General features: G+C 39.8%; 2 protein-coding genes across 3 annotated transcripts; one reads left to right on the top strand and one right to left on the bottom strand.

Annotated features, from left to right (window-relative positions):
• Positions 1-12556: 12556 nt before the first annotated feature.
• Nop17l (Nop17 like) lies at positions 12557-115459 on the bottom strand. Of its 2 annotated transcripts, XM_067156312.2 has the most exons (3): positions 115440-115459; positions 115224-115332; positions 12557-15607 (listed from the first exon to the last, which is right to left on the bottom strand). In XM_067156312.2, the coding sequence occupies exon 3, from the start codon at positions 15386-15388 to the stop codon at positions 13133-13135; it is 2256 nt and encodes a 751-aa protein (XP_067012413.2). In that variant the 5' UTR covers positions 15389-15607; positions 115224-115332; positions 115440-115459; the 3' UTR covers positions 12557-13132. The 2 variants fall into 2 exon arrangements, with proteins under 2 accessions (XP_067012413.2, XP_067012412.2); XM_067156311.2 differs by having other exon boundaries at positions 115224-115446.
• Positions 115460-115560: 101 nt separating this feature from the next.
• LOC136884250 (methionine adenosyltransferase 2 subunit beta) lies at positions 115561-196331 on the top strand. Its single transcript, XM_067156313.2, has 5 exons — positions 115561-115698; positions 115865-116052; positions 131856-132008; positions 154819-155012; positions 194423-196331. The coding sequence occupies exons 1-5, from the start codon at positions 115583-115585 to the stop codon at positions 194678-194680; spliced, it is 909 nt and encodes a 302-aa protein (XP_067012414.2). The 5' UTR covers positions 115561-115582; the 3' UTR covers positions 194681-196331.
• Positions 196332-255558: the final 59227 nt, after the last annotated feature.

Below are 255558 nucleotides of genomic sequence, written 5' to 3'. Positions count from 1 at the left end.
CTAGTCTTCAACCACTCGACGCAGCTTCCGCCATTGGAGCAACTGCACCACCGCAGATCATCACAGCCACCGCCATCTTCTCTCGCCACAGACGAAGGACCTGTCACCATTCCAGCTGGCTCCGCACCACCACCGTTGACACCAGTATCTTCTCAAGCCATGTATAGCTGCATAATCCGCGGAGTCGATCCTAACCTCTCCGACCGGGACATACTACATGAACTACAGGCAGAAGGTGTTCCAGCTCGCCGAGCCTTCCAAATCATGAACGCCTCTGGTCCCACCTATATGGTACGACTCCATCTGCCCACTGACGAAGATATGCAGCGACTCATCAACAATGGTGCCAACATCTACCGTCATCTTCATAAGGTAGAACCCTCTCGCTCCCCACCCCAACCTTTTCCTCGCCATCCTACCAACACACGGCGTCGCACCCGGCCAGCCCCTCCTCCATTTCAACCTAATCAATCCGTCCTCCACCCCTACCCCAACTAATTTCTTCCATCAATCTCCTCCGCAGTTTGAACTCCTCAGACTCCTCACCACCTCATTATGCAATATCACAGCAACCCTCTACCTTCTAACCCTTCAACTCCATCCTAGCACTTTCAATTATACTTTCACTCCTCACACACATCCCCCAACATTTCCACCCTTTCTCCTCTATCAACTTATCTCAGCCTTTCCCACCTTCTTCATTCCACACATCTCACTGTTCTCTCCACCTCTCCCGGCCCGCCCGCCCCTCACGGTGAATTAAAACAACAACAACAACAATCATATATTGCAGAAAAAACAGCATTTGGATGCTGTGGGCTGTCATTCGGAAGATTATGATGGTTACAAGTAACTATTCTCATTTTGGTTCCGATTGGAGCATCTGAAAACTCAACAGCCAGCATCTGCACTTCAGTTTAATTAATAATAAATCAATCTGTCGAACACTACAAAACTGTAACTTTGCCTGAAGCCACTTATGCTTGCAAAACCTTGTTCCAAATTACAAATGAAAGAAGAACTGATCAGTTCCTCAAAATTGAAAGAAGAATTACTAGAACTTGCACAAATAAAAAGTACCAGGTTGAAAGAGTCTGTTGTCAGATGTCTGGGACAACTGTGATCATAGGTCTCACATACTGTATAATGCATGTAGGTTCTGCTATTATAATGGTGTATGATTCATATGGGTACCCCATGATTTCAAATTGAAGTACTATCCAGGTATCTACCACAAATGAAGATGAAATTTCAGATTCACAAGGAGAGGCCACAGCTATGGGGTCGCCGATTTCGTTAAAATTTTAGGAGGCTTATCTACATTTAAAAAAAACATAAAACACAGATATATGTGTCTAAAGGCTGTGCCATTGGCCCTTATTTAAGGCCACTGAATTGAATAGCCTGCATACATGTTGGTTGTATTTATTTATCGTGTGGCTTTAACTGTCTGAGGACATGTTCGGCTTGCCTGGCGGTATTTCTATTTAAAGCCCATGCGTGAACTGCACGTTTGGATGTGGGGTGATGATTATGATGACGAGATAGGGAGAGGGTGAAATCCAGTGTTGGCACACAGCCTACTCCTGTTGAATAACAGCAAGGGGTTGTCCGAGTATCTGTAACATTGCTGGTCTAGTGGACTTTCAGGTAGTGATGGGATAATCGAATACAAAATAATAGCTAATTTGATTATTTAATTTTATTCGATTATATTTCCCATATGATTATTTTTTATTATTCATTCAAATGAATGAGGCAATTGAATACTGAATATTTTTTCCATCTGATTTTTATTTATTATTCATTCAAAATGAAATTTGAAATTTGATTATTAAAAGTATTTGATTATCCTATCACTACTTCCAAGTGGGCATCTCTTAACCGGCAAGTTTCTGCTGAGAAATAAGCATTCATAATGGGGAATACAGCAGGATCGCGGTAGTCCAGCATGCTCTGGATTCTGAAAATGCCGGATTATCAAATATGCCAGATAACCAAGGTAAGTTTTAAAACCCTGCTTTAAACAATGGGCTATAAATAAAAACCATATTACAAAAACAAATAATTGTTATTTATTTAAAACAACAGAAGATATTATAGTATAAAAAATTAAAAAGATGTAGTATTGAACCACATAAATAAAATTGAATTAAAAATCAAATCCTGTCCTGCACTGTTAAATCGTTTAAGGCAGTTTAGCACAGTTCAATATAAATACTTTTGTAGCCCACTCCCATTTGACAGGCAAGGGACTCCCTGGAAACAACTTGGCGAACAAAATGGAATTCAATGGGGAGCTATCAATGTTAATGGGGCTTATGGAAGAAAGAAAGTAGAACCAGCTAAGTCAGCAAAGAGGATGCATCTGGATGTGCTAGGAGTGATACTCAGGTAAGGGGAGATAAAGAGGAAGAGATAGGAGATTATAAAGTGTACTTGACAGGTGTTAAAAAGGGAAGGGCAGAGTCTGGGGTAGGGCTGTTCATCAGGAATACTATCGCATGCAACATAGTTTCTGTTAGGCACCTAATTGAGTGAATGATGCCGGTAGATCTGGCAGTTGGAGGAATTAGGACAAGAACTGTCTCGGTGCATTTACCATGTGAGGGTGCAGATGAGGATGAAGTTGACAAGTTTTATGAAGTATTGAGTGGCATCATAGTCAGGGTCAACAGCAAGGATAGAATAGTGCTAATGGGCGATTTCAATGCGAGAGCTGGAAACAGAACTGAAGGATACGAAAGGGTGATCGGTAAATGTGGGGAAGATATGGAAGCTAATAGGAATGGGAAGCATATGCTGGACTTCTGTGCTAGTGTGGGTTTAGTAGTTATGAATACATTCTTCAAGCATAAGGCTATTCACCGCTACACATGAGAAGGTAAGGGTACCAGACTATGTCTTAACCAACTTCGAATTCAGAAAATCTGTTAGGAATGTACGGATTTTCCAGGGATTTTTTGACAATACAGACCACTATCTGATCTTCAGTGAACTAAGTATCTCTAGGCCTAGGATAGAGAAAGTGAAATCTGTCTGCAAACGAATAAGGGTAGGAAATCTCCAGGACAAAAAAATTAGACAAAAGTACATGGATATGATTAGTAAGAAGTTCTGAACAGTGGACAGTAAGCAGGTTCAGGATATAGAAAGAGAATGGATGGCATACAGAGATGCTGTAGTAGAAACAACAAGGGAATGCCTAGGAATAACTGTGTGTAAAGATGGGTAAAAGCAAACATCACAGTGTAATGATGAAGTGAGAGCAGCTTGTAAACATAAAAAGAAGGCGTGTCAGAAATGGCTCCAAACAAGGGCTGATGCAGACAGGGAATTGTACGTAGAAGAAAGAAAGGTGGTGGTGGTGATTATTGTTTTAAGAGGATGTACAACTAGGCAACCATCCTCTATATAACACTAATAATCAGAGGGAAAAAATGGAAGGGATCCGACAGTTCGCAAAATGAAAATATCGGCCAAAGGAAGACAAGGGCCACGAAGGGCTTGAAAATGAAAGGCTCCCTAGCCCTTGCAAAACCTAATAGCGTCGGGGTCAGAAAAGAACAAGAGTTGACCGAGAGAGGTCAGATATGATAGATGAAAGTGAGGAGCCTGGCACAAGTAAGTGGAAGCAATGCCAGGACTCAGCTAAGGGTCCCATGGTCGCCAACCCAAGCACCAAATTTCAGAGCCCCTGTGGCCCCTTTTAGTCGCCTCTTACAACAGGTAGGGAATACCATGGGTGTTATTCTACCACCCCACCCACAGGGGAAAGATGAAAGAAATAGAGTGAAATAAACAGCTGTTGAATCCAAAATAAGTTTTGGGAAGATTTTGGTAATAACCTGGAAAGGCTAGGTCAAGCAGCAGGAAACCTTTCTGGACAGTAATAAAGAATCTTAGGAAGGGAGAAGAAGGAAATGAATAGTGTTTTGCATAATTCAGGTGAACTCATAATAGATCCCAGGGAATCACTGGACAGGTGAAGGAATATTTTGAAAATCTTCTGCTTACTGACATCAGTTTAGCCTTAGAAATGCTAATTTTCATACCATACTCATTGCACCTATTTGCAAGTTAACAAGATATTAAACTGCAGGCTTTCGGCACAATCTGCGATAAAGGCCAAGTTGTCAGTGTAGGCTAGACTGCTGTCTGTGTCCATGACCTTGGCAAAAACATATACCTTTGCTACCCTTCCTCATAGCACATGCAAAGTCTCCACTACTTGCTGTGCCGCTATACAAATCAGTTAGCCGCGACGAACAATGTTTTGTGCGCATTTCCACTAATAATTTTGTTATTAATTAAAGAAAATAAAAGAAAGAATTAGCTGATAAGACAACAGTGTTTGTACAAATTGCTTTCTTTTTTAATAATTCCTATTTTCAGCTGGCTAAAAGAGAATAAAAATATAATGTTCTCTCCACAAAGTGGTGGGGCAACTGCTCCCCCCTCGCCCCCCCAATTGCCACTACTGGCCTTGTCTAACCCCATTAAGTACCTTGAACCAAGAACTCATTCTACCATCAATTCTCACTGCAGCCCAATTGTCAACATAAATGCTTTTGTTTGATTTTAGTAATCCACCCTTAATCCCATAGTTTCTCAGTACAATGAACATCTTTTCTCTCATTACCCTGTCATATGCTTTCTCTAGATCTACGAACCATAACTGTCTATTCCTCTCGCAGCATTTTTCAATTACATGGCGCATACTGAAAATCTGATCCTGACAGCCCCTCTGGGGTCTGAAACCACGCTGGTTTTCATCCAAATTCCTCTCAACCACTGATCCACATACACTTGAGCCTTTTTAAAAAATTGCCTTTTTCATTAAAAATTAAGCTGGTAGGATCCTCATAACTCATCCTCCACTCAACCATGACAGGAGGGATGGTGACTTCTCTGGACCTTAGAAACTCTCTCATGAGCTTCTCAAGACTTTGTCGTCCTTCTTGCGGTTAAAGCTCTCTTCAATGGTGAAGACTTTCTCATCGGTAACGATAATTCCCAGAAGCCCACTGTTGAATTTGTCTTGATTTCAGTATCCAATGCTGCTTCACCTGCAGTGTCAGAAAATGTCTGGTGGTTTGCCGATAAGCTCTAAGCCCAAGGTCCTCAGAAAGTACCCTGGATATTGACTGTCATAAAATGTTGTGCCTAAGCGCAGCCAGTGTCCAGTTTTAGGGAGATGGGGGGTTCGAACCCCATTGTCGGCAGCCCTGAAGACGGTTTTCTGCGGTTTCCCATTTTCACACCATACCTTAATTATGGCTATGGCCACTTCCTTCCCACTCCTAGCCCTTTCCTGTCCCATCGTCGTCATAACACCTATCTGTGTCGGTGCTATGTAAAGCAATTTGTAAAAAAGAAAGAAAAAGAAAAAGGAATGTTGGGCTCCTTTGCCATTATTTTCTGCTTCTAGATGGCACTTTTCCAGGTATGGGCCACAACTGTTTGTGCACTGCATGGTCGACCAACACTCGTGCGATCTTCCACACGGCCTGTCTCAGCAAATTGCTGGATTTTCCGTTATATGAAGCTTTTACCGATTTTCAGCTGTTTCAGGGTTTGAAAAACTTCTCCACCTTGTGCATAGCAATTACAGCTAGCCTGTTTTCATATTTGCCCACTCCATGCTTATGCCAAGAGGATTCTCTCTTTCACTTTTGAACACAATTGGTCAGGACTAACCTTCAGAACAAGGGTTGCTTACTACCTGGGATAGCAGTTCTACAATCAAAGCAAAAAGTTTCTGACAGTATTTATAATTCCAATATAAATGGTCCTTTATTGGCAATTATACATTTTCCAGCTAACTCATTATTGGTTGCCAGTGTTTCACCCCAGTGTATCGATCTGAGCTCATCAGTTGGTAACTAGCACATCCACCAATCTCATGGCTAGTGCATATATTGGAGACCACTTGGAGCCACAAGCAGTTTCAATGCACTATGAGAGACTTGGTCTCTCTTACAGTATTTATGGTGAGACTAGGTATTTGTTTTAAAATCATACATAGGTACGCCATATCTCACAATGTTAACCCCCACTGATTTATTCTCTAACAAAAGTGTTTTATGAACTTGTCAGGAAAAGATCTTGTATAATTATCAAAATCATACCACATCCAGACACGCAGGTATCAAATAGAAAGACATGCATCAGGCGAGCCAAACATGTCCTTGGACACTCCTGGCACTAAAAGCCATATGATAAATAATAATAATGTTCCTCTATGTCCTCCTACTTAAAATTCCTCTTGCTGATTTCCGACTTCACTGCGTCTATCCATCGATTCCTTGGCCTCCCTACAGGTCTCTCCCCTTTCACTTCTCTGTCAAAGTAATTCTTGCTGTTCTCGGCATTGCTTCCACTTACTTGTGCCAGGCTCATCACTTTCATGTATCCTATCGGACCTCCCTTGGTCAACTCTTGTTCTTTTCTGACCCTGATGGTATTAGAGCACTCGAGGCCTAGCAAGTCTTTCATTTCCACGCCCTTGCCTTTCTTTGGCCGATACCTTCATTTTTTGAAGTGTTGGACCCCTTCCGTTGTTTCTCTCTGGTTAGTGTTATATAGAGGATGGTTTCCCAGTTGTACTTCCTCTTAAAACAATAATCACCACCACCATCCCGTTCTGTCCATCCTCATAACAAGTCCAAACCACTGCTGCCTGCGTCTTTCTAAAAGCTTGGCAACAGGTATTTTGATGCTAGCCTCCTTCCTGTTTACTTCATTTCAAATCTTGTCTTTTCTGCTTGTTTGGTTCATTGTTGTAATGAATTTAATTTCTGTTGATTTGACTATAAGCCTTGTTATGTAGGTTACATGTTTCGAGTCCATAGGCGAGAACTGGAATGAAGTAGGTATGAAATATGTCGTATTTTATCATCCCACAGTAGATTTCTCACATGAAAATGAAATTGAGAATCTTTCTGAGTCCTATTAAGTATTTCTTGGTTTATTGTGTTATCTTCTGAAGTGAAACTTCCTAGGTATTTGAAGTTTACAAACAAACTGTACAAGAGTTTCCTCCAGAAAATTCAATAGTTTTTGTTTTACTGATGTTTAGTCCATATTCTTTAAACTTGCCATTCAAAAGGTTTAGCTTAGCCTGTACTTCTGCTGTTCAAATTATCATTCTGAATAAAACTACCTAAAAAAAAAAAAAAAAAAAAAAAAGTTTGTAGCATGAGTGCTTCTTTTTTTTAAATTGGTACCTTTTTTATAATAACTGCAGCAGTGGTTATAGAAATAACAGAAAAAGCAAAGAGTTGTTAAGCAATGAGTTTATGACACAGCTTATACTTAATCTGCGTATTTCCTCGTTCACATGGAGAAGAAAATAAATATCAGGCTCTGGCATGCTTCGAACTGAAGATGTCCATGTGGAAGTTGGGGACGCCAACCACTAGATCAATGACCCCGCACCCAAACTGTCCACATTCTCTCTAAATAAAGGCCAATGGTACAAAACCTCGGACAAGTACCTGTCTATTTTTAACGTAGGTCAACCTCCTGAAGTTTGTCCAGCTCCTTGGTTGAACAGTCAGCGTGTTGGTCTTCAGTTCTGAGTGCCTTGGGTTCGATTCCCGGCCGGGCCATGGATTTTAACCATGTCTGGTTATTTGGGTGGTGGTGGTGATTATTGTTTTAAGAGGAAGTACAACTGAGCAACCATCCTTTATACAACACTAATCAGAGAGGAAAAATGGAAGGGCTCTGACAATAAGAAAAATGAAGGTATCGGCCAAAGGAAGACAAGGGCCACGAAGGGCGTGAAAATTAAAGACTCCCTAGGCCTCCATACGTAATACCGTCGGGGTCGGAAAAGAACAAGAGTTGACCAAGAGAGGTCGGATAGGATAGATGAAAGTGAGGAGCCTGGCACAAGTAAGTGGAAGCAATGCCAGGACTCAGCTAAGAGCCCCATGGTTGCCAATCCACACTCCACAGGTTTTTAAAATTTTTTTTTTGCTAGTTGCTTTACGTTGCACCGACACAGATAGGTTTGATGGCGACGCTGGGACAGGGAAGGGCTGGGAGTGGGAAGGAAGCGGCCGTGGCCTTATTTAAGGTACAGCCCCAGCATTTGCCTGGTGTGAAAATGGGAAACCACAGAAAACCATCTTCAGGGCTGCCGACAGTGGGGTTCGAACCTGCTATCTAACCGAATACTGGATACTGGCTGCACTTAAGCGACTGCAGCTATCGAGCTCGGTACTCCAAAGTTTAGAGCCCGTGGGGCCCCTTTTAGTCGCCTCTTACGACAGGCAGGGGCCGGATGGTTATGTTTGTCTTAATACACATCATTATCATTATCACAAATTGACTTACTCCTTTCTGAGTGTCGTGACACTACTGGCTTTCTTCTTTTGCTATGGCCTCTGTAGGACCACAAGCAGCTTTGCCATGGTTGGTGTTTTCTTCTTCTTCTCCCAGAACCTCTTCATCCTCTCTTTCCTTCTCCAGCTGATATTCTCCCCCATTGGTGCTTCCCCCTTTCTCTGTCCCTTCCACCTTGATTCCCATCTCAGTCTAGTCCTTCCAGAGTCTGACAATCCACTTAGTTCTCATCTTTCCCCTTGTCCTACATGTTGTCTACCATACTCTTCTAGTCATTATCTCCAGGTCCATCCTAATTCCATGTCCAGCATACCTTGCTCTTTCGAGTCTTAGGGTATGTTTATGCTGCTGGCACATCGCCAGGCCGCGCTGCTTGATGTTAGGCAATGATAAAACAAACCAATGGCCCGTACTTGTAGACGTGGTATGGGCTTTTGGGCTTATGCCTGTTACGAAAACAAGGTGAAACTCTTTATGTTTCGCAGAGAACTTTGTTCTGCATCTTCAGAAGAAAATTTTGACTGTTTACGAGGAAGACTTTTACAATAATGAGGGTTTTAATTTAAGAATACTCTTTCGTCACCAGGTGGCTCACTGTACACTGGCACAGCACTATAAATGGGAGTTGACGACAACATTAACAGTGTATGTGTGAGAAGTAACAGAGAGGACATCAGATGGATGAGGGACGAATACGATAGAAGAAATAAATAGAAACGAATAAAACAAAATAAAATAAAATGCAATGAAAGACACCAGGATAGACAGCTGAAGAATGGAAAAAAAGTATGTGGAGAAAACCAAAGGATGATAATGATGTGAGACGGTGTGAGAGGGGGGCACAATCGGTGTACACTCGTTATGAAAGTATGACACTTAACACACAGCTTTGAATGAACCATCTGATGATGACAAACATACGAATTTGGAAAACACAATATAGAAAGGACAGGAATTAGAACTACCTACGTAAGTCCTTAATGGCTGGAAACCATGCATTACTTAACTGATGTCCTCTCTGTTACTTTTCACGCACACACGGTGTGATAGAACAGCTTAATTGGAGCTTAATGTTTTCGTCAGCTCCTGGTTGGAGCGCTGTGCCAGCATACAGCAAGCCACCTGGTGACAAATGAGCGTACCACTACAGATCCAACGGTAAAGCATTCTTAAATTTAAACCCTCATTTTTGTAGAAATCTTCCTCATGAACAGTTGAGATTTTCTTCTGAAGACATGGAGCAAAGTTCTCTGCAAAATGTAAGAAGTTTCACCTTGTTTTCTTGACATGGCATAAGCCTAAAAGCCCATATCATGTCTAAAACAAATGGATCTCCATTGGTGCCTTACACTGGAGACTGGCTTCTCGCTACACTGCTGGCTGCTATCCTCGCCACGTCGATGGTTTCAGATCCACGTGCATTGCCGACTATCCTGTAACTTGGACTGCGATTCTTTCAAGGTTACCCACTCTTCCTCTCACTGCGCTCCACACAGAAGTTCTGAGGCGATCACTAGCTATCTGAATCAGATCCGGTGTTTTACTGTTTCGTTTCTGCTATGGGTGATGAACAATTACTGATACCAGCTGTCTCAAAAAAGGGCAATTTGGAACCAGCGGCACGCGAATCATCATAACAGGTTCAAACTGGATAAACTATGGAATGACGAGCAGCCGGAAGACCGCGTCATCCGTTTTATGATGGACAGTGGCCGGTTAGATCGTAAAGATTAATTTTAATTTTATGATTAACTATGCTTTTATTCTATTGATTATATTTTTATCTATCTTTGTGTATTTTAGCCGGCCCCGTGGTGTAGGGGTAGCGTGCCTGCCTCTTACCCGGAGGCCCCGGGTTCGATTCCCGGCCAGGTCAGGGATTTTTACCTGTACCTGAGGGCTGGTTCGAGGTCCACTCAGCCTATGTGATTAGAATTGAGGAGCTATCTGACGGTGAGATGGCAGCCCCGTTCTAGAAAGCCAAGAATAACGGCCGACAGGATTCGTCGTGCTGACGACACGACACCTCGTAATCTGCAGGCCTTCGGGCTGAGCAGCGGTCGCTTGGTAGGCCAAGGCCCTTCAAGGGCTGTAGTGCCATGGGGTTTGGTTTGGTTTGGTTTGTGTATTTTAATTTTTTTTTTACTTTTTGATTTGAATTAAATATATGATTTTAAATAGTTTAAAGGGTGAACTCCATATTTTATTCTGTTCCTTTTTGTCATGTATTACAATCTTGCCACTGATGAATCGGAACTATCATTCTCAGAAGATAAGAACATCTTCACAAGATTAATTTTTGACTACAACTGAGAGGTGGCAGAAGCGTTAGTGAGGGACTGCTGCATGCAGCCTAGCTGTAGGCAGCAGTGAGGTGCTAGGGTGAGCATCCATGTTCTAGTAGCAAAGCTGAGATCATCCTCATGTTTCAGTAAAGTTTGTCCCTTTATCTTCGTTCCCATCTTTCACCGTCTCTTTTTGGCCCCAGTATTTTCTACAGGACTTTTCTTCTTTCTCCAGTTGTTCTGCCCTGTGCCTTCCCAGCGTCATTGTCTTGGCTGCGTACAGTACCGCGTACCACACTGTTGCCTTGTAGTGCCTGAGCTTTGCGTTTGTTAATGTTTCTCTTTCTCTCTTTGTACACTTCTCTTTGTCTTTGCTGATTACATCTCTGATGAAGCGTCGCCATCCCGGATCGACTTCGGCTTTCCTCAGGGAACACTGGAAAGATAAACTGGTGAATTTGTCTCATCCATCTGGTTGTAATCCTTTACTGTGATCTACTGCCCCTCAATCTTCCCTTCCATGATTAACTTTTCTAGATTTTCTCAAAGTAGTTTTGCAATGTGTCCAAAGAACTGAAGTATTCTTTCATACCACATTACAAACCATCAGTAGAAAGTACATCCATAGGGGCAAAAGATCTTTCTAGGTCGAAGCCCCAAACCAATAGCATTAAAAATAAAGTACATTCATCCACATAGGTTAGGGTTGGCATCAAGAAAGCATCCGGCTGTAAAAATGGGCTGAATCCAGGCATAGTGTTGACTTGAAGTAATTGGAAGAAGAGGAAGAACCTTCTGAAGTTTGAACCCCATGGCTGTGGCGTTCCTTTGTCCATGGAAGGACCTAAATGTCAAGTCCCCATGTAACATTAAAAATTTATTTTCTACAGCTTCAAATACTGACTTCTTATGACATCTAATTTATAATGTCATCTCCCTACAGGCTATGAAGGCCCTTGGAGGGGTGGAAGGTAAAGGCTTCCACCAATCGTAACCTCGGCACGTGATGGGGTAGGGTGGTCAGCTCTACACCCGGCTGCCTTTGACCCCAGGAATTAACCTGGTACTCATTTTTGGTGTAGGCTGAGTGAACTTCAGGGCCATATGCACCTCCGGAAGTGGAAATCTCGTTTCTTAAATTTTACGACTTCCTGATGGGGATTCAAACCCATGTTCTTCTGGACGAACAGAGCATGCCTTTGCCGCCTCGACCAGGCAGCTCCTTCTAATTTATAAAGGTTCATTAAAAATATAACATTAAAAATATATTTTCTACAGCTTCAAATACCTAGGAAGCAAACTAATGCAAAACACAAGGCAGGATATGGAGATGAGCAACAGGTGAATGCATTTTCTACCAGACTGTAAGCAACCTAGTTTGGAAGGAGGAGGTACCAAGGAAGTGTAAGGTGTACTGTAAACCCCTAGTTACATCTGCAGTGGAAACGTGGGCAGTGCCAAGAAGAGAGAGAGAGAGAGTAAAATTTAAGCCAGTGAAATGAAATTTCTAAGACGTGTGACAGGAAAAACAAAATTATGTCAGAAAGGAAATTGGAGTAAAAATGTTGATGGTAGAACTGAGGAGGAGGAAGAAGGTTGAGGAAAGAGAGTAAGAAGAAGACCCAGAGCAAGATTGATAGACTTGATCAAAACCAATATTAGAAGAAGGAACCTGGAATGGATAGAATTACACAACAAGAATGGCAGAAGGAAAGCAGAAGATGGAAAAGTACCATAAATGTCTCCAATCGGCTAGAGGGAAATGATGATGTATTTCCCAAAAAAAAGAAAGGAAAGAAAAAAATAAACTTTCCTGTTGGGAAGGATTCTATAACGGTAAGAATGGTTTATTTTGGTTGATCATTTCTTTCCTAAAAGTTTGTCATAAATTAGAGAAAGGAACCCACAATGCTTTTCAACAAAACAACTTTTCTTTATTGGTTCATTTCATTAATCCACAATCAAGGATATAAATATTCCATGACAGGGTCTTTCCCTTCTGACATTGTGTTTCCATTCCAATAAATTCAAATTTCTTGCGTTATTATTCGCACACTTACTAATTCATCCAGTTGACCTAAACTTCTACAAAACTGCCATTTTAATTTACAATAATCAACTTTGTACTAGTCAGAAAAAAAGGGCCCTGTTTATCAATCTAAAAATTTCAGTCCACTGATCCTATTAAAAAACAAATAACAACTTGAGTAATTACAAAATGCTATAACAATAGTAATATACAAGAACATAGTCTTTTATTCACTGGAATTTGCTAAAATCTTTATCACCTCTTATCAAGATTTAATACTAGGATTTGTGAGGCAAGTATGTCGTATTTATATAAAATAAAAAAAAGAAAAACACTGCACCCTAGTACTGACTTAGCAGAAATATTTCATATGACTAAAACCCATTAGTTTTAGAGCACCTAAACTTTACCTAAAGCATGCCTTTTGTACTTCAGTTCCCTATTACATTACTTTACCAGAAACCTACATATCCAGATCAAACATCATGTCCGTCACTACCTCAACTTCAACCTTTTCATATTTTGATTCATTTTGTTTTCCTGTTGTCTTTGTTCCTGACTCTGTCTTCAGCATTTCCAGCGAATCTTTTCCATTTTGCGCATCTGTTTCATTGCCGTTCTCATCACTAGCACCAGTCTTGTCACCCTTTTCTTTATCTTCCTTTTCTTCCCAGTCTGATGTTTCGCTTTCGCTAGCCCGTCTGTTCTCTTGAGCTTTCTTCTTGTTGCGTATTTTGCGTTGATTTTTCTTCCTTTGTCCCAAGATGCTGGAATTTGTGCGGTAAACTTTCTGGGACACTACATCATTAAAACGTACTGACTTCTTATGATTGTTCCCATCATCTTCTTCAGATATCATCTCGAAGGAAGAGGAACAAAAGAAATCATCAACACTGGATTCTGACATACTTCGTGAAGTTCTCTTTAAGATACCTTTCCTAGGACTCGAAGAGAAATCATCTCCACTTGATTCAGATAATGTGCGGGCCAGTGCTCTCTGTTTTATCTGAGATGATATATTTACTGAAGATGTTACTTCAGCATTCTTGGGTCCAGCCTCACCACCATGAGATGCTGAAACAAAACAGTCATCTGCATTGTTACTACGTGCAGATTTTAATTCCTCTGTATCTTCAGATACTTCTCTCCTTTCTAAACTTTCCTCAGTCACACCAACAAAGTACTCTGTTAGAAGAGTATCACAGGGTTCGAGCTCAAATTGGACACTGACATAATTATCTAATGTCTCAATATCCACCTTCTTGCTTTCAGAAATTTTGAAATCAGAGGGAAATCTCACACAAAAGGCATAGTGCAAAGGGAAATAACCAGAACCCATAGACGAGAAACGAATATGGATGCCACAGGAACTGTTACCGAAAAAGATGTGCCCAACAGAAGTAGGATCCACATTCTTGATTTGGAAGGTTAATTTAATCACATTATTATTTATATCACAGATATAAGGAGGTAATGAGTAATGCCTATTAGGATTTAAAAATGAAGTGCTTTGACTTGTTTCAACTTTAATTTCCCCACTGTCTGTCTCAGACTTGATCTCTTCTATTTTAGGAATCCTGCCATTAATTGCAGCTTCTATACTATCATCATCCCCACTGCTGGTTTCTGGAGTTCGGCTACCTAAATCGCTTTCCACTCCACTATCATCACATTCACGAGTTAGATCTTGTCTGTACTTTAAAGGCAGAGTTAAGATCAGTTTCCTAGTTGATTTGTCAAATCTTGCATTGCCAGCATCTTCATTGACTGTATACGGCAGCACCAAATCTAATTTATATTTTGCTGGTTTTTCACATAACAGTGAAACAGACTTCTCCATCACATCTAGAACAACGCTTTCAGTAGAGTTTAGCAACGGTAGATGAATTTCAATCACCAACTCTTTAGGTAACGATGCTGTTGCAGGAGCAAATCTATCGTTGGTATAATTTTGAATATCAATTGGACTTCTATGTTTTATCAGATATTTTGGAACAGTATAAATACTATCCTTTTCACTACGTGATTCTTTGCTGACGGAATAATTTTCGTTTGTATTCTGTTTATACCATGTATTATTAATGGGTGGAGCAAAAGCATTTATATCAAACCCATCATCAGTCTTGGGGGGTGGCTTTTCAGACTTTTTTCTGATCATACTAGGTAGAGGTGCTCCTTTATAACCAAGTTTTGGAAATTTCAAATTTTTCCTATCAAGTTTAACACCAAGATTGTTTTCAATGGCATCCAATGCCGTTAAATTGACAGCGTTTTTGAACTGAGGGTTACTGGCAGCAAGCCGATGAGTTTCAGGATGGAAAACAACATCATAGACGAAACATCTTTTGCCGTTTTTATCCAAATCCTCCCGAGGTTTTACAAGAGAATAAGGAATGGACCAGTTCCTTCCATCTGTTCCGGATCGATTCCCAGCAGTAGATGCAGGTTTCCCTATCTTATCACATATGCAAATGTTAATGAAAGCCTTCTTCTCCCCATCCACACTGGTCTTGATCACGTATCCTGGCTCAGGATTGATGAAGGTGATGTCATAACCCCTTTCCTTCTCAAACTGAGTCACCTCCTCCTGGTACTTTTTCTTATTTTCTGGATCGTTAACTTCGTCGTAATACTCTTTGAGCAATTTTTGGAATTCTTCTGTCTTTAATGCTTCCCCAAGTCTTTGTGCCTCTTCTCTAGTTATGTCTATATCCTCCATCTTTAAGAATTATTCCACCTTAACACAGAAAACAATAAAATAACAGTGCTAAAAAGCAGAACACATTTTGCTGACATTAAATGAAACCACTACACTTTGCACCCAAAGTTCTCTCACAACAAGTTCTCCAAAGCATAAAAATCTTGTTTTGTAGTTCAACCACTTTCCGACGAATGCTATGAAAGCACAGGAATACACCTCCCAGGAAGATACTCCAGTCTGTAACAAAAGTGTTACATATAAAGTAATCTTTTAACTAGAGCTAACATCAGTTCTACTGATATGTTATCCGTGTACCAGTTTCATGACAGCAGAACCAAAAATACAACATTTTCTCTTCTACTTACCTATATAACATAATTTTCAACTGCATTGGAACCTGTCTGACATGCAAGTTTTATCTCTAGATGGGGTGGAGAGGGTTATAAGGATTATAAACATATGACAATTAGATCCAGCTTCAATGTCAAGATGCATACAAGGACATATACAGTGTCTGCTAACAACCAGAGCAAGCCAGGCTCAGGAGAATGCCAGGTGTGAAAAGATGCTAATATCATTTTTTAAAATTATTTCTAAGACTGTTCTATGTTCAATGCAGTTTGAGAACATATAATTAACTTGACAACATCGCAGAGTACCTACATGTGATCATCAGGGGCCGTATTTCCATGTAATATCAAAGTGTGAAATATGTACATAAAAATGTAGTGATTATGAATCAATTATGTAACATTCATAAAATATGTAGTAGTATTAATGCACTAAATTTACAATAGGAGACAATAAAATTGTTTTAATCCGTATTTTATGACAAAGTCATCATTGTTGCTTTATATAATTTGCATAGTCTACTGTTTTCTAATTTTGACGGTATTACATAATCAATTTTAGGGCATAATCAAAATACTTAAAATATTTAAAAATAATGTTATGCAGTGCAAATCATGGAGTATATTACAAAGAATTGTTTCAGCTAATTTCCTGTTGCTCTCATGATCTGAAAATGAAGCAAATAAATGTTACAAATGAAATTAATAGAGAACCTGTCTTTAAACCCCTATTAAGTAACATAAATAGTATGGTAATTTTCTTTTATCGTGACGCACAGTGTGTCCCCATGTTTTCTATTGTGATGTTTTGACACTTATCCGATAAAATTATCTTGTAGGCTGGAAAGAACCATTCAACATCGCAGGAAGTTGGATAAAATTTGCCAATTAGTTAACTATAGTCTGAAAATTAATGAGCTGACACAATTTTTTTTCTAAATAATTACCCATATATATAAATTACATTCCTCACATACTATGTAAAAATATGTAATATCACTAACAAGGAAACATCGGCAATGGTTAAATCGCCGATCGTGATGAAACTTGGAAAACACATTGAGGTACACGTAAAAATGATGTCGGCATCAATTTTGGGCGCCAACATTCATTAGGGCGTTAACTACGGGGCCTAAAAGTTACGACATTTCAAATTCCGCGCGATCAGCGATGAATACCTGCTGGCCAATGCTAAGCCTGCACACTGTGTGCTTGGAGACACGCCTCTGCACCTCCTCCCCTCCACGCTCTGTTTTCTTGGGTTATATTAGCCTTCTTCCCCATATTCGGTTATTTGATATGTGTTGTTACCGTAGTTGTGCCCAGATAACAATGTAGAAAATAAACAATATGGTACAGAGATTAACATACAACTCCTCAGGATAACTTCTGTAGGCTAACTGTTGACTTCCAAGACAGCGAGGAAACAATAAGGACAAGTAATCACGTGAGAGAGGCATGTTTATTACCTGGGAAAAGGCTGGAAGTTATCCAGTTAGAAGCAGGCAGTAAGAGCTGGGATCATAAATCTGTCAACTTCTTTGAAAAGATAAAGTAAAATCTCGCAATATGCACTGAAATAGCTTTGTGAAAGTGCTGAAAGCATCCATACATAAGTCTTCTTTCTTTATTCGTGTCAGAAGTATCAACTTATAGATATTTAACAAAAAGCAACATCTACATTTCTACTATACAAATATACAAGTCTATTATACAATCACAGATAGAGCAACAATATTCAAGAGCTAGATGATGCTTGCCCAGTATTGGGCGACGTCAATAGCGTTGGGGGAGGCTGCAATCAAGTCTTTCATAGTGCACATTGAAGGACATACATAAGTAACAGAACTAAAGTAGCACTTATCATCACACAGAAAACAATTATTTAAGAAATTAATTTTCGTAGGTGAGTCTAAACTTTCTGACGCTAGTGTATGTAAAATGAAACACAACCATATCAGAATCACAATTCGCTGACATTTTCAGTTGTCTACAAGTAAAGGAATGGAATATGTAATTACATAAGAAACCGCGCCCTAGTGATCATGTAAACACACATGTGAGTCATCTGCCAGCTTCTTCTACAACAGACAAGTGAAGCAAACAGAGTCGCTGCCCGATTGAGCACGCCCCGAGCGGCGTCTTTGTCATGCGCCAGCCACAAGCGTTGCCCATTTCAACGGGCTATATCTTAAAAACTATACCTGATAGGATTATGAAACAAAATGTTTTATGTTTCCTATTCAGGGAAGTTTCATGCACCTTTGGCTTACTCTACCGTTTACCATATACCCTGTATAAACAGAGCTGATATTTTGTTTGTTTCAATAAGTGCAATGGAACAACACTCTCAGTAAGGGGTTCTTTTATCATTAGGATACGTTTCTACTGGGTGAGCAGAGTATGAGTTGCCTGTGTGTGCGGTAGGTACGGCTGCAAGGTCAGCCAAGGCCAGGAATCCTGAGCTTTGTGGGAACTCTGAGGGTGTTATCAATCTGACCTTAAACAGTTCTGGAAAGTGCATGTGTACAGCAGTGTGCTAAGAACATTAAAGTTAATAATCGGCCTAAGTATTCTATTCCACAACAAGCATTTATGAGTTGTATGTGCTTGCCAAATCAGCTCAGGCTATCAGGAGATTATTTAAAGAAAAATGCCAATTGTACTGCATATTTACAGAACAAGTTGGCCGTGCGGTTGGGGTCGCACAGCGCTAAGCTTGCATTCGAGAGATAGTGGGTTCAAACTCCACTGTTGGCAACCCTGAAGATGGTTTTCAGTGCTTTCCCATTTCCTAATTTTTTTTTTTACAACTGGCTTTATGTCGCGCCGACACAGATAGGTCTTATGGCGACGATGGGACAGGAAAGGACTAGAAGTGGGAAGGAAGCAGCCGTGGCCTTCATTGAGGTACAGCCCCATCATTTGCCTGGTGTGAAAATGGGAAACCAAGGAAAACCATCTTCAGGGCTGCCGACAGTGAGGTTCAAACCCACCATCTCCCAATTACTGGATACTGGCCACACTTAAGCGACTGCAGCTATCGAGGTTGGTTTTCCCATTTTCCCACCAGGCAAATGCTGGGGCTGAACCTTAAGACCATAAGGCCACAGTCGCTTTCTTCCCACGCCTAGCCCCTTCCTATCCCATCGTAGCCATAAGATCTGTCTGTTTCGGTGTGATGTACAGCAAATACATTTTTTTAAAAACTCTGCGATTTGGGAAATAGGGGGTTTGAGATAAGTCTGACTTCGTGGTTGAAGGTCAGCATCAAGGTCTTCAGTTCAGAGGTTCCCGCATTTGATACGAGGTGGGGTTGCAGATTTTAATCTTGTAGCTATCATTACTTACTCCGACTTGGGGACAGGGTGTTGGTGTTTGTTCCAATATTCTCCTTTTCATATACACTACCAACCACCACAGAAACACGCAATAGTGAATACATTCCTCTACATAGGATTGTGGTGTCAGGGAGGGCATCCGGCTGTGCGACACAGTTAGCACATGTGACCCTACTAGGGTGTGGAAAAAGCACCAGAAGGGGGGAGTTGAGATCAGAAGCAAAGACAAGGATGCGCAGTACTCAATGACACTGAGCATCTCCTAGAAAATCTCTTTGCCATCTTTCACAGTAACCAGAAATTTCCTACAGTTTTGTACAGCCATGAAGTTACGTAAGTTAAAATCTGTAAGTTACTGTAGTCAGTATAGGATTAGATTCTGTGAATGGATTATTAATAACGTGCATGGCAGAGTTATTGTTCTCTATCTCATTCTGTTTTCTGATGAAGATTAGTTCCACTTACATGGTTATCTTAACATGCAAAATTAATTATAAATACTAGAATTTAAAAAAAAAAGCCTAACTTGCTGCATGTGAAACCCCTTTGTAATAAAAACTAATACTGTGGTGTGTACTTACTAGTGAATGAATAATGGGCCCAATTCTTTCATCATCATAATCACCATCATCATTTTACAATTCCAGTTTACTGGGTACTGTTGGCAAGCCTTTCCATTCTTTCTTATTGAGATACATTCTGTTGTTAATGATATCCCACAGTGTCCTTCCCCGATCTGCAATGTCCACCTTTACAGTGTCCATCCAGTGGGTTCTTGGTCTTCCCACCATCAAAATAAGCTGTCCTTGTTGGCTCCATCCTCATTACATGCCCAAACCACCTCAATCTGGACATGCTGACCTGATCTAACAATGATGTAACAATCCCAGGTTCCTTCCTAACCACATCATTCCTTAACTTGTCCAGTTTGGTTTTTTGAATTGTGAACCTAAGGAACTTCATCTCAGATGCCTGAAGCCTTGATGAGTCTTTCTTAGTGAGGGTGTAGGTTTCGATACCATAGGTTAAAATTGGTATGAAGTACTGATTGAACATCACCAGCTTTGATTTGGTTGGTACGTTGGCATCCCAGAGAAGTGTTCGTACTTGCTGGTAAAAGTGAGAGCTCTTCTGCACTCTTATTTGTCACCTCCTTTGTAGCTAGTGTATCTCGAGATATTATGCTGTTGAGGTATGTAAAGCTTTCCACACTTTCTAGTGGATGATTTCCTAGCATGATGTTTGCTGGTCGTCCCTCTCTATTTATTGTCATCACTACTGTTTTGAGTTTGCTTATCTTAAGATTGAACTCCTGGAAATTAACCTTCCATTCATTCAGTTTTCATTGTACTTGTTCCTCAGTTTCTCCTCAGATCATAACATCACCAGCAAAAGCCATTGCATATAGTTCACCAGAGGTTTTCTTGATGTTCTTAATTATGTCATCCAAGATGGTGATAAATAATAATGAGGATAGTGCACTGCCTTGCTGGACACCACTTTTGATCTGGAACCAGGATGAATGTCAATCACCCAATCGCACACAGCTAGTACAGTTCTCATACAGCATCCGAACTTTCCTCACCAGTTTCTCTGGTACATTCCATTTTTTCTCAGTCATTCCCATATCTTCCCTCTTGCAATGCTGTCATATGCCTTCTCAATGTCAAGGAAAACCATAAACAGATCTTTGTCTCTCTCCCAATATTTCTCCATTAACATAATGGACACTTAAGATTAGGTCTGCTGTGGAGCTGTTAGGCCTGAAGCCATACTGTTCCTCTTCTAACTGTGCTCTAAGATGACTCACAATCTGCTCTTTAAGATTTTCTCACGAATCTGAAGCACATAAGGAATGAATGTTATTCCCCGGTACTTGGAGCATTTTCGGTGATTTCCTTTCTTAAACAGGGGAATAATGACACCCGTGGTCCAATCAGTAGATCTCTTGGCATCTTTCCAAACTGCATTGAGCACTCTGTGTAGCCACTGTAAACCCTAGACTCCCGCTGCTTTAATCATGTCCATGCTGTCTTCGTCGATTCCTGGGGATATTCCTTGCGGCATCTTCTTAAGGGCTGCTTCTGTTTCTGCCCATGTAGGTTTCAATAGCTGGTTTTTTTGTTCTCTGATCTGCTTCTGTCCTATTCAATAGGTGATCAAAATTATTCCTCAGAACCTCTCTGATGTCCTCTTCTTTCCTGGCCAGGTTTTCATTAGGATCCTCAATCGCTTTGATGGTTTAAACTGAATTCCTTCTTTTTCCCCCCACTCTGAACAATAGTTTCATATTGCCTCTGCTGTCTTCCTCCAGTTTTTGAATAAAGTTCTCCCAGCACTTTATCTTCTCCTCTTCTACTACTCTTTAACTCTCAACATCTTGTCCCGGTAAACTTGCTCAAGGTCACTGATCTTCCTCTTGTCCCTTACCTGTTCTGGCTTGGATTTTTCTGTATTTCGTTCTTTTTGTGCTGTGTTCCTTCCCTTTATTGAGGATCTTACTCTTCCATTCCACCAGGGTGTCTCTTTTCCCCTTACTCCCGCAATTGTTTTCCCGCAAACCTCTTTTGCTTCTTTTATCAAGGTGTTTTTAATCTTGTCCACTCTACCTCACCACTCTGCACTTCTTCTGTAGGCAGTTGCCCTCTTATATGGTCCCAATAGTCGATCCTCTTATCAATCTGTTATAGTTCCCATGCCTTAATCTTAGGTAATTTTCTGGTTATCTTTGGTACATTAATGTCTTTCAGATCTGCTACTAACAACCGGTGGCCGCTATTGAGGTTCTCATTTTGCATCACCTTGACTTGAGTCACAAGTCTACTTGTTTCTTTATCTGTAATGACATAGTCAACTCTGTAATTCGGCTTCTCACTGTTTTGGTTTCCCAAATAAATAAATAAATAAATAAATAAATAAACAATGCCCGTCCTGCTCTTTCCATCCTACTGTAACGGGTAATCTTGTGACTGACTCTTTTGTTGAACCAACTGTTTTTTTTTACTACCAAACAGATTCTTATGCAGAAGTCTAGGAGATGTTCCCCTTCTGAATTTCTTCTCCCATAGCCATGTGGTCTTATCACCTTCTCCTAGCCATTCCTGTCTGTCCCAAGGTATGCGTTGAGGTACCCGATGATGACTGCCCTCTCTTCACTGATGGTCTCTTCTAGGTCTTCGAGAAACTTGTTCTTTTAATCTTGACTGCAACCTGTCTGAAGGGCATACACTTGCACCAGTGTCAGCTTCTCTTTCCTAACATGAACTGTTGCCTTTATAATCCACTCAATGATGTACTGGATCTCTGTACTACCATCTACCTCTCTTGACAATATCAATCCTACTCCATTTCTCATCTCTCTGTTGTTATCATTCCAGTAGAGGGTATAGTTTCCTTCAACTTTTTCTTCCATTTACCTTTCTGTTTAGTTTCACTCAGTCCTAGGACTGATATTTTCCTTCTCTCCATGATGCCCACTAACTCTTCACATTTCCCAGTCAAACTCAGTACAATGATTGTTCCTATTTGAGTGTGTTGTCTTCTCTGGGGTTGTTGCACCAGGCTGTAAGCCATCATATCTGGCGTGAGTCTGCGCGTGCTGTTGTCTACTCCGAGTTCTTTGTTTGCATCCGAGGCTCGTATAAGTGTTGAAAGTGATTGCAGTTACTCTCCAACTGACTTGTTAGGCCTAACGTTAAAGAAAATTTTCTGTCAGGGTTATCCCCCTTAGCCCTTAGCAGTCCCCTGCCAAATCTGCAAGGCAGCAGCTTCCTGTTGAATTTATGTGTAATTTCCTACACAATGGCTACCATAGAACAAGACCTAGAAATTCTCAAGAACATAAACAAAAGGCCCTTTACTCGATGTTATGGAAAACTGTTTTATTCATTTAGACCAATTTTTCAATCCCAATCTAAACCTCAATGAAATTTCAGAAAAACCTAATATTCTTTTCGACTTCCTAATCAAAGTCTTTAGAGGCATCAAATCCACGAAGAAGAAATCGATCTTTTACGCTCTGCACAACAATCTCCTATGTCGCACACTACCACCACTCCATCCCCCTGACCCGCCTTAAACTCTGCCTTCCCATCCCTTCCACTCCCCTCCTCTCTCCTTTCCCCTCCACCCCCTTTCTCCTTTTTCTGCCCCTCCCACCTCACCTCCACTCACACTCAACTTACTCATATCCATCTCACTTGTCCACAACCCTTTTCACAACATACAACCAGCACGCTGAACAAGGTGAGTCCCATATTCCATCACATTCGGCCGCGAACCCATTTTTAGTTATCCATTCCATTAACTTAGCTTTTCTTCCTTTTAAGCTTCATCACCTATGTTGAGCTGAGACGACCTCAAAATTCAGCCTTATTCGACCACTCAACGTCAGGTGTACCGGCCTTAAACAAATATTTGATGGCCTTGCCAACCACACACAACACTGGACCTGGACCTATATATCTCCACTGATAACAACAGAAGAGTGGACAATTTTACCGCATCGTTTTATTATTATACTAAGACTTTTACTCTCATTCATCAGACCAATTTTATTGTACAATACCTACCTACCTCATTAGACTATAACGCCTTTATGTGTTATATTATGCCATCATATTTTACTCATTATTCATCTAGCTCTTAATGTAAAAACAGTCAATCATTTGTACTTCGCAATGCATGTATTATTTATACAATTTCATGTTATGTACCCTGCCCATTTTGTGATTTCTAGCTGATGATGATGCCATTAAGCGTCAAAACCGGTACTAGTAATAATAAATAACATGTTGTGAACACCTTGTACAACACACTTTGTATTGAATAGGTCGAACCTTCTTTAATTCTAATTGAAAAAAAACCTTACAGGAGTAGGCTATGTGCTAACACTGGGATTCACTCTCTTCCTACTTCATTATCATTATCATTATCATCATCATCCCAGACTCCCATGGGCGTCAAATAGAAAGAACAGCACCAGCTGGGAATATACCACTTAGTTGAACATCTCCTCTCCTTAATCCCAAGTCTTCCCAGCCCCAAGTTGACAACATTTTTGTAACACTATTCTTTTGTCACAAATCATCCAGAATTAATCGTGTTGCTTTCAGATAAATAGATGATAGTTTGCATGTATTTTGCCCTAGTTGTTGTAAGGTGAATAAAGTTTGATAATCTTGGAACAAGTAGTTTCTTAACCCAAGGAGTGCCAAGGATCGCTAAAAGTGGTTCAGTGCGCCTTCCTGTGGTGCCAGGATGGCTTTTTGAGATCTTCAGTCAATGTGTGTTTTCTTGACTGTTATGTCATCTGTTGTTGAAACATTCATACATCAACTTGAATATGTCTAGTTCACACTTATCACCACTATTGTCACTTTTGGTAGTTTTTGTTGGAGTTTCATGTCCACACAAATCTCGTAGTAGTTGTCATGTGACTGTAGTAAACAACAGCGTTGAAAATGTAAACACTTGCTAACTGAATTGGATATTTTACAAGAGGATAGTGACTTTAGTGAAACTGATAGTGAAAGTGATTCTGAGGACATTGAAACTCCAGGTGAGACTGGAGAAAGTTTGGATAATTTGCCAAATGATGATACACCATTGCAGACAATTGAGGAAGTGCACTGTATGTGCGACGACAGCAGAAAAACGAATGTGATCCAGGTTGTAATGTGGGAGTCCATGAAACATGCTGGGATCAATTACAGCACTTCTTCAGAGCACGGGGACACAAAAGGATAAAAGCCCAGGAAGAGGAAGTAGAATGAGAATAAGCTACAAGAAAAAAGTTAATGTTTTCTTCTTCTCCTATAGTTGTCGAGGAGTGCTAATTAGGTGCAGATTTTCTTGAAACTTTCAGGGTTATTTCAGCATTGTATATTTCTCTTTATGTGTTATGATGACCCCCTTTGTTTTTGTGCAATTTCACTTTTTATTTTCAAGATAACAAAAATTCAAACCAACAAAACGTTTGCTTTCTATAAAGGATCTTTACTTCTAATATTTTTATTTTTATATGTATTTTTATCATGAAACAATGCTTTATGATAAAAATGGTGTATATATTGTTGCTTTATGATAATATTTACCAATTTTATAAAATATTTTCTAAACCACTAAAGTTTCAGCATTAATGCATGACACTACAGAATATAGCATTGGCACTTGTAGGGTTAACTATGAACCTAAAGAATGGGCCTTAAAAAAAAGGAAGGTTTCACATCCAGTTACCCTTAAAAGTGCCCATGTTTTGCTTGGTGGATCAAAAGCACATGGTGGGCTGTTTTGTTTATTTAAATACGGGTCTAAAGCTGAAGGCTGGTGTTCAAGCTCCATTCTTCTTTCCACAGGATATTTGCATTAAAATAACTGTTAAACTCTGGGCAACTAACAACCGAATGGCATCAAATTAAAATGCTTGCACAAGGTAGCTGAGGCAATACGATTATTATTGTTATATTTCTGGGCAACTATGTGGCAGGTGTTTGGACTTCAGCCAATTGCAATTTAGATCAGTAATGTCATCATAAATAGGGAGGTTGGGCTTCCTAAGATCACCTTGTATTCTCACTACACTAACTACCATACTTCTGTGGTTTGTTTGGAGGCCCCAAGGTGGCGACAGGAGTTATTTTATGTGCCAGTAAATCTACCGACATGAGGTTGGCGTATTTCAGAACCTTCAAATACTACTGGATTGTGCCAGGATTGAACCTGCCATCTTGGTCTCCGAAGGCCAGTGGTCTACCCTCTGAAATACTCAGCCCAGTGTTTTGAATTAATCTTTCATGTCCTGGAACAACAAGCTCCTATGCATAGCATTTGTAGATTTAGGAAAGGCACTTAATAATGTTGATTGGACCAAACTATTTGAGATTCTGAAGGTGATCAGGATGGGACACCAAGGAAGAAGGATTACCTACAATCAGTGCAACAATCAGTCTGCAATGGTAAAAATCGAGGGCTATAAAATAGAAACAAGGCTGCAGTTTGTCCCCGTCACCTTTTCAATGTTTATATAGAACAGGCGGTAAAAAAAACAAACAAAAAACAGGAATCAAAATCCAAGGAGAGGAAATCAAAACCACCCAGCAAGTTGGCTATGTGGTTACGGTCGTGTAGCTGCGAGTTTGCATTCGGCAGATAGTGGGTTCTGAACTCCACCATCAGTAGCCCTATAGATGGTTCTCCGTGTTTTCCCGTTTTCACACCAGGCAAATGCTGTGGCTGTACCTTAATTAAAGCCACAACCCATATCATTAACTGAACCCAGTGCCCACATGTTGGTAAGTAAGTTACTTATTTTAAGGGAAAACAGTTAAACTGCAAGTTCTTATTGACCTTGGAAGAGGCAATATTGTTTTCATGCCAGAAATAAATCCAAACATGTCATTTTGCACATTAAGGTTGCAGCATTATGACTAGCATTTGCCATGACAATAAACAAATCCCAAGGCCAGCCTTTTAGGACACTTCTGGCACTAATAGCAATGCGCTAAATAAATAAGTAAGCCTGTCCCTTCTCCAGAGGCCCTGAGTTCAATTCCTGGCAAGGAGAAGAATTTTTACCTGAATCTGAGGGCTAGTTCGAGGTCCAATCAGCCTACATGATTACAATTGAGGAGATATCTGACAGTGAGATAGCGACTGAGAGGATTCTTCATACTGACCACCCGGCACCTCATAATCTGCAGGCCTTTGGGCTGAGCAGTCGTTGCTTGGTAGGGCTGTTGTGCCAGAGAGTTTGGTTTGAAGTAGTTCATTAAAATTATTTTCTTCTGGACATACTGTATTGGTAACTATTATGCTGTCAAGTAAGCAATTCCACCAGATATAACTGTAATATATCCTTAATTCAAGGCACAATACTAGTTTACCCAGGTATACAGAAATAAACAAATGGTATAACAAATTCTCAAAACAGTTTGTATATTAAGACATGCATACAATGCAGTGTTTTTTGTTGCTTTCATTAGGAGCTACGAATAATGTACTCATCCGTCTCATAATACAACATAATACAACAAGGAACAGGGCTTGCCTGGTGGCCATGACTGTTAAGGTGTTGATTCTATATGGTCTGACACTGTGGTTAGCTGGTTCAAGTCCCACTGGTGGCAGGGTAGGGGAGGTGGTGTTACACAATTCTGAATCACTATATTGCAGCCAAAAGCCTGGATTCAATTCCAAACCTCTCTGCAGTGTTCATATAGAGTGAGGGCATACGACGCTTTTATGGTGATTCGTCCGTCGGATAGAGACGTTAAGCCTTGAGTAGTGCCTTTGGTGTTATTCGGCAGGATTAGGCTATGTGCCAAGGCCGGTTTCCACTCTCTCCTTACTTCATCATCATCCCACATCCAAACTCGCAGGTCGCCCACGGGTGTCTAATAGACCTGCACCAGGCGAGCCGAATATGTCCTCCGGGACTAAAAGTCGTACGATAAATAAAAAGAAACTGGAACAGGCAATCACGTGACTAAATGGGAATAACAATAGCGTGCGTTGTGTTTTGTACATTCGCGGATAACAAAAGGGTCTTCAAAATAAACTCGCTCTGCCGGTAACTAACTTACCAACTCGAGTACTCCAATCTTAAAAAAGTACACATCGGTTTTTCTACACATAGGCCTATACTGTGAAAGCCACGCGTAAACTGAAGTGCCCAGCGAATAAACCTACACATATTTGAACTTATTGCGTACGTGAATTTCTGAAGTAAAATGACAACAATCTTACTTCTATTTGTGAAACACAATTTAATAAATGCGTACTAAAATGTATTAAAACGTGATTTCCTATACTTTTTACAATGATATAAGAGAACGATATTTTTCTTTCCTTTTCAGAAGAGTACCTAGTGTGTGGAGAGGGAAAAAAAATGACAAGTGAACGGGAATTTTCATATACTCCCTTAGGTTCTACATAAAATACGGCAATTAAAAGCAACGATGTCGTCAGAGAGCTGGAACGTGCGTCTTATCGATAAAACACAGCACTAAACGTGCAATCTTCATCCTTGTGAGATTATATTTCTAGCTGACATTTAACTATTTTTTGTCATTGATATTTTAAAGTCAAATGAAATATTATTGGTAGAATGTGATGGCAGTTGGCAACCCCACACAGTAAAAACCTTGAATATTGGCTACATATAATTTACGATGACTTCGGCAGGATACGGTTCTTCTAAGACTTTTTTTTATGGGAGCGGAGTAGATCACGAAAGAATACTTTGGCTTTAAAAATACAGTCAAGGCTTCCCTTAAAGGAGTCCAAGATAGCCGAGATTATATTATACACGAATTGTCCTAATGGTTAAAATATATCTAACTTCCTGAAATGTAACTAAAAAAATATATGGTATCTAGACAGTTTACATCTTTCAGTTCAGTGGTATTCCTAAGCAATGAATGGAAAAAGTACGGCGTCTTTACCTCATAACGTACAATTCACACTTATCCAGAAAAATGGATGCAGGTCCAATTCAACAGCAAAATTGTTCTGGTCCAGGCGTATCCTCTGTGTAAAAAGTTCAAAACAGGTTTAACACTTTAGGATATTTCACGACTGATTTGTTTTTACAGCGATTCTCTTGTCTCTTTTTAACAATGAATTCGGTCACCAAAAAAGAATCACGATGCATCCTTCGAATTCATTTCTTACCATAATAGGTTAATAAAAATTTCTTCGTAAATCAACAACTCGTAAAAAATCCTTACGAAAGGTTAAAACACTCTACAATACCGGTACGTTGCTGAGGTCAGTCTAATATATGAACGACTCTCATAATTATCACAATCCCACCACCGCAGTTACAGTTACTAACGTTTCCTAAGTTCATATGTCCCGCGGCAAAGTACTCACCAGATGCAGATGGTACAAAATAGGAATCGCTATGAACAAACGAATGTACCCCACAGCTCGTTGTTTTTAACTACTTCCTCGAAGGTCTTTGATTTCTGACGTCAAAGGTTATATGTTTGGTATTCTGTGGTGTACTCTTTGTCTGTGGTTAGCCCGCGTCATTTCGAATCCGAATTGTACTACAACTCTAATCCACAATGACAAAATGTTTAAAGAGAGAAGAAACTGCAATACAAAATGTAAGTGTGTAGAACTGTAAACAAACTGTTCTTTTTTTCATTTAATTATTTCTAATATAGCCTAAGAAAGTTAACTGGCAAATATACAGCAGTAACCTGGCCATTATGAAGCCGAGATAGTTACATTCCTACTCAATCAAATTAGCCACTAGTTCCTTTCTGTCCAACAGCTAAGAGAAGAGTAATGAATTTAAGAATTCAGTGGTCAAATAATAACCCTCCAACGTTTTTACCATAATTTAATTACGTGCGCAAAAATTTTACATCACAAACTCGAATATTCACAGATACTTTTTGATCGCAATTTACATCTTAGAATGTGGTAGCGTTCACAACGTTCATTACAAAGTTCACACACACAATCACGGCTGGGGATGTGGTACTTCTTATTTATGCACAATTTGGTATGAAACCTGTGCACCGCCATCCTGGTCACCAGATGTAATTTCTGGTTTGCTTGTCTCCATTTGGTAGTCATCACTGCTTATGTTGTATAGAAGTCTCCCCATATTTGATCTTCCTTCACGCGTCTGTTCCGCAGAGCAGTCTTCACTGCAGGTGTCTTTGGTAACAAGTGGCTTAAAGTTAGAACTTCCAACAAAAATGTTTCTTTTGCCATAACATAAACTAGTCGAGACGGCGTGTATTTTGTTAAGCCCATAGTTCTTTTCAAGAATCTGGCTTTAGAGCCTCGATATCTTCCAGTTGTTTTACAGTTAGGTGTTCCCAGATGATCTTTATTCCGTATGTTAACGTGGGTAGTATTTTCGTATTGAACAACTTCAAGGCAGTTTCCAGTTTTACCATTCAGGGGTGAAAATGTCATTACACAACCGGCCATACGTCCTGGTACACGATGCATGACAAGTTTAACCTTAAATTGACCACTTCTGAAAGGTAATATAGGTACTTTTGCAAACGATGCTTGCAAGCATGTGAAAGATGGAACTGTATAAGGCGAGAAACTTTGACACGACACATGGCTAAATGGTTAGTGTGTTGTCCAAGGGATCCCGGGTTGGATTCCCGGCCGGGTCGGAGATTTTAACTTTCACTGGTTAATTCCGATGGCTTGGGTGGGGGTGGGGGGTGCCTTCTTCAACATCAGAATTCATCATAGACAGGGCCCCATCCTCACAGACACGCAGGTCGCTTCTCAGGCGTCAACTTGAAATACCTGCACCAGGCCACTCCGAAAGTTATACACCATTAAAATGAGGTTCATATATGGCCAGTGACTGCAATAAAGGTTATATAAAATGGTAGCGTGATTAGCTGCCACCCCTGGAGGCCCGGGTTCGATTCCCGGCTCGGAGACAAAATTTGAAAAGTGGTACGAGGGCTGGAACGGGGTCCACTCAGCCCCGGGAGGTCAACTGAGTAGAGGAGCGGGGGGTTTGATTCCCAACCCAGCCAATCTCAAAGTGGTTTTCTGTGGTTTCCCACTTCTCCTCCAGGCAAATGCTGGGGTGATACTAATTTAAGGCCATTTCCTTCCCTCTTCCTTGTCTACCCCGTCCAAACTTGCCATCCCTCCACAAGGCCTAGTAGGTGAGGCTACTTGGCAGAGGTGGGATCCCTTGCAGAGTCCGAGGGAAAAACCAACCCTGGAGGGTAAACTGATTAAGAAAGAAAGAATAATAATAATCCTTGAATGAAGTAACAACAATTACACTAGCATAACACTGAAATCTTCAGTCCTGATGCAGATACTGTTGGATAAGGAAAAGGCCAGATGAACAAGATGAAAATCTATCAACATGGCCCCTCAATGAGTATTGGTGCTCGATTTCCTGATGAAGCTGGGAAGTAGAAAAGAGCTTGTCTGGGGTACGAAGTATTGGATGTAGAATTGGGATTGATGAGACAGCCATCTATTTGAAGATAACAGGGGATGAAGATGAGGAGACTGTCCTTTTGTGTTTTCATGTTTATCTTTGTCTCCTCTTTCAATTTCTTCCTCTATTTTTTTTTTTTTTTGCTATTGGTTTTACGTTGCAATGACACAGATAGGTCTTATGGCGACGATGGGACAGGAAAAGGCTAGAAGTCTGGAGGAAGCAGCCGTGGCCTTAATTAGGCACAGCCCCAGCATTTGCCTGGTGTGAGAATTGGAAACCACGGAAAACCATCTTCAGGGCTGCCGACAGTGGGATTTGAACCCACTATCTCCCGGATGCAAGCTCACAGTTGTGTGCCCCTAACCCCACGGCCAACTCACCCGGTATTTCTTCCTCTTCCCACACTGACCTGTCACTGTCCTTTTCCTATCATGTGTTCCTCTTCATGTTCCTATCTTTGTATAAATGACTTGATTAGTTTTTTTTTCTATTTAATTACATTGTCAAAAAATGTTTATGAGTACCACCTTTAAACTAATTTATTGATCATGATCTGTATTTTTAACAGATGCAGGTGGTGTTCGCCAATCCGACCTCTATCAAGACGTCCGTCAGCTTTGTACGGAGACTGATTGGAGTTTCTATTTCAAACATCACCTACTTGAGAGGAATGCTTCCTGAACGGGACTATGTGGATCGTGAATATGAAGGGCTACACTTAAAGATCTTAACTGAAAAAGGAACAGCAAGCTCTGCTGCTCGAGATCTAATAAATTGGGTGAAAGGTGCTCTTGATGCCTTTGAAAAAGGATATGTGAGTAGAAATATTTCATGATATAAATAAAAGAGCTTGGGACAATATATCTTGCTGTGTGTGTTTGGAGAGAACCATGGCAGTAGATTTGGTATAATTCTGAAAGCAAAACTGAGGTACAGAGATCCCAGTAGCTAGCTGTGCACTCGCCCATTCCATTCCTTTTGCACACTACTTCACCATAAGAACATTTGCTATGATACGAGGCACTGGTATAGAAATATCTGATTGAACACAGTATTTGGAGCACGAGGCATAGTTCTCTCTCTCTCGAGCTCCTGGTGTTATCTCTGTACTACTAGCTCCAGGATAGGTTTCAATGGTGTAATTACCTTTTTATAAACTGCTTTAAATCATTTTAAAATACAAAAAACCAAGTAAATATAAATAATAATAATAATAATAATAATAATAATAATAATAATAATAATAATTATAATAATAATATAATAATAATAATAATAATAATAATAATAATAATAATAATAATAATAATAATAATATTATTATTATTATTATATTATTATTATATTATTATTATATTATTATTATTATTATTATTATTATTATTATTATTATTATTATTATTATTATTATTATTATTATTATTATTATTATTATTATTATGTGTAAATGGACCCTATTGAATCATGCAGTACTTTTATGATTCGCCTTACTAATCTTCCATATGGCTCTCCTATGGTTACATCCAATGTATCTACGGAAACATCTCAACTACAAGTTTTTACACAATATTTTAAAACTTTGCTTAAAATTGTGCACATATTGTGACTTGGACTCTTAAGGAAGTCATTAAAATGCAATTTTTTTTTTACAACATACAACTTATGTTATCTACTTTAAGTGTATTTTAAAGCATATTCCATGTAAAATATGTGTTAGTCCTGATACCTTCTCTGATTTATGTATGTTTGAACTGATAATAATTCCAAGAGAATCAAAACTAGTCTTCATTTATTAAAGGTATAAAAATTATACATATTATATGAAGTATTGAATGGTCGAACATCCCTCGACTGACTCCTTCTTTCTTCTTCTTCTTCTTTATCTGTTTACCCTCCAGGGTAATTTTTCCCTCAGACTCAGCAAGGGATTCCACCTCTATCGCCTCAAGGGCAGTGTCCTGGAGCTTCAGACCCTGGGGAGGATGATCAGTACCTCGCCCAGGCAGCCTCACCTGCTATGCTGAACAGGGGCCTTGTGGGGGGATGGGAAGATTGGAAGGGATAGACAAGGAAGAGGGAAGGAAGCGGCCGTGGCCTTAAGTTAGGTACCATCCTGGCATTTGCCTGGAGAAGTAGGAAACCACGGAAAACCACTTCCAGGATGGCTGAGGTGAGAATCGAACCCATCTCTACTCAGTTGACCTCCCGAGGCTGAGTGGACCCCATTCCAGCCCTCGTACCACTTTTTCAAATTTCGGGCCTCCGGGGGTGGCAGCTAATCCCACTAACCACTACACCACAGGGGCGGACCCCTCAATTGATTCCTATCATATAAAATAAGGTGAGGTGAGGTGATTGGCTGTGGGATCCTACGAATATAACATTCCTATTAAAATTAAAATCCACAGTCTGTTTCCAGTCAACCAGCTGGGTCAGGAATGGAATGAAGGAAGCCCTCATCAAGCACCAAGGGTAGGAAATTGTGGCAACTGGCAAAGTCTGTTGCACTGCTCTCGGGCAGTGATTAATGAATGACAAATGAAATGATTGTGGAGCGTGGTGTTGGAATGAAAGATGATTGGTGAAACTGGAGTGCCCAGAGTTTGAACCACACACCCCAGTGACGAGAGGCCGACTATCTGCTGCCTGCATCACAGAGAGGTGAGGTGAGATGATTGGCCGTGGATCCTACGAATATAATATTCCTATGAAAATGAAAATCCACAGCCTTTTTCCAGTCAACCAACTGGGTTCCTATACTAATTTAAAATCCATTCTCTTAAAAAGATTTAATTAATATTAGGTGAGACAAGTTGGATGGGACAAGGATGTGCTGATGAAATGTAGGAGGATCTCTACAAGACATTTTACTGTGATGCTGAGGTATGATTCAGCTGTCTGGACATTGACTGAGAGAAGCTAGAGTCTTTTCCAAACTCCCATCTTTTCTCCATCATATGTCTTAATGTAAAGATCAGGTCAAACATTGATCTGTATTTCCTAAAACCATACTGTTCTTCTTCCATTTCTCCTTCTAGCTTCCTCCTCAATCTTCCTTCCAATACTCTCTCAAATATCTTAGCTACATGGGCAATAAGGGTGATCTCACTGTAGTTATTGCATTCCTTTTTATCACCTTTTTTAAATATCAGAATAATTAAACCCTTTCCCCACTCTTCTGGGATCTCTTTCTTCCTCCAGATTATACTAAATAATCTATAAAGCCACTGTAGCCCTATTGGTCCTGCTGCTTTTATCATTTCTGTAGTTAGCTCATCCACTCCTGCTGCTTTACCGCTTCATCTTTTGCATGGCTTCCTCTATTTCTAACATCAATATCTCCTTTTCTTGTTCTTCTTCTTTCCCCATTGTTTCTTCTTGCCTCTCATCTAGGGACTGGAATAACTTACCAAGGGAGGTGTTCAATAAATTTCCAATTTCTTTGAAATCATTTAAGAAAAGACTAGGAAAACAACAGATAGGGAATCTGCCACCTGAGCGACTGCCCTAAATGCAGATTAGTATTGATTGATTGATTGATTGATTGATACCAGTTCACTGTATTTAATATTTAACAATTCTGAGAAGTATTCTTCCCATCTTTTTAGTATGTCATCTCTTTGCGTCAATATCTGCCCTGTTTTAAGTTTTTACAAATTTTGTATCTTCCCTATTTCATAAACTATTCTTCACCAAACCATACAAAACCTTTTTACTTCCCTTTATATCCTCCTGTAAAGTTTCTGTGAAACTTTCCCAGCTCTTCCATTTCTCTTTTTGTACTATTTTCTTTCATACCTTTTTGGCTTCTTTATATTTCTGCCAATTCTCTGTACTAATGCTGCCTATCCACTTCCTCCAAGCCATTTGTTTCTCTTTAACTGCTTCCTTTCCCCTGCTGTTCCACCAAAGTGTCTCCTTTTCCTTTTACCTCCCTGATAGTCTTCCACAGTGTTTACTGCACACTTTACAAATCCATTTCTGAAACATGTCCATTCCTCTTAACCACTGTTCAAGTCATCTTTGGGAATTTCTTTCTTCAGATCCTCTTGAAACGTTTCCCTTGTTTCTTTCTCTTTCAACTTCCATCCATTTATTTTTCTTTCCCTTTTTTCTATTAACTTTGTTATTTTACCAAGTCTTGATTTGGCTACCACCACTTTATGGTCTCCTTCAAAATCTGCTCTTGGCATTGCTGTCGCATCTTCCACTTGTCTACGTTTCTCCTTCTCCACCAGAAAAAGATCAATCATTGTCTTTGTCTTTCTATCTCCCTAACCATATCTAGTTATTTTTTGTGAGTTCTTTTTTTCTAAACCACGTATTGCCAATGATTAATCCATTACCTTCTTCATCTTGGTTTCCATAATAAATATAGGGGCCAATTATCTCTTCTTTTCCCTGTCTGTCTGTTCCAACATGTGCATTCACGTCTCCCTTTATTATAACCTCTTTGTCTTCAATACAACTTTCCAGTTCTTCCAGAAACGTCAATAAAAATCAAGCATTATAATAATAGTAGGTAAGTTCAACGTTTCATTTTCTTTCCTCTTACTAACAGCGTCCTGCAGTATGCACATAGTTAGTGTCTTGGTGGATACAAACTGTATGGCAGTGCAGATAATTTTTCTAATCATTTGTAAATAATGAAGTCTATTACTTTCACTCAGTTATACTCTTATTTTTGCTTGTGGTTAGGCGACCCTTTGCACTGATATGGGAGAATGGTGATATATAAAGAGCCCTGAGACCATAAATCTGATCTGAGCCTGCCAGGCTGAATGGCTCAGACGTTGAGGCACTGGCGTCTTTACAATACCGTATCTAATAAGTATTTCATGTTAAATTTTCTGCTACGCTAGCTTATACTTTACATTTATCCAAAGGAAGAAAACTCCAACGTTGCCCTAAAGAGCTACACATTCTCATTTAAGGACTGGCCTCATATCAGTAGATTTACTAGCACAAGTAGTTAGTGGGACATAAAGCAAATAACATTATTATTATTATTATTATTATTATTATTATTATTATTATTATTGGTCCAAGCCTTATTGGCTCCTGCCTGCAATTAGTGGAAGGAACAAAGGTTCTGAAAGAGAACCGTTCAATATGTCGGTAGTGGTCGCAAGAGGAAATCCCTCTGGGGGTCTGGTGCTAGGTATCAGGTTTATTGTATTACTGTATGTTAACCAATCTATCCATTTCAATATCTTCGGTGTAATAATATAAAGAAATATCTATAATATCTGTGGATAACCATTTGCAGATGCGGACGAAGGAAGTGCGGATGCGGATAATATTTTGTATATCCACGCGGGGTTCTATTTAGTAACAGTCTCAGAACTTTCTAATATAAGTTAACTTTTATGTCCATGATGTCACGCGTTGTAAGACCAAGTGATTTTTGGCTTTCTAAGATATGGAAAGCAATTTAAACAGGAGTAAGTAAAACTAAGGTTTACAAGTTTACAATATCTATCTAATAAATATTTCCTGTTAAATTTTCAGCTACGCCAGCTTATACTTTACATTTATCCAAAGGAAGAAAACCCCAATGTTGCTCTAGAGAGCTACACATTCTCATTTAAAAACAAAACAAGTGGAGATGTTGTCATCAGTGCTACTGCAGGTTCACAGTCAATGTAAGTACACATATCAATGTGAGAATGTTACATCTCTTTGGGACTTGAATGTAAGATCTTAATATTGTACGAGATAGGTGCACAGACTGTCTGTGCTAGAGAAGCAAGTAAAAAAAAAAAATAATAATAATATGAACCCACTTAGGATGTAAATGCTAAACAAATTTAGTAACAACTGAGCAAAAGCATCATGGTATCTTCATGAATTTTCTAGTTTCTGGTCTGGCCCAGTCTATCCACTTTTTCTTCTTTTCTACCATTGTTTAGTCAGCTCCTTTTCAAAAAAGAGCTGGTGGTGGTGGTGGGGTGATGGCTAATTATTTGGGGTTAGGCAGACTGGTTAGGAGGAAATTAGATGCTATGTGAAGGGGATGTTCAGGTGGTAGGGGTTGTAGTTCAATAATAGACTGCTTTTCTATAATACTGTAATGCATGTTTCCCGTTCATTCAAATTTAGGATAATTTCACTTTTTTCGTATCTCCTAGAGTTATAATCATTATAAAGTATCTAAGCCATTATGTTTAAAAACAGTGCCGATGGTTGTATTTTTATTATTATTATTAATAAGATCTAACAGTCGTATCAGCACACAAATATTCACTTCATAACTAGTTTTCAGACACTAAGGCCCATCATCAGTGAATTAAAACTCATTTAAAACACGTTGATCCACCCAGATGTGTCGTCAATGTAAAACAGAGCCCAGGTAAAGTAAACTGTAAAAATGAAAGAGAAACAAATGAGATACAGTAGTTTTTGAACCTAAATGCTAGACCTTAAAATGTTATTTTAAAATATAACATACCAATGGAAAGGCTGGCTGGACATGCTATTAAGGTTGTTATGCTTGTACTGACCAGACAAATGTCTGTCATATTTTAAAACAATATTTTAATGTGTAACGTGTCTGGCCAGTTAATCTGCTATGGTAATGAAGTAAACCATACAGCCAGTGTCTCCACGCCGAGCGTTGGGCGGCGGTAAATAGCCTGACCCACTATAAGGACCAATGGCTAACGGCAGAGGAGTCCTTATAGAAGGGAAATGAGCCCTCAGTGGAGGAAATGCCACTGAAAATCCCTAATCAGCTGTAGCATCTGTACTCCAGAGGAGCGGCTACAAAAGGCGTCTGTTCTTCATGTTAGGAGCGGCCTACAAATTTCGGCTGGCAGTAACTCTAAAATGCCTTTGGGAGTAGCGAACCCATCGTAATAAAAGCCTATATGATGACAAGCGTACTGAAGCCTCGGAAAATGCTAGGGCGTTCCCCACAAGCGACGTGCAAAATGCCAGGGCGTTCCCCATAAGTGACATGCAATTCTTGTGATGCTGTGAGAAATGGGTGACCAGCAACCAAATACATCAAGATAGCAACCATCAATGTAGTGACACTAACAGGGAAATTGGAAGAAATTGTAGATTTTATGGTTGACAAAGATATAGCATTGCTGGGAATCAGTGAGACCAAATGGAAAGGAAAAGGTGAGAGGAAACTAAAGAAAGGATACACCTTACACTATAGTGGAGGAAGAGAAGCAAAAAATGGTGTAAGTCTCATAATTAGAAAAGACCTAAAGGAATACCCAGAATTGGTGGAAAAGATAAATGATAGGTTGATTAAGGTCAGATTGAGACTTGAAACTGGTGTTACAGATAGAATTCAAGGGTATGCTCCACAAACAGGAAATACAGATACGGATCTAGAAGAATACCTTGAATATCTGGAGAGCCATATACAAGATAAACAAGTTGTGATCATAGGAGACATGAATGCCCAAGTATGTCAGGAAAGAAAAGGAGATGAGGAGATTATACGTCAATTATGTCGCACCGACACAGATAGGTCTTATGGCGACGATGGGACAGGACAGGGCTAGGAGTGGGAAGGAAGCGGCCGTGGCCTTAATTAAGGTACAGCCCCAGCATTTGGCTGGTGTGAAAATGGGAAACCACGGAAAACCATTTTCAGGGCTGCCGACAGTGGGGTTCGAACCTACTATCTCCCGAATACTGGATACTGGCCGCACTTAAGCGACTGCAACTATCGAGCTCGGTCAGGAGATAAGTTCATTTGGATATGGGGAGAGAAACAAGGCTGGAGATATTTTGGTAGACTTCTGTTGAAGAAATGAGCTGATCATTGGTAACAAATGGTTTCGAAAGAAAAACAGTCGGAAGATAACAAGATATAGTTGGGATAACAAAATCAAAACTCTGATAGAATACATTTTGGTCGAGAAAGGTAACAGGAAAATGTTGGTAGACGTAACAGCCCTCCCAAGTGAATCTTTTGAAGGAGATCACAGAGTTGTGATAGCTAAGTTAAAGATGAGATACAAAAGATGACTGAGATTAGGCAGAGAAAGCTAAGGGTGTGGAAATTGCAGGAGAAAGAAGTAAATGAATAGTTCCAGACACACATTAAAACAAGTATACCTAAGGAAGACATTGGAAGGGTTGAAGAAGAATGAGCATACTTTAAAACAGTCATGGTCGAGTCTGCAGAAAAGACCTGTGGAAGGGTATCAGGCAGGAAGAAAGATCAAGAAACACCCTGGTGGAATTACAGGGTAAAAGATATAGTTAAAAAGAAGAAACAAGCTTGGAAAAGGTGGTTGAGAAACAGAACAACAGAATGAAAAACAGAATACAGGCACTGCAGGAAGGAGTGCTCCAAGGTGGTTCAAGAAGAAAAAAAGAAATGCTGGCAAAAATTCACTGAATCTCTGCAAGAAGATACAACTGGAAACAAAAAGACCTTATTCCAGTGGGTTAAAAAGAAAAAAAACCCAGGAGGAAGTGCTAACTTCATTAAAAATGAACAGGAGGAAGTGATGACACAGAAGCAGGATATATTGCAGAGGTGGGGAAAATACCTCGGTACGAGGAGAAATCAAAGAACCAGATTTAGTGCAGATAGAAGATAAGGAAAACGAGGTGTCCATGGCAGAGATTGAGTGGGCCACTAAAAGAATGAAATGAGGCAAGGCAGCTGGAATTAACGACGTCACCATAGAAATGATAATGGCAGCAGGAGTAGTTGATCTACAGTGGTTGTATAGACTCTTCAGAGTGATATGGAGAAAAAAGACTGTTCCAAAAGAGTGGACGAAAGTGGTCTTTATACCAATTTTCAAAAAAGGAGACAGGAAGCAATGTGAAAATTACAGAGGAGTGACACTGATACCTCATACAGCTAAGATCCAATCTTGGATAGACGAATAAGAGACAGAGTAGAGGAAAAATTGGCAGAACACCAGTATGGATTCAGAAGAGTCAGGTCCATATTTGACCCAATATTTACATTGCATCAAATGATGGAAAGGTATTGGGAATATGGAAAGGACATGGTAGTAACGTTTTTGGATATTGAAAAGGCATATGACAGTCTCCCAAGGAATTTCGTATGAAAAACAATGACAGAGGCGCAGATTGGGAATGAAACAATGCAGATGGTAATAGCATTGTATCAAAATTGCGAAAGCTGTGTTCGAACCAAAGTGGGTCAAACTGAATGGTTCAGAGTTGAGACAGGCTTAAGACAGGGAAGTGTATTGTCTCCTTTACTCTTCATTGTCATCATGGATAAAATCCTACATAATTTCAAGGAGAAGATGATGGGTGAGCAAGTAAAGTCTATGTTCTTTGCTGATGACATTGTAGTTTGGGGAGATAATGAAGAGGAAGTACAGACAGAAGTTGATTTATGGAATGAGGAGATAAGAAATTTTCGAATGAAGATTAGTACTGTGAAAAGTAAGACTTTGATCATGACAAGAGGTAACAGAAAATCCAGGGGAGTGATAAAAATAGGAAATGAACCTCTTGAAGTAGTGAAAATTTTTTAATATTTGGGCAGCGTGATATCACAAGATGGAAATTTGGATGGACAAATTGATTTAGCAGTCTGCAAGTTTCTACCAGTGTGTGAGACATTGTATGGAACAAAGATGTGCCAATGAAGTGCAAGAAGGTTTTATACTCGTCCTATTCTAAACCTATACTGACCTATGCTTCAGCAGCCTGGACGTTAATTAAGTGGAACTAAAGTAAGATACAAGCAGCTGAAATGAGGTTCTTGAGGAGCATACAGGAAAAGACGAGATAGAATACGAAATGAGGTAATAAGGAGAAGCGTGGAGTGTGTAAACTTCAAGAAGAAATTGATATAGCAAAGCTAAAATGGTTTGGACACATGATGTGAATGCCAGGAGAGAGAATACCAAAGAGAACATTCATGTATACAGAGACTGGAAAGAGGCCTAGGGGACGTCCTAGAATGAGATGGTGGAGCTCTGTTGTGGACTGTGTTGCAAATAGAGGAGTCGAAAGCAATAAAGTACTAGAAGAGGAATGGTGGAAAGATCGAGTAAGGTGGGAGGGCTTTGGTACACTACGCTACCCAGAGAAAATCTGGAAAAGGGAATGGATGAAGAAGAGAAGATTTTAAGGTGTAGCGCTTAGTTTCAGAAACTATGTCATTTGTTTATTCTTCATTTTTTACAGTTTACTTTACCTGGGCTCTGTTTTACATTGACAACACATCTGTGTGGATCAACATGTTTTAAATAAGTTTTAATTCATTGATGATGGGCCTTAGTGTCCGAAAACTTGTTATGAAGTGAATATTTGTGTGCTGATACAACTGTTAGATCTCAATAATGTTGTGTTTGAGTCATCAGTCCATAGACTGGTTTGTTGCAGCTCTCCATGCCACCCTATCCTGTGCTAACCTTTTCATTTCTACGTAACTATTGCATCCTACATCTGCTCTAATCTGCTTGTCATATTCATACCTTGGTCTACCCCTACCGTTCTTACCACCTACACTTCCTTCAAAAACCAACTGAACAAGTCCTGGGTGTCTTAAGATGTGTCCTATCATTCTATCTCTTCTTCTCGTCAGATTTAGCCAAATCGATCTCCTCTCACCAATTCGATTCAGTATCTCTTCATTCGTGATTCGATCTATCCATCTCACCTTCAGCATTCTTCTGTAACACCACATTTCAAAAGCTTCTATTCTCTTTCTTTCTGAGCTAGTTATCGTCCATGTTTCACTTCCATACAATACCACGCTCCACACAAAAGTCTTCAAAAACATCTTTCTAATTCCGATATCAAAGGTTTGAAGTGAGCAAATTTCTTTTCTTAAGAAAGCTCTTCCAGGCTTGTGCTAGTCTGCATTTTATGTCCTCCTTACTTTTGCCATCGTTAGTTATTTTACTACCCAAGTAACAATATTCATCTACTTCCTTTAAGACTTCATTTCCCAACCTAATATTTCCTACATCACCTGCCTTCGTTCGACTGCACTCCATTACTTTTGTTTTGGACTTATTTATTTTCATCTTGTACTCCTTACCCAAGACTTGATCCATACCATTCAGCAACTTCTCGAGATCTTCTGCAGTCTCAGATAAAATAACAATATCATCGGCAAATCTCAAGGTTTTGATTTCCTCTCCTTGGACTGTGATTCCCTTTCCAAATTTCTCTTTGATTTCCTTTACTGCCTGTTCTATGTAAACATTGAAAAGGAGAGGGGACAAACTGCAGCCTTGCCTCACTCCTTTCTGGATTGCTGCTTCTTTTTCAAAGCCCTCGATTCTTATCACTGCAGACTGATTTTTATACAGATTGTAGATAATTCTTCGGTCTCGGTATCTGATCCCTATCATCTTCAGAATCATAAATAGCTTGGTCCAATCAACATTATCGAATGCCTTTTCTAGATCTACGAATGCCATGTACGTGGGCTTGTCCTTCTTGATTCGATCCTCTAAGATCAGACATAAAGCCAGGATTGCTTCACGTGTTCCTACATTTCTTCTGAACCCAAATTGATCTTCTCCCAACTCTGCTTCAACTTGTTTTTCCATTCTTCTGTAAATAATACGTGTTAAAATTTTGCAGGCATGAGATACTAAACTAATGGTGCGGTAATTTTCACACCTGTCAGCACCGGCTTTCTTGGGAATAGGTATAACAACATTCTGCCGAAAATCAGATGGGACTTCTCCTGTCTCATACATCTTGCACACTAAATGAAATAACCTTGCCATGCTGGTTTCTCCTAAGGCAGTGATAATAATAAATCTCTTAGAGTCCAAATTAAAAAGAGTTAAGCGTATTTAAACATCTTTTTCATGTTTCATATTTTTTAATCTTTTTCATAGTTTGTAAATATGTTGAATCTTGAAGCGAGTTAGAGATGGCTCAATATCATAAGGTGATGAATAACTGTCTTTGTACTGAAAGCAACGGTACCAGGCGAGTTGGCCGTGCGGTCAGGGGCACGCGGTTGTGAGCTTGCATCCGCGAGATAGTGGGTTCGAATCCCACTGTCGACAGCCCTGAAGATGGTTTATCGTGGTTTCCCATTTTCACACCAGGCAAATGCTGGGGCTGTACCTTAATTAGGGCCACGGACGCTTCCTTCCAACTCCTAGACCTGTTCTATCCCATCGTTGCCATAAGACCTATCTGTGTCGGTGCGACTTAAAGAAAAAAAAGCATACATACATACATATATACATTATCATTATAGACTGTTATGCCTTTCAGCGTTCAGTCTGCAAGCCTCTGTGAATTTACTAAACGTCGCCACAATCTTCGATTCGCAACTAGTGTTGTGGCCTCATTTAGTTCTATACCTCTTATCTTCAAATAGTTAGAAACCGAATCTAACCATCGTCGTCTTGGTCTCCCTCTACTTCTCTTACCCTCCATAGCAGAGTCCATTATTCTCCTAGGTAACCTATCTTCCTCCATTTGCCTCACATGACCCCACCACCGAAGCTGGTTTATGTGTACAGCTTCATCCATCGAGTTCATTCCTAAATTAGCCTTTATCTCCTCATTCCGAGTACCCTCCTGCCATTGTTCCCACCTGTTTGTACCAGCAATCATTCTTGCTACTTTCATGTCTGTTACTTCTAACTTACGAATAAGATATCCTGAGTCCACCCAACTTTCGCTCCCATAAAGCAAAGTTGGTCTGAAAACAGACCGATGTAAAGATAGTTTCGTCTGGGAGCTGACTTCTTTCTTACAGAATACTGCTGATCGCAACTGCGAGCTCACTGCATAAGCTTTATGACACCTAGATTCAATCTCACTTACTATATTACCATCTTGGGAGAACACACAACCTAAATACTTGAAATTATCGACCTGTTCTAGCTTTGTATCACCCATCTGACATTCAATTCTGTTGAATTTCTTACCTACTGACATCAATTTAGTCTTCGAGAGGCTAATTTTCATACCATACTCATTGCACCTATTTTCAAGTTCCAAGATATTAGACTGCAGGCTTTCGGCACAATCTGCCATTAAGACCAAGTCGTCAGCATAGGCCAGACTGCTTACTACATTTCCACCTAACTGAATCCCTCCCTGCCATTTTATACCTTTCAGCAGATGATCCATGTAGACTACGAACAGCAAAGGTGAAAGATTACAGCCTTGTCTAACCCCTGTAAGTACCCTGAACCAAGAACTTATTCTACCATCAATTCTCACTGAAGCCCAATTGTCAACATAAATGCCTTTGATTGCTTTTAATAATCTACCTTTAATTCTGTAGTCCCCCAGTATGGCGAACATCTTTTCCCTTGGTACCCTGTCATATGCTTTCTCTAGACAATGTGAGGACAGGTCTTTACAGCAAGTTCTCTGCACCAAATTAGACTCTATACACTTACTTCTTCCTCTTCTTTAAGTTAGGGTCAGGTTGCAGATCAATGATTTCCACCCACTTCTATCCTTCACCACTTCTGTTCTAATACAATTTTTCACTCTTCTTCCCAGATCTGCCTTAACCTGTTCCAACCATATTCTTCTTGTTCTGGGCCTTGTGACTTTTACTTCCATTTCAAATACTTGTCTTGGTGTTTGCTTTTCCTCCACTCTCTACAGGTGCCCAACCATCTCAAATGTGACTGTTCTTTCCTTTCCTAGAATGTTTATTCTGAGCCTTCTGAGCCAAGTGAAATGAGATGTTATTCTTTAAAATAACATTTTCTTAGGATTTCACCAAAAGTGATCTTTGCTCCAATACGGCTGATGATGACCCCTAGATGGGTCGAAACTAGTACCGTGTAATTTATATTTTTGTGAATATATTTTAGTATTGAAAAGGTGGAAACGTTTACGTTGTTATTATTATTACTTATATATTATCCTCAGTTTCAGCCTAAGTGCATTGCTTGACGGACCCGGTCTAAAACTCCTGGCACGCCTCATGACGTATGTGTGGTTATGAGTTAAGTTTTACTTAATTTTTTCAGTTAATACACCAAGAATGTGTCAGTTTTGTTTTATTTTCGTGTAAAATAGTGCCTCCGTATATAGTGAAGTCCAACTCATCGTGGATAGAAACAGGGAAAGAGAAATCGTAAGACTTATAAAGAGCGTTACTCAGTTTCATGCACAAGGAACCCTTGGCCAATGACTTTGTTTTTTTACTTTCTTGAACATTACTCGAATTAATTTGTATAATATTTACAAGCATGCAAAAGGTAACTTTAACATTCAGTTTGAAAGAACTAAGCAATATTTGCAAGAACACTATCCAAACTTTCCCAGCGGGGCTAAGAAAGGAACATTCACTAAATGTTAGGATTGTCTGAAGCCTTATGATGCTCCACAAGAACTGGAAGAGCCTGGAATATACCAACTGAAAAAAAACCCACCCAACAGAAAAACCAAGACTAGATGCAGTGTATGCCAGCGACATATCTACAAAGAACACTTGGCAGTGTTTGGTGCAGTACAGAAAGTCAAGAATTTAGTGATGACGCAGAATGAACACCGATTGTTTAACATCCAATTTTTGTATTGTTAGAATACCTGTAAACATTATTTACAAGTTCGTGCAAAATTATTTACTAGTTCTGTAATATTAAAAATAGTTTTTGCTTGATTGTGCTAATTTTTCATGACCCGGTCTAAAACACCATGCGCGCCTACTCACTGGATTATTTTTACGCACCCTCTCCACAGGGTTAAGACTACGGTCACTTCCTTTTCATATCAAGCCCTTTCCCATCCCATCGTTGCCATAAGAACTGTCTGTGACGGTATGATGTAAAATAAATTGAAGAAGTATCTGTAACTTTAATATCTGATATATTCCTCTTGCATACTGTGATTACTACTATACTTTCTTTTTGGAGGACTTTGTGTTAAATAATTTAACTCTTTCTCCCCAAGCAACCTGCAGTCCTCATATTAAAGTGGCTTTCATTATTCCCGTCCATAACTATAATAAAGAGTAGCAGAGGGAGAGAGAGCATTTCCATGTCTCAGACCATTCTCAACTATCTATTAAAAAAAAAAAAACCTGAATTATAATTTGAGATTTGAAAAGAGGCAGTAAAGGCAACTGAAAAGTTGCAAGCAAGTCTAACATCATCTAAATCCTGAAATTTTGCCATTGAGTTTTGATGCTTTTAGAAATATCAAGAGTGATCTGCTGTTGAAATATTCAGACTAGTACATAGTGCAACAGGATGCTATGTGCACAGAGCTAAAGACATTTACAGAATAACAAAGCAGAAAGTTCCTCATCGTTGAGAAATCAATGTGATTTAATCTACCAACGTGCAATTTACTTGAAAATGTAAAACTATTAAACTCATCTCCAAAATTTCTGCACAAAACAATAAACAAAATCACTATTCTCCTTAAGTTTAAGAATTTCATCATATATATACATCCGTATTGAACTGAGAATAAAATGGGAACAACTTATGTGTCCACCTTTTCAATACAAAACAATGTTATAATGATTGAATTACAGCATTAATTAGGACTAGTTTCAACACCAATTTCTGCATCATCTTCAGCCAAAAATTGAGAACAGACATAGACACAAATATAAATAACCATACAAGATAATGCACTAGAAAATTGTAACTCTATGTTTAAAATGATTGAAACGGGCTAAGAGTTAAAATGAGTGAACATGAACTAGGAGAAATTTGACAACACTGAGTTAAAATGCTAACATTCATTCTCTAACAACATGTAACACTTTAAAATAGTTTGCTTGTTGAAATCATTAAGAACTTGAGAGTTCGAATTTCCGTCACAAAATGTTCGATAGATGTTTTTTCAATTTTGAGATTCTTTAATCTTGAGTTAAATGCATGACATTCATTCTTATGACAAAACATAACACTTTAAAACCTGCTTTCTGCAAGTCTTATAGGAACTTGAGGTTCCAGGTTCGACTTTGCATTACCAATGATTTAATATAAGAAAGAAGCTTATGTTACTTCTGGGTTCGACTTTGTGTTGCCAATTATTTAATATAAGAAGGAGGCTTATATCACTCTTTTAGGAGTATGATGTGTATCTTCTTTAAATTAAAGATCAATTGACTCCTTTTGGCTGAAAATACAGTATTAGAGTAAGATGAGGTGTTCTTTTCTGAACTTGGGGGTTGTGCTGTAACTTGTGATTTGAAGTTTGTTATTGTTATGTATGTAAGGTGGATGTCATATTATGTGCCAGGGTCCTATGAGGAATTTGTGGTTCAATACGGGACATGAAGAAAAGAAGAAAAAGACGGGAATTTAGTACATAAAACAAAATAGAGCATATTTTACGTGGAAGTGACGAGATAGTGTGAGACTCACCTCTGGCGATGTGTGCTGTGGCGTGTGGTAGGAAAGAAACTGAATGTATGATGCACTGGGTTGCACAAGCACTGTGTGCTGTGGTAGAAGGAGGAGGGGTTGACGGAGGGACAGCGAGAGAGGTGTGCGGGGGAGGAAAGACGGGGAAATGTAGGGAAGGTAATGCGGAGAATGTGCATGGCGTGAATGTACCATGCCTCCTTACTGTTGTGGAACCCTACAGTAAATTTTTCTCTGATTCTTTTTCTTTTTTACAGTCTCTCTTATTAGCCTTATACCTTCATCGCTGTTGTTCATAATGCTGTGGACTCTTGTGTACAATACAAGGTGTAAAGGGTTAAAGGTATAATAATATAAAATTTAATAACTTGAGAAGTAGTGGAGATATTTACTTGCTGTTTGTTTCTACAAGTAGGGTAACTCAAAATGTTTGTTTACATACATAATAAACCTCGATATGCGCACCATTAGTGGTGCGACAGACATCTGATGCCTTTTGTAGCGGCCTGTCCTGAGGTTTTGATTTTCTGACGAAGCTGCAGTTCGAACGCCCGAAGGCGCAACCTTTTGTGGAAGACATTGTGTACTGTCAAATGAGGTAACTGTAACTGCCTACTTGCTTGTCGAATTGACTTACGAGGGCTCCGCTTGAAGGAATCACGGATTAAATCAACAGTAGCCTCTGAAACTGCGTGCTTGGCGTGGCGGCCCGACATTGACAGCAAGATCCCAGATTCTCAAAGGCGCCTGTCGCATTTCATGATTGTTACGTAAGTGTGAACATCATCAGTTGGTAACAGTCCATACTCACGCCGAAATTTACATTGTACTAGTGTAACCGATTATATCTCCGCGAGCGAAAGCACACAGAACACCTTCTGCTGTGGAGTCCACGTGGTTACTGGTGCACTTCTCGTGAACAGTGCAGTTACGCGCATGTACAAGCGAAACAGAAAACATTTTGAGTTACCCTAGTTGTAGAAACAAACCGCCAATAAATATCTCCATTATTTCTCAAGTTATTAAATTTTATATTATTATACCTTTAACCTGGACACCTTGTATGTCAGGACATTGGCCGATCAGACTCTATGTCCACCAAATTGTTGATGTCAATTTGGTACTTCTTCATGTAAGACTTTAGCATGTCCTTGTATGCAAGTTGGTAGATTAAATCACAACGATGAGGGAACGTTCTCTTTTGTTATCTTCTAAATGTCTCTAACTCTGGTTCCTGTTGCACTATGTACTAGTCTGAATATTTCAACAGCAGATCACTCTTGATTTTCTAAAAGCATCAAAACTCAATGGCAAAATTTCAGGAAATTATAGGGAGAAGAAAAAATGGTACGTCAACATGGGTTTGGAAATGCATAACTACAGAGTTACCCGACCTTTTAGATGCTTCATAATCAAAGCAGTCGAATACACAACAGACTTTGTGTGTTCCAAAACGTAAATTTCCAGGGCATTTAAGTCAGGAAAACATGGTAGCAAAGCAATGGGTCCACTTCTACCAAGTCAGTGCCCAGGCAAAAACACTGAAATAAGCGGGAGCAGTATCATGCATGAAGTACAGCTGTTGATGGAATACTGGTGGTATATCTTCCAAATACACTATCTGATCAAAAGTATCCGGATACCTATCAGAAACTGCACTTAGACTCTATCCGTGTCACGTTCCCTATTATTGGACATTAATATGGGGTGAGTCCACTCTTCGCCTTTATGACTGCTTTAACTCTACTGGGGACGCTTTCAAGGAGGTGTCTAAATGTCTGTGGAGGAATGGTAGCCCATTCTTCCTTAAGAGCCGGAACCAGAGAAGGTAGCGATTGGACGGTGGGGTCTGGAGTGAAGTCAACTTTCTAACTAATCCCAAAGATGTTCCATTGGGTTCAGGCCGAACCTCTGGGCAGGCCAGTTCATTTCAGGAATGTTATTGTCCACAAATCATTGCTTCAGCTTCAATGACAGGTGCATTGTCGTGCTGATACAATCATAATCTCAGAACTATTCCTCTACTGCAGGGCCTCTCAGGGTGCATGCGCGTGGTGCATGCACTGTGCACAGTGCAAAAGACGACTTGGCTTGGTTGACCAGAGTGCAGACACCCCACTCCTCGATTTGGAGCAATAGCGCTTACTCTCTCTTTCCTCACGCCTGTCTCGCTCGCTCCGCCTGTCTCCCTCTGCCCCACTTGCGCCGTAGCGCTCCAAATCCGGGCTGAGTTGAGCCGAGTATAGCCGAGTAGCCCAGAGACGAAGCGCTGATCCGAGCCATGCCGAGCGGCACCGATGCACAGTGCATGGAGCTCTTGCGCCTCGATCTGCACGCGTGAGATTTTGGGCGTTTGAGAGGTCCTGCTCTACTGTATGCTGTATGCTGTACACAATGGTTTAAAATATGTTCATATCCTTCCACATTTAGAATTTTCTTAAGTGCAATAAGGGGAACATACCATGAAAGACATCCCCATCCCATAACACCACCTCCTCTGTATTTCAATGTTGACACTACACATGATTGCAAGTAACGTTCTCCGGGCATTCACCAAACCCAAACCCTTCCAACAGATTGCCAAAGGGTATAGCATGATTCATCCCTCAAAATCACTCGTTTTCAGTCGTCCGGTGTCTAGTGGTGTCACTCTTTACATGACCTCAAGTGCCGTTTAGAAATGTCTGGCTTTGCACAGCAGCTCGACCACAGTACCCCATTCTTTTTAACTCCTGGTAGCACTTTGGAACCGCCTCTGGTGACATCTAGGGTTCAATTCTGCATTACATAGGGCTGTTTGGATACTTTTGATTAGATAGTGTAATCTGGCAATATAGTACACAATAACTCTGTGTAGCGCTGTCCAGTAAGTCTGTCCGGAACAATACAGGGTCCCAACCAAGAAGTGGAGATAGCAGGATGTTGTGTGCGGGGTCCTAGAGACAGGTCAAACCCACATCAGATTTATTCGCCACTTGATTACTTAGGTAACAATTGTAACTGGTGTCTCACATTTTATTATGGCAATCAGGACATGTCGACGTGCTCTCAGTAAATACATGCTCAGACAAGTCTGTAATGTTGCATTTCTGGACCCACGTTGTCATATCCTTTTTTTAAAATTCTCTATATACAAGATATTCATTCCTGAAATTTTGCTGTCGAGTTTTTATACACTCTGTATTTTCTTTTCTGGGTACCTCAAATAATTTTAATTTGATTTATAAATTCTTCAACAGTATCACACTAGACCAGAAATGCTTCTTTCTTGCTATTTCTACACAATCTTTCTATTGAACCATGTTCCCATTTTGGAATGACTCAGTTTTTGATGTCCAGATGGACTATTTCTTACCCACAGCTTCCTTCCTCAGGCTATTCTGGTTGCATTGTCTTTGTCTTTGACACATCTTCAATTCAATTCAATGCCAATGAATTTTACAAACAATCAGCCAGCTTTTCTCCTTCTAGCAAAAGAACATAGACCTTCTGTACATATTAAGGGTGCTCCAGCTATTACATTACTTATATGGGTTTTCCTGCTGCTGGAGACTGCACAAAATAATGAAAATAGTGTGTTGGGAATCATTCCTATTTTCCACTGGGTATTCTTTCCACTTGAGTCATTCTTCTCCAAACTTCTATGCTGGGACAGGGTACTTAAGTATGGCAAAGTTCGTAGCACTCACATATGCAAATTCTTTCTATTTATGGACATAATATTTTCAAGAAACTTAAAGGCTGTTGTGTTGTATGACTTAGGCAACAACCAGAGGCTGTGGTGGACACAGTAAATCTAAAAAAATCTATCGTCCGACTCCTCCGCAACAACTACATGATGTGCCAGAGGATGAAAGTTCTTCCACCAGAAGTGACTATGGCCATGAAGCTCTTCTATTATGATGAAGGTTTGAATTAAATTATATATTTTATATTATATAATTTTCATTTAAGGGACCAACAGCATGCAGTTAGCCATATCGAACAAGGTTACTACTACTACTACTACTACTACTACTGCTATGATCGCAGAGCGAACTGGATGACTTGGGCATGTTAGCTAGCAAAAATGTTGGTACTGCATAACGTCCAGGCTGCAGGAGATAAGATGGAAGGAAACAGAGGTGTTACAACTTCATTATCATATACTGATCAACAGTAGGAATAATAATAATAATAATAATAATAATAATAATAATAATAATAATAATAATAATAATAATAATAATAATAATAATAATAATAATAATAACAACAACAACAACTTTTATGGGGTGCCAGATTTTAGTCCGACATGAGGCCGATTTATTTAAGCACCTTCGAACTACCAGACTGAGCCTTGATCAAACCTGCCCAGTTGGGGTCAGAAGACCAGCACCTCAACTGTCTGAACCACTCAGCCCGGCACCGAAGTTGATCAGTCATAGCATGATGGAATATGAGTGTATGCTGTTTAAAACTGAGAGGGACATTTTCTAACCTCTCAGTAATCAGTCTACATGCACTGGCTAAAGACACAACTGAAGAAGGTAAAGAAGAATTTTATGAAAAGTTGGAGCAGGTGTATGATAGGTTACTGAAGCATGATGTTGAAATAATTGTTCCTGGAAAAATGGGAACTGTAATGCTAAAGTAAGCAAAGTCAAAGAAAATTAATCTGCTGCAGGTCTTCACACCAAACACTTAAAAATAAATGAAAATGGATGAAAATTGATTGATTTTGCCTTCAGTAAAGAAATGACAATTAAAAGTACATGCTTCCCCCAAAACGACATTGATAAGGAGACTCAGATACCACCGGATGGACTGACGAGGAATCAAACAGATCACGTACTGCTCGACACAAGACACGCTTCGCATGTCATGAATGTGATGAGCTGCTGAGGTGCAGGTACTGACTCAGATTATTTTCTGGTGAGAATATAAATACAAGAGAAACTTGCTGTCAAAACTGAAGATGCCAGACTTCAGAAGAATAGGATTTACAATGCAGAGACCAGAAGATAGAAAAAGAATGTAATAATGATAAGTTACAAGAGAAACTCCAACAGGGCAAAACTATCAATGATATTATCAATTTACTTATGTATGCCTTTAGAAGGGGTGAAGTTAAGACTCTTGGACCTCTCTTACAGTTAACCATAATGAAAAATTGTGGAAGAAAACCAAAATGGCAATACATATAACAGCAGAAGAGATGACTGGAAGAAAAAAGAAGTGGACTAGAAATGGATGGTATGATGGAGAAGTTTTAAAAGCCTTGGCCAAAACAAACCTAGCCTTGACTAAAAAAAATGCTACAAAGACCCACTCGAAATACTGCGAACATGTTTAAATAGTGAAAATCTTGATAAGAAATAAAAAGAGAGTAGAAGAATGACTTTGAAAACAAACAAGGGTGAAAATTCTTCAACAGTGTGGGGGGAAAACAAAAAGAGGGTACAGTATGCTGGAAGATGAGGCAGACAGTTTGGATGTAGGGAAGGATAAAATCCTAGAACGGTCAGTATCCAGTAATCGGGAGATAGTGGGTTCGAGTCCCACTGTCGGCAGCCCTAAAGATGGTTTTCCGTGGTTTTCCATTTTCACACCAGGCAAATGCCGGGGCTGTACCTTAATTAAGGCCACGGCCGCTTCCTTCCAATTCCTAGGCCTTTCCTATCCCATCGTCGCCATAAGACATATCTGTGTTGGTGCGACGTAAAAAAAAAACACCTAGAAACATGGGCACACCATTTTGAAGGTTTGCTGTCTAGCAAACAGGTAGCAATAAAGAAAAGAATGAAGCAGCTAGAGCAGAAGATGGACAACAGGACCTGGTAGAAGAAGATGGTGCAGAAGATAATGCAGAAATAATAAAAAACCAAACCCCACAGCATAACACCCCCAAAAGGCCATGGACTACCAAGCGACCGCTGCTCAGCCTGAAGGCCTGCAAATGACGAGGTGGTGTGTGGTCGGCGAATGCTCTTGGCCATTATTCTTGGCTTTAGACCGAAGCCACTATCTCACAGTCAGATAGCTCCTCAATTGTAATCACAAAGGCTGAGTCGACCTCGAAATAGCCCTCAGATCCAGGTAAAACTCTCTGGCCTGGCTGGGAATCGAACCTGAGGCCTCCAGATGAGAGGCAGGCATGCTATTCCTTCACCATGGGACTGGCACAAATAATCAAAGCTTAACGGTAGTCAAATTTTAGGAATTTATCATACAACAACAGAACTGTTAAAGTATGAAAGTAAAGTAAACTTGTGTCCTCGTCCCGAATAGGTGCAGATCTTTTCAGGCATACCGCCAATGGAGGTGAGCTGGATGTACCATTTCAACCACATACCAGCCCTCCTGCCATTCTTAAATTTCCGGCAGTACCGGGAATCAAACCCGGTCCCCAGAGGATGGCAGCTAATAACACTAACCGTTAAGCAACGGAGGCGGACAGCATGAAGGTGAAATAGACATGAGATAGAGTGGTTTGGGAAACAGAAAAAATGCCAGATGACTAGACAATGGCAACCATCTGCCCCATACATAAAAAGGAGTCATGTGTGCAGTGCAAAAACTACCGAGGTATATCTCTACTGAGAACTGTATACTAAATACTCTCTACTGCTGTAACTAAGAGAGTAAGTAGGAGAACAGACAGAGTTCTAGGGCAGTATCAGGCTGGTTTCAAGTTTAGAAGGTTAGAAATCCAAGGTACGTATGACATTAGAGAAGACATAAGAATATATTTTACGACTGAAACATCTCTTCATAGACTTCAAACAGGCGTATGGCAGAATAAAGAAGTCAGCACTCCGCAAAACAATACAGTTTTGATTTCTCATAGAAACTAATAAAATGAACTAAGATGACTTTAGAGAACAGCAGAAGTCAAGGATGTCTATTGAGATAATTTTCAATGGAAGAAGGTCTAAGGCAAGGGGGCTCGTTATCTTCAGTTTTATTAAACTTAGAACTGGAGAGAGCTGAAAGCGCAATAACCTCAAACCCACGTGGCAATATATACAGTAGACTTGTATAAATCTAGCCTATGCAGATGATGTTATGATTACTGCCAGAACTACAGAAGCACTTATATCAGCCTTCAGAGAAGTGCGTAAGTCCTTGGTTTAGAGATCAGTTAACCAAAGTCTAAGTACCTGGTAACTGTAAGGCCAAGAAGAAACAGAAAGAGTCTCCAAGTCTGGAAAATCTACTGAAAATGAAAATCCGCAGCCTATTTCCAGTCATTCGACCGGGTCAATAATTGAATGAATGAAGTCCTCATCTAGCGGCGAGAATAGGAATTGTGCAGGCTGACGAAGCCTGTCACACTCCTCTTGGGCAATGATTGATGACTGACGGATGAAACAAATGATATTGGAGAGTGTTGCTCGAATGAAAGACGACATGGAAAATGGAGTACTTGGAGAAAAACCTGTCCCACCTCCACTTTATCCAGTACAAATCTCACATGGAGGTGATCGACATTTGAACCACGGGACCCAGTGGTCAGAGGCCGGCGTGCTGTCACCTGAGCCACAGAGGATCAGAAGGTCTACTGCTGATCATATATTCATCGTACATGAAGACTTATGTCCAACTGAGATATCTCTTCATAGACTTCAAACAGGCCTACAACAGAATACAGCTGTTGTAACATAAGAAAATAAAAGTGGAGGCAGATATAGCAAATTGCATTAAGGCTGCCAATATAGCATACAGAGCATTGTACTCCTTCCTAAGAAGTAAAAATTGTAAGCAGGAAATTAAAACTGTCTCTGTATAACACAATGATCAAACTATGAGACATGCCTACTGACAGGCTATGGACAAGAAACTGAATGTCTAGGAAACGAAAGCGCAGAAGAATATATTCAGCCCAGTGAAAGGAAGAGAGACATGGAGGATTAGAATCTGTGAAGAAACAATACCGTTGTATGAATAACCTGACATGATGGCCTCAGAAAAAATGGAAAGAATAAAATGGTTACTGCATGTGCAACAGATGGAAGAAGAAAGGTATAACAAAACAAAGCCTCTATCAGGACATCTGGTGGTAGAAGAATGAGAGGCCACCCCCGTTTGAGACCTGAAAGCTGCTGGAGTGAGGAGATGATGCAGAAGACCTCACTGGAAATCTGTGATCGAGGAGGCCAAGGTCTGAGTGAGTGAGTGAGTGAGTGAGTGAGTGAGTGAGTGAGTGAGTGAGTGAGTGAGTCTTTATCTGTCCCTGTAAATATTAAGAGGGGAATTCCTCAAGGCAGTATTATTGGACCTTGATGTTTTCTTATATATATCAATGATATGTGTAAAGAAGTGGAACCACAGATAAGGCTTTTTGCAGATGATGTTATCCTGTACAGAGTAATAAATAAGTTACAAGATTGTGAGCAACTTCAAAATGACCTCCCTCGATAATGTTGTGAGATGGACAGTAGGCAATGGTATGATGATAAACAGGGATAAAAAGTCAGGTTGTGAGTTTCACAAATAGGAAAAGTCCTCTCAGTTTTAATTACTGCGTTGATGGGGTGAAAGTTCCCTTTGGGGATCATTGTAAATACCTAGGTATAATATAAGGAAAGATCTTCTTTGGGGTAATCACATAAATATGATTGTAAATAAAGGGTACAGATCTCTGCACATGGGTATGAGAGTATTTAGGGGTTGTAATAAGGATGTAAAGGAGAGAGCATATTTGTCTCCGGTGAGACCTCAAGTTGAGTATGGTTCCAGTGTATGGGACCCTTACCAGGATTACTTGATTCAAGAACTGGGAAAAATCCAAAGAAAAGCAGCTCGACCAATATATTGGTATTATAAATTTACTCATTCAGGACAAATATTTTAGGTTCCCTATGGGAATCAACATCTACATCATTTGATGGCCAGGCAGGCATCTATTTTTGGAAATGAGACATGGCTCTCACAGTGCATTGGCACTGCTGGTGGCTTCAAATAGCCTATGCAGTGGCCTCCACGGTATGCACCAGCCTTGCGTCTTGGGTGGTATGCTAAGTACCAACTGACGAGCCTAACTTAGCACACGAGGGCGAAACGCAGGCAACCAAGAACGAGTTAGCTGGAAAATTTATAATGTCCAATAACGGACCATTATATTGGTATTATAAGTGGTATGTTCCGAGCTGTCAGTGGAGAGATGGCGTGGGAGGACATAAGTAGACGAATAAGTTTGGATGGTGTCTTTAAAAGTAGGAAAGATCACAATATGAAGATAAAGTTGGAATTCAGAGGACAAATTGGGGCAAATATTCGTTTATAGGAAGGGGAGTTAGGGATTGGAATAACTTACCAAGGGAGATGTTCAATAAATTTCCAATTTCTTTGCAATCATTTAAGAAAAGGCTAGGAAAACAACAGATAGGGAATCTGCCACCTGGGCGACTGCCCTAAATGCAGATCAGTAGTGATCGATTGATTGAGTAAGTAAGTAAGTAAAAAGTCATGGATTTTAATTTAAAGGTACTTAAATGGGGCAAATCTGTGTTGTAGGCTTCCAGGATATTAAAAAATATATCTTAAAGGACAAAATATTGGTAAGTCCATTTGGGACTTGAACAGAATGACTTATTCTAATTGGCAGACTCTGCTGAAAGCCTGCAATCTATAGTCTGCGCAGTAATAAATGGGATTGACGTTTAAAAGCGCAAGATGCTGGATGTTGCCACATCGTATTACTCAACGAAGGCTTCTTCACGGCAAAGTCAATACCTTATGTTAAAGATGTATTTTAAAGAATTCAAGCAGATATTCAAAGTACCTAAAGTATAAAAATAAACATACGTAGTGCATAATTAAGATTAGTATTTGCGGCAAGAACAAATATTTATCAATGAAAATAAATATTCAAAGTAGCCTACCTAAAGTATAAAAATAAACATGTGTAGTGCATAATTAAGATTAGTATTTGCGTCGAGAACAAACATTTATGAATGAAAATCAATATAATTTCCATACAACAGTTGCCCGTTTGCAATAATAAAACTTGTCTTTTCCTATTTAAACTAGTGTTTTTGCTTACTCTAATTGCAGCTGCAGTTCTACCCAACACTTTATTTACAGAAATGAGAGAACCATTATTACCTTTCTCCTGATCTAAGTATGTCCCAAGTTTGTCCCTTTATAGGAACGCCTTTGTCGTAATGTTGCTCTCTTCACTTTCCACCACTGGATTAAAATTAAAAGATGCTAGGCATTAAAACACACACACACACACGCACGCACTCTCTCTCTCTCTCTCTCTCTCTCTCTCTCTCCCTCTCTCTCTCTCTCTCTCTCTCTCTCTATATATATATATATATATATATATACCTTCACTGTTAAGAAACTGACTGCACAGCGAAAATTGCTGGGTAAAGCTCTCTCTCGCCGCACGTGTTACGAAAACGGCTTACCGAGCTCGATAGCTGCAGTCGCTTAAGTGCGGCCAGTATCCAGTATTCGGGAGATAGTGGGTTCGAACCCCACTGTCGGCAGCCCTGAAGATGGTTTTCCGTGGTTTCCCATTTTCACACTAGGCAAATGCTGGGGCTGTACCTTAATTAAGGCCACGGCCACTTCCTTCCCAGTCCTAGCCCTGTCCTGTCCCATCATCGCCATAAGACCTATCTGTGTCGGTGCGACATAAAGCCAATAACAGGGAAAAAAAAAAAAAACGGCAACGTTGTTGTAAACTTTCCCTCCCTTCTCTTTGCTGGCCCGTGATCTTTTGTGGTTAGTTGCATGTGACTGGTCAAATTCTAGGTTGTCAACACAACCTGCTAATTCTTTCTTCCCACTCCATCCCCAACATAGCTGGAGAACACGTGTCGAAGCAACTGTCAATTCCGTTCTTGTTTCGCGCGGACTATAATATACTGGAGACTGGAAAGAGATCAGTGAGTATGATATGAAAATTAGTATTTCCTAGACTAAAGTGTTGTCACCAGGGAAGAAACCTAAGATAATTGAATTTCAGGTAGGGAATACAAAACTGGAACAGTCGACCGTTTCAAGTACTGTATTTAGACACTGCTTACAGGTATTAACTCATGTTACTGTAGGTTGGTCTCACCAAGACATATTTAACTCTTCGCGGGCGGAAACATATATATGTTCCATTTGGAAATTGCGGGTGTAGTAGCCGAGGAGGTACACAAATATGCTCAGAGATGGCAGGAACTGTTCTCTCAACTCTTCTGGTGAGGGAAATCCCTACAGTATCTTGAGAGACTAAACAGAATACTACATTTCATAGACTCAAGCGGTGTCAAGTCCCTCATTTGTGTTGTGTGTAGGGCTCAAGGTCAATGCAAGTGCACTGTATATTTTTGCGAAACTTGCACTTCAAAGCCTTATCTGCATCCAGATAAGTGCTTCAGGTATACCACACTCAACATGAGTTTTGAGGAACCATCACCTTGACACTCACAAATTCAGGGTACCGGTATTATTTGTGTACAGCAAAGGTTCAACTGCTATGACTATTCTCTGACAGATTTTTTCACTTTTTGATGGACTAAGACAAAAAATGAAACCAAAATATCGTTGAAGTAGTTGTTTAACATATATTTCATAATAGTGGACTGCAGTGTACTTTAAGTTAACAGTTAACCGAGCTTGATAGCTGCAGTCGCTTAAGTGCGGCCAGTATCCAGTATTCGGGAGATAGTAGGTTCGAACCCCACTGTCGGCAGCCCTGCAGATGGTTTTCCGTGGTTTCCCATCTTCACACCAGGCAAATGCTGGTGCTGTACCTTAATTAAGGGCACAGCCGCTTCCTTCCCACTCCTAGCCCTTCCCTGTCCCATCGTCGCATAAGACCTATCTGTGTCGGTGCAACGTAAAGATTTAAAAAAACAACTTTAAGTTAACCACTGTCACATCATAACATGGAGTGTGCCTTATGCCATTCTTCAAATGAAAAAATGATTTTACGATTTTTATTTTGTCTTCAAACCACTTCAAATTTGGATTTCCACTCTTAAACAAAGTATGTGGTATATTTTCATGGCCATAAATGACCGCTGCCCGCGAAGGGTTAAGTATGTTTTAGTTAGTCTTTATTAAGATGACAAAGAGCAAATATTGTGGGAAATTTTTAAAATCAAATTTTAAAATATTCGTACTTTTCAGTGAATCAGTATTATTGATGGGCTCGTTTCTGTACGTTTGCAGAAAATGTATCTTTATCCTCCTCTCAGCAGTAATGCCATCTAATGGATGGAAATTACAGCAGAAGGAACGAACCACAACCCAATTAACAACAGTCAGTCAATATAACTGTTGATTATTGAGAAGTTCGTGAAAAATGTAATAATCGCAAATGTCTAGTATTATTCCTCAAATGGTAAAAATCCATGAAACATAAAAGATTGGAAATTATATTTTGTTCAAATTTTATTATATATGTTTTTTGATACGCCGGCCCCGTGGTGTAGGGGTAGTGTGCCTGCCTCTTACCCGGAGGCCCCGGGTTCGATTCCCGGCCAGGTCAGGGATTTTTACCTGGACCTGAGGGCTGGTTCAAGGTCCACTCAGCCTACGTGATTAGAATTGAGGAGCTATCTGACGTTGAGATAGTGGCCCCTGTCTAGAAAGCCAAGAATAACGGCTGAGAAGATTCGTCATGCTGACCACACAACACCTCGTAATCTGCAGGCCTTTGGGCTGAGCAGCGGTCACTTGGTAGGCCATGGCCCAAGGGCTGTAGTGCCATGGGTTTTTTTTTTTGATACAGTTAATATTAATGGAACAATTCAGTATTTCCTGTTCTTGCCCCCTTAAAATTGTTGCACTGCAGTAAACTAATCAACTAATATATAGCCTAGAGCACAACTTGGCTATCTCTGAACTTAAACCCACTTTTGGTGACCCACAAGGGAAGTCGCTGAATTCTTTGTTCAGCTCTCTCTGGCTGAAAGGCAATATTCTCAAGGTTAAAAATATTACTACTCAGCTCCTACTAAATAGACTGAGATAAAATCCATATAGTATACCTAATATTGTTGAAAAAGGATAACCAGTTTGTATGTTTATTCAAATTGAACAGCAGGCAGACAAAACTTAATGGAAATCATCTGCACATCACTTATACTATCGATCAACTCTCTCAAAAACGCAACAAGGAATTATTAATTCATTATTAGTTTAGTAAAATAATAAACAAATATAAAATACTCAAAGTGTCTGTTCTGTTTGCTATATAAAAACTTTTGTACATTTCAGACTAGGATTTAGTATTTCACAATTTAATTTAACTTTTTTCAAATAGCTGTATATCTAAAATTATCATTTCTCGGTTGTCAGTCACTCCAGAAGACTACCAACCTCCATTCTTCCAGCCGGCTCCAACATCAGACATTGAATATGTCTCTAAGACTATCCGACTTTGCAATGGAAGGGTTTCAACACCATTCCACACAGTGAAACTAAACACAACGGTAGTGAAGTCATGTTTCGTCGATGAAGGTGATCTTGACTCGGAGGTAAGTGAAGCACATCACTGGATTGATCATTAGAATAAATAGAAAGGGAAAAAAAACCCATGCACGCTCACACAGAGAGAGAGTTATTTGTATTATTATTATTGTAATTAACTGTATTTTAATTTCTTTGTAGGTATATTATTGTATTTAGGAAGCAAAATGTTCATTTATATTATGTATTATAATAGATATTTTATGTACAGTAAGATACCATAATAGCATAGTAAGTTGTTTCAGTCTTTTTTATTTATTTATTTAATATTCTAATAATTTTATGTTATTCATATATTCACTGGTTAAGTGTAAGACAGGGACACATGACCCAACTTTGCCAGTTAAAACAAACCATATATATCTATCTATGTATGTAATGATGTGGGACAAGTTGTTAACAATTTTGCGTTTCTGGCATTTCAACAGTGAAGCAAACGAAAGGTCAAGACAAGTTGTTTGAAATCAACCCTCTTGTTCTAAAGCTCAATAAGAACTTGAAGTTCATAAATGAGCCACAAGCAACATTGGTCATTGATGAATCTGTTCCCCTTCAGGGGAAGGCTAATATTTTCCCAATATATTCTGAATTCACACAGGCTCTTATAGGACTAGCTCGGGGAGAGCTGTGCTAGGGCTCCCGAGGCAAGATAGAGGGCGACGCGCTACGACCTCTGACACCCTGAGACAATAGGATGTTGTCATCTTATGGAATACTGTCAAAAGAGGCTACTAAAAGGGACTCCTGACTTGAGAGAGTATGGGTTAGCGAACTTGGAGTCTTTAGCTGAGTCTGGGCATTATGTGTTCTAAGCTGTTGTCTATCTAACCTCCCTTGCCCAACTCTTGTAGGACACTTGATTCCGAGGTGATGGGGGTCGAGCAGAGTTAAGCTCCTCCAGGGATAGCCCTGCCCTAGGAACAGACCCAGCAGAAATCACTCAAAATTGGACACTGGGAACAAGGCTGGAAAAAGTGAATCCCCACTGACTTAGTTTGAGACTGAAAATGCTATGAAAGCTATGAGCAAAGGCAGATCACCTGGCCTTGATGAGGTGAGCTCAGACATGATTAAAGCTGCTGGAACTCATGGACTTCAGTGGCTATTTAGAGTGATGAATGCTGTGTGGAATGAAGAAAAAATCCCGACTGACTGGACTAAGGGTTGTATAGTCCCCCTCTTCAAGAAAGAATATAGATGTGTGGCAATTATGGGGGAATTACACTCCGGTCTCATGGACTTAAGTTGATGGAGAAAGTGATACAAAAAAGATTACGAAAGATCATTGAACCACAGCTTGAAAAAGAACAATATGGGTTTCGAAGTAACAGATCAACAAAAGATATCATTTTTGCTGTTAGGATGATAATGGAAAAACATTCGGAAAAGGGACAAAATGTCATCTTTGTCTTTCTGGACCTAGAAAAAGCCTGTGACAGCATACTTTGGGATTGCTTGAGAAGGAGAAATGTTCCAGAATCTCTCATCAGTAAAGTAAAAATGTTGTACAAACACTGCAGAGCTGTGTAAGGATAGGAAATGGCTATTCGAACTGTTTTGTAACAAGTAAAGAAGTGCAACAAGGTAGCATTTTGTCACCTCTACTATTTATCACAGTGATGGATGAGATAACGAAAAGAGTGAAACAGCACAGCAAGAACAGTGCATTCAAGGCATTTGCAGATGACGTGGTAATTTGGGGAGGTAATGAGGAAGAAGTTCAAGGAAAGATTAATGCTTGGAATTTTCATTTTAAGGAATTTGGACTTAAAATCAGCCTTAAGAAAACAGTTGTTATGACAGTCAACAGACAAAAGTCAGGAGCAAATATCACAGTAGACAGACAGAAATTGAAAGAAGTTAACGACTTTCAATACCTCGGTGGTGTCCTGATTGAAGATAACCAAACAAACGCTAAATCACAAACGGAGTTCAAAAAGGAGCTGTCCTTTACCACCAGGTTTGAAGCCTTTTCCGGGACAGCCAAATTCCAATACTAGCCAAATGAACACTTTATCAAGCTTACTTCTTGCCCATAATAACCTATGGCCTTGAAACTTGTATCATCACAGGCAGAGATAAAAGTAGACTCCAAGCTGCAGAAATGAAATTCCTACAGACAATGCTACAGAAAAACCAGAAGAGATAAGGTCTGCAACAAGAGGATTCGCCAAGAGATTCAAATAAGAGAATCGTTATGTGATACCATAATCAGATCAAGATTGAAATGGTATGGCCATGTAATGAGAATGGATTCTTGCAGTGTAGTTAAGGAATGGTTGGAGAAAACCTTAGATGGCAAAAGACCTAGAGGCAGACCTCGAAGGAGATAGATCGAACAAGTCAAACAAGATCTAGAACACAGAGGGGTGGACTGGAACCAAGTTCAGGAAGAAGAATGGTACCTGAATTGACTGAAGTGGCAAGCACTCATACCTGGGAAACTGGAGACAGTTAACTGATGATGATGATGATGATGATCCTGAATAAGGCGTATAAATATGGAGTGAAGGTATTCAAACTGTGTGATGCAGACAGCTACACCTACATCAAAAGTGTACTGTGAAAAAGGGGAAACTGCTGACCCAGGGCTACCACATGCAACAGTTGTTATGATGGAACTTGCGGAACCTTATTTAGATTGAGGATCAACTTTGCTTGCGGGCAATTTCTACATGTCTGCTGAACTGCCAAATAAACTTCTAGCTTTAAGCACTGACCTGGTCGGTACCTGCGGAAGAATCAAGTTGGGTTTCCGCCAGATCTGAAAGAAAAAGTCAAGAAAGGAGAAATGGTTGCTAAGGTACTGCAGCACGCAAATGGAAGGACAAGTGGGAGGTTATGCTCTTAACTAAGCACTAGCTTGAATTAGTTTCCTCGGAAAAACATGATAATGACACACAGAAATCTTCAAACCGTCTGTACTTATGTAACAAAGCAAAGCCTGGCACTGATGTATCTGGTCGACTATTGTAATAAAATAAGTCTGTACGAAAAACTGTCAGATGATATCACAAGGAAATGCTAACTAGAACGAGGCTGATGAATTGATGGATTGCTTGCAGAAACTACCAAACAGTGGCAAAGCTTCAAAAAGTTTTAAGCTTCAAAAAGTTTTCATAACTACGTTCAAAGAGAAATGTGCTCTTGAAATGATGTGCTTATCGGAAGACCTCGTCACAATCGCGTATTCATCTCCTTGTGGAGATGTAAGAAATAGAAAAGGCTGGAGATTCCAGATGGAAGAGATGAAAATACTAAAGTATATGCTACAAAGAGGCTAATGAAACTGGAGGTTGAGTGGCTGCAAGAAAAGCAAAGAAAGTTACAACCTACTGTAAACATTGCCTGGACAAACCTCATTTTGAGTTGGTTCACAAGTGATTTGAATGCTGCAAAAACTGTTATACTTTGACATCATTTACTATTACAAGCATGATGTATCGGCATCTGTGTTGTTGTCCCTCGTCAATTTTATCTTCCTTAGAACAACTGAAAAAAGCAGATAATTTCAACTTTCTCTCATCATCTGCTTTTTAGATGACTGGAAGGGCTTTGACTGAGTTCACTGGGAGAAAATGTGGCAAGCTTTGTTGGAAAGGGGTGTTTCTGCATGCCTGGTTTGGCTAATAAGGAATTTGTATGAAGCCAATTCAGCTATGGTTAAAATAAATGGGAAACTGTCTGGGAATTTCAAGATCCAGGAAGTTGTCCGACAGGGCTGAATACTGTCACCCGTGCTCTTCAATATCTATGGCGAGTACAGAATGAGAGCTGCACTTGAGGAATGCAATGGAGGATACCGTGTGGGTGGTAATAAAATATACACCCTACGTTATGCAGATGATATTGCACTCATTGCTAGTAATAAGAAGAAAATGGCAGAGACCATTTTCATGTCAAAAATGCTAGTGTTCAAATGGAACTACAAATGAACATAGCCGAGAAATAGCCAGCACAGGCATCTTCAAGGAATTGGATAATGTCTCAGAAATACTACACCTTGGTTCAGTCATTTCCAGTTCCGGTAGCTGTGATCCTGTGTTGTTATCCCTCGTCAATTTTATTTTCCTTAGAACAACTGAAAAAAGCAGATAATTTCAACTTTCTCTCATCATCTGCTTTTTAGATGACTGGAAGGGCTTTGACTGCGTTCATTGGGAGAAAATGTGGCAAGCTTTGTTGGAAAGGGGTGTTCCTGCATGTCTGGTTTGGCTAATAAGGAATGGCCAAAAATTTAATGACAAATTTGTCCCATTTATGGAAGGATCCCTCTATCTCATTAGCACTGAAAATGAGAGTAGAATTCAGTCTGAGAGCCAAGATGTGGACTCTTCGTCCTACAGACCTGAAGCAAATTGATTCTGATTAATTCACATGGGACTGTAAGCTTTCTAATGGTGAAAGAATGACTGAAATCAATTAGGTGGTTCATGAGATTAGGCTCCACAAATAACTCACAAACTTTCTACCTTTATAATTTTAGTATGGTATACAGAAGGTAATTCAGTTCATATCTGGCCAACTTGCATAACACCACTGCCTCCTAGTGAGTGACTGTTGGAACAATGGGTCTGCTGTTGTGAGTAGTGTTGTGTCTGACGTTACAGATGTATGATGTCGTTCGTGTCATGGAATGGTGCCAAAAATCAACTGTTATTGGGAAGGGTATGTTATGGCCATCTTCCATGCTTGTTTTTCGTACACACGCATAATGAAATGAACCTGTTGGGGTCAAAATGGAAAACAGTCACCACAATGTATGAGCATACATCCATCTCACAGGTAGTAGTCACATCTGGGTGATTATTTACCATGATATCGACACCAAGGGGCGCAGCAAATTTTTTTTCAACACTGCCTGGACAGTTTTTCACATGAGTTTAATGTTGTTGCTGGATTCAGTTATGCAGGTAAGCTGATGATAGGCAAGGTTGAAGAGAAAAAAAAAATAATGTAAAAATGAATGGGAGATACTTCCAGGAATCCATTATGACTCTTACCTACTGGACAGACGTCACACAAATGTATGGAGTGGACTCAAACCATGTGTGGATCCATACGGACAAGGCTTCAAGTAATACCACCAGAACATCTCTGACTTTTTATCAGGAAATGGAATGGGAATTAGGAATTTGTGAAATTCCATTTCAAGGTATTCCTTTAAGAAACCTGATGGAATTCCCAATGGAATTCTGCGCATTGGGACTGCTGAAAAGATGTATCAAACACTGCCGTCTATGCACCCTGGATGGTCTATGGAAACCTTGCAGAAAAAGTGGGCCTGAATTCCCATTGCCTGTACTCTGACAGAGTTTGCTGCAATGGAAACTTGGGAGGTTCAATAAACACAGACACAGTCAGTGGTGGAAAGGTATCTTGTAAGGTGAGCACCTTTGAAAATTGGTCACATATAAACTAAATAACCTTCTGTAGATGGGTAACATCTGTTTCAATCAATGTTCCACATTAGATTGGAGTGATTCCTTGAAAAAGATATGAGGAATATGATGGGTTTCTACTGTTTAGGAAGAGACCGTTGAGAAAGTCCCCGATAATGAGCCAACTGCTATGGAGGTGGAGCAGGGTGTCTCTGAATTAGACTTGACAGACGTTATTCCACCATCTCAGCCACTTGACACAGGAGTCCTCACACCACACTCTCACAAGACTCAGCAAGAAAGTATGAAAAGTCCTTCAGCAGCTGATATTCCCATGAACAGAATGAAAAGTCCTTCAGTAGCTGATGTTCCCACAAGCAAAAGTCCAGCACAACCAGGTAATACCACACAACATTATTATTGTGTATTAGTTTCAAAAGGGCGCTACAATAAGATAATTTTCTTAGAATATGTAACACGAACAAGGAAACTGTTCAGTTTGGATCAGATATTTTCAATGAAACTTGGGTGAATGATCAATTAACATATCCTGCTGTAATCACAATAATAATTAAAGTTATGTCGTAATGGTCCACCATTTCAATACTATATTATGCAATGTTTAAATTACATTTCAAATCTAGGAACTAGTTTCAGCCTTGGCTGGCCATCATCAGCCTTAATGCAAAACTGTTCAAACACATCCAATAACTAAAACAAATGTACAACCACACACATATCAAAATATTGCATATACAGTATTGAAAGATGGACCATTACAACATTAATTTAATAATTATTATGCACACACAAATGACATTAAAAAGTGTTAAAAACATCTGGGATGAACTATGTGCAGGTGTAAAATTTGACGAAATTAAAATCAGGCTCTAAAGATGTATTGCATCATGTTAAAATGTTCCATTACTGCTTGTTGTTAAAATATCATGAAAATGCTGAAAAGTTCCTCTGTTGAATGTTGTCAAGGGTTGAATCAACGAACGGCACATGAAGATATGGTTAAATAACTGGCATGTTCTTGATTTGTAGCTGGTACACATTCGCAATTCAATGCGGTGTCCATGAAGTTAATCTTTCGATGCGGAATGTGGTGCACCACATGAACAGATATATTCTACCAGCTCAAGGTCAATGCAAGTGCACTGTATATTTTTGCGAAATATAATATGTATAATATAATATGTATAAATTAATCAATTAATCTCTTTCATATGATACCCCGCCCAGCCGCATTTCGCATGCCACAATTTCTACCCCCCCCCTCATCAGCCCTCCTGTCTCGCTAAATCCCTGACCGATTCTGCTAAAATTCCAAATTAATTGTGTAATGTACACATTAAGCTCTTTCATATAATATCCCACTTGGCCATCTTTCCTAAGTTTCGATGTTTCATTTCCGCCCTCAGCCTCCCCTGTCTCAGTAACTACAACCCCCACCCCCACAACTTCTGCTCAAGTTCCAAATTAACTTCGTAATGTACAAATTAAGCTCTTTCATTCATTTGATACCCCACTCTGCTGTTTTTCCTAGTTTTCAATTTTTAATACCCCCCCTCAGACCCCTTATTACGCTAACCCCATGACCAATTCTGCCTTTCAGATCCCCTGTCACGCTAACCCCCTACTGATTCTACATTCTGCTTAAGTTCCAAATTAACGTTTTAATGCACAAATCAAACTCCTCCATTTCATACCCCACTCGGCCGTTTTTCCTAGGTTTCGATTTTTAACCCTGCCCCCTAACCTTTGGAGGTCGATTTCCAAAATATGTGTGCCTAGAAAATCTGTAATCAGAAAAAATAAAATACTTTCCAAATTTCAAGTCCTTAGGTTTAATGGTTGCAGAGTTTTTCTAATTAATATATCAGTGAATTGATTTTTTCTGCCACACCCCTTAAACGCCTTCAGTAGTCGGTGAAGACTTATATTTAACAATATAAAAATATTACAAGATAAGGCAAATACACCTAGTCAACATTGGATACAATAATTGAGAACGGGAGCACTAAAATTGAGATCATGCCTTTTCGAGAGTGCTACGGTTCTAAATTTGAACTTCATTGGCGGTTTTCCATTATGTGTCACATACATTCCACCTGGCATGTGTTTCCTCTCAAACGTAGATTCTCAAGTTTACTGCTCCCTTCTTAACTATTTGTGATGGTGACTCTACAGAGACAGATTGTCATTTTGAATTTTTTAACACAGTGATTTCATCCTGTTTTTTAATTTTTACACACTGCAAAAAAAATTTTTAGACTAAGAGGTCCACAACCTCACCTTGATCACTTATTGTTATTTCCATCTTATCTCATTTCTTTTCATTCTTTTCTTCATTAAGTTTAACACATTTTTTAGCTTCAATTATGTAAAAATGATTTTTCACTGATGATGTCTCAAACGAGTTGATTATTACTCCATCTAATGATGGAAATGTGTATGTATTGAATTGTTTTTTATTTCCGTCATGTCTCTTTTTTTTTTTTTTTGCATTCTCTGCCTTCATTATGTTTCTAACACATTTTCAGCATCTATTATGTAAATAACTTTAACTCCCTTTTTTCACTTAAGATGGCTCAAACGAGTCAAAGCATGTTTTACTATTATTACTCCATCTAATGATGGAGATGTGTATGTATTGAATAGGAGGACGTATTAAATTACCTTTGTAAAGTGAAAAAATAAAATATTAGCACTCAGGGATACTGTACCTTTCTATTAGTGAAAGCATTTCTGGAATTGGTCCAATAGTTTCTGAGATTACCCTCCAGATATACACAAACTCACAAAATTTGCACTTTCACTTTATTATATTAGTATAGATTAACATCTCAATTATTCTGTTTGCAGCTTCTGCTGTTGTTCTGGCGGGATCTGCTTTTGATGATGATCACAGCAGTAACAGTGACATCCGCAATGCTGTAGTGCATTGTCCTTGTGGTATGGCAAGAGAATCTGGTTTGCAGCTCCTCTGTCAAGTGTGTTACCGCTGGAACCATGCAGTAAGTGTGGCACATAAACAGCATTTTGTAACTTTCTTTTACTTATGGATTATGAGAAACTGAAGACAGTAAGCCAGAGATTAACCAAACAATAACTGAACTCTTCCCCGGAATAAGGATGTAACCAATTTTTTTTTTTGAAAAGTGAGATTTCAGTGGAAACAGGGTGTACCATCGTGCCTCTATGCTGTGGTGTCATATTATGTCTTACATTTGAACTTCAAGCTGGTTTACTGCCAGCAGAACTTTGTCCACTGTGGTGTAAGGATGGTTTATTAGATTGTTATCCATTGTATATCACTTCCATTCATACATTATTTTTAAAACCTTAAGTCATAACAATAAATTGTTTTTATTTTTAATAGATATACTCACTTGTACATGTGGATATACAATTGATGCAAATAGTGTATACCATCAAATAAACCCCCAAAATAATTTTCCTCTCTCCTGAAAAATTACTGGTTTGTTGGTTACATCCTTATTCTGGGAAGAACTCAGGACATTAACAACAGTTGTCTGGCTCAACTGTTGGTCTGTATGCAGTATCTGGTAACTGCTCAATAATGAACTAGCCTAGGGATGTCATTTTCATAACAGCTGGGCTAGTATGCTTGTACGAGGGCTGATCAAAAAGTAACATACATCATTGATTTTTTTTTACTAAGTATTTAATGAGTAAGGAAAAAAGTATTGTGCAAAAATATATAGGTTTTACCTATAATGTATGAACGAAGTCTTTCAGACATTTCTCCAATTGTGACACAAAGTTGAATAAGAGTATAGTCATTATTGCGATGCAGAATCCACATGTTGTTTTCCCCAGAGATTTAACTGCTTCTTCCTCACATGCTCTCTTTATATTTTCATCACATCTGCTATCATCTTGATACAGTAGTCGATTTTCACACCCAATTTCACAATTTTCTGAACTCTTTTTTATGTGACTGGGCGACCCGGATGCTCGTCGTCTTCCACCTCCTCTCAACCCTCATTAAACCTTTCATACCCGTCAAAAACTTATGTCATGACATAGAAGAATCACCATACACCTCTAGCATTAAGTTAAACCATTCTGTGGATGTTTTGGTATTTCTTTTTAATCTCACAAGGAATTTCAAATTAGCATGCTGCCTGATCTTCTAACTCTTTCCTGTGAGGTGTATACTGGAATTACATGTGGTCTCCTGTGGTTTGTGTAGTAGAGCATACTAAAGTTTCATATCGCCTTCCTCTGCCATCTGTGAATTTCCAATGCTTCTTAAATACGGATGACCTCCACAGAATGCTAAAATATCATGTTTTTATAAGTTTTCTCAGTGAAAGCCAACAGATGACTGAGTGTAAACACATTACAGTAACATGGCCGCATATAGCAAGTTGAATGAGGAAGATATTTGTTATGAATTATGACAATAAAAGTTATGAATGTATTTAAAAACAATAATTTTTCTTGTTTCAGCCTTGTAACCGGTTCCTGAAGATGCAGGATTGCCCCACACTGTTCATTTGTGTCGAGTGTCATGATCCAAATGACCCAGCCAAACAGTGCAGCGATATGACTTTAGTCACCCTGTCTGTAGAAGAGAGAAAGGTAAGTTTGACTGATGATAGAAAGACTGCACAATCTGTAGTGACTAAACTATTAATACAAATTATATCTTTCAGGAATTATGCTTGTACCGTCATGTCCTCTCCATCTGCATGGATGCCTGGCGTCTAAGTGCTGACATGATCGTCGAAGAATTGAGAATCCCACATGTTAAAGCTGAAGAGTTAATGCAGAGACTTGATGAAGATTCTGTGTTCAAAGCGAAGAGGGGCTCAGAGTATGTGTTACACTATACATTCCAGACCCTGAGAAAGTACATAACAATTTTCATTTTCCCATCTATTTCAAAATTTCAACAATTAAGTGAAGCATTAAGAAAGTGTCACTGAAGTTGTTGTTGATGATGTTGCAGCACTTATCGTGTGGTGAACAAGCGTCTAGCGAACACTGCTGTAAAGAAGAAGTACTTCACAGGAGAGACTGTCCATACCGAAATCAAACAAGCCAAGGTAAGTGTTTTACTTTAGCAGGATTAAATTGATCTCTGTCTGACTTTTTGGCTCAATGGTCAGTGGAGTGGCGTTCGGTCTGGGGGTCCTGGATTTGATTCTCGACCAAGCCATGGATATTTGTTGCATGTGATTAATTCCTATGGGTGTTTGAGTTTGTCTTAATATGCACCCCTTCGCTTATACAAGACACAACAGAAATTTGTTAAGAAGAAAACCATATTTTTCAGTGTCATCTTAGTGAAATGTAATTTTAAAGCTCTTCAGTCAGTCAGTCAGTCGAAAACACATTATTATCACAGACTATAAAATCTCATATTAGATCTATATTGATGGTTCAACTTTTTACAAATTGTCAAATTGTATTTGATTATCCTCTTTATCAATACATAATATACATCTAGTTAAGATGAGCTTTCAATTAGTCATGTTTCAACCTCAGTAAAATACATTATAATAATCTAGAAACAATAGAAACATGATTGTATACAGTGCTTGTTAAAAAAGTTTTTCATTAAAAATCATGGTGAAATTAAAATATGAGTTGATGGCTGTTATAAAAGATTTTGTGCTGGAGGTCTTTTTGTTGTAACTTCGTCTTTGTCCCTTGATGTAGTTCAAATATATCTGTACCGTGTTGAGTCTCAATTATTGCGTTAAGCCAGAGGCTAACATTACGTGAGTTGCTAGTGAAGTTGAACCATCCGATTATTCTTCTTCTCCTTCTTCTTTATCTGTTTATTATCTTTATCCGTTTACCCTCCAGGGTTGGCTTTTCCCTCAGACTCAGCGAGGGATCCCACCTCTACCACCTCAGGGGCAGTGTCCTGGAGCTTCAGACTCTTGGTCGGGGATACAACTGGGGAGGATGACAAGTACCTTGCCCAGACGGCCTCACCTGCTATGTTGAACAGGGGTCTTGAGGGGGGAATGGGAAGATTGGAAGGAATAGACAGGTAAGAGGGAAGGAAGCGGCCGTGGCCTTAAGTTAGGTATCATCCCGGCATTTGCCTGGAGGAGAAGTGGGAAACTACAGAAAACCACTTCCAGGATGGCTGAGGTGGGAATCGAACCCACCTCTACTCAGTTGACCTCCCGAAGCTGAGTGGACCCTGTTCCAGCCCTCGTATCACTTTTCAAATTTCGTGGCAGAGCCAGGAATTGAACCCGGGCCTCCGGGAGTAGCAGCTAATCACACTAACCACTACACCACAGAGGTGGACGAACCATCTGATTCATGATCTGTAATGTGTATAATGAAAACCAAATTTAAGAATTAAAAATAATGTGGCCAACAGGAAACATTCAAGGCAAGTTTTTGATGATGAAAATAACTTACGTGGCACGCTCAAACTACCTGTGTTTGCAGACTACGGAGTCCAGCTCTCGACTGATGTGCTGTTAGGAGGAGGTGGAGTGGGAAAATGGGGTGCACGTCAATCAAGAGCTGGACTCTGCAGCCAGCAAACATGGGAAGGTCGAGCGGGTCACGTAACGTCAGTTATTTTTGTTATGAAAAACTTGCCTTAAATGTTTCCTGTTAGTCACATTCTTTTTAATTCTTAATTTGGTTTTCTTCATCCACATTACAGATTATGAATCAGACGGTTCAACTTCGCTAGAAACTCATAAAATGTTAGCGTCTGACTTAACATTATCTCAAACATAATAATTGAGATTAGAAGCTATAAACTGTCTTATTTTTCTGTATTGAAGTGCATTATAAAAAATAAATTGACAATTATTGTCAATTTATTTCTTACAATAATTGAGAGTCAACAGTTTACAGATGTATTTGAACTGCATCAAGGGGCAATGAGAAGTTACAACAAAAATACCTCCAGCACAAAATAGTTTATAACATTTTAATTGCATCATGGTTTGTAATGAAAACTTTTTTGACAAGCACTGTATACAAACGTGTGTGTAATTTTTTTAGATTACTATAATGTATTTTACTGAGGATGAAACATGTCTAGTTGAAAGCTCATCTTAACTAGATGTATATTATGTATTGATTAGGAGGATAATCAAACACAATTGACAATTTGTAAAAACACGAATGATAACACTATAACATACCTGTAAAAAAAAAAAAAAAAAACCACACACACTATTAAACAAAGAATGACATGTTTTGTTCAACAAGAACATCCTCAGATTCTATTAAATCATTTTAAATCATCCGTACATACGTTCAACCTTGTTTACATTGTGTAAACTTGTCAATGATTGAGAGTTGGTGATATTATGGACTAGTATCAACAAATAATAATTGTAATAGTACCTTAAGGTGACAGCTGAATACTACTACAACCATTATTTGTTTGAGCAGTGAACAGACAATGGGATATATTTTCAATTCCATCCTTTCTCCCTTCCCTCTGAACACACACTCAATGCAGCCATCTATATAAGAGCTTTGAAGATTTATCCTTACAAACTTTACAGGCGTGTTTGATGAAATGAATGGTTCCTGAAGTTGGTAGTGTTGAACAGTCTGCACAGAATGCATAACCCACTCCAATGTTATCTTCATTCACTACAAAGTAAAAGCTATTCCACACTTTACTGCTTATGATGATGATGATGATGATGGCCTAACATCTAGGTCATCGGCCCCTAATGGTACAAGATGGAACAAAATGAAATGATAATTAAATTTTTTAAATGTACCCACTGACTAGAATTTAAAACAAATGATTATGAAAAATGATCATGAAATTAAAATAATCAGTAGATCTAATGCAATGCCTTATTTTCTGACAGCATGATTAGAAAATATAGATTACAATGGAATAAGGCATTGCCTTGAAGTAGAATGATATATAATCATTCTAGTTAGAAGTTAAAATAACACATTAAAATACACAAATAGAGTCAATAAAAGTGAAGTTACAATAAAATGGAGACTAACAGAAAATATACTTTTATACACAACAGAAAAGACCACTCTCCCTCATAAAACAGATGACGAGGTTTGCTGACTGCTCGTCATCTCGTAGGATGAGGAAGATTGTATTCGGGAGTTTTAGACTACGGCGCAGATCGGCCAGTAGTTCCTTCGTAGTTCCTTTTATCACTGTCAGCTTATTTGGCTTTACTGCTTAAATCATCTTATTTAATTAATCCATAATTTTCCTTATATAACTTGTCTCTACTAACATTTGCTGCCACTGGTTCCACTCTTGTAGAGCATTTACACTGTTTAGCCGAGATAAAATTCCTTAGAGGAATAATTGGGAAGACACAAAGGGATAAGATCAGAAACATAGAAATCACAGAAGGAATTGGATTTCCTAAACTGCATGACAAGATAGAGACCAGTAAGCTGAAATGGTATGGACACACGATGAGAATGGAAGTTCCAAAGTGAGTACTTACAGAGAAAATAATAGGAAGAAGACAACAGGGAAGGCCCAGAAAAAGGTGGATGGATACGGTGAAGGAGAGTTTAGAGAAGGGAGGAGTAAAAGTAGAAGAAACATTGGAGGAAGGAAGGAAGGAAAGGAGGGAGCGGGGGAGAGATAGACAACTGTGGAGATCCTTCAATCACAACCCGACTCAGTAGACTGGAAACAGGAAGTGAAGAAGAAGAAGAACCACTGAGAAAACTAATTCCTTGTTCACCCTTTTATACACTTAATATCTACCCCACATAACACTGTTCTTCACCATACCATATCACTATGTTGTTGTTGGTAGTGGTGGCACTATTCTACGGCAAACAAGAAAATTAAGGGACACATTTGACACAGACAGAAAGGAAAGGACTGAACATATGTGTCTTTCTTGTAGCATACAATATGCTTCACAGAAACATTTGGCAGTTTGCAGATGTAGCTATTTCATTATCAATACCATTCACATGGAGTTTAAGTTTTATATTTATTCACTTTTATTATCATTACTTATTTCTCACATTGGTACAAATCTAACCACACAAACAAAGTTGACAAGGCGCTCAATGAAGCATGGAGGCTTATTATAGGTTGTTTGAGGCCTACACCTCTAGTAACCTTGCAGGGATAGCACCACCAGATATTCATCGTGAGGTAGCTGCCAATGCAGAGAGAACTAAACAGGTCCATCAGCAATCCCATCCACTATATGATTATGTACCAGCTACCCCTAGATTGAGATCCAGGAAAAGCTTTCTCAAAACCACTGAAGTTTTGCAAACTACAGCAGCTGCAGAAAGAACACAACTGTTGATTTCTCGACTTGAGAATAACTCAACCTGGCCTCGCCCTTTGGAAAGCCTGCCACCTGGGCATGAACAAAATTGGACTGTGTGGAAGTCACTCAATCGTCTTTGTTCTGGAGTTGGAAGATCCAAGAGTAATCTCCAGAAATGGCATTTCCCTGTCAACACCATTAACTGTGACTGCAGACAACTCCAGATCATGGAATATCTACTGGATTGCTTGCTGGGTTCGAATCCCACTGTTGGCAGCTCTGAAGATGCTTTTGTGAGGTTTCCCAATTACACACCAGGCAAATGCTGGTGTTGTACCTTAATTAAAGGCACGGCCACTTCCTTCCAAATCTTAGCCCTTTCCTGTCCCATTGTTGCCATAAGACCTATCTGTGTCGGTGAGATGTAAAACAAATTGTTGTTGACACCAAATACTATTAAGGTTGCACGTCACTGGTCTACCGTGGTATGACTTAGTGTACAATTGTAATATGTATAACCATATATTTTGTTTGTTCCTGTTTCAAATAAATAAAAATTCATTATTTAATTTTGAACCTATTCGCTAAATAATCAAAAATAAATACAATTCGAGCTCCAGATTCTCTAAAGATAAATTCTGGAGCTCTTACTGTTTAAAACCAATTGCCTTTTTAATCCTGAATGGAAAGGGAACAAAGGGATTAACTTCGGTAGAAAATGCACAAAAATATCTACAATTCTTAGAAATTCCCTAAACAGGTTGATCATTCTTAATTTCAAAATCTAATATTGGGTAACTGCTGCACTTCAAGTATTCTCGACTATTTTGAGATCTCATTTATGACTTTGAATTCTCAGGATTTATTTTTGACAATCTGTATTGCTTTTGGTTTCACTTTATACCTACTGTGTTAAAGGTGCGTTACCAGTATCCCCCTGCACTTTTCTTTTTAATATTTCCAGTACAATACTTTCATTTTACAGGGAAAATTTGCATCATTCTACTGCTGGCCGACTTCTCGCTCTCCCGACTACGCATGGAAAGCCAGGTGTACAAAGCATCATAGCAGTTAGCTGTTTCTGAGAATTGTACCAGAACATGTGTGTGGCTGTTGCTAGTGTATTGTTGTGTATATTTCTTTTGTATTAAGAAATCAATTGGAAAATGAAGTATATAGTGGAACAGCAAATTTATTTGGGGGAATGTTACTTGTAAAAGGAAGATAGCTACAGAAGATGCTTTCAGAGATTTGCTCCTAAACATCCCAACTCTAACATTCCTGTAAAACCTTGGGTTTCAAAAACAAGGGAAGAGAACAGCCACGACTGTTGTGCACAAAGCAGCTGTAAGAATTGTAAACTTTATGAGGAGCTAGATGTCCTAGCTGATAACCGAGAACTATGTTTGTAGTGACAAGGCTTAGCCTTTAGAGATTGATTTAATGACCATTTATTGAATTTTAAGAGTGCAAAAGAACTAATAATTGTTTCTTTCCAGGATCAGCTCAGCAGTAAAGAATGTACTCCAGTTAAAGGCAAACGTAGTCTGCACCAAATGGTAAGCAGGGATGAATCACATATCACACAGGGGAAAGAAATGAATTACCTACTGAACCCACTGTATGAGAACTCCAATATTCATTGTAATTATTTTATTGGAAATGAACAAACAAGTGACAATCAAGTAATATATAGAAAAGAAAGGAACATATAATAGGATAAACACTATGACAATTCAACAGCAACTTACCATAAGGTAAATCCGGTACAGATGCTGCATACACTGTAGACAGAGGTTCCCATCATTATAGCTAGATGGCAGTGTGTATGATTTTTCAGTTTCTAAGGAAGAACTACTTTCCGCGGGTGTGATGAAAGTTGCTTGTATATTACGCTAATTATAGCCGATAACTTGCGGAGAGTACATGTCTCCTCCTGACAAAGTTTTTCCTTGTGTTCATTTATTGTATATTAAGTTGGTTTCAAATGCTTAAATCAGCCATTTTTACTACATCAGAAGTCGGAAGCATAAGTCTAATTGATGGTAAGCTTATTTTTGGCCATGTTGGCCTTGAGGTATGACAACAGGGGGGTGCGGCGTCTCTACCTGATAGTTGGGAGAGTTGCCGCACAGCACTCCGGTAGAGATGCAGCATTGCTGTTAGATTCTAACAGCGATCTGGAAACATTTAATTCTATTCAGGGGGTATTGGCATTTTATTTGAATATTTTATTGCCTCACGGTTCTTAAAATACATTATTTATTGTTATTGCTTTCATTGTTAACATTATTGTTACTATACAAAATTAGATTATTTTCAGAAATAAGTTTATTGATAGACCAGAGAGTGTTTTTAACATGGATGAGTCTGTGATAACGGAAATAGGTACCAAATCTCTTCATGTACTAACGTCAGGACAAAGAGGCAAAAATGGACCTGTTCTGGCTTGTAATGTTTCAGGCCAACTTATGCCTCCTGTTTTGATATTTAACAGTGTAAACAAGAAACCAGAGTTTTCTGATGGCTTGATTTATGGTTCTGACATCTACATGAACACAAAGTCATCGTATATTAGTACAGAATTGTTCTACAGGTGGATCATGGATCATTTTCTAAAACACAAGCCACCAGGAAAGGCCCTTCTAATTTTAGATGGTCCTGCCTCTCACAGTAGTTCATGGCAGTTGCTTCAGATAGCTGTCGATAACTATGTGATGATAATATGCCTACCTAGTCACTGCACTCATGCCTTACAGCTACTGGACGTGTCATTTTTTGGGTCGCTGAAAGCATATCTCCGGAAAGAATCCATTGCACATGAACATTCATAGAAATTTAAATTAAAATACGATTAATTTAATGTGACTTAGTGACAAAAATGAAAAAAAGGATACGAAGATGTGAAGATTGTTCTTATCCTTTTCTTTTCATGTTTGTATTGTCTCCTGTTTCGTTCTTTCCTTTCTCCCATTTATTTTCAATTATGAATGTTTTGCTCATCTCTGCTCTAATGTAAATATTTCCAAATTATGCTCAATCAGTTTGCAACAATTTTAAAAATTAAATCTACGGATATATAACAACAATATAAAAAGTAAGGCAACTCTACCAGAATAACCTTCTAAGAATGCATGGATAAAGTTCACATAAAAGAAAGACATGGGTCCAAAATTTTTGCTGCAACCTCCATCAGTAGAGGATCCTTTCATGGCAAGTCACTGCTCTCCATCTTTTCTTACACTTATACATATTTCACTCCTGCTACCTTTCTTACCTGAACACCAATGGCAGGTAGGAGCAACGAAACCTTAAACAGATTATAAGTTCATTTGGAAGTATTTATTAACTTGCTGCTCCAAATATATATTTTTTCCATCTCCTGAAAACAAACAGGAACACAAGGTTTTGCCTTGCAGGTGTATTTTAAAATTCTTAATTTTTTAAAGGGACTTCGGACACTTATAAAAGTTAAGTAAGCTGAATTCTGGACTAGCGAGGCATTGATGACCTTCATGCCACAACACACTGGTCTTAGTGAGAATCCCACCCACTCACTGCATTACTTGTAAATCACAGCACAACCAAGAATACAATACTCCAACCATCCCAGGCTGAGAAAAGTTACCTTACAAAATTGATGATAACAACTGCCATTTTTTTTTTTTTGCAAGTGGCTTTACATCACACCGACACAGATAGGTCCTATGGCGACGATGGGATAGGAAAGGCCTAAGATTTGGAAGGAAGTGGCCGTGGCTTTAATTAAGGTACAACACCAGCATTTGCCTGGTGTATAATTGGGAAACCTCACAAAACCATCTTCAGAGCTGCTAACAGTGGGATTCGAACCCACTATCTCCCGGATGCAAGCTCACAGCGGCGCGCCCCTAACCGCACGGCCAACTCGCCCGGTAACTGCAACTTATAACCAATGTATAAAACATTCCAATGTATATTGTGTTAAAATTTGGATTTATTCAGATAACAGGTTTCTGAGAAACAGTGTCTTAAAATTGATGCATGGTTGAAACATATTAAAAAATTGGCACCTTTTGCGTTTCACCTGCGATAAAAAATATTAAAATACAGAGGGATCCAGCAAAATGTAGACATTGTTTGATAGTTAATATCTTTGGAACAAAATGACATATCGTTGCAATTCTTGCAAGGCAGCGTAGTCCATTGTTGTCTCAACAGATCATGGAGTTCATGTGAATGGTGTGACAATCTTGGCGCGCGTTTTCCAGCAGATGACAGTGCAGCAATGAATGAAGTGTAAGATTGACGTTTGAGCAACGCAAGGCTGTATTGATGTGGTACTGGAAGTACAAAAACATGTGGAGGTACAACGGCAATGGCGTAACGTGTACGGAACTCAGCCACCAATACATACAACAATTGATCATATTTGGGATAAATCTGAAACCAATGGTGCTGTTCAGGATGTGCATAAGAATAGGTCTGGCTGACCAAAAACATCAACAAGTCCAGCTTCCAGCGCTGCTGTGTTGCAACATTTTACTAGGTCACCTAAAAAATCTGTGAATCAGGGTGAATGTGACAGCGGGGTAAGCCGATCAACTGTATTTATTGTATTGAATTAGGAGGATACTCTCATTTTTCACCTTTGTAAATTCTGAAGGCTGCAAAGTGGAAAGTGTACATTCCCAGATCGCTGCATGCCATGAACGAGGACAACTCGGATTGAAGGATGGAGTACTGTGAGTGGTTTGAAGGCATGCTGCGCAAGGATGAATGGTTTGCAGGGATGGTTATCTGGTCTGACGAGGTGCAATTCAAACTGAATGGTACCATAAACCGCCACAATCAGCGTGTACTGGGAAAATCCTCACGTTCACGTGGACGAACATGTTGATCTACCCGGTGTTAATGTGTGGTGTGGTCTGTCATCGCACAGTTTGATTGGCCCATTCTTCTTTGAAGATACCGTAACTGGTGAGGTGTATCTTCATATGCTGCAAACATCGATTTTTACCTACCATCCGAGAAGTGTTTGGAAATGAAAGATTTTACCTTCAACAAGATGGCGCTTCACCTTACTACCACAGAGATGTCAGAGCCTACTTGGATGAAAATCTACCTGGACGATGGATAGGTTGAAGAGGAGTTGTTGAGTACCCACCACGGTCTCCAGACCTTACACCTCTTGACTTTTACCTATGGCCTATGGGGGCCCTTGAAAAATGAAGAATATCAACAGAAGCCAGCTACACTGAACAAGCTACGAAAAACCATCGTGGTGTTCTGTGCAGCTATCACACCGGCAACAATGACAGCCTTAGTTCGGTCAGCAGTTCAGCGTCATCGACGTTGTTTGGCTGCTAATGGGGGTCACTTTGAATACATAAAATAACCTTCCTCCCGAGCAAGAATTGTAACGGTATGCCATTAATACTGACTATGAAAGAGTGTCTACATTTTTTCGGACTCCTCTGTAAAAATTCCAAACACAGACGACCACATGTGAAATGAAACAAGAAAAATAATGGTATTATTGGATTTCCTGAAGGCCTGTTGGTTATTTCATAAACAACCTACAAACTCGAGTGCACATACAATATTTTAGTTAACAGTAATCACAATCAGGCTGGCTACATTTAGGGCTTGGAATTAAACCATTCACTTGCAATATATAGTATACTGTGCAGCTGTAACCATTTACTCTCCTTGTTTTGAATAAAAGATCTAATAGTTTTAAAGAGGCTGAATATTTACAAGTAATGGGGGCAGATTGCTGCAGTGATTGATTGTCACGTTCAGAAACAGTTCTTTTATTGATTGTTTGGGGAAAATTGACTCCCAACCTGAGTTTGAATCTTGGTGACTGCATGGGATTGTCTTTAAGACCAGTGTGTGGTGGCATGAAGGTCATCAACGCCTCGCTAGTCCATAAATGAGCCTTCTTATGCTTTATAAATGTCTTGAGACCCTTCCAAAAAGTTGTTTAAGAAGAATTTAAAAATACATTTGCAAGGGAAAACCTTGTGTTCCAGTTTGTCTCTAGGAGTTGGAGAAAATGTTATGTTTGGAGCAGCAAGTAAATAAATACTTTCAAATAAACTGAAAATCTGTCTAAAATTTTAGAAGATGAAAGTACTTCTTCATGGGGAATAGGCATTCACCATTAAACTATGCCATACTTTGGCGGAATGTTCCGTCCAGCGAGTGAAAGGTACAAACATACTTTGACGGACACTTCCATCCACGCTCATGGACTACCTACAGATGGTTACTAAGCAGCGAGGTTTGTTCTATAAGTTTTAAAATATAACCAACAGATGTCAGGAACTACTTGAACTTCATTTTTATATGATAAAAGGTAACTCGCTCCTGGAATAAGAAAAATAAAAGGCACCTCACCGTGTGTTATTTGTAAACGAACATGGCAGTGGTCTGGAGTGGCGTGGATGATGTTATTCATGATTGGCTTGAGAATACTGATGTTGAGATTCACTATGAAAGTGTCATCTTTATTTCCCGTTTCCAGCTTCCCGGGTTGGGCTGTGAATGAAGGACCTCCATTGCTGCCTGTCTATCCACCACTCTTCTCCTTTTTTAAGTACATCTTCTGGTTTTCCTCCCCTCTTCTCTATGCACTCCCACACTGAATCTGTCCACCTCTTTCGGGGTCTTCCTCGTGGTCTCTTTCCTGTTAACTTCTCTGAAAAAACTTTATTTTGGCACTCTCTCTTCTCCCATTCTCATCATATGCCCATACCACTTTAACTTTGTTGTTTCTATCCTGTTTCAAGATTCAAGATTCCTGTCCTTTTCCTTATCTCTTCATTTCTAATTCTATTCTGGTCTTGCCCTCAATACCTCTTAGGAATTTCACCTCCACTGTCTGTGTTCTACTCTCCTCTCGTTTTGTTGTAGTCCACGATCCAGCCACTTAAGTTAGTATGGGTTCATAATAGGTTGAATATAATACTTTCTTACATTTCTTAGGGACATCTTGGTTCCACAAAATACCCCTTACACTCTGGTAGAAATTGTTTGCTTGTTGTATTCTTTTTCCAATTTTGTCGGTAATCTTTCCATCTTCTGTGATCACACTTCCCAAATACTTGAAACTTTTAACCACTTCCAGAATTTTATCATTCAATTTTATTTTTCCTCTTCCTTCCTTCCTTCCCCTTGTCATCACTATTGTTTTACTTTTCTCTGTGCTTACTTTCATCCCAAATTTTTCTATCATTTGATTCCATACATCTACTTGTTTTTGCATTTCCGTTTCATCCTCACCCCATATCACTATCATCTGCAAACAACATGGCTTTTGTTGCCTGTCTTCCCAATCTCTGTTTAATGTTCTTATGAATTTCATCCATGACTATGATGAATAGTATGGGGGATAGTACGCTTCCCTGTTGGCGACCTATTTCAACTTTAAACCATTTTGTTTTTCCTATACTAATCTTCACACTACTAACACCATTTTGTATATAGCTTTTATCATTTGCACTTTCACTCTGTTAACTTATTTTTTCCTTAATGTGTCCCATACCAACTGTCTGGGCACACTGTCATAAGCTTTCTCAATGTCAATAAATGTCATCACTATGTCTTTTCCAAACTCCCATCTTTGCTCCTTCATATGTCTTTATGTAAAAATGAGTCAAACGTTGATCTGTCTTTCCTAAAACCATAATGTTCTTCTTCCATTTCTCCTTCTAGCTTCCTCCTCAGTCTTCCTTCTAATACTCTCTCAAATATCTTAGCTACATGGGCAATACGGATGATCCCTCTGTAGTTCTGTAATTACTGCATTCCTTTTGATCACCTTTTTTGAATATCAGGATAATTAAATCCTTTCCCCACTCCTCTGGGATCTCTTTCTTCCTTCATATTATTCTAAATAATCTATACAGCTACTGTAGCCCTATTGGTCCTGCTGCTTTTATCATTTCTGTAGTTACCTCATCCACTCCTGCTGCTTTACCGCTCTTCATCTTTTGTATGGCTTCCTCTATTTCTAACATCGATATATCCTTTTTTTGTTCTTCTTCTTTCCCCACTGTTTCTTCTTGCTCGTTCGCAACTATCAGTTCACTGTATTTAATATTTAGCAATTCTGAGAAATATTCTTCCCATCTTTTTAGTATGTCATCTCTTTGCGTCAATATCTGCTCTGTTTCAGTTTTTACAAATTTTGTATCTTCCCTATTTTGTAAACTATTCTTCACCAAACCATACAAAACCTTTTTACTTCCCTTTATATCCTCCTGTAAAGTTTCTGTGAAACTTTTCCAGCTCTTCCGTTTCTCTTCTTGTACTATTTTCTTACATAACTTTTTGGCTTCTTTATATTTCTGCCAATTCTCTGTACTATTGCTGCCTATCCACTTCCTCCAAGCGATTTGTTTCTCTTAAACTGCTTCCTTTCCCCTGCTGTTCCACCAAAGAGTCTCCTTTTTCCTTTTTCCTCCCTGACAGTCTTCTTCAGATCATCTTGAAACTTTTCCCTTATTTCTTTCTCTTTCAACTTCCATCCCTTTATTTTTCTTTTCCTTTTTCCTATTAACTTCGTTATTTTAGCAAATCTTAATTTGGCTACCACCACTTTATGGTCTCCTTTGAAATCTGCTGTTGGCATTGCTGTCACATCTTCCAGTTGTCTACGTTTCTCCTTCTTCACAAGAATAAGATCAATCTTCTTTGTCTTTCTATCTCCCTAACCATATCTAGTCATTTTTTGCAAGTTCTTTTTTCTAAACCATGTACTGCCAACGGTTAATCCATTCCTTCTACAAAAATCTATTACCAAATCTCCTTCTTCATATTGGTTTCCATAACTATAGGGGCCAATTATCTCTTCTTTTCCCTCTCTGCCTGTTCCAACATGTGCATTCATGTCTTCCATTATTATAACCTCTTTGTCTTCAATACAACTTTCCAGTTCTTCTAGAAGCTCTTTTAAAACTTCATCTGCATTCCCCGATTGGGGGGGGTTCATAAACCTGTATAAAATTCTTGATTCCACTCTCAAGTCCAAGTCTAACTTACGTTATCCTGTCACTGATCTGGTCAATTTTCTCCACATATTGCGCTAGGCCTTCTCTCAATATAACATTAACACCATTTGTTGCCATCTTTCTTCCACTCCAATCTAATCTATACCCCTTCTTCAATTCTTTTTGACCTTTCCCCTTCCATTTTGTCTCACTTATTCCCATCAATTGCTATGTCTTTCTTCTCCACATATTTTATCAGTTCTTCTACGTTGCCATTCAAAATCATGATATTGATGATTCCGATTCTTGTGATGTCTGGTAGCCCACTTCTCACAGTTCCCCCAGAGCACCAGGAACTGCACGTCACTTCAGGGTGACGCCCTAGCATTTTCCGAGGCCTCGATTCACTCACACTCATTTTATAGGCTGTTTGTAAGATGGGTTCGCCACTCCCAAAGGCATTTTATTACCTCCTGCCAGGTTCAAATTACGCTGCCCCTAACATGGACTTTTGTAGTCGCTCCTCTGGAGTACAGATGCTACAGGTTTGCTCCTTCCACCATCTCCACTGTACCAAAGTCTATCTTCTCCGACGTAAATGCCGCTGAGGTCTTCACCCATAACCCAGGGCAAGGGCCCTACATATTTATGACCCCTGGAAAGAGTGTGTCCCAGTATTTTAAAGCCCCAAGGAATTGGATTACCTGTTGGTCCGCGGGTTGTGTTGGGTATATCAACCAGCGCTACGTACTTTAGGGGCCCCCTATCCGCCACCTGGGGATGCGCTCTGTAGGGGTCAGGTTCCCCTGGTTACTTATTGGAAGTTAACCCCACCCACAAAGGCTGAGGTTTTTGCAGAGTGTGCGAAGTGAAATTAATTCATCTTCAAATTATACCGGTGAAGGGGAATCTGATTCTATTTCTGAAGAGCCAGCGCCAATGGATAATTCAAGATTTATATAAGGTTCAACAACATCAACACGTAGGAATGTCAGTAATGACTGGATTTGGGAACTTCAAGCTAATAAACCAACTGATGTCACATGTATGCCAGTTTGTGAAATTCACTCTGTGGTAAAGAGAAGGTTAGGAGATAATCCAGCAGAATCATAAGTGGTCAACAGTTCCTATAGTTCTGTGATAATGTAACAAAAGAAACCAACGATCATCATCATCCTAAACCATCTCCAGTTTCCCGGGTGTGGTATATGAGCCTCCTCCATCTCATCCTGTCCTTGTACCATTCTGAGACCAACTTGTCCCAATCATGACCTCTCAGCAGTACATTGCTCTTAACTAAATCTATCCATTTCCTTCGTGGCCTTCCAAGGGTCGTCTTCCTTCTACCTTTCTATCAAATTCCTTCCTTGCAGTTCTGTTTACTGGCATCCTCTAAATGTGACCAAACCACTTCAGTCTTGATATCTGAATCTTATTGAGGAGAGAATCATTTATTCCTACTTCTTCTCTAATTTTCTCATTCCTAATCTTGTCTTTCCTGGTTTTCTGGATCATAGTGAGTAGGAATTTCATTTCAGCTGCCTGAAGTTTGGAATTATCTCTATTGGTCAGTGTTGTGGTTTCGAGACTGTATGTAAGAATTGGTGTATAATAGGACTTGTACAATGTCATTTTTGTTTTCATGGGTATTTGCTCATCCCACAGCAGGTGTCTTACCTGGTGGTAAAATTGTGTTGCCTTATTGATTCGATTGTTCACCTCATGTTTTGCTAGGTTGTCATTTGATATAACGCTACCCAAGTATTTGAAAACTGGAACGCTGTCCAGTTGGGCTTCATTTAACATGACTACTGGTTCTGCTCCTTCCCCATACACTTTCATCACCACCATCTTGGTCTTGCTGATGTTTAAACCATATTTCTTAAACTCCTCATTCCAGCTTTGTATTCTCTCTCCCAATTCCTCTTCTGAGTCACTCCAGATCGCAACATCATCTGCAAATGTGAAGGCTTTGATATCTCCGTGTTCTTTCCTTTTAATAGATTTCATTACTACATCCATTACAATAATAAATAGAAGTGGTGACAATGAGCTGCCCTGCTGCACTCCTCTCTTTGTTTCAAACCAATCCGACAAACCACATCCTACTTGAATACAGCTTCTGTTCCCACTATACAACATTTTCACTTTGTCTATGAGGCTGTCTCGCACTTGAAGTTCTTTCATGCATTGCCAAATTCTTTCCCTTGGTACCCTATCGTATGCTTTCTATAAAGGCTTGTTCTTCTCCCAGTATTTTTCCATTAGCATCCTAATTGCAAATATAAGGTCTGTAGCTGACCTTCCTGGTCTGAAACCATACTGCTCTTCTTCCAAAATTGGTTCAACAACATCTCTGATTCTGGTCTCTATTATTTTTTCCAATATTTTCAAGACATGAGACAGTCGTGTGATACCACGGTAATTAGTACATTTTCGTCGGCTTCCTTTCTTGAACAGAGGTACAATGATGCCCATCTTCCAGTCCTCAGGAATAGTATTTTCCTCCCATATCTTCTTGAGCAGTCTGTAGAGCCATTGGATTCCTGGAATTCCCGCTGCTTTCAGCATATCTGCACTTAGTTCATCTATGCGCACTGCCTTTCCTTTCTTCATGCTCTTGAGCGCATTTTCAACCTCAAGCCATGTAATTGGTGGTTCAGTTGTGGTTCCTCGACTTGGCTCTCCTCTATCCATTATGTTTTCTGTATCTCCATTCAGCAGCTTTTCGAAATAGATCTTGAGTTCTTGTTTAATCTCTCCCTCTTCTTCTGCCAGAGTTCCATCATCACGTTCTATTGCTTTTATGGTCTCTTGATCCCTTCGCTTGTTTTTCACTACTCTGTATAGCAATTTCATATTTCCTCTACTGTCCTCTTCCAGTTTGTCTGCAAACTCATTCCATTTCTTCTCTTTTTCTTCCCTTACAATGTTCTTTACAGCAAGTTTCTTGTTCCTGTATACTCCTTGAAGTCTTTGTATTTCTTGTTCATTTCGTTCTTGTACCTGTTTTTGTTTTTCCTTGTCCAGTGCCTTCTTTATTTGGTTTCTTTCTTTCACCGCTGTTTTCACTCTATCATTCCACCATGGTGTCTCCTTTTTTCTTTTGATAGAACTTGTAACTCCACATAGGTTTTTGGCTTCTCCCACAAAGGTGTCTTTGAAGGCCTTCCATTCTTCATTAATGCTGGTTACTTCACACTTCGGCAAACTCTGTTGAATCCTTAGTTTGTATTCTTCCTTTATTTGGACTTCTTGCAACTTCCAAGTTTTAACCCTTGGCTACTACCCACTAGAAATGGCTTCAAATCAGAAGGAATGATAGTCCTCCAGGCGATGCAGAATGGTGTAGCACAGGGACTCTGCAAAGATACCTCATTGAGTACCTCAAATGAGAGGTTGCTTTGCATGTGGGCACATGTTGTTTTAGTATTCCATACATAAGAGGACTTCTCCAAACCATAAATGTAGGGTGGAATGCAAAAGAAAGTTGTTTATATGTGTGTAACATCCTTGTATATATTTGTGCATTTTCTTAAAATAAATGAAAAAATAAATAGTATGTAAAGGCACAACTTTTTCCAACAAAAAAAAAAAATAGGTAGGTCAAAGGGTTAAGAAAACAAAAGCCTAAATTAATCTCCATACATTCCCGTCCCATCCTCTTGATGAAACTAGGAAGAAGAAACAAATGGGTGCAGAAGAACCAGGAATGGTGAGGAGAGAGACACTCTACTTAAAGAGGACAGTGTATGAAGATGCGGAAATTGTTCTTGTCCTTTTGGTTTTTCATGTTTCTACTGTCTCCTGTTTCTGTTACCCTAACCTGTTGTTGATGCTCAGGTAAGAAAGCCAGCAGGAGTGATATATATAGTTCAAGGAAAGACGGGAGAGCAGTGACTTACCATGTAAGGATCCTCCACTGACAAAGGCTGCAAGTGAAAATTTTGGACCTGTGTCTTTCCTTTATGTGTACTCTATCCATGTGTTCTTAACTGGTAAGTCTCAATTATACTTGTACTTTCATAAGCTACCCTCTTCAAAAGGGTTGCCCATCAGGACAGAGCATACACTGAATTTCAATCATTAAAACGTCATTCAGATGGTAGTTCTTTGCCACACACTTCTTGTTCTTCATGGACCATACAAGTGATGGCATAATACATGCACAGAAAATTTTACAATGGTGGTAGCAAGCCCATTCAAAACTGATTTGGGGATGTTCGTTTTTCTCTAAACTTCATGCAGAAAAAATTAATAATTGTGCCCCTGACTCCAAAGAGAAGGCCAATGGCTTCATCATGGCCCTCAGTCTATAGTTTTCTCTCATGTAGTTGAGGTTAGCTCATACTGCTTTATTTTTAACGACAAAGAGATATCAATGCGCCTGGAGCCGCTGTTCAGTGATCCTGCCGGAACGTGTTTTGCAATTGTTTCCCCGATGATATGGTGACGAGTATTCTGCAATAGTGCTTTATGTTGACAGGATCCCAGGATATGTTGAAGTGTTTCTGAGACCTGCCTTCATGGCTCGTAGATTAGCAACCCACCCTACCATATCCAACGCCTCTTCCATTCTGATATAGATAGTCCATCTCTAGTCTTTATCTATTTACAGGCTGGAGTAACTTCTTGATTGATAAATTTCATTTTTTTTTTTTTTTTTTTTTTCCCGTATTGATAGTCACCATGTCATAAATGACTTAGGCTGGAGTCAATTCTTCACTTTCTCACCTTTTGCATTCTGCTTTGCTTTCTTCAGATACTGCTCTATCTAATCATTTTATCTTCAACTTATTCACAGCATTTATTGCAAGCGTTGTTTCATAAAAGAAAACAAAACCTGCTCATTAAATAAGAATACAATGGCAGGTATGAACGACCACTTGAAGTGGTCTTCTCTTTGGAGCCAGGGCACAGTTACTAAATTCTGTGTGGACTCTGTGTGAACTCTTCTTTCTTGATATTTTTGCTTTCTTGCTAGTATTTCTCTCTAGACAAATCTTTATGTAATTTTAGTTAGACAAAGGGTACACTAGGGCTTTTCACTCAAATTTACCAAATAAATATATGCATTTGAATTTTCTTTACAACTGAAGAATGATGAAGATGAAGAAGACGAAGCTATGAAACCCCCAGCAAAGAAACAGAATGCATCTATGGGAATTAAACACGTACGCATTAAGGTATGTTATAATATTCATACACAACCTTATGCAAATATTCAAAGTAAGGAGACTACTTGTATAACTAAAACTTACAATAACATTAAATCTTATAAATATTTCTTCTTCTTCTACTTCTGGTGTCATCTCACACAAGGTTGGTGAACATAATAGAGTTCTTACTTTGTGTTTCCCATATCAAGTTGGAGAATCATGGATGTAGAGCCACGGTTGGAGGTTCCGCATCCAGGACTATCTTCTCCCCCACGTCCATGTTTACCTTCTATCTTGTCTTGTATGCTGAGTTTTATCAGACTGTATTACATATTTCTGGAGATGTGATCAAAATAGGCTGCTTTGCTGCATTTTATGAGGGTTAAGACTTCTCATGATTCACCACCACAACAGAGTACCTACCTAGCAGCATAACATTTCATAACATGCTAACAAGCTTGGAATCGGAGGATTTTCACACAAGATATTTTAATTTCATAAACACACTTCTAGCAATATCAATTTTGGTTTTGATTTCTACTTCCAGATCCAACCATGAAATTTATTAGGGGCATTACTAGGTGCAGTAGGGTGTCTGATCCATCTGCACATTCATAATTACCTACCCAGCATGGGTAAATACACTGTTTGGAGCCATCCAATGTGGGTACAGATGCTCCGAAGTCTTCTTAGCTAAACCCAAAAAGACAGCGGTCACCTCCTTTGCCAAGTTCACTGTACTGAAGACTTCTTCTCTCTCAAACCCACCATTGAAATCTGCACCATAACTATGACAAAGGTACCTAATGAGGTATTACCAGCCAGGCCAGAAGGAGCATGGTTTTTTAAAGAGGCGTTACTCCTCCACCGACAGACACAATAAATATTTCCAAACCTATCACAATGAATATTTCTCCCTTCCTCACAAATCATCAGACGCCTGTGATCTAGGGGCAGCGAGCCTGCCTCTTATCTGGAGGCCCTGGCTTTGATTACTGGCCGAGTCAGCAATTTTTGCCTGGATCTGAGGACTGGTTCGAGGTCTACTCAGCCTACATGAGAGCAACTGAGAAGCTATCTGAATGTGAGGTAGCAGCTCCAGTCTAGAAAGGCAAGAATAATAGGCAAGAGGATTTGTGATGCTGACCAAGCATCATATCATCTGCAGGCTTTTGGGCTGAGCAACAGTCACTTGATAGGCCAAGGCCATTCAGGGCTGTAGCACCATGAGGTTTGATTTCTGTAGCCTACCTTCTTGCACATTATACCAGCTCTTTTTGTTCTGAATATATCGTCAACATACTCACTACTAAACATAACAGCACAATAAAAGCCGATCCTGGTATCTCACTAATCTTTTACAGAAGACTGAGTTTCATGACAGAAAGGCTTTGTTGCAGTGTTTGCCAGTTGGCACCATTCCTTATAGTCTTCTCTCTTCCAGACAGACCGTCTGATCAATACAAAACAGCATCTACCTCCTCTGATAGGTTTGGACTCTTCCAGTGACCTTCATTTATATTTGTATTGCATCTTTGCAGTTTTGGTTCAAACTGATTACAATGTGCACAGTTTTCTAAGAGACTGAACTTACGTATTCTGTGATAGGATGGCTGCCCAGTTGTGCTTCCTCTTAAAAACAACGTATTCTGTGCATCAAAGAGCTCAGAAAGAACTAACAGAAAATATACTTACCATGTGTAACGTGTTAAAATATTGCAACTGATAAATCATTAAAAAATGTGCACTTCGGAAGGAAATGTGAACAACATGAAAAGAAAGAGCAATAATTCTCCACATATGAAGAGATAATTCATTCTGCAGTAATCTTGATCTCTATATGGAACTTGGACAAATATTTTTTCTATGGTTTCCAAAATATTCTAACTCAGAATTTTGAGATATTCCCCCTAACTCAACTTATGGATGAAACCTGGTTTCATCTGGTTGAATTTATAAGCCTTCAAAACCAGAGTATCTGGGTCAACCAAAATGCTTATACAATGCACAAAGCAGTGGCGGCCGGTCAGTACGTGCTACCGGGCTACAGCACGTAGCTTGAAACTGTAAGGAATATTATTTATGTACAGTAAAATTATCCTGGTGCCTTTTCGTTTTGAGTACGATATGAATTTGTGTTTTGTGAAAATCAGGACGAGATCTGTCGAACACCTAGCGCCGTTCTCCCGGGGAAACAAGGCTCGTGCTCATGTGAAGTGAGCCCTTGCCTGTAGCCTGGAGGAAGCAATACGCAGGCGCAGCGAAGCTTGCAACACTCCCCCTATCCGGCGGAGTATACCATAAACCGGGATCAACTTTCACTGATCCCGTCTATAGTTACTTCCTCTCCCGCAAGGGGGTAGAAGTACTCGATGTCTCCTGCTCCCTTGATGCTCACGGCCGACTGGATCCCTCGCTGCGCTCCTTAGCTAGCTAGAGCGACGCATCGAGTCGGCCGTGTGATTTTGAACGTGGTAAGCGAGTCTGCCACTAGAGAGTAGCATCGTCTGGGCTCGAAAGTAAAGCGTAAGCGGAGGCAATCTATCTCACACATGCTTATTAAAATATCCATCTTCCTTTTGTGTCAAAAATAAGGAATTCGTAGGTGAGTCAAAGAATCTTTGAGTGACCCTAAATGTGATCCCGCATTACAATGTAATTTAGTCTGGTGAAATGAAATAACGTATGGCTTTTAGTGCCGGAAGTATCCGAGGACATGTTCGACTCGCCAGATGCAGGTCTTTTGATTTGACTCCCGTAGGCGACCTGCGAGTCGTGATGAGGATGAAATGATGATGAAGACAACACATACACCCAATGATGGTTAAAATTCCAGACCCAGCTGGGAATTGAACCCGGGATCCCTGTGACCAAAGGCCAGCGCGCTAACCATTTAGCCATGGAGCCGGACATTTACTCTGATAATAGGGGAGGTCTCAATGAATCAGTTGGCAGCTCTTTCAGTTGCTTTGTGCAGTTTTTAATCTCGCGGTTATATTACTGGTGCGTGTTTTTTCTGTCATTGTGTTAGTGCGCAAGTTTATACGGAGATTTATCAAATTATTTATCCACTGCAGTGTATATAAAGTGAAATTAAATTAGTGTTCTTAGTGGGGATCTATATTCCCACGATTCTATTTGCACTGATGTAAGTTGCGCCATTAGGTTAGTAAAAACAATATTTCTCGAATGAATTATTTATCTCGTAGACAATTGTCGAAGAATTCATCTGCTTCCAAATTAATGTTGTTTTTGTTTGTTCTGAGTTATAAATTGTGAGAAAAGTTGTATTATTATTATTATTATTATTATTATTATTATTATTATTATTATTATTATTATTATTATTATTACCAAGTTTGAAGTATGCGTTGTTCATCATGGCAATATGCAGATTTAAAACAGCGTATTTAGCTTGTTTTTTGTAGCACGTAGGACGATTTTTTCACGAGCCGCCACTGGCACAAAGTATCTTTGTGTCCTCATAAAAAATCAGAATCTAGAGTTACAGCACATGTTACAAGCACTATTAACTTTCATTTAGCAAACTATTATCTAAAAAATTACAGCTCTCTTATTCTTGTGTTAGAGAGGTTCATGAAATAGTGTATTCTTCAGAACTACTACTACTACTACTACTACTACTACTACTACTAGAGGTGCCCAACAAGGAAGTGTCCTACCACCATTCTTGCTCACAATAGTAATGGACAAGCTCATAAAGTCTACCAAGAAAACGGACAATACACCAAATGCGCTGATATTTACTGATGATGTGCTGTACAGAAAATACTGACTGAATGGCACAATATGTTCAATAACTTTCGAAGGAACCAAATTAGAATCAGTTTTTCATTTCAAGTACCTCAGAAACACAATCTTAAAAGACACCACTGTCAAGCAGGAAATACTCAGCTGGACACAGAAAGCATCAAACTTTAACAATCAAGTAAGAAACCTTCTCTGGAGTGCAAAATACCACAAGAAGCAAAAAAACCATGTACCACACCTACTTCATACCAATTCTCACATACAGTGTACAGTAGAGCCATGTACTCTACTAAACAATGACTATTAGCAACAAAAGTGAAATTCATTAAAACTATGAATCAAACAACTGAAAAGAACAAAATCAAGAATGAAGTAAATAGAAAGAAAGCTGGCACTGAGATCTCTATTACCAGTGTAATAAAGAAACATACATGGTACATTATGAGCATGAACAGTGTAATACCTGCCAGAAAATACTTTGACCTTACTGTCCAAAGAAGTAGACAAAGTGGAAGGCCAAGGAAGTGCTGGATAGAGAGAGTAAAATCAGATGTATGAAGACAGGAGATGGCAAGAGATTGTATACCACACACAGGAGTTAGAAGATGATCATGATGATAATACTGTATATACAATCACAAAACATTGTAGAACATCATAAATAAGTTGCAGGACTTGATCCACAATTCACAATTTCACAAATGTGACCATTTGTGGCCTTGTGTCTTCAAAATATGATGAGTGTGCAAGGTGGACATTCTTCTTATTTATAATGTAGTAAGGCAATATGTGTCGTTTCACTTTCCGGACGCATACTGATAGTAAGCCTGAGCATGCAAGGGGCTACTAGAGTAGCCACAGCAGGATTGGAGGATCAGTTCTGTTTTAAATTGGGTTAGAAGTTGTCATAGAATGAGGCTGCTCTATTGAATCATATAAAAAGGGACAGCACATTTTAAATCTGTTACAAGACACAGATAGCCAAAAATATGAAGAAGATCATTTTATCATTGTAACTGGACTACAAGTTTTTTAATAACTTCAAGCAACCAAGACCATAGCTTTTACTAAATTTCAACATTTGGCTTCATTCATATAATAATGGTGCCATTTTAAATAAACTTTTAAAGTGAGTTTTAATGAACATCAAGAAACCGTATGTTAAGATGAAGATTTGTAGCTATTAATATTTTTATTGTAATCAATGATAAAGGGTCTTAGATAATAAAGATATTTTGCTTATGATGTTATTATCATTGAGGAAGAGAATGGTCATTTCTCGAAATATGTACAACTGATGATTGATTAACTTATCGAGGTTATAATAAATATTGACAGAGCGGACCAATCAACGACACATTGTACTTATTTTCATGGATCTGATCCATGCAATGGCCTCATCTTCTGCTCTTTTAGGACCTGTAGCCCACCAGGAAATAATATTTTTGTGCATTCCTCTGCTATGTGGTGTACTGTCTGGACTGCACCACAGTCTCATCCACTGTCACTGCAGAAACCTTGTTTTTGTTTTAGATACTTACATGTTCCTTGTCCAGTATGGTATCGAGTTAGCTGTACATATATGTCTTGGTTGATAGCAACCAGGCACTTCAGCAGATGGATTGCTGATTAATTCTCTGAGAACCTTGAACTGTGCATTCAGCAAGAAGTTACCAGTATCAAACAACTTCCAACAGAGGCACTGTGGACTAAGTTCAAGACCCTCTTAAAAGATGCATGGATACATACACAACTATTTCCAATGAGACAGAAATGGATCTCTAATGACACGCTTGCACTGGTTCAAGAACGATGCAAACTGACAATGAAAGGACTGAATAACTCTGATGCTTTCAGCAGATGCATCGAGTTCTCAAGAGCTTTACAGAGGGAATGTCGCCGAGATAAAAATAAAAACATTAATAAAACCTACCCTGAAATCTAGACGCATGAAGATTCTGTAGAAAGCAGTGATTTGTTTACTAAAATCAGACAGATCACTTGGAAGTTATCACCTTGTACATGGGCCATAGACAATAGTGATGACATTTGAGGATGTGGTATATAACTGGAAGAAAACGCTGTGAAAACCTATTTTCCAGAGGAAACTGTGGTTCATTTTGATTAGAGAGAAGCCAACTTTCTAAGATATGAGATTGAAGCAGCAATAAAGAGGTTAACCCTATGAAAGTCTCTAGGGATTGAATATATAAAAGTGATGGGCCTTCAGAGTGTTGAGATTATCCATCAAATATATTAGCTGATATGGACCTCTGCACAATGGCTGGAGGACTGGCACACTTCCCTCATCATACCCATCAAAAAAGGCTCTACGACAGAATGCTACAACTTTTACCTCATAGCCCTCACACATGAAAATTGTTATGCTCTATGTGACAAGAAGAGGCTGGAGTACTTCCTTTCTTTTAATGATTAGTTTTTTTATGACTTTCCAGCATGCTAAAGTAATCATAGCAAATTAATAAAAGGAAGAATTCACTGTACAATTTATAATCTTCTACAAAATACCATCAAGGCACTCGTTGAGACATAGACATGTGAGCAAGAATATTACAATAAATGCAAATTACAAGCATTATACGGAAGTACAGTATCTGATAAATTCAGTACATGGTCCTTCATTTTGGCTAATAAATAAAGACAAAAATCTGGCTGATATATGAAGGGCGTACTGAAAGTAACAATTTCTTGTAGGCAACTCCTCAAGAGTAGAGGAATGAGCATTGTCTGGAAGGTAGTACCATATCATATGTATTCCCAAAACAGAATAACTGACAATCAGTGAGTCGATATTGAATTTCTCACTTAAAATGTAATTCTTACTGCAGAGACATCACTATGTGTGCATGGGTGGAAAAGTAAAGAAGGATCTGTACGTTAAGATTGTGTACTTGCTTCTTCAATACCACAACAGGGTAATTCTTTTTAAAATTTCCCTTTAGTTTTGATACAATTTTCAACTCTAAAAATGGAAATTATACAATCTCATTTTTATGTAATTTATACTCTAATATTTCTTTCTTTTGACATATCACTCATCATCAACTAGCAAAGTTTCCTGCGACTGGCTGGGTCTGTCTGGAATATAAGTCTCTCCATCATTCTGTGTCAGTCCACCAGCTCTCTATAGACACACTTTTCCCCACTTCTGAACAAAGTTCATCACTTCCTTCAGCTATCTGTCTCTCAGTCTTTCCCTCAGCCTTCTGCCGCCCATTTCCATCTCATGCATTCTTCTAGGTATCCTAGAGTCCTTCCCATGAGTGACATACTCATATCAGCTGACATTTCTCTATCCACTCTGTCTCTTTTACTCCTATACTCCTATACTACATACATACATACATACATACATACATACATACATACATACATACATACATACATACATACATAATCATTAAAAAAAGACCGTTATGCCTCTCAGCATTCAGTCTGCAAGCCTCTGTGAATTACTAAACGTCGCCACAATCCTCTATTTGCAACTAGTGCTGTGGCCTCATTTAGTTCTGTACCCCTCATCTATAAATCGTTAGAAACTGAGTCTAACCATCGTCGTTTTGGTCTCCCTCTACTTCTCTTACCCTCCATAACAGAGTCCATTATTCTCCTAGGTAACCTATCCTCCTCCATTCGCCTCACCACCGAAGCCAGTTTATCCGTGCAGCTTCATCCATCGAGTTCATTCCTAAATTAGCCTTTATCTCCTCTTTTCGAGTATCCTCCTGCCATTGTCCCCACCTGTTTGTACCAGCAATCATTCTTGCTACTTTTATGTCTGTTACTTCTAACTTATGAATAAGATATCCTGAGTCCACCCAACTTTCGCTCCTGTACAGCAAAGTTGGTCTGAAAACAGACCGATGAAATGATAGCTTTGTCTGGGAGCTGACTTCCTTCTTACAGAGTACTGTTGATCGCAACTGCGAGCTCACTGCATTAGCTTTACTACATCTTGATTCAATCTCACTCACTATATTACCATCCTGGGAGAACACACAACCTAAATACTTGAAATTATCGACCTGTTCTAGCTGTGTATCACCAATCTGACATTCAACTCTGTTGAATTTCTTACCTACTGACATCAATTTAGTCAGATCAAAAATTAGATGTATGGCTTTTCAGGCGTTTGCTCTATTAACCAGCATTTCGTCTTAGGTCTGACACTAGACTCGTCAGAGTGGGATGTGTCAGACCCTACCCACTGATGCTGGGGTGTATGCAGGTGAACTTATCAGAAGCCTATTTATGAGGCACAGTCTGATAACTGCATACGGGAGATAAAACTCCACAATGGAATTAATGCCCGCCTAGCAATTCCATTAATTCCATTGTGGAGTTTTATCTCCCGTATGCAGTTATCAGACTGTGCCTCATAAATAGGCTTCTGATAAGTTCACCTGCATACACCCCAGCATCAGTGGGTAGGGTCTAACACATCCCACTCTGACGAGTCTAGTGTCAGACCTAAGACGAAATGCTGGTTAATAGAGCAAACGCCTGAAAAGCCCTACATCTAATTTTTGATCTGATTTTTGATATGCTCTATTGAGGAAAAATATCTAATTCCCTCCATGGGAATTTAGAATTTCCATCAATTTAGTCTTCGAAAGGCTAATTTTCATACCATACTCATTGCACCTATTTTCAAGTTCCAAGATATTAGACTGCAGGCTGTCGCTTAAGTGCGGCCAGTATCCAGTAATCGGGAGATAGTGGGTTCGAGCCCCACTGTCGGCAGCTCTGAAGATGGTTTTCCGTGGTTTCCCAGTTTCACACCAGGCAAATGCTGGGGCTGTACCTTAATTAAGGCCATGGCCGCTTCCTTCCACTTCCTAGGCCTTCCCTATCCCATCGTCGCCATAAGACCTATCTGTGTCGGTGCGACGTAAAACAAATAGCAAAAAAAGACTGCAGGCTTTTGGCACAATCTGCCATTAAGACCAAGTCCTCAGCATAGGCCAGACTCCTTACTACATTTCCTCCTAACTGAATCCCACCCTGCCATTTTATACCTTTCAGCAGATGATCCATGTAAACTACGAACAGTAGAGGTGAAAGCCTAGTCTAACTCTTCTAAGTACCCTGAGCCAAGAATTCATTCTACCATCAATTCTCACTGCAGCCCAATTGTCAACATAAATGCCTTTGATTGATTTTAATAATCTACCTTTAATTCCATAGTCCCCCAATATGGCAAACATCTTTTCCCTCGGTACCTTGTCATATGCTTTCTCTAGATCTACGAAACATAAACACAAATTATAAATTAAATTATAAATTTACTCATTCGGGACAAATATTTCAGACTCCCTATGGGAATCAACATCTATATCATCTGATGGCCAAGCAGGCATCAATTTTTGGTAGTGAGACAAAATCTCTCATAGTGCATTGGCACTGCCGTTGGCTTCAAGTAGCCTACGCAGTAGCCTCCACGGTATGCACTAGCCAGGCGTCTTGGTAGGTGTGCTAGGCACCAACTGACGAGCCCAACCTAGCACACGGGGGCGAAACGCTGGCAACCAGGAATGAGTTAGCTGGAAAATTTATAATGTCCAATAACGGACCATTTATACTGGTATTATAAACACAACTGCCTACTCCTCTCGTAGAATTTTTCAATTACCTGGCGCATACTGAAAATATGATCCTGACAGCCCCTCTGTGGTCTGAAATGACACTGGTTTTCATCCAACTTCCTCTCAACTACTGATCACACCCTCCCTTCCAAGATGCCAGAGAATACTTTGCTTGGTATACTAATCAATGAGATATCTCGATAGTTGTTGCAATTCTTCCTGTTCCCTTGTTTATAGATAGGTGCAATTACTGCTTTTGTCCAATCTGAAGGTACCTTACCAACACTCCATGCTAATCTTACTATTCTATGAAGCCAATTCATCCCTGCCTTCCCACTATACTTCACCATTTCTGGTCTAATTTCATCTATTCCTGCTGCTTTATGACAATGAAGTTTATTTACCATCCTTTCCACTTCCTCAAGCGTAATTTCACCAACATTATTTTCCTTCTACCCATGAGCTTGGCTGTTGGCAACACTACCAGGAAGATTTCCTTTTACGCTGAGATGATGTTCAAAATATTCCCTCCACCTCTCCAGTGATTCGCTGGGATTTACTATGAGTTCACCTGAATAACTCAAAATACTGTTCATTTCCTTTTTCCCTCCCTTCCTAAGCTTCTTTATTACTGTCCAGAAAGGTTTTCCTCCTGCTTGACCTAGCCTTTCCGGGTTATTACCAAAATCTTCCCACAACTTCTTTTTGGATTCAACAACTATTTGTTTCACTCTGTTTCTTTCATCTACGTACAAATTCCTGTCTGCCTGGGCCCTTGTTTGGAGCCATTTCTGATAAGCCTTCTTTTTACGTTTACAGGCTGCTCTCACTTCATCATTCCACCAAGATGTTCGCCTTTTCCCATCTTTACACACAGTTATTCCTAGGCATTCCCTTACTGTTTCTATTACAGTATCCCTGTATGCCATCCATTCTCTTTCCATATCCTGAACGTGCTTACTGTCTACTGTTCAAAACTTCTCACTAATCATATCCATGTACTTCTGTCTAATTTCCTTGTAGATTTTCTACCCTTATTCTCTTTGCAGACAGATTTCACTTTCTCTACCCTAGGCCTAGAGATACTTAGCTCACTACAAATCAGATAGTGGTCTGTATCATTGAAAAATCCCCTGAAAACTTGTACATTCCAAGCAGATTTCCCGAATTCGAAGTTGGTTAAGATATAGTTTATTATGGATCTGGTACCCCTAGCCTACCATGTGTAGCAGTGAATAGCCTTATGCCTGAAGAATGTATTCATAACTGCTAAACCCATACTAGCACAGAAGTCCAGCAAATGCTTCCCATTCCCATTAGCTTCCAATATCTTCCCCACATTAACCAATCACCCTTTCATATCCTTCCGTTCTATTTCCAACTCTTGCATTGAAATAGCCCAATAGCACTGTCCTATCCTTGCTATTGACCCTGACCACGATGTCACAAAATGCTTCATAAAACTTGTCAACTTCATCCTCATCTGCACCCTCACTTGGTGAATACACGGAGACAATTCTCGTCCTAATTCCTCCAACTGTCAAATCTACCCACATCATTCGCTCATTTACGTGCCTAACAGAAACTATGTTGCGTGCAATGGTATTCCTGATAAACAGCCCAACCCCATAATCTGCCCTTCCCTTTCTAACACCTGTCAAGTATACTTTATAATCTCCTATCTCTTCCTCGTTATCTCCCCTTACCCGAATATCACTTACTCCTAGCACATCCAGATACATCCTCTTTGTTGACTCAGCCAGTTCTACTTTATTTCTTCCTTCCATAAGCCTCATTAATATTGATAGCTCCCCATCGAATTCAATTTTGTTCGCCAAGTTGTTTCCAAGAAGTCCCTCGCCTGTCCAATGGGAGTGGGACTCTGTTACTCCCATAGGTCCGAGGCTTGCTTAAAATGTTCTGAGCTTGGTAAATTCATGAAGCAGGATGCTACCCTACTTACACATAGTCCAAGTGAGGATCTCTCCTCTAACTGGTTATGGACCACCGGTGGACTGTATAGTCCTAGCCGCCTCAGCACAAGGAGGGCCATGACTCAGAATATGTCCGAGATGCCCACTCCCATTCCACAGCAACTGGTATCCCGACTCTCAGACCACTTACTAGGCCACTCAGCCATTACCCTTGGTTCACGAACTAGGATGCGACTACAGTAACCCACACCATGAACCACTACTGAACTACTACTACTACAAGAATTTGATTTCACTCACCGGCACTCTGATAATATCTCTTCCTTTCATTACCCAAGTCTTTGGTGCATAGGTTAGTACTGGAACATATTAGGTATGATATTGTGATGGTGTCAGCCATGCTAAATCCAAGCTGAGAGGAGTGAGCTGGTCTGCCAGGAGAGCAGGTTTGCAGCTGGCCTACTGGCTGCATGTCCACTACAAAAAGGAGGAGCTTGTAGTGGGATGTGTTGGCCTCTCTAGTGTCTCCTTGGGAGCCTCTGGTTGTTACCAGAAACCTCAAGACGATTGGGGGCTGAGAGGTTTCTGGGTGTATCAAGCTTCTGGACTCTTCTGGAACCACTGGCCTCCCGGTTTAAGGCAGGCCAGACAAGTCTCGGAGAGAGTGCAGTTAGTTCAGTCTGAGAGTGAGTCTGTCAAGGAGTGCTGCTGTGGAGTACTGGACAGTTACAGTTCGAGTTGAGGAGGCAGTCTGTGTGTCAGTCTCTGCGAATGCTCTGTCTGTGGAACTAAGTGTTCATTCTGTCCGTCTGTTGTCCAGGAGTTGAGTTGATCCAGCTGCTGTGAAGTAACGTTGTGTCTGGTGCAGCGTGGGAGAGTTTGACGTGGGATTGGAAAGAGACAATGAACGAAGACTGTTGGGAGTGAACGGACAGTGTATGTTATTCTGGATTGTGAGACTCTTATGCGTGGGCTGTTAACTGAGTAGCTGTAATACCCCCCCCCACACACACACACACACACACACACACTCTCTCTCTGTGCGTGTGTAATTGTACAGTATAGCAATTAGTGTTAGACAGTAAATCTTAAGAGTTAAACACTACCAGTCATGTATTTATTTACCTGCTACCCAGCTACACATTTCAATATTTAATACGTTTATTTTTCTGCGGTACATTCTCTGTCTCTAGCAGAAACCTTGTAAATCCTAGTACCAGTCCCAAGCCTGGCTAAAGGAGGAGGGATGGCAGTGGGAGGGGCATCATTCTGTAAAACTCTTGCCAAATCCTACAGAATATGAACCAAGTACTTTATTTTTTGTATCAAACAAATGCATAAAGATTTATTATGACTAGCAGAACAAAAATGATAGCCAAGGGAGGTTGGATATAAATGATTACCAAACATATCTCAAAAGACATGAAGTTACAACTTCAGCCAGACTCTTCACAATTACCGTCTACTTCTCGTAGATCAGCACTCTCTCCCTTCTGACTACAGTGCTTTCAAAGTACCCCAGGGTTTTCATTTCTGGTTATTATTATTATTAATAATATTATTTTCTTGCGGATCTTCATTTTCCCACCCCAATTCTTCATGTGAATGGAGACAACTTTCTCGCATGACACTGGAACATGATACCTTAATATACTCTATAACTGAATCAGCATGTGCACAAAAAATGGCAAAGTGAGTTAAGCATGAAAATCGCATGTTATAGGATAGCTTCAACTATGTATGCTAAAAGGGATTGAGTCACATGCACGGATTAGCTAATATTAACTAGGGAAATTCCTAACCTATGCCAAAAGGTTCTCAGTCCGTGACTGAGGCCCTTTTAGCGTAAGCTAGCTGCAACACTGCCTGACTGTTTCGTGCGCTTGATCAGCTGTCATACTTGTTTGGTGTTGTTGTTTCTAACCTAACCTTATTTAGCAAGCCTGCACTGTGTGTAGTGTGTCATAAACAGAATTAAACGTTTGTTTTACTTAATAATATCAATGGAAGATTTAGTAGAGAATAGTGAAGAGTCTGTTGGTAAAAAGCGTACAGGCAACAAAGACTTGTGGAAGAGGAATAGAATAGGGTTAACAATGAAGAATTTGCCGACTCAGAAGGAAATCATTTAAAGTTAAAAACTTCATGATCGTTCTGTATTGAATAGAGAAATAAGAAGATGTACAATATTAGAAGGATCCACCTTTCAATACTTCGTTGTAAGTTGAACTATAAAGAAGTCACAACTTGTTTATTGGGACTGGTTTCGAAACATTACAAGTGTCATCATCAGCCAAATAGTAAAGTAGGGCAAGATATAAAGATCTTAAAACAACTAATACACTGACTGACAGAGCAAATGCAACACCAAGAAGGAGTGGTTCGAAAGGGATGAAAGTTGGGGAAAAAACAGAGACGGCACGGACGAATAATTGATGTTTATTTCAAACCGATATGCAGGTTACACAATGCGCACGGCATCGACTCAGTAGGATGTAGGACAACCGCGAGCGGCGATGCACGCAGAAACACGTCGAGGTACAGAGTCAATAAGAGTGCGGATGGTGTACTGAGGGATGGTTCTCCATTCTCTGTCAACCATTTGCCACAGTTGGTCGTCCGTACGAGGCTGGGGCAGAGTTTGCAAACGGCGCCCAATGAGATCCCACACGTGTTCGATTGGTGAGAGATCCGGAGAGTACGCTGGCCACGGAAGCATCTGTACACCTCGTAGAGCCTGTTGGGAGATGCGAGCAGTGTGTGGGCGGGCATTATCCTGCTGAAACAGAGCATTGGGCAGCCCCTGAAGGTACGGGAGTGGCACCGGCCGCAGCACATGCTGCACGTAGCGGTGGGCATTTAACATGCCTTGAATACGCACTAGAGGTGACGTGGAATCACACGCAATAGCGCCCCAAACCATGATGCCGCGTTGTCTAGCAGTAGGGCGCTCCACAGTTACTGCCGGATTTGACCTTTCTCCACGCCGACGCCACACTCGTCTGCGGTGACTATCACTGACAGAACAGAAGCGTGACTCATCGGAGAACACGACGTTCCGCCATTCCCTCATCCAAGTCGTTCTAGCCCGGCACCATGCCAGGCGTGCACGTCTATGCTGTGGAGTCAATGGTAGTCTTCTGAGCGGACGCCGGGAGTGCAGGCCTCCTTCAACCAATCTACGGGAAATTGTTCTGGTCAATATTGGAGCAGCCAGGGTGTCTTGCACATGCTGAAGAATGGCGGTTGACGTGGCGTGCGGGGCTGCCACCGCTTGGCGGCGGATGCGCCGATCCTCGCGTGCTGACGTCACTCGGGCTGCGCCTGGACCCCTCGCACGTGCCACATGTCCCTGCGCCAACCATCTTCGCCACAGGCGCTGCACCGTGGACACATCCCTATGGGTATCGGCTGCGATTTGACGAAGCGACCAACCTGCCCTTCTCAGCCCGATCACCATACCCCTCATAAAGTCGTCTGTCTGCTGGAAATGCCTCCGTTGACGGCGGCCTGGCATTCTTAGCTATACACGTGTCCTGTGGCACACGACAACACGTTCTACAATGACTGTCGGCTGAGAAATCACGGTACGAAGTGGGCCATTCGCCAACGCCGTGTCCCATTTATCGTTTGCTACGTGCGCAGCACAGCGGCGCATTTCACATCATGAGCATACCTCAGTGACGTCAGTCTACCCTGCAATTGGCATAAAGTTCTGACCACTCCTTCTTGGTGTTGCATTTGCTCTGTCAGTCAGTGTACATTGAACACAGGCAAAAAATTAACATTGATTAACTGAATTGCTACGATATGAATCAATGTTAATTTTTTTGCCTGTGTTCAATGTATTAGTTGTTTTAAGATCTTTATATCTTGCCCTACTTTACTATTTGGCTGATGATGACACTTGTAATGTGTCGAAACCGGTCCCAATAAACAAGTTGTGACTTCTTTTTAGTTCAACTTACAACGAAGTATTGAAAGGTGGATCCTTCTAATATTGTACATCTTCTTATTTCAGAAGGAAATGTTATTGTGCCTAAGAAAACTACTGGAACTGCCTGAAGGTAAGATAAGTTATATCAGTGCAATAACATTGCAACCAATCTTTGAAACTATTTAGTTCTGATAAAAACTAAAAACTAACCTACACAAACAAACGTGTAATTTGGAACTTGAAATCAAAATCTTTTTAATGAAAACATAGGCCTAAAGATTTTGAGACTTACACCTTTTATATTGTAAAGAATATAGCCTAACTCAACATACACAAAGTGTTTTTGTTTGCATTTCTAGCCTCTGTTAATAATTTGTATGTTCTCTTTCAGTTGCAAGAGAATGAATTGTTTTGAAATCATAACCAAAGATGAACAAGCTGACATTTTGGCAAAGTTTTATGATTTGTCCTCCAAAGATGTACAAGATTTGCATCTGCAACATTTGACTGATGTTTGTGCGGTACAACGAAGACGTCCTCGAAAAAGAGATGCTGCCAGAGAAAATAGCAACACTTTTCATTATCATGTGATGGTAGGATCAAACAGACAACAAGTATGCTTTAAACCTTTCTTAGCTCTCCATTCAGTGTCAGTAAAAAGAGTTAAGAGACTGAGATCCTTGAAACTATTGGGTAAAAGTCCTGTTGACCAACGTGGAAAACACTTTAAAAAAGCCCACTTGTCAGATACAAAACAGCTTTTGCAGGAACATATTGAAAGTTTCCCTCAAAAACAAACCTGCTATGCATCAAAGACTTATAACTACTTAGATATAAGGTTGAACAAAAAACTTTTGTGCATTCTTTACAATGAAAAGAATCCAAACAACAAAGTTAGCCAATCATTTTTTAAAAGATTTTTTGATGAAAATTATAACTTGCATTTTGGAGCACCACAGAGTGATTGTTGTTGCACTTGTGAAGAACTGAAACTCAAGTTAAAAAGCCTCCATCTAAAAGAAGCAGCTAAAAGAGTGGCATCTGTGGAGCTTTTAGTTCATAACAGAAAAGCCTCAAAGTTTAATGCTCGTTTAAAAAGGGAAGAGGAAACCAAAGATGAACCACATGTGCTCGCTATCTGCTTTGATTTCATGCAGAATGTCCAACTACCTCAAATACCTGTTCAAGAAACCTTCTACCTACGTCAGCTGACAACCAGCGTGTTTTGTATACACGACATTAAAAAAAAATAAGGCTGTTATTCGTCTGTATCATGAAGGTGTAGGGAAAAAAGGGCCAAATTAAGTATGGTCACTTGTTTATGACTTTTTGAATAGTGTCCCCCCACAATACACAGAGCTGCATGTGTATTTAGACAACTGTGGGGGGCAAAATAAAAATCATGCCCTATCTAGAATGCTTTTAGCTTTGACGGACAAAAAGCGTTTTGAAAAAATGAACAATTTTTTCCTGTCCGAGGACATTCGTTTCTACCATGTGATAGGGATTTCGCTATAATAAAGAAAGCACTGAAAAAACACAACAGAATTTATGGCATTCATGAACTGACAAACATTATGATCCAGTCAAGTAAAACTCACAAGTTCATAGTAAAAGAAGTTCAATGTGAAGAAATTGTCGAGTTCAAACAATGGTGGCCACGCTACTATAAAAGGAACTGTATCTCAGAAGAAACTAAAGCCAAGACTGTTCCTAGAGACCACAAAGTTAATTTTATGATCAGTACATGCATGCACTTTACCTACAACTCCAAATTTAAATTCCAGATTGTCGAAAGACACTTCATTGAATCTGTGATAACCCACACATTTCACCTTCAACAATCCGGAGTTCAAGAAGTTAAGCTTCCAGATGCAGTAGCTTACCCACTGAACAAAGTCCCTATAAAACCTGCCAAAGTAAATGACATTAAAAAGTTAATGTCATACTTTCCTCATGAGTTTCTGGAGTTCTATACTGAAATTCTACCCTGGCCTACCTCTGAACGCAGCAATGATGATGGAAATGATGACTAGGTTCAACTAAAATGACATTTTGTACTGACACATAGTGTGTTTCTTACCTTTATATAAATATGGTACTCAGAATCTTTGATTGTTAGTAAAGAGATTGACAAAAAACCGAAGATGTTCTGTTTCTATTTTGTGAAAACCTTCAGTATGCTAAAAGGGCCTCAGTCCACGGCATTTACACCTAGTTTGCAAAGTAACTAAACATAAAAGATTGTTAAAATAGTAAAAACGGGTACCGTTGAGGTATGTACTACCTTCCAGTAAAGTTACTTAGTTTAAAAAAAAATTAGGGTCGCTGAGAGACAGTTTTTTTCGTTTTTCTCAAAACTCGGTTGCTTGGACTGAGGCCCTTTTAGCATGTGCCGATTCAATTCTGTGTCACACAATTTTAAGTGTTTCTTCCTATATAATAATAATTTTAAAAAAGAAACTGATATTGCTGTACGTTCAATGATTATCTGTTCTTTACTCTTCTTCCAGGTGGACGAAGAAGGAGATACTTCCGAAAGTAAACCACAAAGAGGCTCTCGTTCAGCATTTCGCAAATGAAAGAGACTAGCTGTTCTTTAAGACCACAGTTATTTATTTATTTATTTATTTATTTATTTATTTATGTAGTTTTATTTATTTATTCAATATATTTTTATTTCTTAATTCTAAAATATAATATAACTCATAGTGGAGATGACAACAGCATCTATCAGTGAGTTAATACAAATGACCTGTTATTTTTAAACTGTACTTATTTAGTTCATGTTCCAGTTTAAATGTACTGAAAAGAAGTACATTAATTGCTGTAATAGCTTTAAGGTCTAGTTTTAGTCTCAACAATTCAATAAATAATTAAAACTTATCAATCTTATCTTTTAAAATAATAACAAATTCTCGGCAGAGAGTAGAGGTCCAAGTTACATGACCTGTTTCATCTAAATAATGGTACTTGGAGAATTTAACAAGGTACATTAGTTATTTATCATTATCTATCCCTCAACTGTTTAATAACTAACAATTCAAGCAGCAGCAGGAACGCAGTAGTATTTTATTTCACTTCAATTTGTAAACTCTTGTTAATAAAAGTATACCTGAAAAAGAATGTCAATCTTATTATTAATAATATTATTATTAATCCTCCAAATATTAAAATAGGTAGGAAAAATCAAACAAATTGCCTTGGTTTTGCAGATAATAATAATAATAATAATAATAATAATAATAATAATAATAATAATAATAATAATAATAATAATAATAATAATTTTGTGTTGCTATTTCTAACCGAGTGCAGCCTTGTAAGGCAGATCCTCCGATGAGGGTGGGCGGCATCTGCCATGTGTAGATAACTGCTTGTTATTGTGGTGGAGGACAGTGTTACGTGTGAGTTGCAAGGATGTTGGGGACAGCACAAACACCCAGCCCCCGAGCCAATGGAATTAACCAATGAACGTTACAATCCCCGACCCGGCCGGGAATCGAACCCAGGAGCCTCTGGACCAAAGGATAGCATGCTAACCATTTAGCCATGAAGCCGGATGGGGTTTTGCAGATGACATGGCATTACTACCAGTCAAAGATTTAGGTGAAGGAAAAACTCAAATATCAGAGCTTCACACCATTCCAAATAAAACTGGCCTTAAAATATCATTTGAAATGAAAATCCACAGCCTGTTTCCAGTCATTCGACTGGGTCAGGAATGGAATGAATGAAGCCCCCATCTAGCGGCGAGGATAGGAACTGTGCCGGCTGCCAAAGCCTGTCGCACAAGATCATTTGAGTAAACAGAAATTATGCTCCAAAAACCAACAGCATTAAAAGGAATACATATTAACGGTACTAAAATTAAAATTGTAACACAATTCAAATATCTAGGCGAGTTAATAAAAAATAATTTCAATTCAAAAACCTTCAATTCAGATAAGGGCAAACAAGTTATCTAAGGAAAAAAAAATAACGTGGTAAACTTACAAAAAGAAATGCTTATCAATTAATGCAAAAAATCAAACATTACACAGGCATAAAGCCAGAAGCCACATACACCGCAGAAACATTATTCCATCTAACCAAACAATCTAAAACTGACAGATTACAGAAGATCGAAAGACAATGTGGAAGAACTTGTATCAATAAAAGCAATCAAAAAGATGGGCAATGGCAAATAGTACCTAACAAGGTTGTATATCAGAAATTAGAACACATTACTGATACCATGCACAAGAAAAGACTAGGGTCTTTGGCCACATCCTGAGGATGCCAGATTCGCGACTTCTGAAACAGCTAGTGTAGTAAAATCTTGCTTCAAAAAAATACTACAACTGGATGCAGATGGATAAAAGAAATTAGAGAGGATTTGAAAGAAATTGGCCTTACAGTAGATGACACTATGGATAAGAAAAAAGTTTTTTTTACAAGTTGTTTTACGTCGCACCGAGACATAGATAGGTCTTATGGCGACAATGTGACAGGAAAGGGCTAGGAGTGGGAAGGAAGAGGCCGTGGCCTTAATTAAGGTACAGCACCAGTATTTGCCTGGTGTGAAAATGGTAAACCATGGAAAACCATCTTCAGGGCTGCCGACAGTGGGGTTCGAACCCACTATCTCCCGAATACTGGGTACTGGCCGTACTTAATCGACTTCAGCTATCGGGCTTGACTTTCCCCTTTAAACCCACAAAAAAGAAAATCCTAACTAGAATATTCTCTACAAAGAAAGGGCAAGAATATCAACACGTATGAAGAAGTATGAAGAAACACAAGGCTTGGACAGTTCCTACCAAGAAATCGACAAACCAAAGGTTTGATTAAAGTGATTCCAATGTGGTCTCAAAATAAGAAGAAAAAGAATCTTTTTCTTGTGCCACTTCCTCATACAAGGTTGGTGATCATTCTGGATTTTTCTTCTACTTCATGTTTCCTGTATCACAGTTTTCATATTGTGGATGTCGAACTAATATCGGAGGTTCCAAGTCCGTACAATCTTCTCCACCTGCATTCACATTTCCTTTCTATAGTCAGTTAAAAAAAATAATTGTATGACCTCAGCTGCGGAGTGAAGGCATTTTAATTTGATGCCATTTAGACTGCCTACGTGCCAATTGCTACATTCTACTATTGACAGAGTGTGTTCAATAGTGACATGAGGAAAAAGATGAGGAGAGTCATGAAAGTCCTTGAGATTCCAGGGAAAAATCATTAATATTGCCAAAGAGATGTATAACAATGATACGTGTCAAGTACAGAAACAGAGGATGCTATCAGAGCCCATTTTAGTTAAAGCAGGGGTTAAGCAAATTTGTCTGTTATAAGTATTACCAATATTGTTTCTTATGGTATTAGATCTGATGATGAGGACAGCGATGAATTAGATCAAGAAGAACATCTAAATGGTCTTCCACACTTCATACATTCTCTTCCACAGAGGAGAAGTAAAGACTATGCAGTTTGCAGTAAACGTAAAGTGAAGGGGGGAACAACGTGAAACAGTATTTTTCTGTAATACACATACCGGGACTGTACAAGAAAGCCTGGATTACATCCTGTTGAATGTGCAAGTCAAGGTGCAACGGTGTATAGCCTAAAGATAGCTATAAAAATGAAAACAGACCTGAAGTAACTGGGTACTTCTGGGTATCCTATGAACTTAAAAGTTGTTACCAGTGAACCTGACACCCCCGAGATGTTTAGTAAAATAGAAAATTTCTAAAATTTCTTGAGGCCGAGCTGCAGTGGGGAGGGGGGTGGCATTGTCAAAATGGGGCTAAGAAGCAAAACAGCAAAAGCAGGCTTACACAAGCGTACAACCTATTTTCACCACATCAGAAACTTATGTTCCAAACCAATAGGCCATCAGTATTCATTTGCGTAACTTTGCACGAAAGCCAAAAAGTTATTTCCCAATAAGAAAAAGAATGTTATGAAAAACTTATTTGGGGTCATTTTTATGCGACTATTAGTAGTTTTCTGAGCGTGTTTGCCACTGTGTTCTGTGATGAAAATGAGTGATCTTCGGGAAAATCACGAATATACAATAGTTATACAGCCGGTTTTAAAGTTCGCATAATTCTGTATGAGGAAGAAAACGCGAATCAAGTTGTGGAAAGAGAATTCAGTGTTTCAGAAGCACATATTCAGTACCGACGGAAACAAAAGTACCCGGAGAAAATACTCGCCGCCAAAGATTCGAAAATTTTCGGACGACGTCTGTGTTTTCGACCGGTCACCGCTGCACTGATGACTCAACAAACGGAGAAATTTGAACAGGTGACCGGCGATGAGAACGGTGAAATCTAAATTCCAACTTATAAAGTACATGACACATAATAAAACCAAAATTCATGTACGGCATTCTTAAAAAAAATTGCGGCAGCGCCGGTGATGCTTTTTGAGTTCTGACCTTTTTCAGAAATATGCATTCCTGTATAAATATTACAATAAAAAGCATTGCCATAACACATACAGTAGTGTACCGTATGTGTTTTCTCGCATAATTTATGCACCCTTATTTCAAGATAGCCTCCGTGCACGCCAGCCTCTCCGTGGTTGAAATCCCGGTCACTCCATGTAAGAGTTGTGCTAGACAAACCGGAGGCGGAACAGGTTTTTCTCCGGGTACTCCGATTTCCCCCCGTCATCTTTCATCATTCCAGCAACACTCTCCAATATCATTTAATTTCATCTGTCAGTCATTAATCATTGTTCCAGAAGAGTCCGACAGGCTTTGGCAGCCGGCACAGTTCTTATCCTCGCCTCTAGATGGGGCTTCATTTATTCCATTCCTGCTTGCATTCCTCACCTGGTCACATGACTGGAAACAGGCTGTGGATTTTCATTTCCATTTCAAGATAGATTTTTTAAAACTAAATAATGACAAGAAATATGCCAGAAAATACGGTAGTGATTTCTAGGGCTTGAAAGTTTCCTGGAAGTCCAAATTAACTTTTAACATAAAAAAGTCGAGGAAGTGTCGAGGAATTTTTCTTTGACATATTAAAGACGTAATCTGCATTAATAAACGGATGTCAAAGTGTAGCCGTGTATAATGGTGGCTATAAAAATGAAAATATACATGAATGAATGAGGCGCATCCAAGCACCCTACAAACTAAAACCTTGATATTGGTACCAGAGAACCAGCAGGCCATAGTGAGAACTGATGGTACAATGCGTTCATTCTTCAAAGTAGTTACAGGGGTTAGACAAAACAGGAGTCTCTTAGCTTTGTTGTTCACATTTTATGTGGAACGCTTACGGAAAAGTATACAGAAATATGGTCCGAATTCTATGCAAGAGAATCCATGACATATTTTGAGTGGAAAGCGGCCGACTACGATCTCCGACATACGGTAATTCGTTCCACTTTCAAGTGTGTAAAATCAAAGCCTCCTTCCTATGAGCCAACCTTCGACTGCATCTGTGAACCATGTGGAAAGAAATGTGAACGATATCACGTGAAGTGGTGTAGTAGGAGACAGGAGTCTCTTAATGACTTAGGGCTTACGCTATGTAACGAATACGCTTTTCATTTTCACGGCCATCGTTTTGGATCAATGGTTGGCTATTAGCTGCAATAAATCTATTGTTATAGACATGTCAATACAGCTTTTGCTGTGTCAAGAAAACAATGTCTATTATTAAGAGGCGTGAAACCATCAGTCTTTAAATAATATAGTAAGCAGTTTGTCCTGTGCCGACGACTTGGTTTTATTGCCAGACTGTACTGAACGACTGCAATCTTCAGGCTTGGAAAGAGGTTACCTAGCCGAGGCGGTAAAGGCGTGCTCCGTTCACCCAAAAGGACGTATAGGTAGGTACATTTCTCCGCCAGGAAGTCGAAAACATTCAGAATCGAGATTGCCACTCCTAAAGCAACATATGGTACTGAGGTTCACTCAGCCTAAAAAGAAAAAGTACCTAGGCCTACCAGGTTCATTTCTGGCAGCAAAGACGGGGTACTTAGTGTCGACGTTACGGATAGTGGAAACCTTTACCTTCCACCCCAAGGGTCTTCATAGCCAGTATGGAGAGGGCTTTGCCTTTTTTGTAAAGAGCTGCAGGAAGTATGTTACGAATAGTAGTATATTCAAGTAATGTCAAGAGCACTGAATTTCCTGGAGGGAATGCAAAACTATGAACAGGTGGTGCATTCTCGCACGATGGTGCAGTACCGTACCGGTAACTAATTTTAAGTGCGATAGAATCAAGGAGTAGTAGCAAAGCTAATCCAGTGAGCTCGCAGTCGTGGTCACCAGTATTCTGTAAGAAGGAAATGAGCCAGCTATCAGACGAAATTACCTTGTTTACATCAACCTGTTTAGACCGACTTCGTTGTATGGAAGTGAAAGCTGGGTGAACTCAGAATATCTTATTCATAAGTTGGAAGTAAGACATGAAAAGAACATTAAAGACTGCTGGCACAAACAGATGGGAACAACTGCAGGAATGTACTCAGAATGAGGAAATACAGGGCAAGTTAGAAAATAATTCAATGCATAAAGCTATGCATATAAACTGGTTTTGGTGGTCAGATAATGTGAGACAAATGGAGGAGGATAAGTTACTATGGAAAAGCAGAGGGAGACCAAGGCAACGATGATCAGACTCAGTTTTAACGATTTTGAGATAAAAGGTGTGGAACTAATTGAGGCCAGAGAGCTAGTTGCAAACAGTGGAGTGTGGAGGTGAATAGTTAATTCAAAGAGTCTTGCATACTAAATACTGGAAGGTATAACAGTCTATAATAAAAATGCATGTATTATTATCTTCATAATCACCATCAACAGCATGAATACATGCATGAGGCATGACTGGGATGAAACCTGCAATCTTGAGTTGTAACACCACAATGAATGAAGCCACCCAATCTTGACATTAATATTTTTCTACAAATACTAATACCGGTACTAATTAAATATTTTGTGATCTATTAATAAAATGTAGGCTTAATTGACAGCTCCTGAAACTCCAATCATTCTATGCAATCTACTGTATTTAGGACGCAGGGGCAACGATTTAGGACTGTTCCCTATGTGGGCCACTAATGGTGGTATCAATTTTAGGTCAACTTAAATTGGAGGCCTGCAGTCTTCAGAGACGTCCAGTTCTCTTAGGTTTGTTATGATGAAGATTGTTGTTTAAAGGGGCCTAACATCTGGTACATCGACCCTCTGTAGGTTTCGAAAATCAATACCGTACTACAAAGGCATAAATTTGGAATAGCAATTGACAATCTTCAAATTATAGTGCCTTTTATGAAATACAGTCATTGAAGTGCTTTAAGTAAGGTATAAAAGTAGGTACTTAACGACCTAAAAACCGTAACGGTACAAATATAAGAAATTATCCCCAAACGAATATAGCGATTAGGCTCTTATATAAAAAAGTTTTACTTTATCACTAACCACACCCCCACGGTGACTACCTGCGTATGACATAGATTAATATCGATTATTTGTACGGTGGCAGGCACAATACCTGATCTTGATTCACAAGGAGGCCAACTATTAGTACGATCAAATGTGTGACGTAACTTGTAAGGAAGGGGCTTGCGTTCTTTGCACACGGCTGGAGGATCGAATCCCCGCAATCGGTCGGCATGTGACAGTGCTCACTGCGACATATCCTCGTCAGCAGACGTTCAGGCACGCTACAGAACCCTTACGAACTTAACACTCTTCTAAGACCGTCGGAAGGACCACAAAGCATTCACTATCTCTAATGCCGCAGCAGCTGATGCAAAAACACCTAGAAATTACCGGAATACTAAACAACTCTAGGTACAGAAAACAGAAGAAACATTACCACGATAATGTCAGACAATTTCGCACGGGCATTTACATAAAGAAAACAAATTTAAATTGACTATGAACATGTATAATTTTGGAACATAAACTTACGTTACCGTACTTACCAATACAATTCTCGACATATACCCTAGACCTGCATGTTATTTATATATCTATATAATTATTCCATCACGCTAGTATAAGCTTTTCACGGGAGACAGCTAGAAGTGTAATTAATATTTTAACAAAAATGCAGCAAAGAGAACTGCGTTAATCCTTCGATAATCGGCAACCTTGCCTATGAGACTAAAAAAATTTAAAAAATCTGTTGGATAAACCGCAACTGACGAGATCAAGCAAAATTATAATAACGTAACAGAATAATATATAAATATTGTATAAACCTTACGAACTGTACTATTTGATTAGCAAGATCACGCCAGGAAGACATACCACCAGACGAGTCCTTGAACTTGCAAAGAAACACGTCCCATCGTAGGCGTATAAAGATACACGAAAACAACAACGTGGCTGATTAATTGGTTCTGCTATCATACCGGCACGGATAACTTACAGACAAATCATAATATTGACAAACTATATCAGAACTTACCTCAAGTTTCGACCGCTGACCCCAGGCCGTTGAAAAGTAGCAGCTCGGCTCTTTAATAATGCCAATACGTAGCTAAGAGGTAATTGTAGTATTAAAGTGGGATCCGCAACTGCCAATAAAATTATGCATGGACGTGTTAATGTTCTCAGAGGTATTAAATATGCGTACAATCAATAAATTGATTAAACATGTTGCTAGTAGGAACAGAGATAATACCGCTATATAACAACACACAACAGCTGATTACGAAAACAAGATGGCTCTGAAGCGTGTTGATAAACAAAAAAAAGGTTACAAAAAAGGAACGAGATGACCTGATTGACATGAAAGTCATTTCGTATAGCTGAGAAAACTACAAAATGACCCATCAGAGTAAAAAGTTGTTATTAACTGGTGCATCCGGATTACTAGGGAGAGCAATTTACAAAAGATTTCACCGAGAAGGCTGGGATATTCTTGGTACAGCATTTTCTAGGTAAACACAATTAAATACTCTTCTAAAAATAACTATTTTTAAGTAGTAAACAATCTAAGAGAGTTCATTGCGACATTCACTATTTAAAGGTCAAACGACCGAGATCTGAATAGTTTCATGGACACTTTACAAGTCCTCCTAACCTATTCAATGTATTTGATTACAGGGTTGGACCGGGCCTTGTAAAACTTGATTTGACAGATGAAACGGCGGTGGAGTCTGTATGGACAGAATTCAAACCAACTTTTGTGATTCATTGTGCAGCCCAACGCTTCCCAGATAAAGTCGCGGCCGACCCTGACACCGCTACCAAATTAAATGTAGATGTCACCAAACATCTGGCAGAATTTGCAGGTACATCATAACCTCCAATACCATTATTATTGATTCAGTGGGCAACACAATAGGCTCAGGATAGTTGACCTTCTGTCATGTCCAAGGCGTCAGGCTAGAGAAAGACAGACTGATGAATACCTAGGAAAGATACTTCGCAGAATGGCATCCTAGGGAATATTCTTTTTTTAATTTATGAAAGTGAAATAGTTTAGAGTAGCCTAGGTTCTTGCTGACATGCTCTTGTTGGACAGTAATTGATTGTCATGTGAAGTGGTTCTGGGAGGTATAACACCAGATGAACAGTTGAAATTGAACGAAAGTTTGAACCACGAAATTTCACCTATTCAGAGGGGAGACAGATGTATGAAGATTTTTCTTCAGCTTCCTCAGTGTTCCAGCCTTGTTCTCCTTGTTAAATATTGGATTTCACCATATCTCTATATTTTGTTCAAATCCATCTCAAGGATTCCATTGTAATGGGTGTTACATTCAAATAGGAAAAAAAGAAAATAGGCCTATATTTTCTCCAGAAATACATTTGAAATACTAGACTAGAAAAAATACTTATGTTTAAATACTAAATTAAGTGAAAGCATTTACCATATTAGAAGTGTAACATGTGTTTCAGGTAGGTATAAATTGTACACAGCTTTATACTGTGTTTGCAAAATTTAATTGAATATTCTACACTTATAGCCTCCACAAATGTTCTGAATGAAAAAAAAAAAAAAAAAAAAATCTTTGAAACTCCTGTTGTACATAGTTTTAGGTTTTTTTAGTGCTAAAAAAATACGTATAGTATTGGAACACGTGCTACAAGAATTGTAACAGGTGTTATGGAGTTGGTGTACACAAGTTAACAAACAAACAAATGATACTCTATATTGAGTTGATTATTTGAGATAGGCCTATACAGAACAGTTGTTAAGTCCAATAGTAAATAAATAAATACATATACATACACAATAATTAGTGATTTCTCATTTACATCAACTACTGTACTGAATGAAATTCTGTTCTTCAAATTAATTTTTATATGGAAGAAGCAGTTTTCCAATAAATACACACATAAATCTTCATTAGGCCTATAGACTGTTATGCCTTTTAGTGTTCAGCCTGCAAGCCTCTGTGATTTTACTAAACTCTGCCACAGTCCTCTCTTTATAACTAGCTCTGTGGCTGCATTTAGTTCTACTTTAAATCATTAGAAACTCTGTATAACCATCGTCGTCTTGGTCTCGCTCTATTTCTTTTAGCCTCCCGAGTCCATTATTCTCCTAGGTAACGTATCCTCTTCTATTCGCCTCGCATGACCCCACCGCCTAAGCAGGTTTGTGCGGATAGATTCATCAGTCAAGTTCATTTCTAACTCGGCCTCTATCTTCTCATTCCAAGTAACCTCCTGCCATTGTTCCCACATGTTTGTACTAGCAATCATTCTTGCTAATTTAATGTCTGTTACTTCTAACTTATGAATAAGATGTTGTCTTTTTCAAGTCAAGACCTGTCTTTACTGGAAGACTACTTCAAAATCTGGAGACTCCAACCCAGTGCGAGCAAAACAGAAGTGTCCTGCTTTCATTTAAATAATCGTTTGGCGAACGTGAAACTGATGTTAGTTTCAGAGGGAGAATTCTTCATCATAACTGGAACCCAAAATACCTTGGTGTCATCTTGGACCGTACACTATCCTTCAAACAACACCTCCTGAACTTAGCACAAAAGTTGAAGTCTCGAAATAACATCCTTCATAAACTGTGTGGAACTACTTGGGGATCTTCAGCAACCACTTTGCGATCTTCAGCCCTGGGTTTGGTGTATTCAAGTGCCGAGTATTGTGCACCTGTTTGGATGAACAGTCATCATACAAGGCTTGTTGACACCCAGCTTAATACCACAATGCGCATCATATCTGGCGCAATCACATCTACTCCAGTTCATTGGCTTCCACTGCTAACTGGTATAATGCCACCTGATCTACGCCGATCTAATGCCCTTATGAAGGAATTTCACAAGATCTCAAGAAATCCTAGTCTACCCGTGAATAGTGACCTGCCACTTCTGAATCTTAACAGACTAAAATCACGCCATCCAACTCTGCGTGATGCCTCTAACATGGATGCTAAAGATTTTAAATCTCTTGATGAGTGGAAAAGTAGATGGGAAGCAGCAACGGATGTGCGCCTTCATACCTTCTTCTCAGGTCCCAGACTTCCAAGTGGATCCCACCTACCACGCAAGACCTGGACTGCCCTGAATAGAATCAGAACAGGACATGGTCGGTGCAGAGCCGCTCTCCATAAGTGGAAAAAGCTACCTAACCCAGACTGTGACTGCGGAGCTCCACACCAGACTGTTCGTCATATCGTCAGGGAATGTAGGATTCGAGCCTATCACGGTGATGAGGATGACTTCCTGCTGCTAACTCCGGATGCTGCACGCTGGATCGAAGAATTAGACATTCAATTGTGAAGCACAAGTTGCTTTGTTTCTCAGCTGTAAATATGTATATATGTATATTACTGATTATGTCTGTATAAGCCATACGCTAAATAATAATAATATGAATAAGATATCCTGAGTCCACCCAGCTTTCACTCCCGTAAAGCAAAATTGGTCTGAAAACAGACCAGTATAAAGATAGTTTTGTCTGGAAGCTGACTTCCTTCTTACAGAATACCGTTGGTCGCAACTGCGAACTCACTGCGTTAGCTTTGCTGCCCTTGATTCAATCTCACTTACTATACTAAATTACCATCCTGGAGGAATACACGTCCTAAATACTTGAAAAGATCTTCCTGTTCCAGTTTTATATTCCCAACCTGACAATCAGTCAGGTTTCTTCCCTACCGACTCCACTTTCGTTTTGGGAAGGCTAATTTTTATGTCATACTTATTGTGCCTATTTTCAGGTTCCAAAATATTAGACTGCAGGCATTTGGCACAATCTACCATTAAGACCAAGTCATCAGCTTAGGCCAAACTCTTTCTATATTTCCACCTAACTGAATTCCTCCCTGTTAGTTTATACCTTTCAATATCAATGAAATGGTGTATGGCTTTTAGTACCGGGGGTGTCCGAGGACAAGTTCGGCTCGCCAGGTGCAGGTCTTTTGATTTGACGCTCGTAGGTGACCTGCACGTCGTGATGAGGATGAAATGATAATGAAGACGACACATGCACCCAGTTCCTGTACCAGGGGTATTAACCTGTGATGGTTAAAATTCCCGAACCTGCCGGGAATCGAACCCGGGACCCCTGTCACCAAAGGCCAGCACGCTAACCGTTTAGTCAAGGAGCTGGACTCGGTATCAATGCAAACTATGAACAACAATAGCCTTGTCCAACCCCTGTAAGTACGTTGAACCAAGAAATCATTCTACTACCAATTCTCACCCCAGTCCAATTGTCGACATACTGTAAATACCTTTGTTTGCTTTTCAATTAATCTTTTAAAAACTGAGAAAATTTCATAGTCCTGTCATCTGACTCTTCACAAATTGATTCTCCCTACATATTTTCACCTTTAGAGTGCCATTAGATGAAGCATTTCATCATTATCATTGCAGTTATGTAGCCATAGCTGATTTTGGCAAAATTAGGACCCAGACTTAACCAGGAATCTTGTGGCAATATTTAGGACTAGAGATAAAGATGGTGGCAGATACATCACAGATGTAAAGGTCATCCCTAGTGAAAGCATGGGCGGTGACCACAGATTGTTGGTAGTAGACTTCAAACATAAGACTAATGAAACGCAGAAAATTATTATGAAAAAACCAAGGGTTAAAACTTGGAAGTTGCAAGAAGTCCAAATAAAGGAAGAATACAAACTAAGGATTCAACAGAGTTTGCCGAAGGGTGAAGTAACCAACGTTAATGAAGAGTGGAAGGCCTTCAAAGACACCTTTATGGCCACAAACCTCCTACGCTGGCGTAGCAGGGGGAGAGGTGATACTCCCACGTGGCACGTCCCAGTTGGCAGATAGGGGGGTCCTAACCGGCTTGCCGGCGGACTTGATGGAAATAAAATACCTCTTGCGGACCAAACACACAACCCCCTGTGGGTGGGGGACTCAGGCGAGGAATACACTCACGGTATTCTCTGCCTGTTGTAAGAGGCGACTAAAAGGGGCAACCAAGGGATGATTGTATTAGAATTGAAACTACTTGTGATTAGTACCGCCACGCGGGGAACACCATGGGTCGCTTTTACTTGCGCATAGTACCACTATGTTCGGTACCATATAAGTTTGTGATTAGTAGCAAAAGAGTACGTTGCCGGCTTTTACAGTACCTGTGATTGGTAGCAATATATGAGCGATACCATGGGATGAGCGACACCATGGTTCTGGCTTGCCTATGATTAGTATCCACTATATGAGGAACACCAAGGGATAGCGCGAGTCCCTGTGGTTAGTACACTTACATGATGAACACCATAGGTTTGCATTGCCTGTAAATGGTGCCACAATGTGTGAATTTCATTACCTGTGTGTAGTACCATAATGTGGGGAATACCGCAAGTCTACGCTACTTTTGATTAGTACTGCAGCTTGACAAATACCATAGTTCTCCTTGCCTAGTGATAAGTACCATTATGAGGGGCCGATGATTTGGATTTTGGACCTCTTTAGACTAAAAGCATCATCGATTGAGTATTATGCTATAGACGCAGTCCCTTGGTCAGTAATACTATTATTTCAGGTCATTTTCTGTGAATGCGAGACATCGTGTGTCGGATCCACTGATTGTTTTAAATTCATATCCATCCATTCATTCTTCATCCTCACGTTTTTAATTCTGGTCAGTGGAGGATTTTGGACTTTTAATTTGTCATTCCATCAACAGTGGACAGCTTGCAATTGTCATTCCATTTCGACTCATTTCGTACCATTAGGGGCCGATGACCTAGACTTTAAACAACAATCATCATCATCAACACCTTTGTAGGTAAGGGTTATTCTGCCCGAAGGCAGGTCCAAACCTCCGCAGAGGTGTTCCTGAGCCAGAGTTTACGTGCGGTAGTGTGGCCAGTTCCTTTCCGCTCCTCCGTTCCCTTACCCCCCACCAACAGTGTGTGGCAACCCATCCAACTCCTGACCACGCCGAATGTTGCTTAACTTCGGAGATCTCACGGGATCCGATGTTTCAACACGGCTACGGCCGTTGGCAACACCTTTGTGGGAGAAGCCAAAAACCTATGTGGAGTTACAAGTTCTGTCAAAAGAAAAAAGGAGACGCAATGGTGGAATGATAGAGTGAAAACAGCGGTGAAAGAAAGAAACCAAATAAAGAAGGCACTGGACAAGGAAAAACAAAAACCGGGACAAGAATGCAATGAACAAGAAATATAAAGACTTCAAGGAGTATACAGGAACAAGAAACTTGCTGTAAAGATCATTGTAAGGGAAGAAAAAGAGAAGAAATGGAAAGAGTTTGCAGACAGACTGGAAGAGGACAGTAGAGGAAATATGAAATTACTATACAGAGTAGTGAAAAACAAGCGAAAGGATCAAGAGACCATAAAAGCAATAGAATGTGATGATGGAACTCTGGCACAAGAAGAAGGAGAAACTAAACAAGAACTCAAGATCTATTTCGAAAAGCTGCTGAATGGAGATACAGAAAACATAATGGATAGAGGAGAGCCAAGTCGAGGAACCAGAACTGAACCACCAATTACATGGCTTGAAGTTGAAAATGCGCTCAAGAGCATGAAGAAAGGAAAGACAGTGGGCATAGATGAACCAAGTGCAGATATGCTGAAAGCAGCAGCAATTCCAGGAATCCAATGGATCTGCAGACTGCTTAACAAGATATGGGAGGAAAATACTGTTCCTAAGGACTGGGAGATGGGCATCATTGTACCTCTGTTCAGGAAAGGAAGCCGATGAAAATGTACTAATTACCGTGGTATCACACTACTGTCTGATGTCCTGAAAATATTGGAAAAAATAATAGAGACCAGAATCAGAGATATTGTTTAACCAATTTTGGAAGAAGAGCAGTATGGTTTCAGACCAGGAAGGTCAACTACAGACCTTATTTTTGCAATTAGGATGCTAATGGAAAAATACTGGGAGAAGAACAAGCCTTTATTTCTAATATTTTTGGACATTGAGAAAGCATACAACAGTGTACCAAGGGAAAGAATTTGGCAATGCATGAAAGAACTTCAAGTACGAGACAACCTCACAGACATAGTGAAAATGTTGTATAGTGGGAATAGAAGTTAGATTATAAGACTAGATTGTTTGGATAGATGAATTTTGTTTGAAACTTACCTTGTAATGTTCATTTTGAAAATAATATTTTGAATACAAGAGATCACCGTTGATTTTATGGAAACCCGCAACCTTCACATCTCTATGGCCTTTGGTAGGTTTCCCAGCCCCATTGCACATTCCTTGTTTATTGTCGTCAAGTTGCCCAACCTGCTATTTGTTCGTGTGTTTTCGGCGCAGTTCATCAGATGTTTATTGCGTGTCTAGGGTTTAAAGTACCGTGTAATTTGATTTATTTTCCTCCCTTTTAAATGTGTATCGTGTAACCGCCGAAAACCGGTCACACAAGCATCTCGTCTCCTTACTCCTCTAAGTTTACCCAGCACAAAGTTTGAAACATTTTAGTCACACTACTCTTTTGTCGAATATCACGCAGAACAAATCGTGCTGCTTTCCTTTGAATTTTTTTCAGTTCTCGTATCTAGTAGTCCTGGTGGGGGTCCCATACACTGGAGCCAGAGACTTATCTCGTTAATATGATTACCCCAAAGAAGGTCATTCCTTATATTAACACCTAGGTACTTTCCTTGTTCCCCATGAGGTACTATGTCCGACTCATTGGCTGAATGGTCAGCGTACAGGCCTTCGGTTCAGAGGGTCCGGGGTTCGATTCCCGGCTGGGTCGGGGATTTTAACATTCATTGGTTAATTCCAGTGGCTCGGGAGCTGGGTGTTTGTGCTGTCCCCAACATCCCTGCAACTCACACACCACACACAACACTATCCTCCACCACAATAACACGCAGTTCTCTACACATGGCAGATGTCGCCCACCCTCATCGGAGGGTCTGCCTTACACGAAATTATTATTATTATGAGGTACTATCACCCCATCAACACAATAATTAAAACTGAGAGGACATCAACGTACAACTTTACATTCATGAATAATAAAGGCCCCTTGCTAGACACCACGGAGGTCTGCTATATCCATTTGGATCAATATTTCAACCCAAATCTGAACCTGAATGACATTTCTGAAAGCCCAGAATCTTATTTAATGTCCTCATTTCAGTCTTTAATAGTGCCAGACTTTCCAAAAACAGTTTGTTCTTTCAGATTTTACGTAACAAATTATCGCGCTATCCTTCCCTATCAAGTCTGCGTGACTCAGCCCCTTCCATTGCCCCTCTTCCCCTCCCTCGTGATCCACCCCTCTCCCTCCCTTAACACTGTGCTATGCTCCCAGTAAGCTCCAGCCTTCAGGTACTCTCCATTCTCTGTACAAACAGGCCCATCAAGGTGAGTCCCTTACTTAAATTTTTTTTAATTTTATGCCCTCTTTTCCATCAACTTATTTTAATTCAAAAATTTTTCTTTCTCACACTTCAGGACCCGCATTGGATCGAGAACTTTCTGGTTTCATAACAATACTTCTGTCAGTGCCGTCAACACAATCCACTTGCTTAATTAATTTATAATTTATTGTTTACCTTATGAAAACTGATGATACAGGCCACTACCAAGTTACACATTAGTAGCAGAGGAACAGTGATTTACATCAGCTTTTAGATGTCAACATTCATCCTGTGTTTATTCACGCCATGCTCAAGACTTTTACGCATTACACAGTGACACAGACAACCATTTGTTAATTTTTTTCACTTCTATTTTATTATTCAACCGTCAAGTCCCTAACTTGTAAATTTTGTAAGAATGACTTTTAAGCACCATCAAGTTGTATATTTCATCCATTTAATGTCATTTTATTGCTAATGGTCTATATTATGTATTATAATATATATATATATGTATGTATATATCTATCTTTGTTGATTTGACCTATTGTGGCTGATGATGGTGTCCAAAGACATCGAAACCGCTCCCTAATAAAAATGTTGTGATCTTGTATTAGCAACATATTTTGTATTGATATAAGGTGGACCATTTGTACTCTCCTTTTTTTGTATGTAAGAAAACGTTCCACATTTACAATACTTAAAATCCATCTGAACCAGCCAGACAAGTCAGCAATAGCTGAGCACGCCCTATTGTAGGGTCATGAAGTCGTGTTTCAAGATGTTCGAGCTCTTACCCACACTAAACACTACAGGTCTAAGGATTATACGGGAAGCTGTGGAAATACGTTAAAAATCCTAAGAATTTCAACAGGGACACTGGCTATCAGATAAGTAATACATGGTTACCAGCCATTAAGGATCTATGTGCCTCTGTGGATCCGTGGTAGAGTGTCGGCCCCCGGATCCCAAGATAGCGGGTTCAAACCCGGCAGAGGTAGTCGGATTTTTGAAGGGCGGAAAAAAGTCCATTCGATGCTCCATGTCGTACGATGTCGGCATGTAAAAGATCTCTGGTGACACATTTGGTGTTTACCCGACAAAATGCATTAAATCTCAGCCATAGACGCCCAAGAGAGTTTCGGTTTACTCGGTCTGCCATCTAGTGGGCGTAGAGTAAAACGGAACGTCAAAATTGATGAGCAGACAGCCAGATGGCGTCAAATCGAATAGTCTGCACACAGTAGCTGAGGCCATACGATTATTATTATTATTATTATTATTATTATTATTATTATTATTATTATTATTATTATTATTATTATTATTATTATTATTAAGGGTTTATGTAGGTATGTAGTTCTCTTCCCTGCTCTCTCTATATTGTTATTTTGTTTCGGTGTTTTCCAAATTCTTACGTTCGTCATCACCAGTTGGTTCATTCCAACCTATGTGTTATAACACGTATACACTGGTTATGCCCCCTCTCCCCCTCTCACACCGTCCCACATCATTATCATCCTGTGTTTTCTCCACATAGTTTCTTTCCATTCTGTTCAATTATATCCTGGTGTATTTTGTTGCATTTTATTTTATTTTATTTGTTTCTGTTTATTTCTTCTACCACATTTACCTCTAATTTGTCAGATGTCCTCTCTGTTACTTTTCACGCACATACGGTGTGATAGAACATCTTAATTTAAGCTTAATGTTGTCGTCAGCTCCCACTTGTAGCACTGTGCCAGCATACAGTGAGCCACCAAGTGACCAACGAGCACACCCATACAGCTCCAACGGTAGGTTTCTTAAATTCAAATCCTCATTATTGTAGAAGACATCCTTGTGAACAGTCGAGTTTTTCTTCTGAAGACGCGGAGCAAAGTTTTCTGCGAAACGTAAAGAATTCCACCTTGTTTCCTTGACATGGCAGAAACCCAAAAGCTCATATCATGTCTACAAGTATGGGCTGTGAAAGCATCAGTGGTAGACCTAATAATACTTAAAATGTTTGTTCTTTAAAATGAAGTTAAAGGAACATGTTTCGTCCCTCTCGGGGACATCTTCAGCCTTACAATGAACGAAAGTTATGTGGTAAAGATACAAGCATATTTAAAATGTTGTTACACTCTTCGGTAAACTTAAGTCTATAAGGTCTATTCAAGGTGGAGTCTTTGTGTGCAGTTTAACAACAAAGTGGAACATGCAGTTAACATTCCACTTGAAAAGCTTAGTCATTGATCAAAGTATGAAAAAGTTTTATGATTGACAATACAGATAGGTTATTAATGAAATGATAACTTGTTATACAGTCTTGATTTTGCCACAGTGAGTTTCTCTCAACGGTTGGCCGGCAGGCGTGGCCAGCTTACCTGCCTCCTGCCGCGGCATAGCAACATGGGCAGCACTTTGCTCACCTTCGTCGTGTATGACACGAGATAATAATTAAAACTTAAGAAAATAAGAATTAAGAAAATTAGTAATTAAGAATTAAGAAATGGGGGTATTCTGAACTCCAATATCTGTTACTCTGCATTGGAACATACCCATGTAAATAGAACCATGCTTCGTCAGAGAAAAATATTAAGTGTGGATCAGTGATTTCATCATGAACGTTTCGCAACATCCAATTACAAAAATGTACCCGCTTATCATGATCACGTGGATGCAGTTTGTGTACTACACTTAACGTGTATGGTTTCAACTTTAACATTTTCATAGCCTGTCATGCTGAACTCTTCGAAACCCCGGCTTCTTGTCCAACTTGTCTTAGAGATTTTGTAGACTATGTTCTAATATTTCTGCGACTTCATTTACCCTTTCCTTGTTAAGTACACGTTTTTTAACACTTCGCTTCTTATCGAGTAAAGAACTAGTTCCTTTCAGTTTGTTCACGAGTTTCCGCACGGTCTCTCTATTTGGAATGCGTACACCTGGAAATTGTGTTACAAATCACCTAACGACTCCCCTGTAAGGCTCTGTTTTCACATAATTATTGTACATAAATACCCTTTCCTCTACCGTGTACACATGTGGAGGCATTGTGAGAATTATACCCCAAAGTAACACTTCACAACTCAAGAACAGCTGGAGTGACTGATCAACACTTAATACATGTTCTAAGCGCGGACCAAACTGTGAAGTGCGGGCATTCCCATGCTGCCGCTGCGCTGCGTAACGGGAAATGATGAATCAACAGGAGGCAGATAAGCTAGGCGTGCCTGCTGGTCAACCGATGAGAAAAACTCACTGTACTGTTTGTAGTAGAATGTGTTCCATTGATGGGTTGATGAAATGTAATGACAATTTAAAAGTCAATCAATCAATCAATCAATCAATCAATCAATCAATCAATCAATCAATCAATCAATCAATCAATCAATCCTGATCTGCATTTAGGGCAGTCGCCCAGGTGGCAGATTCCCTATCTGTTGTTTTCCTAGCCTTTTCTTAAATGATTTCAATGACATTGGAGATGTATTGAACATCTCCCTTGGTAAGTTATTCCAATCCCTAACTCCCCTTCCTATAAACGAATATTTGCTCCAATTTGTCCTCTTGAATTCCAACTTTATCTTCATATTGTGATCTTTCCTACTTTTAAAGACACCACTCAAACTTATTCGTCTACTGATATCCTCGCACGGCATCCCTCCATTGACAGCTTGGAACATACCACTTAGTCAAGCAGCTCATCTCCTTTCTCCCGAGTCTTCCCAGCCCAAACTTTGCAACATTTTCGTAACACTACTCTTTTCTCAGAAATCGCCCAGAACAAATCGAGCTGCTTTTCTGTGGATTTTTTCCATTTCTTGAATCAAGTAATCCTGGTGAGGGTCCCATACACTGGAACCATACTCAAGTTGAGGTCTCACCAGAGACAAATATGCTCTCTCCTTTACATCCTTACTACAACCCCTAAATACTCTCATACCCATGTGCAGAGATCTGTACCCTTTATTTACAATCATATTTATGTGATTACCCCAATGAAGATCTTTCCTTATATTTATACCCAGGTATTTACAATGATCCCCAAAGGGAACTTTCACCCCATCAATGCAGTAATTAAAACTGAGAGGACTTTTCCTATTTGTGAAACTCACAACCTGACTTTTATCCCTGTTTATCATCATACCATTGCCTACTGTCCATCTCACAACATTATCAAGGTCATTTTGCAGTTGCTCACAATCTTGTAACTTATTTATTACTCTGTACAGAATAACATCATCTGCAAAAAGCCCTATCTCTGATTCCACTTCTTTACGCATATCATTTATATGTATTAGAAAACAAAGGTCCAATAATACTGCCTTGAGGAATTCTCCTCTTAATTATTACAGGAACAGATAAAGCTTCGCCTACTCTAATTCTCTGAAATCCATTTTCTAGAAACGGAGCCATCCATTCAGTGACTCTTTTGTCAAGTCCAATTGCACTCATTTTTGCCATTAGTCTCCCAGGATCTATCCTATTGAATGCCTTAGACAGGTCAATCACGATACAGTCCATTTGACCTCCTGAATCCAGGATATCTGCTATATCCTGTCCAGAACTCATCCACTTACCAGAATTCAGAACACGATGGTGAAGAATGAATGGATGAATATGAATTTAAAATAATCAGCAGATCCAACTCAAATTATTGAAATTTAAAATTAATTCAAAATTAATCCACTGACTAGAATTTAAAAAGAGAGACGATGTACAATGATTATGACTTAAACAATCAGTGGATTCGACACGCAATGCACCACCTTCCCAGAAACTATCTTAAAACAATTGTATATACTGACCAAGAGGCTGCTTCCAAAGCACAATCCTCAATCAATGATGCTTGTTGTCTAAAGGGGTCCAAAATTCAGGTCAACGGCCCCTCATAATGGTACTTATCGCTAGTAAAGTAGAATTTTGGTATTTCACATGTAGCCGTACTAATCATGAGTAACGTAGAGTTATGATGGTCCACACATTGTGGTACTACTCACAGGTAATGTAATACGCACAGGTAATGCAGACCTGTGGTGTTTCTCACATTATGGTGCTACCCATAGGCAACGTAAGCCCATAGTGTTCCTGACATAGGTGAACTAATCACAGGGACTCGTACTCTCCCGTGGTGTTCCTCACATAGTAGGTACTAATCACAGACAACCGGACCCACGGTGTCGCTCATATAGTGGTACTAATCACAAACCTATTGTGTACTTAACATAGTGCTTAATCGCAAGTAAAGGCAACCCATGGTGTTCCTCATGTGATGGTACTAATTACAAGTATTCTCATGGTTTTAATTCAATAATCCCTTGGTTGCCTCTTTTAGTCACCTCTTATAATAGGCAGGGGATACCATGGGTGTATTTTTCATCTGCATCCCCTACCCACAGGGAGTTCTGCATTTGGTCCGCGAGAGTTATTTTATAATGCCAATATATAAATGGTCCATTATTGGACATTATAAATTTTCCAGCAAACTCATTCCTGGTTGCCACTGTTTCGCCCCCGTGTGCTAGGTTGGGCTCATCAGTTGGTACCTAGCACACCTACCAAGACGCATAGCTAGTGCATACCGTGGAGGGCCAATGACCTTTGATGTTAGGCCCCTTTAAACAACAAGCAAGCATCATACCGTGGAGGCTACTGCATAGGCTACTTGGAGCCATCGGCAGTGTCAATGCACTATAAGAGACTTTGTCTCATTACCAAAAATTGAAGCCTGTTTGGCCATCAGATGATATAGATGTTGATTCCCATAGGGAATATGAAATATTTGTCCAGAATGAGTAAATTTATAATACCAATATATAAATGGTCCGTTATTGGACAGAGCCCGACTCGCTGGCTGAATTGTCGGCGTACTGGCCTTTGGTTCAGGGGGTCCCCGGTTCGATTCCCGGCCGGGTCGGGGATTTTAACCTTCATTGGTTAATTCCAATGGCCCGGGGGCTGGGCGTTTGTGCTGTCGCTGACATCCCTGCAACTCACACACCACACATAACACTATCCTCCGCCACAATAGCACGCAGTTACCCACACATGGCAGATGCCTCCCACCCTCATTGTAGGGTCTGCCTTATGAGGACTGCGCCCGGCTAGAAATAGCCACACGAAATAAAAAAAAATATTATTGGACAGAGACAAAGAGACAAAAGTCTCTTATAGTGCGTTGGCACTGCCAGTGGCTCCAAGTAGCCTACGCAGTTGCCTCCACGGTATGCACTAGCCATGCGTCTTCGTAGGTGTGCTAGGTACCAACTGATGAGCCCAACTTAGCACACAGGGGCGAAACGCTGGCAACCAGGAATAAGTTAGCTGGAAAATTTATAATGGCCAATAATGGACCATTTATATATTGGTATTATAAATTTACTCATTCAGGACAAATATTTCAGATTCCCTATGGGAATCAACATCTATATCATCAAAGTTATTTTATTTCGCTCAAGTCCGTTGGCAAGCCGGTTAAGACCTCCCTATCTGCCACCTGGAAGTATCACCTCTCCCTCTGCTACGCCAGCGTAGTACGTTCGTGGGGAAGAACTGTTTTCACATTGTATTGTTGAAAGTTGAATTGCCGGGCCTGTGTTGTATAAGGCACAGCTGAGCGCTTACTTCCTCGTCGATCAATCCTTGTCTTGGCAAGCTTGTGTGTGGCCTTGTGCTGTACCAAATGTGGTCTACTGTTTGCTGGGAGTAGCAGCCAAGTAGGGGAAAGTTTGAGGGGGTCGAGGGGAAGGAATAGGGCAGGCTTGTATTCTTGTTGGAGTAGTTTTTCCAAAGAATATATTACTCTTTATTTCTTCAGAAAGGATGTTAAGGTTTTCTGATATTCCATCTAAGTTACCATTAGGATTCGTTCTCTGATCTATGTGTTTACTTATTTTTTTTTCCATTACAGATTTGAACTTCATTGATGGTTTCCACTATGAGTCACACACATTATACCTGGCATTTGTTTTCCTCTTAAATATGTTCTCAATTTTCGCAGTCCTCTTGACTATTTGAGATTGTGACTGAATGAAGACAGACTGTCATCTTAAAATTAATATTGTGATTTTGTCCTCGTTTTTAATGTGACACACTGAACTTCTAGACTAAGAGGTTCTCAACCTCGCCATAACCACTTATTGTTTTAATTTCTTCATGTCTCCCTTGTTTTCACACTCTTTTTTATTGTATTTTAACATATTCTTTTAACATTACTTATGTAGTTTTTAAGCTTTTTTTACTGAAGATGGCTCGAATGAGCTGAAACATGTTTGATTAATATCACTCCATCTAAGGAATGGAGATATGTGTTGAATAGGAGTACAAATTAAATTTCCTCTGTGAAGAGAAGGAAGTCATTCAAGGCACTGATCCACAGAGGGAGCCCCCCTTGTAGGTGGGAGCGGTAGAATAACACCCACGGTATCCCCTGCCTGTCGTAAGAGGCGACTAAAAGAGGCCCCAGGGGCTCTGAACTTTGGAGCGTGGGTTGGCGACCACGGGGCCCTTAGCTGAGTCGTGGCATTGCTTCCACTTACTTGTGCCAGGCTCCTCACTTTCATCTGCCCTATCCAACCTCCCTTGGTCAACTCTTGTTCTTTTCCGACCCCGACGCTATTAGGTTTGCGAGGGCTAGGGAGTCTTTCATTTTCACGCCCTTTGTGGCCCTTCTCTTTCTTTGGCCGACACCTTCATTTTTTGAAGTGTCGGATCCCTTCCATTTTTCTCTCTGATTAGTGTTATACAGAGGATGGTTGCCTAGTTGTACTTCCTCTTAAAACAATAATCACCGGGCGAGTTGGCCGTGCACGTAGAGGCGCGCGGCTGTGAGCTTGCGCCCGGGAGATAGTAGGTTCGAATCCCACTATCGGCAGCCCTGAAAATGGTTTTCCGTGGTTTCCCATTTTCACACCAGGCAAATGCTGGGGCTGTACCTTAATTAAGGCCACAGCCGCTTCCTTCCAACTCCTAAGCCTTTCCTATCCCGTCGTCGCCATAAGACCTATCTGTGTCGGTGCGACGTAAAGCCCCTAGCAAAAAAAAAAAACAATAATCACCACCACCACCACCACAGAGGGAGCTACTTAGTTTGTATGTGTATTCCTCAAGTCATGTGATGAACATATTTGTGTGTATGTGGGAGAGATCTTGTTTCCTTAAAATATAAAAGATTGAATTTATATTTCAAAAGTATATACTGTAAGCGAACTTGATTGCAATGGAATGCTTTACACATGTTCTGGTGATAGTTGGTTTGTCAGATGTTGCTGCTGTATTTAAAGTCAGATCTCATTGTTTATGTTCCAGTGGAGAATTCTGTTCCCTTCCTGTACATCAGCACAGATTATGTATTTGACGGAAGGTCTCCCCCCTACAGCACCGAGGATCAGCCGAACCCTGTCAACTTGTACGGCAAGACTAAGCTGCAGGGCGAGGAGGCGACACGTGCAGCCAGCCAAGGTAATGTCCTCAAACACACATCTAATATACCAGATTTTAGTCAGACTTCACTACACTTATTATATGGCTACAGCAGCGATGAGTTGCGTCGGGATGGGCCAAGCCGAGAGCAGTGGAGACTAGTCGAACAGAAAATCAGAAAGTTTTTGTTTGTGTCAGATGGGAAGCTGTTTTCATTGCAGCTATTTTATGAAGTGAAAATGCAGTATGCAACAAAACACATGGTACTGAAATTTCAAAAATGCTCTAAACATCACGATACATCATTATAACATGCAAAGTGATGACGGCAACTTGTATATAAGTGCGTCTGCAATTTTAAAGCTTTTCAGTCTGTTGAAAACACTGATTATAACACATATCTAGGGCTTGGATTTTTGATGTTGTTTGAGCCATTGTCCACCCACCCTATTCTGTGCTAAACTTATAATTTCTACGTAACTAATACATCCTACATATACTCTAATCTGCTTGTCATATTCACATACCTGCCAACCTTTACGGCTTTTCCATAAAATTTACGGAAAGGCAGTGTGTTTGACGGTTTTACGGAAGAACTATAATATTTTACAATTTTACGTACCAAGATCTTCTTATTAAAATTCGTGCCAGAACAAGCTTCCACTGGTCGCCATGTGGTCAGCAAATATTCTACACATCACTCTCATTTATGTTCATCCGATTGTTAGTCTTCGACTAGGATTAAGAGATGCATCCTGAATCCTAGTTGATCTATATTGATTTGTGTTGAAAGAGACTGACTCTTGAATAACCGTTCACTTGTTCTTGTAATGCACTAATTTGTTCGATAACCTTTACAGTCCTGTATAAAATATAGGTCTTTTGTTCTTCACTACGAATTACGAGGCATAGGTCGTATTGTAGTTACGGAATTTAACATGTGAATTATGTTCGTCGCTGAATTTGTTTCATATTTATTGCCACGTGTTGCGAAGCTGAGGTTATGTAGTTGTGAATTTATTGTGTTCGTTGCTTATTTTGTCTTGTGATGGTATTGTTTTACTGATAGATCATTTGGTAAGTTGACAGGTACCTTTGTCTATCCCTACCATTCTTACCTCCTACACTTCCCTCAAAAACTAACTGAACACGTTTTGGTATCTTAAGATGTATCCTCTCATTCTATCACTTCTTCTGGTCAAATTTTGCCAAATCATTCTCCTCTCACTGATTCTATTCAGTATCTCTTCATTCTCGATTGGATCTACCCATACACAGATCAGATGTAAGGCTTTTTCAGGCGTTTGCTCTATCAACCAGTGTTTTGTCTTAGGTCTGACTCTAGACTCATCAGAGTGGGATGTGTCAGACCCTACCCACTGACGCTGGGGTGTATGCAGGTGAACTTATCAGAAGCCCATTATAAGAGGCACAGTCTGATAACTGCATATGGGAGATAAATCTCCACATTCAATACGGATCCAAGAATGATTTTTATCACATGTAACTTACCACTTAGCCAAGCAGCTCGTTTCTTTTCTGCCAGCTCTTCCCAATCCAACCTTTGCAACATTTTCAAAACACTACTCTTCTGTCAGAAATTACCCAGAACAAATCGAGCTGCTTTTCTTTGTTTTTGTTTTTTCCAGTTCTCGATTCAAATAATCCTGGTGAGGATCCCATACACTGCAACCATACTCTAGTTTGGGGTCTTACCAGAGATTTATACGCCCTCTCCTTTACATCCTCCGCCTGTAGCTGTTGGTCCCCGTTTTGGGTGTCAAGTTTGGTAATGGCCACTTGACGTTTGGCCAGACAGTCACAGGTGATACCGTGTACTGTCACATATGGTAGCCATAGAGGAAGATGAAGAAGTGCCATAAATGCCCTGACCTGGCAGGAGCTGGATAAGAGAAAAGGACGATGATTATAGTAATGGCTTTACATCCCACTAACTATTTTTATGGTTTTCTGAGATGCCGAGGTGCCAGAATTTAGTCTCACAGGAGTTCTTCTCTGTGCCAGTAAATATACCGACACGAGGCTAACGTATTTGAGCACCTTCACATACCGCTGGACTAAGCCAGGATTGAATCTGCCAAGTTGGAGTCAGAAGGCCAGCACCTCAACCATCTGAGCCACTCAGCTCGGCATACATGATTATGAGGGGCTACTGTAGAGTAGTTGAAATGTCAACACATTTAAAATGTCAACATAAAAGCTTGTCGATCTCCATGATTAGCAATGCCAGGGAAAATGAGCCCCTTAATACAATTTATTCATCATCATCATCGTCGTCGTCGTCGTCGTCGTCATCATCATCATCATCATCATCATCATCATCATCATCCATTTCCCTTGTCCATCTCCTGCTGGATTGGGATGTTTATGCCACCTTGCCATCTTCCTTTATCCTACCACCGTTGTTCCTCCTTAGCTGTGTTCAAATCCAATTATGCTATTCTTGATCATTTTCAACCACCTTAGTCTGGGTTGCCCTTTTGCCCTCTCTCCTTCTGTCTGGGTTTCCATCATCCTTCCCTCTTCACCCCCTGTGGGTGGGGGTGGTAGAATAACACCCACGGTATTCCCTGCCTGTTTTAAGAGGCGACTGACTGAAAGGGGCCCCAGGGGCTCTTAACTTGGGAGCGTGGGTTGGCGACCATGTGCCTTTAGCAGAGTTCTCGCATTGCTTCCACTTACTTGTGCCAGGCTCCTCACTTTCATCTATCCTATCTGATTTTCCTTGGTCAACACTTGTTCTTTTCTGACCCTAACAATATTAGAGCATTTGAGGCCTAGGGAGTCTTTCACTTTCACACCTTTCGTGGGCCTTGTCTTTCTTTGCCCGATATCTTCATTTTTCAAAGTGTCGAATCCCTTCCATTTTTTCCCTCTGATTAGTGTTATATAGAGGATGGTTGCCTAGTTGTAATTCCTCTTAAAACGGTAATCGCCGCTGCCACCACCACCACCACCACCACCACCACCACCACCACCACCACCATCACCACCACCCCTCTTCCATCCTTTCAACATGTCCAAACCATTTCAGTTTATTCCTCTCCATTCTGTCTTAAAGCTTTCCCACTTCGATTTCCTTCCTGATGACCTCATTTCTTTCTCTGTTCTTGTCTTTCCTGTCATACTTCTTATAAATTTAATATCACTGGCCTGGATTTTATTCTCCTGTCTTTGTGTCAGTGTCCAGGTCTCTGCTGCATATGTCAATATTGGGCGGTAGTACATCATATACAGGGTGGGTGGGAAGTAGCTCCCTAGTTTTAAGTGTAGATCACCTCTTTACACTTCATTGATACTGCCTCCCTTGCCACCAGGTTTCTCACACTCTGGTAGAATGCATTTCCCTGTTGAATCCTTTTACTGATGTCCATGTCCACCCCTGCATCCTGCATCATTTAATATAGACATTGTGGGAAACCATTATCAGTGTGTTGTTTGAATCATCACTCCATAGACTGGTTTGATACAGCTCCCCATCCTGTGCTAACCTTTTTATTTCTACATAACTACTATATCCTACATTACTCTAATCTGGTTGTCATATTCATACCTTAGTCTACCTCTACCGTTCTTACCACCTACACTTCCTTTGAAAACCAACTGTGCAAGTCCTGGGTGTCCTATCATTCTGTCTCTTCTTCTCGTCAAATTTAGCCAAATCGATCTCCACTCACAAATTCGATTCAGTATCACTTCATTATTGATTCAATCTATGAATACAAACTAAAAGGTTGAAAAGGGTTTGTCTCCAACAAAGTTGCAGATGATGGTAGTTGGCAAAAAAATACATCGATGATATATTGGTTTTGTGGAATAACATAAAATCCCATGGCAAACTCCTGCACATTTGAAAAAAGGTTTTACATTTAAAATTGAAGTGCCATCACAACCAAAAATAAGAAACAAGAGTGCTTTACCCTTAGGAGAGATGGGCTCACCAAGTGATGGGAGCTCAGAGTAAACACGTCTAGCTGCTAAGACATTCAACCAGGAAAGACAACCGAAGCTCCTTTGCTCCCACCGAGGAGCAGAGAAGTTTGAGAAAATGGAAATTGAGTAAACACAAAAGGAGACCAATAAGAAAGAAGAGTTAATCCTCCGGACTTTATCTTAATAATAATATCAGAGAATGTATTGGACTCCAACCTATTCAATACATTACAGGATGTTAAAATTTTTAGTTAAACATCGTTAAAATGGAGACATGTTTCGCCCTCCATGTGGGGCATCATCAGTCATATCAAAGCACCTCAAAATTAAACCAGACGTCTGGTTGGAAATTATGAACATAATATGTAAGAAAGAATACATTAAAAAACATGTACAAGGTCCTATCCTAAACGAAATAACAATAGACTAGTTACACATAGTAAAATACGCTAGTGGTTTTTTAATATTAAAATGAGGCCATCATATGCACAGTATAAAAATGAAAGTAATCAAAGTCTATATGATATTGAGTTCGATGGTAGTTCTACGTAGTATATACAAATGTTGGCAAAATAAAACACAATTTATAATTACTGTACACTTATTTATAATTGTTAAAATTGATGAGGTAAAACATTCCAATTTGTCTATTTGTAATTTGGCTCCAACCAAAATAATTCGCCCTAGGATTCATGAGGTAGTCAACTCCGTTGGTCACTCATATCTCCATTTTAACGATGTTTAACTAAAAATGTTAACATCCTGTAATGTATTGAATAGGTTGGAGTCCAATAAATTCTCTTATATTATTATTGAGATTCTTTCAATACAGAAAATAAAATGATTTTCATTACTTGTAATGACTTTATGTTACCCAATAGAAAACACTTTTACTCTGCTCATTGAAATCGCTCTTATTCCTTGCTGATGCTATCAATTGCAGAAGTTCGGGAAAGGTCCAGGTTTATGAAATCAGGAATAATGCTTCCAGAATTGTATATATTTTACAGTACAGTATGTTTCAAAAGTCCAAATGTTCCGACCAACATTTATTAATTATCACAATACCAAAATTTAAATTATACATTTTTTATACAGCCAAATAAATGAGAGTTCCCATCAGTTCATTCAAACTGCTGCCTTCCCATCAACACAAAATACGGATGATAATGTGAAGCATCATATGAGGCAAGGATGGCATCATATTATAGAAATTGCTTCACTATTAACGTTCAATGTCAACAGATACCTTGCAGTCACGGTGCAAGGAAGCAGCTATCCAGGTGCTTAGCTGGGAGGTTCTTCCAAATTCCCCTTATTTCCTTGGAAACTTGTTTAATAATGAAACTGCTCTTTGCTCCATACCAGCATATTTCTTTAGGTGTGGAATTAAAAAAAATTGCCTCAGCGTTTGCAGAAAATCCCTGATAATGCAGGATAATATGTTACTTATTAGTTCGTATCTCTGACGTGTAAAAGTAAAGACGTTTTCCATGCAGCGAAAAAACGCTACAAATTCATGCAACAACCTAATATTTCCTTTCTGGGCTTCCAGGGTAGACCCACGTTACATGTTGATTAACTGACATGTCGACTGTTGCTGCAGTAGCCTTCTGCTTAGGTGAGTATGTTCAAGAACTTCCTGTCAGCTGTGATTTGTGCCAGATCATCTTGTACACTGGGTATCTGTCTATCACCCCTTGTTAGGTCCGAGGACTATTCGGTCGTCCTCTTCTCATTTGAACCTTCTGTACCTTGCTAAGCTTCTCTACAGCATCTTTGCTTATCTCGTGTATAATTGTCATCTGATGCCATTTCATTGGTAGTTGTTGGACGTCAGAAAAATCCCATCGGAAGCTGGATTGAACAACGAAATCGTGAAGAGGATTATGATTTTATGTACAGGGTGTTTTAGATAACCTGTTTCTTTGCATTGCATGTGAAATGTCAAAGTTAACAAAACCCTCGTCAAGTGACTTTATAACTAGACCAGGTTCCACATTCATCCTCCTTTCCCTTCATCCAGCTCCTGCTGGGTCTCATGGCACTTCTTCACTTTCCTCTCTCCTTCCCCCATTCCTCTTCCATAATTTTGTCCCTCTCCAAGTATATTATTCTTGTATCGATCCACATTGTTCTAGGTCTCTTCAACACCCATGGTATCCCCTCTGTTGTAAGAGGTGACTAAAAGGGGCCTGAGGGACTCTTAACTTGGGGCATTGCTTCCACTTACTTGTGCCAGGCTCTTCAATTTGATCTATCCTCTCTGACTCTCCCTTGGTCAACTCTTGTTCTTTCCTGACCCCAACACTATTAGGTTGCCAGGCCTAGGGAGTCTTTAATTTTTGAAGCCCTTTGTGGCCCTTATCTTCCTTTGGCCGACAGCTTCATTTTTTGAAGTGTCGGATCCCTTCCATTTTTTCCCTCTGATCAGTGTTGTATAGGCTAGAGGATAGTTGCGTAGTTGTACTTCCTCTTATAACAACCAGTGCTGCCATCACCACTGCTTTTGTTTTGCAAGCCGCCCACTTCATGACCGTATCGATGAGTACAATCAACAAATTAATTTTAAAACCACCTAATCGGTACTTTTATTTTTTTGCCTTGGGCAAAATTAAAAATACATTAGCACACACAGAACATGATTCGACCACTTAGTGGTCATCTTCAGCTGTATAAAGATAGTTGAGATGAAAAACATTTGGACAGTAAGCACATTAAACCTTAAAACTATGTCCCATGTGATCTTGAAAACTATTGCTCTAGATGCTCTAAAAGATGTTAAAAAACTTATTTACTAATAAATGTATTTAAAAAATTATCTTCAAGTGTGTATGGTGAGGCACTTTTAATTTAAGTAACCCTCTCACAAATGCCTCAAGACATTGACTTTTTTATTCATGCCACCTAGTGTTATTACAAAAAGTGTATCACCACAGATGCTTTAAATATTTTTAAATATGTATATTAGTTAATAAGTTTTTCCCAACACAACTGTAGACGTGAATTGTAATTTAAGTATCATCCACACATATTACCTTACCCCCTCCCTTCGTAGGTATTTCACTCTGCTGGCGTGAATCTATTCTCCTCTCTATTTGGCATTGTCCGGGTCTCAATACATTTTGTACATTATCTCTTTACACATCCTTATTCCAGACAAGGTTTCTTACACTCTGCCCTGTTGCACCCTCTTGCTAATCTCTATGTCCAGCCTTGTATTCTGCATTAATTCACTCCCTAGGTATTTGAAACTGTCCACAATTTGAAGGTTTTGACCACCAATTTTCACAATGCCTTTCACTTCTCTTTCTCCTCTTGATATCACCACGGTCTTGCTTTTCTCTGCATTGATTTTCATATCATATTTTTCAATTTTCTCATTCAGTGCAGCAAGATGTTCTTGTACTTCTTTGTTGTTAATTCCCCACACCACAGTTTCATATTTAAGAGATATTTATATATCTTTGCATCTTGAATGAAATGTAATCAAACAAGAACAAGTTTATTTTGTATACAGGGTGATATCTTCCACCGTGTACAAACTCTAGGGATTGATCGCGGAGAGGATACGGAACAAATATGGTCTAATGAATGTATGTCTGGAAACGCATGGTGTGCATGCTAGTGACCATGTATTCAGTCATACTTTGTTAGAGAGACTGCAGGCCAATAAGCGCTGTACAATGCCGCCACACTTACAGTGTGCTTGGTTTCCTCCTAGAGGGTGTACTGTTCCTCATACGTCATGCCCTAGCGCCCTCTCCTGCCATACTAATTGGTACTGTTGTGGCCGAGTCACTTCTCGTGCTGACTCACCGGGTAATGGATATGTGACAGCATTGTACACAATATTCGACTTGAGAGCTTGCCAACATGGTGTTTACTTACGGCAAGGCAAATGGCAACGGGCAGCACGGTTGTATCAGGAGACCTATCCCCGCCGACAACAACCACAGCATTCAATGTTTGCAACGGTTTCTTGCCGTTTGTCTGAGACAGGGTTGTTTAAGGAAGCAGGAAATCATGAAGGACGTACCAGCCCTGTTCGGACACCAGATGTGGAGGAAAATGAGATTAAGACTGTGCAAGGTGACTGCCATGTCAGTACCAGGCAGTTGGCTCACCAGTACAAGGTAAGCCAGATGATCGTGTGGAAAATTCTCCATGACATTTGTTACTACCCTTATTCGTTACAGCGTGTACAGGGCTTACTAGCGACAGACTTTCCACATCTGAAGCGGTTTTGTCACGTAACCACGATTTATGGCATCCATCCTATTCACAGATGAGGCCACTTTTATGCGGAGTGGTATCTTCAACTTTCATAACAGTCATCTGTGGGATTGTATGCAGAACCCCCATGGTTTTGTGCCAGCCAAACATCAGCAGTGGTTCAGCCGGAATGTGTGGGCCGGGACCAGTCTTCCTAACAGGCTGGAAATATCAGCGTTTCTTGCCTCCCGTGCTGGAAGACGTACCATTGATGATTCGCAGGGTTACGTGGCTGCTACATGATGGTGCTCCAGGCCACTTCACCGTGAACGTCCAGGCGCATCTCAATCGTGTTTCCCTGGTCGATGGATCGGACGAGGAGGTCCAGATGCATGGCCTGCTCGTTCACCAGATCTGAACCCGTGCAATTTCTGGTTATGGGGCCATGAATGCAGAACCCATTGCAGATGAGGAGACACTGGAGCAGCGTATTCATGCTGCTTTTGACACTGTTCGGATGTAGCCAGGCCAATGTGAACGTGTGAGACAGAACATGCTACGGCGCGTACACGCATACGTGCAGGCACATACTGTAGCTGTGGCTGGCTGGTGCAGCGTGTGTTAGACCGCCGTCTCTGTAACAAAGGATGATTGAATAAATGGTCCCTAACAAACAAACCATGCATTTCTGGACATACGTTCATTAGACCTTTTCTGTTCCGTATCCTCTCCTCGATCAATATCTAGAGTTTGTACACAGTGGGAAAATTCACCCTGTATTTTGAGAGTTTTTGAGAAAATATAAGCTATTCATTTTATTTCGCATAAAGTTGCCTATTTTGCCATTTTTCATCCAAATTTAGCAAGTTTCTTGAAGTGAGAAAGAAGTTTATGAAAACATGGTCAGGTAATTCATGTGATTTGTGTCAGTTGACACAATGAAATGCCTACGATTTAAACTTCAGGTACTGGAATGATTAGGTACTGATCTTTGGAGATATGGTTTCATAGGTAGTAAATTTTGTATTATTCTGTATTGAAGAGCAGTATAATGTAAAACAAAAACTAAAGGTTTCAACCTATTCAGTACTACTTATTGTAACCTTAAAAACTCTTATATATGTAACTGTTTAAAGGTTACAATAAATAGTATTGAATAGGTGGAAACCTTTAGCTTTTGTTTTACATTATAATTATGGTTACTCAGAAGTAGGTAGTTCTACATTAGCTTACCACTGAGACATAGGAAATTAACAGCTGTAATGATCTTTAAAACCAGATAAAATAGCTTGGTTGCAGTCCTGTGGACAAGAAACACATGCAGCTGATTCGTAGTTTTTACAGTAGTCAAAGAAGTATAATCATGTTGTAGTATTCTTCAGGTGGTGCAGTTCTTTCCCCCAGTAGAGGTGAGCTGCATGCACCATTTTTAAAAACCACCTACCAGCTCTCCTGCTATTCTTAAATATCTGGCAGTATCGGGAATCGAATTCGGGTCTCTGAGGACGGCAGCCAATAGCACTAACCATTATGCTATTGAGGCGGCCTTCATAGCAGTCAGTGAAGTAACATTGCCATGATGTCTAAGGAGAACAGCTCGCAAGCATTGTTAACACATTGAAGATCTGCCCTGCAGATCTCCGTATTACTGCAGTCAATAGTTGTGGAAGGCCCCGGAAATCTCCTTTTTTTAAAAAATGTACTGGCTTAGTTTCCAGCTTGTTGCGCTCTCTGTTAACTCAAGTTTGAACTATTTGCCATCGTGTCATGGAGTAGTAGGATCACTGATGTTTCTGCCGATATGTTTTTCCACTTTTACAATTATTAACCATGAAAACAACGTATATTACACAGGTGAACTTGCGTGCTCCTAGAGACAATTGTCAAGAAGGCATGCCTATGGCAGTGTGCTTTGTGTGAGTGATGATGAAGTATTTCAACATTTATACACAGATTCATTATCTGATGTGCCACACGGGTGACAAACCCTGAGATTTTTTTTTTTTCCTTTTCAGCTGACAGTACTGGTATGTGACAGCCGACAGTAGCTGCCGGGCTACCAGAATTCTCGCTTTTATGCACCTTGTATTTCCTTGATCATTGATAAAATTTTCAGCGAGATTACGAGTTCCAAATGGTGTACTCATGGAATATAAACTGTTGGTATCGCTGCATCTTTCCGTCTTTAAACCTTCATGTATTTAACAAAATTACATTGGATGTGTGGAGCTATTCCCTGGAGCTCCAGTGTGGATGTTAACGTGGCACGGCACATTCAGTTGTTGATTGATATCGATTTTTTGTGATTAATTATGTTCACACCGGTTATCATAGGTACTGAGTGACAATAAATTGGATGTTAACATTGATGCTTTCACGGCCTCTACTTGCAGATATGATGTGGGCTTTTGAGCTTATACTGACGCAAAATCGGGAGGTTGTGGGTTCGGATTCCACTTGTGTCCGGTTGGCCATTTTTGTTCTGTACTTAATATCTCTTCAACACGTAATAAATGTACATAACACAATCTAATAAGTTGAAAGTCTGTCTCGATTACAATGCAGTGGTGAAAATTCAATTTTAATCAATATTCAAGGTAAAACTCTTCACAGTCAATCAATCAGTCAATACTGATCTGCATTTAGGGCAGTTGCCCAGGTGGCAGATTCCCTACATGCTGTTTTCCTAGCCTTTTCTTAAATGATACATACATCATTATAGACTGTTATGCCTTTCAGCGTTCAGTCTGCAAGCCTCTGTGAATTTACTAAACGTTACCACAATCCTCGATTTGCAACTAGTGTTGTGGCCTCATTTAGTTCTATACCTCTTATCTTTATATCATTAGAAACCGTTCAAAGAAATTGGAAATTTATTAAACAACTCCTGGGTAAGTTATTCCAATCTCTAACTCCCCTTCCTATAAATGAATATTTGCCCCAATTTGTCCTCTTGAATTCCAACTTTATCTTCATATTGTGATCTTTCCTACTTTTAAAGACGCCACTCAAACTTATTTGTCTACTCATGTTCAGGTTCCCTATGGGAATCAACATCTGTATCATCTGATGGCCAAAGTCTGTCATAGTGCATTGGCACTGCCGGTGGCTCCAGGTAGCCTACGCAGTGGCCTCCACGGTATGCACTAGCCATGCGTCTTAGTGGGTTTGCTAGGTACCAACTGATGAGCCCAACCTAGCACACGGGGGCGAAACGCTGGCAACCAGGAATGAGTTAGCTGGAAAATTTATAATGTGCCATAACGGACCATTTATATTGGTATTACTCATGTCATTCCATGCCATGTCTCCGCTGACAGCTCATAACATACCACTTAGTCGAACAGCTCGTCTTCTGTCTCCCAATTCCTCCCAGCCCAAACTTTGCAACATTTTTGTAACGCTACTGCTTTGTCGGAAATCGCCCAGAACAAATCGAGGTGCTTTTCTTTGGATTTTTTCAAGTTCTTGAATCAAGTAATCCTGGTGAGAGTCCCATACACTTGAACCGTACTCTAGTTGGGGTCTTACCGGAGACTTATATGCCCTCTCCTTTACATCCCTGCCATAACCCCTAAACACCCTCATAACCATGTGCAGAGATCTGTACCCTTTATTAACAATCCCATTTATGTGATTACCCCAAGTTTCACAGAGTCAGAAGAAAATCTCGACTGTTCACGAGGAAGACTTCTAACGATATGAGTGGTTGAATTTAAGAATGCTTTACCGTTGGAGCTGTAGAGGTACGCTCATTCGTCACCAGGTGGCTGGCTGTATGCTGGCTCTACAAAGCTTTTAAAAGGTTTTAGGGTCCACCTTATTTAATACTGTACAATTTGTTGTCTAGATGTAATTACAACATATTATGTTTATTCAGGACTAGTTTCAATGCTATTCAGCGTCATCATCAGCTGAACAAAGGCGTTGGAAAACTGGCAATCGTATAGATTATAAATATTAACATTTTCACAAGTTGAACTCTTATTATACTACACTTAAATTATATATATAGAAAGATACAATGTTTAGCCTTCCTTTCTCAACAAGTCGAATGTACAAAATTATTTAAAACCGTGTGCTATCAAATTTATTACAGTTGTAATCTTTGAGTTAGTTAAAATTAAAATTCACACACAAAGCTATTTCTTCCACAATGACCCCCGATCCCCCTCACACTACCACTCCTCAGTCTCTTCTTGCACTTACCTCTACTCCTCCTCTCTTGCCCCCCCCCCCACTCGCAGTGCTTCAGTACGCTTCGCTCAGTCAACGACCTTTTGAGGTGAGTCTTATGAACACTTTCTCTATTGGACACGATCTTATATCTCGCCTTTCCGTCCACGACATTATACCTGGTATATTGTTCTCATCATTCACAGGTTCCGCATTTGAACTGGGAAACACAGTTCTTGTTAACAGCTTAAGAACTTTCCCACCTCGGGAGGCTTGTTACACACAGAACAATACCATCGAGCAGGACACTATTCAACTACTTGTAATCATATTTCTCAGTATACACAGAATACGAAGTGTATTGAACAAAGCACAACGGGTTTTTTAATAGTTTCATGTGAGAATTTCAATTTGACCTCACTCTGAGATTACAACTGTAATAAATTTGATTGCACATGGTTTTAAATAATTTTGTACATTCAACCCGCAAGTCTTCGACTTGTTGAGAAAGGAAGGATAAACATTGTATCTTTCTATATATATTTAAGTGTAATATTATACGATTTCAACGTGTGAAAATGTTAATATTTATCATGTTTATATGATTGCCAGTTTTCCAACGCCTTTCTTCATCTGATGACGCCACCGAATAGTGTCAAAATTAGTCCTGAATAAACATAATATGTTGTAATTATTTCTAGACAACAAATTGTACAGTATTGAATAAGGTAGACCCTAAAACTTTTTTTAAAGCTTTATAATCTCAGTTCAATACGGATCAAAAAAAAGTTTATTACTTTAAAAGTATTCTAGCACACCACTCCAAGCGGCAGCTGATGACAACATTAAGCTCCAGTTAAAATGTTCTATCATTCCACGTGTGTGTGAAAAGTAACATAGAGAACATAGATGAATCAGGGATGAATGTGATAGAAGAAATAAATAGAAATTAATAAAATAAAATGCAATGAAAGACACTGGATAGAATAGAACAGAGCTGAAGAATGGAAAGAGGATCCTCTGGTTTTCTCCACATACTTTCTATCCATTCAACATTTGATTCAACTCCTAGCCTATATTATGAAGCAAGCTACTCCCATACAGTGGTTACCAGTGTTAAGTCACATTCCTCCTCCAGATCTCAGATGCAAAGATGTTCTGCTAAGAGAATCTAACAAAATAATGAACCATCCAAAACTGCCAATACATGATGATATCAGTGATGCTCAAGACCACTCAGAAATATCTGTCTTATTTTGGGAAGAACTGCTCAACATTACAAGACATCTCTGGCAGCACTGAAGCTCAGAGAAGAGAACGAAGGCACCAGTGGTGAAGTCTTGCTGCGTAATACATCCGACTTACACCACATCACGGTTCTTTATGTCTTCCTTGAGTTTGTCATCAGTGTTCAACACCAGCTCTGGGTGGAAAATTACACCATGGATCTGGTTCAGAGATTTACGCTTAAACACTTCGACAGAAATCTCGCCAATATGGTCACACTTCAGCAGCATCTCCACTTGGCATGGACGTGACTTCATATGCATCAGGCTGAGTTTTGCAGCTGAGTACTCTTCCTACACCAACTCTACGTTGAGGAACGCATTCCCTATTGCATGTTTCTGTGGTGGTTGGTAGCATGTTTGTTTATTTATTTAGCGTATGGCTAGAGATACAGTGTTTGTCTTAGGTAGGATCTACACTTCTATATACGTATATCTACATTTTGGATGTAGTCTATAATTTCTGGCAAAGTCACTAGCACTACCATTATACTTTCTTGTCTTACAATCGATGATGATGTGCTGGATCATCTGTTGTGTAGCACCGCAGTCACACTCAGGCGTTGAAATTCTGTTCCACTTGTTGTGGGAGGCTGGTTCGAATCCTGTTCAGTGTGGACAGTAGTCTACGAAGGAGGTTGAAACCAGGTGGTGGAGTCTTCTTCACAGGAGGCATTGTTCGGTAGTATTTGTCGTGGAGGTTTTGATGTAGTGAGAGCCAAATTATGTGTAACATATATCAAAGTGCATAAAACATTCAAATCAGGTTAACATCCTCTTGTAGTGTGGATTGGTCTTATTTTATGTTGTAGTGAACTTCAACAGGGAACTATTGAACCTCTAAATATTGAGATCTTGCCAATGACAACCACATGTAACACGTGAAATGTGTGAGGTCTTACCTTCATCTAAAATGGGACACTGATAAATTCCTCAAAACAATTATTTTCTTTTGCTATCTGTTCAACATCAAGCCATTCCAACCCAGTCTGTTCCATAAGTTGCTGGCATAAAGATCATTTTCCAACACCGGGAGTACCACTGAGCCATATTTCACAGTTATTTCAGTGATTAGCTGGCCAGTAATATGTGTGATGTTTTACGACTTGATAGATGCACTTTCTATTGATATTTTAATTTGGTGGTTTGTTCCATATTTTAATGAGTCATTGTCCTAGTTTCCCCCGTGGATTTTTTCAATGTTCTTTTTAATAAGGTAAGGGTTATTCTGCCCGAAGGCAGGTCCGAACCTCCGCAGAGGTGTTCCTGAGCCGGAGTTTACGTGCGGTGGGGTGGCCAGTTCCTTTCCGTTCCTCCATTCCCTTACCCCCCACCAACAGCGCGTGGCAACCCATCCAACTCCTGACCACGCCCAATGTTGCTTAACTTCGGAGATCTCACGGGATCCGGTGTTTCAACGCGGCTACGGCAGTTGGCTTCTTTTTAATAACTTTGTGTAAATAGTTGAGCACTGATGGTATTTAGATAAAGATTTTTACAATCACATAGAATGGGTACCGTCCACCTAATCAATACTTTATTATATCTTGTTGCTAAGCAGTACCGGTTTCGACCTTCACAGAGGTCATCCTCAGCTGGTCATAAGATCTAAAGTTAACTTAACATATAGTTTTAAAACATTACTAAATCTAATGAAGAATGTCACATGATGTGGGTGATGATATTAAAATATACAATATATAAAATATACAATGATATGTTGTATCTTCTGGTTTAAAAACAAGCGTCAGTATTCTATGACATGTATATGTTACATAAAATTCTAGTGTACTGTTCGTGAGTGGTAGATAATTTGGTGAAGTACAATTTCAACACGTAAAATGTTTATGGCATTCTTGAGGTACACTTTGAAGTTCAGTTCATATTGGTGAATCGTTGTATACATTCATTGGTATGTTTATACTAAACATTCTGGAACATTCTATGATATGGATGTAATAAAATTTATCAAATAATACATTAAAATACGATAAAATGTTCAAGGTATTCTTGCGGTACGCTTTGGAATTATATTAATTTTGTACGTTCACAGGCATGTTTGTACCAAGCATTCTAGAACATTCAACTATGTATATTGTGTTTCTTTTAAGTTCATATGATTAAGAATGTTGGATGATGAATATCAGAATATTATGGTGTGTCATTAGTTTTCTTGGTACTAATCTCGTTAAAAGATATTGAGTAGGTGCAGATGCTCCCTCTTTGTAGTTTTGTTGTTGGACATTCAATAATATAATCCTGTTGACTGGTCGAATGGGTACAGTTAGGGAGCACGTCGTGTACAATTAGATGAAGATGTCCGCTAAGTGGATGAAACATGTACTAGTATTTGCTGTCAGGTAATATTTTTTTATCTGAATAAATAGTGATTTGAATTGGTGGATCTTTTTCATTTGTATATGTTCAGTGACTTCAATATAGAACCAACATGAGACTTTTAATATATAATCCCTGCCAATAACCAGTGTTCCGATAATAAACCCTGCGTGCGCGTGTTGTCACCCTGATTCACGAGTGCGCCACTCAGCACTGCCATGAGGTCGCCGTTGCTGTGATTCGATTCACTCGAGTCAGTCGAAGGAATCAATACACTGCTTCAAAGCATACACTCAGTAGCCAACACTAGTGTGTCCATGCGAACACAAACATCCAGTCCCGAGCCAGAGGAACTGACCTGATGTGGTTAAAATCCATGACCACCGGGCGAGTTGGTCGTGCGGTTCGGAGCACGCGGCTGTGAGCTCGCATCCTGGAGATAGTGGGTTTGAACCCCACTGTCGGCAGCTCTGGAGATGATTTTCTGTGGTTTCCCATTTTCACAGCAGGCAAATGCTGGGGCTGTACCTTAATTAAGGCCACGGCCGTTTCCTACCCATTACTAGGTCTTTCCTGTCACCTCATCGCCATGAGACCTATCTATGTCAGTGCGATGTAAAGCAACTAGCAAAAAAAAAAGAAAAAAGGAATAATCCAAGGCCCGACTGGGAATTGAACCCAAGGCCCTCTGAACTGAAGACCATTGTGCTGACCATTCAGCGAAGGAGCCAGACCACAGTTCTACATCCATTCCTTCTCAGCCCCTCCCCCAACGAGCTCATTTCTGCTTCCCAGCTTCATCGGGAGGGCGAGCATCAACACTCATTCACCTCCTGTAGGTGGGGGCGGTAGAATAACATCCACGGTATCCCCTGCCTGTCAAAAGACAACTAAAAGTGGTCCCAGGGTTTCTCAGCCCCTTGACAGCGATCTCCGTACATAGTATAGACTTCTTTTTCTTCACATGCTGCTGACCTCCATGCGTGGTATAGACCCCAGTAGGCCTAAATTCACTTTGTTCTAGCTTGTAAAGTTTTAAAATTGTTAAAATAGAAATGGTATATCTTTGAAGCTGAAGATCTCTGCCTTCCTTTTATGTATGGTTTTAATATTGAAAACATTGCTAAGCAGACAAAGTAAGGGTCTCCATACTATGAAAAAATGTAAAATTAAGCAATTTCCTCAATTGTGCCAAAAGTTGAAGGGCTAAAGTGTCCGGAAAGGTTTCAAATTGTGAGTTTTGAATAGCTCGATCAAACTTCCGTCCTAAATGCAGTTCCGGGAAAATAGCCTAAAATCGCTTGTTTCTTTACTCATTTTCTTTTTCCATTCAAATCCTAGCCAAATTAACTTATTTACATAATGCTTTCTTAATGTGTTTCTTGGTTCAGCACCCTCAGGTGTTTCTTGATTTTTGTACATTTAAGTTGTGAGTTGGATTAAAGTAAAACTCCATCTATTTCATTACTCTAATTTGTTTCAGGATGACCCAATAAATGCACGCGCACACTCGCACGCACACACGCACTCTCTCTCTCTCTCTTCTAATTATTTATGAATGGCCACACTTACAAATTACTGTCTGTTTACAAATTGCTCTTCCTTATGGCGCACCAGGCAGTTCAACCCATTGCTATACCTGGGGACGCTTAATCCTTACTTTCACTTCCCCAAGTCCAGTCACGTCACACAGCAGCTGTGCATAGACCGCTGGATTTGAGCACAGGGCTCTGGGCCACTCGACACATTACGACTGTTCGTTGGTTCGACTCCACAGACAGTCCAGTAATTTACACAGTCACATGCAGTGAACAACTAAACAGCTCACCAGTATTCAACAGCAGGACGATACTCTCAACAACGAACATTAACACAGGTCCACTTATCCTCGCACTTATTATAGCGGCTTTCCTCGCTGACTCACGGCGATCCTCAGTCCACAGAAATACATAAGCACACAGCACATGCCTTCCGTTCCGTCTACTCACTGGTCTCTCCGATGCCACAACGCCAGCTCCCCGTTCAGACCTCGGTGGGACACTAGCGACAGTCAACACCCCTGTCGCTTTCACCCCAGCCACCGAACCCCAACACACTGAGTCTCTCACTGACTCCATCACGGAGCCCAACTGTGACTGACTGTCCGCGGCTAGTCTCCCTTTTTATAGCTCGGATGATTTGAACCAGAAATTTTGTGAGGTGGCAGAACGTTCTCATTGAATCTCCAAGAAACTCACAGGTAAGCCAGCCGACGAGAACAATACACGGAAAGGCTGGCCCCCACTAGCTGGCTAGGAGATCTCAGGTTGTCTGAGTCACCAGCCCCTTCCTGGAAGTTCTGAAAGGGGCTACCACGGGGCTGGCACGTAACAGTATGTACATAGAAATCCTCAGTAATATTGAGTAAAGTGCTTTTGGGGGCTAGTTTCAGGATAGCCATGTCTCTTTCATTGTTGAAAAAATTATGTCCAGAACAACAAGGAGATATATATGTATGTATGTATGTATGTACACTGACTGACAGAGCAAATGCAACACCAAGAAGGAGTGGTTCGAAAGGGATGAAAGTTGGGGAAAAAACAGAGACGGCACGGACGAATAATTGATGTTTATTTCAAACCGATATGCAGGTTACACAATGCGCACGGCATCGACTCAGTAGGATGTAGGATCACCGCGAGCGGCGATGCACGCAGAAACACGTCGAGGTACAGAGTCAATAAGAGTGCAGATGGTGTCCTGAGGGATGATTCTCCATTATCTGTCAACCATTTGCCACAGTTGGTCGTCCGTACGAGGCTGGGGCAGAGTTTGCAAACGGCGTCCAATGAGATCCCACACGTGTTCGATTGGTGAGAGATCCGGAGAGTACGCTGGCCACGGAAGCATCTGTACACCTCGTAGAGCCTGTTGGGAGATGCGAGCAGTGTGTGGGCGGGCATTATCCTGCTGAAACAGAGCATTGGGCAGCCCCTGAAGGTACGGGAGTGCCACCGGCCGCAGCACATGCTGCACGTAGCGGTGGGCATTTAACGTGCCTTGAATACGCACTAGAGGTGACGTGGAATCATACGCAATAGCGCCCCAAACCATGATGCCGCGTTGTCTAGCGGTAGGGCGCTCCACAGTTACTGCCGGATTTGACCTTTCTCCACGCCGACGCCACACTCGTCTGCGGTGACTATCACTGACAGAACAGAAGCGTGACTCATCGGAGAACACGACGTTCCGCCATTCCCTCATCCAAGTCGCTCTAGCCCGGCACCATGCCAGGCGTGCACGTCTATGCTGTGGAGTCAATGGTAGTCTTCTGAGCGGACGCCGGGAGTGCAGGCCTCCTTCAAACAATCGACGGGAAATTGTTCTGGTCGATATTGGAACAGCCAGGGTGTCTTGCACATGCTGAAGAATGGCGGTTGACGTGGCCTGCGGGGCTGCCACCGCTTGGCGGCGGATGCACCGTACCTCGCGTGCTGACGTCACTCGGGCTGCGCCTGGACCCCTCGCACGTGCCACATGTCCCTGCGCCAACCATCTTCGCCACAGGCGCTGCACTGTGGATACATCCCTATGGGTATCGGCTGCGATTTGACGAAGCGACCAACCTGCCCTTCTCAGCCCGATCACCATACCCCTCGTAAAGTCGTCTGTCTGCTGGAAATGCCTCCGTTGACGGCGGCCTGGCATTCTTAGCTATACACGTGTCCTGTGGCACATGACAACACGTTCTACAATGACTGTCGGCTGAGAAATCACGGTACGAAGTGGGCCATTCGCCAACGCCGTGTCCCATTTATCGTTCGCTACGTGCGCAGCACAGCGGCGCATTTCACATCAGGAGCATACCTCAGTGACGTCAGTCTACCCTGCAATTGGCATAAAGTTCTGACCACTCCTTCTTGGTGTTGCATTTGCTCTGTCAGTCAGTGTATGTCTGTAAGTCAGTGAATTAAAACCATTTTCTTTTGAGACTTTACTGTAAACGCTTGAAAATAATATGAGCTAAACTCTTATAACAGTGAATTTTTAAAGAGATTGCTGCATTTTTTAAGTCCTTACACTTGAATGGGTAATGTGTCGCTCAAATGTTCCATGTCACTGAGAACTTAACTTGGGAGCATGGGGTCGGTGACCATGAGGCCCTTAGTTGATAAATAATGATATTGGCTTTACGTGTCACTAACTACTTTTACGGTTTTTGGAGATGCCAAGGTGCCGGAATTTAGTCCTGCAGGAGTTCTTACGTAACCGTAAATCTACCGACACAAGGCTGACATATTTGATCACCTTCAAATACCATCAGACTGAGCCAGACTGGGGTCAGAAGGCCAGCACCTCAACCGTTTGACCGTGTGAGTTGGACGTACGGTTAGGAGCGCGCAGCTGTGATCTTGTCTCCAGGATATAGTGGGTTCAAACCGCACTGTCGGCAACTCTGAAGATGGTTTTCCGTGGTTTCACACCAGGCCATGGCCGCTTCCTTCCCACTCCTAAGCCTTTCCCATCCTATCGTCACCACAAGACCTATCTGTTTTGGTGCGACATAAAACAAATTGTTAAAAAGAAAAATATCAACTGTTTGAGCCACTCAGCCTGGCACCCTTAGTTGAGTCTGGCATTGCTTCCACGTACTTGTGCCAGGCTCCATACTTTCGTCTATCCTATCCGACCTCCCTTGGTCAACTGTTGTTCTTTTCTGACCCCGACGGTATTGGATTATTTAGTGTGACGAAGCTCAATGTAATGCCGCTAGATAATCCAAACCCAGCACTGAATTGTGTGAAAGTGATATTATTTTAAACTCATTGGCAGGCCTATATGATTCTACATTCAACTCAGTAATATAAGCAATATATGGCAACATTAGTTTGGAACTTTCCAGAAGATCTCTCTGGTGCTTTTTACATCATAACTTTTTGATTCCTTGCTGAATTATGTTCACATTATACATTTGGAAGCGTTACAATAAAGAGAAAATTAGAACTGTAATTTTAATAAGATGTTTTTAGATATATTTTATTCATCATCGTCATTTCGCCTTGTCTAGCTCCTGCCGTGTCGGGGTACTCATGGCACTTCTCCACTGTTGCTCCTCCTTCCACCACTCCTCTTCCAGTCCAGTCTTCTTTTTCTTATACTGTTCTTGACAGAGTCTACCCATCTTGCTCTGGGCCTTCTTGCCCTGTTTCACTCTGTCTTAGCCTCCAACACTTGTTTTGGTATCCTTCCCTCCTCCATCCTCATAACGTGTCCAAACCATCTCAATTTATTCTTCCCCATCCTATCACTCAGTTTTTCTACCCCTATCTCTTTTCTGACCTCAACATTTCTTACTCTGTCTCTCCTTGTCTTCCGTACCACACTCCTCAGGAACTTCCTCTCACTGGCCTGAATTTTACTCTCATTTCTTGCTGTCAAAGCCCAAGTCTCTGATGCATAAGTTAATATAGAGGTATAGTACATGTTGTACATTATCTCTCTACATTTCATAGGAATTTCTCTGTTCCATAGCAGGTTCCATACATCCTGGTAGAACTTATTTTCTACTTGTACCCTTCTGCTGATCTCCTTATCCAACCTTGCATCTTGTATTATTTTACTTCACAAATATTTGAAGCATTCAACAACCTCAACCTGATACTGTCCGACTCGTTCGCTGAATGGTCAGCGTACTGGCCTTTGGTTCAGAGGGTCCCGGGTTCGATTCCCGGCTGGGTCATGGATTTTAACCTTAATTGGTTAATTCCATTAGCTCGGGGGCTGGGTATGTGTGGCGTATTCAACATTAGAAATCATCCTAGGTAGGGCCCTCATCTTCACAGACGTGCAGGTCGTCTAATAGGCCGTCTACTAGAAAAAGACCTGCACCAGGCCTCTCCAGAGGCCATACGCCATTATTATTAACCTGATACTAACGATTCCCTTTCCTTCTCTTTCCCCTCTTAACATACTGGGCGAGTTGGCTGTGCGATTAGTGATCACCACACCTGTGAGCTTGAATCCGGGAGATAGTGGCTTCGAACCCCACTGTTGGCAGTCCTGAAGATGGTTTTCTGTGCTTTCCCATTTTTACACCAGGCAAATGCCGGGGCTGTACCTTAATTAAGGCCACGGCCGCTTCCACCCTTTCTTATCCCATTGTTGCTATAAGACCTACCTGTGTCGGTGCGACGTAAAAAAAAACACACTTCCTAACATCACCACTGTTTTGGTTTTCTCCACACTGATTTTCATACCATATTTCTCAATATTGTAATTTAAAGCCACTAGTTTGATTAGCACTTCTGTATTGTTGACTCTCCAGATCACTATGTTGTCCGCAAACAACATTATATCACCGGGCGAGTTGGCCGTGCAGTTAGGGGCACGCGACTGTGAGCTTGTATCTGGGAGATATTATTTTCCTATTCCCTCTATATGTTGCCTTTGTTTCCTTTAGAATTTCATCCATAAATTTTATTATGTGTTGTAGTCATTTTGAGGGTCCAGATAGTGTGGATGTTTTTAGTATTATTATTGTCATAGTCAATACGGACCATTTAAAGCCAAAAGATGGTCGGATTTGTCCATTCCAGTATTAGAGCATTTAGGGCCGAGAGAGTCTTTCATTTTGATGTCCTCCGTGGCCCTTGTCTTTCTTTGGCCAATACCTTAATTTTTTACTGTCGTATTCCTTCCATTTTTTTCCTCTGATCAGTGTTAATAGAATATGGTTGCCCAGTTGTATTTCCTCTTAAAACAACCAGCACCACAACCACCACCACCATGTCAATGTCCAGTCATTCTCCATATTGAACATTGCCTGAAATATGCACCGAACACCTGGAATCATATACATTAAGCTCATTACTTACTTTGATGTTGCTTGTCTGTTTGTAAAGATCATATCATTCTTCGAGTGCCCGTTCTGTACGGTCCCGTGGAAACCCTGTCGGAGAGTGCTGTCACAGTCTTGCTGGAGACGCTCAGGAACACAACCAAGTTCTGCAAGGTGTCGGACTATGAAAAGAGATGCCCCTCGCATGTGGACGACATTGCTGAGATCTGTTTCCAGCTGTCATCTAAGAAATTGAAGGTAAGTCTCTGAAGTAAGTGCGTTGAGGGGATTAGAACATTAGACTAGATGTGAGACAAACTTTTGTATCTCAGCAAGTGGCTGCACAGTTCCGGTCACGCAGATATCAGCTTACATTTGGGAGATAGTGGGTTCGAACTCCACTGTCGGCAGCCCTGAAGATGGTTTTCTATGGTTTCCTGTACCTTAATCAATCAGTCAATCAATCAATCAATCAATCAATCAATCAATCAACCAATCAATCAGTCAGTCTCAGTCAGTCAGTCAGTCAGTCAGTCAGTCATGATCTGCATTTAGGGCAGTCGCCAAGATGTCAGATTCCCTATCTGTTGTTTTTCTAGCCTTTTCTTAAATGATCACAAAGAAATTGGAAATTTATTGAACATCTCCTTTGGTAAGTTATTCCAACCCACCCTAACTCCCCTACCTATAAACGAATATTTGCCCCAATTTGTCCTCTTCATATTGTGATCTTTCCTACTTTTTTTTTTTTTTTTTTTGCTAGGGGCTTTACGTCGCACCGACACAGATAGGTCTTATGGCGATGAGTTTCCTACTTTTAAAGAAATCACTCAAACATATTCGTAAACTGATGCCATTCCACGCCATCTCTTCACTGACAGCTCTGAACCTCAAAACATAAATTAGCAGAATCTCAAAGGACAAATTCTTAAAAGAATGTGTGAAAATTGGTTTAATTCCAAAATAACTAAAACATGTACAAAGGAAAAACATTCCAAACCAGAAGTCTAATGACCAGGGAACGGATTTATATGTAAATACATATCTCTTTAGGAAGCAAAAATTAATTATGTTTTGCATTATCCTTAAGAATCATGAAGTGTGGAGTTGAAAAATGGAGTATTCATTTTCCATATTTTAGAGTTTAGCACATATATTCCATATTCTTTGTCATTAAAATCAATATAGTCCATATTTCGGCTAAAAAGTATTAAATTATATTAAATTAGCAGTCCTCTCAATAATGGAGAAATAAATTAAAAATCATATTCGAAAAATTAATATTTTAACTGGCGTGCAGGTCATTATCATGCCTGTCCACGCCTGGGCTGATAAAATAAGCTGATAAGCGGTGCAAAGAAAGAGAGAAGTTGAGCCCGGAAGTGGTGGAGATCAGCCGGTCAGTACCGTGACTATCTGAATCACACTTACAGCACTGATAAGCTGCATTACTTAACATCGACTGTGTTTGTGCCATAATTTCGTTACTAGGGAAATCTCATTCATCGATGATGTGCTAGTGGTTTCCGGATTAGTTCGTAATTCAGGCATTCGCTTTGATTGCTTCATAACTCCATCTAGTTCACTACCAGTCATTCACAGTTTGAATTAGCAGTGAGACGGATCATAGTGTTCTTGTACGTTCAGTGTGTGCAGTTGTATATTGATATTCATTGAAGACATTAACGTTGTTACAATATGCCTAAAGTAGCTCAGTCAACCAGTTTAAAATTGAAAAGTTACATATCAGAATTTAAAGAAGATGGTGTATCAACTGACAGTAAGATATTATTTTTTTATTTATGTCATTGTATAGTGACATCTACTCCAAGGTTCCTTGAGCAACATAACGTTTCAACCAGTAAACTAAACACCAGGCTAACAAACAACGAGATTCCAAGCAGAGACAATTGTTTCTGACACAACCAGCAACTTCCAGTGTAACGTCTGAGTTCAACATTGATCTCTGCCGAGCTCTCATCTCTGCTGACATACTTCTCTTCAAACTGAATAATCAGTGCTTCAGGGAATTCCTCGAGAAATATACTAAACGATCTATCCCGGATGAGTCAACATTCAGAAAAATGTACTGTTCAGCCATATACAGTGAAACTGTTCTGAAGATAAGGCAAGAGATTAAAGACGGTCCAATTTGGGTTTCCATTGATGAGACAACTGACAAAGAAGGCAGGCTAATTGGCAATGTAATCATTGGTTTGTTAAGCGAAGATTATTGTAAACGGATTCTCATACACTGTGATTTTCTAGAAAAGTGTGATAACAAAACTATAGCAAAACTGTTCAATGAGGTTATGGGTATCCTCTGGCCACAGGGAGTTAAGTATAATAAAGTGTTATTTTTTATTAGCGATGCCGCACCTTATATGATAAAAAGCCGGAGAAGCATTATGTGTTGTATATCGTAAGATGACTCATTTAACATGTGTAGCACATGCCTTTCATCGTGTGGCAGAAGTGGTAAGAGGCAGTTACCCCAAAGTAGATTTATTGGTTTCCTCAGTGAAACGAACCCCACAGAAGAGTTCATCTTTTGAAAGAAATGTACCCAGAGATTCCATTGCCACCTAAGCCGATTCTAACTAGGTGGGGTACGTGGCTGCAAGCGGTTGAATATATAGACTGTATTAAGAATGTTCTGCATGCCCTGGACTCTGAAGATGCAGCCTCAATTGAAGCTGCAAAAACAGTTGTCTGCGATACATGTGTGAGAAATGACTTATGTTACATTCAGCATTATTTTTCATGCATCACAAAACACTCCAAAACTTGCATATCTCATATTCTGAAATTTGTAAAATTGTGAATAAAACTGTGGAACAACTAAATTCAATCTGCAACCCCATCACAAAATGGTTTCCTTCTACATTACCAATATGTATTCGAACATACCGGTCAAGAAAACTGTTGAAATTATGAAAAAACAATCTGTCTAGCCATAGCACCCTAAGTTTAGTAGAAATTGAGGAATTCATAAATTTACTAAATTTTGTTGTGTGCAACAACTATTTTACATTCAATAACAAAATTTACAAACAAGAAGGTCTAGCTATGGGTGACCCTATGTCAGGGATACTCGCCAACGTATACATGGATAAACTTGAGCATACAGAATAATCAATAATATTAACGGTCTGTGTCTTTGGCTTTGCTATGTCGATGACACGTTAGCCATAATCAATAGCAATTGCAACAATAGTGATAACATCCTAACATATTTAAACAGTTTAGATAGTAGCATCAAATTTACTAAAGAAGACGAAAACAACAATTCAAGTCACTTTCTAGATATCACAATCACAAGAGTAACAGACAAATTTGATTTTCAAATCCTTAGAAAACCTTCCTTTACCCTTACAACCATAAAACATAGTTTGTTGCACCCGCAATCACATACGAAAGCATCGTTTTACAGCTTGGTTTATTGAGCATTGAAAATTCCCCTTTTGGCGGCCAGTGTAAAGACGTAATTAAGCATCATAAAGGAAATTGCAAGCTTCAACGGATATAATCCACTAATCATTAACAAAATAATCAATAAGGTGAAATTAAAGTTAGCCGTTAATCTGTCTCCAATAAAAACTAACAAATCAAAATGTGCGACCTTCACTTATACTGACCCAATCATACATCAAACAATCCCATAAAAAAGCAAGAAATCAGAATTGCTTTCAAGACTCGGAACTCAAATCGAAATTTGATTTTCATTCCAAACACAAACAATTCTATAAACAACAGATATTCTTGTCCGGGCGTATATAGGCTTAAATGTACTGAGTGCAATTCTTATGTGAGGAAAACTGGGAGAAGCTTTTTAACTAGATATGCTGAGCATTTCAACGCTAAAAAAACATAATAAATTCTCGGCTCTGAGTAATCATATGAAAGACTCAGGCCATAACTTTACTATAATTGAACGCGATCTCCAGATTTTAAAAAGAATAGATAAAGGCAGACTCATGACTGAATTCGAAAAACTTAATATTCTTTTAGATCAGAAATATAACGTAAATAAAAACGTAGACATTAAAAGTCCTCTTTATGAACAATTACCAATCCTGTTCCATCAGTTAAATCTTCAAGATAATATTTTACGTAAGGTTTAAAAAAAGGAATAATATACGCTCCCATCAGGCCAATAAACACATCATGTCCCTCTTCCCCACCAGACACATGCAACTCCCCCTCACGTGCAACCCGCAAGCCAATAGTCCCGCCTTCGCAAGGCCACCTCCCTCCACCAAGACAACACACATACAAATCGCATAGCAGAACATCGGCGACCACCAGTTCTCGCGCATCAAAGTAACATTCAAGTGGGCAAAAGGTAAGCGCCACCGAGCTCGATAGCTGCAGTCGCTTAAGTGCGGCCAGTATCCAGTATTCGGGAGATAGTGGGTTCAAGCCCCACTGTCGGCAGCCCTGAAGATGGTTTTCCGTGGTTTCCGATTTTCACACCAGGCAAATGCTGGGGCTGTACCTTAATTAAGGCCACGGCCGCTTTCTTCCCACTCCTAGCCCTTTCCTATCCCATCGTCGCCATAAGACCTATCTGTGTTGGTGCGACATATTGCAGATTGCAAAAAAGAAAAAGAAAAAAGTAAGCGTCAACACAGCAATACTTATAATTTTTCTGCTTACTCTCTCCCATTTTGTTTCTTACATTCTTTAATCTGGTTAATTCTAACTTCTCCCTTTACAGAGCTTATGTACACCTTACTTCGTGACATCACAATTGTCCCACAGCCTGTTCTCTTTTTGATGAAACAAGTTAACATTAGATTGCCACAACATCGATGCATCACGCCAACACCACAATATTATGTATACAAAAGAAGATAGTTAATGACACTATTACAATCTTAATGCACCACCAAATATAGCACTCAATAATAAGCCTTCAATCAAGAATACAACAATAAAATAACTTCTACCTGTGAAACTTGCAACACCGAGTTTTATCAACATTTGAATGATAACTAATCACTACATCTGTGCATACAGTTAAATAATATGTCAAAACTTGACGTGTTGGAAAGTATTTCCATTTTAAATCTTGTTTAAAAAATGTTTTAACTCATTTCAATTTTACCAATGTCTATTGTACATTATACGTTAATCATTTTTTACTTTTGATCAAGGCATTAGACTTTTAGCATATTAATTTTTCTCATGTCTAATCAAGTTCCTTAAATAATGACTATATATTATGTTAATGTTTTTAATTTATAAGAATTTTTAACTTATATCATAGCTAAACAGGTACCTGTTTTTTTGTTTTGAGGCGATGATAAGGCTGATGATGCCCTTTAAAAGGGGCGAAACATGTCCCACGTTCATAGTTTAATGACAGAAGAACATTAATCTTATGATTGGTTGTATTGAATAGTTGGAAAGTAACACACAATAACATTTTACACATTTAAAGGACATACCACTTAGTCGAGCAGCTCATCTCCTTTCTCCCAAGTCTTTCCAGCCCAAACTTTGCAACATTTTTGTAATGCTACTCTTTGTAGGATGCTAAAAGGTTTGTTTTGTCACCTATTCAATACATATAAATTTTACAATTTAGGAATTTATTGTTGATTCCACTTGAGACATGTTTCGCCCTTCATTGAGGGCATCATCAGTCAAATCATCTCCTCAAGGCAAAAATCAGGTACCAGGTTACTAGTTGACATGTACAAATTAATACATATTATTAATACACATTACAAAAATTAAGTATGAGAAACAGTTGTACAAAAGTGATGGTTGAACATATAGGTTTATAGAATAAGAAGTCAGCACCAATGCGTAAAATTAAAATAGAGTTCGGCACTGGTGCTCTGGAGAACAGTTGACGCAATCATAGGAAAATATAAAGTTTTAAAAATATTTACATTATAACAATCAAGGGAGAAAGGGTGTAGTGCTCGGCGTTAATGTTTGTAACCAAAAATTAATGTCAATGGTTGGTAACTATACAGTATTTACATTGTCCAATAGGACAGTTGAGAATAAGGTTTTTAAAAATATTTGCATTATAACAATCAGGGGGGAAAGGGTGTAGTGCTCGGCGTCAATGTTTGTAACCAAAAATGAATGTCAATGGTTGGTAACTATACAGTATTTACATTTCCAATTGAACAGTTGAGAATTTTACAATTTATATACATATTTACACAAACGCAGCTTGGTGAGCAAGGATATAAAAAAATTTTAGTACCAAGTGCGTCAAGTTGTTTTAAAGGTTGGAAGAAGAATGTAGCATTGACATTTCAGAATATGCAGAGTGGTTTATCTTAGTTAAAATCACCAGGGGTAGGGAAATATTACATAGCCAAATGGGGTTTTATAGGACTCAAGCTGAAAGTTGTCTGGTTGCAGCATCGAGATCGGTACGGAGACTGGTCAGTGTGGATGGAGACTCATGGGTATTCAGTGCGTTTGAATGGTAACAATGATGACAGTTATTTGTAGGTAATTGCTTATTAGGAATATGCTGCGGGTTGAAACTTTCGCTTATTCTTTTAGTTGACTTCTGTAGCTTCGAATGTTATGTGAAGACATCGGTGTGAGAAATGCCAGTGAGACTAAATTGATATTATTCCGTGCAAAAAGTATGACGGACCTCGGGATGAAGTTATTGTTTTTTGTGCTGGTCTGGTGAAATAGAATAGAGTTGCTTGTGTTGTGATCTGCGGTGGAGAGATTAGAATGTATACAGTAACTGCAGAGTCAGAGCGTTGTAGCTGGGATGAGGCATCTTTTCATTCTGACTGCGAAGAGGAGCCGTAGTGGCATGCCATACATTTATGTTAACAAAGAATTAACTGAAGATTTAGCTTTCATCATCTTCTTCCTTTCCCAAAACCTCTTCATTCTGGCTGACCTTTCTTCATCAGATATGACATATTGTTTGTGTTGTACAGTTTTTAATGACAATCTTATTTGTTTGTTCTTGAGAATCCTTTTTTCTTCTCTATTTTCAATTTGCTTCATTGTAATATTCAGCTCTTCTAAATCATTCTGAACTTCTTAAACCAATTATTTTTGTTTTACTTTTCCAAAAGTAATTAAATAGTTGTTTTATTATCCTATTATCATTTAATCTAGAAAGATGACAGAAAAAGGCAATTCTTCTTTTTCTCATCGTATCTATTATAGATTCACTTTCCCTATAAACCACTGCATTAGGCAATAATCTCCATTGTCCATCCACCTGATGTTTTTTTATTATGATTGTTCTGAGTATCCTTCTGTCAACCTTTTGCAGTGTATCAATTGTTGCTTTGGTGTTCAATTTAAATAGTGTTTCACAAGCATAAGTCGCTTCAGGTGTAATGACGGAACGGTAATGTTGAAGTTTAGCATTCATTGAAAGAGATTTTTTCTTGTACGTTGGCCATGTAATTCGTTGTGCTTTTTTTAACTTAAACGTTCTGCTTTCTATTGATGATTTTTCATTGGAGTTCCAAGTTATAATGTCACCAAGATATTTAAACTTATTCACAATTTTAATTTGTTTAGTATTGGCTAAGTTATAGGTTGGTACTGTGACAGGGAAGGTTGGCATTATTTCTGTTTTTTCATATGAAATTTGCAATCCAACTTTCCTTGCTATGTTATCAAGTTCTTCTATTTGCAATTTAGCTTCTTCCATATCATTAGCAAGTAGTGCAAGATCATCAGCGAATGCTAAACAATTGAGTCTTATTTTTCTGCCAATCTTGATGTTAGGTTGACACATCTTATTCCATTCCCGTATGATTTTGTCCAACGCACAATTAAACAATAATGGTGAGAGTCCATCTCCCTGCCGAAGTCCAGTATTAATGTCAAATGGCTTTGAGAGGTCATTTCTAAATCTGACTTTAGATTTAGTGTTCTTAAGGGTAATTCCAATAAGGCGAATAAGTTTTGGATGTAAACCAAATTCTTTTAGGATATTCAATAATGACTCATGATGGATGCTATCATACACCTTTTTAAAATCAACAAAAGTGATAACTAACTTTTTGTTTCTAACCCTATGATGTTTCATAATCCACTTTAAACTGATAATTTGATCTGGACAACTTCTCCCTGGACGAAAGCCTCCTTGGTATTCTCCAAGTTCACAGTCAAGTTGTTCTTGAATTCTCATGTATAATAACTTTGAAAATTTTTTTAAAGTGATATCCAGCAATGATATCCCCCGATAATTGTTGGGATCTGATCTATCACCTTTTTTATGTAAAGGGTGTATTATCGCCATATTCCACTCTTCGGGCATTTTTTCAGTATTCCAAATGTCTATGAGGTATTTATGTAAATTCTGAATGGTTTGTGTATTAGCATTCTTCCATATTTCTGCAGTTAGTTGATTCTCCCCTGAAGCTTTGTAATTTTTAAGTGAATCGATGGCTTTCAACACTTCATTGTAATCTGGTGGTACAACCTTTTCTATTGGTGTTTTATTTTTTGAATGAAGGTCATACTCTAGGTATTGTTGGTTCTTCGCTATTAAGTAATTCTTGAAAGTATTGAGCTAAAATTTCTGCATTCTCTTGGTTACTATGTGCCAGTTTTCTATTTGTATTTCTCATCATAAGTGTTGGTGGAGTATAGTTTAATTGGTATTGTCGAAACGTTTTATAAAAATCCCTCGTCTTATGTTGTATGAATGCTTCAGCTATGGTTTTTAATGATTCTTTGTGATAATTTCTCTTAACCCTTCTGATTTCTTTGGCTATTTGTTTTCTAGCATTATTTAGTTCTTCACGGGACTTGTTGATCATTCAACCATGCTTTGTGCCTGTTTTGAATCTCTGTGTCACACTCCACATTCCACCAAGCATGTTTCCTTCGTTTTTTAACAGGAGCAATTTCTTCAGCTATGGTTTTTAATTTTTCAATTACCGTCCCCAAGTTGTCGCTTAGAGGAGTTTTAGACCTTTCAAAATACAGTTTATTATTAATTAAATAACTAGGGTCATACTTCTTCCTCCTATTGGATTTGGATATTTTGTTCTTTTTTGGCGTTAATATAATTGAAAACTGCTTCATACATTTAGGCCAATATTTTAATACAAAGAGCCTCCATGGCTCAGACGGCAGCGCGTCGGCCTCTCACCGCTGGATACCGTGGTTCAAATCCCGGTCACTCCATGTGAGATTTGTGCTGGACAAAGCGGAGGCAGGGCAGGTTTTTCTCCGGATACTCCGGTTTTCCCTGTCATCTTTCATTCCAGCAACACTGTCCATTCTCATTTCATAGCATCTATCAGTCATTAATAAATCACTTTGGGAGTGGCAACCCCATCGTACTAACAGCCTATATCTGATTCATCCATTACATTCCTGACCTGGTCAATGACTGACAATCTGAATGACATTTCCGTAAAACCAAAAATTTTATTTGACCTGCTCATTCATACTTTCAGGGACACGTTATCTAGCAAGCAGAGTCTGACTTTTTGTTCTATTCACAGTATCTTACTTAAGCAATCACCTATATTCCCGCATCCATCGGCTCCTCCTTAATCCCATTTCCTTTCCTTCCTACCCCACGCTCTTCTTCCTTTTTTCCCTCCCTGCACCTCCCACTAAAGACTTCGATAGAACCTCATTCATTCCTCTCCTCAACATTTTTTCACATCCAACTCAATTCCACACGTTGCTGCACAAGGTGATTCCCATACAACATATGTAATTTTTTATATTCCCCCTACCATAACGCTTTTTATTCTTAATCATCATCTATACAAATAAAATATTTTACGGTTCGTATTGAACCTTATAGATACTACTAATGCATTTGGACCTCCATGCGCAACAATCATCATCATTCAAGATTCTTTTAACAGAAGAGCCTTTATAACATCATTCATCACATTCACATGAACTGAATGTATAATTTTATGTAAACAACCCAAATATTTTAATATCATGAGAAGACACCTTGATTTTGGTTCAGTTAATCTTTGAACAGAGTACAGCGTATTTAAAGAACCAGCTTCGATTGCATTTCTATGCGTTAACTGCAACCTGCGTTATTCGATTATCTATCAAAAGCAGCTTTTAATATATTGCAGCGCACCAAAGTTTTACAAACCTCTGTCAAAAGCAACTCTTTAAAAGCAAGATTCTTTATGCAGGTGAGCCTTTTCTAACATCACTCATCACATTCACGTGATCTGAATGTATAATTTAGTGTACACAACTCAAACATTTCGATAACTTGAGAAGACACCTTGGCTTTAGTTCACTTGAACTTTGAACGGACTGTGGCGTATTTAGAGAGCCAACTTCAAACCCATTTCTATGCGTGAACCACGACCAGCATTTTATGACTGTCTATGAAAACAACTGTTTAACATAGAGCAGCATCCAGCATTTTAGAACCTCTATTAAAGGAATCTCTCTAACATAGTGCAACAAAAATCTTGAATATTAACTTATTTCTCAAATGGTATGTACATATCATTTTTACTATTATTGACACTACACTGTGTCTTCCATTGCTTAAACCAACCTTAAAATTCTATTGATTGTACGTACAGTTTTTTTAAGACCATTGTGTTGTTACATTGTATATTTTATTTGATACATTTGTATAATTTGCTTCATGGCAAATGATTTAGGTTGAAACTAGTCCCTAAATGTTAATATAAATGCATATCATTTATAAATTGTATTGAAAAGGTGGACCTTAAATATAAAATATTTAACTACTATTGTAATTCACAGTTCAATACGGACATTTTTGGGAAAAGGCTCTAAGGCAGCTGCAGGTAAAGGTAATGAATTCCAATCATCAGTTTCCCAATATACAAACAAATACTTACCATACTTAGTTTTCTGCAATCTACCTTTTACTTTTTTTTTTTTTTTCACAAGTTGCTTTACGTCGCACCAACACAGACAGGTCTTATGGCGACGATGGGACAGGAAAGGGCTAGGAGTGGGAAGGAAGTGGTCGTGACCTTAATTTAGGTACAGCCCCGATATTTGCCTGCTGTGAAAATGGGAAATCACAGAAAACCATTTTCAGGGCTGCCGACATTGGGGTTCGAACCCACTATCTCCCGAATACTGAATACTGGCTGCACTTAAGCAACTGCAGCTATCAAGCTCGGTCGCCAGTATTTCAAGGCTGCCTGAACAGCGGGAGCACTGAGGCATGTGGCACGATAGAGGAGGTGGAAGGTGGTAAGCACGCATGCGCAGTCAGACGTCTTCCTAGCCAGCTGCACTTCGGATTCATCAGCCCGTATAGTAGCGAGTTACTTGGCCGAGAAGAAGCTATTCAGTAGCTTTAATTTTAAATTAGGGCACTTCCACCTAATCAACACTTTTAAAATTTATATAGAATTTTATTCTATCTCATATTTGCAGTAGTATCAGTTTCGGTCTTAGTGAAAGTGTCGTAATTTAAAATTAAAGCTACTGAAACTGGGATATCAGCACAGGAATTATAAAAATTATACATTATTAAATTATAAGTATTGGTTCAGGGCAATTTTACTGCCTCTTCTGTAGTTCTTCCTATATTTGCTAGCTTGAAGTGATTTAGTACAATTTTAAATGTTTTTTTCTCCATGTCGTCTCTCCCTGTATTTGTAAGCTTGAGTGATTTTGGAAAATTTTAACTTTTTTCTTGTTATAATTTTAACACTGAGGCTGTGAACTTTGTCCATTCCAGTAGTTAGTGAAGTGAGTCGATTCTCCTTGTCATAGTAATGTGCTGATTTTCAATTTTGATTTTGCCGACATGGTACGCTTAACAAACCAGGAATAACTTTCAATTATTAATGAACTCATTGATGTGCTCCAACAAAACAACATAAATGTCAAGAATGCATTTTCAATCGATGGTGCCAGGGGCACTAGAAAATAATTTACAATATATAATACAAAAGTGTTTCAATTTAGAGCTTCACGTTGTGCCCATTTACATCTCGTAGACAGCTTTTAAAATGGCGCCGAGTGAAGGTATGGCCCATCTGATCTATAAGATGCAAGCAATAGATATCTAATGCGATATTATTGAAGGCCATACACGTCACGGAACGGTCAAATATTGAAGGCACTACGGACAGTGGACTGTCAAGTGAATTGTTTTACGAAAAAAATAGAAGACAACGGATTGTTAAAAAAACTCCATCTTAAAAATGTTCATCGGAGAGTGAAGACGCAGTTGGCGAACGCGCTTCGTAATTTGAAGAAGACGGAAAGATTTAGTAGAGGTACTTGAGAAAAAGGGATCGTCGTAGTAAAAGAAACAACAGAATTCACCAGCCGACGAAGAAAGCTGATTAAAAAATATAAAAATAAGCAAGATACGACGAAATACGCATGGGAGGATCTCGACAGCAACTGAGCTACATTCTACAAGGAAGAAGCAAGTGAAACCTAGGAGAAAGATTCTCTTACGGGAAGAAGACTACCTTGATCTTGTTTCAAGAGAAGAACAATTTTTCGACATTTGCAAGAAGCGGCCAATATAGATATATATACGCAGAACTTAAACCCGACGAAATTAAATTCACCTCTGAGAGCAGCAAAAAGAAATAACAATTGAGGAATTATTATCGTCGAATGGAACATACCATGGCTATTCACTGCTCTGAAATCTGCATTTTTGTTGCTAACAGAAGTAACATGATGATGGCTTGCTAAATACGCATGATGGACCAAGCTGGGGAGCAGTACATCCTTACCGGAAGACCAACCCATGATGAGGAAGGCAATGGGAAACCAGACGACCAACCCATGATGATGAAGGCAATGGGAAACCAGACAACCAACCCATGATGAGGAAGGCAATGGGAAACCAGTTGACCAACCCATGATGAGGAGGCCGAGGACCTACCAGACGACCAACCCATGACCTGACCGCAGAGCCAACTACATCCGAGTGGAGGCGGAACAGCTGGACCAGATGTAACGATAAGCGAGCTAAGTCATTTAAATTATTTAATTACATAGTTTTTGGTTCGCTTACACAGGTGCTTTTGGCATGTGCCGATAAGTTGGTTATAGAAACCGTGGAATTTAAAGTGTAAGTGAATAATGAAAGTGATGTGTGAGATATTATTATTATTATTATTACTTAGATATTTAAGTCCATAGTAATACGATTAAGCAATGTAGAATAAGATTCTTGTATGTTATATATATACATCACCGCATATTGGTTAGAATAACTCGTAACTACAAGTGGAAAGAAGTGTCTTTAATAACAGCTGATAGTAATGACACATTGTGGCATTGCAATGAATTCATATTGGTTACGCTATATGTCTACGTCACATTTGGTTTGCGCGGTGGTAATGAATGCATAGAATCACGTACTCTTTGCTTCGCAATAAGTGCATTGAACTCAGCTTTAGGGTTATGATAAATAGCGATATTGAAATGCGTTTATAAGAGAGGAATTGTGGCATTTTGACATGGTAAAGTGAATATAATTGTGACATGTTGTTATGGAGGCTATGATAATTAAGATGTTAAGTGAATGTGGAAATATGGTTACAATAGTGGTAACTCGACGAAGTATGTTGTATATGAAATGCGAAGGTTTATTAATGTATTATATAGAGGCCAAGGAGTGCCTGCAGCTTAGGACATGCCATGCCACACTTATAATAGGGGAGGAATTATGTGAAAGGATACAGGTACGTGAAATTGACCACACCGCGGAGATGAGCTAAACCAAGGTATGGATGGAATTCATTGAAGTAGAATTGAATTTATGACGGGATTATATGTCAGTTGTAGATGCTTTGTTCTAATTACGAGAATATTATGATATGTTCTACGACGGTGATCTTGACCAAATGCATTCATGATACCTATAAATGCGGTAATATATTCCCAAGTACAAATACATATTATTTACATTACGACTGCGCATATGAATTCAGTAACTTGCCTAAACGAGAAATGTTATGGAGAATAACAGAGAGAGGGCACATTGAGCCTCAAATACGTGTGTATGTCGACCAAAAATTTATGTTGAAGTTAGATAGATAGCTTATTTATCCTGAGATGGAGTTTGTTGGAATTTACATTCTTTCACTGAGTAATGGTTAGGAAATGATAGGCTAGGAGCCAGATTTAACAGGCACTAGGGAGAAATGCCTTAGTCCGTAAGTCGTTAGCCATGCGCAACATAGAAGAAAGATCAAATAAATGAGTTCAGATTTATGATTTGCAACGTATAATTTAAATATTATTTATAATTCAAATATAATTGAGATATATAGTTCGAAGTTATAATTCAGAATTATTTTCAAGCTTAGATCTATTTGTTGATCTTACATTCACTTCAGATTAGCTGTACGTCTATTCAGATCTATTTAGCCTAGGTTTATAATGAAACTGAGCAATCTTAACAACATAATGATATTGGTGTCGTCTCAAGGACTTGATTTCAAAGAGGACCGTAGATGTCCAGTGATTAATTGTAAATATTAGTATCCGATTTTGAATTCATGACGGAACTGATGTACATAACTTAACATAATATTTATTTTCTTTTTCTACGAGCCAGCGCTGACTCTGAACTTTACTTGTAAATAATACCAGACCAAATACTACCCCAAATCAGATTACATTTTCATAGAGCATCTGTTTATTCAATAAATACTATTATTGCGCTTTTCTATAATTTGGTGTGTTATGTATTCTTTCATCTTGACATAGTTGATAAGTTAGTTGGTAAGATATGCGAACTAACGAATGGGTAGATACCTGATTTGAATATATTGAGTTCTCACGTTGTTGGTACCTTAGTTAGGAGAAATAATTGATTGATATTGTTTCTATATCAAACGACCGCAGATAAGTTTACCGTGGACCGCCATTCTCTTCGACCTCACGTAAAGCGAAACCTAGTGTAAAATCTCCAGATTTTACTTGACAATCGGGTACCCTGAGAAGAAATTGAGCTGTTGGGAAAAATGTGCAGTCAACGACCGTGTCCAACGTTATATCAGTAACGTGGGCAGGAATAGCCGCTGTTTGCTGCCCAGCAGTTGAACAGTGCACATTACATTCAAAATCCTTAAATTTAAATGAGAGTTCGGTGTCTGGATTAAAATTAAATTCCAAAACAGCTGATGATATTCAATTATAGCACAGTTCAGAATACGATAATGCCCCAATGGCAAATTGTCATGCATTAATAGGTGTAAATCATCTTCCAAAATATATCGAAGGTAACGGCATCCCATTCCTTCTGATGGGAATGCTATTGTTGTTGGGGGGAGATTTCATAAAGGTTTTGCCACCTTCTTATCGCCAAAGAATTATTTATTTATAGTTATATTGCTCTCTTATTTGACCCTTCTTCAAAATTCGCCACTTACTAAAAAATATGCAGGCATAAGTACAAAAAAAAATAAAAATCAGTAACAGCGATTATCCCTCTGTAGATGATGACGGATCAAATGTTATAGAACTACTAGCAAGAATTTTAGCACATGATAGAAATTTATAGCAAAAAGTTCACATTTGCGAATGATGTCATAATTTTCTTGAAAGTTGCCATTCTTAAGTAATGAATTCATTTGAAAGTAATTGGGCTTATACCCGGTAGTTAAAAACTGTACACTATCGTCAACAGATTAATACTGAAGATGAAAACTAGCTACTTCAATTTTCTACATAATTTTTGAATTCCTTGGAAATAATAGTTTGCCTCCACATATTTTAATTTAAAAAATTGGAGCCTTAGTAATGCTCCTTAGAAATCTGAACATTTTTTGAGGGCTGGTAAACGGAACCAGATTAGGGCCTAACTGTAAGAAGGACGTACAAAATTTTTTAGATTTGGAAATCATAAGTGAAGATATGAAGATAAATCTGGACAGAGAGCTCTAATCTCCCCAGTTGACTTAACAATATTCTGTAAAACACTTCCATTTTCATTTAAGAGGCATTAGTTTCCAATTTGCTTGACATTTTGTATCACGATCATGAAACCTCAAGGGACGTGTAAGTCTCTGTTTACCTCAGCTAGTTTTCAGCCATGGCCAGTTAAAAGTTGCAATGTCAGGAGAGCGATATTTTAAAGTTGCAATAGTGCCAGAGTGTACAGGGAATTCACTGAACAAGTGGCTGCGCGGTTTGGGTCACATAGTTATCAGCCTGCATTCAGGAGATAGTGGGTTCAAACCCCACTGTTGACAGTCCTGAATATGCTTTTCCATGGTTTTCTCATTTTCACACCAGGCAAATGCTGGGGCTGTACCTTAATTAAGGTCATGGTTGCTTCCTTCCCACTCCTAGGCCTTTCCTATTCCATCGTCACCATAAGACCTACCTATGTTGGTGCGTCATAAAGAAAATTGTGAATAAAATACCAAAAAAGGCATATGGAATGTGCATACGGAAATCCTTCATTAGGGGGGGGGGTGATTTGCTGCTGGCTTCCCACCTAGACGGCTGAGGTTCGAATCCCGGTCAATCCTGGGTCGAGATTTTCGTCTCAAGAATCACGTGGCGTCAGGAAGGGCATCCGACCTGAAACCCCCGGCCAAAACCGAAATGAGCCTTGGGTGGCTCCAGCAACCCCAGAAATACCTGGAATGGCTGGAATAAGCTGAGGAATGTTTAAATACGGAAATCCTTCATTAAATATTTACACCACTGACCGTCATTTTGACGAGTTTCATCTCTTGAAGTTTAATTTCACTTACTGTGATGCGCATTGCCGGCCCCGTGGAGTAGGGGTAGCATACCTGCCTCTTACCCAGAGGCCCCGGGTTCGATTCTCGGTCAGGTCAGGGATTTTTACCTGGACCCTAGGGCTGGTTCGAGGTCCACTCAGCCTACGTGATTAGAATTGAGGAGCTATTTGATGGTGAGATAGCAGCCCCGGTCTAGAAAGCCAAGAATAACGGCCGAGAGGATTCGTTGTGCTGACCACACCTCATAATCTGCAGGCCTTCGGGGTGAGGAGTGGTCGCTTCGGAGGCCAAAGCCCTTCAAGGGCTGTAGTACCATAGGGGTTAGTTTTTTTGTTTGTTTTATGATGCCCATCGCATGTCTACCTAAGGCAGAGCGCAAGGGCTATCCAAAAATTACTATAATATGAAGTGACATGGTTATGTTGTTCAGTAACAATATACTGTAAGATTATTTATGGGCGCAGAGTTTGTTTCTTTATACGAGTAGTAATACAGATATTCCCTCAGACCTCGAAACAAATAACACAATATAAATATTAACCATAAATATCTTAAACATATTATTTATTTACGTCTAAAAATTACTATAAACGTCTCGAAGTTTGATAGGACAAAGCCAGCCAGCCAACCAACAGCCAGTGCAAAGAGGATATAATAGAATAGATCGCTCGTCTTCGGTCCTACAAGTCTATCTTTCAAGTTGACGGTTTTTTTTAGTAAAAAGTCACAAATATTTTGCCTATGATGATAATAATTATCATAACAATCAAAATATTGACGACCGATGACTCAACAAAACCAATCATCAGCAGCAAACATTTTGCAATCCATATCACAAAAATATTCTGTGGGTGACCCTGAATGCCGTACAATCCAATACAATAGATTATAGTTCTAAGACATGTCCACAGATAGCGACACTAGTATGCTTGGACTCGAGATTACCTATTGTAAGAGCACACTACTCGATTCCGTCACTAGCCCATCACTACTATTGAAGTTTATTTTCACTTACTATGCCCATTGCATATCTACCTAAGGCAGAGCGCAAGGGCAATCCAAAAATTGGTGTAAAATATTGAGCACAATATAGCAGTAAATTATATCGTTCTGTTTTACTGTCAGATTATTTATGTACGCAGAATTTGTTTCTTTGTAAGAGTAGTAATACAGATATTCCTCAAACCTCGAAACATATAACATAATATAAATATTAACCATAAATACCTTTAACAAATTATTTATTTACGTCTAATAATTTCTATAAAAGTCTCCAACTTGCATAGAAGAATGTAAAGTAGTTGCATATTTACGTGTCGGAGAGTTTTAAACCACGTCCAAAGCCAGCCAGAAAACCAACAGCCAGTGTAGCAAGACCGACTCCAATCTTCAGATCGTAATATAAAAAAAGTATGGCTGCCGAAGTAGCCGGATTGCTGGGATTAGATAACGCGAAAATATCACGTGCAACGGCGGTAATTTAACATGACAAATGTAACCGCTGTGTTCCACGTACGAAAACGCATCGGCAAAAACTACCAATCACATATAATCAACTAGAATCACATATATTCTACTAGAAAAGAGAACATCAAGGTGATAATTTAGAAATTTCAATTACTCAGATAACATTTTCTCTTATATTTCACTTCGCTGGATAGATTCAAATACATTATAAAACCATTAAAATGATATTTATAACATCATTTTGAATATTTCAAAATAAATTAAGGTGCGACATTCTTCAATTTATTCGCTCTCATGAGAACTATGAAACATAATTTGTTGTCTTAGCCAGTGTTGCCAACTTGGCGGATTTTCCGCTAAATTTGGCGGAATTAGAAGACTGCCGGCGGAGAAATATATCATTTAGCGGACAGCGGATTTTTTGGCGGAATTCTAGATTTATTATAGCGGAATTTAGCGTTTTCCATTTTACGTTTTTTTTTAAATTTTGTACTCGAGTCTGTCTCCAAGCTATTCCGTATTTCATTATCAGGAGCAAGCAGTCGCATGAGGAAAACATGTTATTTGGATTTGATGTTATGAGATCATGTTTTCATAAATTTGTAATGCGTGGGGAAATGGTACTTTTATCTTAGTTGACGAATGACGACAGACAATGAAACTCTGAGAGAGTAGAATTTATATTTATGCTATGAAGGAAGACCGTTTAATGAACTGGCCTGTTTTGTGTGTGGCCCTTGAGGTAGGGGATTCACCTAGTTTGCACCTGGCACTAAAACGCCTAGGCCTACAAGTTTTAGCTCGCCGGCTCGCAGGCAGGGGGTTAATCCCAGTGAAACTCACAGATCAGGAGGTGAGTGTAGACATTTATTATTATTATTATTATTATTATTATTATTATTATTATTGCTCCTTTTTTGGTCATTATTTGAGATCAGATTTCTTGGCGGAATTTTACCGGATTTTTAGTAGCATTTAGCGGATCTTGAAAATATAAGTTGGCAACACTGGCCTTAGTTTCGAAGTGGTGGAGAATTTCTTATATTCAGCACCCAATGAAAGGGAAGTACACCCGAAATAATGTTATTGGCCTTACGGCCCACTAACTTTTTTACGGTTTTCAGAGACGCTGATGTGCCGGAATTCAGTCCCACGGTTCTCTTACGTGCCAGTAAATCTAGCGACATGAGACTGGCGTATTTGGGCACCTTCAAATAGTACCGTACTGAGCCAGGATCGAACCTGCCATCTTGGGATCAGAAGGCCAGCGCTTTAACCGTCTGAGCCACTCAGCCCAAGTACACACGAAATAATTATATTAACGTATTGAACGGCCCTGGTAACGCTAACATAATATTGACATATGGCATAGCAACACTTCAGACAGTGATGGTAACTTTAATGATGAAAGGTTCAGACACTAAAGATATAATAGATGGACGAGCTTCAGTTCGGTGTACTCTGCTTGATAACAGATAACCACAGCGTGAATTGGAAGGTGTTGGTAGAGTAAACCCATGCGTTACAAACCCAGCTAAACCCTCCAAGTCAGTATTTCTTTTGTGTAACAGTATACAGATTGCTCCAACTGTAACACATAACTTTTGTTATACTCCGAGATCCAGCCAAACATTTTCGCAGGCAAGCATAGATTATTTCAAAATACACTTGCATCTATATCACTAGACACTTTCAAGCACATAGACACTGACGGAATATCACAATATCAATTATATTCTATCTAAATTAATATTTTTAGAGGAACACGAATAGGTTCACCGTTTGGAATTAGAGAAACGTCTTCCCTAACCTCAGACTTATTCTCAAAATGATGTATGTACACTAGAGTTTTGTCATCAACTTAAAAATAATCGCGATATATATTGGTCTTCTATTTCTCTCTTAATGTATTATTCCGTCAAAAACTTAGGTATAATTGTATGAGAGGCATTGCCAATGTTAGACTTAAACCTGTTTCACAACCCGATCAAAACAAATTCATTCTCATATTACTGCGTATAATTACAGATCCTAAGTGTCCACTGGCTCGTATAAATACACTCGCACACTTATATTATACAAAGAAACTAATATTTGTCGTCAACTTTAATTAAATTACACCGACTACATACGATAATAACAAACCAAAACAAACCCACATTTCCAGCATATCCGGCTACTCGATTCGCCATCTTTGAACGATCGAGAGAAGCATTAAGGTCTGAGGATTGGAGTCGGTCTTGAGTGTGTGGTGTCAAGACCGACTCCAATCCTCAGACCGTAATACACTGACTGACAGAGCAAATGCAACACCAAGAAGGAGTGGTTCGAAAGGGATGAAAGTTGGGGAAAAAACAGAGACGGCATGGACGAATAATTGATGTTTATTTCAAACCGATATGCAGGTTACACAATGCGCACGGCATCGACTCAGTAGGATGTAGGACCGCCGCGAGCGGCGATGCACGCAGAAACACGTCGAGGTACAGAGTCAATAAGAGTGCGGATGGTGTCCTGAGGGATGGTTCTCCATTCTCTGTCAACCATTTGCCACAATTGGTCGTCCGTACGAGGCTGGGGCAGAGTTTGCAAACGGCGTCCAATGAGATCCCACACGTGTTCGATTGGTGAGAGATCCGGAGAGTACGCTGGCCACGGAAGCATCTGTACACCTCGTAGAGCCTGTTGGGAGATGCGAGCAGTGTGTGGGCGGGCATTATCCTGCTGAAACAGAGCATTGGGCAGCCCCTGAAGGTACGGGAGTGCCACCGGCCGCAGCACATGCTGCACGTAGCGGTGGGCATTTAACGTGCCTTGAATACGCACTAGAGGTGACGTGGAATCATACGCAATAGCGCCCCAAACCATGATGCCGCGTTGTCTAGCGGTAGGGCGCTCCACAGTTACTGCCGGATTTGACCTTTCTCCACGCGGACGCCACACTCGTCTGCGGTGACTATCACTGACAGAACAGAAGCGTGACTCATCGGAGAACACGACGTTCCGCCATTCCCTCATCCAAGTCGCTCTAGCCCGGCACCATGCCAGGCGTGCGCGTCTATGCTGTGGAGTCAATGGTAGTCTTCTGAGCGGACGCCGGGAGTGCAGGCCTCCTTCAACCAATCGACGGGAAATTGTTCTGGTCGATATTGGAACAGCCAGGGTGTCTTGCACATGCTGAAGAATGGCGGTTGACGTGGCGTGCGGGGCTGCCACCGCTTGGCGGCGGATGCGCCGATCCTCGCGTGCTGACGTCACTCGGGCTGCGCCTGGACCCCTCGCACGTGCCACATGTCCCTGCGCCAACCATCTTCGCCACAGGCGCTGCACCGTGGACACATCCCTATGGGTATCGGCTGCGATTTGACGAAGCGACCAACCTGCCCTTCTCAGCCCGATCACCATACCCCTCGTAAAGTCGTCTGTCTGCTGGAAATGCCTCCGTTGACGGCGGCCTGGCATTCTTAGTTATACACGTGTCCTGTGGCACACGACAACACGTTCTACAATGATTGTCGGCTGAGAAATCACGGTACGAAGTGGGCCATTCGCCAACGCCGTGTCCCATTTATCGTTCGCTACGTGCGCAGCACAGCGGCGCATTTCACATCATGAGCATACCTCAGTGACGTCAGTCTACCCTGCAATTGGCATAAAGTTCTGACCACACCTTCTTGGTGTTGCATTTGCTCTGTCAGTGTATTAAAAAAACATGGCGGCCGAAGTAGCCGGATTGCTGGTATTGGCTAACACGAAAATATCATAGGGAAATTCACTTTTACACGTATGAAAACGCTTCGCCAACAAGTACGCACCACATATAATCAACTAGAATCACATTTGTTCTACTAGAAAAGAGACCAACAAAGTGATTATTTAGAATTTTCAATTCGTTAAATAACGTTTTCTCTTAGATTTCACTTCGCTGGACAGATTAAAATACATGAAAAACTTTTAAAATGATATTTCTAACATCATTTTGAATATTTCAAAATAAATTAAGGTTTTGCACCTCGATTTATTCGCTCTTATGAGAACTGTGCAAACATTTGTTACCTTAGTTTTGAAGTGGTGGACAATTTCTTGAATTCGGCACCCTATGAATGGGAAGTACACCGGAAATAACAATGTTATTTGCTTTACGCCCCACTAACGTAATTTGTTACGGTTTTCGGAGACGTCGAAGTGTCAAAATTTAGTCCTGCATTATTCTTTTATGTGCCAGTAAATCTACCGACACGAGGCTGACGTATTTGAGCACCTTCGAAATACCACCGGACTGAGCCAGGATCGAATCTGCCAACTTGGGGTCAGAAGGCCAGCGCCTTAACCGTCTGAGTCACTCAGTCCAAGTACACCCGAAACGATTATGTTAACCCAATGAACGGCCCTGGTAATGTTAACATAATATTGACATATGACATAACAGCACTTCACACAATGATAGTAGTAATGAAACGTTCAGACACTAAAGATATAATAGCTTTTTACCCATTAAAATTGATATTTAACCACATGGGCGAGCTTCAGTTCGGCGCTGTCTGCTTGATAACAGATAACCACAGCATGAATCTGAAGGTGTTGGTAGTGTAAAACCCTTCGTTACAAACCCAGCTAATCCCTCAAATCACTATTTCTTCTGTGTAACGGTATACAGATTGCTCCATCTGTCACACTTGTAAATTTTGTCATACTCCAAGATCCAGCCAAACATTTCCGCAGGCAAAGCACAGATTATTATAAAATACACTTGCATTTAAATCACTCGACATTTCGAAGCACATAGACACTGACGGAATAACACAATATCAGTTATATTCTATCTAAATTAATATTTTTCGAGGAACACGAATAGTTTGGAAGTACAGTAGAGAAATGGCTTCCCTAACCTCAGACTTATACTCAAAAGGATGTATGCACCGTACAGTTTTCTCATGGACTTCAAAATAATCACGATGTATATTGGTAATCCATTTCTATCTTAATGTTCTATTCCGTAGGAAAGTTAAGAATAGTTGTATGAGAGGCATTGCCATAGTTAGACTAAAACCTGGTCCACCTAGTGCACTCATGTTCTTTAACGGGTAAAAACACGATCAGAACAAACATATTCTTACATTATTGCGTATAATTACAGATCGTATGCGCCCACTGACTCATATAAATACACTCGCACTCTTATATTCTACAAAGAAGCTAACATTTATCGTCAACTTTCATAAAATTACACCGACTACATACGATAACAACAAACCAAAACAAACCCACATTTCCAACAATTCCGGCTACTCGATTCGCCATCTTTGAACGATCGAGAGTAGCATTAAGGTCTGAGGATTGGAGTCGGTCTTGGTGGTGTAGAGTGTAATTCGTTCTCAGTCGATTCACTATTCGAGATATCGCATCGATATAATGGAATACGACTTGAAAATCTCGTAGGCATCGATCAGGCACATTCTCTTCGATCAGACCATGCTACTCTCGATCGTTCAAAGATGGTGAATCGAGTAGCTGGATTTTTTGGAATTGTTTTGGTTTCTTGTTATAGTATGTATATTAGACTTAACTAAAGTTGGCTTTTGACAGGTAAGGTTGGAGGGAGGAGCACTGCACGTGCCATTTCACGATGTTGCCACATTCCAGCATTCCTTTCTACATGCTCTTACCCCTCGCTTCTGGCTCACTTGTTCCCTCCTTCATTCTGACCGCTGTGATCTGTTGTAGACTACCTGGCCATGCGGTGTCGTCCCATTTGCGATCACTCGTACACAAACAGTCAGGTTCTTATCAGTGACAAACAGTCAGATTGCTGTGAGGGAATTCCTTACTGAAGGATTGGTACAGGAAGACATCCCTCAAGTAACTGGCGATTTAAGGGAACATTCCTTTCCGATAAACTCGTAGCCTCCTCTTCAAAGAATTCTCTTGCAGCACATATCATTTCTCTTCCTTGGTGATGAATTGTCACACCATGGCCGGCGGCATTTTTTTTTCACGAGGTGGACGAGTCCTGGGCCTCCCTCTCCCTCGAGGAGTATTCATCGTACTCGAAATATAAATTAAAATGCAATGATTATTTGTTATCAAGCAGACTATATACACCGTCCATGTAGTTAAATATATCAATGTTTAGAGTCGATAGAGTTTTTGCACTCATGTTCTCTAATGGGTAAAAACCTGTTATATCTTTAGTGTGAGCGTTTTATTACTAAGGTTACCATAATTGTGAGAAGTGCTGTTATGTCATATGCCAACATTATGTAGCATTACCAGGGCCCTTCATTGGGTTTACGTACTTGGGCTAAGTGGCGCAGACGGTTAAGGCAATGGCCTTCTGAACCCAAGTTGGCAGGTTCGACCCTCAGTGCAGTGGTATTTGAAGGTGCTCAAATACGTCGGCCTCGTGTCGACAGATTTACAGGCACATACAAGAACTCCTGCTGGACTAAATTCCGGCACTTCGGCATCTCTTAAAATCGTAAAAAGAATAGTTAGTGGGACGTAAAGCCAATAACATAATTATTTCAGAAGTACTTCCCTTTCATTGGGTGCTGAATATAAGAAATTGTCCACCACTTCAAAACTAAGGCAACAAATTTTGTTTCATAGTTCCAATGAGAGCGAATAAATTGGGGGATTTCGCATCTTAATTTATTTTGATACATTCAAAATGATGTTATAAATATAATTTTAACAGTTTAGCGTGTCTTTTCATCTATGCAACGAAGTGAAATCTAAGAGAAAATGTTATTTGACTAAATGAAATTTCTAAATAATCAGCTTGTTGTTCTGTTTTCTAGTAGAATATGTGTGATTCTAGTTGATTATATGTGATGCGTACTTGTTGGCAAAACGTTTTCGTACGTGAAAAAGATATTTTCCCTATGACGTTAACATTTATCATGTTAAAGTACCGCCGCTTGTATAATGTATGTATGTGATATTTTCTTGTTAGACCCTCCGTGGCTCCGGCGGCAGCACGCTGGCCTCTCACCGCTGGATACCGTGGTTCAAATCCCAGTCACTCCATTTGAGCTGGATAAAGCGGAGGCGGGACAGGTTTTTCTCCGGGTACTCCGGTTTTCCCTGTCATCTTTCATTCCCGCAACACACTCCATTAACATTTCATCTCATCTGTCAGTCATTTATCATTGCCCAAGACTAGTGCTGCTAGATGGGGGCTTCATTCATTCCATTCCTGACCCGGTCGAATGACTGGAAACAGGCTGTGGATTCTCATTTTCTTGTTAGCCAATACCAGCAGTCCGAATCATCGGTCTTGGTATAATCAAGAGCGACTACAATATATATCAGACCGTAATATCAAAACCAAAATGGTTGGCATCATAGGGGGTTCAGCTGCCTACTGTTCAAGGTTTGGGAGTCGTATAAATAACTTCATTTCGATGCGAAAGCTTCGCATATTAGATTTCTTTCCTCCTGAAACTCCAAAATTAATGTAGAAATCACGTACTTTGTAGACAATAATTGGAATGATGCACAGTAAACAAGAATAGGATTACAAATGAATGTATTAGTTAGGTTAATGTATTACCTTAGCATCGTTTAAAATATGAATAACACGACAGTGACATAATGAATCATGTAAGTATATATGACATGCAATAGATACATTTTATCTAACAAACAGCTGGTTCCACTTAACATAGTAATAAAGGATGATATCGTTCCTTGTATCGAAGTACACGATGGCGGTAGATTTGACGATGCATAACTAAGCAAAGCAAAGCAAAAAGCAAAGTCACCTCCGGACAGGCCATGGAGGCCCTTGGAGGAGTGGAAGGTAAAGGCTTCCACCATTGTTAACCTCGGCACGTGATGGGGTAGAGTGGTTAGTTCTACGCCCAGCCGCCTTTGCCCCCAGGAATTAACCTGGTACTTATTTTGGTGTAGGCTGAGTGAACCTCAAGGCCATATGCACCTCCGGAAGTGGAAATTTCGTTTCTTAAATTTTACGATTTCCTGACGGGGATTCGAACCCACGTCCTTCCGGGTGAACCGAGCACGCCTTTACCACCTCGGCCAGGCAGCCTCTTGCATTACAGAAATATTAATACAGAATTGATACGTTAGGAAATTCAAAGTAAGTTATTGTTAGCATATAGACAGGGCACACCTCTGTAAATCCACTATTTAGGTATTATGTTCAGAAATTGTATAGTGCCATCAAAAATAACAGTACGCTCATTATGTAAAATGTTATGTTATGATAAATGCTAGGCCTAACAGCTAGACCAACGGTGGCGTATACTGAGGGCTGCCAAGGCTATCCGTGAAGCCCAAACCTTAATTGAGAATGATGGAAGTCTAAAGCACATTATAATGTAAGCATCTGACATACTGTTCCATTTAAAACACTTGAAAGCACTGAGAAGAAAACGTCGCACGTATTTCGGAAAGAGGGATTGCAGCCCTGACTCTCGTCCCTCTCCCTTCGATTCGCCGCGTGCGGCTTGCTGCTGCATGTGAAAAGTTTCAAACAAATTTATTAAAAACCACCGTTCCAATACTTTATAATCTTTAAGTTTAAGATACAAATGTTTATATTGATGTTAAAATGGGACATGTTTCGCTTAAGCTTTGTAAGCATCTTCAGCTATACTTAATCTAAAGCTAAGTCAGGGGCCTGAACTGGGTTCATCATTAAGGTATAATACATGCTTCAATACAAGATAAAACAGTCATAAAAATCTAGCCTGTGGAGAAAGTGATACTTAAATGTAATTAAAATACAATAATAAACTTGTCATAGTAATGTATGTACATGGAATGAATACTAGTGTTTGTCTAAAAAAAGTACAAGTTTGATATTTATAGAACGAGACATAGTCATAATGGTCTGACATACAATTGGATTGTACAAATTATTTGATATTATTGAAGCGTGGATTAATTAAAATACCGAAAAATGAATCTTCGAACGTTGTTAAATGAGAATCAGATACGTAGAGTTACAGGAGAGTTGTTGACTCCAAGTGGTTGCGTGATAAGGTCAAAAAGCGCTTGAAACATCAGTATAGAAGTGTCTTGTCCCTTCTAGAATAATATTTGTAATCGATTGTAGTCGTGAGCTGTCTAGCGTAGATTCAACAAATAGGGTGTTCAATAAAGCCTTAGATGTGGGAGAATTCTCCATGTGGCGCGTGTTGAAAACTGAAATGAGTAGGAAAAATAAATGTAAGTTTTGGAACACAAAGAACATTCTATTAATGAGTGGAAGTTTAACAACGCTTATCACTAGTGTTGGCAGAGAGGTGAATAGCCTTGTTGGTAGTTTGATTTTTTTTTTTTAACGGGGGCCCCCCGTAGCCCGCTCCCCCGGCGTGGCAATCGACACAATATACATTGCCTCCAACATGCTATTAGTTTCTGAGTAGAAAAGAGATAGCAGGGAGAGTGGGGAAGTGATACAAGGAGTATCATTTTTTTTTGATAGGGGCTTTACGTCGCACCGACACAGATAGGTCTTATGGCAACGATGGGATAGGAAAGGCCTAGGAGTTGGAAGGAAGCGGCCGTGGCCTTAATTAGGGTACAGCCCCAGCATTTGCCTGGTGTGAAAATGGGAAACCACGGAAAACCACACAAGGAGTATCTGCCGGTTTCCGAGTTAGACTCGCTACCACGGCAAGAGGTTGTATTGGTTAGGTGGTGTTGAGGTATGGTATTGAAGGGTCAGGGAAAAACCGCATAGGCAGAAAGAAGAAAGAGCCTACATGTAAAACCTGACATCTTTTGATAGCACATGCAAGGATGTGGGCTGGAAAAAGACCAGAGGTTGTGTTAGTTAGGAATATGTGTCATGCAGTCATAACCATTTCCTTGCCATTTTCTGTTATTATGGGGATCAGTCCTTCTTGTCACTGCCGGGTCGGCTCGGGTCTGCTAGCGTCTGGGCTTTGGGCCACAGGTTCGTCCCATTGTCCAGCAGCCAGCAGTCCCTGGTACCAAGTCTCCTTTTGGAGAGGGGGAATTAGAGCCAAGCTTTACATGCAAGGGGGCTATCTTCTTCCGCCTGTCGATGTCCCTCTATGCGGTGTTGTTGGAACACACTTGTCACTGCAGATGTAAAACTAAGGTTATTAATAACATATGCATATACAGGTTCTCATTGGAGTGCCGGCTGTTTGCCTGCTCTCATGTCCAGCCTTCTACCTAAATAGGAGTGAAATAACTCATTAAACAGATATATATTAGTGCTATTTGTAGGGCGCGGGCTGGTGTTCCGCTCCCATGTCTCTATCGGGGGCGGAGGTGGATTGATACGTCCTTGCCCGTCTGGCTGCGTTGCCGTCGTCTTCTTAAGTTGTACTTCTTATCAATCTTCCTCGCCTGGTCCCTGGGTCTAGGACAGCTGAAACATATTTACATATTTATATAGGTGTCTGCAGTGTGTGGGTTTATGTGCCCTCTCGAACTGGTGCCGTACTTGGAAACTTATCCCCAATCCACAAAAATGCAGCCACATGACCATAACACTACGTAAATCTCCTCTACCGACATCATATTACCTACTCGACAAGCCCATCACCGTGGTTACGCAACAGCGTGACCTAGGTGTAATATTTGATACAAAATTACAATTTAAGACCCATATAGAAACATATACAACCAAGGCTATGAAATTACTAGGCACTCTCTATCGCTTCACAGAAATTTCTGACCCCATTGCTCTTCGTCACTTCTTCCTCACGATCGTTCAACCTCTCTTAAACTACTGCTCTCCGATTTGGACAACAGCCGCCCCCTCCAATACTAAGCAGTTAGACAGAACAGTGTCCTTCTTTGCTGCAATTGTAAGGAACAGAAACCCCAAGCTCAGAAATCTGTCTACGCAGCAGGTATTAATGGCAATTAATGTGTCACCGCTGCACATCAGGGGACAGGTAGCTGACCTGAGTTTCCTCCACGAGATCTTAAATGGACATTACCGCTCGGAACATCTTGTTTCTCTCTTCTCTCTCCGCGTTCCTTCCCGCTCCACCAGAACCAAAGACCTTCTCCACATTCCCCACACTCAGCACTCAATACTTCAACGATCTTTCCTAATCCGCCTCCCAACACTCTTTAACAATATTAATAGGAGACAAGAGCTTGATATAGCATCAAATAAAATTGTATTCGAGGGGTGTGTAAATAGTATCTTAAAGATAAGTTGATGTGAAGGGATTATACCGCCATCTTGACCCACGACGACTTGGCTATGAACATGGACATTCTCATGGTTTTCGATTTGGACAGTTATTACAAGGATGTGTACCTGATCTTGTTATATTTTGTTATGTTTGTTATATTTTATTATGAAAGTTTAAGTTTGTTAAATGTCTGTTGACAGTGCAAGTGAAATTTGCTCAGTGTAGCTGTATCTTGTGCTTCGTGAATAAATAAATAAATAAATAAATAAATAAATAAATAAATAAATAAATAAATAAATAAATAAATAAATAAATATAGGTGTCGGCTTGGGGGAGGGGGTTGGCTATCGGCCCCTCGCCACCCAACCCTGTGGCTGAACAGGATGTGCTTCGGTGTGGGATACTTTGTGTAAAGATCGACGTCGTAGCGTCCGACCCCGCTTACTAACGGGTTAATCTTATTACTCCACGACTTTCTGTACATTTTTAGTGTCTGTTTACGTATGTGGTGCCTTATTGAGCTGACTTTCGCAATACCGCGTAGTTGGTGTATTGGTGTGTCGTAAGGGAGGCTGGCCGCTGCTCGTATGCATTTATTTTGTATTAATTCCAGCTTATCCAGGTTCGTCATTGCAGTGAACCCCCACGCTGGGGCTGCGTACATGATTATTGGTCTAATTAGGGCCTTATACGTGTTTATGGCTACTTCCGTGTTTATACTGGACTTTTTGTTCAGTATAGGATATAGCTGGCTAAGTCGTATGTGTGCTTTTCTTTGGATATTTTTGATGTGGTGTAGCATGGCGAGCTTTCTGTCTAGGACTACTCCTAGGTATTTAGCTTTGTCATGCCATACTATATCTTGATTGAAAAGCTTTAGCGGTTTTATGTTGACTGGTCTGCGTGTGCGTCTGTTCTCCTTAGTGAACAGCACGGCTTGGCACTTGTCAACATTGACCTTGATGCACCATTTCGTTAGCCATGGCTCGAGAGTTCTTAGCGCTACTTGAAGCCTCTTCCGAGTGCACGCTAGTTGTGGATGTTGGACTGTGATAGCGGTGTCAACAGCGTAGAGGTGTGTGGTAGTGAGTTCTGTAGTAGGCATCTCGTTTGTATACAGAACGAAGAGGATTGGGCCGATAAGGGACCCTTGGGCTACGCCCGCTCTAATCCTACGCGTATTTGACAGTGTGTTGTGTACGTCTACTTTGAACTCTCGGCCCTCCAGATAAGATTTTATAAGTCTTATATAGCCTGGGTGGAATTCGTGGTCTATTAGTTTCGCTAGAAGGCCTTCGTGCCAGACTTCGTCAAATGCTTTCTGGATATCAAGGAAAACCGAACCAGTGTCTCTTCGTTTATTCAGACCTATGGTGGCTTGTTCTATGAATCGTGTGGGCAGTTGTGGGGCAGAATGTCCGTTCCTAAAGCCAAACTGCTCGTTGCGAATTATACCTTTTTCCTTGATATGCCCTATTAACCTTTTCAGTAGTATTTTCTTGAATACTTTACTGAGGGCGTCCAGAAGGCTGATGGGCCTGTAGTTGTTAGGTTCTGACTTGTCTTTGCCTGGTTTTCGAAATACGAGGATCCTAACCCTTTTCCGTTGTTCAGAGTAATATTGGAGTCTGAACATTGCATTGAAGATGCTGGTAAGTAGTGCTGGGCTTTGTGAGTTAATTTCTTAATTATAATATCTGGATCTCGTCTGGGCCAGGCGCCTTCTTGGGGTTAAGAAGACCTATAATCCACTTGATTTCGTGTATATTTGTCCTCTTAACCTCCGGCTTAGGTGCGTTTTCAAGGAATTCTGCTACCTTTGCCTCAGTTTGCCTGATGGAGGCGCGGTCAGATGGTATTTCGTTCGGAGTGAAAGCAGCCTCTATCGAGTCCGCTATGATTTCCGCTTTATCACGGTTCTCGTATACCGGGCCGTTAGGTCCCTTAATGGTAGGGATGCTGTGTGTTTCTCGCGTGAAATGTCTCGCTAGGTTCCACACTGGCCTGGTGTTTGTGTCGAAAAGTCTGAGGTGGTTGTTCCACTTTTCCGACCTGCATTCTAGTAATTGAGTTTGTATTTCCGTGTTTAGTTCGTTTTTCATCTCGCGATCTTCGTCTCTGTGATGTTGAGCCCAGTTACGTCTGTGGCTGTTGCGCCTGCGTATTAACTCTTTTATGTGAGCTGGAATCTTGAAAAGATGGGATTATTTGTGTTTGCTTAGCGGTATGCTCGCAGTTGTGGCTGTTTGAATTGCTTCTACTAGGGTTTTAACTGTTTCGTCAATCTGGGCTGTGCTGTCTAATAGCATGCCTTCGCTTCCCTGTAGGAGTGTGTCTAGCTTGTGTTCGAATTTGTCCCAGTTGGCTGCTTTATAGTTGAGCCGGCGTTTGGGGTTTTTCTCATATTCCTCTGGGTTCGCATCTAGTGTAAATATCACTGGTTGGTGCCTCAACCCCAGGTCGTTCACTGCCGCTATGCTAAGCCCTTGAGGAATATGTCGCAATAGGGTTATGTCTAGTATGTCGGATACGTGATCGTTCGGTGCTCGGAACGTGGGCTCGCTGGGGGCTGTTACCACATAGTCCTGGGATAGCATGTGGTTATACAGCCTTATGCCTGCTGGGTTTGGTTTCAGGCATCCCCAGCTGGCGTGTTTCGAGTTTAAATCTCCTCCTAGCATTGTGTTTCGATTTAGCCTTAGTACTGCTTCTATGTCCTGAGTGTTTAGGCTTGTCGGTCTGGAGTGTGCCGCTATGACATTTATAAGTGTTCCTTGCACTGGTAGGGCTATTCCGCACGCCTCCAGCTTGACCAGCTCTGGCATGTCTACCTCCATGTGCTTGATGTCCTTCCTTACCAGGACTGCCACTCTTCCAACTCCGTTAGCCTTATCACTTCTGTTTATTTGTAGCCTCGTTTGGTGAACTTCTTCCCCGGTGGGAGGAACGTTTCTGTTAGGAGTGCTAAATGTATGGTGTTCGCTGTTAGGAAGGCTTCGAGTTCATATTTTCTTGACCTGACGCCCTGGCAGTTCCATATTAGAACTCGAAGCCCTTGTGTGTTGTTGGTGTTATTATTATTATTATCTTTGTTGGGTTGTTCAACCATCCAGGGCTAGGAGTTCGGAGATCGCGTTCACTAATTCCCCTAGCCATGGGAGTGATAGGGTCGCGACCAGCATTTTGGCTATCATAACTCCAGTGGTTATGATCGCGGTTAAGTTCAAGTTCGGAAAGACGTTTTTCAGAATTTCGTCTATCTTTTCCTTGAACACCCTTCCTGCCATGTTTCCCTTTGGCTGTTGCACCTGTGTTAGTGTTTCAGGTGTAGGTGGTGAGATGGGTGTGATTGTTGTGCTGGGGGCGGGGGTTGTGGGGGTGGGGTGCTTCGGATGCTGGTTTGTTAACGGCAGGTTCCTTGCGGGGGTGGAGCTGGCCTGGGGCAGCTCGGGGGCAGCGTGCGTGGGCTTAACTTGCCTTGAGTTAGGTTTTGCGGTTAGGGCCTTCTTCCTTCTGCTGTTTACGGAGGTCTTACCTTGGACGGTGGTTGGGGGTGCTTGGGCTGAGGGCTCGGGGTTGTGTGTACCCTCCGTCCTTGGGGGTTGCAAGTTTACTTTGCCTCCACCTGATGGGTCTGGTTTGCCTGACTGGCCTTGTTTTCGGCCCTTTGTGCCTGACGGGCCTGTAGGTCTTGAAGGGTCCTTTTTCCCTGTGCTTGATTGGCCTGCTTGAGCTTTAGGGTCACCACGCTTGTTACCCTTCGTCCCTTTGCCTTGATAGGCGGCTTCGTAGTCCTTGCGGCTGGAACATTCTCTAAAATTAGCCGTGTGTTTCCCCCCGCAGTTAGCGCACTTTGAGTGCGCGGGGTCGCTGCCGTGGGGGCAGTCGCGAGGCAAATGGGAGGCGGCGCATTTGCGGCATCTGGGATCCAGCCGGCAGGTCGCTCCTGGGTACCCATGCCTTTGGCACAGTCCGCATTGGGGGCCAGTGGCTGGGGGGCGGTACGCCTCGACTGTCACCAGCATATTCGCTAGCATCCGCATTCTCCGCAGGTTGTCCGCTCCTGGGGTATCTGCCACGGCAACTAGGAAGACACAGCCTTTGGCTGTCCTGTTTCCTGTTCGCATCCTGTGTACTGTAAGAGCGTTGATACCCTGGGCTTGCGTGGCTAGCCCGATATCACCTGGCTCATACGTGTTGTTGGGCGTTCTCACTACGAATCGCCTTACTGTGGTATTGGGCAATATCTGTACAAACTTGATATTAAGCCCTTTCAGCACTTGTATGGCGATTTCGTAGCTTTCAATGCTGGACATATGTAGCCGGACCGCTTCATGCGCGTTTATTCTCGGCTTGGAGAAATAATAATTTCTTTGCTCATGTGTCAGTTTTTTGAGAAGCTCCAATTCGATCAGTTTGATGCTGTTACTGTAAACCGTAAGGGGTGGGGGGTCGACCCCTTACGGGTGGCTGGTTTAGTTGATTGCGTTTGTTGAGGTCGTTTCTGGTGTGTCTGCCTCGTGTTTGTGTCTGGTGGTGGCATGATCGTGTCATATGTAGTATCCTTGGAGCTTTCGGCTCGGGTACTCTGTTTTCAGCCCCCGCCTTGCTGGGCCTTGCGGTCCAGAGGCTTGGGGTGTTTCCCTTTCCCCTCCCCTTTTCTCCTTCTCCCCATCTTGGCCTCCCTGAAACCGTCTTCCTGGTTTCCCGGCTGGGTGGCTGGGTCCAAGGTTTCGGTCATCCCGTGCTCGCACAGCTCCTCTCCCTCTGTACCTTCAGAGTCAGCATCCCGGGATGTACTTGATACATCAATCACCAGTTTTGCCTCATCCGAGTCAGAGTCCGATTTGCCGGCTTGCTTTGGGGAGGGGTAGGACTTTACTTGGCGCCTTCCGCCGAGTCCGTCTTTTCTTGCCCTCTTTCCTTCCCTTGGGCGCCGCCTCATTACTCGGGTTGGCGGAACTGGGTCCCGCTTTCCCGGCGTCCGGCTGGCTTGCCACTAGGTTGGGTTTGGGGGCAAGGTTTGTGTTGGGGGGAGAGGTAGTCTCCTGTTTGTGTTCTTGTGTCTCCCCAGTCACTGGCTCAGTGGAGTCATGTGGCTGCTCCTTCCCTGGTACGAGTTCCGGCACTTCGGGGGCTAGCCCCGGTTCCCGTTCACTCGCACATAACGTCATGCTCTCTGTTTCGCTTTCCCAGCGCTGCGCGCTCCTGCCTTGGTGCTCGGCTCGATGGCCGGCTTGCCAAGTGGGTAGCGGCTGCACCGGTATATGCTTACCAGCGGCTACTGACGGGGTGGTTATGGGAGTTGTCCTAGTGGTGGTGGTGGTGGTGGTGGTGGTGAGCGCAAAGTGCGGTGTGCCGTACCCCGTTGCGCCAGCAACCTGCGTCTGGTTTACTTGCACAGAATCAGGGGTGCAGTCTGTTCTGTGCTCCTCTGACGCATTTCGATCACTGCTCACTGGGGGCACACTGTGGTGAGTCGCCACCGGTCCCCGCTCGGCCGGGTCATTGGCCGTAGCGGGGGCCGTTAGCAATGGGCTACGCGCTTGTGGACACCCAGCCACGCACTGACCAAGGCCTATGTTGCTTAACTGCGGTGATAGGACTAGCACCGCCGAGCTCAACTCATGGCCGTTGGTAGCTTGTGTAGCGCTCCTTGGAGACATGTTAAGGACTAAGCCCTTAAAGATGTCCTTGACTGGTGATATGGGGCTGGTCAGCCCCACCCTACTGGGAGTGGTTGCCGGGGAGGGGGGGGGGGGGCTGTACCCTCCGCTGATGGGTTGATGGCCGTAGAGTGGGTAGAGTGCCGTGAGAACGGCTGCTCCTCACTCTCCGTCAGCTCTTGAAGTTCGTCGCCTTTGTCTGCAATGGTCCCAGACTCGCTGACATTTTGCTCTTTCCTAAGCGCATTATTATCGCTCTTTTGGAGATTACGAGTCTGGTTCCGTGTGTTTTGATGTGGGGACATTCTAAAACGAACTAGTGGACGCGGGATGGCCCGTTGTTAAGCGGGTCCCTGGGCCACAGATTCCCTATCTAACCCTAGGTACCGAGAAGCGGTAACCGGTTGGGGCAGGTAGTGTATCCACTCGAAGTTCTCTGAAGGTCTCGGTGAAAGGAGAGAGAGAGCGAAACGAGAAGCACGTACGTCCTTCCGCTACGACAGTCAGCTCGTCCTTGTCTGGTAGCTTGAGACGATCTGACAGTTGTTATTCTGCTGCTACGTGTATTGTAGGGGTGTGTCTGTGAAGGCGGAGAATGAGTCAGGAGAGGGGAGGTAGGCGGAGCATTGAGAACATTAGGAGTAGGCGGAGGGGGTGTGGCGTGGCTACTATTGCGCTAGGGAAATTGCTGACGTGTTTATAATTAAATATTTTCATGACATTATTTGTATTTATGTTAAAGGCTGTGAGTAATTTAGGGATTTGTTCAATGAATGGGCTATTTGTGTCGAGAACGTCATTTACATTACTACTAATGTTATAATGCTGATCTAGAAAAATGTAAGCATTTTCGAACTCGGTCATCAATTTACTCTTGTTGATGCATTTTATGATATGAAGGTTTTGTTCAATTGTGGTGAAGTTATGGCTGGTATCCTTCATATGATTGCTCATAGCGGAACATTTTCTATGTTTTGAAGCATTGTAATGTTCCAAATATCTAGTTTTGAAACTGCGTCCGGTCTGTCCTATGTACGTAAAATTACATTGGGCGCATTTGAGTCTATAAATTCCGGAATTCGAAAATTTATTGTGTATTGAATTTACGGTATTGGAGTTTAAAATATATATTACGATTCGTGTTTCGAGTTTTATACGCGATTTTGACGTCATATTTCTTTAGCGGATTGGTTATACGATATATAGCCGGGTTAGTAAAGGTAAAGGCAGCAAACCTTGTTTTTTCGGTTTTTTGGGGGGTTAATTTTGAAGCGGTTCTTAGTTTGATTTTACCTATAATTTTATTGACCATATCTGGCTTGTAGCCGTTGAGTTCAACTAAATCTTTAATATAACTAAATTCTTTCTTTCTATTAGTATTAGAAAGTGGGATTTTTAGAGCCCTGTGAATTAAACTGTAAAAAGTCGCCTGCTTATGAGAATGTGGATGCAAAGAATCATTGTTTATGGTCAACGGAGCGGACGAAGGTTTCCTATAAATTTGGAATATAAATTTATCCTTAGCCCTTGTTAAATTTAAATCCAGGAAATTCAAAGAATTATTGGATTCGTCTTCTTGAGTGAATTTGATATTATTGTCAAAGTCGTTAAGGTACTTTAATATATTGTCACTGTTATTTTGATGTTTGTCGATGATAACGAATGTATCGTCTACAAATCTCAGCCACAACTGAAGACCATTGATTCTGTTAATTATCTTATTCGTTTCTAGGTTGTCCATGAAAATATTGGCAAGAATACCCGAAATTGGGTCGCCCATTGCGAGGCCCTTTTGATAGCAGATTTTGTCGTTAAAAGGGAAAGAGTTATTGTTTAGAACAAATTTCAGTAAATTGATGAATTCTTCTATTTCGAATTTACTTAACTTATTCTGTTTTGAAAGATTAGTTTTAATGATATTGATAGTTTCGTTTATAGGTATATTCGAATACATATTGACAATGTCATATGAGACCATTATATGATTGTGTTGTAAATTAAATTTAGAGAGTTTTTCGCAAAAATCAATGGAATTTTTGACATAGGCAAGGTTATTAAATTTAAAGTGTTTACTCAAGAAACTGTGTAAAATTTTTGAGACATTGTAGGTCTGCAATTTATGATAGGACGTATGGGTACTTTGTTTTTATGAATTTTTGGTAAGGCTTTGGCCGTTGGTAGCTTTGGATTCATTAAAATAAGCTTGTGGCATTCGTGTTCTTGTAAAAGAAAGGACGAATTTTTCAATAAATTCTTTAAACCTCGTTGGATTTTCGGGATTGGGTCTTTATTTATTATGGTATATGTATTAGCAGAAAAAAAGTCTTCAGTTTTCTTATGTAGTCATCTTTATTAAGCAACACGGTTGTGGAACCTTTATCTGCTTTCGTAACTGTTATATTATTATTCTTAATTTTACTCTTTATCTCGTGTATCTGTTTCTCAAAAATCGGATCGGACTTGGATCTTAGTTCATTTGCTAAAGAAGGGAGTTTCTTTTTAATTTCGTATTTGACATAATTTTGTTTGTGAACGGGAAGTTTTGAAAAATTGGACTCAATTTCGGCAATTGTGGTGATTAAATCGTCCGTATTATTAGGATTAGGCCAATTGAATTTCAACCCTTTATTTAGGAGAGCTATTTCACTGTCCGAAAAACTAGTATTGGATAAATTAACTGTCATGGGAATGTCGTTTAAATGAGGCGAATATGACTTGGTTGTTTTAGAGGAGTTAGCCAATTTTGTGTCCTTTAGAAGTTCCAATTTCTCAGCCAGGGTTTCTTGTTTTTTATTTATTATAACTGATACTTTATCATTAACAAATTTGGAAAAAGAGTCCCATTCTAAGGGGGGCTTACTCAAAGAAGTTCCAAATGTGTTCTGTAAAGTTGTAGATTCAGAAGTGATTTCTTTTTGTAATGTAATTTGACCTCATTTCTCAACCAAATGTCATTAACTCTTTTCTGGGTGTTTTGTAAATTATGGGAAGGAATGTTTTGTAAGCGTCTTAAAAACTTTGGAATTAATCCAAGCTTCAAACATTCTTTTTAAAAATAGATATCTCTAGAAATTTTGTGGACCTTGCTGCTGCATATCGTACGGGAGCGGAGACCAGTTGGAATTATAGATTGACTAGACCTAAACACATTGAATGAATATGGTGTAAAGTAAAATATATCAAACTGTTGAAGTCTTTTAAGTTAGAATGTCTAAACTTCAACTTCTTCTGAATTTTACAGTGCCTATCCCCGTTGTTTTATATTGCCTATTCAACTGTTTTTTATGCGGACTTGATCTTTAATTTCTTTCTTACCCATGCATTGTTTTTGCGTTTTATTTGGCTGATGACCTGGATTGGGGTCGAAACTGGTACCGCTTCCGCTTATAATTAAATAGGAATGTAACTCTGCATTTCGTATTTATTTGCATTGAATAGGTTGAACTACTTTATTTATTTTTTCAATTTAATTGTCACACAAGCACAGTCGAACAGATCACAACCCACGCTCCTGACAGCGGGTCAGCGCGAGCGGGTACAGAGCAAACACCTTCAATGCACGTTTTCATAAGCCAAGGCCATACCATCACCATTCTACATCAACAATAGTCGACGACGGTTACAACTGCAACAGCAAGTTCCAAGTTTCAAGTGCTGCTTACCATGTATATGTTGCATTTCAAAGTAATGTCTTGCAACCCATTGATGTTTTTCCAGGCTATCACCTTTAAATTTCTTATTATGATGATTATTATGGGATTCCCCTTGAATGAATTTTTAACAGGAACTGATGATGACTCCAAAGGTGTCGAAACCGGTCTTCTTATAATTTAATGTATTTTTACAATGTGTTGAATGGTGGAACATCCCTCAAACTCTATCTTATTAGGCTATTAGTACGATGGGGTCGCCACTCCCAAAGTGATTTAGTCAATGACTGACAGATGCTATGAAATGAGAATGGAGAGTGTTGCTGGAATGAAAGATGACAGGGAAAACCGGAGTACCTGGAGAAAAACCTGCCCCTCCTCCGCTTTGTCCAGCACAAATCTCACATGGAGAGACCGGGATTTGAACCACGGTATCCAGCGGTGAGAGGCCGATGAGCTGCCGGTGAGAGGCTGATGAGCTGCCATCTGAGCAATGGAGGCTCCCAATATTTACAATATTGGGGCTAAATAAACAAACGTATAAACAAGCGAGATAACAAGCGACACGAAGCGGCAGAGTGTAGGCTACCACGCACAAAACTTACAGTGCGTTGAAAGAAAGCTTTTATAGAACTTCACTGATGGTGATATAATATATTATCAGTATTATCCGAGAGTATAAACTTTGGTTTTTCCGGCGGTATTACTTGTGCTACCATAGTGAAGCAGAAATTGAGGATACAGGTGAAAGAAAAACGTAGCCGACAGAACAGCCCATGGAATTTTTAGCAGCAGCTCGCATGGCTGGTAAATCGGCCGCCTGGCACTGTAAGAGCTAAAATAATCTTCTGCATGGGCCCTAAATGCAGATCAGTGGTGATTGATCAATTGGTTGATTGATTGACCTGTTACAGGCTTGATGCTGTTGACTAAACTGTTCTGTGATCTGAAGACATTGTCTTACTGCTGGTGGGCTGTACAGAAGATGATGAGTGCATGCATACCTGTACAGTAAGTGTGTATTAATGTTATGTTCTTATGTTGCAGGGTGAGAACGTTGAAGGCGTGTACCATTGGTGCGGCAAGGAGATGTTCACCAAGTACACAATGATCCTGTACATGGCAGACGTGTTCAACCTGCCCCACAAGCACATCACTGCGGACCCAGAGCCTCCGGCCAAAGGAGGCACGCCGAGACCTTATGACACGCGGCTGGATACATCGCGACTGCAGAAGCTGGGCGTCGTGGCGCACACTCCCTTCAAGGACGGCATCCACTCCGCTCTTCAGCCTTGGATCGGATAGCACTACTGCCTGGCATTGCTTTGTCCCTTTATTTTTTTCTTTTGTTTTGTTAGCATGCATTTCATTTTGAAACCAAATATTTCCTGGGGAAGTTGTCAAGGTGTGGAGATGAATAACAACCACTTGTGCAATATGGAGGTTATCAGGGGGATTGTAGGTAGCAGTTTACAGAGCTGAACATATGTGTCGAGGCCCCTGTCAATGCTTCTGTTTGTGACGTCATGGTCACCAGACCTGTGTACTTCTTCTTCTTCTAGACTGAGTAGCTTAGACAATAGAGCACTAGCTTTCTTGAGTTCAGGTTGTTCAAAATAAATTATTCAATCCCTACTCAGTCTGGCGATATTTGAAGGTGCTCAAATACAAGTTCTAATAAAGGAAAAAGAGCCTTGAAAATTTCCCTTTATCTGGAGTTCTGTTTGTGAGGTACTCCTCTCCTCTGTTAATACATTGCTCCCAACGCTGTTTCCACTTACAGAAGCAGTTGTGTTAGGCAGTTTCAGAGATTGTGCTCAGTTCATCTGCAGTTTCAGTTTGATCTCTTCAGTTGACTGAAATCGTCATCCTTTCAGGGTGCATTTTAGTTTGAGGCATAGGAAATAGTCTGCTGGGGCGAGGTCAGGTGAGTAGGGGGACGATTGAGGTCGGTTGTTTTCGTGATCATAAAAGTTGACGAATCAACAGCGATGTGTGATCTGGCATGTTGTCACGCCGGAGATTCCAGAAGTCATTTCTCCTTGAATCTGGTCCTTTCTTCCTGATATTTTCTATCAAATGTCTCAAGACTTCAAAATAAAACCAGTGGTTCATGGTTTGACTCTCAGGTAGGAATTCATGGTGACACAACTCTTAATGTCAAAAACAGAACAAAGAAGACCATCAACATCACCTTGACATTCGCTCTGACCTGCTGAGCTTTCTTTGAACTGGGCCATTTTAATTCCCCACCATTGTGCCTGTAAAACTTTTTTCCCCAGTTTGAAGCAGAAGCAAATGTTGATTCGCTGCTCGTATTATTCAGAGATTTTGACTGTTGCAACAGATACTCACAAACTGAGCGATGATCAGTTCTTTTCAGGAATGCATGGCTAATGATTGGTTACTTAGGAAGGATTCCACTATGCACCGCCACTTACTGGAAACCGCTAAGACTTTCCTCGTATGCCAGCCTCATGTTGGTAGCTTTACCGGCATGTATAAGAACTCCTGTGGGTCAAATTTCCAGTACTTAAGTGTCTTATAAAACCATAATAGTATTTAGTGGGAATTTCAATCAATAACATTATTATTTATGTTCCGGGGTTTCCGTGACTCGCACAGGGATAAGAAGCATGTGGGTTGAATGGCTGGAACTTTCCTTTTCTTTTTTCTAGTTAAAATTTGAGAAATAGAAAATCTGAATGAATAACAACTATATTAATGAACTCGTCAGCTCCAACAATGTAGGGGACTTAGAAGTCCAAACATCAGGTACAAAAACTTGAGAGAATTACAGATTGTTAATGTACATAGAAAAGAGCTAAATTAGCTCTTGCCAGGTACAATAGTTTATAAGAGAAAGAAATGCTCCAGGAAGGTACACTTCATAGGAGTCTGCGCTCCAACTATATCATAGTCTAGTCTCCCAGAGGCAATCATTTTCTTTTGCTATACACAAGAAACCCATCGGGTGACCTCACTTCAGAGTGTTAAGCAATTACAATGACACGTGCACTGTTCCTAACTGGAACCAAGACGCAGAAACAGTTACCGAATAAACGGGCGTAAGTGCCCGTACTACATGGCCTTATGAAAAAAGAAAATGGTTGCACATAACCGGCAAAATGCAAGGATGTGAAACACTTGGACTCCTTCTAGAAATTGTTAAAACCCTAAGCGAGCTTGTGGCCCTGGGGGTGACTAAATGAGAAACACTAATGAAAAACTAGATTTACAAAATTCAGAGCTTTTGAAAACTTAAGTCACCCCCTGCAAGGTTGAATAGGAAACGGCAGAGGGTCATCACTGTTTTTTTTCCTTTACGTGACTTATCTCCCAGCAGGGAATAGAACGAGTGTCCTCAAACTTGCCAAAAATTCTACATTGAAACCAGCAGTTTTACAAAAATACATTACAAGAAAAGAGGTTGAAACATTCCCTTCAAACTACTCGCAGGAGTAGTCTAGGTAAAATCTGTCAATACCTTGAGCTGCTGCCTCCCCAGATCACGTCGCACTCCCCAAACAATGGAGCAATTCAGATAAGACGGCCCTAAAGTGCCCTCCTTTCATAGTACCACTAGGGGAAGATTCGGGAACTTTTTACTGATAGGCTGGATTCGTATACACACCCCAGATTTTAATTTGCTAGAGATAGATTGATAGATTCATTACAATCGAGGGGGAACCAGTTGAAGTGTTGACAAGTTCAGTGCATAAACAAAACAGTCCTCAGAAACAAAGGTTTGCCAACTGCAAAGATAAATATTACTCTATCCAGTAGCTAATCTTCAGTCCAGAAGAGGAAGCGACTAAATCAATGGTAGAGACATCTAACGGTAAAAACCAAGATGGCCTTAGAGAAGGCGCACAGTTTAAATAGCTGGGGAAGGTGTAACCCCGGTACTTCAGGCTCAGGACGTGCTCTTTGAAACAGCAAGCACAATTTAGCATGTCCTACATTTCCCTCACAAACTAACTGAACAAGTCCTCGGTGTCTTAACATATATCCTATCAATCTATCACTTCTTCTGGTCAAATGTCGCAAACTCATTGAATCATTATCTCATCATTCGTGATTTGATGTATCCATGTTTGACTTCCACACAATACCATGCTCCAGAAGAAAGTCTTCAAAAACAATTTTCTAATTCCTATATCAATATTCGAAGTGAGGAAATTTCCTTGCTTGTGCTGGTCTGCATTTTATATCCTCCGTCCTTCTGTCGTCATTAGTTGTTCTGCTACCCAAATCACAATATTCATCTACTTTAAGACTTCAATTCCTAACCTATTATTTTCTGCGTCACCTGACTTTGGTTGACTGCACTCCATTACTTTTGTTTTAAAGTAGATTTATTTATTTTCATCTTGTTCTCCTCCAAGACAGTGTTCTCCAGATCTGTTGCAGACTCCGATAAAATGACAATATCATTGGCAAATCTCAGAGTTTTAATTTATTATTCTTGGATCGTGATTCCCTTTCCAAATTCCTCTTTCATTTCCTACATGTTTTGAGAATCAGTCATTATCTTCTTCAAGAAAATCAAAGGATTGAGTAAGATGTTCAACTATTGTCAAAACATTACATAAAAACAAACATAGCTATTATACGACGCCTGTAAATAAAGTATTGGCAATATTGATAGAATATACGAAGGTCGATCAAATATAAACAGGATTTTGTTCCTGAATATCAACAGTTGGTAGGAATGGCGCCGCGCTTCTGCTATGCTTAGGCATTTCATGCCGTTTCGTCAGTAACGCTTACAGTGTCGGGGCAACAGGTGCACCCCTCCACTGCGCAAGGCATAATTATAAAATTCCTTGCTCGTGAAGGAGTTACAGTGGCGGAAATTTGCCAGAGATTGACTGCACAGTTTGGTGATCAAACATTGTCAAAAACGCGTATATGTAAGGAGTGGCGGAGGAGAGGGAGGCACCACCTATGAAAGCCAAGACTCGACTGTCAGCTGGCAAGGTTTTCTTTGATCTGCGAGGCATTTTGCTGATTGATTTTTTGCATGAGTGACGCACAATCAATGCTACTTACTGCTGCGAACTGTTGAACAAGGTGAGGGTTGCATATCGCCGCAAAAGACGAGACAAGCCGATTCGACAATGCGCGGCCTCATACTGCAGCTCTGTCTCCAAGCTATAGGAAATGCACTGGACTACACTTGGTCATCATCGTTACAGTCCAGACTTATCGCCCTGCGATTTCTGTTTGTTTGGACCACTTAAAAGAAGCTCTAGGTGGGCAACGATTTGAACACGATGAGAGTGTGGAAGACTTCATGCACATGCCCGATCTCCTGCGAGTGTCTCTAGTACGTTGCCATTTACAGCCCTCGTATGTAATGTCTATTTTTTTTAACCTCAAAGATTTTTTTATGCTAGTTGCTATACATTGCACCGACACGGATAGGTCTTATGGCGACGACGGGATAGTAAAGGCCTAGGAGTTGGAAGGAAGCGACCGTGGCCTTATAAAAGTTACAACCCCAGCATTTGCCTAGTGTGAAAATGGGAAACCACGGAAAACCGTCTTCAGGGCTGCCGACAGTGGGATTCGAACCCACTATCTCCCGGATGCAAGCTCACAGCTGCGTGCCCCTGACCGTACGGCCAACTCGCCCGGTCAAAGTTCTTAAATTTACCAAAAAGTCCACTCGTATAGTACTGTGTGACACTTGTAAATGCTATAATAATTAAAATTAACATTGTAGTATTAAAGGATTCAATTCTCGCAACGGATTTTTACTGATATAATTCATTATCTGTCTGTTTGAAATTCTAGAAGTTGTATTACAGAGCTTATCCATTGTATTTGTTCTTCAGTATGTCAGTTTAGCTTCTTAAAATAATGCTTGTTGTTGAACCATCTGTATCTATGGATTACTGAGGACTTGGACCTGGATTTACAGATCTGTATACGAACAGAAATGGCTCTTGCTAGCTTTCTGAAAGAAAAGGAAAAAGAAAAGAAAAAAAAGAGGTATCTACTGCATGATAGAAGCCTCACCTTTGAGACACATCACAAGTTTGTCAGATGCTATGTATATTCCGTGCTTCTGTATGGCGCTGAAACATGGACTCAGAAATGTATCTTCATTAGGAAAAAAATTGAAATGGCATATGGCTTTTAGTGCCGCGTGTGTCCAAGGACAAGTTCGGTTTGCCAGATTCAGGTCTTTGGATTTGACTTCTGTAGGCGACCCGCGCATCGTGATGAGGATGAAATGATGACGAAGACAACACAGCAAAATAACCACAGTTCCCTGCGAAACGTTAAGAATTTCACCTTATTTTCTTGACACGGCATAAGCCCAATAGCCTATACAGTATCATGTCTTTAAGTACGGGCTGTGAAAGCATTAATGACAACATGGTTAAAATTCCTGACTCTTCCCGAATCGAACCTGGGACCCGTGTGACCAGAGGCCAACACGCTAACCATTTAGGCATGGAGCCAGACAACCATTAGGAGAATAAATGCCTTTGAGATGTGTGTTTTCTGAAGGTTGTTACAGACCTCGACTGACTAGGTTATTAAGATAGTAGATTTTTCAAGACCATACCAAAATATTGCATAATGCGGGTTTATTGTTGAATAAACTGTATCCATGTTCGTGATAACTAATTTTCTAGTTATTGGATAGAAAGAACTGTTGTTTGGATGTTGAGTTTACTGTTGCACTTTGGAACGTAGTTGAAGCTGGTAAGGGCTCCTTGCCAAGAATTTTACGATGATCATTGTCCCTTGAGGCTGTCAGGTATTCCCTCACTGCATAGCCTTTACTCTCGCAACAGTGGGCAAACTTGCTGCAGCGGCTGAAGATTTATAGCTGCTTACAAGACTCGATCCAGTTTGTTTGTACAGAAGATCGTGGGTGAATTTGACCAGTTTTTTTTTCTTTTCTTAAGTGGGGACCTACACCTTTGAACATTAAAAAAATGAAGTGTATTAAGTATTTGTTTCCGCAGCAATGGAAGTGAATACTAACTTAGTATGATAAACACATTTTTGCTTAATAACATGCCTACATATTTAGAAATTATATAACATTAATTATTCAAAATGGCAATGTATCATGGTCACTATTTTGCCGTTTCCCTGATAATTTTCAAACTCATGAATATTTTTCTGTCATTCTTAAAAAAAAAAAAAAAAAAAAAAAAAAAAAAAAAAAAAAAAAAAGATTAGTAATGTTATAGCTACAATCTCTACATGAATCAGTGAAGTCCATCGAATATAACTACTTTTCATGAAGTTATGTTCAAGTAGTCAATTTTTTTCATTAATTTTCATATGAACATTTTTTGTTTAATCTTAACCTTTAAAGCTAACTCAATAATTATAGCATATCTTGTTCCTCTCTATAAAATATACATGCATGCGAAATTTCATTTTAATGTCTTAAAAACTTTCAGAGTTATCAGGGAAACAGTTCTGAAAAACAAAAATTACGAGAAAAGAGCAACAAAAATACTGACAGGGCTTCACGTTTTTGGTCATAACTCCGAAAATATTGGAGATATTAAAAAAAAGTTGCACTGTTATAAAGAGGAAATAAGTTTTAAATGAAAGAAATAAATTGGAAAATCACCTTTTTTGTCGGTGAAAGGTGCTGGTCCCCTCTTGAACTAAATAAGTTTGAACAAAGTTTTATCCTGCTGAAATCGTGCTGTAAGCCATTTGCTATGGATTTCTCTGTTAGATACTTTGGCCGCAAAGAATGTAATGATGTTTATAAGCATTGCCTGGTATCATTGAAGAGAAGGTTCCTTATATGCACGAAACAGAAGATGGTCATTGTTGAGATATTAAACAGAGTCATAACAGGGGACGGATGCTTGTTCAGCCTGGAAACTGAGCCACTGTGAGGTTAAATTGGGTGCAAATCAGAATCCACCATCACATCCAACTTATTAAAGAGCTTCAGAACAACGTTTTGAAACATTTGTTTGAGCCTTTACACTATTGTTGGCTACGTCATCTGCTGTGTTCCCTGAACAGGCAAGACAGTTGGGCTGTTTGCATCAGTGTCTTAACTACTGTAAGTGGAAGGAAAAAAAAAAAAAAGAGAGGAGATGAGCTTCCCATTATTTAGGATTGACTATGCTGCACTGAAAAATATGGCTGTAAAAACATTCCATCTGTTATGTTCTTCAATTTTTCAGTGACAATAAATTGTGATTAAGTTTCTTCAGTGTATAATTTACATCTGCCTTGGTGTATATCTTAATTTGTGTTCATAGCTCTGTGTAAGTTGCTTTCACTGTTCTGTTGGACTGCAAACAGATGTACTACGCTCTGAAGATTACCTCAGGACATCATCAGCTGCTTGCACCGTTGTGTGGTCTGCTTCTTTGCACACAGCACCAGCCTGTACCTTTGTTTTTAAATGGAAGCCATTTTTCCTTCAGTTTCTTCTGAGTTAATTTATAATTCTAAGATTTTTCAGTCCGTCAAAACTAATTCGGTATAACTTAAATTTATAAAGCACCTGACAAAAAGAAAAACTTTATTAATAGTTTTATACTTGAAAAATTATCCAGCACAGACATCTTCAAGGAATTGGAGAACATCATTTCCAATTCAGGTAGCTGTGCTCCTGAGAATAACAGAATGACAAATTTGTGGCATTTGTGTAAGGTTTGTTCTATCTCGTTACCACTATTTGTTGGTAGAGGATGCAGACAAAGAAGACACCCACGGTATCCCCTGCCTGTCGTAAAAGAGGCGACCAAGGGATGATGATTTTAGAACCATGAAACTACTTGTGAGGAACACCATGGATCTACGTCACCTAGGAGTAGTACTATTATGTGTGGTGCTGGTGGTGATTATTGTTCTAAGAGGAAGTACAATTAGGCAGCCGTCCTCTATATAACACTAATCAGAGGGAAAAAATGGAAGGGTTCCGACACTTTGAAAAATGAATATGTTGGCCAGAGAAATACAAGGGCCATGGAGAGCATAATAATAATAATAATAATAATAATAATAATAATAATAATAATAATAATAATAATAATAATAATAATAATAATAATAATTTATATTATAATAATAATTTATAATAATTTATATTATTATTATTATTATTATTATTATTATTATTATTATTATTATTATTATGGCCGCCAAGCTGGAGTCATGAAGTGGAGCTCCGCAATCTTGACATCTTTTCTCGCGTTCTGTGTCGTGTCGGTGGGTATCAGGGAGTATTTGAGCATTTGATTGGTGTGGTGGTTGTGTGAACGTGTTATCTTGGGAATCTAGAGCTTGTTTTAATTGATTTGAGGACATAATTTTATTTCATTTTTTTGCCATAAATGCCTCCATGTTGGATTTAACTACAATTGCTCCACAGATAACTTACCAAGAGTGTATATTGGCTGCTAACCTTGCCCTAACAACCACCCACTCGCTAAATTTTCTTGGTCTCCATAGATACTACCAACTAGATATATCATTCCACTCTTCCATTGAGGCGTCTCTAAGGCAACAGATCTTAGCCTACTGCTGGGAGCCATCTTGGTGGTCTGTGATAATATAATAATAAACATCATAGCAGAACATCAGCTACCCGTTTGGACTAACAACCCTTACGGTGAGGGTGAATCAAAATGAATGATTCAACCGTCCTGGGCTCACGCCCACCAGCTAACATCAACAAGGTGGCGGATAAGGGGCTCACAGAAATGTGGGCTGGTTCTAAAACCACGGAAAGGAACCCTCGGACCAATAGGCAGCCCAGTTCCTGGGGGCTTTATAATACTGGGACACCCTCTCTCCAGGGGAATAAGTATGGAGGGCCCTTGCCGGGGTTATGGTGAAGACCTCAACGGTTGACTTGGCAGAGAAGAAGTTCTTCGGTATGGCAAGTGAGGCGGAAGGGGCAATGAACCACAAATCCAGCTATGGTGTCTGTTCCCGCATCGGGCGGCTTGCTGGTCAGCGTCTGTTATCCCATGTTAGGGGCGGCTGTTAATGGAAGCTCTGGGACTTACAATCTCAGTTCTATATCTGCGAAGCAATTCTTGCTTCGCCACGTCTAATGATTAGACAGTTAACGCGTTATGGACTACCAGTGCATTGATGAAACTACTCCAGGTGGCAGCCCAAAAGGGAAATAAAATACAAAATATGGAATGTATATATGGAAAACCTTCATTACGGGGGCGTGATTAGCTCAGTGGCTTCCTACCCAGACGGCTGAGGTTCGAATCCCGGTCAATCCTGGGTCGAGATTTTCATCTCAAGAATCACGTGGCGTCGAGAAGGGCATCTTGTGTCAAACCGCCGGCCAAAACCAAAATGTGCCTGGGTGGCTCCAGCAACCCCAGAAATACCTGGGATAAGTTGAGGAACGTTTAACTATGGCAATCCTTCATTAAATATTTACGCTTAAAGATGGTCGACAAATCACAGCCTGTTACTTTGTCACCGATATATCAGATACGCTGTGACGGAAGTATCTGTGACAAAATATCGTTTACGTCATGTACTTGCGACTTGAATCCCGTTCACAGGTCTACCAGCGCTACCTAGGTTATAACCACTAACTACTTGAGTAAAGTGAACTTCTGTTTCAGAGGTTTACCTGAGAGAGAGTGTGATTGTACTTTTTAAACACAGAAAACAAGGCGGCGTTTTTAAATGAGAATAGGGTATGTACATTCGATTGCTTTTACGTAAGTACTGAAACCTATGGTTTATAAATATATTTATAGAATAGAAACTCTATTTAATAACTTTTCATTAATGTTAAATTTATTTTACATTGAGTAAAAAAAAAAAAAAATTGTAACAGCAGGGAAAATTCGGCAGTTGCCTCACAGATCAAGGGAATCACCATTTCCATTCCTGTTTTATGCCGTTGGTCTCTCAGTAAATAAGTGCTATTTTACTCACAAGTGCGCCGTGTAGTAAATACTTTAATTAATTCTTTATAATAGATAAATATTATAATAACACATAGATAGATAGGTAGATTAATAGTAATAAATAGATTAATACATAAATGTTTTTGGTAAGAGACAACGTGATAGTCATGTGTGGAGTTTTTTCTTGGCTATTGACAGTGAATGTGCCAACTGTGATATCTGCAGCCAGAAACTGTCTTACCAAACATCTGTTTCTAATTTAACAAAAAGAAAACATCCAGGTATATTTTATTTGTACAGAACAACAGAAGCCAATTAAATGAGGCTAATTACATACCAATAATGCCATGGTATGGGTAATTCAGCCACTGTCATTGAGCCTAGCAGTCGCTACTCACACTCCATCAACCAGCACAGCTTCAACACTACCTACTCGATCAGACTTCGACAGAAGTGTGTCAGTTTCAGCCACGGTTTAAGTCAAAGTTCAATTGCAATACACATACCAAGAAAAGTGACCTTCTCTAAAAAAAAAAAAGAAAAAAAAAAAGGGGGGAACTGGATGAACTACTTGCTCAAATAGTAATATACAGCATGACCTTCAGCCTTTTCAAATAGTTGAAAACAAGGGTTTTTTTTTTTACAATCAATACTGATCTGCATTTAGGGCAGTCGCCCAGGTGGCAGATTCCCTATCTGTTGCTTTCCTAGCCTTTTCCTAAATGATTTCAAAGAAATTGGAAATTTATTAAACATCTCCCTTGGTAAGTTATTCCAATCCCTAACTCCCCTTCCTATAAATGAATATTTGCCCCAGTTTGTCCTCTTGAATTCCAACTTTATCTTCATATTGTGATCTTTCCTACTTTTATAAACGCCACTCAAACGTATTCCTCTACTAATATCATTCCACGCCATCTCTCCGCTGACAGCTCGGAACATACCACTTAGTCGAGCAGCTCTTCTTCTTTCTCTCAATTCTTCCCAACCCAAACATTGCAACATTTTTGTAACGCTACTCTTTTGTCGGAAATCACTCAGAACAAATCGAGCTGCTTTTCTTTGGATTTTTTCCAGTTCTTGAATCAAGTAATCCTGGTGAGGGTCCCATACACTGGAACCATACTCTAGTTGGGGTCTTACCAGAGACTTATATGAACTCTCCTTTACATCCTTACTACAACCCCTAAACACCCTCATAACCATGTGCAGAGATCTGTAACCTTTATTAACAATCGTATTTATGTAATTACCCCAATGAAGATCTTTCCTTATATTAACACCTAGATTCTTACAATGATCCCCAAAAGGAACTTTCACCCCACCAACGCAGTAATTAAAACTGAGAGGGCTTTTCCTATTTGTGAAACTCACAACCTGACTTTTAACCCCGTTTATCAACATACCATTGCCTGCTGTCCATCTCACAACATTTTCGAGGTCACGTTGCAGTTGCTCACAATCTTGTAACTTATTTATCACTCTATAGAGAATAACATCATCCGCAAAAAGCCTTACCTCCGATTCCACTCCTTTACTCATATCGTTTATATATATAAGAAAACATAAAGGTCCGATAACACTGCCCTGAGGAACTCCCCTCTCAACTATTACAGGGTCAGACAAAGCTTCACCTACTCTAACTCTCTGAGATCTATTTTCTAGAAATATAGCAACCCATTCAGTCACTCTTTTGTCTAGTCCAATTGCACTCATTTTTGCCAGTAGTCTCCCATGATCCATCCTATCAAATGCTTTAGACAGGTCAATCGCGATACAGTCCATTTGACCTCCAGAATCCAAGATATCTGCTATATCTTGCTGGAATCCTACAAGTTGAGCTTCAGTGGAATAACCTTTCCTAAAACCGAATTGCCTTCTATCGAACCAGTTATTAATTTCACAAACATGTCTAATATAATCAGAAAGAATGCCTTCCCAAAGCTTACATACAATGCATGTCAAACTTACTGGCCTGTAATTTTCAGCTTTATGTCTATCACCCTTGCCTTTATACGCAGGGGCTACTATAGCAACTCTCCAGTCATCTGGTATAACTCCTCCGACCAAACAATAATCAAATAAGTACTTCAGATATGGTACTATATCCCAACCCATTGTCTTTAGTTTAATATGTACCCAACCCGTGGACCCAACACCCTGGACTTCATACTCTCCTCATTAGAACTTAAAACAATAACCCCAGGCAGAAACCTTTTCCTGTGCGACCACCAGTCTCTCGATGCTACATTCCTTCTTCCCCACCCCTCCTCAAAGCCTCACAGCAGGACATCCTACCGCCCTACCTACATCTGGCGACGTGCCGACTGGCCTGCAATGTGTCGTGCCCTGGAATGCCTTCCCTGGAGTCTGCTCGAAATAGCTGACATCGAATCGGCTCTTGACCTGCTGTACGACTGGCTGCAAGCTGTAATTAAAGACTTCGTACCTGCACAACGGGCTACTACCAGCAAACATCAACACTGGATATCACATGAGACCAGACTGATACTGTTTAATAAAAAGAGAGCTTGGCGCCTGTGGAAAGACTTCCCTAACCCACACACTCACAATACTTTCGTTAAAATCCGCCGCCACGCGAGGTTTATGGTCAGAAGAGACTACAAAACACACGTAGACACTGTCACTGAAAACGTCCGCAGCAATCCCAAGCGCTACTGGAGTCTCATCAACACACGAAGAAGGACGGAGCGGATTCCTGTCAGCGTGAACCACAACGATGCAACAGCAGACGGCGCCGATCGCAATGAACTGTTCAACAGGTATTTCTTCTCCAACTTCTCCCCTCCCTTACAAAACCAACCGCTCCCACCCATTGGTACAGCCTCAAACAGAACCCTATCAAGCATAACTACCACACCAAGTGAAGTTCATGACCTTCTTCAAACTCTTCGTATCAACAAAGCTACCGGTGCCGACACTATAGGTCCTCTTTTCCTAAAAAATACTGCCAGTACTCTTTGCGTCCCTCTATCTAAATTATTTAACAGATGTTTTGCCGCGGGCTATTTTCCTAATACCTGGAAACGGGCAAATATTGTTCCACTTCTCAAATCAGGCAACAAATTTAATGTTTCATCTTACCGACCAATTTCTATTCTCCCCACACTATCCTTTATCTTTGAAAAAATTATACACCAGCGTCTCCTCGCATTCACGTTGCCGTATATCTCAACCAAGCAGCATGGTTTTCTACCAGGTGGCTCTTGTCTAACAAACCTAGCCACTCTGCATAGCTTTGCATCACACGCCATTGCAGCTAAATCGCAGCTGGATATCTGCTACGTAGACATTTCGAAAGCTTTCGATTCTGTAGACCATACTCTGTTGCTCCATAAACTCTCCGAACGATTTAATATACATGGCAGTCTTCTGACCCTTCTTTCTGGCTTCCTACATAACCGTTGGCAGAGAGTGGTAATATCAGGCACTTCATCCTCATGGTTACCAGTCACGTCCGGTGTCCCACAAGGCAGTACTCTTGGCCCCTTGCTGTTTTCTTTGTTTATGGACGATCTGCCGTCCGAACTCAACGAAACAGCCAATACCCTACTCTTTGCTGACGACTGCAAGATATTTAGGGAGATCAGGAATCCAGGAGATGCAGCTCTGCTACAGTCCTCACTTAATGCCGTCTCGAACTGGTGCCGTACTTGGAAACTTATCCCCAATCCACAAAAATGCAGCCACATGACCATAACACTACGTAAATCTCCTCTACCGACATCATATTACCTACTCGACAAGCCCATCACCGTAGTTACGCAACAGCGTGACCTAGGTGTAATATTTGATACAAAATTACAATTTAAGACCCACATAGAAACATATACAACCAAGGCCATGAAATTACTAGGCATTCTCTATCGCTTCACAGAAATTTCTGACCCCATTGCTCTTCGTCACTTCTTCCTCACGATCATTCAACCTCTCTTAAACTACTGCTCTCCTATTTGGACAACAGCCTCCCCCTCCAATACTAAGCAGTTAGACAGAGCAGTGTCCTTCTTTGCTGCAATTGTAAGGAACAGAAACCCCAAGCTCAGAAATCTGTCTACGCAGCAGGTATTAATGGCAATTAATATGTCACCGCTGCACATCAGGCGACAGGTAGCTGACCTGAGTTTCCTCCACGGGATCTTAAATGGGCATTACCGCTCAGAACATCTTGTCTCACTCTTCTCTCTCCGCGTTCCTTCCCGCTCCACCTGAACCAAAGACCTTCTCCACATTCCCCACACTCAGCACTCAATACTTCAACGATCTTTCCTAATCCGCCTCCCGACACTCTTTAACAATATTAACAGGAGACAAGAACTCGATATAGCATCGAATAAAAGTGTATTCGAGAGGTGTGTAAATAGCCTCTTAAAGATAAGTTGATGTGAAGGGATTATACCGCCATCTTGACCCACGACGACTTGGCTATGAATATGGACATTCTTATGGTTTTCGATTTGGACAGTTGTTATTAGTAGGCTGTGTACCTGATCTTGTTATATTTTGCTATGTTTGTTATATTTTATTATGAAAGTTTACGTTGGTTAAATAGTCTGTTGGCAGTGCAAGTGAAATTTGCTCAGTGTAGCTGTATCTTGTGCTTTGTGAATAAATAAATAAATAAATCCCCAGAAATCTGATCAATTCCAGCTGCTTTTCTAGTTTTCAACTTTTATATCTTATTAAGGCATTTGTCAGAGCACCTAATCCAGGACATGGACATATACTATACTACCAAATCGACGGACGATTTCAAAAACTTTGACACCTGCGTTATCAATCAATCAATCAATCAATCAATCAATCAATCAATCAATCCTGATCTGCATTAGGGCAGTCGCCCAGGTGGCAGTTTTCCTATCTGTTGTTTTCCTAGCCTTTTCCTAAATGATTTCAAAGATATTGGAAATTTATTGAACATCTCCCTTGGTAAGTTATTCCAATCCCTAACTCCCCTTCCTATAAATGAATATTTGCCCCAGTTTGTCCTCTTGAATTCCAATTTTATCTTCATATTGTGATCATTCCTACTTTTATAAACGCCACTCAAACTTATTTGTCTACTAATGTCATTCCACGCCATCTCTCCGCTGACAGCTCGGAACATACCACTTATATCTCAAATATTATTACAATATTTTTGTGTATCCATCTGTTCAATACAATACAATATAATCCACTATTTCATGTGATTAAATTTTATACATAATACATGAAAGTCAATGGTACATGTTTCACCCTTTTTTACGGGCATCATCAGCCATATATCAATCTTAAAAATTAATGGACATTAAATCTTTCTAATCTTATAAACTATAGAGTTAAATGTTGGACAATGATTTCATAAAATATTATACTATAATTTTTAAAATAACAATATTGTACAGAAAGAATGTTAAAAATACTGTGAAGTAACTTAGTAGACAACTAGGCAAAATTCAAATTAAATAGGTTTATCAATCTTAAAATTAAAATATGCAAGTTGTCTAAAGACATAACATTTTTAAAGCAATGTTTAAAACTGAAATTGATCCCAAAATTTTTGAAACCTACACAAAGAAAAAACTTAACCATTCCAAGTATGAACAAAGTCCAAGACAAAGTAAACGAAATTAGGTCACTATACAAGAAGAAATCCCAATTGAACTTACAACTATATAAAATACATTTAACGGTAGCTCAGGCATTACCCCGTTAGAATGGAATTCTTTCCAACTTCACGTAGAATACAAAATGATGCTTTTACTGGACAAGAAGTAGACTGCATTAGATAAGAAATTATTACATTTAAAAGAATCTCAAACGCAGTCCTTTGTACAGAATGCAGATAAACAAAGAACAAATCCTTCAAATGTCAACACACCTACAATTGTTAATTTAACCAACGTGCAGTTTTCTAGAATAGAAATGGAACTCCTAAATAAGGGTCCAAAGTATAACTGGCCTAGTGAAAAAAGGACTTGGATATTATTACCACAGTGGCTGAGATAGAGGCTAATGTTTCTAAACTCCCCTTTGAAGTTCAAAATGACATTAGATTTGATATAAAGAAGAAATTACCTACACTAGCTAAAAAACTTGATGCTAAATCTGACTCTAATCAAAAAACATTAATACGTAATTTGAGAACTAAAATAGAAGATAATGATATCATAGTCACAAAAGCTGATAAGGGAGGGTCTATAGTATTAATGGATAAGGACAGTTACATGAATAAAACAGAAGAATTTTTTAAGTATAAGATTTATACAATAGTTAGCAAAGATCCTATCGTAAGAATACAATGCAATTTAAAATCTATAATTAAGAACTCCACATTCCTTCTCAATGAACAGGAACAACAGAGACTTATCTAAAAATAAAAATAAAAATAAAATAAATAAGACACCGTTATAATACTAGAAGTAGAAAGCTCAGTCAAGCTAGCGTTGCTGGAACAGCCCGACGTACTTAACACACACCGTACAAGAGAAAAACTCGATCATTTCTTCCAACAAATGTTTCTACGGGATTAATAACACCCACTTGACCATCCTTTAGATCCAATTGATTACCGCACCATCATAATTACTGACATTCGCTAGCTTTGACACAACATTTTATCATTAGTAACGTCTCCACAAAAAGCCCCATTTTTTTTTTCTACGACTTTTAGATATATCACCCGTACATATTTTAACATATTTGATACGTTCACACTTCTGTTTTAAATAACTGACAGTGATTTTACTATCTTGGACTCATACTATGGGAATGGAACAAACATCCCCCTTTGATGATTGTGCTTACACTCAAGGCCGTCACAGTCAAACGCTCAAATATTCATGATTAACCACGTTTTAATCTCCTAAAAACTGTTAATTCACAGTATTTTTAACATACTTTCTGTACAATATTGTTATTTTAGATGTTATAGTATAATATTTTATTAAATCATTGTCCAACATTTTACTCTATAGTTTATAAGATTAGAAAGATTCCACATCCATTAATTTTTAAGATTGATATATGGCTGATGATGCCTGTAAAGAAGGGTGAAACATGTACCACTGACTTTTATGTATTATGTATAAAATTTAACCACATGAAATAGTGGATTATATTGTATTGAACAGGTGGATACATAAATATTGTAATAATATTTGAGATATAAGTCAACTTCAATAAGGAACGAAAATGAGAAGAGTTACTTGTAACATACCACTTAGTTGAGCAGCTCTTCTTCTTTCTCTCAATTCTTCCCAACCCAAACTTTGCAACATTTTTGTAACGCTACTCTTTTGTCGGAAATCACTCAGAACAAATCGAGCTGCTTTTCTTTGGATTTTTTCCAGTTCTTGAATCAGGTAATCCTGGTGAGGGTCCCATACACTGGAACCATACTCTAGCTGGGGTCTTACCAGAGACTTATATGCCCTCTCCTTTACATCCTTACTACAACCCCTAAACACCCTCATAACCATGTGCAGAGATCTGTACCCTTTATTTACAATCCCATTTATGTGATTACCCCAATGAAGATCTTTCCTTATATCAACACCTAGATACTTACAATGATCCCCAAAAGGTACTTCCACCCCATCAACGCAGTAAATAAAACTGAGAGGACTTTTCCTATTTGTGAAACTCACAACCTGACTTTTAACCCCGTTTATCAACATACCATTGCCTGCTGTCCATCTCACAACATTTTCGAGGTCACGTTGCAGTTGCTCACAATCTTGTAACTTATTTATCACTCTATAGAGAATAACATCATCCGCAAAAAGCCTTACCTCCGATTCCACTCTTTTACTAATATCATTTACATATATATAAGGAAACATAAAGGTCCTTGAGGAATTCCCCTCTTAATTATTACAGGGTCAGATAAGGCTTCACCTACTCTAATTCTCTGAGATCTATTTTCTAGAAATATAGCAACCCATTCAGTCACTCTTTTGTCTAGTCCAGTTGCACTCATTTTTGCCAGTAGTCTCCCATGATCCACCCTAGCAAATGCTTTAGACAGGTCAATCGCGATACAGTCCATTTGACCTCCAGAATCCAAGATATCTGCTATATCTTGCTGGAATCCTACAAGCTGAGCTTCAGTGGAATAATCTTTCCTAAAACCGAACTGCCTTCTATCAAACCAGTTATTAATTTCACAAACATGTCTAATATAATCAGAAAGAATGCCTTCCCAAAGCTTACATACAATGCATGTCAAACTTACTGGCCTGTAATTTTCAGCTTTATGTCTATCACCCTTGCCTTTATACACAGGGGCTACTATAGCAACTCTCCAATCATCTGGTATAGCTCCTCTGACCAAACAATAATCAAATAAGTACTTCAGATATGGTACTATATCTCAACCCATTGTTTTTAGTATATCCCCAGAAATCTGATCAATTCCAGCTGCTTTTCTAGTTTTTAACTTTTGTATCTTATTGTAAATGTCATTGTTATCATATGTAAATTTTAATACTTCTTTGGCCTTAGTCTCTTCCTCTATCTCGACATTATCCTTGTAACCAACAATCTTTACATACTGCTGACTGAATACTTCTGCCTTTTGAAGATCCTCACATACACACTCCCCTTGTTCATTAATTATGCCTGGAATGTCCTTTTTGGAACCTGTTTCTGCCTTAAAATACCTATACATACCCTTCCATTTTTCACTAAAATTTGTATGACTGCCAATTATGCTTGCCATCATGTTATCCTTAGCTGCCTTCTTTGCTAGATTCAATTTTCTAGTAAGTTCCTTCAATTTCTCCTTACTTCCACAGCCATTTCTAACTCTGTTTCTTTCCAGTCTGCACCTCCTTCTTAGTCTCTTTATTTCTCTATTATAATAAGGTGGGTCTTCACCAGTGGCGAAACTACTTGGAGTCATTTGAGGCAATGCCTACCCTAAGAAATACGATTAAACATAAATATCGTAACAGACTTATCTGCTGTTGTTACTGTGTTAAATCAACAATAATCTCTCTTTAATACGTGCTACATGATGACAGCAGATGATGTGCTTCGCTGATCGTCCCGCTAGATGGCGACAGCAGACCACTTGTTCTGACAGGGAGGCAGTCTGTACCTTGTCTCACCCAGGACTTTTTGTTTTGTTTCCATTCAGTCAGCTTGTGACTGGCGCGGGGTGGTGGAGGAAAGATAGGTTTACCGCCCGCACTCCTCTCTCCACAAGGTCTAGACCCCAGAGAGGCAAGCCTCCCGTGCTATTTGAGAGCGTAGTAACTCCCAGCGCGAAGGTGACAATGAAGTACCGGTACCCTATTGTTAAGTGTCTGTTTTCCTTTTGAATTAGTTGACAATCCGTGCATTATTGGCTTTATTTTTGACAATTTAGACCAATTGATTTAGACATGGACTGTTAGCTGTGCAGAACGAGACTGACATCAACCGGTTGAAAATCGCGTTGAAATAATATGTGAAGTAGGCCCCTTCAGGAACTTAACGAGTCTTTAAACTCTTTAAAACGTAAGCCGTTCTCATCTTGGACTTATGAAAAGAAGTGTGAATCCAAAACCAAAAGATGAATGCATAATATGGATATTAAGTATTCTGATGGTAAAGTAGCGAGAAAATTTCAATTTTCTTGGTATATACTATATTTGTGGTTAACAGCCTGTTCCGAAAGCAAGAAGCTTTTTTGTTATATGTGCATTTTGTTTGGTGGTGAAAAGGAATGGACTTTAAATGGGGTAATTGTTACAAAAACTATCTTAGAAAAGCAGAGAAGCATCAAAATTCAAATAAACATATTCAGAATGAAGACAGATTCCGTTTACTGGGGCGCGGGTGGATAGAACATTCTTTATCTGAAGGTGCAAAATTTCAAGCCGTTAAACATAACAAAATCGTGAAATAAAATTATCTTGTTGTTTAGAGACTTGTTGACATTGTGTGTTTTTTTGGGATTGGATTTCAAGGTCATTTTGAAGGGGAAGACGCGAGCAACAGGGGAAATTACCTAGAGTTGTTAGATCTTCTTTCAAAACAGGAACAGTACATTCGAGATCATGTCCAGTCCACATCGGGCTTTAAAGGCACATCAAACGAAATTCAGAATGAATTAATTTAGTCTGTAACTGCCATAATTCAGGAGACAACCAAAGCAGAGTTAGGTTCTTGTGATTTTATTGGTATTCTGGCAGATGAGACCTTAGATGTATCAAACAGATCTCAAGTTAGTGTAATATTCAGGTTCTGCTCAAAACAGGGTCCCACAGAAAGATTCATAGGCTTTTATAATGTTTCGATTGATAAGACTGCATCAGGCTTATCAGAATTAATTGTTGATATTCTGCGAAAGTGGGGAGTGATTGATAAAGTCGTATGTTAAACATAATTATGTCGCGGGCTCCACAATGGCAGGAATGCATGGGGGTGTTGAGCATTACGTTAAGCAGGTTTGCCCAAGGGCAATATTTCTACACTGTTATGCCCACTCGTTCTTCTCCATTGCTCCAAAACAATAAAATCAGTCAGGCTCTTCATTTATAATCTGACAGCGTTTTATTCATTTTTCAGTAGATCCTCAAAAAGAGCTCATCTTCTGGAATCCAAAGGATTCAGACTTCCACAAGCATGCGCTACCCGCTGGAACTTTCATTCGAGAACAGTCTACACAATATTTTCACACTATGATGATCTAAGACAGGCTTTCGAAGACATTGCAGAGAATCATGACGGTTGGGACAGTGAACCGTACAATTCAGCTGTTGGGTTGCTTGCCATAATCAAGAAGGCCCAATTCATTTATTTGCTCTGTCTCTATAGAGAAATTTTTATTTATACAGACCATCTCTTTGCTCTACTGCAACATAAAAGCGCATCTGATGTAATTCTTCGCAATATTGAAATTAGAAAAACCACTGGTATCCTCAAGGACATACGATCAGAAAATACAGTATCCTCCTGCATTGTAGAATGTCGCAAAAAAAATAACGAGATAAATGTAGATGATAGGACAGCACACTCCAAACGCTTCAAATGTTAACATATGAAGTTCTTGACACCTTAATTATGCAAATGGAAATACAGTTTGGCGATTTTGAAAGCATCCAGTTTGTTGAGTTGTTGGATCCAACTCAGTTCATAGTTTACAAAGAGAGCTTCCCTGCTATAAAACTGAACAGTCTTATGAATACTTTCCTTTTTTAATAGGGAAAGATAGGAAAATGAATTAAATAACATTTATTCCGATATAGAAAAGAATTTGTCCCCTCAAAAACTTATACATTATATTGTCCTCAATGATCTCGAACAAGTAGGTATGTGGAAGTGTTAAAATTGATTCGTTTAATGTTAACATTTCCTGTGACCACGGCTTCCTCTGAAAGGAGTATGAGCACTCTGAAGAGGATAAAAACATACTTGCGTAATTCAATGAACAATGAAAGACTCAGCATTCTTAATACCACTTCTATCGAGAAAATGCTTGTGAAGGAATTGATGAGTGATCAGTACTGAAGGACCGTGTGATTGACCATTTTGCAACCAAAAAACTTGACGTTTAGAACTACTCTACAAAAAATTTTAAGGTAAGATTTCCTGCCTACCCATTAATTAACTAATAACTTCGCCACTGGTCTTTACCATTCCTTACCACCCTTAAAGGTACAAACCTATTTTCACATTCCTCAACAATTTCTTTAAACCCATCCCAGAGGCTGTTTACATTTTTATTTACCGTTTTCCACCGATCCTGGTTATTTTTTAGAAACTAGACCTTCCTTTCTATCACATTTATTTTTAACTACGACAAAAACAGCTTCATGATCACTAATACCATCTATTACTTCAGTTTCCCTATAGAGCTCATGTGGTTTTATCAGCACCACATCCAGGATATTTTTCCCTCTGGTTGGTTCCATCACTTTCTGAATCAGCTGTCCTTCCCATATTAACTTATTTGCCATTTGTTGGTCATACTTCCTGTCGTTCGCATTTCCTTCCCAATTGACATCTGGGAAATTCAGATCTCCCACTACAATCACATTTCTTTCCATGTTGTTTCCCACATAGCTGACTATCCTATCAAATAATTCCGAATCCGCATCAGTGCTACCCTTTCCCGGTCTGTACACTCCAAATATATCAAGTTGCCTATTATCTTTAGAAATGAGCTTTACACCTAGAATTTCAAGTGTCTCATCTTTAACTTTTTCGTAGCTTACAAATTCTACTTTCACCAGAATGAACACTCCTCCTCCCACCATTCCTATCCTATCTCTACGATACACACTCCAGTGCCGTGAGAAAATTTCTGCATCCATTATATCATTCTCAGTCATGATTCAACTCCTATTACAATATCTGGTAAACATATATCTATTAAATTACTTAATTCTATTCCTTTCTTTACAATACTTCTACAGTTCAACACTAACAACATCAACAGTGTTTCAATAAGATAAAAAGATATTATGGAAGCTGTTAAGAAGGTGTGTATTACGACTGATTGTTGGACTTTCATAAACAATGAAAGTTTTTTGGCAATTACTGCTCATTTCTTGAGGTGAAATCTGTCCTCTTAGAATGTTGTGTTTTAGAAGGAAGCCATACAAGTGAGAATTTTATCACAGGAAATACAAATGATTATTCAGGAATACAAATTGGAAAATAAAATTGTGCTTGCAGTGTCAGATAATGCAGCCAACATCAAAAGAGCTATTACAGACCTTCTTCACTGGAAACATTTTGGCTGTTTTGCTCACTAGATTAATATTATTGTTACAAAGGCTATCCACCTAATCGATGGGCTCCTGAACAGAATGAAAATAATAGTGAAATTTTTTAAAAGGAGTTCTCAAGCAACTGAAAAATTACTGAATTTCCAGAGAAACAATGGAGGCACTCAAGTAAAGAAGTTAATTCTTGATGTACCAACAAGATGGAATTCCACGCTCTACATGTCAGAACAGTTTTGTGAGTCAGAAGATACCATCAAAAGCACCACAGTACTCATTGACAAAGATCTACTGTTCTGAACTCCCAAGAGTGGAAAGTTATCCATGAAATATGTAAAATATTAAAGCCCCTTGAAAGTGTGACAAAACCAGCTAGTGGTGAAAAGTACATATCTTGACCACTTGTCATAGTTTTGGCTAATGGGTTACAGTCAGTTTATGAAAAATTTAGTACTGAAAGTTTTACTAAATTGTCAGAAAATATCATACAAACATTGAGCTCTGGGCTCAAGGAGAGATTTGGCCATGTTGAAGACAGCAACACTCTTGGATTATGTATCTTTCTTGATCCAAGATTTAAAAACTTTCCTTTTCAAAATCACCAAGCATTGGAAAACTAAAAAGAAAATTTGATAGCTTCGAAAATTAGGTCACTGGAAGGTGATAAACTCCAAAGTCACACTGTTGAGAACAGAGATGAATTTTCACCATGGTCACTAATAGACCTCAAGCACTTCCACAAGGGACTCGTACATCCAGGTGAATTATTGAAGTCCAGAGATACTTAGAATGTGATATTCTAAGTAGAAATGAAGATGTATTAAAATGGTGGTGTGAACACAAAGTTCATTTTCCCTTCTTTAGTGAAATAACTCAAGAAATTTTGTGTGTTTCGTCTACTTCGGTACCCTGTGAACGGGACTCTTCTAAGGGGAGCTTAGTCTTCAATGACAGGAGAACGAGACTGAATGGAGGAAAAAAAGGCACAACAAATCTTGTTCCTAAAAAACAAACCTTGGAGTGTAGAAAAGGATTCTTTCATTGTCTTGTATACGTCTACATACTGCAACTTCCAAACCTAGCAACATCCTACATTTGCAGTTCTAGTTTCTATTGTGTATATTTCAATGTACTTTGTACTTCCTGCTAAGTATGTGATAATAAATGTTTATATTCTGAGTGTATTCATTTCACATTTATTATTTTTTTCTACAAAATCATGTTTGTTTTGTATATTCATTCCCTTATGCTTCAGTTATTATTATTAAGAAAAAATTTTCACAATGTAGGATAAGCTTGTAAATAATGTTTTCACTAGTCTCTGGTACAGAACTCGGTTATGGGCACTTGTCTTTTCTCACACATCATGATGTGGTAACGATCACAATGTTTGTTGCCCAGTTCATCTGGGTTGTGTTGCTTTCTTGTTGCAGCAGCACGTTTGCTGTTGTGCTACTGGTTTTTTGAAACTAGGTATTGTTATGCAAGATTAGTAAAACAATTATTTCAGTGACAGCTTTTGTCATCTTGAAGAAAGTGTCCTGAAAAAGAGTAATGAAACATGCTCGTGTTCAACCTACGTTTTGTGTACATTTGTAAATACGGACATGTACTATATGCTTAAGTGATCTTGATTGTTATTTGTTTCTTATAGTTGAAATTCAGTTCATAAAGAACACGTCTTATTGTGTAATGCTATTTTCTGATTTTACAAGGGTAAAGTATCAACTTCGAAGTGCAACTTTAGTTTTGTGCATTTATGCACCATGTCATCTTTTTAGTTAGTTGCTACATTATAAAGCACGTTTATTTCCATTCAAATAAACTCTATTTTGCAGAACTAAATGCAAGAAAGGGCAAAATTAGCTGAATTTTTTTTTCCTGGTTGTAAGGGGGAAGGCTAATTATCAGTACCGTACTTGCTAAAATTGTACAATGTTATAACTTAATAGGTACCGGTACACATTTTTAATTTGTTTTTTACAATCCCTAAATGTATAGGCCTATGGAAAGTACAGTGAATTTTCACTTTATTTTGATGTTAGGACTGCTTTTTAGACTGCATGTCATAATAGTTACTACTCTTACCTTCTGTGATAAAGCAGGCCCTATAGGCCTGTTGGAAATGCACAGTTAACAAGCAAAGAGTACCGGTACCTGTAAATGTTGTTGGCTTATAGAGATATAAAGAGAAAAACTGGTTTGTGGCAGGACTTCAATTATCATGCAGAACAGCAAGTGTGTTTAATTGTAAGCTGATGAATGTTTGTTACAGTACTTTGCATCTGTGATACGGTAAGCTTTAAGAAGTACCTGTGCAACAGTTTACACTGTAACACAGTACCGTATTGAATGATAAATATATATGGGAGGAATCTTTGTATTAAGTTCATCAATTTCTTATTCGTTGTTAGCGAAGAAACTATGAATATGACATGCCTTAGTTTTTCAGTTCCATTTTCTTCAATCTTCATTGCACTTAGGTATTGCAATGTAGATGTATAACATGAATAAGGTTCAGATTGTTTCTGTAACGAACCTCACGGTTGAGTATCAGCCTCTGTTGTATGTTGTACTTGTATGACATTATATTGTATGATTAACACTCGTCATAAAAGTTAGTCATTTTATTCCTAAACCTACATTTAAGTACTGGTACTGTAAGCAATTGATATCCCGGAGACAAGATATGGGTATTTACATTCCGTTTGTTTATTTATTGCACATCATGTTAACAATCTTTCCCTATGCATTATTAAAACCACACAATAAATTATAAAGATGAATATTATTTTCCCTAGTTCTAATGTCCCGAATCTTCCGAAAAAATACCGTCCGATGATATAACTTATCATATCAAGTACCGTATAATATTTCCATATTGGCCGGCCGCGACCAAAGACTGACCGTGATGATAATCATATGCTTGCGCTACCTGTGACAGAACCACCGATATCATAAAAAGTTGATCGCTACCTACGCTATTGACGACTTTCATCCATTAAAGCTTAATTTCACTTATTATGCCCATCGCATGTCTACCTAAGGCGGAACGCAAGGACATTCCAAAAATTGACTTTATTTGTAAAATACAATATTAAAAAAAGACTGTAAAGTAAGATTATTTATGTGTGCAGAGTTCATTTCTTTATAAGAGTAGTAATAAACATATTCCCTCAGACCTCGAAACAGATAGCACAAAATAAATGTTAACCATAAATATCTGAAACAAATTATTTCCTACGTCTAATAATTACTATAAACGTCTCTAACATGGATAGGAGAATGTAAAATAGTTGCATATTTACGTATCAGAAAGTTTGAAACCACGTTCAAAGCAAGCCAGCCAACCAACAGCCAGTGTAATTCGTTCTCAGTCGATTCACTATTCGAGATATCGCATCGATAATATGGAATAAATTCCAGGATAGCCAGCGGAGTTTTATATATGCAGTTAATATCGATTGCTTCTTGGCGAATACTTCTCAGGCATTCTAGGGCGAAAATTTAAAATGGCGGGTCTAACACAAATCCTCAATAGGCAGTTTTGTTATCCGATAGGCCGTGATTTCCAATTGTAACCGTCACTGTCGATTGTTTACCATGTTCATATCAACAATGGCTCTCAACGACTTCATGGACCACGGAACGCTATTATGTAACACTAATAAGCTGTATGGCTGGTCATTAAACAAATGTACACAAGAATTCCAAATAACTGATCGAACACTTAACTATTTGCAGTACAGTTTGCCTGTTTCTATCTCAGATACGACGCATCACCCGCACACATTTCACATGACCATTTGTGAACTGTGATTTTTCCCCAGTCACTACACACAAATATTATTTCACGTGTATATAAACACAAAGCTGATTCCACCAAATATACGTCAGTAGAGTTCTCATAGAATCGCTACATGTATTACGATATGCACACGCAGAACAATAGATAGGAAAAACACATACACGAAAGTTAATTCAAATTACAATCCACCAGATAGACGGTAACTGGAAAGCGTGAAATCTTTCTATTTTTCCGTCTTCATAGACATCCACTGTATTGCAATGTAATCTATAGCACTTATTGAAGTGAGTGAGCCGAGCGGAGTCGAAGATGGGTTTTAATATTAATTCATTAAAAACAAAATTTATGGTCTTCAGTCGCGAACAACACCCGAATGCCAGTCTATAGACCAACAGTCATCAAGTAGGAAAGGATTAGGTAAACAACTGATAGGGAATCTGCCACCGAGTCGACAGCCCTAAAATCAGATCAAAATGCCAGAAGAGCAATTTGGATTTAGAAGAGGAAGAGGAACCCTGCATGCAATCCAAAACCTACTCAGTGACATAGAAGAAGCACAACGGCTTCACAAAGGAAAATTTTATGCAGTCTTCATAGACTATACAAAAGCCTTCGACATAATAGACAGGAATATACTAATGTCAAAACTCCAAACTATGGCTGGAAATACTCCCCTTACAGCTCTAATAAGAAATATTCTGGCATACAACCAGATCACCATAGATGATGCGACCCATAAAACAAAGGAAATCACCCAAACTAATGGAGTGCTACAAGGTGATCCACTCAGCCCCATACTATTCAATATTGCCACCGCGGACGTAACAAAAGCAATCAGAGAAAGAGCAAAGGATGCAGTGATCTACATAATTATATGCAGACGACATGGTCCTAGGGTCAACAAAGAAGGAAGAGCTCCAACACGCTTTCTTAGCGCTGGCTGAATGGGCAGGAAATAACAGCCTGAAAATAAACTGGAAAAAAACTCAACAGATGGTCTTTCGGAAAGGCGGACGAAACGCAGCAAACGACAACATAGAATACGAAGACGGCAAAGTGGAAATAGTAAACTCATTCAAATACCTGGGAATAACCTTACAGACTACTGGGACGTTCAGACTACACATAAAAGACAAAGCAATTGCAGCCATGAAAGCCATGTACGACATCAACAATCTACAGCAGTTATCCTTAAAAACAGCTATGCGCCTATTTGACACAACGATCCTACCAATACTCACCTATGGAATCCACTTGATATGGGAAAGACTAACAAAGAGAGACCTGGCCACCATAGAAGGAGTTAAGGCAAAATTCCTAAAGACCATAATGGGCATTTCAAAATACACGCGTTCCCGCCTAACATACGAACTAGCACGGGAACCCTTTCTTATTGAAGAACTGAGGATAAAACTACCACTGCCATCCACAATGAATGTAGAAGCACACCTAGCGGAGAGGCGGAAGAAGAGAGAAGAAATTCCGCTAGAGTTCTACAGCACAGATGCCATGTTGGATCGAAATTGGACGAACGCCAACCAGAAGCTAAGACATGTTATAATAAAACTAGCAGTACACGGGTACCACCATAAAATATGTAAAAATATGTCTTATCACGACCCAAATGAAAAATGTGAATGTTCTCTGTGTGATCAGTTCTGTGACATGTATCACATCACAAGATGTAAAAACAACAACAAATCTCTATGCGACTATAGCAAAGACTAAAACGGTCAATGATCTTTGTAATGCACATTCGTGCGCTTTTCTAATAATAATAATATGGAATACTACCAGGGGCCTGTTCCACAAAAGTATGGTCTTGTACATTACAAGTAAATTCTCTAGTAACTTGTACAAATACCAGAGTTTCTGTTCCACAAAAGAATTTTCTACAGCTGTACTTTACTACTCCATACTTACAAATTACTAGTGAATTTTTATAGGCGTGTTCCACAAAAGTACTAGTACTTGTAACTTACTAGCGAAATGAGAAGAATTCTCTACCAGTGAAAGGACAATAATATATAAATGTACCAGTGCTATTTAAATACGCTTATTTTGGATACATTTTGATAAATATGTGGTCTAGCAGTAGTGATAGTGATGGTGATGAAAATGAAAACTATCGTCTGTACAGGGAAAGAATAAACTTCCAGTTTAACACTGTGTTTGAATACAATGAACGTTTTAGGTTAAGCACAATACAAGTGGAAGAACTTTTGATAGATATTGGCCATAGCTTAAAATATCCTACGAACAGAAATAAATCTCTCTCTGCTAAACAACATTTACTAACAACATTACATTGGCTAGGAAATGGTGGTCAGTACCATGGTACTGCAGATATGCTTGGGATGGCAAAATCTTCGGTCTGTGGTAGCTGCAATAAATGATATAAAATTTCCTCAAATTGTTTGTTGGCCTGAAAATACTGAAAAAAAATATTCCAAGAAGGACATTCCTGGAATCATTAATGAGCAGAATCTCTCTTACATACGTCCAACTTTTCCCCTCAAAACCTCCATGAGCTTTTCCCAAGTCAAATATTTCCATGCAACCATTTATTTTGTCTTGTTTTTTCAGACTCTCGCTGAATCCACCGAAACGAATATCTTTCCTTCTTTCTATTTCCTTCAAAATGAATAACTTTGTTTCTCTTGACATCATTTTAACAATTCATGCAGAGTTTGCAATTTCGTAACAATTAAGTTTGGCGGCCGAATATCGTTATTAGCGGCATCTGATTCCTAATGACAGACCAAGGTAGGTATGTTAGACTCTCGTAAAACATACGCGAGGATCACGGAAGAACAGAATGGGTGATAATAACGGAGTAATTTCCTATCATCAAAGAAATAAACTGAAAAATAACATCGTAGCATTAAAAAATTCACAGGAATATTAGTTCTTTCAATCTTTGCTGCATAAGTTACAGTAAAATACGATATTACGATAAATGAGGCAAGCATAACCTAATTCAACGAATGGAATACGAAGATAAACAGCTAATTCATGCTATGACGTAGTATGTTTATTGATATGTCGTCACTTGTAAAACTTGTAACAATTTACTGGTAATATACAAGAGACTATCAATCTTTTGTGGAACAGAAATGTACAACTCCATACATTACAAGAACCCACACTAGTAACTTGTAATGTACAAGTAAATTCTCTAGTAACTAGTACAAATTCCAGAGTTTCTGTTCCACAAAATAATTTTCTACAGTTGTACTTTACTATTCCATACTTACAAATTACCAGTGAATTTTTATGGGTGTGTTCCACAAAAGTACTAGTACTTGTAACTTACTAGTGAATTGAGAAGTATTCTCTACCAGTGAAAGGACAGTAGTATACAAATGTACTAGTGTTATTTAAATATGCTTATTTCAGATATATTTTGATAAATATGTGGTCTGGCAGCAGTGATAGTGATGAAAATTAAAACTACCGTTTGTACAGGAAAAAAGTAAACTTCCAGTTTAACTCTGTAATTGAATACAATGAACGTTTTAGGTTAAGAACAATACAAGTGGGAGAACTATTGATAGATATTAGGCATAGGTTAAAACATCCTATGAAGAGAAATAAATCTCTCTCTACTAAACAACAGTTACTAACAACATTACATTGGCTAGGAAATGGTGGTCAGTACCATAGTATTGCATGGGATGGCAAAATCTTCGGTCTGTGGTAGCTGCAATAAATGATATAACATTTCCTCAAATTGTTTGTTGGCTTGTAAATACTGAACAAACATGTTCCAATAAGGCCATTCCTGGAATCATTAATGAGCAGAATACATCTTACATACGTCCAACTTTTCCCCTCAAAAGCTACATGAGCTTTTCCCAAGTCAAATATTCCCATCCAACCATTTATTTTGTCTTGTTTTTTCAGACTCCCGCTGAATGCACCGAAACGAATATCTTTCCTTCTTTCTATTTCCTTCAAAATGAATAACTTCGTTTCTCTTGACTTCCTTCAAAATGAATAACTTCGTTTCTCTTGACATCATTTTAACAATTCATGCAGAGTTTGCAATTTTGTAACAATTAAGTTTGGCGGCAGAATGTCGTTATTAGCATCTGATTCATAATGACAGACCAAGGTACCGGTACCGTATGTCAGACTATCTTGGAACATATGCGAGGATCGCGGAAGAACAGAATGGGTGATAATAACGGACTAATTTTGCTATCATCAAAGAAATAAACTGAAAAATAACATCGTAGCATTAAGAAATTCACAGGAATATTAGTTCTTTGAATCTTTGGTGCATAAGTTACCTTAAAATACGATATTACGATAAATGAGGCAAGCATAACCTAATTCAACGAATGGAATACGAAGATAAACAGCTGATTCATGTTATGACGTAGTATGTTTATTGATATGTCGTCACTTGTAAAACTTGTAACAATTCACTGGTAATATACAAGAGACTTTCAATCTTTTGTGGAACAGAAATGTACAACTCCATACATTACAAGAACCCACACTAGTAACTTGTAATGTACAAGACCATACTTTTGTGGAATAGGCCCCTGGACGAATACAAATGAGTAGTGTCACTGCCTTCGTATACGAAGGCAGTGGTAGTGTGACGACTCCCTCTGAATCACATGTTAACAAACACGGTGTACATGTTCTCCGCCACCTGCAGCGCTGCTGTCGATAAAAGGGCCAAGTACGCGTGCTTTTCGTCGGCTTACTGTGGAAGTGTGCAAACAGTTTGTGGTCTTTTTCAGTAGTTTTATACATTTTCCAGTTGTATAAGTCCAAAATAGCTGGCATTCACTTTTCATGAACTGAAAAGTGAAAAAGATTATGCATTTGAGAAGTAGGACGTATACTTTAACATATGCTTCAATTTACTACCGCATGTGAATATGCCTACAACTTGCAATGTCCCGGGTTGTAATTCGGGTTACAATAAACATTCGAATGATAAGCGTCATTTTTGTTTCACCCTCCAAAAGATCCCACACTGTTCTCAAATTGGTCGAAGGCTATCCCACGTCAACATCTGCCTTAAAGTGATAGCGCCCTTAGCATAATTTTTCAGTCAGATTAGAGCCATGGCAAAAGCTGGTTGTCAAAGAGAATGCCAAAATCACAAGTACAGCTCAGGAAAAAAGTTACAGCACGCTTACCTTTGATCAGCCACAATTTTTTTTTTTGCTACTTGCTTTATGTCGCACCGACACAGATAGGTCTTATAGCAACGATATGACAGCAAAGGCCTAGGAGTTGGAAGGAAGCGGCCATGGCCTTAATTAAGGTACAGCCCCAGAATTTGCCTGGTGTGAAAATGGGAAACCACGAAAAAACCATCTTCAGGGCTGCCGCTAACCGCACGGCCAACTAGCTCGGTCCACCATTATCAAGTTGGGGAGATGAACAAATAGCTCCTTTCACCAGTTCAAAAATTAATATCATCCATCAGTTCTATGGGTATATTGTTAAACATGCAAGCGAAGTGGTACGCTGTACAGCATGTATTGGTTCTACGCAAAACAATACAGAGGAGGACCTAACAAGTCAAGAAGAATATTTTAACGCATCCAACTATCTTATTTATCCATCGAGTGAATTATTATTGATGTTTTCTCATGTAGAGGAAGTTGTTGTGAGAAATATTAGTGTACAAGAAGCATATGGGGTGAAATATTTCAAGAATGCCTGGATAGTTTACCTTCAATTACTGTTTCTTATAGACTTGGGTGCTGTATTGAACATTCACAGGACTTGATACCAAAATTAATTTTTCATTACATACGATGCCGATTTTATTTCCGAACAAAAGAAGTACGGAAAGAAGTGCAAGCTTGTACGACCGCAAAATGTCCAAGATGTCCAGGTAACTGACTGATGGGGTGAAGTGCTGATAAGATTCATTAATTTGAGCATGTTAATATATAATTTAACTTAAGAAGTTATGTAGGAATTACATATGTACGACATACCGGTACGTAACATCATGTGGGTGCCTGCAGAGTTTTAATGTGTTTATATTACGCAGCATGTACACTAACAGTCGAACATGTGCTTTTTTAAGGTTATAGCTGATATTTGCAACCGAGTTTGATTTTGTGGTGAATTAATGAAATAGCTCTATGCACACATACCCGTTTGACATATTCGTTAAGACACTGACGAACCAATTTCAGAAGTAATGTCATTAAACCATTACTAAATGTAAAATATTTCCTACGAATTTGTCCAACACCTCCTAGATAATAAGGCCTAACAACAGCGTAGTGACGTCACGCTACGGAGGCGATGGCAATGCAGAGAAACGCGGAACATAGTTAAACACAGACATGAATTTAATATTTTTTGCCAATGGAATAATTTATTTACTAACAAATAGCGTTTCAAATTTGAAGGATATTGAATTATACTGACGTTATTACCGTATTTTACTGACTCTGCCATTAAAGATAAACAGCAGGCAGTTGTAAAACACGACAGCATTTTGCAATGTTAACTCACTTAGGCCGAATTGCTAACATCACAACAGAATGTTACAAACATATTTCAATTTAAATAGGCATTACGTGATCTTAAAAGAAAACTAGCACGTATAATATTAGCATAGGTCTAACATCTAAGCTGATGTAGCATCACTGGCAGTATTTGCACATGAGCCTACAATGTTTCCTCTCTTGAAGTTCATGTATGGTTTAATGAGAATTTCACCTACTGTCGATGTTACTAATTTGTAATTCTGTTCGAAACCTTTATGTATTCCAGAAAGTATGTAAGTTTCTAACCTAATATTGGACTACCATTCGGACTGGAGCCTACTCTTTTAAAAGTATTGACGTATTGTGGCAACATTAAATTGGTACTGTCTCATAAATTTGTAAAAATCGCACGGCGCAACAGCCCTGAAGGGCTTGGTCTTGGCCCTGCTCAGCCCGAAGGCCTGCAGATTACGAGGTGTCTTGGGTTCCACAGGACGAATCCTTTCGGCCGTTATTCTTGGCTTTCTAGACCTGGGCCGCTATCTCACCGTCAGATAGCTCGCAAATGTAAACACGCAGGCTGAGTGGACCTCAAACCAGCCCTCAGATCTAGGTAAAAATCCCTGACTTGGCCTGGAATAGAACCGGGGCCTCCGGGTAAGAGGCAGGCATTATATCCCTTCACCACTGGGTCGGCCATAAATTTGTAAACATGAGGAGATATCAGACAGAAGGTTGAACAAATAACAAGAAAATCATGCACATACTCCTTTATGAACTAAGAAATGTTTTAACTGCGACTATTAAATTAACTGTGGGGACATCATCCTCGGTGTTCAATTCACCAACTAGGACTAGAATTAACTTATTTATTGAATCTTTCTACACATTGTTACAGTCATTCCTTGTAATGCAGCTATGATGTTTTGTAACTAAAGAATATACCGCATTTGTATTAGTAATTTTGTCCACATATACATTAGAAATATTTTTACTTTAATAAAACCCGTTTAGAACAAAGGCCATGTCTTATAAGATGATAACATATGCCATGCAGTATGGTTGCCTTGATGTATCGACGTACAGAAAAATTACTTACGTTCCCTTCATCACAGTACATCAATCATCAGGTAACGCGTTTATTGTACTTTTCAGCTGTGTTGAAATTCTGTGTATAGATATGTATTATACTATCTTCAATGGCTCTGTTTATTGCTCCTTTCTATTCTACATTTTTGCCTGGTTCTTTTAACTACTCCTCTTCCAAGACCATGATTGTCAGAGACAGCAGTGGCTTATATCTTTTCCAACTGCCCATCATATTTATAGTCACATTCTGGCAGGATCAGTACCAGTTTCTTCCCATAAAATATCACCGATTTTGAAATGTCTGTGGCATACCTGTAAAATAATGTATCACCGTGAGCGAAATTCGTGCATTTACAGAGTGAATCGGCCTACACCAGCAGCTCCTGTAGGTGGTATGTTTTAATGCGTATAATAATAATAATAATAATAATAATAATAATAATAATAATAATAATAATAATAATAATAATAATAATAATAATAATAATAATAATAATAATAATAATAATAATAATAATAATAATAATAATAATAATACCGTTGAAATAATGTATCCCATGATTGTGATCTAACATAACCTTATATCACTGAAGAGTAAATATGCCTACATATCACCAGCTGTTGCGTGTAGTTAAATACGTCATAGGCCTATACTCTTATGATTGTGTGAGAATGTAATAATAATAGTTACTCACCATTGAGTTATTAGTAAATCTGTAGTCTTGTCTTGGAATTGCACGTAAACATATCTGCCGCATAACCTCGTCTTTCGTAAACTTAATGCATGCACTTCGTTATCACTGCCGGAATTCTCCTTAAAGTTGAGTACGCAACACATCAGTACCATTACGTACAACGGTATTAACAATTGGCACAATTAAACGAATTAAAACTCTTCTAATTTCAGCGTTACATGGCCAAACTCATTGCTGTGTTATTACTGAAAAGGTTCAAGCTTGCCTCCCGATTTTGACGTCACAGTATATTCCCAGAACAGTTGTGAGGCCTTATATATCTAGGAGGTGTTGATTTGTCACATATTACTTTCAAAACAAGGAACATTATAATCTTAATTTGCACGAAACACAGATCGCACATAAACACAGTCATCGGTCAGTAAAGAGAATGCGCATTCCTGAAACATAACAATAATAAACACACGGTTTTAAATAATTTATTTAAACGATAAATTCCGAATTAAGTCACATCAGATCTCATTTAAAATCACATGTTCAGGGACAGCTGATCCCTGTTTACCTACACCAGCGCCACGTAGTGTAGGAACATATCAAACAGCAGAAGTCCTCACACTATGTACTTCTATTCGTCCTGATACTACTTTAAAATCTCGATGTACAACTTGCTGGTATAATCGTCCAAGACCGACTCCAATCCTCAGGTCAGTCAGACAAGACTAAGTATAACTATACAATATATCAGACCTTAGTGCAGCTATCGATAATAGCTAAAATGGCGCCCCGATCGGTATGAGCATGTGTGAAGCATCTGTTTAGTTCTTTCTGTTGTTTTGGTTTGATCAGGAAATGTTTGTGTAGTGATGTATTTATTGAAATTTGGTTTTAAAACTGTATATATTAGAACATGTCAATCGTATTGGATGGCTGGATGTAATTCATATTACAGCACATTCAGATAAAGTGTACTCAATGCATCGTGACGATTTCGTAGTTACAGGTAATTTACATACTCTTCGTACATCGCACGTCCACAATTTTTTCGGCTGGGTGGCCCTCTTCTCTGCTGCTACTCAGTCGGCCCAAGAATAACCAAACGGCAGACGCCTCGTTGGCTGTCGCCTCCCCACTCCACTATGCTTTATGCCTGCCTTATTAAGGATGTGGACATCACTCTCCCCGACATGTTTATTCGCCGCGAAGGCGGCCAGTCCGGTTATCCCATCTACGATGTACTCCGGCTCCGAGACGACTTCACTGGTCAACCTTCACCAGATGTTCTGGCCTTCTTCATCCACTCTGAACCCACGGCAGCCCTGATCACCAACAGCGCTACCACTGACGGCAGACTCCATGAAGTGATCTCTACTCCGGAGGAATACATACAGGCGCGGAGCCATCATCCTAACCCCATCTACACTGTTCACGTCCGTCCCCCTCGCCCATCCCAACAGTCTTCCGCGCCCCTCTCCGTCAGTACATCCACACTCATCACCACTACTACCACTACCGCTACCATCACCACTTCTGCCCATACTTCCCCGTACTTCTTCATTCAACGTCTAGCCACCTCACTCCTATCATGTCCACTCCCATCACCTCCTTAACCTGCCCCGCTATCCAGTCCACCACCACCCCCTGCAATCTCCATGAATGCCGCCATTGCAGCTCAGCTCACCTCACAAGACCACGCAACCACAGTACCGGCACACCAACAACAGTCTCCATCTACGAGCTGTGTCATCCGTGGCTTAGACCCCGCCATCACCGAACGGGGCCTACTGGATGAACTACAACTGGCAGGCGTCCCAGCCAGACGGGCGTTTCGTATCTTCAACGCCAACGGCCCGACCTTCATGGTTCGCCTCCAACTCTCATCTGCAGCCGACGTAGACCATCTACTCATCACCGGTGTCCGTTTTCGCAGGCGAACCTATCGAGTGGAGCACTCTCGCTCCCCATACCGGCCCGCACGCTCCCCTCCTCTTACACCCTCTCATAGCACAGCGTCCGCCCCGCCACCCAGCCCACCACCGCAAGCTGTCAACCTCCCCGCTCCGCAACCGAACTTCCTCATATCGCCCCTCCAGACACTCGACCTCCTTCGCCTCCTTGCCACATCCATTACCAATATTACCACGACTCTTTACTACCTTCTCTCACAACACTACCCCATTCCTTACTCCAACTTCATCCCAGCTCAATTTATGTAAAATCTATGTATGTAATTCTCTGTAACTCTATATCAATCTCTGTAATGCGCGCCCGAGCTACATCGATACAATAAACTTCCTGTCCCCTTTCCCTCTGGCATTTGTAGGGGTTTGCTTGTGTGGGATGCTCTGCGGGTCTCCCCCTTGTCCCGGCTTGTTGTGAAGGTGCCCTTACGCCAAATTCATTATCTTTTTCCCTTCAGGTATGTGCGACACATACCCCCTCCACGTTAAACTTCTTCTGTGATATTTTCCCCTTCCATGGAAGATTTGGGACGCCTCATCACGCCTGTATTTTTATTACGGCAGGGTAACACCTCATCTCTAATTTTGTTCCCTGCCGTGCCAAACAGCATAATTAGGCCAGACGCCAAAACGGAAGTCGGCCTCCCCAACCATGCCTAATTGTGTACTTAAAGGCGTTGATCTCCCTACGACGGATGGAGCTCTCCTCCGTTCTCTCCGAAACAGCGGTGTACCAGCCATCAATGCCTCTCGAATTCTAGAGAACTGCATTCCCACAGAGAACTTTTTGATCCAACTGGCCACATCTCACGACGTCCAGCAAGCCCTGAAATTTGGAATTTTCATCCACGGCCGGCAGTTCTACGTAGATCCATGCCCTCCGCACATGGTAAATGATTTTGAACCGAAACCGGGGACTCGGCCACCTGAGTATATCCCTCCCCCACCGACACCGAAACCCTGCACCCAGCCACCTCCGTACATCCCACCTCAACAGCCCTCGTCCTACACCTATACAACTCCGACCACTACCATCACAACCACTACCGTCACATATCCTACCCCCACCTCACCTAAGACCCCCATAACCACCATAGTCTCGACCCACAACTCACCTATAATGATATCTCCCATCCCAACTACCCCACCCAATACTTCGGTTCGGCCACCCGACGAGGAACCAATGGAAACCACCAGACGACTATCGCCGCCACCGCCCGACTGCAATGAACCATCTCCGCCACCACCACCGCCCGAGTGCAACCCCAGCTGCGTCGTGAGAGGAGTCAACCCGGGCATACCTCAGCACCTCATCAATCAAGAAATTCGACAGGCCGGTATCCATCTCCTACGGGCTTCCAGGATACACAACGCCACCGGACCCACCTATATGCTGAGGCTACAACTGCAAAGTCCCCAAGAAGCCCAAAGATTGATCGAGCAGGGGATCAGACTATTCGGCCGCCAACATCGTGTGGAGCCATCCCGATCTCCCCCGCAACCCTCCCCCCGCCCATCCACCTCACACAACCGCACCCGACTCCCCACTCCACAATCCCATCAACTAAACTCCCAGACCCGAACCTACCTACTCCAAGTCCTTCTCACATCTTTACTCAACTTCTCCACCCTATACCAACAAGTAACCCAATTCCTTCTACCTAACCTCCAACAATAACATGTATCACTGTCTTATAACAATTGTAAATCATAAAGCTCTGTAAACCATAATTGTAAAACCCATGCATATATGTAATCTCTGTATCTTAAACTCAATAAAAAGCAAAGGAACAGATCTACACCCTTAGCCAAGAGGCCAAACACCCTAACTCCTCCAAATCCAAAGCTCCTCTATTCTAACTACAAACCACTCCAAATCCCCGAACCCCGCCAAATCTCCTGGCCAGAGAGAAGGCGTTACCTTCTAGGTGGCCCGCCCCTTCCCTTCAGGAAGGGGAATGAAAACATCCCCCTTGGTCCTTGGTCCTTCCATGGCCGAAGAGCCCCTTTGTTGAGCTGATGGCCCGCCCCTCCTCGTAGTGAGGAGAGGGAATGAAATAACTTGTTTTAATTTTCATTCATTCATTCAGGTAATTTATTAGCGTGCATTAGTGATGGTCTAGCGACGGAATCAAGTAGAATCGAGTAATGTGCTCTTAGAATCGGTGTACTCGACTCCAGACTCGAGTCCAAGCATACTAGTGTCGCTATCTGTGGACATGTCTTAGAACTATAATCTACTCTACTGGAGTGCTGCATTCAGTGTCACCCACAGGATATTTTTGTGGTGTGGATTGCAATGTGTTTGCTGTTGATGATCGGTTTTGTTGAGTCATCGGCCTTCAATAAATTGATTGCTACGATAATTATTATCTTCATAGGCACAGAAATGTATGACTTACTAACAAACTGTCAACTTGAAAGATAGGCAAGTAGGACCTAAGATGAGCATGGAATGGGGACAGTTTTTATTATTATTATTATTATTATTATTATTATTATTATTATTATTATTATTATTATTATTATTATTATTATTATTATTATTATTATTATTGTGCAGCCTGGAAGTAGCCACCAGGGGTATTGTTGACATAGTCCCTCAGTTCTTTTACGTGCCAGTAATTCTACCGACACGAGGCTGACGTATCTGAGCACCTGGACTAAACCAGTATCGAACCTGTCAAGTTGGGCTCAGAAGGCCAGATAAGGTATGTTATCAATATTAGAATAGAGGGCATATTCAATGGAGTGGGTGAAAGACGTTGTGAACGGATATTTTCATATTTTATTATGTGTATTTAGCTGTATATTATCGTTCTCAAGTCATCATCAAATTTAGGTTATTCCTTTTTGCTAATTCATTATGATTTGTTTATATTATACCGTACAATCGCAATCCCATAAAACCTCAGCGACCACTTGTACGCATGCTTCATCCATCCAACAGTGGGCGAGAGAGCGAACGTGTGACGTCATGCTGTCATCGAGCCTTCGCAACCAGTTGCTGCTTGGCAGCGGACCTGAACGGTTGCTTTGTGTGGTGTGTGCGGTTGCGAGTAACGTACGGTCGAGTGTAGTGCAGGGTGTGCTACCTAGTGTATTACTATCTTTCAACTCTTCGTGTAGTGCGTGTGATATGGCAGAACATAGGGAGGGGGTGACGAATCGCCTGATCCGTCACAGCTACAGGTTGAACGGGAAATAGAACTCCGCATGGAAGATGATAATTCAGTAACTGATTCCGCTCAATTATCTAATTCTTCTTCTCAAAATATGGAAGGTTCTACTGATCCCCCCCCCGCTCTGCTTCTACTCCTCCTGTTATAATTGAAGTGTATCCCAGTACTCACTATGAGCCATGTGTTGTATATGTGGAATCTACCAATCCACAAAATATCAGTCATTTTCACCCGATGGCTTTGGGGCGAACATTTCATGAAAATAATTTAAGTGCGAAATCCATTACTCGCCTTCAGATTGAATTCTCACATACAGTGCAAGCTAATGCTTTCTTAACCAATCCTCTTCTCACTACTCTTCAAGTTAAAACATTTATACGCAGTTCCAACATGATGCGTGTGGGTATCATCGTGTAGCGTTATAATTATGATGACTATATGGAATTACCGCTACACCGGAAATCTGTTCGTGTGTAATTTAAGAGAAAAGGTGAATGGAAAATATTGTTTAACCTTGCCCAATGGAATGGAACTCTGCGATAACTAATTGTTGTACAGTTGAGGTTCTTATTGGTGTGAATTGTAATATAACGGTGGGCTGATCCATCACCATTGGATACTCCGTGGAGCTTTGTTGTTCTGAAGTTGGTATTGGTTAGCACGCCACTTGACTGTTGACTGACTGGGTGTTAGTTATATACAGAGCCCAACCAAATATCAAGAAGAAGAAGAAGACTGTTGACTGTTTTCCGCAGCGCGCTCTCTCGTAAGCTGCTAGTACCGTGTTCTTGTGGGGCATCTTCGCTTCAAGTAAGATGTCGACGTTACGACCTCCTGATACAGTGGCCAGCAAATGGTCGGTGTGTGTGTTCAAACCATCCTAATAGGTGTTTTCGACGCAAGTTGAATTAATATTTGTGGTGGATGGTTAATACATTTATTCGTGTGCAGTTCTTATTTTAAAAGCTTTAAAGTGACTGTTCCTGTTCACCATCGGAGCATGCCGTAATACATGGATATAATGTCGCCACGGTCGAGGGTGGTGAATAGGGCTGGGACAGATACAACGCAACCGTTTCCGTAACACAACCGTTGTCGAATGAAACCGTTGCGAGAAAATAACAGTTGCAGTTGCGCTGTGCTGTTGCGTTCTTCGCCAGCACAGATCAAGTGGAGTTTCGAGTTTCACAACCGATACGTATACAAAACTGCCTTCCGCAATCGTTGCGTTTTTGACACTGGGATTTTCCAGTGTAACTCACATGTGAGATAGGCTGTTCTGGAAAGCTGCCCTGCTATTGAATAATGCGCCTGACGTCACCGAGAGCCATAATAGACAGTGCTACACCAGTTCTATGGCTAGAGTGTTGTAAGGTGCAGTTAGTTGAGTATTTTTAGAGTTAATTTTGTTAGTTATTCTAATTAGCCTCCATTCAGTCATGAAATACAGAACTAGTGGATCTTTAGATGCCGTGACATTAAACATTTAAAACTAATACGAAAACATAACATGACTTCAAATCCGACTCTGTAATGACAGGCACTCACAAAGGCGATCGTGAGTTGAGAATCAACCTTTTACGAACAACTAAAACATAGGTATTAATCAAGGCGTAATACTGCCCCAGTTTAAAGAAGGAAGAGAACTACGAGCATTATTCCACCTCTAGGTCGCAGAAAGTACAGTAATTTAAGATTATTTTGTTATAGATTTGTAAATTTTGTTGATATTCGGACACATTTATTTGTGGTTTCTGTAATGTACGGTAGTAGATTTTCAAGCACACGGTAATTTTAAATTCTTCTAACCCACATTCCCAGTAGTCTGAATAGGTAACATTGTATAGTAGGAGGTTAGAATCAAGAAAGTTATATTACTACTGTCGACTAAACTATTATGCTCATTCAAATGTTATTTATGATATAACCAGTAATCCTATAAAATCCAATTACGCCATAATTTTCCTCGTTTTATTTCACGGTAGTCACGAACGTTTGGAATTTTAAATATGTACTTTAGTATTTTTTTATGGCAAATGGAACGCAGGAAGTGCCCGTTTTTTAACGTGTTTCAACAATACGTCAAGTTAAAAAAATATTTCTCAAACCACTTCATCAGATCGAATCCAAATTTTAACACAATATACAATGTAATGTTTTATACATTAACTTATTTATAAATTTAAGAATTTACCGAGCTCCATAGCTGCAGTCGCTTAAGTGCGGCCAGTATCCAGTAATCGGGAGATAGTGGGTTCGAACCCCACTGTCGGCAGCCCTGAAGATCGTTTTCCGTGGTTTCCCATTTTCACACCAGGCTGGGGCTGTGCCTTAATTAAGGCCACGGCCGCTTCCTTCCCATTCCTAAGCCTTTCCTATCCCATCGTCGCCGTAAGACCTGCCTGTGTCGGTGCGACGTAAAGCAAATAGCAAAAAAAAAAAAATTAAGAATTTGATGTTCCCAAGGAAAACAAGCTGTTATCAATTTTGTAAGGCAACTTTTCTCTTTTCTTAGGGTGGTTAGAAAACTACATTCTTGGTCGCGTTTTAATCTTTATATATCCAGTGGTTCACAGTGACTGTGAAATTCGTAAATGAATTCAATTCATTCATATCATTTGTGTTTATATCGCATAGAATAATATGCGTCACTGACTGGCCGGTACAAGGAAAGATGTGAGGCGTGGCCGCGCACTCCCTCATTTGTTCGGAAGAAGTACGTTATTTTGCAACCGTTTTATACAACTGTTGTCTGCGCGCAACAGTTTCGCCGACAGCCGTTGTCTGAGCGCAACTGTTTTGCCCAGTACAAGTGGTGAAGTTATTTTATATTGTGAAACAGCCTCATCACCTTGGTAAGTCCAATTTTATGTTATATAAACTGTCTCGGCGAGATTGATGAGAGTGGCTTCGTCAAGCTTTCTGGTGAACGAAATTCAAAATGTCGGATCGGCATGTAATATTAATTGTTTTTTGGACCGAAGATACCATTCGCCTTCCGACCATATTAAGTTTTTGAGTGAAAATTTTGTGGTTGAAATTATTTAATTCCGAAAGATTTAACCATGCCCAAGCTGTTATGTTATTTTCGGGCGAGTTAATAATTTAAATTGAAAGGACATACTTCTACGTCACGAGAACCGTGTGTTTTAAAACGACCTGCTCTTTTAACTGGAGCTGTGACAAGTAAAATTACAGTATCTGTTGTTATTAATTTAAAATTCTTCCCTGTGAATACTGAAGCGTGCTTTGGGTCGTATCTTTAAATTTTGATTAATAGTTACTGTTGTTAAGCCACACTCCATTTAATCGCATTGTTGGGGTACTCTTCGTCTTTTGTTTTTTGATAACGGTTTGATTAGTTAGTGTGATGAACTGGGTCACGAGATGAGTTTTAATTGCTTCAATATTATTGTGTTACCTTATTATTGATTTCGCACTATCATTTATTGTTTTTCTTTTGATGTGGGCTCTTTCTTAATTTCATTTTAGCCTACCTTTGGTTACTTGAGGACATTGTCGGTCTGTTAGGGGACGCGGTTAGATGTTTTCATTTGAAATACTTGCTTGTTCACTGAGGGATCTCAAACATGTAATAATTTATTGTATTAATGCCTGTTGGCTTTTAATTGTTCAAAAAACAATTTGGTAATTGTATTGGGGCGCGCGTACCCAAATCGGTGCACCTAAGATATGAATGACTTGGAAAATTATTCATATTATTATTATTATTATTATTATTATTATTATTATTATTATTATTATTATTATTATTATTATTATTATTATTATATCTTCTTTTAAGGAAAAATGGGTTAGAGCTCGAACAGTAAATTGTAATGAACAGTAATGAACCTGTAAGTCAAACTGACGTTAATTCCGTCTGGAAAATATTATTGAACCTTTAAATTTGGTTGAAATTGTTGGTATTCTAGCTTGGTGAACACGCTTGGTAGTAAAGTCCGCCAAGAACAGAACAGAAACCTGACATCTAGCGGCCAAACCGTGAACACGGTCGGGCCGCTTTTTCAGCGACAAATGAGTAGCTATGTCCCGGCCTTTATATCTTGTAGGCAACGTTAAGACCGACTCCAATCCTCAGACCTTAATATTAAAATATTAAAAAAACATGGCGGCCGAAGTAGCCGGATTGCTGGTATTGGCTAACACGTAAATATCACGTACATAAATATAAACGGCGGTAATTTAATATGATAAATGTAACATCGTAGGGATCACTTTTACACGTATGAAAACTCTTCGCCAACAAGTACGCACCACATATAATCAACTAGAACCACTTATATTCTACTAGAAAAGAGACTAACAAGCTGATTATTTAGGAATTTCAATTCGTCAAATAACGTTTTCTCTTAGATTTCACTTAGCTGGATAGATGAAAATACATGATAAAACTGTTAAAATGACATTTCTAACATCATTTTTAATATTTCAAAATAAATTAAGGTGCGAAATTCTTCGATTTATTCGCTCTCATGAGAACTGTGAAACATAACTTGTTGCCTTAATTTTGAAGTGGTGGACAATTTCTTAAATTCATCACCCAGTGAATGGGAAGTACACCCAAAATAATGTTATTGGCTTTACATCCCACTAAATAAATTTTTTACGGGTTTCCGAAACGTAGAAATGCTGACATTTAGTTCTGCAGTAGTCCTTTTAAGTGCCAGTAAATCTACCGAAACGAGGCTGACGTATTTGAGCACCTTCAAATACCACCGGACTGAGCCAGGATAGAATCCCACCTTGGGATCAGAAGGCCAGTGCCTAAACGTCTGAGTCACTCAGATCAAGTACACCCAAAATGATTATGTTAACCCAATGAACGGCCCTGGTAATGTTAATATAATGTTGACATATTGCATAACAGCACTTCACACAATGATAGTAACCTTAGTAATGAAACGTTCAGACACTAAAGATATAATAGTTTTTTACACATTAAAGGGCATGAGTGCAAAAATTCTATTTACTAAACATTAATATTTAACCACATGGACAAGCCTCAGTTCGGCGCAGACTGCTTGATAACAGATAGCCACAGCATGAATCGGAAGGTGTTGGTAGTGTAAAACCCTACGTTACAAACTCAGCTAATCCTTGTAAGTCACTATTTCTTTTGTGTAACAGTATACAGTTTGCTCCATCTGTCACACTTATAAGTTTTGTTATACTCCAAGATCCAGCCAAACATTTCGGCAGGCAAAGCACAGATTATTGTAAAATACACTTGTATCTAAACCACTAGACACTTTGAAGCACATAGATACTGTCGGAATAACACAATATCAATTATATTCTGTCTAAGTTAATATTTGTCGAGGAACACGAATAGTTTGGAAGTAGAGAGCTGGCTTCCCTAACCTCAGACTTATTCTCAAAATGATGGGTGCACGCTACGCTTTTGCCATGGACTTCAAAATAATCACGATGTATATTCCTAATCGATTTCTCTTCTAATGTTCTATTCCGTAGGAAACTTAAGAATAGTTGTATGAGAGGCATTGCCATAGTTAGACTAAAAACTGGTCCACCTAGTGGAAACATGTTCTTTAATGGGTAAAAATACGATCAAAACAAGCACATTCTCACATTACTGCGTATAATTACAGATCCTATGTATCCACTGACGTCGTCGCCATAAGATCTATCTGTGTCGGTGCGACGTAAAGCCCCTAGCAAAAAAAATATCCACTGACTCATATAAATACACTCGCACACTCATACTCTACAATGAAACTAACATTTATCGGCAACTTTTATAAAATTACACCGACTACATACGATAACAACAAACCAAAACAAACCCACATTTCCAACAATTCCGGCTACTCGATTCGCCATCTTTGAACGATCGAGAGTAGCATTAAGGTCTGAGGATTGGAGTCGGTCTTGGCAACGTTACCAGCAAGTTTATATCGAGATTTTAAAATCGTATTCAATGATATCAATGCGATATCTCGAATAGTGAATCGACTGAGAACGAATTACACTGGCTGACGTTGTTTAAAACTCTCTGATACGTAAATATGCAACTACTTTCATTCTCCTATCCAAGTTGGAGACTTGTACAGAAATTATTAGACGTAAATAAATAATTTGTTAAAGGTATTTATGGTTAATATTTATATCATGTTATATGTTTCGAGGTTTGAGGAATATCTCTATTATTACTACTCTTACAAAGAAACAAATTCAGCGAACATAAACAATCTGACAGTAAGACATGATGATATTCATACGTTTCGAGAATATGTTTACACTAATTTTTGGAGTGCCCTTGCGCTCTGCCTTAGGTAGATATGCAATGGGCATAGTAAGTGAAAGTAATCTTAAGTAGATAAAAGTCGTCAATTTGGTGGACAATGGTGTTATATTAGTATTCAATGAAGGATTTCCGTATTTAAACGTTCCTCACCTGATCCCAGGTATTTCTCGGGTTGCTGGAGCCACCCAGGCTCATTGTGGTTTTGGCCGGGGGTTTGAGGCCGGATTATACGTGATTCTTGAGATGAAAATCTCGACCCAGGATTGACCGGGATTCGAACCTCAGCCGTCTGGGTGGGAAGCCAGCAGCTAAACCACTGAGCTAATCACGCGCCCGTAATGAAGGATTTCCGTATATACATTCCATATAGGTTTTTTGTATTTTATTCACAAGTTTCTTTACGACAGAAAGGTCTTATGGCGACGATGGGACGGGAACAGCCAAAGATCTTCTTAAGATATCGAAATGTTTGAGTTGTGTACACAAAATTATACATTCAGTTCACGTGAATGTGATGCATGATGTTAGAAATGGCTCTTCTGTATAAAGAATCTGTTTTTAAAGAGTTGCTTTTGATAGAGGTTCGTAAAACGTTGGTGCGTTGCAATATATTAAAAGCTGCTTTTGATAGATAATAAAAAAAACGTAGGTTGCAATTAACGCATAGAAATGCGATCGAAGCTGATTCTTTAAATACGCTGTAGTCTTTTCAAAGATTAACTGAGCCAAAATCAATGTGTCTTCTCATGATGTTAAAATATTTGGGTTGTTTACATAAAATTATACATTCAGTTCCTGTGAATGTGATGAATGATGTTATAAAGGCTCTTCTGTTAAAAGAATCTTGAATGATGATGATTGTTGCGCGTGGAGGTCCAAATACATTAGTAGTATCTATAAGATGGTGGGATTTCGCAGTTCAATGTGGACCATAATTTTTTTTATTTGTATAGATGATGATTAAGAATAAAAAGTGTTATGGTAGGGGGAATATAAAAAATGACATACTGGTATGTGGTATGGGAATCACCTTGTGCTGCAACGTGTGGAATAGAAGTTGGATGTGAAAAAATGTTGAGGAGAGGAAGGTATGAGGATTCAATCAAAATCTTTAGACGGAGGTGCGGGGAGGGAAAAAAAGAAGAGAGTGGGGTAGGTAGGAAGGAAAGGAAAGGGGATTAAGGAGAGGACGATGGATGCGGGAATATAGGCGATTGCCTAAGTAAGGTACTGTGAATAGAACGAAAAGTCAGAATCTGACTGATAGATAAAGTGTCCCTGGAAGTATGAATGAGCAGGTCAAATAAAATGGTTGGTTTTTCGGAAATTTCATTCAGATTGTAATTTGGATTAAAATAAGGGTCTAAATGTATGAAGCAGTTTTCATTTATGTTATGGAGGGTTCCTTTATGCATAATTTCCATATCCTGATTAATGTCAGTAAACTTGTGATTGTAGTCGTGCACATGTTGTCCAACTGCTGAAGATTTAAATGTAAGATGCTTCAAGAATAGACTTCAGCATTCTGTGAATTGTGTGTAAATTTCTACGTGATGGTGTCATATTTTAATGCAACGCTCGACCCACTGTAAATTGTAGTATCTTAATTATTCAAGGCATGTGTGAATTTGTGTATGAACGTGCTGTATCTACAATGCTAAGATACCAGGACCGCTCGATCTACTGTAAGCCATAGTGTAAAATACTGAAATACTTAAAGTACGTGTGAATTTGTGTTCGACGGTGTTGAAATGTTAAGCTTGTACTAAGCTCAACCTATAGTTAGAGCCCTCCGAGTATATACAAAATATCATCCGCACGTGCATCCGAATCCGCGAATGGTTATCTGCGGATATTGTAAACATTTAACTACAGTATATTACACTCAAGGTATTGAAACGGATAGATCTGTTAACATAATACAATAGGCCTGATACCTGGCACCAGAACTGACGTATTAACCTTTGTTCCTTCTTTCCATTAATTGTGGGCAGGAGCCAGTTAAGCTATGGTCAGATTTACGGCTTTATGGTCACAAGGCTCTTTATATATCACCATTCGCCCATACCACTGTCAAGGGTCACCTAACCACAAACAAAAATAAGAGTATACCTGAGTAAAATGATTAAACTTCATTATTTAGAAATTGTCAGCAAAATGATCAGCACTGGCATACAGTTTGCATCCACCAAGACACTAACTTCGTGGATATACATGCAGGGCTCTACCTATAGTATTATAAGCCGTAATGTAAAGCACTGAAAATACTTAAGTTGTGTGTGAATTTGTATATGGAATGCTGCATTTAGAATGTTAAACTAGTAGTATTCCTTGTAATATTTTCTTTCCATGGAATTGTTGTTGTACTCTAGCCGTTGTAGTTGTTGGGTGATTTTGTTTTAACTTTACCTTATTATCACACTACTGCGAGTGATCGTTGCCACCGGGATATTTCCCAATTGCGATGCATTTGTTAATAAAAATAATAATAATGAACTACTGGCGATACTTGAGTACTAGAAAGGAGAATCAAGAGAAGAATCATAGGCCCTGTGAAAACAACAGAAGTATGGATATTAAGATCTAATGATGAAATATACAGGAACATATTATATACCATGATGAAACCATAATACAAAGGAGGTTGCAATTTTTTGGACATATTTACAGAATGGATTATTCCAGATTAAGAAAAACGATTTTCAAATACCTCTGAGACAAAAAGGCAAAAACTAGCTGGATTCAAGAAGTATAGAAAAATGTAGAAAGAAATAATATAAGAGAAGAAGAAACTATGAACAGAGAGATTTTTAGAAAGAGGGTAGTAAGTATGGAAGGATTCCAAAGAAGACTGAACATGAAACCTCGTGCGAAGTGGCCCGAGGACAGAAAGAAATAGCATAGTGAAAGGAAGAGCGAAACGAGAAGTTGGTAGAGTTTCACGTTGATACTGACAACATAAGACAAGCAGCAATAGCTGGGGATGTGTGGGACCTAGTAAATGCAGCACGGGTGAAGTTTAAGGAAGCGGAGATTGTTATCAGTGGAATACTGTGTAGGAGGGATACTGACTGCAAAGTGATTGGGGATTGAAATGAGGCTATGGAGTGGGTATGTGGGAAACTGGGAGTGAAATTTCTAGATCCTAATGGGTGGGTAAGAGACAGCGATCTTCGTTCAGATGGCCTTCACTTAAACCGCAGTAGTACATATAAGTTGGGAAAATTGTTTAGAAGGGTCATAGACAGGTACATTCAGGGAAACGGGGTGGCCTAGGTAGCAGTGATAAGGGTACAGGGAAATGGAAGTCAAGAAGGGATGGCATAAAAATGTTAGTGCTCAACTGTAGAAGTACTGTAAAGAAAGGAATCGAATTAAGTAATTTAGCTTGCGGGTTGCACGTGAGGGGGAGTTGCTTGCTTCTGGTGGGGGAAGAGGGACGTGATGTGTTTATCGGCCTGATGGGAGTGTTTATTGTTTTCCATACATGCCAAGTATTTCGTCTTTTCCTTAAAATGTACGGATTTTGAATATCCGCGCTAGGTTTCGCTTTCTGCAGTCAAATCGGATTTGCTTGACTTTCGATAGTAGCTGGTAATACGACATGCAATGTTTGAAATTCGACCGGTAAATGTATCGATAATCACATCGATTATCACCGTGCTTTTGTCACCTGTTGGACCTCAACTGTTACTTCATTCACTGAGATGTTTCCAAACAAGTAGCAGAGCAGGCTGTGATTTTGAAGAAAAGTAATCCGTGAAAAGTATCAGGCTGTGAATTTATATATAACAGTTATATATTGGTGTTCTATGTTATAATAACTTTAGTAACTGCGTCGTGTTTCGTAGCAGCTAGCTGTGAAAGACTTTGTTTGTGTGCAGGTGTAACATTAGCGGTAGTTCTGAAACTCGTCAAATTGTGTGACAAATTTGTAATCGATTTAGTATTTTTAGTGGTGTTCGTAATGAGTTCAACCAAGATACGATATTATCAGTCTTTTAGGGGCATATTCTGCTTAATTTCCTTGTTTTATACGATCACGGAAATTGCTCCCAGTGTTAAGTGGAAACAGATGAACACTCATCAAGATGTAACTTTGTATAAGTATTTAATTTCAGGGGTGATCATAACATATATTTGACTTGTTGTTTATAACCCCCCTTGCCGTCCTTTTTCATTATGTCTCAAGACTACGCGACGCATGCGCTTGTTGTAAAAAAATCGCTTCAGGATCTTCCGGATTTCTCTTTTTGAAAGTTGGCAGGTATGGTTACTGTTTTTAAAACCGTACGTAAAATATTATCTTGAAGATTTAACTGATGGAACAGAATTGGTAACTGTACATAAAGAGGACTTTTACGGCCGATTGCAGAAACCATAACTAGTTTTAAAGCTTAGGCAGCGTCTATCTGAACAACGTCTAAATCAAGCGCGATCTCCATTGCATAAACAGTGTTCAGCTGGTTTTTAACTAGACATTGTTTAAAGTTTCAATATTGGTTTGAAAATGGAGATAAAAGTATCTTTCATGCAACACTTTGCCTGTCGCAACCAATGATAATCGTCGGTGCACGCGCCGAACGCCAGTCAGCTGTTTGTCTTCCTACACATTACTCAAATATGGCTAAGCATGAGCATGACTTGCCCACAGATAAGAATATCGCTATCGGTGGAAATCAAATCTCATAATATTATCGACACTTAAAGCGACGCGCTACCGTACGGGAAAGTTTAGCTTTGATTATAGCGTTGTTACGGTGAGTGTAATCTACACGTAAATACAGTAGCTTCGACGAAGGGAAGATGAAGCAATAGTAATGTGTAACCGACTGTGTTGTAGCTTGCATTCTGGACATCGTAGGTTCGAAAGGAATCATAGGCAGCCCGGAAGATTGTTTTCCGTAGTTTCCCTCTTTTTACACCAGGCAAATACTAGGGCTGTTATTATGGCCACGGCTCTTCTTCCCCTGTCCTCCACAGGGTTGGGTGCGGGAGGCCGATAGCTGGCCCTCTCCCTAAGCTGACACCTACACATCACACAAATACACACAACACTGCACACACCATGTATCAATTTAAGTACGTTCCTTTGCTTACAGCTGTCTTTATCCCCAGGGGTCCAGGAGGGGAATGATTGATAAGAAACACAACACAAGAAGACAACGGCAACGCAGCCAGACGGCCAAGGACGAATCAATCCACCTCCGCCCCACGACAGAGACAAGGGAGCAGAAAAACCAGCCGAAACCCTGCAGGAAAGTTCATTCATCACTTCATCCCCTTAAGATTCACCAGACCGTATTACCTCTCAACTTAAAAATAAAACTGGTTCAAACATTGATACTTTCAATTTTTAACTATTGTGATGTTGTGTTGCTGGATGCTACCAGTGAACAAAATAGGAAATTGCAGAGAGCTTTAAACTCCTGCAGTAGATTTATTTTATCATTGAATTTTGCCTCGCATGTATCCCCTCTCTATGCACAACTTTCTTGGTTAAAAGTAGAGCAGCAGAGAAATCACCATGTATCAACCCTTATCTATGGACTCTTGACTGAAAATATACCTGAATATCTCTCCAGTAATTTCCGTTTCCTATCTTCCTTTCATGACCGTGACACGCGATCTGGGTCAACAATTGCAATACCTCCACATCATACATCTGCCTTCAGTAATTCTTTCCTTGTGTCGGGCGCTAGAATATGGAATGCTTTACCCCCTGAAATTAGAAATTGTTCCTCATTAATTACCTTCAAAAGACAGTCTAAAGATTTCCTCTTGAATACGTAGGCTATATCATGTAGTTATGTGTGAATGTGTGAGTGAATGTCTGGAGCAAATAGTTCCCAAAAGTTTACATAAATTACTGTTATATTATATGAATTCCACCTAGAGTAGTTATTGAATTTATTTTTCTAATTTTAGTCTTAGGATGTAATCTTTTAGCTTTTGTCTATATTAAGTTATATTATTATATTATATACAGTGTGTTAAGTTTGAATATTAAGTTTGTATTCAGTATTAAGCCGCATAATGTGGTTAAGTGTAAGAGAGGGCCAAAAGCCCTAACTTCGCCACAAATAAATAAATAAATATATTAAATAAATAAATAAATAAATAAATAAATAAACAAACAAATAAATAAATAATATTGAAGACAGCCGTACTGGTACCGGTATAGATATAGTTATTTGTGTTATTCACTCTTTATTTAGGTAGAACCCTGGACATCAGAACAGACAAACATGCCGGCACTCAAACGAACATCTTTATAACCTTAGCTTAGTTACAGATCGGCAGTGACAAATGTGTTCCAACAGCACCGCAAGAGGGACATCGCCAGGCGGAAGGAGATAGCCCATTGCACTACACAAGGCTTGGCTTTTAAATCCCTTCTCCAAACGGAGACTTGGCACCAGGGACTACTGGCTGCTGGGCAATGGGACGAACCTGTGGCTCAAAGCCCAGACGCTAGCAGACCCGAGCCGATCCGGCAGTGACAAGAAGCACTGATCCCCATAATAACAGACGATTGCAAGGAAATGCTTATGATTGCATGACACATATTCCTAACTAACACAACCTCTGGACTTTTCCAGCCCACATTCTTGCATGTGCTATCAAAAGATGTCAGGTTTTACATGTAGGCTCTTTCTCTTTTCTGCCTATGTGGTTTTCCCTGACCTTTAATACCACACCTTAACACCACCTCACCAACACACACTCTTGCCGTGGTAGCGAGTCTAACTCGGAAACTGGCAAATACTCCTTCTACCACTTCCCACTCTTCCCTGCTATCTCTTTTCTACTTAGAAACTATTAGCATGCCGGAGGCAATGTAGATTGAGTCGATTGCCACGCCGGGGCGTTGCCTACGAGATACATAAGGCCAGGAAATACAGCATACTCGAGATACTTCCGACAAGCGCCGCTAGACTTCTCTTTACTGAGTTGTCTCGCCCGCTCATTGCAACACGTTCCAGTACGAAAACCTATAAAAAATAATTAAAACTAGCAATTTAATATGTCACCAAACAGATGTGAGATAAAAAAAATAGACCAAGAATAGTTATATGACTTACTTTCTACAACGTATTTCTTATACTTTGCTTAAACGAAATAAGTAATTCACGAAAGAAGCAGAGGAGTCTGTTAGCGAGTTTGTCACTTCTTCCCGTATTCTCTAATTTTGTCTCAGTGTATCCGATAAACTGATCGAGATTGCGGTCATAAATAATTTTGGGTTTAATCAGCATGTTATAAATTATAATCTATCCTACCCTTTCCTCGCACGTCTGATGTTGCGACATTCGTATTGAAGCCGCTGTTTGGGGAGCGTTGTTATGCCCGTTACGCATACACATAACACGGTTACAATGGGAGTACATGTGTTTAAAAGTAACTAATACAGGGATATTTTCACCAGTTGAATGTATCAGCCGTATTGTGAGTAATAGGGGCCGCGATGAATCTTCACGGTGCGTGAAAGAGCAGTCGGAACTTTGAAATACGTACCCAAAAAATCATGTCTAAATGTTGTCTTTAGGATAAGAATGTTTTCATTCATTCTGAAATACACCTGTCACAATTACACTGGCAGTAGATGTGTTTACGAATGTCAAATGTTATTTTCACCAATGCTCGTACAGTTGAAGAATCATTCGCCAGTATACTATTTACGTACACAATATACAAGCAGAACATGAAAATAAAACTTAAACACAATATACAAGCAGAAACGAAAATAAAAATAGTGGGATGTTTAAGTTTGAAATGTCTTGTCATTGTGCGGGTTTGAAGATCCATTTGCAGACAAAATAGAAGAACATAAATTGCAATTCACTCTTTCCGGTTTTATTCTAGCAAAAAGAAGTGCTAAACAGGACTCCGATGCGACATTATACAAAGTTTACCGTCTTTCGTACCGTTATATTACCAGACTTCAATGAAAACTAACTTACAAAACAGTTGAAAACAAAACAGAACATTTTACGTTATTCGCATGTATTGGAGGCCAATTCTTCTTCTTCTTCTCTTCTTCTTCTTGAATGGTATGGTTGGACCAACACCTCCTAGATAATAAGGCCTAACAACAGCGTGGTGACGTCACACCAAGGAGGCGATGGCAACGCAGAGAAACGCGGAACATGGTTAAACACAGACATGATTTTAATATTTTTTGCCAATGGAATAATTTATTTACTAATAAATAGCGTTTAAAATTTAAAGTATATTGAATTATACTGTCGTTATTACCGTATTTTAGTGACTCTGCCATTAAAGATAAACAGCAAACAGTGTTAAAACACGACAGCATTCTGCAAAGTTAATTTACTTAGGTCGAATTGCTAACAGCACAACAGGATGTTACAAATATATTTCAATTTAAATAGGCATTGCATGATCTTAAAAGAAAACTAGCACGTATAATATTAGCATAGGCCTAACGTCTAAGCTGATGTAGCATCACTGGCAGTATTTCCATATGAGCCTACAATGTTTCCTCCCTTGAAGTTCATGTATGGTTTAATGAGAATTTCACCTACCATCGATGTTTCCAATTTGTCATTCTGTTCGAAACCTTAAATTTTATGTTTTATGTATTCCAGAAAGTATGCAAGTTTCTGACCTAATATTGGACTACCATTCAGACCGGAGTCTACTCTTTTAAAAGTATTGACATGTGGCATCATTAAATTGCTAGTATGTCTCATAAATTTGCAAAAATCCCACGGCGTAACAGCCCTGAAGGGCTTGGCCTTGGGCCTGCTCAGCCCGAAGGCCTGAAGATTACGAGGTGTCTTGTGTTCGGCAGGACGAATACTCTCAGCCGTTATTCTTGGCTTTCTAGACCAGGGCCGCTATCTCACCGTCCGATAGCTCGCAAATGTAATCATGTAGACTGAATGGACCTCGAACCAGCCCTCAGATCTAGGTAAAAATCCCTGACTTGGCCGGGAATCGAACCCGGAGCCTCCGGGTAAGAGGCAGGCATTATATACCTTCACCACGGGATCGGCCGTAAATTTATAAACATGAGGAGATATCAGGCAGAAGGTTGAACAAATAACAAGAAAATCATACACATACTCCTTTATGAACTAAGAAATGTTTTAACTGTGATTATTAAATTAACTGTGGGGACATCATCCTCAGCGTTCAATTCACCAACTAGGACTAGATGGGCAGTTGAGAAAGATATAAGGCACTGCAGTCTCTGACAGTCATGATCTTGGAAGAGGAGTAGTTAAAAGTTTGACTTTGAAATGTCTGTGGCATACCTGTAAAATAATGTATCACCGTGAGCGAAATTCGTGCATTTACAGAGTGAATAGGCCTACACCAGCAGCTCTTGTAGGTGGTATGTTTTAATGCGTATAATAATAATAAAAATAATAATACCGTTGAAATAATGTATCCCATGATTGTGAGCTAACATAACCTTATATCATTGAAGAGTAAATATGCCTACATATCACCAGTTGTTGCGTGTAGTTAAATACGTTATAGGCCTATGCTCATTATGATTGTGTGAGAATGTAATAATAATAATAGTTACTCACCATTGAGTTATTAGTAAATTTGTCGTCTTATCTTGGAATTGCACATAAACATATATAACCTCCTCTTTCGGAAACTTTATGCATGCACTTCGTTATCACTGTCGCAATTTTCCTTACAGTTGAGTACGCAACACATCAGTACCATTACGTACAACGGTATTAGCAATTGGCACAATTAAACGAATCAAAACTCTTCTAACTTCAGCGTTACATGGCCAAACTCATTGCTGTGTTATTACTGAAAATGTTCAAGCTTGCCTTCCGATACTGACGTCACAGTATATTCCCAGAACGGTTGTGAGGTCTTATATCTAGGAGGTGTTGGTTGGACGCATGAGGCCAGTTGTTGGTGTAACGGAACTCACAGAACAAAGAGGATGTGATCAAAGAGGATAGAATAGAATAGAGATGTAACTCAATGATAAATTTCGGTAGCAAGCCACTAGGCGCTAGTAGTTTCAGTCCCCGATCATATATAGCGCCACAGTGCGCATTTTGTGCAATACCTTACTGCTATTATCAACAGATTTACTAGATCAAGCCTTGTTTATGAACTTGCAAAGGAGCCTTTTTTAAATTGAAGATTTGAGATTCAAGCTCGCTGTACTTTATACAGACCATTGGAAGAAACTCTTGGATGAAAGATTGGCCAAAACGAATTATATTTGTACTGAATTCTACTCGACTGAAGCAATGACGTATAGAACTTGGACCAATACAAACCATGATCTCCGACATTTTGTCAATTCTATGGCAATTCACGGACACCATTATAAACTCTGCAAAACTAAGATATTTTATGGACCTGATGATAGTTGTGGGTGTGCACTGTGTGATTTGACTTGTCCTCATTACCATGTTGTGGTTTCTCTAAGCGAAATAAGCCTGTAATAGACTTATGCTTAAAATGACATGTAATCGCTTTATATACACAAATTGTGTGCTCTATTAAATTAATTATTACCAACAGATAGCGCAAGGAAGTGACATCCGGCGCAGACGAACATGTGGTTATGCTTACAGGCTTCCCCTCCTTTACCCTGCCCCTCCCCCCCCCCATCGATAATAATGCAGTTCTACTACTTCCATGTCCAATACATCGTAATTCATATATTTTTATTTCCAAGTACTTAGTATGTTGTAAATAATGATCTGATACCCCTAGTGCGTATGGCATACTATGTTACTGAGAACATAACAACGAGCAGCTTTAACTTCAAATGAATGAATGACACATTAACACAAAGCTGATATTATAACAAATAAGAAATTCCTTCAAAAGCAAGATAGCAGAGCACACCATATGCAAGAGAATGGGGTATCACATCAATATCCAAGTACCACATGAAAATAAAAATAACAGAATCAAATGCGCTGAGACAGGAAATATATAGAGCTACATTAATAGAACCATTCAGCTTCCAGCCCCTGAGGTGTACTCAAACAGGAAATACAGGATTTCAAGAGGACTGGCGAAGATATATTTCCAATAAACTAGCAAAAGGGACAAAGATTTACAGCACAAGCACGTGGACACTTGGAATTCAAACAACACAAATACTGTAGCATCGTGGGAACTATCGCTTAAAATCGATATAAGTTCGAACAAGGTTTATCGATTGGGTAATGTCGGATTGAATGCAATTCAGCAATATTATCTCCATAATACATTACGTGATACAACTAATTCTTTGTTAGAAGGGCCCACTGATTGAGGTTAGACTTGAAATACTTCACTTCGAGACAGACTGCCTTTAATTATTAATATCGCTCATTTCATGCCTACTTGCCTGCCATCTACAGAACTTTCCTACAACTATCTTCGCGTTATGAATGACCTCCTGCGCCATCTAAAATCGGGAACGGAAACTACAGATTGGAACCACAAGCCCCATTAAACTTTCACCGGGGTGGATGTGACAGAACATGGAACACGCCACCACTTGGCGGCACGCAGCTGGTATCGAAAATCAGCTAATAGGCGAAGGGCAGTGCATAGTGGCGCTTATGACAGGATAGCGAGTCACTCTCTCGGTCTCACTTGAGAATGTTTCGGAACAATCGACACTCAGTGTTTCGGAACAGCGGAACATAACTATGCACCGGCACAGTGTGCCGAAACAGGGATATAGCGCCCAACCCCAGTGCTTAACACTACGGTTTACAATGCTACCGGTATACGTTGAGATTACTACATTTTTGCAATTTATTTTGGTACGTCGCGCCGACACAGATAGGTCTTATGGCGACGATGCGATAGGATCATCCTAGGAGTGGGAAGGAAGCGACCGTGGCCTTAATTAAGGTACAGCCCAATCATATTCCTGGTATGAAAATGGAAAAGCACGGAAAACCATCTTCAGGGCTGCCGACAGTGGGGCTCGAACCCACTATCTCCCGGAACTTATTACTGGCTTAACTTTACAAGTTACAATACAGTAAAGTTAAACCATAATTAAACAACAAAGGCAAGAGTACAACAAGCAATTCAATGGGGGGAAAATATTACAGTGGTACATTCATGTTGAGAAAGGGTGCTGAAATATTTTTTTTTCTGCCTAGGGATGCCAAGTAGCTAAATTTACCCTTGATTTTGTGTCGATGAAATATCGTACAGAAGCTGACTGTGAAGCAGGAAGATGAACAAGTTTACCAATAAGGTGGACTGGTATGGGCCACATTAAATTATTTGGATAGAAATGTATGGAATTTAGATTACAGTGTATGTGAGCTACCTGCACTATTCTGATACAATCTACTGCTGATACGGTGTGTCCTAGCATTTCTCGACTCTAAACAGTAACAGTAACCTCTCGTTTAACTGTCCTGTGTCGCGAACTGCCACGCACCGAATGGGACATGTCATTCAGTAAACAGTCGAAGTGTGTTTCAAACATAAGAAATCAAGGGACACATACCATACATTCTGCTATATGTAGGGGCGAAGCGTCATGTGAGACAGGGTAGACAGCGTGTGCCCGTAACATTTTGTGAACGAAATATTGTCTAGTTAAGTCCATTATTTTTAGAACAATTATTTCCACATACATGATATTATTGTATTATCCGCTTCACTTATTTTCGTCTCACTTTGGCAATGCTCGGGCTAGCGTCAGTTACACGAAGGACGTAGGTGAAAGTAGACGCTGTCCATTCTGTGTATGTTCCCTTTGATTTTAGAGCTTTCAGATAGAGCAATACTAACGCTATCTGTAGGTGCTGACTGTGGAACAATCACTTCCCTATAGCGAGATTTCTCCGCCCAATAGACCGACTTTTCTTGCTCTCATTGACTAGTATTTGGATCTCAGTTATAAAGGTGCTCTGATTGGCTACCATGTCAGGCTGGCTTTAAATATAATTAATTTGAATTTACTTTATGATAAGACACGTCTAAAAATAACATAATAATATTCAAATACGAAGTACATGCATTTTCCTGCCCGCCATGTTAGTTACGGTATTATCACCCCAACAACTATTGGCTTACATTTTTAATAATGAAGTCCAGAGTGCATATACGGTAAAAACGAAATTGCTTAACTCGATGCTGTCTATTCCGTTAACACCAGTTTCTAGTAACCGCGCTTTGAGTGTCTTGAAACGAATTGAAACCTATTTAAGGAGTTCAGTGACCAACCAGATACTGTCTACTTGGGAACTTGAGCTATAGAGAAGGAACTGATCAATTACTATTGATCTGCATTTAGGGCAGTCGCCCAGGTGGCAGATACCCTATCTGTTGTTTTCCTAGCCTTTTCCTAAATGATTTCAAAGAAATCGAAAATTTATTGAACATCTCCCTTGGTAAGGTATTCCCATCCCTAACTCCCCTTCCTATAAATGAATATTTGCCCCAATTTGTTCTTTTGAATTCCAACTTTATCTTCATATTGTAATCTTCCCTACTTTTAAAGACGCCACTCAAACTTATTCGTCTACTAATGTCATTCCACACCATCACTCCACTGACAGCTCGGAACATACCAAACCACTTAGTCGAGCAGCTCGTCCTCTTTCTTAAAAGTCTTCCCAGCCCTAACTTTCCAACATTTTTATAATGCTACTCTTTTGTCGGAAATCACCCAGAACAAATCGAACTTTTCTTTGTATTTTTCCAGTTCTAATCAAGTAATCCTGGTCCCATACACTGGAACCATACTCTATTTGGGCTCTTACCAGAGACTTTTATGCCCTCTCCTTTATTTCTTTTCTACAACCCCTAAACACCCTCCTAACTATGTGCAGATATCTGTACCCTTTATTTACAATCCCATTTATGTGATAACCCCAATGAAGATCATTCCTTATATTAACACCTAGATACTTACAATGATCCCCAAAAGGAACTTTCACCCCATCAACGCAGTAATAAAAACTGAGAGGACTGTTCCTATTTGTGAAACTCACAACCTGACTTTTAACCCCGTTTATCAACATATTATTGCCTGCTGTCCATCTCACAACATTAGCAAGTTCATTTTGCAGTTGCTCACAATCTTGTAACTTATTTACTACTCTATACAGAATAACATCGCCCACAAAAAGCCTTATCTCTGATTCCACTTCTTTACACATATCATTTATATATATAAGAAAACATAAAGGTCCACTAATACTGCCTTGAGGAATGGCGCAGCAGTATACGAAGATGGAAAGATTGTCCTTGTCCATGGCATATACCAACAACGAATTTTTCAACTTCCTGACTCGGAAATAAATCCACATCCTGGGTGAACCCAGCACACCTTCACTGCCTCATCTGGGCAACATATGAAATTTTGGCTGCCCAATATAAATAATGAACAGATCTTGCTATACTTGGCTCGTTGGTGCTCGTAAGAGGATGTAATGAACTTACTAGTTGTGGACACTTTTAAAGTGAATTGTCTAGTTAGCTATGCAAATATACCATAGTATGTTGATAAACGGGGTTAAAAGTCAGGTTGTGAGTTCCACAAATAGGAAAAGTCCTCTCAGTTTTTATTACTGCGTTGATGGGGTGAAAGTTCCTTTTGGGGATCATTGTAAGTATCTAGGTGTTAATATAAGGAAAGATCTTCATTGGGGTAATCACATAAATGGGATTGTAAATAAAGGGTGCAGATCTCTGCACATGGTTATGAGGGTGTTTAGGGGTTGTAGTAAGGATGTAAAGGAGAGAGCATATAAGTCTCTGGTAGGATCCCAATTTGAGTATGGTTCCAGTGTATGGGACCCTCACCAGGATTACCTGATTCAAAAACTGGGAAAAATCCAAAGAAAAGCAGCTCGATTTGTTCTGGGTGATTTCCGACAAAAGAGTAGCGTTACAAACATAATGCAAAGTTTGGGTTGGGAAGAATTGAGAGAAAGAAGACGAGCTGCTCGACTAAGTGGTATGTTCCAAGCTGCCAGTGGAGAGATGGCGTGGAATGACATTAGTAGACGAATAAGTTTGAGTGGCATTTATAAAAGTAGGAAAGATCACAATATGAAGATAAAGTTGGAATTCAAG

Source organism: Anabrus simplex, chromosome 12 (genome assembly GCF_040414725.1).
Source record: "Anabrus simplex isolate iqAnaSimp1 chromosome 12, ASM4041472v1, whole genome shotgun sequence".
NCBI classification, from domain to species: Eukaryota; Metazoa; Arthropoda; class Insecta; order Orthoptera; family Tettigoniidae; genus Anabrus; species Anabrus simplex.
This window is presented reverse-complemented; position numbering and strand designations above follow the sequence as displayed.

Excerpts from the sequence above, each read along its gene's own strand:
- Nop17l (XM_067156312.2), bottom strand. The coding sequence starts at position 15,388 with ATGGAGGATATAGACATAACTAGAGAAGAGGCACAAAGACTTGGGGAA.
- LOC136884250 (XM_067156313.2), top strand. The coding sequence starts at position 115,583 with ATGACCCATCAGAGTAAAAAGTTGTTATTAACTGGTGCATCCGGATTA. Across the intron at positions 116,053-131,855 it reads ACATCTGGCAGAATTTGCAG|TGGAGAATTCTGTTCCCTTC; the intron begins GTACATCATAAC and ends TTTATGTTCCAG. Across the intron at positions 155,013-194,422 it reads TGTCATCTAAGAAATTGAAG|GGTGAGAACGTTGAAGGCGT; the intron begins GTAAGTCTCTGA and ends CTTATGTTGCAG.